Here is a 244698-nt window from a genome sequence, read left to right on the forward strand (position 1 = left end):
TTCCATCCCCCAAATGGTATGGCATCAGAGGAAGTACAGGGAAGACATGGATAAAAGGATGGAGGTTGTTGGCTTCCTAGATTTTTTCCTTTCGGTGCAAAGGCACATAACTGGGAACAAACAGAATGGAGCTGGGGGGAGGGGAGGGCAAGCAAGTGTGTTCTCCCAAAGGGAAGAGTTCACAGTGGGAGGCAGAAGTTCAGGTTCCTGAGAAATGTGGAGTAGCTGAATTAGTATCCTGTTTACAGCGCTTGTGGGAGCTCTGCCCTTTCTCGGTGTGTAATCCATCAGTAGATGACTCCCCACACCCTGGGGAGCTTTTAACCAATCTTCTAACAGGTCCTGACTGATGAGCTCTCACGGCCTTGGGCATCAGACAGATGTGTAAAAAGTAATGTTTTGGCATCAGGGTCCCAGGTATGGTTGCACATGTTAAAAACGAAACAAAACAAAATTCAACCAAGTGAATTTGAAGATCTAACTGGCATTATTAAGTGATTCATGAATCAGGCACCACCCTGTGGTGGTGACTTCTAAAAGTTGTACAGAATGGAAGGTTTATATAGGAAGGAAAGCGAGACAAGAGAGTTATCAGCAAAAGACTGGTTCCTACAAGATGACCTTTCCTTGATGGGGGCGGGGTGTCTTTTTATGAAGATTACATCATCTTCCTTTGCTTGTGGAGGGGGGGGCGGGGATGGAGAAGGCTGGTGTGATGGATGACCTCACTGATGCTTATCAGAAAATTCCTGACTGACCATTTAAGGCTACATTTGGAGGGGAGGTTGGAACTGCAGTTAGATTAGGTAGGAAGCCCCATTCTCCTGACTTGGCTGGCCCCAAGTGACATTTTGGGCCTGGGACATTTTTTGCTTTCTGCTTTGCATTGTAATCATCTGGTCATGTATGGTCTTCTATGGACTAAAAAGTCCCTGAGGGCAAAAACATGTATTAGAGTGTTTTATATTCCCAGAGTGCCTATGATCATTCTGCCCTAGTACTCTGTTAGGGGCCTCTTCTGACCTGCTCCCATGAGAGGAAGCAGCCTTCTCTTGGTCTGTTTCTGACCCTCCAGGTACACTCAATCCAAGTCATGTGGGAAACAAAGGCAGAAGAAAAATGATTAAATTTCCTTACTACCCACAGCCCACTGACAAGTCCCTGAAGCAGGCAGAGTGACATTCCTCTAGGAACTCAGCTGCCTCAATGTTAATACTTTGCCAAGGGCAAAAGGCAATCTTGGTCTGAACCCCAGGATCCTAAGCCTACTTTAACAAATAAAAATTCCTTTGGAAACGTCCTTTGTCTCTAAACCCCCCAAGGTACATACTGGCAATCATCCCCCAAGCATGTGGCCCACCGATACACATCTGAAGGGTCTCACAACTGCGGTTTTATGAGATGGTAACAAATGACTTTTTCCCAACAACAGCTAGCCCCCTCGAGGTCCTAGAAACCTTGCTTCCAAAATTCCTTGGAGACTTCACACCGTCCTTAACCTCCTCCCAGCCTGAAAGTTGGAATATAACCACTCACTCCTCACCACCTCTGTGCAGCTCTCTCTGCCCACAGGTCCTGTCCCCGATCCTTAATAAAACTACCTTTTTGCACCAAAGATGTCTTTCTTGGGGGGGGGTGGGGGGGAAGAATTCTTTCTTGGCTCTCAGCTTCAAACGTTAATATCTTTCCTACATTGAGAGGGAAAGGAGCTCTGTAGCTGATGTAGCAAGCAGGGTTCCTGAGCCAAGAAAGAATTCTTTAAACGTTTTTGGTGCAAAAAGGTGGTTTTATTAAAGCACAGGGACAGGAGGGTTGATTACATACTTTGGAGTTGGGGGGGATGGAAAGACCTGGGAAGTTTCCAGAAGGATTTTCATATGCTAAAGAAGACTTACAGGATCCTGGAGGCCTAGTATTGTCACCCTGAGGTTGTTTTTCCCTCCAGCAAGGCATTAAGACTGAGACAGTTGGGAGTTTCTGGAGGAATGTCATACTACGTCTGCCTCAAGTATTTGTCAACAGGCTGCAGGTTATAAGGAAATTTAATTTTATCTACATTTACTTTGCCTTTATTCTCCACATCCTGCCCCGGACACAGGGGCACGAGAGGGGTCCCAAAGAGACCAGGTTAGGCCACCTGCCCTTGACAAAATCCCAAGGCAGAGAGAGTAGTGGTGGTGAAACAAGAAAGGAGTTTATTTCAGTGAGGCAACACCGGGAGGACCACAGACTAGCGTCTTAAAGATGGTCTCTGAAGGGCTGAAAATCTGTCCAGGTTTATACAAGGAAAAGGCGGGGCCAAGGTTGGTGGGTATGTTCAGGAGTGCAGGAAAGGTCAGGTCGTCAGCCTCACGGGTGGGATCCCGGGGGCTCAGAGAGCAGCTCTTACTGCTTGAGGGGGTAATCTGGGGATGCCTTGACTCCAGGGTCTTTTGCCTGAGATGAGCTGAAAGGAAGATCTTTTTTATTATTATTATTTTTTATTAACATATAATGTATTATTAGCCCCAGGGGTACAGGTGTGTGAATCGTTAGGTGGAAGGAAGATCTTAATCAGTTAGAAAATTTGAGGTCAAAGTGATGGTGGATGAAATCCTCTTTCAGCTTGAGCTCTTGTCCCAAGGTCACGGTATTCAGCCTACAGACTGCTTCAGGGAGCAGCAACTTCCTGTGTGTGGTGGAAAAGGCATGGATCGGATCCCCCAGCCTTTATCAGGGTCCCCTCCCCCCCGGGACCATTTTTAAGTGGTTCCTCATTCCGAACCAAAATCTGTTCCCACCCCCAACCCGCAGGGGTTCACAACCCGTCCCTGTCCTGTTCTCGAGTCCCCCCACCCCAAAGCCTAACATCCCATTTCTGCAAATATGAAACTGTGAGACACCGCCCAAGCCTAGTGGGCTCCAACCCACCCAAGAGGTCTGTTCTGTCCTACCCCTGCCACTGGGATGGAGGTGATTTGGTTTTGGAATACAGGTGAGGTTTGATGGGGTGAGGTCCAGAACCAAAATCCAAGAAAGAATTCTTGAGACATCTTTGGTGCAAAATGGTGGTCTTATTACCGCTCGGGAACAGGACCCATGGGCAGAAAGAGCTGAGGCACTGGGGGGGCCTGCGGAGTGGCTGATTATATACTGGGGGGTTGGGGGGAAGTAAGGAAAAGGGAGGTTTCAAAAGAACTTTCATATGCTAAAGAGGACATGCAAGATAATGAGGTCTTGCCATTGTTGAAGTTGTTTTCCCCTCTAGCAAGGTATTAACATTAAGGTAGTTGGGAGAAAAACATCACAGGGGTTCCACCCAGGAGTGGGGGGCGGGGGAGGGGAGGAGGTTGCGGGGTGTCAGCTTGTGTTCTGGCTGCAGCCAGCCTGCTGTTCCCTCATCGGAGGAGGCTCAGGGCTGCCTCTCCCCCTACACACACACACACACACACACACACACACACACACACACACACACACGGTGTGCCCTGCCCCAGGTCCCCACCTCTTTCTCCTTCCGCCCTTCTGCGGCCACGCAGAACCTGGCTTCCAGCCTCAGACACACGCGCAAAGAGCAAGTAGAACAGTCAGGACATCAGAGAGGAAAGCCTGTGCGCTCCTGCTTCCTTCTCTGCAAATTTCCCAAGCGATGGGTCCACTCCGGCTGCTGCTGGCTGGGAAATCGGGGCACAACCATCTCTGCTGCAGGGTTTCCCTGAGAGCTGCCTTTCAAGGAAAAAGCCTCCCCACCTTCCTGAGAGGCCCTCACCGTCCCAGCAGGCTTTACCCTCTGCAGAGCATAGTCACCTCTCAGGATCTGCTCTGTCCAGGCGGGAATAAGATAAGAGTTTTCCCAGAACAGGCGAGAAGGACATGGGGCCCTATCATCTTGCAGGAGAAGAGCCACGGACAAATCGCTTCCTGGAAGCCAGCTGCACGCCTGTCCCTCCCCTGTCCCACAGCCCCTTGAGATCTGCTACCTCGGTCCTGGTCCTGATGAAGTCCCAGAACCTAAGTCAGGTTCGGTGGGGTGAGGTTCGGAGCTGATGACTAAAGAAAGAATTCTTAAGACATCTTTGGTGCAAAATGGTGGTTTATTAAAGCACGGGGACAGGACCCGTGGGCAGGAAGAGCTGTGGCCGCCCCGGGTTGTGAGGAGTGGTTGGTTATATACACAGGAGTTGGGTAGGTGAGGACAAAGGGGTGTTCAGAAGGGCTATTGGGGCAAAGAATACTATCAGGATATTGAAGACTTGGTTACTATCAAGTAAAGACAATTGGAAGTCTGGTGGAATGTTACATTCCTGCTATCAAGCCTCCTTGTTAATGAGATTTAGGTTTAGAAGAAATTTAACTTTATTTACTTTTCCTTCTACTTCCACCTCCTTCGGTTTTTTATGGAGGGGAGGGTGACATTAGGCTTGAGGAACTGAGTTCTGTGTCTTTGGAAATTGGGCTATTGATAAGGTTAACTTCTTTGTTGTAATCTCAAGGACATTTGCAAACCAAGGGAGACTCCTGCCTTGCAGGATTGTGATCTCAGCAAGTTAACTATTTATCATTTTATGGCAGTCAAGGGTGCCTGAGCAATGCTACACATATGGAGGGGAGCGGATGAAGGGGGGGTTGCAAGGCGCCAGCTCTTGCTTTGTCCTCAGCCAGCCTCCTGCTCCCTCATCAGTCCCGCAAGGAAACGAGTCACTCAGCTGTTTCACCACCCAGATTTGGGGGAATGAAAAGGGCGTCTCCCCCTGAATGAGAGCGGAGGTATCAGGGACTGAGCAGAGAACAGGGAGGACCAGACCTGGATCGGTGCAGGCCCTGGACAGGTCCCCAGGGGCAGAACGCCCGTGAGGTGCACTCAGTGGGCGGCGAAGGAGAGACACGGCTTACTTGTCCCAGGGGTAGCCAAAGTGTTGAGAGGGAAGCGTAAGGGCCCCCTGGGAAGGCTGCAGAGGCAGAGTTGGAGCAGGCAGAGAAGGCTCTGGGTTCTCTCCCCTTTGGACCGCCTCCAGAGAAGCAGCTCTGCCAGTTGCATAATCCTTCTATTTGCCCCGAGCAATCCTGCCCTAGAGGGGACTGAAGAAGGCACCTAGCAAAGACTGGACAGGAAAGGGAGTCCTCAGCAAACAAGAGCTGCGCTGGGTCCCGCGGCCTTCTGCAGCTGCCCAGGAGGATGGAGGCTCACAACGGGACGGCCCCGCTCAACTTCACCCTCCCGCCCCACTTCGGCAAGCGCCCCACCGACACGGCCCTGAGTGTCATCCTGGTGTTCCTGCTGCTCATTATCATGCTCTCGCTGGGCTGCACCATGGAATTCAGCAAGATCAAGGCCCACTTCTGGAAGCCCAAGGGACTGGCCATCGCCCTGATGGCCCAGTACGGTATCATGCCTCTCACTGCCTTTATTCTGGGCAAGGTCTTCCGGCTCAACAACATCGAGGCCCTGGCCATCCTCGTCTGCGGCTGCTCCCCTGGCGGGACCCTGTCCAACATCTTCAGTCTGGCCATGAAGGGGGACATGAACCTCAGGTAGGACTGGAGGTGAGGAGGGAGCTGCTTGGGGAATGGAAGCTGCATGGGAGATGTTTCAGTCAAGGTCAAAGTCAGGATAGGCAGTGAGTGGGGGCCAGGTGGAGGCTAGGGTAGGGGTGCGTGGGACTGCTGTCAGGGCTTACACTGGGCTGCAGACAGGAGTTGGGATACATCCTGGTTTAAGCATCAAGTCAAAGGGGACCAGCTGGTCCAGAGTCCTCCTGAAGACCCCCTTACTTCCAGAGGTGTCTCAGATGGGCCACAGAAACTGACTTATAGGAGTACTATTTAAACCTGAGAGGCCTCTGGGGAGCTCTGCCCCCTAACCATGGTGGGCAAGTTGTCTGCCTTGAGGCCAGAGATCTGAAAGGGAGTGTACATGGGTTCCAGACTTCTCCAGGGAGATCAAGTTGGCTTAGAACCAAAGAGCCCTTCCGATCCCTGTAGAACAGACAAATCTTTTCAAAGATCCTTCCAGCTATCCAGGCCTATGGGATGGCCTCTCCTAACCCCGCTGGGCCTATCAGGCACAGGAACATATCCATGCAAAGACACAACTAGGCAGATCCCAGAGTTTCCCAGGCCGTGCTGGGCTGCATGAGCCATACTGGGAGGGGGCAGATTCGCCATATCCCCTCACCCAAAGCATCGCAGCAGAAATCAGGGCTCACTTATGCAGGGACCAGCTGAACGGGACTCTGATCTAGAATGCCTGCCAGAGTGAGACCTCACTCAGACCTGCTCCAGCCCTAGCAGCAGCCCGCGCTGGCTGAGGGAAAATCACCAGCAAAAGCCCCGGCCTCTCTGTGAGCCTCCATGTCCAGCCTAACCCCCCTGAGGTTCAGTGCCCAGTGGAGACCCTCTTCCATGCCAGGTAGGGCAGTGGGCTCAGACGGTCCAGCTGCTCATGCTGGCCAGCACCCGGCTGAACATTACTAAGCACACCAGCCAAGAAATCTGGTGCAGCAGAAGGCCACCGAACTTTAAATGAAAAACAAATAGTGAGCGGGTCTTTACTGGGACCTACCTTCTGAGCTCTGGACTCTCTACCCACGTGACTTAGCACTCACTGAGGCAGTTGATGGGAAGACAGGCACAAAGTAGGGGTTTGGCTTGCACAGTCTCCCATGGGAACATGTTCAATGTTCAACTCCCTGTGAGGAAATTCTTCCATCTGATCCAAATCCTTCCTGCCGCAAAGCAAGCCCTCCGTCTTCAGTCTGCCCTGTGGACAAGGTGCATTGCAGCCTCTGTGTCCCGAGAAACCCGAACTATAGCTTCATTCCAGTGTTAAAGGGGTGTCGTAAGTGTGAGTGACCAGATGTCCCAGCCTCAGTGGCCAATGGATGCTGTGAAGTTTCTGTGAGGTTCGAGCCTTCAGCCCAGCCTCCAGAGACACAGGAGCATGAGCCCTTGTGCTCTCCTGCTTGACCTCTTGGTCTGGGCTCCTGAGGACCCTCAACTCTCCCAAAGAAAATGCTGGGATGCCCAACTTCTGCCATAACGCCCATTCCCACAGACAGACCTCCCTGCGTATTGAACCATGCCTCAGACCCCCACAGCCGAACATGGATTCCACATCACCTAGCTTCATGGGCTGCCAGACTTTAAATCACAGTCGAAGTTCATCTGGGACAACAACTTCCATGCATCACAGAGAAATGATTCTGATAATACAGCACAGCCAGGCACTGCGGCAAGCACTTTGCAGGAAACCTGCATACAGCATCCTGGGAGGAGGTGCTGGGCCGAATCCCATTTTAAAGATAAGGAAACTGAGGCACAGAGAGGCTAATACATGTGTCCGAGGCTCCAAATGCTGTCCTTTCACTCAGATACCTTCAGGGCCAGGCATGAATAGAAAGAAACACAGTGACTGGCAGTGACCTGCAAGCCACGAGGTGCGGGTGTCCGGAACAGGGCACATCCCAGGTGTCCACACCATGGGTGTTCCATGGGAGCATGAAGCCGCCGCCGAATGTTTCCTGCTTTTCCAAAAAGTCAAATCTCCCTTTTTTACCTGAAAGCTCCAAAGTTTTCCATATTGACAACTCATTAACATCTTTTTAAAACCCTGTGCAAGCCCAATGGAGCCTGTTTGGAGCCAGCCACTACAGCTGGGAGGCTACCAGGCGGGACCTCTCTTTAAGCCCAGCACGGGACGATTCCCCACACAGAGCTATGGTTAATCTTAAGGCCCTGATTCTGCTTTAGAGATGAGGAACTGAAGTCCAGACACTTGCCAGAGGTTTCCCAGAATGTGCGGGAAAGTCGCGCCTGGAGCCAGTCCCAGCCTCTCCCACTCATACCGCTCCTCACGGCTGGAGTGAGTCTGGGGTCACCGCCATCACGGGCCAGAGGCCACGTTCTAGGCTGTGAGCCCCTCGGACTGCCTTTGCTGCCCCACACCTTCAACCAGCCCGCAGGCCTTCCCCTCCCCACCCCAGAGGTAGGAAGCCTAACCAGGCTGAGACAGAAGGTGTTCCAGGAATTTCACACTCCCCCAGAAGCTGTTGGGTCCCCCCACGCTCCCTCAGCTTCAGCCTCCAGTGCCTTTACTGACAAGGGCTCCAAACCTGTCCCCCCATCCAGGGTGTACAGATGTCCAAGACCAGGGCATGTGCAGTGTTCTGAGAGTCAAGAAAGAGAAATAAAAAATGACGACTCCTTTCCCTCTGGCCCTCTGCTCCCCGTCCTCTCCCGAGGCAGCCAAGTCCACACTGCTCCGCTGAAACAAGCCCCCATCTCAGAGCTAGAGGCTGGACAAGTCCTCCCCCATCCTTCAGGATAAAGAGAGGATCATGACAGTCAGAGACACTGGTGAGATAGGAGGTACCCGGAGGTCTTGGGGCATGGTTTCCATCCACCAGAGTTCGCAAGGCACACCACGTTCCAGAGCAAATTCCAGAACTTCTGATGGTACCAAGCCAGAGTAAGCATGACTCCTCTGCCCAAGGGCATCAAAACAAGCACACAAGTTGTGTGTGGCTTTTCTCCCAAAATGAGATCCATAGCTAGCGCCAGAACCCCCTGTGTCCCTCCCCTGTCTGGGGCCGCTCTACCCACCCCAAGGGAGCACAGACCCTTTTATACTCTTGTCACCCTCGGCCCGCAAGAACGACAATCAGCCTGGTACTGTGTTAATGCTTCATCCGTTTATTTCGTCAACTTCCTTAGCTTACATGCGGCAGGGTGACCAATAAGGGGCCAAGCAATGGGGAGAGCCAATGAGAGTCCTGTTACTATGCTGATTAAATTTGAAACAGCCAATGACTATGTCCTCCTTTAGGTGGGCTTCACCAGAACGTTCGTTGTTTACTTGCAGGTGCCCCAAAGTACTATCCTGGCAGTGAGCCAAGCGCCATCTGTAATGGCAGGGACTTTCCCAGCCAGAGGCGGTTCCCGACATCTCCCCCTTTTTTTGTTTTATGGCAGAGATCGTGCCTGTCTTAGGTCGTCAGTAGCAGAAAACATCCTTACCCGTCATCAGACACAAGATATCGATGATCTCTGTCCCGTCTTAGGTTGGTATGTTTCTCCACTGATCTTACCCATCTTTGACTACCGATCTAGCATGCTTAGCCATATCTGGGGAGATGTCCCAGCCTCTATTGACATAAGGGTTTGTACTATAGCTTGGCTCTGCTCTCGCTGCTGTGTTCTACATTGGCGAACTTTTCTGAATAGAAGCAGAATGCCAATAAGGAGGAGGACAAGAAGACCAATTGTGCCAGCCCATTGTTTGGTGAACTGGAACATTGCTGAATGTTTGAAATAGCTCAGGGAGGGAAGCTGGTTGCACACGTGTACTATTTACTCGAGTTATCTCAGCCAGAAGGATTTGAGTGAAATTTTGAAAATCGTCAGACCAAGCACCCTGCAAATACTGGGAGAGCTGTTGGGAGGAATTCCTGGCCTTATTAAATTGAGAGAATTTTACAGGGGTAACACAAAGGGCGGGGTAGGGAACAAGGCAACCAACACTCATAATATCTGCCAGGATGTCTACTTGTTCTTGCAGTAGGTCCACTCGTTGATGGAGAATTAATAAACCAGCCTTAAGGTGGGCATTCAACTGCGACTGCGTTTGTAAGGCAGCTGCGGTACCCTCAGCTAAAGTATTTAAGGCCTCTGCTGTTGGTACCGCAGTGGCCAATGCCACGGCGACAGCTATAGCTGCTGCAGCGGAGGCTGCAACAGCGGCTATTATGGCAGCAGTGATTCCGAAGTCTCTTTTTTGTCGTGAGAGAAGAACTATGGATACATCATCTGTAATAGAAACAGGGACTGGAATGTTAGTGGGAATACGCATGACAACAGCAGAGCGAAAGTTGGTACCGTTCCAGCATTGGGATAAGGAGCAATTGTCATTTGAGCAATTGAGACGATCATCATCGAGATTGCTGCCATTAAAGAGGAGGAAAAGAAAAGGAGGAGCTATGCAAACAGGCGTTGGGGAGAAGGTCATATTTTGATTGCAATTGTTCACTTACTGCGGGTTACTGGCTGCGGCGTTGCACCGAGCAACATCTTGAGAGTGTTCTTGCCATGCTGTCTTCCATACCAAGTATTGTCCCCCAGAAAGTGCGGCCCTTGCTAGATTCCCCCAGTCTTCTGGAATTAAGTTCATTCCTGCTATAGACTCCACTAAGGAGATAGTAAAAGCCGCTTGAGGGCCATACTGCCAAACTGCTTCCTTTAATTCCTTGACTAACTTAAAGTCAAGCGGCTGGTGGTATCGTTGGTGATTTTGGTCCTCTAAAACTGGGAAAGTTGAGGTAAGACCAGCTTCTTTCCATTTAGTTGTCCAACTCTCAGTAGTAGGTGCATGATAACCACATATATCCCTATTCGTACAAGTGTTATACGGTAGTGGGGCACTAGGGGTTGCTGTGGGCAAAGACTGTAAGGGCTCAGATTTTTGCTCTAACTCCTCCCCTGACATTTCCTCTTCCTCTTTGCTAGAACTGTTTCTTTCTGAAGCAGGAGATGGCCATTCCTCTTTAACTTCCTCAAGGGCCTCAGCTCTCTCTTCAATAGCTGACTCACATCTCGGCTTATGTCCCCCAAGGCATCCTCTAACCAGAGTCCATATAGCTAATGTTCCGGGCCGCAATGGTTTGCTTTTATCTCTTTTCTTAAAATCCTCTCCTAAATGGTCCCATTGCAGAATATTTAACAAACCCTCGTCCAAAAACCAAGGTGCAACGGTTTCCACTGTAGTTAGAAATGCTCTGATGGTTTTTGATTTCAGAGGTGCACCGTTGGCTTTGAGAAGGTCCTTTAAAAAACACTCCAATCTAGATTTTGATAATTCAGAACCCATCAGGCCGCTTAGGTTAATTTCACAAGCGATAAGAAAATCTCGGCTCTATGGCCACCCTGCTTCTTGTTGCGGTCTTGTAAAATCCCGGCTCTATGGCCGCCCCGCTTCTTGTTGCGGTCTTGTACAAGATTCCCACCACTTTGATCGTGGTCCCTTCCCCGCTTACCTGCGGTTTTTCTCCTTGCAAGGTTTACTACTCTTTAACGATTCCCGGGTTTCGGCACCATTTGTCGCCCCCGGCCTGCAAGACCGACAATCAGCCTGGTATGGTGTTAATGCTTCATCCATTTATTTCGTCAACTTCCTTAGCTTATATGCCACAGGGTGACCAATAAGGGGCCAAGCAATGGGGAGAGCCAATGAGAGTCCTGTTACTATGCTGATTAAATTTGAAACAGCCAATGACTATGTCCTCCTTTAGGTGGGCTTCACCAGAACGTTCATTGTTTACTTGCAGGTGCCCCAAAGTATTATCCTGGCAGTGAGCCAAGCCTATTTTGCTGGCAGTGAGCCAAGCGCCATCTTGTAAAGGCGGGGACTTTCCCAGCTGGAGGTGGTCCCAGACACACTCTTACTACTCCTTGCATGGATCCCTAAGCAGGACACATCATTGAACTTGCATGTCCTCAAATGTTATAACAACAGTAGCCTGCTGGCCAGACCACTTGACAACTCACCTCTCTAAGATACGGGCATATGTGCAGAACAGCTTCTCCAGGGCCCTTGACCCACAGTGTAGTTTGCTGGAATGCATCTGTTCTACTGACAGACATTTATTTACGTGGATTTTACATTCTGCTGCTGTGAACAGTCTTGTACCTGTGTCCCATGCTCCCGGGGCGAAAGTACTTAACATCAAAGCAGGACTGCCAGGTCGTGGGGTTCGCACGCCTACAAATGAGTCTCCAGAGTAGTTCTTGCCTCGCCCTTCACACTTTCCCCAGCGGCGTAATGAAGATCCTTTTTTCTCCTTGCCGTCATCTGTCAGACTTTGTCATTGGCGCCATCTGGTGAACGTGGAATGGGTCGCAGCGGTTTTAAATGTGATTTCAAGGGAGGTTTAGCACCTTTTCATATGTTTATTGGCCATTTGGCCAATGACCGGATCACCATCGGTCCTCTGCTAGAAATATGTCCTTTGCTGCTTTTTCTCTTGGACTGTCCTCTTGCACGTTTTTTCTCACTGAACTGGAGGTATTTGTTGTTTTTGTGTGTTGCAACGGTCAACTCGGTTTGGGACTGGTCTTCATAGGTTAATGTCTTTTAATAGAGAGTGCTCATTTTAATGGACTCAAATTCACCAATCTTTTTCCTTGGCAGTTTGTGTCTGGGGAGGGTTCCTTTAAGAAATCATTGACTATGCTCAAGATCATGAAGATATTTCCCTACACTTTCTTTGAAAAGTTTTTGGGTTTGTTTTTTTTTTTTTAAGATTTCATTTATTTATTTCACAGAGATCACAAGTAGGCAGAGAGTCAGGCAGAGAGAGGGAGAAGCAGGCTCCCTACCGAGCAGAGAGCCCAATGCAGGGCTCGATCCCAGGACCCTGGGATCATGACCTGAGCCCAAGGCAGAGAGAGGCTTAACCCACTGAGCCACCCAGGTGCCCCTGAAAAGTTTTTAAGTTATGCTTTTCACATGGAGATTTTCAATTGCTCATTTTTATGTATAGTGCGATCTCATTTTATCTTTTCCAAATGAATAGAGAGAATTCCCAGTACCACTGAATGAATTTTTCTCCAGTAATTGATAATGCCATCTCTCACATAGATAAAATTCACCAGTATGTGTGGGTTTGTTTCTAGGAATCTCTCTTCTCTTGGTCTGTGTGGCCACCTTATACCACGTTTTCTTAATTACCATGACTTTGTAAGTCTTGATATCTGAAAGGCTAAGTCTCCATACCTGGTGCCTGGGTGGCCCAGTCAGTGAAGCGTCCAACTCTTGGTTTCAGCTCAGGTCATGATCTCAGGGTCCTGGGGTGGAGATCTGCCTCAGGCTCCACACTGAGCGTGGAGCCTGCTTGTCCCTCTCCCTCTGCTTCTCCCCAGGCTCTCTCTGCCTCTCAAATAAATAAAAAAATTGTTTAAAAAAAAAGAAAGAAAGGGAAAAGAAAATTACGTTCGCTATTCTTTGCTCTATTTCTTCATTTGGCTTGGGGGATTAGGTCTCAATGTACAAAAAATATTTCTGGAATTTTTCTTTTGGATTATTTATTTATTTGACAGACAGAGATCACAGGTAGGCAGAGAGGCAGTAAGAGAGAGAGGAGGAAGCAGGCTCCCTGCTGAGCAGAGAGCTCAATGTGGGTCTTGATCCCAAGACCATGAGATCATGACCTGAGCCGTAGACAGAGGCTTTAACCCACTGAGCCACCCAGGCGCCCAATCTGCCAGATGACCTCAGTTCTGGTCCCTCCCTTTATCATGAGAACCAAAGCCTTCAGATTACCAAGACTAACACTCTACTCCCTACTCACTCCACACCATGCCGCTTCAGCATAAGCTCACCCACAAACTCCTTTGCATTCTGTTGCTGGTATCTGGAAAACTCCCTAACTTTTCTACAAGCTCAAATATGTATTTAGTGTTTTAGATATTCCTGGAAGAAGGATTTTCCCATTATTTAGTTCACAATATTCTTTGAGGGTCTCTCCTCACCTCTGGCAGCTACTTATTCCTAGTGATACCTCTACCTGTTGCTGTCCTTGATGGCTACACTCTGGACCCTTTGACTTAGGCCATGCTTGATGTGCAATGAAGCTGTATTTCATTTCTATGGAAACAACCAGTGTATATAGATAATAGGGCTGTGGGGAGGAGAAACACACACTTAGTGGGGCTTTTCTGGGATCTTGCCAACCCCTCTTGCCCAACCCTCCTACAAGAATGGAAGCTAGAGCCATATATGGTCACATGAATATCCACAAATCCAACAATATTTTCTAGCTTCTTTATTCTTTCAACCAGCCTTTCCAGAAGGCCTCTCCCTATACAGGACTAACAGGTAATGGAGTCCAAATGGAAACGGTAATAGTACAATTAGGATACAGATTAGAGCAGAGATATATTATTCAGGCTCTGGGACTCACACTCTACTTATCAAAAATAATGTAAAGATAAACCAGAAAGTAAAGAACTTGAGAGTATCAACCTGTAACTTGTATCTCCTAAGCGTACTGGAAAAAAAGAAATTAAATGTATGTAAAATGCTTAGCACAATGCCTGGCTCATAGCAGGTAATCAACAGAACAGTCTATGTTAATGGGCTCACTCTGTACTCTCTCTGCTTCTCCCTCCCAGCATCGTGATGACCACCTGCTCCACCTTCTTTGCTCTGGGAATGATGCCCCTCCTCCTGTTTGTCTACTCCAGGGGGATCTATGATGGGGATCTGAAGGACAAGGTACCCTACAAAGGCATCGTGATATCACTAATCTTGGTTCTCATTCCTTGCACCATTGGAATCTATCTCAATGCCAAACGGCCGCAATATGTACGCTATGTCACCAAGGTAAGAACCTGGGGACCTGCACAGGGAGCAAGAATGCCACGATCATCTCAGTGTATAACTTGAGGAGAGTCATGGCTTTCTCTGTGTCTGTTTCCTTCCTTATTGGAAGAAGTAAAAGGATCGACTACTGGTACACCTACCTCGTGGGGTTGTAACGTATGTGAGAATACTTTTGAAAAGTAAGGAGAAAAAAGTAGAACACATGCACAATCATATGATGATTATTTCTCGTAATTTTTATTTTCATTATTTCCATAATAAAAAACTTCTCATATACCTACTAGATGCTAAGTTTTATGCTATACTCAGAAGCTTCGTTGTCGTCAATGAGTCTGATATTAGCAGACAGTGAAGGAACCCATGAGAAATAAGACCAAATTCAGTGCACAACTAGGTATTGGCTGAATGCAAGATCGGGATGGGTAGACCATGAAGGGTAGGATTTGGGTCAGCCTGGGTCGGGGGGGTAGCCTGAGTAGAGGAACTCAGGGGGAATGACGGCAAACTTGGCTGACTTTACAAGAAGCCAGAGGAGAAGAGAACAGGGGAAGAGGTACTGTGCACACTCCCAGCATTTCAGGTGTGGGACGGGAAGGAGAGATGACTAGTCCCAGGGGGCTTGGAGGAGCATTGTGGTCACACACAGGCCATCATGCCACTGCCCTGTCCTCAGAAGAAACATAGACTCTTGGGAGTGCTGCGATGGACCCCTACCAACTTTGTAACCCTGGAGCTCAGTCCCTGTAAGTCTCCCCCCTCCAGCTCACTGCTCACCCTCCAAGGCCTGGACTCCGTGCTTGTCCTCAGGAAGGACTCTGCCTCTGATCAGCCTGCGAGGCCTGCTGCTTAGAAGCTCAAGCCTTGGCAGCAGCTTTGGGCCTGAGACCAAGGAGTTGCAAGTTGTCAGGACTTTTCAGTTTTCGCACTACCATCGCCCAGGGTAGGTTTGCCCTTGTCCTGGCCCAGTCCTAACTCAGTGGCTTCAGCTGTCCTTCCCACTCTGTTGACAGACCTGGAAAAGTCGTTTCTCCTCCGTCCATGTTCAGTTTCCCCGCCTCAGCTCTGGGTGGCTCCACCCATTCTCTCCACTCTTGCTTCTCAGAGATCTGCTTTTAGTGATTATGGCCTCCGGCACCTCTGCTCTCATTTCTCAAGTCTCCATGCTGGTTGGTTCTTCACAATCAGTACTGATACAGGTTCGCTTCTCTCCTCTCTTTAAAACACAAAAACAGGGGCGCCTGGGTGGCTCAGTGGGTTAAAGCCTCTGCCTTCGGCTCAGGTCGTGATCCCAGGGTCCTGGGATCGAGCTCCACATCAGGCTCTCTGCTTGACAGGGAGCCTGCTTCCCTCTCTCTCTCTGCCTGCCTCTCTGCCTACCTGTGATCTCTGTCTGTCAAATAAATAAATAAAATTAAAAACACACACACACACACAAAAACAAAAGCCATCCCTCCTGGGCTGCAACAGCTGCCTTTCCTCCCCTACCCATGCTTTAAGAAACACCCCTCCCTGCACCTGTGTCGCCCCCACACCTTCCACTCCCACCACACCCACGAGGGCAGCTCTCACAAGTGACAGACTTTCAACAATTAGTCTCAGCTAATTAGTCTCAGCTCCTTGAATCTCTCACTTCTCTCCTCCTTGGTCTCCCATCCACTCAGCATGATGATCTACTTTTTTGCCAAATCCAACAGACATTTCTTGGTTCGTCCTTAACTTTTTTAGCAACCTTTGGTATGACTGACGATGCTTCTCTCTCAGAAGCCTTCCCCCTCAGCTGTGGTGACCGGACACTCCTGCTTTCCTCTCACCTCTTGGGCACTTCTTTTTGGACTTCCTAGTGAGTTTCCCTGGTAAAAGTTACTTCTCTGCCTTCAGCCCAGGCTTTCTGCTTTTCTTGCCAGATTTCCCTAAGCCCAGGATCTCCCCACCGTGAGATCTGGTCCATCTCCATGACCATCCACAAGCTGATGACTTCCAGAACACCACCTCCAGCCCTCAACTATCTCCTGACTCCAGAATTCGTTTATTAACTGCCACATATTTCTACCTGAATATATGTCAGGCATTTAAAGCTCATTAAGCTCAAACTATCTCCCCCCCAAGCCTGCTCTTCCCCCATGTGATTATCTCAAGCCATGGCGTTCCATGTGCCTAGCTGCCGGAGCCACAAAATCATCAAATCGTTCTCAGGGTCCCCTCTCCATCGCCTCTCCCACCCAGCTGTTGTCTATTCTGCCTTGTGTTGCTTCGATCCATCCACTCCGCCCCATCTCTGAGAACACTATCATCTACTTGGGCCACTGTCCTCTCTCACAGGACAACTGAAACAGCCTTCTAACCTGGCTTCCTGATCGGTCTTAACCTGAGGGTGGAGATGGACAGTACGAACACTTCCCGTGTCTCTCCACTGCTTAGAACACCTCATCGGTTCTGTACGTTCTCGAGGATAAACTTTGAACTCCCTAATGGGGCTTTCTAGGCCTTTCTCAACTTGCTATCCCCAACCTCCCCAGTCCCAGCTCTTTTCTCTTCGCATATGTCCTCCCCTCCACCTGGGACACTTCCCACATTTGCAGGGGCAAAAACCCCAGACATGTTTGCATCTATCATTTAATGTTACTCCAGATAGTTTGTAGAAGTATAGGAATGCAAAAAAAATAATAATAATAAATAAATTAAAAATGGGAAGTGACCCTGATATCATTTAATGCAACTCTGTTCTTCCCCATTTTGTAAGTGACAAAGCCAATGACTCTAGTGCCAGTCACAACTAATATTAGAATGTAGGTCTTTTTAACTCAGAATAACTTTAATTAAAAATATTCACCTGAAGATGCAGAAACGATCTCAGATCTTAGAGCTGGCAAGGCTTTCAAGATAAAGTTCAGTCTCCTGCCTTATTCCAATGGAATAACCGGAAGCCCCGGAACCTACTTGGCAGAGCCAGTCTCTGTCTCCTGTTGCTGGTTGTTGCATACCCACCACTCAATTCAATAGCAGAAATGGAGTCCAGTGAGATCTCCCTCTTGTGTAAGAGAATGAGTGGTAAGCTGAAATTTGAGCAAATACTCGCCCCTGCCCTTTTCCAAATGTAACCCTTCTAGAGACTTTCAAATCACAATTACCCAACTTCTGATAACTAGCTCTGGCAGAAGGTATCCGTTCAAATTCTGCATTATCTTGTGGGAGGTCACATCTAGACAGGCCAAGATACAAGTTCAAGGATGCTCTATTTGGAATGGCAATTCAAGTATAATACCCTAAATTACCCATGCAAGTCTATGTGGTCAGTTTGATGAACCCCAGCATGACCTGGTCTGCTTGTACCACAAGCCACCCACCACCCTTAAATAAGGGTCCTGCTGTTACAGTGCCTCAGCCACTCCCCCAAGCTTTCCCCAACCTGCTGCTACAGGAGACCGGCCCCACCTCCCTGTGATAGTGTTTGCCAACTTGCGGCTTACGTTGCTGTCTTTCAAGGCCTGTCTCTGCTCCTGCTTCCGTCTCTGTAGTTCTGCAAACCCTCTAAATGAGAGGATCATCTTAGTTTGGTCATTCAGCAACCTCTGTATGCCACCTTTGTGGGAAGAATAAGCCAAATCATCTCCTGCGTCCCTGGCACGCTGATGGATTGGCTATGAAAGGAGGCTGCTCACAGCTTCTGTCAGCTCGAACAGAGCAGTAAAGTCAGGCGGTACAGAAAATATAGAGAAGCACCTACCTCTGGCCTGTCTCAGCAGGAGGTTGTGGACAAGTGGTAGGACCAAGAGGACAGGAAGCTCTGGGGCGTTCAATTCCCCTCCTTAACCCATGAATAAGAAGAGGGGCTACAATTCAGTGAGTCAGTTCTTACATGCCTAGTGCTGTGCTGTCCACTGACTCAGAAAGGTGGAATGGCTGAGCAATGTTTACACTCCTGGAGACTGGCAGTCAGCCTTCACACCAGGGTCGCACCAACATCTATGCTCCAAACCACTCTACAACCCCAGGAGAACCAGAGTGAGAGAATGAGAGCAGATGCCCACAGAGAAGAGGGTATCTGGGTTCATGGACAATTTCAGTAGCCCAGTAACCCCTATATTACCCATTACACTCTTTTGATGGGGACAAAATCTATTTGGTCATTGAATAGAGGAAAAAATCCAAAAGAGAAGTCAATCCAAATGCAAACTAACAGCTTATCAGTGAAGTGTTCCAATATAACTTGAAATGTGGTTATCAATGAAGTCTGTGAAAGTCCTTCCTATCTTGGGGTAGGACCACTAGTCATTACAGGTTGACATTTAAATTTTCACATCAAAGGGGACTTGGGTGCCTCAGTGGGTTAAGCATCTGACTTCGGCTCTGGTCATGATCTCAGGATCCTGAGACCCAGCCCTGCATCAGGCTCCCTGCTCAGCAGAGAGTCTGCTTCTCTCTCTCCCTCTGCCCCTCCCCCTTGCCCATGCACTCACTCTCTCTTTCAAATAAAAAATAAAAATCTTTAAATGGCCATATCCGTTACAATATGGATTCAAACACAGAAATGCAAAACAGTGCAGCTGAAATTTGAGCAATATAAATAAATGTTAAAATGTTACCAAGACAACTTTGTGAATGTAACTAATGCCACTGGATTATACACTTAAAAATGGTTAAAATGGCAACTTTTGTGTTACATACATTTTACCACAATTTCTATTTTTTTTAAAAGATTTTATTTACTTGAGAGAACAGAGAGTATGTGAGAGCACAAACAGAGGCAGAGGCAAAGGGAGAGGGAGAAGCAGACCTCTTGCTGAGAAGCACCCCCCACCACCACCAACCCTGCCATGATCATGACTTGAGTCGAAGGCAGATGCTTAATTGACTGAACCACCTGGGCACCCCTTACCACAATTTTCTAAATATTACTAGGAAATATGTCCCATGAGTGAACTGGAAACTGGAAGCAATACACCTAAATATTAGAAAATAACATGGTTAAGTTCAACAAAAGTTTGTTATATATTCCTTTACCCAGAGGATTAAAGGGATACAGAGCCTTAAATTTATGCATATATTTTATCAGTTTGGTGTGTCATTCTCCAAAACAAACAGACATGTGAGTGCAGTTTGAAAGCTTTCATTCTTATGTTACATGCTAAAAAGTTCTACTGTAATTTCATCATAAATTCACCTATTGAAAAGTTAAAATGGTAAGTACGATGAGGGTGCCTGGGGAGCTCAGCTGATTAAGCATCTGCCTCCAGCTTGGGTTGAGCCCTGTGTCAGACTCCCTGCTCAGTGGGAAGTTTGCTCCTTCCTCTCCCTCTGCTCCCCAACCTCACCCCACTCCAGCTTGTGCTCTGGTCTCTCTCAAATAAATGAATAAAATCTTTCAAAAAATAAAAAATAAAATAATATGTAAGATGTAACTTATAAAATCAACAAATTTTAAAATAAAGCAAATTCTAAAATAAATGAAAACATACCACTGTTCCCAACAAATATTGCTTTTGTAGGCACTCCCCTGGGGCAGGGTAGACCTGCAGAGTTTCTGATGTTGCCTTATTACCCAGAACATTCCTGAAACTTCTTTTGGTAACTTCCTTCATATCCAATCTGCAGGTCACTCAGGAAAGTAGGCTTGCCCCTTTATGGTTATAAATCAATTTGGAGTCTAAAATCACATTACCTGGCTCAATCACCACCCTTTACCAGCTTCACTTCAGATGACTCTTAGCAACTTCCAGAAATCAGATTCATCCGAAAACAGAGGCAGTCCCTACATGTAATGGAGGTATTTGAGACAAGAAGGACAGGTTCCAAGAACTTCCAAGTTCCTAAATAACGCGGAGCGAGCGATGGTAATATGGTAGATATGTGTATACAGGCTCCAGAGATAATGACTTTGTAAGAAAATAAACACTTGTGGGAGGACTGAATAGTCTCATGCCTTCAGAGTCACAGCAGTCACTGAAATACCTGCAGTCCAGAGAGGTCAGTTAGAAGCCGTGCTGGCTTAGTAATGTGAAAATAAAGGAAATCTCACTCAGAATGCAGTTGAGAAGCCCTGAAGGGACTACCTCTCTCCTGAGAATCGGTATGCCTTTTGTGTAGCTTGTGGCTTTGGAATGGTATGGAACCAGTAAGGCTTCCTCACTTCTAGTGGGGACAGAACTAAAAATGGCCTTTCAGTCCAGAAATTATTAGAGGCCATACTCTTGCCAGCCACTTGGCCATTATCAAGGTCCCTGGGAATCCTAAACCTGATTCCCTGGGACTTAAAGGAGACCACCTCACGGATATTTCTGCAAAGAATGCTGCTTTCAAAGGAACCAATAACTAAACCTCTGTCATGTTCAAAAGGATGTTCCCCCAAATAATAATCCAGAAGAACTGACCAGAGATGCTTAACAATTGGCCCCACAAAAGGAAAAATATTAGAATAACGATTAACTGCTAGTCAATTTAAAACAAAACAAAACTCTGGCTTGGGCCAAATAATAAGCCTGGGTGGCTCAGTGGGTTAAGCATCTGCCTTCGATCAGGTCATGATCCCAGGGTCCTAGGATTGAGTCCCATGTTGGGTTCCCCGTTCAGTGGGAAGCCTGCTTCTCCCTTTACCTACTTCTCCCTCTGCCTGGTGCTCCCCTGCTTGTATTCGATCTCTCTGACAAAGATATACATAAGATCTTTTTTAAAAATGGCATGGTCAATTAAAATTTTAAAAAATAATAATAATAATCTAGTCCTGCTCGAGACACAAGGTTCCCATTACTGACGACTGGAAAACCTTCATGAACCAATACCGGTGGAGAGATATTAACAAGGTCCCAGGGAGTACCTATTTTGCTTGCCCCACCTGCCCAAAACATAATTCAAGAAAACGTGTCCACACTGCTCCCTACACCTCAAACTACCTACTAGACTATTTGAAGTTTGATAAATGGATTTTATAGAGCTTCCTCCACCTCATGTATATAAATGTGTTTTGGTAATGGTTTGTATGCTTCTTCACTGGATTGAAGCTTTCCTTTGTAGATAGGCTACTGCTACTTCTACGGCTAAAATCCCACTAAAGGTCATCAATGCCCCTGGAACTTCATAGTGACCAGGAAATTCACTCCACCAGTCAAGGGCTTTGACAAGTCTGTGGAGTTCAGCTACTTTTACGGCACTTTCACTGTGCTCACCACCCTCAATCTTCAGGGCTAGCTGAACACATTAACAGTATCATTAAGACCCAACTGGCAAAATTTGTAGAGACCTTTCAAATACCATGGCCAAAGGCATTGCCATAATCCTTCAAAATCTATCATCTATTGCTCAACTTGCTTTAGTAATCTTTCCATAGTGTGCTCCCAGGAGATGAAGACTTTAACCATCACACCTTGTAGTCCAGAGATTTTACCTACTGGAAGAGACAGCTCAGAATTCCCCTCAATCCTGTTGAAAATGCCCCTAACAGGTACTGTTAACTCTTGTGCCACCAAACAGACTTTTGGATCATCTAATGAAAGCATCAAACCCTGACTGGACCTGCACACCAATTCATGACATAAAAATAATGATTTCTAGGAATCGAAGCAAATGACACTTGAAGCAGAGTTTTCCCAAGATATTAAGCCTGTATTCCTTTTTTTCAATATTGCTTCTTAACCTTATTTCCTCCCTTTCTTGGCTCAATCTATTGTAAAAGGGGAGAAACTTTCTAACTGTTCAACCTGTCACCAGAAATTGCAATCTGTTCATGAGGTCAGAGATTCCTTACCTGTAACCAATTTCTCTTTTATCCCAAATTATAACTGCAAGACTTGTCAGGTTAGGCTCTTAGGGCCAGATGTTCTCAGACCTTGTTTCAACCTTTCTCCAACCATAACCATCAATCCTTTGACTTTTTTTTCAAGATTTTGTCAGAGTGAGCGAGCATACAAGCAAGGGGGGCAGCGGGCCGAGGGAGAAACAGGCTCCCCACTGAGCAGGGCGCCCGATGTGGGACTTGATCCCAGAACTCTGGGATCATGACCTGAGTTGAAGGCAGGCACCCAACTGACTGCACCACCCAGGCATCCCAATTCTTTGACCTCTTTAGCTGGATGCCTTAAGGTTTGGAATCCTAGTTTAGGACTATTACACATACAAATTATTCTGCTAGATATTCACAAACTTATTTACTATCAAATCTCTACAGAAATGACACTCCAATAGAGAGATGTTAGCTCAAAGACTTCCAAGATGATCTCCAACGCTTACAATCTTGGCAAGATATAGACCTCAGAAAGAAAATGCCTGAAGAGTTCTCCCGCATACCCTTCCTTGTTACTCTAATGTAGCCTGAACAGTTCCAACCTATGCACTTTCCAACATGGGACATGACCACCAGGGAAAGTCCTTCCTGGCACTGAGGAAGAAAACCACTTTAGTGGATGGAGCCACTAAATATAAAAAACCTGACTCTGGATCACCAATGCTTTTGAAGAAAGACCTTGATCAAAAGGGAGAAATGTGGGGTGCCTGGGTGGCTCAGTGGGTTAAGCCGCTGCCTTCGGCTCAGGTCATGATCTCAGAGTCCTGGGATCGAGTCCCGCATCGGGCTCTCTGCTCAGCAGGAGCCTCCTTCCTCCTCTCTCTCTCTCTGCCTGCCTCTCTGCCTACTCGTGATCTCTCTCTGTCAAATAAATAAATAAAAATCTTAAAAAAAAAAAAAAAAGGGAGAAATGTGAAAATAAAGAAAACCTCATTTAAAATGGAGTTCAGGGGGCACCTGGGTGGCTCAGTGGGTTAAGCCTCTGCCTTCAGCTTGGGTCATGATCTTAAGATCCTGGGATTGAGCCCTGCATCGGGCTCTCTGCTCAGCGGGGAGCCTGCTTCCCACCTTACCTGCCTGCTGCTCTGCCTACTTGTACTGTCAAATAAAATCTTTAAAAAAAAAAGGGGGGGGGGGAGCCTAGAAGCCCTGGAGAGCTCTCCTGCACTACCAATAGCCAAAAGAAGTTTGCCTTACATAATACAGCAGGAGGAAGAATTTCTCCTTGCCCAGCAACAGCCCTGCCAGTGAGGACTTAGTATAACAGCCCCTCCCAGCTTGTCCTCTCTAAAGACATAGTTGCCTATTCTGAGCACTTGCCTGTGGTTCATCACAGCTTACTTGTCCCAAGCTGTACTTCCTCTATTTCCAGAAAAACTCATTTTGCTGGCAATTATCTAGCTATCTTGTTAACAGTCAATAGTAACAAAAATTTTAGATTTGTCATTCAAGATGCTTCCTAGCTGGGCGCCTGAGTGGCTCAGTGGGTTAAGCCTCTGCCTTTGGCTCAGGTCATGATCTCAGAGTCCTGGGATCGAGCCCCACATTGGGCTCTCTGCTCCTCGGGGAGCCTGCTTCCCGCCCCCCCCCCCCCTGCCTGCCTCTGCCTACTTATGCTCTCTGTCAAATAAAATCTTAAAAAAAAAAATGCTTCCTAGCTACCTGTAAGAATTCCAAAAAGATGGGAGATAAAGTTTTTTGTACTCCCTTCAAGTACCAATTTTTCATTAACATGTTTTCCACCTTTAATACCCACCCATGCTTCCTCAGACTCTTTGTTCCTCCCTATCCCCTACCACCCTTCTAATTCCCTTTTCTTCCTGTCCTCATTTACAGGGAGGGATGATCATCATGCTCTTGTTAAGTGTGGCCATCATAGCTCTCTCTGTCATCAACGTGGGCAAGAGTATCATGTTTGTCATGACACCACACTTGCTGGCCACCTCCTCCCTGATGCCTTTCGTCGGCTTCCTGCTGGGCTACGTCCTCTCTATCCTCTTGCGCCTCAATGGACGGTAGGTATTATTTTAGATCTCAATGTCCCACAGGCTTCATTCTCGTCTTCGTCTCTCAGGAAAAGGCTAAGATCCAAAACCCCGGGGAGGCATTTTCCTGGCAGTATGTACAAATGCATCAACTGAACAAGAAACTTTGGACTGTGAGAAACACTGAAGTTACTAAATGGTTCGGGAACAAAAGCATCTAATAACCCAAAGAGCAACAGCTCATGACAAAGTGCTCCCTCCTGAGCTGAAATCTGGTAGCTAAACAACTCTGGAGTGCCTCCAAGTCATCATGGCTAAGTGTTGACGATCATCTTCCTTTTCCACGCTTCCTCCTTGGCTGCCAAGGCTTTAGTCTTGACAAGGACACCACTGGGTAACAGCTCTGCTAAGTGGCAGGAAGAGTCAAAGCAGCTGTGGACCTCTGCTGTAGTTTAATCCAATTCACAGACTCAGGGGCTCTTTTCAGGGACAGTCAGCCTGACAGTCTGTATGACAGGCATTATGTTTCAGAAACTTGGCCTCTTTTCAGCTATAGACAACTATTTCTGCCAGAGTCTAATCATTAGTAGCACCCTAGTGCCCTCCCTCTGCCCCCCACCCAAACTAAATTGCTTTAAAAGTACAGCTTTAAAAGTTATTAATTTTAAGAATCACACTAATAAAGAACAAATTATATGATGTAGCATGTGGCTACTTAGTAGAGTTAAAACTGTCAAAGACCCCTAGATGTCAATTTTCAGCGATAAATGCCCAATCAAGGGTCATCCTGACTGACTGGCTGGGCCTTCAGCTCTTATCAAGCAACGAGAAACCATAATAAATGTGGTGAGACGGCTTTCAGAATTTCTAATCACTTCTTTAAAACGCTACCACAACTCAACGAAATTAAATGTGTATTTACTAAATGTAAACATCCCACTCTTTAGTCCGTAAAACAAGAGCAAGAGTATGTTCTATGTACCAGATAGAAAATGGGGCTGAATCAATTTTTTTTTTTTAAGATTTGGGAGTCTGCAAGCATGGGGGTAGGGACAGAGGGAGATATCTCAAGCAGACTCCCCACTGAACAAAGGCCGCCACGTGGGGCTCGATCTAACGACCCTGAGATCATGACCTGAGCCATAACCAAGAGTCAAGACACTCAAGCAATGGAACCACCCAGGCACCCCATCAAGTTTTTTGTCATTATGGGTTTGGAATTAAAGATGTTCAAATCAGAAACTAGGTAACAGGACAAGGTCCCCCAGGCATTTCAATCTTCTACTTTATGTTCACCTTGCAACTATCCCATATGTAAACCACAGAACAAGCCAATGAATGATGCTGGTTCCCACTTCTCCCTCTTCAGCCAGACAGCTCTCCCAAATTCTAATTTGGTAACCCTGCAGTGAACCTACTAGTCACCACACTTCAACCTTCAAAGTAGTAGTCTTATTAATAAATGTCTTAAGTAATTTGGGAAGGAGGAAGATGGACAAGTGAATTTGCACCCTCACGTCCCGTCTGAGGTAATAGTTGTTTTTTTTTTTTCAACCTATACAGGTGCAGCCGCACTGTCAGTATGGAAACTGGATGTCAAAATGTTCAACTTTGCTCCACCATTCTCAATGTGACATTTCGCCCTGAAGACATTGGACCACTTTTCTTCTTCCCTCTCCTCTACATGATTTTCCAGCTTGGAGAAGGGGTTCTTCTTATCCTCATCTTTCGGTGCTATGAGAAAATGAAGTCTTCCAAGGGTGAGTATTTAATCGTTCTCCTGCTCTCCCATATTGGATCTGATCCTTGCCAGCAGAGAGATCTCTGGCAGGGACCTTTTGGCTGGGCCTTCAGCTCTTATCAAGCAACGAGAAACCAGGCAGCACCAAAAGCAGGAAAGGACTTCAAAGAGCCAGCGCTATTTCCAGACACTGCACTCCAGTGGTCTTCTAGCTGGAAGAATCTATGGATAAACTTTGCCCTCATGGGAGCAAGGCAATTTTGACTTTAACTAGGGAGACCACAGAGACTCAGAATGAATAGGGCAAATTTTTCTAAGATATTAGAGAGCTGTGAGGTGGTAGTTGTGTGATGGACTCCTATTCACAATCTGGAAAACTCAAGTTTTCTTCAGGCTAGGTTCTCCTGTCCTAGAACCAGGTTAAACCCCAGCACCACTGGCACTCCTTTATGAAAGACAATATATTAAAGCAATACAGACTAATAAGCCAAGAGACAAAAAGACTCCAACTCTGGTTACAGAGTAAACAAAAGTAGTATAAGCTTATTAAACAGTATCACAATCATCTGGTCTGACAGCTTAGTCTGATCATTATTGAATCACTTTTTAAACAATAGCATGGCACTTCTAAGACGTTCCTTCTTTATTCTAAACTATCAACCTCAAGGAAACCACTAAGGCCCTCTCCTCTAGGTGGACCTTAACTGCAAATGTCATTCTTCCAAATCAGGAAACCTTACTTGGTAAGGTATTTTAGGATCTTGTAATTCTATACATCAATATAATCAAATTCTTCAACTGGAACTTTTTTCTCATGAACCTGAAAGGTACCTTCAAGATGTTTCTAGACCCTGGGAATGGACTCAGACCCTAGGAGACAATCTCCTTCTTGGAATTATTGCATAATAGTAAATGTGGATTTACAATTAAGATGTATGTAATCTTATCAAAAAGAAACCAGTTAAGTAGCTGACCATATTTCAGAACTTCAAGTGTTAGTTTAAAACTACAGTGGAGGGGCACCTGGGTGACTCAGTGGTTTAAGGCCTCTGCCTTCGGCTCAGGTCATGATCCCAGGGTCCTGGGATCAAGCCCCAAATCGGGCTCTCTGCTCCATGGGGAGCCTGCTTCCTCCTCTCTCTGCCTACTTGTAATTTCTGTCAAATAGATAAACAAAATCTTAAAAAAAAAAAAAAAACAATGGAGGGGCACCTGGCTGACTCAGTGGGTTAAAGCCTCGGTCTTCAGCTCAGGTCATGATCCCACGGTCCAGGGTCCAAGCGATCAAGTCCCCAATCAGGCTCTCTGCTCAGCGGGGAGCCTGCTCCTCAACCCCCCCACCTTGCCTCTCTACCTACATGTGATCTCTGTCAATCAATCTTTAAAAAAACAAAGACAAAACCAAAACCTACAGTGGAAGCGGTCCTGGGTGGCTCAGTTGGTCAAATATCCATCTCCTGACTTTAGCTCATGTCATAATCTTAGGGTCAGATCGAGCCCAGGTCAGGTTCTGAGCTCAGTAGTGTGTGCTTGAGATTCTCACTCCCCGTGTTCAGGAGCACATGCTCTAAAATAAACCTACACCTAAAGGGACACCTGGGTGGCTCAGTCAATTAAGCATCTCCCTTCAGTTCAGGTCATGATCCCAGAGTCCTGGGATCGAGTCCTCCAATGGGCTCCTTGCTCAGTGGGGGAAACTGCTTTTCCCTCTGCCTGCCACTCTCCCTGCTTGTGTGCTCCTTCTCTCCCCCAACAAATCAAATCTTTAGAATAAATCTTAAACAAAACCAAACCACAGTGGAGTTGTAGAGAAGAATCCGGTCTGATGCTTACCTGAAGGCAACTGCCCATGAAGTCTTTAGTCTTCACTACCTTACAAAAGTAGTGTGAGGTGGAAGTTTCTAAACCAACCAACCAACCAGGTTCCTAAGTTTGCAGGGCTACAATGCAGCTCAGAAGACCTTAAGAGCTTACACACTGTAAGGGCTGCCGCACCTGTGCTCAAGGTCAAGATTTGTTTTTGTTTCTGAGCCCTGTACCCTTCTACAAAAATGGGGACAAGACAGGTGAACTCTGACTCCTATGATCACAACTCACCAACTCTCTACAGGCACAAAGAGGGATGACCAAATAACATTGAAGGGGCATGGAAACTCCACTCAGAAGACCCCCTAAAGTTACTCTTTCCTCCCTGCCCCTCATTTCTCCCCAAATGCAAGTTGACCCTTCTGAACACGTTTCCTGTACTGAGAAGTGTATTATTTTTTTTTTAAGTTTTTATTTATTTATTTATTTGACAGAGAGAAATCACAAGTAGATGGAGAGGCAGGCAGAGAGAGAGAGAGGGAAGCAGGCTCCCTGCTGAGCAGAGAGCCCGATGCGGGACTCGATCCCAGGACCCTGAGATCATGACCTGAGCCGAAGGCAGTGGCTTAACCCACTGGGCTACCCAGGCGCCCCGAGAAGTGTATTATTATATATTGTAAATTTTATTAAATATTTATAAAAATATATTATATATTACAAAGTAATATACATATAATAAAATATAATTAATATAATATACATATATTAGTAAGTATATTAGACTTACTTCATAGTATTACCATAAGGCATGTTGAAGGGAAAACAAATCCTTCCCCCAGAATTTAAGTCATAGCAGGATAGGTGGTAAAGTGATTTGGGGGGGGGGGGGGGGAGACCTGGCAAAACCCCACAGTATACAATACCTAGGATGTTCTTTGACCGAACAAGCTTTGTATTAACTATAGTTGCTCTCCTTCTCCACTCCCTTTTCAACTTTCCAGATAAAACAAAAATGACCTACACAGCTGCTGCAACTGAAGAAGCCATTCCAGCAACTCTAGGAAATGGCACCCACAAAGGGGAGGAGTGCTCCCCTTGCACAGCCCAGCCTTCCCTGAGTGGCCTGGATTCTGGTCAGAAAGCAATTCAGTGTGATCAACTAGAGAGCAAAAGATGAAAGGAACACCAGAGACGGAGTCTTTCGAGACTGCTAGCAGGACTACCAGAACTGACAAGTCTTGCCTGGAGGGTCCACCTGAAGAGCCTCACATATCCCCAGCTCAGAGATGGATACTCGTTTAAGAAATAAAGACTTGTTCGAAGACAGCCCTATGAAAGCAGAAACCAAAAGTGCCTTTTGTCCCTGCATTTCCAGAAGTGTTCCACAGGCACATAAGACACACTCAACTTCTGAACTAGGCAACAAATAGGGGCCTTTTACCCTAACATCAAATATCCAAATCCTATTCCGACCTTTTTGACAGAAAATGGGGGAAAAAATGCTCAGAGCACTGCCGCATTTCAAACGCCCAAAGTCCTTTCTAACCTTCAAATTTCCCTTCTGTTATTTCTGGGATTAAAGCTCCTGAGAACACCAACATGACACTAAATGTACAAAGGCAGACATGAAATGCAAGAGCAATTATAAACAAGATGAACTAAAAAATCAGCCATAATGAAATGAATGGACATTTCTAGAGAACACAATCAGAGAAGTCAGGAAAATAAGAAAACACAAACATCCACAGAATTATCCACTAATCGGATAGATTAGTCATCAATTCATTAGCTGACAATGGTTTCTGTATTATCCCCCTCAAAACTCAAGTACTGCAAAAGCTACTGGAAAATGAGTGGTTTCTCTAAAATAGGATTCCAAAATTGCAAATTTTATCCAATGAAACAAATGTTTTACATACTACTCATATGCAGACAAGCATTAGGCAGATTAATAAACAATACCTGCAAATAAGACTGTGCCCAATTGCTTGTGATTTTCATACCTTTTAGTATGTTTAAGTTCAACTGAAACCCTAAAAGAATTTTAGGGCATCAGTTGCCCAATGGCCAGGACCACCAGTACTCCTGATACCAGAGCAAGTTTAAGAATCACCAACTGGGGGGGAGGAGGGAGCACCTGGGTGGTTCAGTCAGTTAAGCGTCCATCGAACTTCTGATCTCAAATCAGGTCTTGATCTGGGTTCAGTCCACAACCAATGGAGCCTACTTAAAAAAATTATCAATTTGGGTCACTAATACTGTTAAAGACCTGTGAAAAGATCTACCTGCCTACTGTATTGACATATTATACCCTTATTTACATACCTACTCAAATCGCTTAAACATTCAGCAAGTATCACCTGCCAGGAAACTTAAGCAGAACCAAGAGCATTAGTATTCTCAGGAAGGTAGAGCTAGACTTGAGCTCTAGTAATCTCAAATTATCCTTCAAAAGAGAACTAGATAGAACACAAAAGAAAACAAGTTCTGTTACTTCACACAAAAGCCGGTTCTAAAACTTTGCTTAGGATTATATTCAGACTCCGATTTCTCAGGTCCTCGATGGGGCAATTAAGGTTAGTTCAAACCAACTCCCAGTCATCTCTGCCATTTGCTCAAAGGGCCTCATTTTATTGCTTCACTGTATGACGACGATTTGTAATGACAAATTGGCAAGCCACTGACAATTTACCTATCTAGGGGTAAAGAAACGTGGAAAACTAAAATAGAATAAAGTCAACTGGTAAAACATCAAGTGTGTACATATAAAACCACCACCAACATATAAAAACTTAAGAAACTGCCTTTCCATTTGGTAGCAACTGTTGCTCACTTCCAGCCTTCCAAACTAAACACACACACCTAGGTTCCACTCCTTTACATCAGCCTCCACCCAAGGAAATTAACAAGTGTTAAAACTCAAACTCCCCCCCTAGAACTGGCCCTTCACAGAAGGGAGCAGCTTCCCCATTTTTGTTGCATGAGCTTCTACTGTCTCGGATGTAACAAAAAAACATATATACCAACAACTTCTCAAACCTACCCCAAATGGGAGTCCTACCACCTAATCCCCATACTTTTGTAAAGCGAAAAGCAATCCTTCTGGTACTCCTTTCCTCAAAAAACCCATGCAAGGCTGGGGCAGATGAAAGAAAATGAGCTTTTCAGGTTCTGGGGAACTAGACTTCCTCAATTCCAATACCAGTCCACCATTTACTTGGCTCTACTCTGGCCCTGAGTTTCCTCCCGTAAAATGATTATGTTCCTAGTAGCTGTGAAGATTCAGTGAGCATAAGGGGAAGATATTTGTAACATTAAGTACTGCATGCCATTCACCACTACCAAACATTTATCCAACTGAGCACTCCTATAGAGAACTAAGAAAATCTAAGTAGTTTCTGAGATTACTAGGAGACAATAAAGATCATCATCTCCGTATGGAACGCTCAGAACGAAGATGGATGTAGAACCTTAAGCAGTTTTCCCTTTAATACACAGTCACATCCACAGCTCATCAATGCAAGTAAAACATGTGAAACCCCTTAAAGCATTCTTGTGCGTGGACTTAAATAAGCTTTACATAATAATCTAACCTTCAAAATTTATTCCCTTTGAAATAAGCATAAAACATTTTTAAAATCTGTTCTCCAATTTTTCTTCTCTTGGTTACGGAAGCCTAAATAACCTGATACCAATATAATAAAGTGATAAAGGGAAAGAGCTTTGGTACAGTCACACACAGGAAACTTAACTGTCATCATCATTTTAACAGTTTGCAGACATCTCTGCCCTTGTTTTGACTAGACCAGAAATGGCAAGGGTTTTTAAGACTCAAATTTTCAAAGAAACCTTTAAATATCCACCAACCAAATTCCAGGATTCTCCACAAGGTATTTTAAATGTGCTGGACATAGATGGATAGGGAAAAATAATAGCATACATCCTTCAGACAAACAGACAAAAACAGTTTTTATAATGTTTTATTATCAACAACAGCTGCTTTACCGTTGTCTTTGTCAGGCAGCTGTTAAAGGGTCGGTGGGAGGACACCCTTGACCCTAACAAGGAAAACTCAAGCCTTTATGTACAAGCAAATTCAGAGCTCTTTTAAATGTCCAAAGCTATTAATTAGTTTAATTGAGGCATTAAACTAATTCTGAATTAACATATTTGAATAACCAAGAACTAAAATGTTCAAATCTTTTCTAGTACAAAAAAATTAAATTTGCTTTAGTTATAAAAGAGCTCTCTCAATATACACAAACTATACACTTCAGACATTCACAAAAATGTGAGCGGAAGGCTTATCAAAAGACATTTAATACAATTAGTTTTCAACAACCCCTGGTGGTCCACATCTACAAAGATTTCCAGCCCAACCCACCCCCCCTCCAAATCCCACCCCCCCCACAGAAAAGCACATACTTACCAGAATTTTTAGCAAGTATGGTTTGGGAATTTGTTTTGTTTTTTTAAAAAAGGCCCCCAGGGCAAGTTATTTACAGTTTAATTGCCACTGTCAACTGATCTGGACCTTGACCGGGATCGGGACCTGGACCTCTGGCGATCCACAGATGCTGGAGACTTAGATCTACTTGAAGAACCACGTTTCTGGCTCTTCTCAGGCACAGGAGACCTACTAACAGAACGGGACTTGCTCCGGCTCCGGCTCCGGCTCCTGGACCGGCTGTAAGACTTGCGACTCCGGGACCGAGACCGGCTACGAGACCTAGAGGAACTCCTGGTCCTGGAACGAGACCTGCTCCGTGACCTACTAGGGAGGAAAATAATCAAGCAAACAAAAATACAATGTAAGTGGCAGGAGCTACAAACCCACCAACTAAAACTTTTGTTTTTAATATGTTAGATACCTGTGCCTTTTGCTGCCTTCGATTAATTTGATTTTTCTCCCATTTATTTCCTTTCCAGAAAGTTTTTCAATAGCATTCTTTAAATCACCGTAAGAGGCGAACTCAACCACCCTACAATGGAAAAAAGCCATTTGTACAATTATATACATCTGGTAGTCTGGTCTCAAACTACATATAGCAATCCAGAGTATCAAGATTACCTTTTCTAGATACTTTCTGCTACTGCTATTATTAAGAATCTTAAATCTTAAAAACAGCATTAGAAGGTTCCTCCACCTCCAAACCATGGACATTTTAAGCTAGGCAGTTCTTTGTTGTGGAGGCCTTTGCCTATGCTTGGTAGCCAATGTTTAGCAGCATCCCAGCCTCTACCTACAAGATGCCCGTAGCACCCTAAACCCATTACAACCACCAAAAATGTGGTCCAATGCCCCCTACAGAGCAAATTCATCCTCAAATGAGAACCAGCATACCCCAATTCTCAGATTTCTGAAAACATTGTTTTCAAAAGGCTGTTATGACCTTCAAAACACACTCACCCTTCATTTAATTTAGGTCGATGTGCATCCGCAAAGGTTACTTCCCCAGCTTGTCTCATGAAATCTTTGAGATCCTTAACACAAGACAATTGTGTCACGCGAAGAAAAGGAAACTTGACACACAAACAACCACATGGTATAAAAAACAAGACTACTGGAAGAGAAGATGTTAGATAAAGTACAAACATGGTATTTACCACACTTGTATTCTATCAGAATTCAAAAATTATCTATGCCAGGGCACGAAATAAGCAAAAAGCATATTGCTTTTAAGCAAAATGCTACAGGAAAATTCAGATTTTAACATTAAAGTAGTATTAGTCTATACTGAGTTCAATACAAAAGGAAGAAAACAAAACAAAACAAAACAAAAAGAAACAGTACATATTTTTAAAGACTAAAGTAAAGATTTTATATTAAAAAAAAAAAAAAAGAAACAGAACATTTACAAGACACCAGTTATTTTGTGCCCCATATGTCATTAAAAAAGTTTACTTTACCTTTATTATTATTTCCCTAGGCTAGTCAAGCAGCAAACCATTAATCGGTCGGAGAAACCTTCATGACATATGCCCGACTGGCTCTTCGCCACCCACTTGAAGGACACTACCCAATCGGTGGAAGCCTTTAATCGCACAGCCCTCCCTATTAGCAGACTATTGGCGGATGCAGGCACCTTCTACTCTTGTGCAGTTACCAAGGACCACTTTACTGCGATCAGGATTCCAACGACCACCTAATTTCGAATCTTTCAACTCTTTTCGACCAGGACCTCTTATTCGGAAGCGTTACAGGAAGACAGCTCTCAATTAGGGATCAGATCACGTTATCAACGCTCTGGGATCGCTGCAACCTGGCACTTCAAGTAAGTGCCCCGATTACGTCTAGACCGGCAAACACAGATCTAGAGGTGGCCAACTGATCACTGTAGGAGCTGACTGGCAAAGTCAACCAGGCCCAACCAAGAGTGACCAAGACAACGATTAGGATAACCCACAGGCACTCCTCGTCATAAGGCCAACGACACAGATAGGCTGGCAAATAAAGGGTTTAATATTTGGTTAAAATTGATTTTAAAAAACAAGAGAAAATATCCTCAAAACATTAAACATTTGATCAAATTAATTAAAGTTTCAAATATCCCCCAATTACTTTTAATCAAAATTTTAAAATTACAATTAATTCCATTAATTTAATTTAAGATAAAATTACTTTTAATAAAAACATAATAAAACATTAATTACCCATTAACTTTTAAAAAGCCACATTAAAATAGCTCAAAACTGTGTTTCAACAAACCTGCCAGCTGACTCTTGAAGATAAATTCTCAACTATAAGCCGATTTTCTGTTCTTACAGGTGGAGCATTTCTGAGGAAGAAAATGAGTACTCACAATGGAAGAAATGCAGCAGTGTGTACCTACTGTGTTCGACTGTGGGCAGATTCAAGCAATAAGATAGAACAAGTCATTCAAATGACTTCCATTGAGTTTCTGAATTATTTTACAGGACTTAATACACACACTAATCAAGAACAGCAGACTACCACAGGAATAATAGAAGTGATTATACAGTAAGCAAAAAACCACTTATCGCTAATTGTTCTTAAACATTAAAATCTCCTCCTGCAGTAATGATTGTTCAAAGCAGCCATTCACGATCCATCACATACCGTCTATCATTTCGAGGTCTGCGACTACTAAAACGGTCAGAATAGCGTCCTCGACCTCGCCCACCTCGAGACCGAGCTCTAGCATGTTCAATAGTAACCCTACAGGAAAGGAAAGAAGGCTCTGTTATCCACACAAGCTACCTGACAGCTAATCTGAAATATCCCAACTGACCTAGTCTGTTCTACCTTACAGTGCTAACGGTCACAAAACTCAGGTTCTCACCTCTCACTGCACAGTTCTTTTCCATCGAGTTCATATACGGCATCATCCGCATCCCTGGGATCCTCAAATTCCTAAAACGTGAACGTGAAAGACAGCTCTTAACATGACTTTAAAATGTATTCTCCAACAGTAAAAGCACCAAAACCGTGTCAAGAATGAGTATCTTAATGACAGTCCCATACACATAAGCTCAACAGAAATGCAATCAGGAGTGGTTTCCCTCCAACTAACAGCAAGGTTTTTAATACCCTACGCTCAGTAAAAATAAAAAACACTGCTTATCAAAATCTTTACCGACTTAACAGCAGTTCTAAAGAACCAGTTGTGAATACTTACCACAAAACCAAAGCCTCTTTTCAGATCAATATCTCTTATTCGTCCATACCCCTTGAAGAATCTTTCCACGTCTTTCTCCCTGGCCGCTGGATTTAACCTCCCGATAAATACTCGACAACCACTCATGGTGTCCGGCTAGTATTTCCTGTTACAAAATAATTCAATTGAGACAATACCAGTGAATGTCCGAAGAATGCCTGGTCAAGGGGTCAAAAACATAAACGGCATAAAATAAAATGTTTACCCGGTGATGTTATAAACAAGATTGCCAAGAGTGCCTCTTATTAGGCCAGGTCCCTTGCAGACAAAATTAAAACTCGGCTCCCAACACGATCCTTCCCTGGGCCCAGACCGCAGCAACCGCAACGCCCACTGCCGCCTCTGGAACTGCGCAGCCGCACTCTCTCCCCGGCTCTTCTGGCCCCCTCCCATCTGCCGCAGTTAGGAAAGGCCGAGAAGTGCGGGCGGAGCCGACCCCGCCCTCCGCAAGGCCAGCCCAATGGCGACGGGCCGCGCGCACGCCGCCGCCTCCCAGGAACGTCACAGCGGGTGGAAGCCGGAATCTCGCGACGCCACCGCCGCGCCTGCGCAGACGGCGGCAGGCGGACGCTGGCAGCCATAAAATGGCGGCGACCGAGCCAGCGGTGGGGTGAGCCGCGCGTGCCAAACGCCCTTCTCCCTCCCCCCTCCCCGGACTCCACAGTTCCGGAGTCACTGTGCCCGTCCCAGAAAGCCCTAACCACGCCCCGAGCAAAGGCATCAGCCCAATACTCGGGGAGGGTCCGGGTAGTGAAGAGGTAAGGAGGCAGGGAGGGGCACACGACCCCCGTGTAAAAACGACCATAACCACAACCGCCCTTCCACCGTCAGTTCCCCTCAAACAATACCCAAAGGGAGACGTGCCCCAGCGCCCACCTCGAATAAACTGCGCTCATTGGACGCCGTCCTCCGCAAAGAGAGCAGCCCTGGCCACTCACGATCTGAACGGCCATGAAGAAGCTTCGATCCGAGAAGCCTTTCCCTCAAAGTGAGCCACTCACCTACCGGACAGGGTCTTTGGCAGCTGAGACCAGAGAGGTCCGTAGTCTGCGACGGAGCCGTCTACCTCCCCGCAGACCAGGACTAGTCTCGTCTACGCCTTTTCACAACTGACGCACTTAGCTGCTCCTGCGTCCCACAAAATGGAGGGCGCGCCCTGGCGTCACTTCCGGTACCGCCCCTGGGACCTCCCCGTTGGCTCTAAGGGCGGAAATTTCCGCGGAGCCGGAAGTTTACGCGGGGCTGGAGCCTCTTAACGGCGACCGCCCCAGAAACCTGTACCCGGGATGGGCGGGGCCGAGGGGCGGGAACTGGCGTGGGTGAGGCCGTCAGGTGCCCCACGCTCAAAGGGCCGCGGTGGAAGGTGTTTGCGTCAACTGGGCGGTGGAGTGCTGTTCCCCGTTGTCTGCCTGGTGAAGATACGCTAGAGCCAATGACATTTCTTTTTTATCTGAAGTCTTTTAAAGATACCCCCAGAAATACGGGGTGAAAGAAACTCAGACTTTGCAAAAATATTTGGCCATCTATGACCCCTTGCTTCTTGCTGTTTGTGGTTGAACTTCGGCAGATGCTCCTTAATGCACAAGTGAATATTTTAGCCATACTGTCATACCATGGACATGTGGTTTACACTAAGAAGACTGAGGAACTGCAGTATTTTTTTTAAACGGAAGGTTCTCGCACAATGAAATCTTGAAATTGGGACTGCAGCTAGCAGGCCGTCTTGAAGCCAAAATGCAGATTTCTGCACTAGAGCTGAGCTGGTTGGAAGAGGTTTCAAGCTACTTTTAAAGTCCCAAATGGTATTTGGTTAACCTTCCCTATTTAAGTTTCTGTAATGTAACACATAAAAGTATACTATTCTTCAGAAACAAAAGACTATGTTTTCAAAATGTGGGTGAAACAGCCTTCCACATCTTTAGCTACACATTTCCCCAGCAAGGTTGTCAGGCTTAGCAATCCAGGCATAAAGAGAATGTGAAAAGGTTACTTTTCTTTAACGCTTTTAGGTGGAACCCAAGGCACCCCATTTTTCAGAGGTGCCAGACATCTAGGGTTGCTATTTGCAACTAAAGTTACACAGAGCAAGAGTAGTTCAAGAAGCCGCTGAGATACAGACCCTCGCTCTGACCTCCTAGCTCTTAGAAACTCTAGATGTGAATTTTGATAGTTTTTATGGGTTGAGTTCATCCATTTATACATTTGTTTATTTTTTTTAATTTTAAAAGACTTTATTTATTTGAGAGAAAACAAGAGAGAGCATGGGGGGAGGGGCAGAGGGAGAAGCCAACACCACCAACACCATCACCCCACCCCCTCGGAGGAGGGAGCCCCTCATGGGGCTCTATCCTAGGACTCTGGGATCAGGACCTGAGCCTAACGCAGAGACAGAATAAACTGAGTCACCCAAGTGCCCCTCAACATTTGTTTATTTTAAGAAGAGCCTCAGTAAGTATGTAGTAAAATTGTGAACTTAGGCCATCTATAGTGTGGGAAATTAAGGATGGATTTAAAAGAAATTAAGAGTTTGTTATAAGAAAATACCTTTAGCTACTAGCCCAATAAATACTGGCCTCTCGTAATGTACAAATTGTCCCAAACCAGTACTTATTTAGCTACATTTGTTCCCTTTCTGCATAATTTTAAAAAATTGGCCTTCCAATTATTTTCTACATTTTTCTATTGACTATGATAGAAGCAATAACTTGTGATTTTAGTCTCTAAATGTTATTTTTGCTGCAATAACAAAGTAATCTAAAGAAGGTTTTCTGGGAGTGAAAGACAAGACTGATCGTGTTGTATATCATGAAGAATGTTGCTGTCTTCAGCACAGTGTTGTGATTTTTTTCAGGACTAATTTTTTTTTTCTAAAGCCTATTAATCTTAAAAAGAAAATTGTTATTTCACCAGCAAAATGAGTTTATTCAGGAATAGTAGAGAACTATAATTCAAGACATATAAGCTGCAGAAAAACCATAGGCAAGTCCTACAAGGAAAGGAACATGTTAGGGAGAAGGAGGAAATTAGAGGGCTTGTTTTGAAGGAAAGTCCAAAGGTTGTTGGAGAAAAGCATGTTTTCTCATTTGTTCAGTACAAGAGTGGTCATTTTCTTTCTTTTTTTTTTTCTTTAAAGATTTAATTATTTATCTAAGAGAAAGAAATAGAGCGTGCTAGTGGGGAGGGACAAAGGCAGTGGGGGAAGAATCCCACACAGACTCCCTGCTGAAGCCAGCACCCATTAAGGGATTCAATCTCACAACCCATGAGATCTTGCTTGAGCCCAAACCAAGTCAGATGTACTGAGAGGCCCCAGGGATAGACATTCTCTCATGGGAAATGCAGTGTATACCTTTTCCATGTTGGAGACTGGGATGATTCTTTCTTCTTGAGGTTTCTTCTTTTGGGGTCTGTTAACTGACACTTATTCCTGTAACTGCAGATGTGTGGTTTAGCTCCCACTAGAGCCTCCAGACTCTAGTAAGTTTTCTCTTCATTAGTTTTTTACAAAGCCTTTTCCTTGATTTGTTTACTGTTAAAAGGTTCGATTTCCACAAAGGTAATTTTTCATTAGTGTGCCTAGTGACTTAATCTACAATTCCTGCATATGGGTATGTGTTGGGTTTTTTTTTCCCCCGAAATGCCTAGCACAGAAAAGGTTTGGTATCTGTAAACTTGGATTCACATTAGCATCTTTTTTTTCCCCCAAGTCATCCTCCTCCTATATTAATGTTTCAACAGAATGGCATAGCATCTTTTTCCCAAGACATCCAAGTGAGTTGCAAATTTTAGAAAAGGGAGAAAAAAGACACAGGGAAATCACAGATTAAAATAAACACAATAAAATAAAATTAAAATATTTGGGGTGCCTGGGTGGCTCGGTGGGTTAAAGCCTCTGCCTTCGGCTTGGGTCGTGATCCCAGGGTCCTGGGGTCGGGCCCCGAGTCAGGCTTTCTGCTCAGCGGGGAGCCTGCTTCTCCCTTTCTCTCTGCCTGCTTGTGATCTCTGTCTGTCAAATAAATTTTTTAAAACTCTTAAAAAAAATTAAATTAAATTAAAATATTAACACAGTTTATGGGCCATTTCTGTTGGGGTCTTTCAACACAACCATGAGATATTTCATTCATCACGTTCCTAATTTCATCCAACACCGGGGTCAGCAAATTATGGCCTGTGGACCTAATCCAGCCTGTCACTTGTTTTTGTGTGGCCTGAGGATGGTTTTACATTTTTAATGGTTGGAGTTGAGAGAAGGTGAGCAAAGGAAGATTTCGTGACAAATGAAAATGAGATGAAATTCAAAGGTCAGTATCCATAAAGCTTTTTTTGAACACAGCCACTCCTGTTCATTTACTTACTGTCTAGATCTGTTTGTCTTGCCACAAAAGCAGGGCTGCATAGTTCCAATAGAGGCCATAAGGACCACAATACCTAAAATATTGACTATCCGGCCCTTTACAGAAGACATCTGCCAACCTCTGAGCTAACTGATTCCTAAACTTTAAACAGTTTCGTGAATGCTCCAGCCAACTCCCTTTGTGAGATAAAACTGTAAAGGACAGAGAATTCGATCTTTATTTTTAAATAGAGTTGATAATTTTCCAATTATAAAAATATCTATATGCTCATTATCGCAAAAATGTGCAACAGGGGAGATAATTGAAAGAAGAGAACACTTGTGAAGCCAGCTCACCCAGGGAACCTCAGATTATGGTTCGCTGTTTTTCTTTCTTATGTTTTCTTTCCTGAGTGTTTAATACATATTTTATTTTCTAATTCAAAAATAATACATCATCATTTTCAAAAAACATAGAGATTTTTTTAATTTTTTAAATTTATTTTTATTTTTTTAAAAGATTGTATTTATTCATTTGACAGACAGAGATCACAAGTAGGCAGAGAGGCAGGCAGCGAGGAAGGGGGACCCAGGCTCCCAGAACTCTGGGATCATGACCTGAGCTGAAGGCAGAGGCTTTAACACACTGAGCCACTCAGGCACCCCCACAGAGATTTTTAAAAGATGTTAAAATGCTATCCTTATTCCCAACCCTGAAGGATACCTATTTGACCTTTTAAATAATTTCTCTGTAGTGTTCCTCTCAAAAGCACAGTTGCATTTCCAAAATATGAATCATCCTCATATATAGAATTTGGTTTCATGAGGGGTTTTTATTCAGAAAACATAATCACAGGCATTTTTCATGTTTCTTTAATATGTTTATGAACAAAAGTATATATTCAAATTTGTGTCTGTTTTTCCTCTTAACATGACACAAGCACATGACTGGGGAAAATTCTCATCCTAATCAATAACTCTGTTTTTCTGAAAATGTACTAAATAACACCAGATGCTTAAAAATTCCTATCCAAAACTTCCATCACAAAGAAAAAATCTGCTTCCTTGCTTCTAGCTAATAATTCCAAAGATTTTTTTGAAAGGGTATCCTTAATCTTTCTTGGAAATTTATGGCTTTTAAAAATGTTCCATTTTTTGACTGATTTATCCCTACAGCCCTATCTGACTTCTTTTTATTGCTACATCGTGGTTTTTTATCATTTTTTAATTTAGTGCATAGTAGTTAAAAGACCTGTGAACCCACAACTTTAATTTCAGTACCTAGAGCAATATTTCTCAACACCAGCCATACACTAAAATCATATGGGAAGTGTTTATAATGTTCTGTTGCCTGGGTCCCTACTGGCAGAAATTCTGATCCAGTTGTCTGGGCTGGAACCCTACCGAGTGTGTTAGTAAGGGCTGCAGGTGCTTCTGATACTCAACCAGGAGTCTGAGAGGAATGCTGAACGAGGTCGAGGAGCTCACTTTTTTGTTCTTCATAAAATCCATCTATCATCTAGCTCCATCTTCTTTACCTCTGTTCTTGATTATCCTCTAACTCAATGGTTCCTTTTTTTCTTTTTCAAGATTTTATTTATTTGGGAGAGACAGAGAGAGAAAACATGAGGTGGGGATGAGGAGGAGGAAGAGGCAGGCTCCCTGCTGAACAGGAACTCAATGCCAGGACTCTGGGATCATGACCTGAGCAGAAGGCAGACGCTTAACTGACTGAGCCACCGAGGCACTCCTAACTCAATGGTTCTTCTAAAAAGAATCATCTGGGCACTTTTCCAATAGTAGATCCACAGTGCCATTTTCCCAGAGAAAAGCCTGATTCAGGAATGTGATACTCAGGAATCTAAATATATAACTGGCACCTTCATCAAGTGGTTCTGAACTATAGTTTGCATCCACTAATCAGACCTGTGTTGTTGGTTTGTGGCTCCCTTTCTCATGATCTCAGCACCCAGTCCATATTCTCTCTCCTCTTCTCAAGCAACCTTGTCTCCTTCATTGTTAGCCGGTGTATTAGTTATCTGTTACTGGATAACAAAGTACCCCCAAAGTTAACAACTTCAAACAAAAGGATTTATGATCTCATAGTTTCTGTGATTCGGGAATCCAGGAATGGCTTGACTGGGTGGTTCAGCGTTGAGTCTCTCATGAAACTGCAGTCAGGCTTTTGACTGGGGCTGCGGTCTTATCTGAGGCCTGGGGGGGGGGGGCTACTTCCAAGTTCACTTCCACAACTCCTGACATGCCTCAGGCCCTTGCTGGCCATTGATGGAAAACTTTGGTTCTTTCCCATGGGGGTCTCTCCATAGGCTGCCTGAATGTCCTCATGACAGTGCGGCTGAGTATCCCGAGAGAGAGGGATCTGAGAAAGTGCACCAAAGAGGAAGCTGCAGTCTTTTTATAATCTGATCTTGGAAATGGCATACCATAGTGTTATTAGTTTGCTAAGGCTGCCATCACAAAATACCAATAACTGGGTGGATTACAACAATAGAAAATGTATTGTATCACAGTTCTGGAGGCTAGAAGTCCCAGCTCAACGTGTGAGCAGGGCTGTGCTTTGTCCAGAAGCTCTAGGGGAGGATTCGTCTTGCATCTTCCTAATATTTGGTGTTTGTCAGGCGTCCTTGGGGTTCCTGGCTTGCAGATGCACCACTCCAATCACATGGCTATCTCCTCCTGTGTGTCTTCATCATTGTCCCTCCTTGCGTGTTTGTCTGTTCACACTTGTGTCCGAATTTCCCCTTTGTGATAAGGACACCAATCACACTGGATTATGGTCTGCCCTAATGATTTCATTTTAACTTAATTATGTCTATAAAGGCCCTATTCCCAACTAAGATTGCATCCTGGGGCGCTGGGGGTTAGAACTTCAACACACCTTTCTGCAGAAGACACAATTCAACCCAGAACACAGAGCTTCTGCCATATGCTATTGGTCACAGAGCCCAACCCCGGTACAGTGTAGACAGTGTGGGAGGGAGCTGCACAGGCCATGAGAACCAGGGGGAGGGCATGACAGGGGTCATCAAAGACTAACTACCACAATACTTCCTATGTCACACAGAAAATAGACATTATTGGGGCACCTGAGAGGCTGAGTGGGTTAAGCCTCTGCTTTCGGCTCAGGTCATGATCCCAGGGTCCTGGGATCAAGCCCCGCATCAGGCTCTCAGCTCAGCAGGGAGCCTGCTTCCTCCTCACTCTCTGCCTGCTTCTCTGCCTACTTGTGATCTCTGTGAAATAAATAAAATCTTTTTAAAAAAGGAAATAGACATTATCTTCTTTTTTTTTTTTTAAGATTTTATCTATCTATTCAAAGAGAGAGAAGAGAGCACAAGTAGGCAGGGCAGCAAATAGAGGGAAAGGGAGAAGGAGAAGCAGGCTCCCCTGCTGAAAAGAGAGACAATGCAGGACTCTATCATAGGACCCTGGGATCATGACCTGAGTCAAAGGCAGATGGTCAACTGACTGAACTACTCATTTGTCCCTAGACATTATCTTCCATTATCTGGGAATAAAGAAAAAAGAATTGAAGTTATCAGGCTGCCACTGCTTCCATCTCTCCCCCTCCATCTTCAGATTACGTATATTTTCACGCATCTTCTTCCCATCCAGAGAAACAAGGGGTTTAATTTCTGCCCAAGCCTTTTGGTTCTTTGTGTACCAGATTCCAGACCTTGCTCTGTGCATCATTTTTCTCTCTCCTTTTTCTTTCTATCTTAAGTTCCATCCTCTCCACTATGTCTTTGATCCTTAACGGTTTCCCCCTTTAAAACATTTTTTTAAAGATTTTAGTTATTGGGGCGCCTGGGTGGCTTAGTGGGTTAAAGCCTCTGCCTTCGGCTCGGGTCATGATCCCGAGGTCCTGGGATCGAGCCCCACATGGGGCTCTCTGCTCAGCGAGGAGCCTGCTTCCCTCTCTTTCTCTCTGCCTGCCTCTCTGCCTACTTGTGATCTCTGTCTGTCAAATAAACAAAATCTTTAAAAAAAAAAAAGATTTTAGTTATTTATTTGAGAGAGAACATGAGCAGGGGGGAGGGGCAGAGGGAGGGGGAGAAGCAGACTGCCTGCTGAGCAGGCAGCCCAATACAGGACTTGATCCAAGGACCCTGGGATCAGGACATGAGCCAAAGGCAGATGCTTAACCAACTGAGCCACCCAGGTGCCCTAAAAACTTTTTTTTTTTTTAAAGAAACCCTCCTCTTAACCTCTGTTACTTGTCAAACTGCCCCATCTCACCTTTCCTAAGCCAACATATTTATTTTTTTTAAATCCAGTCAGCCAGCACATAGTTAAGAGCCTGCTTCTCTCTCTCCTTCTACCTGCCGCTCTGCTTACTTGTGCTTTCCACCTTTCTGTCAAATGACTAAATAAAATCTTTTTTTTAAAAAAAGGGATAAATTGATGTTGTGGTAACCAACTCCCAAGATGACCCCCAAGGATCCTCACATTCTGGTTTTCACACATTCTCTCCAATGCATACCAAGTTTGGTCTATGTGATCAGTAGAATATCAAAAGAATGTGTAGATCAATAGATCAGTAAATCAGTAGCATCAGTAGAATGTGATCGACAGAAGCGAAAACATTGGAAATTAGGCTTAAGAGACTACAGCTTCCATACTGAGTAATCTCTTTCTCTCTCTCTCTCTCTCTCTCTCTCTCTGTCACACACACACACACACACACACCCCACCACCACCACCACCACCACCACCACCTCAGAGAAAAGCCAGCCGCAGAGTGGTGACACTCCTGTAACCTAAGGAGAGGCTGACTGAAGCGTCCAGCCAACAGCCCGCAAGGAAGGGAGCCCAGACAACAACCACACAAGCAGGCTTGAAGCAGATTCTCCAGCCCCACTGACTCTTGAGATAACCACAGCCCTAGCCGACAGCAGGAGTGCAGCCCCCCTTAGTGATGCTAAGTCAGAACCACCCAGCTAAGCCACTCCCAGATTCCTAGCCCTCAGAAACTGTGGGACACGATACATACTTGTTTCCAACTATTGAGTTTTGGGGTGACCTGTCACACAGCAGCAGGTCACAAAGAGAGATGGCGAAGCAACAATTGTCAGTCATGGGATTGACGGGGGTAGTGGTAAAGGCAGGGGACGAATTAGAGAAATGCTGAGAAGGCAAGTTCCACCCCGTTGGTGAGGGATATGACAGGGTAGGTAAGGGGAAGTTAAGCATCAGATTTCACCTCCAGGCTGTAGTATGTGCATGACACGGAGTACAGGATTGAGGGGTAATGCCCATGAATTCCCTGGGCTTCTTGGAGTTGGAAGTCCACGGGACAGCCACATACTGGAATCGCTGGGAGGAGATGCCAGCAGGCAGTGGGTGCACAGGGTCTGAAGCAGAGGGGGCAGTTTAAGCCAGAGCAGGTTTGAGGTTTTTTTTTTAAGTTTTTATTTTATTTTTATTTTTTGGTAATCTCTATACCCAACATGGAGCTCGAACTCACAACCCAGAAATCAAGAGTTGTGTGCCCTTCTGACTAAGCCAGCTGGGCACCCCCAGAGCAGTTTTTAAGATCCAGTTGAAAGGGTTCCCCAGAGATGTGACAGCTGTACAGTGAAAATAGATGAAGTCACCCAGGTTTTTGTTGAGGCCAAGATGGGGAGAGAGCATTCTGAGGACAGATTAAGAATGTACTTGGCGCAGGGTGCCTGGGTGGCTCAGTCAGCTAAGTGATTTACTTCGGCTCAGGTCATGATATGATCTTTGGGTCCTGGGACCCAGCCTTGCCCTGGTTTCCGGGATTAGCAGGGAGTCTGCTTGTATCTCTCCCTCTGCATCTCCCCTCTGCTCTTGTGCATGCACATTCTCACACACGCTCCCCCCCCCACCTCTCAAATAAATAAAATCTTTAAGAAATGTATTTACCATAAAATTAATCAGTTCTGCAGATGTCATGTACAGCATGGAAGCCACAGTTAAAAATACAGTATTGGATATTTGATAGTTGCTAAGGGAGCAGATTTTAAAAGTTTTAATCACAAGATGAAAAAATCATAGCTAAGTGTGGTGAGCAGATGAACTGTGATCATTTAGCAATATATACAAATATCAAATCATTACATTATATACCTGAAACTAATATAATGTTGAGTGTCAGTTATATATCAATAAAAATAAATTTTTTAAAAACTGTATTTTGGGTGCCTGGGTGGCTTACTCATTAAGCCATCTGCCTTCAGCTCAGGTCATGATCCCAGGGTCTTGGAATGGAGCCCCACGTGGCGCTCCCTGCTCAGTGGGGAGCCTGCTTCTCCCTCTGCCTGCCGCTCCCCTTCTTGTGTGCTCTCTTTCTTGCTCTCTCTCTTTGGCAAATAAATAAATAAAATCTTAAATACATCCATACATCCATATATACTGTATTTGCCTTGGAAGGAGGCTTCCAGGGACCAATGGAAGAAGGGCTTTGAGTCCAGGGGACCCCAAGCATGAACACTATGGGGACGAGAGTTGTGGGGGGGTAGGCCGACCAGAGGCTTACAATCTGGGCAGGACCAAGGGTTCCAGGAATATGAGTAACTCACTTTACAATTCGGGCAGGACATATTGCTCTTTCCACTGGGCCAAGGTCAGTTTGCTCTTTCCACTGGGCCAAGGTCAATTTCAGTATGGAATGGAGAGGTGGGCAGAGTGGAGTCTTGGAAAACAGGCTGAGAGTGGAACAGAGCGCTGGCTCAGGGGCTGTCCTGGCCTCCCCCAGACCTCCTCAGCACACTGCCTCTTTGACCCAACCTCCTCCAGGAAGATGGGGCTAAAAAGGAACACAATAATATGATGCTAACAGCAGGGTTTGATGTCCTGTGTGGTGATTTATCTTTTGGGTTTCAAAGCATTTTACGAGTATTGCTTATCCCAGGAAGATTTGAAAGAGGCCAAATTTAGGGCAATGCCAATAATAATAATAACCGCTTACATGTGTCGAGTGCTTACTGTTCCTGACGCTGTGCTGCCCAGACCTTGCGTGCATTCAATCACTTAAATTTGAAAACAAACCAAGTTTTCACTAGAGGTGACTGAGACAGAGACGTAAAGGAAGCAACTTCCAGGGATCACCCAACAAGTGAGCATGGGTACCCGAGCCTGTCATCTCACAGGGCTCTAAGTGACACTGCTATGACGAAAAGTAAATACAGGGTAAGTCTACAAGGACAACTTGAGGACCAGAGAGAAGTTTCAGGGATACCTGGGTGGCTCAGTCGGTTCAGCGTCCAACTCTTGATTTTAGCTCAGGTCATGATCTCAGAGTTGTGAGTTCAAGCCCCGCTGGGCTTTATGCTGGGCACGGAGCCTGCTCCAAAAAAAGGGAGTTAGAAAGAGAGAGAGAGGAGTTTCAGAAAACAAGTGGTCATACAAGAGGGAAGACAAGACCAGGGGCATCAGCTCCGAGTGTGACTGGCCAGGAAGCACACCCTGTGAGAAGGCAGCTTCCACCTCCCAGTGCGCGGTCAAGGTTATCTTACTTGGAGTCGGAAGCTGCAGCAGCGGCTCCATCCAGCAGGCCTGCACAGAGCTTCCCAGTATGTAAACCCCTGGGGACACATCATTACTTTCTAAGGGATGTCTGCATTCAAGTCCAAGTTAAGGGACCCACCTGTAATTCTAGATGCTTGTCTTAGCCAGTCTGAGCTGCTGTAACAGAACACCTTAAACTGGGTGGCTTATAAGCAGTAACATTGATTTCTGACGGTTCTGGAGATGAAATTTAAGATCACATCTCCAGGAGATGCCTTATCAGATGAGAGCCCACCTTCTGGTTCATAGAGGAGCCAGCCGTCTCCATGTCCCCTCACATGGATGAAGGAGTGATAGCGCTGTCTGGATCTCCTTTATTAGGGCGCTAATCCCTTTACCTGATCATCTCCCCAAAGCCCCACTTCCAAACACAATCTCATTGTGGATTAGGATCTCTACATATGGGGGCGGGGGGAGATACATTCAGTCCCTAACAACCCTCCTTTCCAATCTTTTGCTTTTAACTAAATTGGAGGAGGTTATAACCAAGTCGCCAGCCAACACCTTATTAAATGTAATTTTGGGGCACCTGGGTGGCACAATTGGTTAAGTGTCTGACTCTTGGTTTGGGCTCAGGTCATGATCTCAGGTCCGTGAGATCGAGCCCAGAGTTGGGCTTTGCACTCGCTGAGGAGTCTGCTTGGGTTTCTCTCTCTCCCTCTCACTCTGGCTCCTCCCCTTCCCATGTGCATGTGCTCTTTCTCTCTTTTTCTCTCAAATAAATAAATCTAAAAAGAGTGTAGTTTTAATCAGCCATAAAATCATTTTGGACATATAACTCACAAGGAATTTTACAAATTGTGTGACATCACTTTAACAAAACTCCATTCCCATCTACTTGTTTATGTAAACATTTATGTTTACATAAATACGTTTGTGTAACCATATGTTTACATATGTTTATGTAAACATTTCTCAGCACTTACATATGTAAATGCCTCCTTCTTGCAATGAATATTATTTAATAATATTCATTAAATATAAATGAATAAATAATATTCATTCAAGGTTATATGGGGAAAAATAGCCTGATCCACCTCATTCAAAGATGTCTTTCCAGTAAAGTTACTTTCAAAATGGAATAACTATCCAAAATTGTAATATATTTATTGCGGGGTATAGAAGGTGAAAGAATTCACCTGAGGTAGGACAAATGAAATAGAATTTTATTGAGTACACTGCAAGGGAGCAGCAGGCAGGACAGCAAAGGAGAGACGGCCATGAGGGGGTGGGGAGGGGCTGTATTTACGGGATAGAGTGAGGGAACACAGGCACAGATGGAATTTCCCTTTTTTTGGTAATCTTGGGAACTGCACCTGGCTGGAAGTAGCCCACTGACCCTTTTGAGCCTATAGCTTAATGAACCTGTATGCCTCAGCTCCGCGGTCACTGTGGGCCCTTTAGCCTGGCTCAAGTTTCTATTCCCTCAAGCCTGTTGCCTAAAAGCAGCCTCTACCTTTATGTTGTATTGATGACAGGCAATTGAACATTTTGAAATTTCCATTTAAAGATTTTATTTATTTATTTGAGAGACTCAGAGAGAGAGAGAGAGAGAGAGAGACAGTGAGCGAGCATGAGCGGAGAGAGGGAGGAGCAGACTCCCAGTGTGGGGCTGGATCCCTGGAACCTGGGATCACGACTGAGCTGAAGGAAGACACTTCACTGACTGAGCCACCCAGGCGCCCTGAAATTTTCCATTTATATACACAATGTTGATGCATAGAAATAAGAAAGTGCTTAAAAATACTTTCAGGTATAAAAACATAATAGGGTTAAAGTCTGTGGGGGCGGAGGAATGGAAAGGGTCTTAAAAAGAAAAGGAATGATAAAAATTTCTGTCTTCGAAGAACTGGGAAGTACCTGGGTGGCACATCTGGTTAAGCATCTGACTCTTGATTTAGGCTCAGGTTGTGATCTCAAGGTCATGAGATCAAGCCCCACATCCAGCTCGGTGCTCAGCCTAGAGCCTGCTTAAGACTCTTTCTTCTGCCCTTCCCCCCTGCACCCCAATGAGCTTGCTCACGCGCACGTGCTCTCTCTCTCTCTGTGTCTCTCTCTCAAATAAATAAATATTTTAGAAGGAGGAGGAAGAAGAGGGGAGAGGAGAAACAGTTTCCTTGTTTTTAAATAACCAGGACAGACGCCTGGGTGGCTCAGTGGGTTAAGCCTCTGCCTTCGGCTCAGGTCATGATCCCAGGGTCCTGGGATCGAGCCCCACATCGGGCTCTCTGCTCAGCAGGGAACCTGCTTCCCTTCCTCTCTCTGCCTGCCTCTCCGCCTACTTGTGATCTACTTCTGTCAAATAAATAAATAAAGTCTTTAAAAAAAATAAAATAAATTAAAAAAAATAAAATAACCAGGATAGGGCACCTGGATGGCTCTGTTGGTTAAGCAACTACCTTCATGAAGCTCAGGTCATGATCCTGGAGTCCTGGGATCGAATTCTGCAACGGGCCCCCAGCTCTATAGGGAGTCTGCTTTTACCTCTGACCTTCTCCCCTCTCATGCTCTCCCTCTCTCTTTCATTCTCTCAAATGAGTAAATAAAATCTTAAAATAAAATGACCAGGATAGTATCAAATTGCAACGGTATGCAGATCTCAATGGATTTGTCATAGTTTTGTTCCAGAATGTTGCTAAAGAAAATGCATTAGAAATCACGTCCTTTATAACTATGTCAATCAATGATGAAAAGTTTTAGCTGTCACCTTAAAAATGTGGTGAAAAGTCCATCATTTTTCCAAGTTCTTTTTTTTTTAAAGATTTTATTTATTAATTTGACAGAGAGAAATCACAAGTAGACGGAGAGGCAGCCAGAGAGAGAGAGAGATAGGGAAGCAGGCTCCCTGCTGAGCAGAGAGCCTGATGCGGGACTCAATCCCAAGACCCTGAGATCATGACCTGAGCCGAAGGCAGCGGCTTAACCCACTGAGCCACCCAGGCGCCCCCCAAGTTCTTTTAAAGGCAAGATGAACAGTGAGGTCAGAAGACCACAGGTCTGAGCCACAGAACTCCACACATGAACACAAGGAGGTAGATTCAAAAGGGCAAGTGTAGGGGTAATGACCTCACCTCAGGGAGAAACTGGAGACCTGGCCACACTATGAATTCTGTTCCCTGCTTCTCCATCGGGTGACATTCTGGGAAGCAGAGGGCTGCTCCCAAAGGCCATTTCCCCTCCCTTCTTGTGGGGCTCCAAGCCTATATAAACACTATTAGAGGGTGTCTGGGTGGCTCAGACGGTTAAGCAACTACCTTCAGCTCAGGTCATGATCCCGGAGTCCTAGGATTGAGTCCCGCATCGGGCTCCCTGGCTTCTCCCTCTGACCTTCTCGCCTCTCATGCTCTCTCTCACTGTCTCTCTTTCTCAAATAAATAAAATCTTAAAACAAAAACCAAAACACCATTGGAGTCAGCAGCTCTGAAACTCAGTATCAGACTCATCGAAGGGCCTGGATGACAGTGTGATTTCTGGGTCCTCCTCAGACCCGTGGAATCATGGTCTCTGAGAAAGAAACTGTCCCCAGCCCAAGCTGGTGTGAATGGTGCTGTCTGGTATGAAGAGTTGTTCCTTCCTAGAAAAACTGCGTTGCGGAGAAAACACTTGAGCAATTTTGGACAGATTTTAACTGGCCTTAGAATCTTTTCTGGGAACTTTACCCAGCCTGTAACAGGCACGGGAGAAGCCAGAGGGCTTTAATCAATGTTAAACCAAGGTCGTTCTGACAGTCTTTAGCTTGACACTCTTCCTCCCTCTTTTTGTCCACAGTCTGACAATGACTATCTAAACCCACACGTCCGATAGAAATATAACGCTAGTGGCCGCGTCTTTTAAAAAATAAAATAGGGACGCCTGGGTGGCTCAGTTGGTTGAGCAGCTGCCTTCAGCTCGGGTCATGATCCCAGCGTCCTGGGATCGAGTCCCACATCGGGCTCCTTGCTCAGCAGGGAGCCTGCTTCTGCCTCTGCCTGCCATTCTGTCTGCCTGTGCTCGCTCTCTGTCCCTCTCTCTCTCTGATAAATAAATAAAATCTTTTAAATAAATAAATAAATAAAAAGTAAAATAAAAGAGGTGAAATTAATTTTCATTACTTTTTTTAACTCAAGAAATCCAAACTATTATCATTTCAATGTGCAATCAATATACAAATTCTTAATGTACTATTTTACAATTTTTACCATGCTAAGTCTTCACAGTCTGGTGGATATTTTACCGGTACAGACCACCTCTGCCAGACCTGTGCCATGGCCTGTGCTCAACCGCCACGTGTGGCTTGTGACTCCCAGGCTGAGCAGCAGAGATTTAAACACTCTCATGACTTCCTCTTAAAATGTCCCTGCCAAGAAGGAAATCTTTGAATTCAGTTGTGTTTTTGTTTTTGTTTTTGTTTTTGTTTTTGTTTTTGTTTAAGACTTCACCCTTGCAGCAAGTTTGAAAAGAAACTTGAACATGTTTGTAATTAATATGTCTGAGGAGTTTATTTAACCAAAGGGAGGTGTCGGGAAATCTGAATTTTAACAGCTGCTGGTGACTCTTGGGTACACTTTGGTTTTTGGATCACTCTTCTAACTACTCCAGGCCAGTCCTTCCCCAGTCACCTTTGTGGGAACCTGTCTGTTGGCCAAATTCTCTCATACTCCAGAAGGAATGGCTTGGAGAACTGCTGAATGTACTTCTCTTGAGGTATGGACCTCAAGAGAGGGACAGCAGACTCCTGGCTCTAGACCCTGCTACGTGTCCCAGACATAGTGGCCTTAAGCATGTGCTTTGTACCTGGAAAGGCTCAGTAATGGTGACTGCTGTTTTCAGGTCACCTGGCTTCAGAACCAAGTCCTGCCATCTAGAAACCATGTGATTTGGACACATTTCTTTTTTCTTTCTTTTTTTTTTTTTTTTGAAGATTTATTTATTTGTCAGAGAGAGAGAGAGAGCACACAAGCAGGGGGAGCAGCAGGCAGAGCAGGCAGAGGGAGAAGCAGGCTCCCCACCGAGCAAGGAGCCTGATGCGGGACTTGATCCCAGGACTCAGGGATCATGACCCGAGCCAAAGGCAGTGGCCCAATCAACTGAGCCACCCAGGCGCCCCTTCTTTTTTCTTTCTTTAAGATTTTATTTATTTATTTGACAAAGAGAGATCACAAGTAGGCAGAGAGGCAGGCAGAGAGAGAGGAAGGGAAGCAGGCTCCCCGCTGAGTAGAGAGCCCGATGCGGAACTTGATCCCAGGACCCTGGATCATGACCCAAGCCGAACGCAGAGGCTTTAACTCACTGAGCCACCCAGGTGCCCCATCTGCCAGACTTCTTTAATGAGCAATCCAGAGTGGGCTAAGATTTCCATGAAAAACCGTCGTCCACCTTTAAATTGGCAGCGGCCCATGCGGCAGAAGGAAAGGAATGTTTTAACAAGAAACCTGAAAGAACAAACTAGTGCTAACACTAATACCATCACTAACCCTAAAACTAGTAAGAGCAGTTGCCATTTATTGGGCCCTTACTAGGCACCACGCGCTTAACTCTTGTTACAACTAAGAACCATAAAGAGTGATTGCAAGGGGCACCTGGGTGGTTCAGTCAGTTAAGTGTCTGCCTTTGGCTCAGGTCATGATCCTGGGGTCTTGGGATTGAGCCCCATGTCAGGCTCTCTGCTCAGCGGGGAATCTGCTTCTCCCTCTGCCCCTACCCCCGCTCATGCTCTCTCTCACTCTCTCAAATAAATAAATAAAGTCTTTTTAAAAATTGATTGTAATATTACTGAACACCAATGGCATAGGACCGAGAAATCTTATTCTTCAGAATCATAAACTATGAAAAACTTCCCTGCTTGAAATCTTTTCCCTTAAAGATACTGAAGGTTCTGAGCGATGCATCACCCTATGACACATGGCAACCTTGGTTTCCAGCCTTGGTGCGGAGCTTCTGATAGAGGGTTTGGGGATGTGACATTCCACAGTTATTTGATTTCATAGTGAGAGGACAAGCGTCCTGAATTCACTCCCTAGCCTGGATGTCATCAGACTTTGAGTTTCTTTTTTCTTTTTTTCCAATTTTTGTTGTTGTTTATTTGACAGAAAGAGAGCAAGAGAGGGAACATAAGCAGGGGCAGTGGGAGAGGGAGAAGCAGGCTTCCTGCCGAGCAGGGAGCCCGATGTGGGGTTCGATCCCAGAACCTTGAGATCATGACTGAGCTGAAGGCAGACACTTAACAACTGAGCCACCCAGGAGCCACCCAGGAGCCCCAGACTTAAAGTTACTAACAGAGCCTAAGCCAGTTTCTAAAGAGGTGTGGCCAAGGCCATACAACCCCTCTTCCTTTGAATCGTTACTACTTTCTTACCAGTAACAGCATCGTTCCTCCTGCCTCAGACAAAGATTCCCGAAAAACCCAACCACCACACTGTTCTTACTTCCTGATGATAAGCAGCTGCTCCTGCTTACGCCCTGTTTTTTTCCCCGAATCATCCCGCAAAAGCCCCAACCTGTAGGAAAACCCCTTCCTACTGTTTATTTATTTTATTTATTTTATTTGCCCATGGCTTGCCATAGTCTGTGTGCTCCCTTAACCTCTACCCTTGTCACATATAGACTTAAGCATTAAGTCCAGTGGACTTAAGCATTATTATCCCCATATTTAAAGATGAAATCCTGAGGTGAAGAAATGTGTCCATGGGGTGCCTGGGTGGCTCAGTGGGTTAAAGCCTCTGCCTGTGGCTCAGGTCATGATCCCAGGGTCCTGGGATCGAGTCCCGCATTGGGCTCCCTGCTCTGCATGGAGCCTGCTTCCTCCTCTCTCTCTGCCTGCCTCTCTGCCTACATGTGATCTCTGTCAAATAAATAAATAAAATCTTTAAAAAGAAAAAAACCAAAAAAACAAAAACATTCCTTTCCTTCTGCTGCACGGGCCGCTACCAGTTGAAAGGTGGACAATGGTTTTTCATGGAAATCTCAGCCCACCCTGGATTGCTCATTAAAGAAGTCCGGCAGAGGCTCCTGGAGCAGACCCCTGGGTTCTAACACTGTCCTCAGCCAGAGGCTCTCTTTTCCTCAGGGAGCACGGCCTTCCTCTCCTTAGAATTCTGCTTTGCCGTCTGGTGTCACTTCTGGACTTTGTTTGGTTTTTCATGAACAGATCTCCTCGGCTCCTTGGGGAAGGGATCCTATGTTATCAGGAGGCCGCCGCATATGTCGGCCCAGCTGTGCTAGAGAATGTCACTTGTGTGTCCGCACGCATGGGCACATGGAACATCCGAGGTGCCCCAGGTTCCACGGGCTCTTTTGATTCCTGGGCACCACCCAGCGCTGTACCCCCACCTCCACTCTCCTTTACACCCAAGGAAACGCCGTAGTGTGCAGTGGCTTTGTCCGACTGGTTCTTCCAGCTCTGTGACCTTCCTCCTCTGAGTGTGGTCATCAGACTTGACAGCTATGTGTCTCTCCAAACCGGACAGGAGCCTGCCTCCCCCTGTCCCTCTAAATGGGACAAGATCTTTCTGAAAATAAGCTACCAGGACAGGCCACACAGACCACCAAGGGCACAGCAAGAGTCAGCAGGACAAATTTATCTTGTGGTAATCTGCAGTTCTCAAAGTCTGAAGATGCATTTCACTGTGATCGGGAACGTGTTGCACTGGCTACTAATTCTTTAGAAAATATCTTTTTCCAGGGCACCTGAGTGGCTCAGTTGGTTAAGCAACTGCCTTCAGCTCAGGTCATGATCCTGGAGTCCTGGGATTGAGTCCCGCATCGGGCTCCCAGCTCTGAGGGGAGTCTGCTTCCCCCTCCTCTCTCATGCTCTGTCACTGTCTCAAATAAATAAGTAAAATCTTTGGGAAAAAAAAAAAAAAAAAAACAAAAAGAAAATGTCTTTTTCTGTAAACCAGGAATATCTTTTTTCCCATCAGTAAATATAGTTTCAACTGCTCATTGTAAAAAACAGTACATTTTCATACAAATCATACAAAATTGATAGAATACTGATCACTGCTGCAGCGCAGGGATAGGTACCTGGAGGTCTGTCGAACGACTCTCTCATTGTGAGCCTATTTGAAATCACCCGTGGTAGTGGGTAAAAACAGTCTCTCACGTGCTCTCACCCTCTGACCTGAGTTGAGACCGCACCCCAGGGCTAGGGAGATGAACAAATCCTCGAGTTCATTTGAGGTCAGTGGCCTGCTTGGAAAAGAAGACTAATAGGGAGATTTAGGGCAGGTGGTCCTCACTCTAGAAAAGCTACTACAAGGTGATAGGCCTGGGAGGTGGGGGTAAAGAGTGCTGTGGAGGGGAAGCAAAGGGTGCCCACTGTTCTGGGCACCAGCCTAGTCCCTTTCCTGCCTCTTGTTCAGGCTTTGAGTGCCCTAGCCCTTCATTAGCACCTGAGCCTTGTGGGAGAAACTCCCTCTTCCACTTCTAGAAGCACGATCCGAGTGCCTCCACGATGCTCCTTGCTCCACAGTAGGAGCGTTTTCCGCTTACCCCTGCCTTAGGCAGCCTTTGCTCCCCGCCCCCGCCTCCTGAGCATGGGATTGCCCCGTAAGACCTGAGTGAGAGGCGCTTGGGCTCTTGGCGAGCCGCTAGTGAATGAAGTCACGTGCCACCTCTTCTGCGTGCGGGCCTTCGGCTGTGCTGCTTTATCCTAGGACAGGCCAGCGCAGGTGAGAACCAGCAAACAGCCAAATGGCAGCGGCAATGAGAGCAAGGATTAATCATTTACAGGGAAAACTGAAATTTCTGGCTTTACAGGCCTTTTGGTGTGTGTTTTATTTTTGTTTCTCTCCATTCTATTTTGCTTGTGCAATATTTAAAACATAATCATAAAAACCAGGATAATAAATGTCTAATATTGGGTCTAAGACCAAAGTTATTCCTGTTAGTAATTCTTAATTGGGGCTTTCCCCTAAAAACTTGTATTTGGGGACTTGCTTAAAAGCACCTGGAGGGGGGTGCCTGGGTGGCTCAGTGGGTTAAGCCTCTGCTTTCGGCTCAGGTCATGATCCCAGGGTCCTGGGATCGAGCCCCACATCGGGCTCTCTGCTCCGCAGGGAGCCTGCTTCCTCCTCTCTCTCTCTCTCTCTCTCTGCCTGCCTCTCTGCCTACTTGTGATCTCTGAGTGTCAAATAAATAAATAAAATCTTTTAAAAAAAATAAATAAAATCTTGGTTGGCTCAGGCAGTTAAGCATCTGCCTTCAGCTCAGGGCATGATCTCGGGGTCCTGGGACAGAGCCCGCATCAAGCTCTGAATCTGCTTGTCCTTCTACCCTCCCCCCATTCATTCTCTCCCTCTCTCAAATAAATAAATAAAATCTTTAAAAAATAAATAAATAAATACACCTAAAGAATGGCTGACCTTGCCTAATCCTCTCATTTTACTAAAGAAACTCAGGGCCAGAGAAGGTGAGTGAGTGACCCAAAGTCACACAGCTAGCTAGTAAGGGCTAGAAGGAAGAGCTGCAGTTCCTGACCCCCGGCCACCTGCCTTGCCTAAGGGTTGGGACCACTAGACCCAACCAAGTCCATCTTCTTGACTTACTAGAAAGGAAACTCCCAGGTTCCCCCGGCCCCCTCCCTGAAGACGGTATTTGTCCAAGTATGGGACCACCTGTTCCAGAACCGGTCCAGATGCCTGTGAAAGATGCAGTTCCGGTCTCAGCCCTTCACCAACCTTAGACGAATCATCTGACTTCTCTAGACCCCAGCTGCCCATCTAGGAAGGAAACAGAGCATCACTTCACAGAAATGCATGGAAGAGCTCCCATACAATTTCCGACATAATGGTGGCTACTGTTCCCTCTTAATTCCCAAGGACGACAAGACAGTCATTGTGTTGAACCCCGGGGGACAGAGATGACCCTGCCAGTCCTCCTCCTTAGGGAGCTCACAGTCTAACCGCTGACACAATGAGTCCTTCCTCTTCAAACCAAGGCTCCCACTCTTAATGATTCAATGAGGACTGTGTTGTTTGCTTTTTCCAGAACAAGAAGCTATTTGTACCACAGAAAGGAACCCCATGCTGGTTGAGGGCATTCTCTCACCCTGAAGGTAATAACCCTCCTCAGTTTCCTCATCTGTAAGATGGGCTTTCTCCATCCTCAGGGTGAGGAAGACAAGCATATCTAGGTCATGTGCAGAGGCCTGGGGAGCTCTCTGAGAAAGCCGTACTGACAGGGACAAGAAGTCCTGGGAGCAGACCCCCACGTGGGCCTCCCCTCAGGAGAAGCCCCTCAGGAGAAGCCCACGGGACCTGGCTGAGAAAGAGGGCACCGTGACCAATGAAACCAATGAGGTGGGAAACCCCAAGGCGCCGCCCAGCCCACCTGGCCAACACCTGCAGAGCTCTTGCCTGCCCAGACCTGTCTCTGTCCAGAAGGGAGAAGCTACCCTGAGCCGTCCCTCCGACAAAGCCTTCAACTTTCTTTTTCTTTTCCAGCTTCAACTTCCAAGCTGAATGGACACAGAGAGTTAGTTCTCCTGTTGTTTCTAGGCCGCAGGTGACAGAAAAAGTAGCACCTTTGCTGGGACAGCTGCAGGGAGGGCAAGAGAGGGAAGCCAGGAGGTGCCGCCCCCAACAGCCACCCCTGGCCCCAGCAACAAAGTCGTCCCTGTTTCCACCCCCCTACAAGCGGTTTCGGCTACGGGGACGCTGTTCAGAGAAAAGTCTGGCTCACACTTTCAAACGGGAGATGAGCCCCTCTGCTTTGTCAGGCTTTCTTAATTTACTGCATCAAAATTTAAATACATGTGAAGCGATTACTTCAGCTAATTCATGCAAATCATTAACTTGACCCTCAAACAGTCCTGTTCTTATTAGTCTCAATTGTGAGAGGAGAAACCCAGGTGGCCGAGGGTAGCCGACCCAGGACATCTGACCATCAGAGCAGCTCGGTTTTTCACAACATCCTCCTTTCCACAACAAAATTATTTCCATTAAGAATCATGGAATGAGGGGCGCCTGGGTGGCTCAGTGGTTAAGCCGCTGCCTTTGGCTCAGGTCATGATCTCAGGGTCCTGGGATCGAGCCCCGCATCGGGCTCTCTGCTCCACAGGAAGCCTGCTTCCCTCTCTCTCTCTCTCTCTCTCTCTCTCTCTGCCTGCCTTTCTGCCTACTTGTGATCTCTGTCTGTCAAATAAATAAATAAAATCTTTAAAAAAAAAAAAAAGAATCATGGAATGAAACAAATCATAAAAAGGGCCAAAAAAGAAACACAGGGAAGTGTTTCTTGTATTCAACTTTGTATATCAACCATAAGAGACTCTTAATCATAGGAAACAAACTAAGGGTTGCTGGAGGGGAAGGGGGGTCGGGGGATGAGGTAACGGCGGGGATGGACATTGGGGAGGCCACGTGAGGTCATGAGAACCGGGTGTCATATAAGACTGATGAATCAAAGACCTGTGCCCTTGAAACAAATTATACATTATATGTTAATTAACTGAATTTAAATCTTTAAAAAAAAACTTATATCAAGGGGCACCTGGGTGGCTCCGTGGGTTAAGGCCTCTGCCTTCGGCTCGGGTCATGATCCCAGGGTCCTGGGATCGAGTGCCGCATCGGGCTCTCTGTTCGGCAGGGAGCCTGCTTCTTCCTCTCTCTCTCTGCCTGCCTCTCTGCCTACTTGCGATCTCTGTCTGTCAAATAAATAAATAATAAATCCTTTTAAAAGAAAAACTTATATCAAAACATATATTTTTTGGCTTCCCTTTTTTATTCCTTATCAAATTATTATAACAACAGCATATGACTTGTAATAGAGAAAAACCATACACAACTCCAGTCTCCTAAGAAAAATCACGTGTTTATTTCTCCATTATTCACTTACAGCCTACAACCATATGTGCACATATCTCTCCATGGCTCTAATGACAGAAAATCTTCTATTTTTATGCTTTCTTTTTGTTGCCTGCCATATTATAAGCATTTCCAACATGGTAATAAAATCTTTATAATTATGGTTCAAAGTGGCTGCAGGGGACAAACGAGAAGTCCACCAGATGAACATCAGTGCAAGCGGGGGGCGGGGGGGGGCGACAAGATAAACAACAACTCGGTATTTTTTTGTTTCAATAACTAAGGCAATGCAAGACATTTCTCAGGGGCAGAAATACAAAGTCATCTCTGTTAAAACACAAATACTATGGGTGCCTGGGTGGTTCAGTGGTTAAAGACTCTGCCTTCTGCTCAGGTCATGACCCTAGGGTCCTGGGATGGAGCCCTGCATCGGGCTCTCTGCTCAGTGGGGAGCCTGCTTCCTCCTCTCTCTGCCTGCCTCTCTGCCTACTTGTGATCTCTCTCTCTGTGTCAAATAAATAAATAAAACCTTGGAAAAAAACCACAAATACTCCATTACAGAAAGAAGTAATAGATTAAGTACTTTTTAATTACATCAACGTTGGGGTAGGGGTTTGGGTTTTTTTTTTTACAAGAAGGGAAAAAACACATGAAGAAATGTTTCCAAATGAATGAATGAATGAGCAAACTCATGAGCCAATGAGCCAAATCATTTGTTTTATTCTCTGAATCAATTGTCGCTGCTAAAAAGAAAATAATAATAATAATCACACATTCTGTTATTGTTAAGTTCCTATCCTGCAGACACACACACACACACACACACACGCATGCACGCGCACACACTGTTGGATTTAGGCCTCTCGCTTTCACTGAAAAATCCCCCATTCCCCATTCCTTATAATTCTTTTTTTTTTTTAATTTTTTCAATTTATTTATTTTCAGAAAACAGTATTCATTATTTTTTCACCACACCCAGTGCTCCATGCAATCCGTGCTCTCTATAATACCCACCACCTGGTACCCCAACCTCCTACACCCACGCCACTTCAAGCCCCTCAGACTGTTTTTCAGAGTCCATAGTCTCTCGTGATTCACCTCCCCTTCCAATTTCCCCCGACTCCCTTCTCCTCTCTAACACCCCTTGTCCTCCATGATACTTGTTATGCTCCACAAATAAGTGAAACCATATGATAATTGACTCTCTCTGCTTGACTTATTTCACTCAGGATAATCCTTATAATTCTTGGGGGGAATCTTTTTCTCGCCCAGGTTGGATGAGGATGAGTGAGCTCTGAAATCTGTGTTTGGTTCGCCGCCTAGTGGACGTAGTCTCTCCACAGCTGACCTAGATCCCAAACGTTAGGAAGCTCTTCAAACGTTCTTCAAACAGGTTGTTCCTCATTACCAAATCCATTATCAGTTCCTGACCACCGATTAATAAACCCAAACCTATTTCCAACCTTAGCCAGCGTTTTTATTGCAATTTGAAAGAGGGCAATATACCCGAGCAACAAACTATCCCAATGGAACAAGTGAGAACAGAGTTTGACATTAAAATTAAATAAATGCACTGAAAAATCAATGTGTCATGTGTCTGTGATAGCACAGGGGAGCATCTTGACACTGGTTAAGCAACAAATGACAAAAATTCAGAGAGAAATTAGTAGGTAAACAATTGTAGTTTGAAGTATTGCCACATTCCTCTGTAGTCAAGCAGCATAATTAATAAGACTGGGCTATTAGCAATCTATAACCTCCCATACCTGGAAAAAATAAATACACATTCCTTTTGAGGGATGCAACATTTAAAACAATATAGTAAGCTGTAAAGCTACAAATCCCAAAGGATCCATACCATTTGAACTGTAGTCTTTGACGACAGAGCAATAAAATTAGACATTTATAACGAGTTTTTTAAAATCTCAAGACAAGCAAAGTTCTATGAAATATTTGGGGCAATGGAAATAATAACTTCAATTTTTGAAAGCAAAGCGTGGTGACCTCTAAAAGAATGGAAATATCATCTCATGGCTTCCCAACTAGACAAGAAAAAAAAAGAGATTATAGAAAATTGGTAATATTTTCAATCCAGACAAAAATAGGACAAAGTAAAAGGGACGAATATTAAAAAGATAATACAAAATGAGATCGTGGAAATAAATCCAAATGTATTAATAATTATAAGAAAGATAAACATAATAAACTCAGATATTAAAAGAATGTATCAGATCAAAGTCCTAAAAATCCAATAAAACACTGCTTATGAGAGAGACCTATAACAAAACCTCAAAAAGAAATTGAAAATAAAGGGATGAAAGACTGGCTTAACCACATAACATAGGCAAATAAACCATATGGTATTTAAAAAATTAATATAATGAAGAGGAACAGTACATAATAAAGGAATACGCCGTTAAGAGAAGAGGGCAAAAATCTTGGTGGATAGAATAACATAGCCGAGTCACTTTTTAAAATATGCACACAGGGGCACCTGGGTGGCTCAGTGGGTTAAGCCGCTGCCTTCGGCTCAGGTCATGATCTCAGGGTCCTGGGATCGAGTCCCGCATTGGGCTCTCTGCTCAGCAGGGAGCCAGCTTCCTCCTCTCTCTCTGCCTTCCTCTCTGCCTACTTGTGATCTCTCTCTGTCGAATAAATAAATAAGATCTTTAAAAAAAAATAAATAAAATAAAATAAAATATGCACACAGATTCTTGAACCCCTTCTCCTTCAAAAGATGGAGATTAACTCCCAGGCCTTGAATATGGGCTGAGCTTATCCAAACTAATCATAAAAGACATCACAGATTCTGCCTCGTGCCCTCTTGAATCACTTGCTCCGGGGAAAGCCAGCTGCCATGGCCATGTGGCCACTCCAGCAGCCCGAGAGAGGTTGGCAGGGAGAGAGCCTGCATCAAGCTCCCAACCGTGTGAGTGAACTTGGAACTAGTCCTCCAGCCCCAGGTATACCCTCAGAAGACAGTGTCCCCACAGACAGACTCCAAACCAGAAGCACCGAGTGTCGGGAGCCGGTACAGGAGGCCTACTCTAAGAGCCGTAAGGGACTGAATATGATTGGCTGTTCATTTAGGTCCACTCACGCGGGAGGTGCATGAGCACTGCAGTGATTGGCTAGGTGGGCTAAGCTGCCGGTGTATATGTGCTTGAATGTACTTGTAGAGGGGCGGGCCCGCGGGGAGCCGGGCCGCGCCGCGCGGGCGGAGGGGGCCGCAGCCCTGACCATGGCGGAGGCGGGGGCGCCGCCGCCTCGGCGGGCCGCAGCCCTGACCATGGGAGGCGGCGGTGGCGGCGGGCGCTGAGCGGCGGCGTGCGGCCCTGGAGGCGGCGGCGGCGCCCGAGCGGGGCGGCGGGAGCTGTGTGCTGTGCTGCGCCAGAGGGGGAAGAAGATAAAAAGAAGCCATTAAAGAAGTTTGCCTCCACGCGTGTCTCCGTGTCGTTCTTGCCGGCCGAGAGCGACAACCGAGCTAAGCCATTTCTGAATCTCAGACTCAGAAGCTGTGAAAACTATGCAAGTGTAGTGTTGTTTTAAGCCATTAAGTTTAGTATTACCCCCACTTTATGATAGCATAAAGTGGGGGTAATACTATATTTCAATTTTTACCTAGTAACAGATAATTGATAAAATGGCTTCAAGTTGTAGAAAGTGAGAAGGGCCGTAATGACCAAAAGAAATAGACAAATGCCTAGGCCTCGTGGGAGATTTTATTAGCCTCTATTCTATCATAAATGGGCAGCTCATGCAGAAAAAAAAATGGGAAAATAGAAGATAGTAATACTCTTAGCTCATAGTTACTAAGAACCTACGTGCCAGGCACCGTTCAAAGTACTGTGTGCTTGGATATAAACACTTACACATATAAAAAATAGAAAGCAAACATTCCTTCAAATGTGAAAGGAGCATCACAAATATTGACCAGTTAGAAGATCACAAAGAAAATCTCAGTGTGGTTCAAATAATCTGTCATACTAATCACTGTCTCTACTAGCGATGCAACTAAGTTAAAAAGCAACAGTTTTTTTTAAAGGTTTTATTTATTTATTTGACACAAAGAGAGAGAGATCACAAGTAGAGAGAGAGAGGAGGAAGCAGGCTCCCCGCTGAGCAGAAAGCCCGATGCGGGGCTCTATGCGGGGCTCAATCCCAGGACCCTGAGATCATGACCTGAGTCAAAAGCAGAGGCTTAACCCACTGTGCCACCCAGGCACCCGAAAAAAAGCAATAATTTTTTTAAAAAGTATTTTTAATCCACATTTGAGAACTTAGCAATTTATTCCCAAATAGCTCATGGTTAAAGGTGAAATGACACTTATTTAGAAGTGAGCAATGGAAGTACAGTTGACTCTTGAAAAACACAGGTTTGAATTTCATGAGTCCACTTACACAAAGGTTTTTTTAATATATATAAATACAGTACAATACTATAAATGTATTTTTCTCTTGTGATTTTCTTTTTTTTTTAAGATTTTATTTATTTATTTACTTATTTGTCAGAGAGAGAGAGAGCACAAGCAGGCAGAGCAGCAGGCAGAGGCAGAGGCAGAGAGAAAAGCAGACTCCCCACTGAGCAAGGAGCCAGATGTGGGACTTGATCCCAGGATCCTGGGATCATGACCTGAGCCAAAGGCAGTGGCATAACCAAATGACCCAACCAGGTGCCCCTATAAGGATAGTTTAATAATAATAAATTAATTTAGATAATTTAGATAATTTAATAATAAATTCTATCAATATTCAGTACATTACATTAACAATTGTTAATTGTTAATAAATAATTAACAATTAAAGAAAAACGTGTTGCCATCTTAATAGATGCAGAAGAGGCATTTGATACAATTAAACATTCATTCATTTCTTTTTAAAGATTTTATTTATTTGACAGAGAGAAATCACAAGCAGGCAGAGGGGGAGGGAGAAGTAGGCCCCCTGCTGAGCAGAGACCCCCCCCCCCAGACGTGGGGCCCCTGGGGCCCCTGGGGCCCCTGGGGCTCCTGGGGCTCCTGGGGCTCCATCCCAGGACCCCGGGACCATGACCTGAGCCGAAGGCAGAAGCCCAACCCACTGAGCCACACAGGCACCCGCAAAACATTCATTTATTTTTAACAACACTCAGCAAACTGGAGATTAAAAGACACTTCCTTTACTATGGTGATGCCCAGATCCAGACTATGAGGGACCAACCTAAACTAACACAGATCAGGTTTCCTGGTACTGGCCACCAGTGAAGCTTGCACACCTCAGTGAAGTGCAACCAGGGGCTTGTGGGAAGTATTTTGGGGAAGTTTCAAGGCAACATGGTTTTATTCTGGACTAAGTGCTACCATAAAGTGGGGGTAATACTATATTTCAATTTTTACCTAGGAGACCCTCTGGACCTTTGTCATGGCTCTCTGCCTGCTACACAGTCTCTACCCCTGGTAATTATGACACCTAGAGCAGACTTTAAAACCTCCAAGGTGGGGGGCTGCTGGCTGGCTCAGTTGGTGGAGCATATGACTCTTTTTTTTTTTTTTAAGATTTTATTTATTTGACAGACAAAGATCCCAGTAGGCAGAGAGGCAGGCAGAGAGAGAGAGGTAGAAGCAGGCTCCCTGCTGAGCAGAGAGCCCGATGCAGGGCTCGATTCCAGGACCCTGGGATCATGACCCAAGCCGGAGGCAGTGGCTTTAACCCACTGAGCCACCCAGGCGCTCCGGAGCATATGACTCTTGATCTCAGGGTTCTGAGTTCAAGCCCCACATTGGGTATAGAAATTAAATAAACAAATAAAAATAAACTTAACAAAAGTATTGCCTGGGTGGCTCAGTCAGTTAAGCATCCAACTCTTGGTTTGGCTCAGGTCATGATCTCAGAGTCATGAGATCGAGCCCCGTGTGGGGCTCTGGGCTCCATGGGGAGTTTGCCTAAGATTCTCTTTCCTTCTCTCCCTGCGTCTCTCTGCAACCCCCCACACCACCTCTCTCTCCTTTTCTCTCTCTCTAAATTAAAATCTTTTTAAAAAAAAAATAGACTTAAAAAAATAAAATAAGATAAAAAACATGAATGCCTGCTTCTAGCGTACAAAATGCTCACAGAACATAAAATTACATAAAGTTATTAAACCATTTACTGGGTCTAGTTATTTCTGAATGTTTGCACCCATTTGCTTGAGGATATATGCATGTATAGTTGTGCGTGTGGTGTTTTTTTATAATGTGGTCACATGAGTAAATTACTTTGAAAAAATGTAGCATGTAGGTACCCCTATGTAAGTTTGTAGTCCCTCATTTATAACAGCTGGATAGTATTTCGTTTCATTTTATAGTTAAAGGAGGATGGCTGGGTTTGTTTTTTGGTAATTTATGTTCTCATGTTCTATTTAAAAATGTTGTAATACATGAAGATACAAAGAAACAGGAAACTTCCAAGTACCTCTCCACCTACAGGATAATAGTTAAAGCCCTGAGGACAGTCCTCAAAACCCTTCCCCATAGAGCCACTGTCTTCCAAGCTATGCCCTCAGGCAGCACCCCTCCAACCACACACCCTCATTTCCAGCCACACCAGACTCCTCCGCGCTCCCCAACATCACAGCCTCTGACACCCCTCTAGGCCATGGCCCACACCTTCAGCTCTGCCTACAAGTCCCCCACCCTTGTTTATCTTTTTCCTTCCTGGCAAACTCCTATGGCTTCAAGACCCAACTCCAATGTCATGCGCTCAGCAAAGCTCTAGGCTCTTGCTCTGCACGCCTGTGCCCCTGTGTCATTGCCTCCTCATCATTCCGGCCACCTTTCCTGCCTCTCTCTTACCCTTCCTCGTCCTCCTTTCCAACATCTTTTTCCTCTGGGTGCTGAGGAGTCACGGGTGAACCGGGAGGGGGCAGATCAGTGAGGAGACTTAGAGAGCCCCCTGTGAAAACCTCAAGGGAGGAGGAGCAGGTCTGCTGGTCAGCTTGGACAGACCAGCCCCCAGCACCGGGGGCGGCGGGGAGTGGGGGGGACTTTGCTGATGCTCAGGGAACGGCTGTTGGATGACAGGAGTCACTTCTACATTGACGTGTGTCCCCCAAGAGATCCCCTCTAGTCCGAACCCCCAGTCCCCATAGGTGTGACCTTATTTGGAAATACGGTCTTTGCAGATGTGATCAGGTTAGGATGAGGTTATGCTGGGTTGGGTAGGCTTTAATCCGAATACTGGTGTCCTCATAATGGAGGGACATTTGGACACAGGCACACAGGGGAGACTGAAGGCAGCCGCAGGCATTGGAGTGATCTGTGAACCAACCGTCAGACAGGAAAGACTGCTGGCAGCCCCAGCAGCAGGGCGAGCCAAGGAAAGATGTCCCCCTCGGGAGCCTTCTGAGGATGAATGACCCCTTGATTTTGAACTTCTATCCTCCAAAACTGTGAGAATAAATTTCTGTTGCTTTAAGCTACCCTGTTTGGGCAGCCCTAGGAGCAGACTTTAAAACCTCCATACAGAGCCCAAGACTCATTGCTCAGAAACTCCGGAGTCGCCTGCCCCCTCCGCTGTCCCGGGAGGCCGCAGCTGTCCCAGGCTCTTCCAGTCCATCTCCCCCGACCCGACGCCCGCCTCAGCCTCCCGGCTCCGACCCGCACAGCACCGCCGCCCCATCCACACTAGATGGCGCCAGCGGACTGAGCCGTGGCCGCTCCCGGCGCACCGAGGGCTGCGGAAGGGACTCTGCAAATCCGAGCCCATCAGACGCCCAACTCCTTTAAGTTCTTTCCAGAGAAAGCGGCTTTTGTTCAGGCACAGAGGAAATCGGATCCTCTCCCCTGCAAACTGTCCTGCCAACCCCAACTCGCCCTTCCCCACGCCCGGCCTCCGAGTTTGAGCGGCCTGTTGAGGGTGAGGCTGGTGGGGCCCCGGGCTGGGAGCCAAGCGCAGGCCCTGCCCGGGATGGGCAGGGCTTTCCTGCCCCAAGTACAGGCCTCGCGATGGTGATTTGGGGCAGGCCGGCCGGGGTGCTCTGGGTGTGAGGACTGCTATCTCAGCACACGGGGAGGCTGCGGGAGGGAAGACAGGGTGTCTTTCTCCTCCCGGCTTGACATCTGCAGTGGCTAACGTCCTTCCGGCCCATCAGCTCCTTCTGCGGTCTCCTCCTCTCAGAGAAGCCCGCGTCTGAGAGCCTGTTTTGACACTTTGCTCTCTCTTTGCCCCTGAGTGTTATGCGTTGCCAAGTACTGAAGAGTTTGCCTCCAACGGATGTCTGGGATGTCTCCATTAATCTCCATTTCTCCCGCCCCGCTCCAGTCCAGGCCACCACACAGGGACCACACAGCTGGTCCAGGGACCAGCTCACCTGGACAAGCCACTTGCTGCTGAGTGTGGTCTGTGAACCAGCAGCATGGGCACCGACCAGGAACATGGAAACGTGGAGTCTCAGGTCCCCACTCCCGGTCTGTGGGATCCTGATCTACATTTTTGTAAGCTGCGATGACCCGAGGATTCTTTTTTTTTAAGATTTTATTTATTTATTTGACAGAGAATGATCACGAGTAGGCAGAGAGGCAGGCAGAGAGAGAGAGAGAGAGAAGCAGGCTCCCTGCTGAGCAGAGAGCCCGATGCGGGACTTGATCCCAGGACCCTGAGATCATGACCTGAGCCGAAGGCAATGGCTTAAACCACTGAGCCACCCAGGCGCCCACCACCCTGAACGCGCCCGATCTCGTCTGGTCTCGGAAGCTAAGCAGGGTCGGGCGGGCCTGGTTAGTACTTGGATGGGAGACCCGAGGATTCTTGAGGCTCATCTCTCTGCACCTGCCCTCACCCTCCTCCATCCATCTACAGCAGAGTAAGAAGAACCTTTTAGAGATAACGCCAGATTACTTCAGTTCCTTGAGAAACTCCTTCCATGGCTTCAGTGCTCTTAGGCAATGGACAAGGTCTTGATCATGGCCTAGCTGACTTGCCTAGCCCTGCAGCATGGTCTCACGCCACTCTCCCGGCTCCGAGCCTTGCCTACTACTTCAGAGCTCCTGGTGCCTTGGGCCTTTTACGCGGCACCCTCCTTGCCTAGCTCACCCCTGTGCATTTTTGCATCTTATGGCTTCCTAAAAGGGAGCTCTTCTTGATCCCGCTGACCAGAGCAGTTCTCACAGCCAGGGACCGTATGGATCTGTGCCCCTCTGTATTCCTAGGGCCCGGCACAGACCCTGGCCCACAGTAGGTGCTCAACACACACTGTTAATTACGGATGTGTCAGAGTAGGCCCATGAGTGAGTGAGTGTTTGTGTTTCCAGAAATACTGTGACTCTCCATCCCAGGATTATAAGAACCAAGCCAGCATCCAGGCCCAGTAAAGCCTGAGGCTGTGTCCCCAAGAGACCAGAACCTCTTTCTGTACACTGTCCCGCTGACCCCAATTTGTGTTTGCAGCCTCAGTGTTCCAGTTGCTACTGGGAGAAGTAGGGGGGGCTGGGTCACTGCTTACCGGGTTCTGCCTTCAAAGGCAGGCTTTCCTTTCTCCTTCAGCTCCTTCTACAACTTCCTGTGGGGAGCAGCTACTTCTATTTTCACCCAAGAAGCCACCCCCTGGCTGTGTTTCCTACCCCCAAACGAGGGTAAGGAAACTTCCCTGGGTCCTGGCCCCTCACTCCCATATTCCTTGACCTTCTGCACTGGCCCCTGACATGCTATTTTCAATCAGAGCTTTCCTTCATTTCTCTGGCTCCCCTCTTCCTCCCCTCACCATAGAGATGTATAGTCTTCTTGACCCTTTTGTCCGTTTCTCTTCATACAGTCAAACACAGAGCTCAGAGCTTTCCACCCGAATGAGCTCCCCAAACACGTGAGCAATCTTCCCAGACGGACTCAAGCCCCCTGTGCTCTAACCACCCAAGGCCTGCCCCTCCTTCTCACTCACCAGGATGCCCGCAGTGGTCTCTAGCTTGGCTCTCACTCCAACTCGCGGTCCATTGAGTTCTTTTCTAATGTACTATGTTCAGAGCACAACATTTGGTCTTCAGATCCTTCCAAAGCCCTCACTTGCCTATGGAATCACATTCACATCCCTAGTATGACATTCGAAGTCCTGCTCCTGGATGGTTCAGTGGGTGAAGCGTCTGCCTTGGGCTCAGGTCCTGGGGTCAAGCCCTCTTCAGGCTCCATGCTCAGTGGGGAGCCTGCTTCTCCCTCTGCCTGCCTCTCCTCCTGCTTGTGCTCTCTCTCTCTCCAGCAAATAAATAAATTAAAAATCTTAAAAGAAAAAGTCCTGCTCCAGCTGGGCGCTGGCGTACCTCCCTCACTGCTTACCTCCCTGGCTCCCTCCATGCTGGACTCATGTCCCTTGCCTGGAGAAGTCACCGTTGCTGGGGAGAGTCTTGGTCAAACCCCTATTTTAGACTGGATGTGCTAGTTTGCTAGGGCTGCAGTAGCAAGGTACCAAAGACCAGGGGGCTTAAACAACAGATTTGTTTTTTTTTTGTTTTTGTTTTTTTCACAGATCTGGAGGCCAGAAGTCCAGATCAAGAAGCCAGCAGGGACTGTTCCAACAGAGGGCGGTGTCTCGGGCCTGTCTCCTGGGCTTGTGGACAGCCATCTTCTCCCTGTGTCTTCACATCACCTTCCCTCTGAACGTGTTTGTGTCCCAATTCCCTATTCTTATAAGGACACCAGGCGTTTTGGAAGAGGAACCTCCCCAATGACCTTATTTGAACTCACTTTCTTCTTTAAAAACACTTCCTCCGAATAGGATTTCCACATATGCATTTTAGGGGAAGACAGTTCAATGCAGAACACCAAAGATCCCAAGAAATCATTTTTGTTTTATCAGGGAAAGAAGATGGAAAGAACAGGTAATGCATACTGCTTGTTGTCCTTAAACTTGGCACTGCGGGGAGCTGGGTGTTCCTTTCCAGAAGGCAGATTACTGATTTGGAACAAGAGAAAAGATGAGATAAATTTGCAAATTTTTTTGTGAATATTCCTTCCGATACCAGGTAACATACATTTAGCATTTTTAGAAATAATGTATTAAGCAAGTAATGTATTCACTTGCTACAAAGTTCAAAATTACAAAAGCTGTAAAAGATAACCCTTCTTCCAGGGACTCTCTCTTCACAAGGGGCACCTCTGCTGTGTGGATCAGGACCGTCCCTCTGTATGTAGAAAAACATGCACTTGGACACATTTATTTGTATCACTTTCTTGTACACAAAGATAGCATTCATACACTTCTGCACTTGGCCTTTTCCATACAACAATGTATTGTGTAGATTGGTCCAGAGCTATATTGTTCTCTTCTCCGTATCTGTTTTGTGCTTGGACATATCATACGTGTTTAACTCCATATTGGTGATTATTTAGGGTGTTTTTTAAAAAAATTCTGGCTTTATTAGACACTTGCAGTGACTAGCTTTACACGTAAGATATTTGATATATGAACAAGAAAATCTGTAGAAAAAATTCCTGAAATGAGAATTTCTAGGTCAGAGGTGTTTTGCAATATATTTAAAAGTAAATAATTTTGTTTAGAAAAAATCACCAGCTTCGTTTCTTGAACCATTTGGGAGTATGTTGTCCAATCCCCTCCAAAGACTTTACCATGTATTTCCTACAAACAATGACGTTCTCCTACATAACCACAATATAAGCAACAAATCAGGAAATTAACATGGTTGTGTTACTTTCACACCCCATTTCAGTTTTGCCAATAGTTCCGATAATACCGTTTGTCCAGGTTAGTGATGCCTTGAATTTCTTTTTATTCATGTCTCTTCTGTGTCCTTCCTTCTGGAACAATTCCTCTGTCTTTCCTTGACTTTCATGCCCCTGACATTTTAAAGATTATAGGCCAGTTCTTTCATATCACTCAGTTTGGGTTGTCTCGTTTTTTTCACATTTTGATTTTCGTTGCATTTCAATGGGAACATCACGAAAAGGTTGCTGGTTTCTCTCCTTGCATCCCATCAGGCAATGCGTGATTTTGATTTGTTCGCATTTGATTAAAGTAATGTCTACCAGGCTTCTGTTTATCGGTATGGTCTCGTGGCCTCCTGTTTTATTCGACGGATTATAATCCATTACCATCCCTATTTACCTTGGTGCTCATGTTGCTCCTCATTTAGTCAGTAGAAGAAACTTCAAGTGGGAGTCTTTTGGGTCTATACTCATCATTCTTTGAACACTTTCTTGCTTTCAGGCCCGTCACGTGATCTTCCTGCCTTAGCTCCGAATTGAGACATTTGTCCAAGGACCCCTGGTTCCTTTTAGTGGAAAATAGTATAAAGCTAAGATCCGAATTCTAGGTGTGCTCCCAAGCCCTCCAGGGAGAACTAGGGAATATCTGTGTGTATGTGTACATGTGAGCATGCAGTACACCTCTATTAATTTCTGCATCTGTTTAAGTAGACCGAAAACCAGGAGTGCACACACATACCTACGATTCCAAACTGCTCCTGAAGGGTTTGTTTTGTGGCTCTTTCTGAGGTTGTAACTCTGCCCCCACCAAATGGCTTTAGAACAGACTTCAGCAAGAGAAGGGCCAGGAACTGCACTGTAACTCCATGGTCATTGCCAAATTGCCTTGCAAAGAGAATGTACACTTCATACTCTCTATACTCAAAGAGAATATACACTTTAAACTTTTTCTTCTGCTAGTACAGTATCATAGGTGGGAAATGTCATCTCTGACTTTTTTTTTTAATTTTATTTTTTAATGTTTTACTTTTCTTTTCTTTTTTTTTAAGATTTTATTTATTTATTTGACAGACAGAGATCACAAGTAGGCAGAGAGGCAGGCAGAGAGAGAGAGAGAGAGAGGGAAGCAGGCTCCCTGCGGAGCAGAGAGCCCGATGCCGGGCTCAATCCCAGGACCCTGAGATCATGACCCGAGCCGAAGGCAGCGGCCCAACCCACTGAGCCACCCAGGCGCCCCCATCTCTGACGTTTTAACATGTATTACTTTCATTATAAGATAGCTTGATCATCTTTTTTAAAGATTTTATTTATTTATTTGACAGAGATCCCAAGAAGGCAGAGAGGCAGGCAGAGAGAGAGGAGGAAGCAGGCTCCCTGCTGAGCAGTGAGCCCGATATGGGGCTCGATCCCAGGATCCTGAGATCATGACCTGAGCCAAAGTTAGAGGTTTTAACCCATTGAGCCACCCAGGTGCCCCAGCTTGGTCATTTTCTAATGTTTCTAATGACAGATAGAGGCACTTGACAAGAAAGGAGTGTTGTATTTGGATGCTACTGCTGTTCTTCAACCTCTGTCTTAAAGGAAACAATTCAAAAGGGTAAAAAAAAAAAAACAAACAAACAAACAAATAAAACACCACCAAAGCCAAAAACACTTCTTAATTTTGGAATCGCTACCTGGCTGTTGCTGGTTGAAACTTGTTTGCAAGCAGCCAGTCTCCCTTCGGTTGTCCACCCCAAAGAGCAAGCCAACTGGCCCATGTGCTGGAGACTTGGATCAATCCTGCGATTTCTGAAGACGCCCCCTGCTGGCAGGGGCCAGGCGCTGGTGGATTTCGACCAGAAAGTCCCCTCCATTCAGTGTTCATTTAGACTCTGGGACAGCAAGTCTCCAGTCTCAAGTCTCAAGTCTCCAGTCTCCACAGACCACTTGTCTGTGGGTGTGCTGAAATTGCTTTCTTGTGATTAAAATAAAGTTTAGTAGAAGAAGAAGAAAAGCATTTTTTATTTTGGTAGCTCTTAAAACCACTATGTATTAGGTTGAAATTGCCTACAACTGACCCCCAAGAAATGAACTCTTCCTCTTCACTACCCAGGCACTGAGCTGGTACTGTGTTAGACATTCTTTAAATTCTGCCTTAAGTTTTAGGTTGCTGCTTAATCTCTTTCTCTCTATTCGTCTGCAAACTATTTGATGTCAAAGACCAAGTCTTATTCCCTTTTGTGCCATTGAAATCCAATACCAGGCTTTGTATAAAGTGGATCTAGATCTTTAAAAAAAGAAAGAAAGAAAGAAAGAAAAGAAAAGAAAAGAAAAGAAAAGAAAAGAAAAGAAAAGAAAAGAAAAGAAAAGAAACTTGGTTGAATGAATGAACAAATAAGTGCTTGGAGCAGGAGTGGGGATGGCCTTCCATCCCATAGTCAGGCTACAGCCCGGGAAGTCCCTCTAAGTCTCTGGAACCCAGAGGCTCAAGGGCTTAGAGACCACCCCAGAAGTCAGAGCGGGCTGCATGCTTGGTGTTTGTGTCGAGTCATAGACCTTCCTTCACACACCCCAAATCACCCCAGATGGTCAGCCCTGGCCGGCACAGGCTTCACCTGCAAACAGGCTGCCCTTGCTGGGGGCTGCTTACTTGCTCCTCCAGGGAGGCTGTGTGTGAGGAAGCCCATCCTTGCCAAAGCCTCCACAGTGCCCTGCCAAGTTGAGAGTCATCTACTACCTTAGGTCACGAACAGTTCAAGCTGCTCCAGATGGGGCTGTTCCGGACAATCCTAGGTTATGAAATTTTCTTTTCTGAGGGCACTGGGGCAATCATGGAAAATCTGAAATGCCCAACAGTTGTTCACCCCGTGAGTGGCTTGGGATGGGAAGGTCCCCAAGCCCTGAGATGTTCCTCTACCACCCAGGAGCCGACATGAGTGAACTATCAATGTATCAGTGTATCCATCTATCATGCGTTATTGGATCTAGAGGGGAAATCACAGTTATGACTTTTCATCTCAAACATGGACATCCTAAACATCCAACTTGCCCAATTTTCAATATGTCTTTTGTTATAAATAGTAGACAAACCATACTTCCTCAGAATTCAACTTCAGGAATAATGACACAAGTGTGAATCAAAACAATACCATTTTCTTTCAACTGGCCTATTTTTTTTTTTTTTTAAATAATTCTCCATGCTGGTGGGGCTGTGGGAATGAGGGTACAATTTGGATTAACTTTCTTGGTGGGAGATTTGAGATACAGCAAAAGCCACTAAAATATGTGTTTCTTTTGATCTAGCATTCCACTTCCAGTCATTTATCCCAAGGAAATAATTTAAAATACTGTCAAACCCTTGTTTTTTTACATAAGAATGTAAAAAAAAATTTTTTTTGGCAATCTACAAGCCCAAATTACCAATAGAAAACCATGCAACTATTAAAAATGATGTAGATTGATGTTCTGTGAGATTGTAATGGATTATAAACTTTAAAAAACCCAAATGCTATTTACAAATGATGTTTTTAAAGAGGAGGCTATATTTAGGCATAGGAAAAAGACCAACATTACCAGTAGGAGGTGGTATTATGAAAGATTTTAGTTTTCTAAATTTCCTGAAATGAGGAAATGTTACTCATTTCGTGTTACTTTGGTGTATTTAACAATATTTTTAAGTGGTCTGAGAAAGACTTCCCAGAGAGATGACTACTTCTGTTGCCTAGGCGTGTGGCCTCTACTTTCCAAACTAGGAGGTGGGGGTCCAGCCACAGGGCGAGGAAATTCCTTTTCTCTCCTCCCCTCCACCCTTCCCCACCTGAGGGGAGCACTTCAAAGCCAGCCCTGCCCCCTCCCCCGCAATTGTTCCTTCTTCCTCCCCGATCAGTCATCAAGAGAAAGGTAACAAGCCCATGGTTGACCCCAAGTTGACAAGGCTGCCTTCCCCAGCATTCCTTACCTGATAGGACACGCTTCTGCCTGTTCTCCAACGAAAAAGACGACTTACCTCTCGCGGAAATAAGCAGTCTTTCCTTTTTATATACATTTTTCCTTGTGGGGGAGCAACTCCTGCTGCTTTGTGAATTTTCTTATCATGGTCTGAAATGCCTCCTGCCCTACACGTGCTGGGCACTTCCCATTCTTCGAGATTCGAAATTCGAGTCCTTTGTTCCCCTAATGAATGGTGTGATTTCCCTGCCAGGACACTGGTTTTTCCTGTGCCTGCAGCTCCCTGGTTGGAACAGAGACTGAAAGGCAGGGGGAGGGTGGTGAGGGCCTGGGGAGGCAGGCAGCATCTGCAGGGCTGCGAGATGGCACATGGAAGGGAGGATCACTTGCGCAGAATTACCTGAGTTCAAGTTCAATCCCAGCCCCATCTCGGGCAGGTTAATGCATCTCTTTATGCCTCAGTTTCATTATAGGTGGTGTTGGGAGTGCTGAGTGATACACACACAGAGTGCCAGAGCTCTGTCTGGTACGGGGTGAACACCTGGACAGATCCGTCGGTATCACCGCGACTTTGAGAAGCTGGTGAAATGCTCTTCCCTTCACCTCCGTGCAGCAAAGGGCAGTGATGCTTGTGTGGACCCAACCTGAGGACTGGGGCTACTAAGTGGGGAGACTTGGCACGGATGCTCCTAAAACGTTTTCCCACCTGACACTAAGTATTACAAAAACACATCCTGCCCATCAATTACCAACCCAGAGCCAATTCAAGAGTGATTTTTTATCCCCAAGTTCTCCATCTTCCCTCTTTTCACTCCCTTACCACCTGTGGTAGCTGCCCTGATCCAGTCGGCTTCTTCGCCTCCATGTGCTCTGCCCTCTGGTCCTAGGATCTCCCATCATTTTCCCTCCCCAGACCATGGCTTCCATCTCCCTGTCTCAGAGAAGGGTTGCTGGCTGCTCGCACTGCCTTCCTCCCGAGACCGACAGCTTCTTACATGGTCTCCAGGTACAGTATGTTTTATCCCCCGACATTCCTCTTAGGAGATGGACAGCATGTCCCCCAGAAAAGGGGAGCTCACTTATTGTTTGTTAACACTGTCAGAGCACTTGCAGCCACACAGAAGACCGCCAAACCTCCCCACTCCTCACTCGGGAGGGCCTGGGCCGCCCCGCCTCTGCCCCCTCCTCCCCTCAGCCCTGGGCCCCACTCTTTTTCTTCTATCCCCAACCCCGCACCTGCTTTCTGCTGCCTCGGCACCCACAAGCACCCACAAGCATGTGTCGTGTCCCGCCCCTTAGCCTGGCTGTGTGGCCCTTTCCATCTAAAGGATGTCCCCTGACCGTGCCTGGGCATAGCTTCCCTCATCGCGGAGGCATGCTGTTGCAACTGCCCGCCTTCCCGCCACAGGTTCCGCGGAGTCCCAGTGCAGCACAGTGGCTGGCACTGAGGATGTCTGAAGAGACATGGAATCTGTTTCCAGCAAGGCCTGTGCTCTCCCGTCTCTGAACAGCACACTCCCTGTCCCGTCTCTTCTTGCTAGGGACCCCTGCCTAGAGCTGGGGCTTCGTCCCATCATGAGCTCTCACCACATACTCTCTTTTCCATATCAGGTTTCTGCAAGGACTGTCTGGAAGGATCACATCTCTCACAACTGCCTTCATAAGAACCTTTGTTTAATTATTATTTAGAAATGCAGTTATATACATAGAACAATTAAAATTAAATTAAACTTTGTACAAATATTAAAATACTATCTTCACACCCACTGCAATGTACAGGATACCAAAAAATATATATATATAATAAAATAAAGCAAACCCAAACTGATTGAGTGACATCCTGCACAGTCAATGATGCACGTGTCGTTTGAAACCATTATATAGGAGTACCATTCTGCAAAGGATTCCATAGTGGTGTGATAAGAAGCCAGGGCAGGGTGTGGTGGGCTGCCATGCAACCCGTGTCCCTCTCTCCTCCTGCCTGGCAATCTGAGTGCTTGGCTCCTACATGCCCTCCAGCTAGCTCTGCTGCCTGACAGAAGCCTCAACCTGGAGGTTTTCATTCAAAAATTTGATTAGGTTTTCAACTGGAGACTGAGAGGAGCTGCTTCTCAGCAAAGCTGAGCCTGCTGCCTTTCCCTGTCCAGGGAACCAGCTACTCTACCACTCGGTCCATGCTTCCGCCAAGCAAAATCTCTTCCAGCCCCTCCGTGGGCACCGGTAATGACTGGCCTTCTGCTGAGAGCCAGGGGCCCCAGCAGCACCCCCGAGAGAAGCCCCCAGAATCACTGTCCTCAGCAAGCACATCTGGAATTAAGCTATAAAGCTTGTGTACCACTTCCCTTCTGGGTCCTTTATTCTCTGTGAGGAGGAAAGAAAGGCAAGGATGTAGAAGTGTTTGCAGCATATCCCATTCTTCATGTGCCAATGTTCCCTGCGAGTGGAAGAGACACTGCTGTGTGGCAAGCAGGTGCTTTGAGAGCTCAGGCAGAACTAGGAAGGGAGAGGCTGAGTGCCTGTGGATCCTATGCCAGCACTAAAGAAGCAGGAAAAGTCTACCCTTGTCTTGCCATCAGGCTTCTCCACAGAACTTGAAAGCTGGGGGGAAAGAGGGGAGGGGGAGGAGGAGGAGGAAAGGATGAATGGGGAAGACAACAAGAGCTTAAGTTCTATTTGCAAATGGAGTGTTAGTAGAATGCACATTGAAATGCCTTGCAAAGCCAAAAGAACTTGCAAAGTGGCTAGGACTCAGCCCATTTCACAGTTCACGCCAGTGAAACAGGAACACAGCACACAAAATTCAGAAATGGCAAAACAGAGAGCCTATCTGCTAAACTAAGGCATTGAAAGGGACGGAAATCTTAAGTGATTTTTACCACATACTGGCCCTTGAAAGTCGCTGGCCTGTGACAGCAAGTCACCAGGATATAAAACCTGCAGTGAGTCAGCTCATGTGTGCAAAAAGACACTTTTAGTCCTTTGGTGTGGGCCATTCTCCTGGACAAGCCCTCTGCTGGACTCCCCTAGATGTGAGCTCTGGAAAGCCGGCCCTGGGCAGTTTCTCCCACCCACTCTAGGCTTAGCCTGCCACCTGCCACCACCCTTGTTTTTCCTCCAGGTTCCACCTTGAGGCAGCTGTGGAATCCCTAATCCACAAAGCCTGGAAGCCTAGAAACATCAGCACCTGGCTGATGGCTGAGAAACTGCTTCAGAGAAGTGCAAGATGAATGGGAGGCCTGGGCAAAGCCAATGACGTGGGGGGGGGGGGGTGGATGGAGAGTGCTTACACTAACTTCCCATTTATCCAGACTTTCTTTCCTACCAGGCAGGCAAATCTGGGCTTGTGATCCCCAGGATGGTGTGAATGGCAGCCAAGGTGGAAGAAGGCTTTCCTCCCCCCGCCCCCCCCAAGGGTTAAGCCCATGTGGCTGAATAAACCCAAAACAAACAGCACAATCTCTTAGGCGAGAAAACCCAGAGTAATGATATAAAAAAGGGTAAGAGCTTCCATTTTAAAAAATATTCTAGACCACTATTCTGGCTGTGAGCCCAACAGTGAGACTTTGGATCCCTCCACCATTTGTCCCTGCTTTCTTTTCTGGAGGAAGACAAGGGCACCCCTGTGGGTAAAGGAGAGCCCATGTGTGATGAGGCCACTAGGGTCCGTCGAGACCCCACCCTCCGGATGGGCCCCATGCCAGCCCCTGCTGGCAGGCACGTCTCCGGAAACAGCCTCTTTGGAGGCCAAGGACAGGCCCCCCGTCTTCTGCGGGTCCCTCAGAGGCCTGCGTCCCACCACCCCTGCCAACCTGCTCCAGATGAACCACGCCGGCCAGGGCTTTACACACAGCATGTGAAGGCTCCTGGGTGGGGAAGGGGAGAGACGTGGGGGTGCCCGCAGGCCCAGCAGGCACTGCCCTTACCCTGAGCGAAGGAAGACTACAGTGGTGCCAGGAGGCTGGGAACGAGCGGGTAGTAAAGTGCGTGTGAGAGGGATGCAGGAGGCTGAGAGGAGGCCATTCCCCTCATTTTTGTAGCGGCTCATGCCTGGAGCTACCCTGTTCTGTCAGGTACTGAAAATACAGGGGTTCTTTATTGTTTTCACTACCCCAACAGAGCGGCTCGGGGACAAGCAGAGGTGCAGAAGGGGTCAGTGACAAGTGTCTTAGCCCCAGTGCTTCAAAAACAGAACAGAACTAAGCACTCCTCCGTGCCACATCTGCAGATGGCAGCAGCCTGGCTGAGCTCTGCCACCCCGGCCTTGGTCAGCAGCCACAGGCGGCCGAGCGGGAGCCCCCGGCAGAAGCACCGGGGAGCACGGAGCCCACCCCCTTCGACGGCAGAGCCCTGGGGCCAGGCTGCCTGGCAAGCTTTCACCCACCGCAGAGCAGCAAGGCGGGGTGTCTAGAAGGCGGGGTGTCTAGCACAGTCAGCCCCTCTCCAGGTGCGCGGGGAGAGCAGGGAGTCGTCCGTTAGCTGCGACACGTGGAAGGGCGGGAGGGGAAACACAACGAGGAAAAGCAGCGGCGCAGCAAGCAGCGGCACGCTTCCTGGGCACAGTTACTAAGGCACGTGACTGTGGTGACGAGGACCCTCAGGACTGGGGCGGAGCTGCCTGCAGCTGCCTGGAGACTCGGTCTGTGCCTCTCAGGCTTCCTTCGTCACCACGAACCCAGAATGGGGCAACTGCCCCCAATGCCAGTGGCCTCGCGGGCATTCCGCAGCACCTCAGCAACTCTCCCGTCCCAGCGATGATTCACGCAGGCCCCTGTGGGCAGCAAGGAGGCGGAGGTTGCCAAGGATCCAACCCAGGAGGCAGCAGGCCACTTCCCCTTACACTCCAGTGAAACAGAGAAAACCAAGGCCAGGAAGGCCGATGCTGGAAGTAGGAAGTGAGGACTTGCGTATTAGGAAGACAGTCATTCTCAGCCACCTTCCTTCCCTCCCTCAGCATCTTCTCCATGCTTCTTGGAAACTCAGCAGGGCCAGGATCCAGCACCTCCGAGCTGGATGGCTGGGCGCTAGGGGAGCTTTGGCATGATTTTCCACATCCTGCATCCTCAGCCAAAGACATGTGCCACCAGTTATCAACCAAGGGCAGGCCAGGGACCCACATTCTCGCCCTAATCAGAGCCACCTTTGGATTTGCTCCTGCTAAGGGCAGTGGCACCAGGCCAGCCCCAGCCCCAGGCCCGGTACCCTGTGCGGCAGAGGGCAGCAGTGCAGCCACTGAGGCCTGCAGGAGAGCAACCAGCCTGCGTGACAGGAGGACTGGAGGGGTCGGGGGTGGGGGAAGGCACAAGTAAACACAGCGGCTCTCAGGCCCGCGCGGGCTGGTGGGGTCTGCCGCCAAAGAGCTGGCCGCAGGGGATCCAGAGGGCTCAGGGAGAGGAAGAGTTCTGTCCAGCACATTCAAATATGTCCCCGACACAGATGGGAAGGCCGGGCTAGGCAAAATGCCAGCTCCTCCAGCTGTCCAGCAGGCAGATGGCGAGAATCTTCCTTGAGTTTCCAGCAAGGTGGGCGTGGAGGCCCTCAGAGATACAGAGATACACAGATACACAGGTGGCGGCTCAGGTATCCGGGTAGGGTGGCTGGAGTACAGGGTGCTCAAACCCACAGGGAGAGGGACGAAGGGCAGAGAGGACCGTCGCAGAGAGGAGAGGCCCATGGCAGCGCTCATGCTTCTTTCAACAGTGGGATATCTGCAGGAAGAAAGATTGGAAAGCACAGGAGTTACCGCCCTGGGGCTCTCAGCAGCACCCCTGACCCCACTTCAGGGTCTCCATGCAGGCCTGGTCTGAAGACATGAAAAGCTTCACTCAGGGGCGTCTGAGTGGCTCTGACAGTTAAACGTCTCCCAACTCTTGATTTCTGCTCAGGTCATGATCTCAGAGTCAGGAGACTGAGCCCCACGTGGGGACTCTGCACTCAATGGCAAGTCTGCTGCTTTCCCTCTCCCTCTCTCTTCCTCTGCCTCTTCCCCCACTCACGTTTTCTCTCTCTCCCTAAAACAAATTTTAAAATTTAAGGAAAAAAAGCCCCATGCATACCCTTCCAACAACTCTAAACCCCTCGCCCTTTCTCCAGGCCTTCCTTGTTCATCTTTCCCTCTATACCTGCTTAACAAAATCTGAATATTCAGTCTAGTACTCAAATCCCCTCTGGTCTCACCACCTTGGACCTCCTCTCTGCCTTGACTCTGCTGGTCTAGTTGCTTCTCTTTTTATCCTTAATCTCACCCTAAGAGGCTGCAGACCCCTGCTCAGGTCCCACCTCCTCCTTCAGGCCACCCACCAGCTGTGTGATACTGAGTAACTCACTCCCCTCTCTGGGTCTTGGTCTCCTTTTATGTTCACTGGGTTCCACCAATGCCTCGAGGTCCTGATTTCCTATGGTGCCATCAGGTCCTGACAGCTCAGTCCACCAGCAACAAGCTGGATAAACTGTGCACCACTCACTACGACATGGGCACTAAAACTCTTGGTTCCATTATTTCGCAAATATAGGCCAGATCTCTCCAAAAGATTGACCATCCATGCAGGCAGACAGCAGGTTTCACAAGACTTTCTATCCTCTCAGAAACCTAACTAGCACCGGTGTAGATGGGTTCTCAAAAATGCTTGTTAAATAAATGGAACAAAGAAAGGCAGCAAGGAGAAGAAGGGGGAAGAATAGGCCCTGTCCAGGCTCCTGAGGAAAGGTGAGGGCCGAGAAGTGCACTGGGGACAGGCGTCCATAAGTGCAGACACATGATACGTGTATAGCTGGCTCTCCACGGGGTTACTGGCTTCCACCTTTAGAGTCAGGTCTAGCGACCCCTTCTTCAGTTCTCTATCCCACCAAGAGAAAGGGCATGCTGCTGATTTCAGGGAACTCCTAAACATGATCTGCATTCAAGAATTTCCAACTTCTTTGCTTTAGGATACTCTAAGCCTCAGACATTAACTGGGCCCAGGATTCCCAGGACACAGTTTCCTCGCTGGCTTTCAGAGGAGCCTGGTTAGTGCAGAAGCCACCCTGTCCAAAGGGAAACGGCTAGGTTTAGGCCTCATCCTGAACCACACTGGGGTTTCATGTAAAGATATTGTTTAAAGTGACTGAGTCAATCCTGATATTCAACCCTTCAGGTTCCAAAAAAAGGTCAGGAAGTGGCAATTTCCCTCTACAGATGGCCTGCCACAGAGAAGCGCAAGTCACCTGCGAGGCAGCATGGCACTGTGGGTTATAAACACAGGCTTCAGAGCCAGATCCATCTGGCTTCAAATGCCAGCTCAGTCACGAATCGACGGGAAAGTGATGCATGTTTTGGCCTCAGTTTCCTCATCGGTAAAGTAGGAATGGTAGTAACACCTACTTGTCACGATCACTGTGAGGTTTATGTGAGGTTTAACTGAAATAGGGCAGGAGAACGATCACACAGGAGAGGCATACTCCTGTTTCAAATGAAACTGCTGAAAGCCCTGAAGAGAGACCAGCTCCAATTTTCACTGTAATATGACCCCATACCTCCTTGTCACTCCTAGCCTTTCGGGAACATAGAAATTATAACAGAAGAACAGACCCCACTCCCGCCTCCAACCAGCTGTCCTCCCTTTGATTTAGCACAGCCTTGTAGCCACAAATAATTTTGGAAACTCCAAACTATCAAGATTCACAAACAGTCAAAAGTCTCCTATACAGAGCCCAAAGCCCCAGCAGGAGCTGAGGGTGAGACCTTATTTTATAGCCTAGCCCCCCAGGTATTAGCTTCCTTTGCCCCTAGTACCCCATTATTAGAGAGGCTCACAATCCTTCCTCACTCCCCACAAGGCCCCCAAGCAGCTCCTAATTCATGCTCAGTACAGACCACCTACCATCTGTGTAGTCCTCCGATGTGAGGGATAAAAGGCTTTGTATGTCACTGTTCTCTGAATCTGGGGCTTCTTTGTATGCCGCTCGGCTGTTCCCTGAGCCGGCCACCCAGGAAGAGGTGGTCGCCTGATGCACCATCACAGTCTCAGAGCCTTGAGAGCCCCAGGCTTCACACAGTCCAGACTGGCCCGGGGCCTCCTCCTCTCCACCGGCAGAGGAACAGGCCCCCTGGTCCTGCAACTGCGGCTCCCTTGGCCCGTTCCTCCCACTGGGCCCAGACCCTTCTGACAGCACGATCTGCACCCTGGGGTCAGCAGGTGGCACACAGTGACCGGAACTGCCATACACAGCTTCCTCATAGGACGGGAGCGCAACCTGGACTCCATCCACCATGATGGACACCTGGTCGCCAGATACTCCCTGGTCGCGCCTGCAGCCAAAGGAAAAGAGAGACGAAGAATTAAAACACACAACTAGATACCACGGCACCAACAGCACCAACCATTTCTGAGCACGTACAGTGTGCCAGGCACAGCACTAAGTGCTTTATCCCACTGAACCCTCACCTGAGCCCTGTCGGGGACAAATTCACTTAAGAGTGCAGAGGAGGCTCAGAGAAGTCAAGTAACCTGCCTAGTCACACAGCAGGTAAGGGAGGAAGCTGGGATGTGAATCCAGTTCCGTCTTCTTCCAGAGACTCTGTTCTTACCCGCTGGGCACAGGTACCCAGCCCTTTTGACCTGTGCAGAAACTAGGAATCTAGAGACCTGAAAATAATGCCATCATTCAGCACAGTTGTAGACGTAAGAGCACAATGCCCGCATCTATCTGCGGATATACTGTCTGAAGACTTGGAAGTAGATACACTCTATGGCATGGGAATTAAAGCTCCATAAAGCAGTTTTTTAAAAAAAGGAGGGAGAAGAAGCACTGTGAGACACTGGAGTTGAAATCTAAGGAATTTTGTTCTTTTGACTCAGTTACTTTGTCCTTTTTAAAAAAAACTTAATTGTATGTAAATTGTAACACAAACAACACACAAAAATAGAAAAAATATACAGCTTCTTGCTTTATCCCAGAGGTAACTGGAGTATAACCCCTACTAAGGTCAAGACAGAGAATGCTGCCAGCACCCCCAGACACCCTTGTTCCCACTGTCCCTCTGATCTCCTACCTCCTCACACCGAAATTAATCACTACCCTAACTTTCACGAAAATCATTCCTTTGCTTTCTATCTTAATAGTTTTACTGCCTAAACTTGAACCCTTCAAAACTGCAACTAAGTTCTGCATATTTTCGATCTTGATGTGAGTGGGACATACGATGAATGTGTGTGTACATGTCTACAGGTACACGTGTACATGTGTCTGGCTCCTTTTATTCAGCTTGATGTGTATGAGATTTATTCACGCAAGCACCTTTCTTGGGATCACTTTTTAATACATATACACTTTCCACCCCATCACCCCGCCCCCGATATTTTGAAAGTATGTTATTTTTTTCTCATAAAACATTATTTGGCACAGTCCTCCCAAGAACATCTTCTCCTATGTAACTGCACCATCATTACAGTCCTGAAATTGAACAATGGTCTAAGACTATAATACACTTTTCTAACTACCCCAAAAGAGATGTTTCAGCTGCTGTCTTATCTGTTTTTTTTGAGGATCCAATTATGGATCATGCATTGCAGTTGGTCTTATTTCATCTCCTTTCTTCTAGAATAGTCCACTCTAGAGTTTTTTCATGACACTGACACTATTTGTAGGGTCCAGGCTGGTTTCTCCTAGAATATTCACAATCTGGACTGAACTGTTTCCTTGGGATGAAGATCCCAAGTCAGTGTTTGCCTGGAACACTGAGTCATCTGTGATGCATGTCCTTCTCAGTACATTATGTCAGAGACACAGAAGGTTAACGGCTGAACTGTTGTTATTAGCTCTGGATTTCCTCATCTGTACCTGCAAACAAAATCTGTGGCGCCCAATTCAAATGGTGCAGACTCTATGAGGAGGACAGAAGTGGTACTCAGAAATGTGTGGGGTTTCTGGAAGGGAAACTAATGGCAAGCGGGCAGAGAAAGCAGTGTGCATTCTGCTATGTGCTTAACTCCTGTTACTTAAAATGCTTTTTGTTTGTTTGCTTAAAACCTAGTATGTGCACACAGCACAAAATTTAAACAGAGTCCCTATTAAAAACCAAATCATTCTTCTACTCAAGTCAGGAAAAATCAGCCCATTACTTTTAACACACTTACCAGATAACTACAAGAGGAAAATATTCCCTAATTTGAATGACTTGACAAGCAGATCACCTTGACTTTATGTGGAAATACCTGATTCCTTCAAGTAAACAGTACCCTCCAGATCCTCTTTATTTTACTAATTGTTTAACGACCTTAAAAAAAAAAAAAAATAGCTGCAGGGTGCCTGGGGGCTCAATAGGTTAAGGCTAAACTGCGGCCTTCCCGGCCTTCCAGCTACTGTTCCTAGGGTCCTGGGATTGAGCCCTAAATCAGGCTCCCAGCTCTGGGGACAGCCTGCTTCTTCCCCTGCCCCTCCCCCTACCTGTTCTCTCAATCTCTCTCTCTCTCAAACAAACAAATAAAATCTTGGGAAAAAAAAAAAAAAAGCTGCAACCTGCTCTCCCAAACAAAACATAAAAAGGAGACAGAAAAATCACACCTAGAACATCAGGACTTAGCCTGGGCCTGGTCTGTAAATTCCAGACCAGGAAGCAAAAATTTTAAACAGTTTTGTTTGCTCCTCTGGGCCTGTGGATGGCGAAAGTGACTGATGAATGGCTGTGAGGGCACACAAACCATTCTCAGGGGAAAGAGGGGCTGCCGGGCCAAGCCAGGCAACCCCAGAGGCCAGGACAGGCCTGAAGAGGAGTCCCTCCTAAGGGATACACGCAGGGTCAGCCCCTGACCATCTGCCACCCACCCGCCATCTCATCTACCTCGTCTAGGACGACTTGTGGCTAATGCACTCACGGAAAAAGAAAAGTAACAAAGGCAGGCAAAAAAAACCCTATTTCTAGTGCGGTATAGTGCAGTGGTTGCCAATCCTAGCTGCATGTTAGGACCACTGGGGAAGTTTACAAAAAAGAAAAACACTAATGCCAGGCTCCCACTCCAAACCAAATTAATCAGAATGTCTGGGGGTAGGGGCCCAGGTGTTGGTATTTGTGTTTAACTCCCAGCAGATGCCTCTACGTGCAGCCAGGATTAGGAACTAGAGGGACAGGGCAGTGGCTGGCAAACATGAGTCTACATCAGAATCACCTGCAGCACTTAAGAAACTCAGTCACTAGGTCTCAGCCCCAGTTTCTCATTCAGTTGGTCTGGGTGGGGTCTGAAAATCTCCGTGCCTAATAAGTCCCCATGTGATGCCAATCCAACTGGAACCACACTTTGAGAACCACCAATGTAGGGCAAATGACGTGGCTCAGGGATTGGACATATTTATGTTTAATTCTCCAGGCAGTCATCATCTAGAGGGATGACCTTGACTTAACCTCTCTGAGCCTTAGCTTCCTGATCTACAATGTTCCTGTGAAGATAAATCTAATGCAGGCAAAGTGATAAGCACAGAGCCAGCCACATCCAGGAGTCAAACACACAGGAGGGCGTCCCCTTTCCCAGGGCACATACGGCAGAAGAGGCTGCTGGTCTCATAAGCACCCCTGTGCAGTCAGAGGCCAGACCCCATGATGTGCGCCCTCCCCCCGCCCCGCTCCACCCCACAAGGGCTCACCTGCTGTGATGGAACGACTTCAGCTTCGGCTGCAGTAGCACAAACAGCACCACGAGGAGGAGAATAAGCGCCACGGAGCTGGCAGTGGAAGCCACTATGGACAGTGTGGGGACCCCCAGGGACGTGTGGGCATCTTTGTCTACAGAAATAAACCATCGCCAGGATTAGGTTATACCCAGACCCGGAACACAGAATTCCCACAGCTGACCTCATCCAAGGTCCCCTGCCTGGTACCACAGCTCGGGCCACTTTAGAAGTTGATATGCAGAACAGTGTTTACATACAAGGAAAGGGGCCACTTCCCCATCCTGTTTCTAAATCTAAAATTCATTTCAGACCTGTGCGGGCCATCTCATGCCTACCTTCCCCAACCCCCCAGGACCTGGCCTTTACGAACCCCTTCTGAGGCTGCCCTCAGGGCCATCAGGCTGGTAGACATCTACCACTTCCATGTCCCTGGCCTTCCAGTCTGAGGTCCTAACCATGTTTCCCGCACGTGGCAGGAAAACTGGTAAGAACGGGGCTGTATAACCTCCTGTTCTAAGATCCTGTGACTTCAGCTGTAAATCTCAGGCTGGTCCCCAGCCTTCTCTGGGTGTGTCATGGTCTTGGGGCCCAAGTGTGAAGCACAAAGATGGCTGTCTGACACACGCTTTCCTGCAGGCAGCTGGAGTTTCCTGTCATGCACGACAGGCGGAGGCAGGAGGGGGAGAGGTCTTCTGTCCAGCTGGACTATAGCTCTATAACAGAACAGTCCATTTCCATTCAAAGTAAAATAATGTAAAAGAGACACTCCAGAAGGTGTTAGAAGAACACGGTCAAAGGTCACCAGCACTTGGCTGGGCAAACAGGAGATGCTGAGCATCAAAGGGACTTTACATAGCAGAACAGAGGCCTCAGTAAAGCTACAGAGCCCCTCGGTGGCTCAGCTGAAATGCAGCAGGACACACACCAGCAACCCCAGATGTCCTGCACAAAGACATGAAATCCCAAAGGAAGGGAGGCCGCAGGGCATCAAAGGAGCTACACTGCCCCGTGGCACAGGTGCTCTGGAGGAAGTGGGCACCACTGCCTTTCAGTTTACAGGAAGCAGAACCCCAGCAGCCCCCCTTCCCATCTGCCAGACTGACCTTCGTTGAGACGGCAGCTGATCTCCATGGCTGGCTTCCACTCTCCATTCTTACAGGTCAGGTACTTGTAGTCGCCTTTCAACATGTAGCCTTCGGCACACAGGTACTCAATGACGCTGCCCGCGTTCAGGGGGTCTCTGCAAGGCCGGGGGTGGCAGATGTAGCCACCATTCTCTGGCTCTGGGGGCAGCGAACACACTGCAAAGACAGAGAGAGTGCACGGTGCTACAGTGCTGGGGTCTTCCAGTGGGAATCCCGTCCGCGACGGTGAGCCAGACAGTTCCACAGGAGGAACTAAGAGCCATTCCCTTGGAAAGGCTGTTGGCCAAACTCTGGAAATTCAGGTTGCCAAGGACACAGGGAAGCACGCTGGCCACAGGGAAAAAGTCTGGCTGCTTGCAACATTGCCCCTTTCCCTTGGCACGTGCCTGGAGAGGACTGTATCCCATGAGGGAGTGACAGACTCTGACAAAGTTGTGAACTCACAGAGATCTAGCACATAATATGGTTTTGATAAAACCTACTGTGACACACAAAGAATCAGAGTGAAAGGTGGTAAAATATGGTCAGCCTGGGAAGGAGACACAGTACCCCTGTTTCCAGCATCAATACGAGCGAGGAGTCCATTGTGTGAAAAAATGTGCCTTCATGGCCTGAGAGGGGATATCTGATGGATTCCTAGGCCCTCTCTCAAGCCCCCACCTTCTGACTGCAGTAGTCACTGACAGCACTTGTCTCTGCCCCACAGTAAAAGCCACATGTTTTGTTCAGGTAGGACTACTTAGCTTTAGAAATACCTTCCCCTCCCATCCTATTTATGCTGACAGCTCCAGGAGAAGGGGATCATCACGCCCCTTTGTCGATGAGCACACTGGCCCACAGAAGCTGAATGACTTGTAGCCAAGCGTAAGGCAGTGTATAAGGGCAGACCTACCCAGTCGACTCTGTCAGAGTAGCTCGAGAAGAAGGGGACTCTCATGCCATGGCCTGCCCTTCCAATCCTGGACAGATGCTGCAGAATGGATTACGGGGTGTCCCTAGGAAGTGCTGTTTGGAAGGCTGGGCTGCGGGAGAAGATGTGCAGGCAGGATAGCCAGGTACCATGAACTTCAACTTTCCAAAAGCCATACTAATACAAGAAAGATAAAGGCAGGGTGCCTGGGGGGCTCAGTGGGTTAAGCCTCTGCCTTCAGGTCATGATCTCAGAGTCCTGGGATCAAGCTCCGCATTGGGCTCTCTGCTCAGCAGGGAACTTGCTTCCCCCTCTCTGCCTGCCTCTCTGCCTACCTGTGATCTCTCTCTCTGTCAATAAATAAATAAAAATATTTTTTAAATGCTTAAAAAAAAAAAGATAAAGGTTTTCAAAGGACATCTGATTTTGCTGACAGATACCCTGCCCCTATCCTGACTATCACAAGAACATCTGTATGAAAATAAGAACTGCTGGTTGTTCTGTTTTTGGTTTTTTGTTTTTTTTTTTATCCCCCCACTTCCTCTAACAGATCTGGAGTCTGACTGTGCCCCATCCTGTTCACTGGCCTGCCCACCACTCCCTCGCACACACATGCCCTCACAGTCTCTCACCAAATACCACTTCCCTTCAACCTGCAAACTGCTAGTAAGCACACTGACTGCCAGCCGGGCGTGGGGGTAGGGTGGGGGGTGGTCCTGTCAAAGAAGAGCTGATAGCTCCCTGACTACAAGTGCCTTATTGCTGAGGTGGGGAGAAAAGACTCATTTGCCAAGATTCACTGGGTGGCCCTGGGATCCACAGGAGAGGTGTGGGCAGCTTCTCTGTTTTCTGAAACTAACAGATGAGACTAAATAAGCCAGGGACACGCCTTCTTCCCACGCCACCCACCTCACCCGAAGTCTTGAACAGGAGGAGGACAGACCCACCACACCCCTTCTGATGCCTCCTCCAACTCTAGCCAACTGGTTCAAAAGAAGGTGGCCAACTGGATTTCCAAAGAAACCTCTACAAATGGCTTTACTCTTTACACTCTCCTTCTTTTGTTCAGGGCAACAAGCCTGCCACAGATCCCCGGGCTCTCCTAGCACTGTGTCTAATTGGGGCATTTCCGAGGCATAATTAAAGCTGAGCACTGCAGGGCGGCTCCATGAAGCAGGCAGGACCCACTCACAGGTCCAGTGTGCTGGGAAAGGTGGTCTCAGAGGAAGAATGGCTCATTCTGAAGCCGCTCCAGCTTTGCTGGTATTCCTGCCCATAAAGCCCACATCTGCACGAATCTTTGCGAGATTCATTTGATCAGTGAAAAAGACCACCAAGCATTCATTTGATCAGTGAAAAAGAATGAGGTCTACAAAGAAGTGACTTGCAATTTCATTTCATTTCAATTCAACTAGTATTTATTGATTATTACGTAGGGGTCATTGTGCTATACTCTGAAAAAGGTTAAAAAAGATAAGCACTTCAGGTACCTGGAGCCAAATAAGGATATGACAAATAAGTATACACATATATTTTATTTTATTTATTTATTTTTTTAAAAGATTTTATTTATTTATTTGACAGAGATCACAAGTAGGCAGAGAGGCAGCCAGAGAGAGAAAGGAGGAAGTAGGCTTCCTGCTGAGCAGAGAGCCAGATGCGGGGCTCCATCCCAGGACCCTGAGATCATGACCTGAGCCGAAGGCAGCGGCTTAACCCACTGAGCCACCCAGGCGCCCGAGTATTCACATATATTTTATTTTATTATTTTATTTTTTTTTAAGATTTTATTTATTTATTTGACAGAGAGAAATCACAAGTAGATGGAGAGGCAGGCAGAGAGAGAGAGAGGGAAGCAGGCTCCCTGCTGAGCAGAGTGCCCAATGCGGGACTCGATCCCAGCACCCTGAGAGCATGACCTGAGCCGAAGGCAGCGGCTTAACCCACTGAGCCACCCAGGCGCCCTCACATATATTTTAAAAATTGTTTTCTTTATGGCTTCTGGGTTTTGTGTCTAAAGGACATTTTCCCTTCTCTGAGGTTATACGCGTACCCCTCAGAGTTTTTTTAGAGTGGGTCTTTGTTATGTAAATAATAATTTTATGAGGAAAAAAAATCGTAGGAAATACATACACATGATATGTAAACCCTCTCCTGCCTCTGAGTCACTCAGTTCCTCTCTTTGAAGGCACTGCTCCCACTTCTTTCATATTCTTCCAAAGATACTCCACACACAGACATTCTAATACACCTCAAAAAACATGATTAGTGCCACAAGACAGGGAGCACAATACAGGAGAGAACACATCTTGTGCAGGATAGAGTAGGCGAGGTTCAGGAAGGGGGCAGCATTTCAAGTGGGGCTTTATCTCATCAGAAGAAGGTTTAAGCAAATGCAGAGAGATAGGAAAGTATACGTAAAACCTAGATAATAGCAAGTAGCCCTGGTTAGCTAGGTTGCATAATACAACAAAATTCAGAAAAAAGTGACAACCAATGGAACCATCTTGCAGAGGGCCTTGACTGCAACAGGTGTTTGTACTATGTTCAAAGGACAAAGGGAGATTTTGAGGGGTCTTGAGAGGGCAGAATTATAAGAGAAGCTGAATCTGATCAAAGACGGACAGAGCTCGAGGGAGCCTTAGAGTAAGCCAACAGTAGAGCAACGCTAGCACAGTAAGGTTAAGTGCACGCACTTGTTTTATGTTTCCTATGACGGTCAGACAAAGGGGACAAGCTAAATACATAGGGTTCAGCATTGCAAAGAGGCTGTCCTGGGTCCAAAGAAGTAAGGAGGCTGTGGAAGTAAAAACGAAAAGGGGTGGGTAGGTGGAGGCAAGGTCATTTTAAGACACCAGGAACACAAGAAAAAAATATTGCCCTGCTGCCCAGTCAAACATCAGAGCAGGAGAGTCATGGCAAAGAGCAGATGTTCCAGAGGACCCTCTCAGTGATGCCTGGGTTAACAAGAAAGGGAAGAGCATCGGGAAGAGCAAATAATCATCCAGAGTCTTCTGGAAGCCACCCTTCTGGGCAAGAGGCTGACTTACTCTATGCATCAGGCTCTCTCTCTAACAACCCTTGGTCCACAGAGGGAGTTTCAAGCTCTGTTCTCAACCGCAAGAAGAAAATGAACTCATCTGATTTGGCAAAGCTGCATAATTTTTAAAAGAGCGAGAAAGCCAGAAGATAGAAATTTTACAGAAAAAAATCAATTAATTCTCCTTAGCTTCCTTCTCTGCTTTCCATTATCTCCTACAGCCACTTAGGCCTCCAGTGAGCACAGGAAGCAGCGAGGTAATTCTTCAGGGGCTGCAGAGTGCCTGGCGCACAGCAGTCTTTCAGGGAAAGGCCATCCAACCGGCTGGGGAGGGGACAGATGCAGTAGACGCACAGGAAGCTGGCTGATCTTCCACTCCAAGTCACTGTAGCCTCAAACACTTGGTAGAAAACAAGAACCCTCCATCAGCCCTTCTAAATGGGTTTTGTTTTTGTTGTTGTGGGGACCAGCCTCTTAGGAGGAGGAGGAAGAGGCAATAAACAAAGCAAACTCTGTAAGATTCTGTAACAAGAAAATCAAAGGGAGCTCCAGGAAGGGGCCCAGGATCAAACTGTTCAGTTTAACAAACTGAACAAGCACTTGAGCCCCTGCAAAGGGCGGTGTAGGGAGGAAGGAGTACTCCCGCCAGCCTGAGGAGGGGAAAGAGACGTGCATTTTAAGACTCAACAAAAGAGGTTTCTGGCTGATGTCAGTTCTCAAGAAAACACCCTACTCCCAAACACTGGGACTGAGGGCTTAAGAAACTGTCAGTGTTCACTTCCAGGTTTAGACTAAATCAGAGGAGTAACATTGAGAATACAATTGAGCACAGAGAAGCAGCTGCTTAATCAAGGTATCCAAAGAAAGGATGGCCAGAGAAAAGCTTTCCTGGGAATTCAGGGGCCAAGAAAAAGGCTCCCCCAAATCCAGCACACAAACCCAGCAGCTGCAATCATCAGGGACACCACTGGAAGCAGTACTGTAAATGTCCCTATTTGGTTGTGATTCCATCAAAGGACTGGAGCTCGCCTCTCCCCAAGTCATCCAAGGAGGGCCACCCATGTCACAGGACCATGTGACAGACTTCTGAGACCCACAAAAGGTTTATAATTTAGAGAAGACAGACTCACATATATCCAACTCTAATGTAAATCAAAGAAGGAAGTGTTAAAAGGTTAGCTTTTCTACTAGCCTGACACCTCTTACTCATCTGAGCACTGGTGAGACCCCAGGGCAAAGAGAAACAGGATCAAAAAAATAAGGAGGGGAGGAAGGACCAGATGGACACCACGAACAGAAATATAATGGAGCCACGTAGGTAATTAAAAATTTTCTGCTAGCCACATTGAAAAACTAAAAGGAAACACATGAAATGAATTTTAATAATCTATTTTATTTAACCTACTATATAAAAAATACATTAGTGATTACATCTCAACATGTGAGCGATACACAAATATATTGAGATATTTAATTTTTTTTCATTATTAAGTCCACACTTACAGCCCATCTCAAGTCAGTCTAGCCACACTTCAAGCTCTCAGTAGCCATATGGGGATCGGAGCCTGTACAGCACAGATCGTGGAGGAGAGTCTGTGAGAGTCAGAGGAGGTGTCTGGGGATGGGCAAGCTGTGGGGAGGGTCCGGAGCCACACCCCAGTGTAGGGGATAAGAGGTGATGCAGCAGATATGAAGGGAGCCCTGGGCACCGAGGAGCCAGAGAAAAATCAAGGCAAAAACAGACAAAAAGGTGTTCAGATGTGCAGTCTGGTGTTTTGGTTTTTTTGTTTGTTTGTTTTTTGTGTGGTTTTTTTTTTTTTGGACATAAAACAAGGAAGGTAATAATTACTGCAAACAGATAGCCTATTACATGTGCCAGGCACTCTTGTGAGCTGTCTCTTAACATGAAGCAGGTGCTATATTATTTCCTAAGAACAATGGGGCTCAGCTGAGTTGAGAAATCTGCCACAGATCACACATTTGTAAATGACAACAGTGGGCTCAACAGGCACTCTCGTTCCTGCGTGCTGTACTGCGGCTCGTCCCGACACACTAAGCCCAAGCTTCTGGAACATCCTGCTAACATTGTATGTGACAGGACAAGTCATCCTATAGTGTGAAAAGGCTAGCTCACACAGAGGTGCCATGAAAACCTCCCAAGAAAGCTGGGAGTGGACATTCAGGACGAATGTAGAGGCAGGGGTGGGGGGGTAGTGATCACATCTGACTATAGTTAAAAGCTTTCTTCTGAGGCTGCCCTTAAACATCTCAGTACTAACATTTATTGACCAACTACTAAATGCCAAGCACCAGTCCAAACACTTTACATATGTAACTCATTTAATTTCACAAAGACCTTGTAAGAAACATAATTACTATACAGATTATTATTACTTGCTCAAGGGCACCAAGCAGAAAGGGGCAGAGTCAGGATTTGAACCCAGGAAGGCTGACTTCCCTTTGCACGGCACCAGGCAGAAAGAGAGGGTCTCCGAGCCCAGCTTCTCCTCCCATACCCACGTCTTGGAAAGGGAGCTCAGTGACAAAGACAATTTGGGTACTGCCTGTGGATATTGGGCTCTATGACACAACAGGACTGAACCAGATGTCCTCTGAGGTCTCTTCTGACATTTGCAAACTTGTCTGAAGTTGGCTGAGTGGCTGGCCTCACCCCTACCCAAGATTCCTTAGTCAAAGTCCTATAGCCGGGGTGGTTTTCAGGCAAGCACGAGGTGTGAGGTGCTTCTCCCAAAGAAACCTCTGCACCCCTCTGGGCAGATTCCTGCCTTGAGTGTGTAGTGGGAACAGGAAAACAGCAAGAGGAGTTCTCTTACTCAAGTGATACCCAAGGGCTGCTTCTGTCCCTGGCATCCCCCAGCTTTCTGCCTTCCTGACCACCCCCAGCAAACAGTCAAAAGTCTCAAACGATGGCAGCGAGAGGGAAGAGACAATTTCTCATGCCATTTGCAACCTTCCTCTCCTGGAAGACAAACCTCAGCACTCAGACAGGAAGCCATTGTCCAGCTGGGATCCCTTTTCTCATGAGAACTTCCCACGCGCTGGGGGAGGGCCAGACTGACATATCTCAGGCCTTTCTCAGGGTGTGGCCCCAGGGCTGGGGCACCAGAGAGAAGCGGGGACCCACCCATGGTTTAGGCTGCCTCTAATGCTCCTCCCAGGCCCCCACCCCCATTTTCCCCGACAGAGGCCTAGGGAACTGGGACTGGTTTCAGAGTCTGTCAGTCTTGTCAGTCTGTCAGTCTGTCAATCTGGGTCCCTCCCCACCTCTCTCTCTCTCCCTCCACCTCACAGCAAAGGGGAGATGCAAGTCATGGGTTCAGAGCCAGAGAGGAGGACCATCTTCACGGTACCCTGCTGCAGAGAGGAAACTCCTAGAACCTGGAAGCAGCCAGCAAAGCCCCCAGCTGTTTTGAAAGAAGGGCTCCCCTCCTGGGAACCCTGACCTGAAAGCACATGGATCATCTGGACTCCCACCCATCGTTGGAGATTGAGTCCCAAGTCACCAGCTCCAGAAAACCATTCCAAAGAGCACTGTCAGGGAGAACAGAGCGGCACAGGGTAGCGCTCACCAGCACAGGTCTAGAATGAGAGCACTGGAGTCACACTGCTAACCATTACCCCTGTATGGGCTGGGCGCCATCTTCTCATTCCTGTGCCCTTGCTAAGTAAGTAAAGTAGGGATCCTAAAGCACAATGTCTACCTACAGGGCAGCTGTGCGTGTGAGTCACAAGTACACAGGTAAAGCGCCTGGTACCTGGTACCAGGTCTGTCATATACTAAGTGCTCAACAAACAGCAGCTTTATTATTCCTCCTTTGTGTTCCCATAACACCTGCATTCTTCTCTATCAACTGTCACTGTGTGGTTGGCTCTGCAACAATCACTTCTCACAGGTCAGTCCCCCGCCCCCACACCTACCCACCCAACCCCCGGGGCAAGTATTTGTTCTGCTCATTTCTTATCCCCAGATCTTGGCACAAAATCTGGAGGACAGAAGATATTTGGTAGAAAACTGCTTTGATTGTGTGGGCAAAATTCTGCCCACATTTCAAGGCACTATCATGTTCCTGATTTGACATGAGGCAAGGACAAGTAACAGCCAAGAGAATCCCCCTGCAAGGTACAGCTCATGTTCTTTAAATCTGGTATGAAAACATCCTCCTGACCTGACAGGATCAGGGCCAGGTCAGGGCAGAGCATGGTCTTGGATGTCAGCCAGAAGAGTTTCGGTTTGACTCAGGGGCCCAATCTGCAACTCTGTCAATGGCCTGAACTGTTTTGAGTATTATTACTTCTTGATAGTCATTCCCACCCGCAAGCAGTGTTTAAGAGGAAGGATAAAAACGAGACCTAAACGATACTCACATGATGTCTGGCACATATCAGGAACTGATAAACTTTACATTCATTTTCACGTAGCAAAGCAGACCTTTACTTCTGGTTTTTGGAATGGAGTAGGGCAAAGGCTTTGGCAAAAATAAGAAAACAGGTTGTTGGAGGACTGTCTGGCTATCTGGAGACAGGACAGGCCAAGAATACAGCAGGATGAGCCTTTGGTCAGGGGGTGTGTTGCTTTGCTTTCCCCTTGCTCCAGCTCACTGACACCAGCCCCTTCCCCCACTTGCCTTCTCAGCAGAGCAGTCTGGGCTGCTCTCTTGACTGACAAATGGCCTCCATATGGCCCGTTACCCTTTTACCTCCTCCCATTCTTGCAGCTCAGGGACTCAGGGGAACAGGCTGCCAGCTATGACTGTGCCCCCACCACTCCCCCTCCTACTGTCATGAGTGCTAAAGGAAGGGTGGCCAGGAGGACCACTGGCCTTCATCCTATTCCCTCCAGGCCTGGAGCGTCACCCAGTGCAGTGACCTACAGAGCAAAGCCCACACGACAGTGGGATGACAGCAGAGCTGGCAAGCCAAGCCATTCCATGTGCACAAACAAATGCTACTACGCATCCTTTGACAGTGGTAATGATGAAAGGGTTAAGGGAAAGAAGATGATGCTTATTTTTCTTTTTTTTCACCAACTGCTACTTTCTGGTCTCACCTCCTTCACCCTACCATCTAACTAAGTTGTACATGTGTTTGCTCTCCCCGCTCAGAATCCCCCATCTCCAAGAGGATGCAGGCTAGTCCTCTGAGAAAGGTCCCCTTCTGCTGCCTAGCGCACTGTTCAGCTCCAGAAGGGTCACTGATAAGCAGGTGATAATGAGCACTCTGGCTTGGAGTCTGAAGCAAGGCTGAACTCAGGCGCGAAGATCAGGGTTGGGGTTTCATTTCCCACTCTACTCGTAACTCCTAATGCCAAGGCCAGTGCCACGCATACACAGTAGGCCCTCAAGAAACATAAATTTAAATTTAAGACCGATTCAGTGATTTCTCTTGTCCAGCAGGATGGAAGCAGAAGAGAGGAGGAGAATGAACACGTATCACCAGCTGCCGCCCTGGGCGCTTCCAAGCTGCCAACCCATTTAATTCTCCCTCCTACCAGGAAGGCAGTAGAATACTCAGTTTGCTCAGACAAACAAAAGCTTTGAAGAATTTAGTAATGTCTGAGGTTACCTGGCTACTAAGCATTACAAGTCTGGATTCAAACTCTAGTTTGCCCTTCTCCCTCTTACACAGAAGCTCCTTGATTACAGATGTGAGCAGAAAAAATTTACCCCAAGACCTACAAAGGTATAACACGGGGTGGGGTAGGACTGACAAAAGTTGCAGTGTCCTGTCTGGAGAAGAATGTGAACAGGCGAGTTTACCTGTGCCCAGAGGACTCAGCTCAAATCTCAAGTGGGCCCACATTTTTCAGGAGCAATGGTGGGGGGGGGGGTTCCTTCACTAACCCCTGAGAGTGACAAACAAGCTATTTAGGGACTGCTGTTACCAAAGCTGCAAGAGGAGAACGTATGGGGGCATTTTCAGCTAAGAAAGTCTTCCTAAGCAGTCTTCCTAGAAGGATGTATGAAAGGAAGGTTGTCACTAAACGCAGAATGGGGAGGTGAATTAGAATTAGACAGTGGGCTGATTTCTGGGCCAGCTCCTGGAACACAAAGGGTCGCTGGGGCATCTCTGCCAAAGCCCCAAATAATCAGCCTCTGCCATGTGCCACCACACAGTGACTCGGGCAGTGTTCTGCTTCTCCAAGGTGCTCAACAGAACACTGTTACTCACTGAGGCCCTACCCAACTTCAAAGAATAAAAGGAAAAAATCGGTATAAACTCTGACTACAGATGGTGACAGAGAGCAGGTGTGGACTAAATCAACCAACAAAACACCATAGTTCCCTGAAAACCAATCACCAGTAACTGAGGGGCAAAGATTTGAATGGTCCTTCTGAAGAAAGATGTGACTGGGTCTCCTCATGACATATAAACTGTAACGAACAGACAGTCTGAGCTGTAAACATGAATTAAGAGAAATTCCACTGAAGCAGACTCAGAAGGGTGGATAAAATGGACAGCCACACCACTCAATATCTACTACCCAAAGAACTATCAGTCACAGATCCCTAGCAGAGTATCTCAGTGGAAAGAATCCTCATTTATAGGCCCCAGAGGGAAATATGCATACTGCATCTCCTACAAGAAACTGATTATCCCTACAACTCAATCAATGAGAAATCGTCATCACCATGAACTGCTGCTTTTCTCCAACGGACTTTGGTTCAAATCAACCCCTCCCAACTTCCTCCTCCATAAAATAAAGTTCCTCTATTTTTGTCTGTTGGACTTTGCATGTCCCAAATTGCAATTCTCTGCTATTCCTAAGTAAACCCATTTCTGCTGGTAAAACAAAGGACTTTTATTTTTAAGGTTAACACAAAGGCACGCCATGAAGTAAGCCTTGTACATTCTGTGGGGGCTCAAGTCGGGTCTGACTTTACCATAAGTCAGGGACAGGAAATATAAAAGGAAAAGGTTTTTTTATTTGTTGCTGTTGTTGTTGCTGTTGTTTAGGGTGAGTGGGGGTAATGAAGCCCTTACAACCTTTGAACCAATAGGTATAAGGCACACGGTGACAATGGACATATAGGCAGTTGGGAATCCACAGTTATGAAGTCCACTGATCTGGGTATTCTTCCTCCTCTATCTCGTGGGGGATGGGATTCTCTTCTTGAAACACTTGATCTTAAACCACTCTGTCTCACACGGCCACTACAGAAAACGCAGCTTATCAAGACTTCTTGATTTCCTTTGTACCTCCTAGAAAGTGAACTTACCACCCTGTGCCACCATCAGCTGATCAAGGATAATGAGGAGTCACACTCTCCCAAGGGTTTTTGTTGTTCTTCTCTACCTTTTAACATTTGGGTCTTTCTAAAATTCTGGACCAGAGGGGGCCACTGAGGTCAATGGAGAGGTGGCCTGCCACAGGGTACTCTGTTCCTTCTCCAAAGCACGGGAGGCAATCCTTCCCAATTGCTTTTCTCTGAGGCCTATTTATGCCTCTTTTAAGAAACTTTAAAAACAGCAGGGATCCATTAAAATCCACTGTGAGGTCCAAGGCAGGGCACATGGCTCTCAAGGCACTTTTCCAGAAGACTAAGACTTGCCTCCCCTTTGATTTAGCCTGTGTATTTACCATCCTGGCTCCAGCACAGTGTGGAAACTCCTAAATAACTAAGCAGAGCATCCTCAGAACAGATTAGTAAAGGATGGGCCCAGACCAGGTCAGAGTCACAGTAGGATGTCAACTGTGCTCTTACTAATCATGCTGAGGCCTGCGCTCCTGTCACCATTCTCCCACCGTCCCATCTCTCCTGGTCTTTGGACCCCTGACTCTGCCAAGTCATTTCTGACTAACCAGTCCAAGATCCCTGGTCAGAACATATTGCCCGTTGCAGCCTCGCCCATTCTATGTGTCAGTAGGTAATTATGCTCAGATGTCACACAGGTAAACAGAAAATACCCTTTAACTTTTTGTCTTCCAAAAAGCGGGTTTAATAACTTTCCCCCAGAAGAGAGTGAAAAACATTTACAAGTGTTGATTCTTAATATCCCTGGGTTTCACTTTCCTAATAGGAATTACACTTCAGTAATTTAACAAGTATCTATTAAACACCCACCTACCAAGGCGCCAGGTTGGTGCTAGAAATTCAAGAGTAAATAATACACCGTTCTGTCCCTAAAGACTTTAGACTCTTTGAGGACATCGATAAGGATCCCCAACGAGGTAATAGTAATATTTACTCTGCTTATCTCCTAGAGTTCATATAAGGATTACATTTATCCATTAATTCTTTCCACAAGTCTTTACACTAAGTCCCAAAGCACTGTTGCAGGCAAGGGGAGAAGAGGGGCAGATGAAAAAGACATAGACTCCCCTCCCTGAAAGCTTACTGTGTAGTACGTAACCATAATGGACACACATTAGAAATCAACAGGAAGTTCTGAAGAAGGACTAATCTAATGAGGAAGAGATCAGAAAGGATGCAACAAATGGTATTAGAACTCTGACTTTTGGGGCAAGCAGGATTATGACCATGGGATAAAGGAGAGCAGGAAGAACATCTAAGGGGGAGATGAGAGCACCATCACAGGCAGAGAAGTAAGAAGAGGTCTGTATGGAAAGCAGCAGAAGCTCCCATGTTTAACCGGAGACAGCTGACATTTAGAAAATCAGGCTGGCACCACAATGGGAAGATCCTGAATACGAAGCTGAGAATTAAAAAATACTGGGTTCCTTTTCCATAAAATGAGATTTTAAGTACCTTTCCAGTTCTAAAATGCAAAGTGATGTTGCTAATAATAAAATGAAAGCCTGCTCTCTAGAACTAATCCAGCAGAAAAAGCCAGCCATATAAACGTCCCTTCCTCCTCTCGAAACTATTTTTCAACGGAGCAGGGTATGCTGCTGTGGTGGAGTCGGAACAGGGAAGGACAGAGAGGAAAACCATGTGAGTTTTCTGGTGCAGATTCATCATGCTGCCTAAGTTTGCCTAGGTGTGTGTGTGCGCGTGCATGCGTGTGTGTGTGTGTGTGTGAGTGTGTGGTGGGGGTAGAATGCTAGGAAAGAAATGGAGGGATTGGAGAAGAGAAAAGGAACACAAAGGTGTCCTGTGGTCAGTTTCTTTCCCAGGGTTCACTCACATGGCAGCAGATGGCCTATCCACAGAGGAGTGGATCTCAGAAAGCAGCTGCTCCCAGGTCCTGATTCTAACAGCTGGGGTTACAGGACCTCTTTGCACAGGCTGCATGCTAGAAATCAATGGGCTCCATTGTGCCTTCATGCATGCGCTCTCATGTCCAGGCTAATGCCCTATGCCTGCCTGGAAAAGAGGACTGGGAAAAATAACACTACACGCTTTGGGAGCCGGCACTTGCAAATTAATGGAAAGACACAGTATTATAAAGTTCAATTTTATTTAAATTACCTTGACTTTGCTAGGAAACTATTGAGATGCTAACTATTTGAGAGATAAAGGACTTGCCCATAAAAGGGTCAATGGGTCAATGAGGGGGGCAGGATTATAAGTGGAGGAAAGTCACAACTGCCTCTCATCTCTCCTTCTTCCTGGCTGACATGCACGAAGGAATCTGGCTCTCCTATACCAACCAAAAAGCAGTCAGGGTGTTTCATGTATGAGAAAAGGGGATAAAAATCCATAAAACCATGTGTGTGTACACAGAGGAGCGTAAGTGTACGATTACATAATTAGGCACATTAAAGTATTTATACTGCTGAGATGAAAAGCCCCTACTCAAAGGCATTCCACCAAAGTTGAAAGGGGAAAAAGAAAATAGAAAATAAAGCATCTAATTGCAATCTTCCACAAAGCCAGACATCCCCAGCTGGTGCCACAGCTGAATTCTCTTAATTAACATGTTGTAATGGCAAGTATGAAAGACACTGTATGCTTACCAACTCCATGCTGTGGCCAGCCGGCCGTGGGAGAAGCCTGCAACACTGCGGTAATTAAAGAGTTCTTCTCTTTCTACTATAGTGCACTGAGGTGGGGTGTCGCTTATACTGCTTCAAGCACACACGTGCAACTCCACACGGAAAGACAGAGGCGGAGACTGGAGAATATGAAAAAGCTCACAGCCTAGGAGCTAGCTGGTTTATTCTGGAGGTGGTTTTCTTCTTACCTCCACCCTGCCCCCTAAACTTGGGGCTTTTCCAGTGAGAGGAGGCTGGCAATGTTTGAGCAGCCAGGTCTTAAAACAGAAGTCTACCTGACAGCTTAAAATCATAATGTATCTAAATGGAAAAGAGATGGTAGACATTAGCATATAAATGAATACAATGAGGGGTAAAGGCATTAATACATCAGAGAGTAGGTCAACACAGAATGAATTCTAAAGGATGGGCTCTCAGTTCTGGAAGGGCCTTGCACACTTACAGAGAAGCTTTTATTTTTGCATAACTCTTTGTTATTCCAGAAGCTGGTTATAGGTAGTCCCCCCATTTCCCTAAAAGGGCCCCCCAAAGTCAAATAATAGGTTTACATGTATTATAAGGAAGTCATGTTCTATGAGCCATACAAGATTGTAAAATGCCTAATTATACTCTGCCTTTTAGATACGATCTTGGTCAATACAGTTTGGCGTTTTATATATTATTCTTTAATTCTGTTTATTCGTCTTCACAATTACGCAGGGATGTTGACTCAGTCAGCGAGCGTTCACCTGACATGAACAATTCCCCACTTCTGGCATGCCCACTGAATTTTCAAAAGCTTTTCCTTAATTATATCAATGTTAGAAGAGCTACCCTTCTTCTAACTACAATTAGCAATGTCTTTTTTCCATTTTCAACTCACCCTTGCAAAATAAAGGTCCAAAACACTCAAGGCCCTGCTCCAGCATACATGGCTGCACAGCTGGGGCTGGCTCAGGGCACAGCACTCAGGACACACACTCAGGGTACGTGCTCAGGGCACGGCACTCAGGGCACATAGCCACAACCCGCGGCTGCTCAAGAGTTTCTTCCTCAACTGCTGCACAAAAGTCCAAATTCATCACACAAAGGCAACTGGTATCAGCTTCCAATAGACCAAAGAACAGGCAGTGCCAAAGACAAATGTTTAAAAGCTGGTGGCTCAGTGTTGCTTTAGAATCATCTCACAAGGTGTCAAATTTGCATTCTTTGCCTCCTCGTTCCCCTGGCCCCAGAGGCCCACAATCATATCAGTGAACTCAGAGAAAGTAAATTCTTAGGTAGGCCCAGATACAAAAGAGAAGTGTGCCTAGGATTCAGGCTCTCTGGGCCCAGCAACACACACACCTGCATTCTATAAGAAGCCAGGGCTGCATATCCAAGGCAGAGGTCTGCGCTGCACCAGGATTAGTCACGCTCATCAGCACCTGCCCCAAGCCTGTTCCTCAGGATGACAGCTCATCCCGGGCTTCCCCAGCCTCCATGCGTTGTTGAGAGAAAATGCTTGTCACATATGCAATCAGGGAGCCTTACAATCTTGGCAGATGTCTCTGGCCAGACCCTGCAGTGGAACAAGTTAGTAGAACAATGGTTCCTTCCCCAACAGGGAGCAACTTGGCCTGTGAGTAATGGAATCAGTGTGCCTCACAATCTCCATGCCAGTGAGTATTGTCCTTTCAGGCTAGCCCACGTGTATCTGCAGCCCTTCTGCAAAATCAAATGAAACCATGCACCCCAAAACTGCAGAGCAACTGATTCTGAACTCCAGGCCTGCTGCTTTCACCTCTTCCCCATCTCCCTCAATCTTTCCATCTAGCCTCACCTCTCAGAAGGACAGAGAAAAACAAACATAAAGACTACCAGACCCTCCCCAAATGTGGGGCAGGGCCCCTGAACATCAAGCCCTGTTTTAGGGAGCACCCTCTCCCACAACCATAAGGAGACCCTCTCCCAGTAACTATAATAAAGTGGTTACTCAGAATGGGTTTAGCAGTTTATCTACCAGCAATCCAGAGCAGAGCACTTGGGAAAAACAGGAAGAAAGCACTGGTCTTACAAGACCGTAATACGAAGTGGCAGCTGAAGACACAAGGCTCCAGCCAAGTGTTCCTCCAGGACCTCTCCTTGGGCCAGGGACGCAGACCCCTAGACAGAGAGAACCAAGGCTGGCAGTGGAACCTCTGCCTGGCCTACACCCTGGTCTGGCAACAGGCTGGGGTGATCCTCAAAGAGGAACTGCTTGCCGCCCAGGGCTGCATCCACAATGCCTACCCTGGCCATGCTGTGGGTCTGTGCCAGGGAGCTTGGGCTGTGTTGGCTGGGAGTGGCAGGCCCGGCCCAGGCCCAGCAGCTGCTATTGAAACTGTCATTCATTTCCTGACTTAAGAGAACTGAGCAGTACCTCCCTTGGCAACCACTCACTTTCCCCTCCCACTGGAAATTAATAGATCTTGTGATAAGCATAACCTGCTTATGCTTGTTTGTCCTCAACTGCTACAATCTCTCAACAAAAATTTATTTTCCCTAGTTTCATTTTTCACTAAGAGCAACTACTAGATAGGTACTCTAACTAGATAGATGCTCTATTAGGAAGAGCATGTTTTCACTGGTCCTTATAATTCAAAGTTACCCAAATTCCTTATTTAACATTGTTAAGGGGGTACAGGTCCAGGGGAAGGTAACAATACGCAACACTGGCAAAGGATGTGGAAACAGCACTTTTACTGCTCGTTAGGCATGATGTGACTCGCGCCAACTGGACCTGAGCAGTAATCCCTGGTAACTCACATTCTACAATGATGCCAGAGGCTTGGAACCTGCAGCACATTATGCCTGGTCCCACAGGGCCTATCAGGGGACATCCCTTCTACACCGAACAGGGCCTGGTTGGAAAAAGCTTTACTCAGGGTGGCACTCAACAGCTAGTCCTACTTACTCAGACAGCAACGACCTCATGGCTAGAGTTGTTGTGCCCTCCTAGGGGAGATGCAAAGGGCTATTGGCACAGGCCCCTGGGACCATGCTCATAAGAGACTTCCACCAGGCCATTCCTTCCCCGCCAGAACCTAACTGCATGACTTCATCCCAGAACTATGGATAGAGTTGGGAACCCCTCCCACTGCGCACCTAGAAGAATACTCCAATTTGCCCTAGTAAACTAATCTTCCAAAAAAAAACAAAACAAAACCCACGTTTGTCCAGTGGTCTCTTCTTAGAATCTTCGAAAGCCTGCCAATTTCTTTCTATAAGTAGAAATGTTTCTGCTGGATATGCAAGGCTCTCCACAAACTTCTCGTCCCATTTCTCCAATACCAAGCCCCACGAGGTTACCTGCGCTGGCCTTACTCACCCATGACCATGGCCTCAGATCAGCCCTCTGGTTCTTCTCAACTTCCTGTCTCCTCACTATCCTCCACTTTTCCCTCCATCAATTCAAACCCAACATCCTGTGCAGGGCTGATGTCAGTGCTCCCTCCTAAAGGAACTTCCTTCCTCTGGGCTAAAACATCCACGGCCACACAACCTAGCACACAGTTACAAACCGTCTGTTGCTACTCGTGAGTTGATACTGTCTCTCCAGGGTACTGTGAATATCCCAAAAGGACCCAGAACCTGCCTTTACCTGCCTGGGCACGTTTAAGGCACTGGACAAACATCTGATGGATGCTGTATCTGGAAGGGCTGAGACCTCTTACAACACGGACTGATTCATTGCTTTAGAAGACCCTAGCTCTTGCTTCCCTGAGAGTCTCTCCTGCCCATACCCCACTGCTGGACGCAGTCCTGGCAAACTCCGAGACTTCTGCCTGCAAACAGCCAGTATTCTGGCTTGCATCAAAGCTTCGAACAAAGGATTTCACAACATCCCCACCCCCTCCAGGCTCCAAAGCTCTTCAAGGGCACCCTGTTTAAACAAGAGGTGCGGTGTATTTTTGGGAAATGATGAAGCAACTTCCCATAAGAGAAAAGAAAAAAAATCCCCCAAGTGTAAAAAGGCTTCTTGGAAAACCAACAGAACAGCATTCCTGCCAGGACAGAGAGAAAGGATTTGACATCTAGACTCTTCATGCTTGGCAAAGGAGCCGGCTGTGCAGCGAACAGGAAACGGGAGCTGCAGGGAGAAAAAGGAGGCAGATCCTAATGGGCAGACGTGGGACTCAGCACTGTGTTCAGAGCCAGAGGCCCAACCTAATGCTTCACTTGATACTGCCCGAAGTGCCACTGGGAGCTCCCCTACCTCCTCTTTCCCTCACGTGCCTTCAACACCAAATGTGACCCTTAAAGGCTGGGTGCGAGTGCAATCGTATTTTACATCCACCAGAGACACCTGCTATTGAAAACAGCTGCACAGAGACACCTTCAGTGGTTGGCAAATCTTCTGGCAATAACCACTTTTGTCGGAAGTGGTGGGGTGGTGATTTTGTATTTCATACATTGATTTGATTACATTAAGGATTGTTTTCTTATGTATTCCAGAGTGCCTGGGTTTCAGGCAAGGAGGCGTGGACAAACTGGGGTAGAAGGAGAGAACCCCTATCATTTGCTTGATCTGCAAGCCTTATCTAGGTACTCCTAATATTTCACTTTTGTAGCTACTAGTACTCAAACATGACAGCAACATTAGCACTGCTCCTTAAGTAGCAAGCAAGAAAAGCATTAACCACAAAGGAAACCTCTTAGGCCCAGGTCCATATGAAGACCTAATGTCTCCACAGCTAGCAACACAGCATTTGTAAGCCTTGAGACCTCACTCCTGTGGCGTAAGCCCCTTCTCCTGAACTTGAGAATTCATATCCACCTAGCCTGTCTGCATAAATTAGAAGGCAGTGTGCAACAGAGCAAATCTTAGCTTTGCCCTTATCAGCAACATAACCCAAGGAATAATAACTCCTCCCCTTGTGCTGTCTTACTTTCCCCACTTACCTAGAGAACACTCTCCAGAACTACAATAAACTACAAACTGCCAAAGAAAGTCAACTCCTTTCAGATGCAGTAACAAGGTGAAGAAGGTGCCTGCCACCTGCTAGCCTCTGCCTTGAGCTCCCCCGCAGGGCCTTCCCTGTCTTAACTGCCACCCCCACCCCTCTTCTAGCAAGGCCACTTAGGCCCGCAGTCTTTCAAAGCAGAAGGAGCCCCTTTTCTTGGTACCTTGTGGACTCCCCTCATAAAGCTCTTTCAGGAAATAAAAAGTTGATCTTCCTAATTTGCATCTCTAACAGATTTCCAGGGGTCATAAAATTATATTTTTTAGGCTTTGAAGGGGAGGTGGGAGGCTGGGTGTGTCTAAATGGGAAAAGCAGCACCACCCAGTAACCATCTCCGAGGACAGCCCTTCTGCCAGCAGCATAACACATACACGCGATTCATGTAGCACTTTTTAAATATACCAGTCAATTTACTACTCTTCAAAATAAGCAACGGCTGAATGAGTGGTGGGGAGAGTGAAGACGAGGTGTTTCCAACCTCTTCATTCAGTGCATCCTCTTCATGCAGGCAGGATGTGAAGATTTACTAGGATGTCTACATGGGCTCCTTAACCACAAAAGAAATCCCCTTCTCTTGCAGCTACTGAACAACTGGGTTGCAAAATGACAGGGGCCAATCCTGTATCAGAATTTATGGGGAAGGAACTTGTGGGGAAGAGATGGAGACTGAGCTGCTGTGCCTTAACAAAGCCACAAGTGAAACAAAGACTTAACCGAAATTAACCTCGAGTGTTCGTTTTAATTGGAAAGACTGAGTCAGTGGGGAGACAAAGATGAAAATGAAAGCATCCTCTCCGATTCATACTTGTTGAGTTTTGTGTGGTCTGAGAGTCAAACGGGCTCTCCTCTAATACAAGAAAGGAGAGCAGCACTTGAGATGGAGGGAATAGAGCAAGGCACCACAGGACTTTTATTATGGGAATGACAAAGTACAGTCTAGAGCACAAGATAGGGAAGTGGCTAGAAAGGAAGCTGAAAGCACAGATGAGGATTACGTTGCTAAGGCATATGCACCTTAATGTACGTCCTCGAGTGAGCCCTGAGTTTGACTTCTTTTGTTTTAAGGAGAGAAGGCTGGTTCTAAGTCTGAAATTCTCAGAGTTACTCTGGTAGCAGGGTAGAAGGCAGACCTGAGAGGAGGGAAGTGGGGGAGACAGTACGAGTGTGGAGAGAGATGATGAGGCCTTGGATGTCAGCAGTGTTTTCTCTTGTAAGGGGCCATCATTCATACCCCAGACTACAGTTAACACACCAGCTGCCTGCCCACCTGCCCAGTGCAGACACAACCAGGACGAAGAGCTCTGGTGCTTCCATGCTAAACAAACTCAAGTGTCCAGTGGAAAGTGGGGGTTTTGAAAAGGAGGTATGCTTCCAGAATCCCAGTCACTGGGAAGTTCTGGTCCCCTGGGCAGCAAGCTACAATGAACTAATGAATGTAAGGATCCAAAATGAGGGTGTACACCATCTCGACAAGAAACTACTATATTTTGCAAAATGCTAGGAAACTCTCTTGAATGAAAGGGATATGAAGAAGGTGCCTAAATCCCTGCTGATCCTTCTCCCCCCATCCCCTAGGAGGATCTTTGTGGAAAATGTTCTATTCAACCTATGTAAAAGTTTCTTAGGAGGGTGTGAAATTTAAAAACTATTCCTCATGGCTGAAGAGCCTGGGAAACAGCAGATGCCACTCACAAAAATATATTCCAAAACTTCTAGAAGAAAATATAAGAGCCCATCTTTATGAAAATTGGAAAGAATTTCTTAAATAATTTTTAAAAACCCACTACATTCCAGAAGGGAAAAATATTAATAAAGTTGACATTGAAAGCAGCAATGGTTCTCAAACTCTTTGTTATAGGCCCCTTTATACTATTAAAAATTGAAGATCCCCCAAAGATTTATCTATGTGCTACATCTATCAATGTATATCACAGACAAAAATGAAACTAAAAAAATCTGTATTGTGTATTCATAAATTTAAAAAATAAAAACAAAAGGGGCGCGTGGGAGGCTCAATGGTTAAAGCCTCTGCCTTCTGCTCGGCTCAGGTCATGATCCCTGGGATCTAGCCCTGCATCCTGCATGGGGGGGGGGGGGTCTCCGCTCAGCAGGGAGCCTGCTTCCCTCTCTCTCTGCCTGCCTCTCTGCCTACTTGTGATCTCTGTCAAATAAATAAATAAAATCTTTAAAAAAACAACAACAAAAAATGTCACAGCAATCATGTTAACTCATGTCATGTAGCCTCCAGAAACTCTACCCCACACCTGTGAAAGAATGAATGAGTACAGAAAAGGCAAATAGCATCTTAGAATTGATATGAAAACAGTTTCAAACCTTGTCAACCTGCTGAAAGGATCTTAAGGACCCTCAAGAACCTCAGCCATAGAGAAAGGGAGGGGCCTAGCTGGCTCAGTTGGTAGAGCATGTGACTCTGGATCCCAGGTTGTTTTGAGCCCCACGATAATAAAATCTTTTAAAACATCTACAAAATAAGAGAAGTTAAGAAATACAAAATTAAAGCCACATGTGGATTCATGCCCATCAACTGGCAAAAATTCGTATCTAACAATATCAGGTATTGCAGAGCAAGTGGAGATCTAAGGATGTTCCTATACATCAGTAGTGGTGGAAATGGATACAACTACTTTGGAAACCCATGTGGCAACATGTAGAAAGCTGGAGCTGTATACCTCTGTTAATCCAGCAGCCCTGCTGCTAGATATCTATGCTAGAGAAAATCTTATATACATGCTTATGACACATGTACAAGATGCTCCTTGTTGGGGTGCCTGGGTGGCTCAGTCATTTAAGAGTGTGCCTTTAGCTCAGGTTGTGATCCCAGGGTCCTGGGATCGAGCCCGGCATCGGGCTCCCTGCTCAGCAGGAAGCCTGCTTCTCCATCTCCCACTCCCCCTGCTTGGTTTCCCTCTCTTGCTGTGCCTGTCAAATAAATAATATCTTAAAAAAAAAAAAAAAATGCTCCTTGCAGTACTGTTCCTAACAGTGAAAAACTGAAGTCACCTATATATCTATCAATGAGAGGATGGTTACAAATACTTTGGTATATTAACACAATGCAATGGAATACTGCAGGTAAAATGAACATATCAATATGGTTAAATCTTAGAAACAATGCTGAATGAAGGCAGGGAGGGCTATGGGAAATTAAAAACATTTAAAAACATATAAGACAATATTCCATATTGCTTAAGAATCTAAGTATAAACATGCAAAACCTGTATATGTAATATATAAAACACATGTAAATACACATGTAAGTATGCAAAAACACAAACATGGTTGGAAGGATACACGTGAATTTAGGACAATTCTCAAGCAAATATGGCAAAATAATACATCTGGGCAGCAAGGCCCCAGGTATGATATTGGTCTCCATAGTTTTTTAATGTTTTTAACATTTGAAATTTTTCACTGAAACACTGAAAATGAGATAATAGATTTCAAGTGGCTACCTCCTGGAACCTACTGCACACTTAAGTGTCAATATTTTACAATCCCAAACTAAGGCATATATATCATTTCTTAACAGGGGTATTTGGTAACTTGGTAACTTATCTAATCCTCCTAACCATCAGAAGTCCCATTTGGTCCCAAAATACAAACAGAAATCCCAAGATTCACCAAGCCTGGTAAATCCTATGGAAGACCTGGGATTACCTTTTCCTGGGCTCTCAGTGTATAGGACCCCGAATCCCAGACCTGTTTGCGCCCAATGACTGACCTCTGACCACCACCCCCGACCCCAGCACACTCATCTGAAAGCTAAGCTACCAAATAGCATCTGTAAAAATGCTTTTCTCGACAGTCAGAGGAACATGCAGTAATTCTGGGCATGGACTTCATTTTTAGGCTGCTCAGCCTCAACCGCCCCACCACCTGCCTTCAAGACAAGGGAGCAGCCAGATTGCCCGGGCTGCTTCCAGAGTTAATTTTCATCATTTAACCTTCACTCCACCCATTCTTCCATACTTTAGCCTAAAGGCTTAGTCCATAGGAGAGGGATCTCTATGATGTCCAAACCCAGGTCCCCTTCGTGCAACATGGAAGGCATGAGCATGCCTTTAGGGTACAGTGTTTTTCAAAGTGTGCCCCCCCCACAACCTGTGACAGAACGACGGGCAACTGGTTAAACAGCTTCTGCCTCTGGCAGGGAAATAATGAAATAACTGCACCCTTGGTTTCTTCCCTGAGGAGAACTGAAAGGCTGTTAAGACTGCTTGTCTTGTCGAAAAACTCCCAGAGAATGAAGACTGTAGGGCTGCATCCCAGACCAACCACACGATTCTTTGTGGGAGCGGGGAGCCCAAATCAATTTTTAAAAGCACACTAACGCTGGAAAAGCATCACCCCAGCAGATGTTGGTTTCCTAAGTCTGATAAAGGGACCAAAACTGTACCATGTTCACTGTATCCCAGAGTCTCAGGCAGCTAAATACCAACCAAACTCCCTTTCCCAGAAATCCCTTCCCACCAGCCCCAGTGGAAATCCCCGCTCTTCTAAGAACTTTCCTGGACGATGTCAGCATGAATTCTCTTCCTTTTAATAGCATTCAGTACCTGAACCACTTAAGGGGGATGAAAATGTATTCTTACCTTTCCCCCAGTTAGATGTGAGGGCCTCAGTTCCCGGAAGAGGGCCCAGTGTATATATAAGAGCTTTTTAACACTTAAATGGCTGACTTAAAGCTAAAGACAATGGCATAGGGAAGTCAATACTAAAACACACACATATGCACATACACACAAAATCGGTATAAGAAGTATCTGCTTTTTGGGATCTGCTTTTTGGGACCTGGGCTCAGATCCCCGCTTTATCCTTGATTGGCTGTGAGCAGTTCATTATTGTGAGGACACCAACATGACATGATACATGAGAAAGTGTTTTGCATATTGTCACCTGCCAACAGTATAAGCTCTTGCAGCTACTGCTACCGTTATTTCTCTGATTTCAAGAGCTGATTTGTATTATTTATTCCTCTTTCCAACCCACGAAGGAAAAGCACAGAAACAAGGATTGAAACCATAAGAATACAGAGAAATAAAGCCTCAGAGGCCACAGTTCCCAAGGACTGTGGGCAGCCACCGGCCAGCCAGACCTCACCTACTTGGGCCTTTGCACCCCAACTGGGCAGGGAGGAGGTGCCAGGGAAACCCTCGGCAACCAGAACGGTGTCTGGCACAGCACAGGAGAGTTTGCATTACTGCCTGGGATGAGAGGCTATGGGGAATCCTTCCCATCTGTACAGAAAGAACTAAGTAAAATTTTATAGGAGCAGGTGAACTAGACTGAGGCCTCCAAGTGTGTGTGAACTTCAGTGTAGCCACAGTCTCTGTCAAAGCCTGTCATTAAAATCATCTTCAAACCACTCTTCCAGCAAATGAAAAGCAGAGTTCAGTATCCAGCTGCCTCTGATTAAAGTAGGGTAGTGGGGGAAAATGAGAAACAGAGTCAAGATTTCCAATTACCACTAACAGGAGGGTTTTCAGAAGGGAGGAAATTAATGGAATCATCAAAAGGCTGATGATTTGACTTAAAATGAATTAAATCAATCTCAATCTTTCCCTGTTTCAATAAAAACCTTGGGCTGTTCAGTTCTTGAGCTTCCTGAAAGCCGCCCAGGCAGGATCAGAGGGGCTAAGTGACAATTAGCCAAGGCTGGGAAATCTTCTGTTTGCCCCTACAGCCAGGCTGGAGAGACAGGGCCAGACAATAGTTCTGAGGCAAACAAGCTAATTTTTCCAAGCCAGGAGTCTCTTAGCCTACCAATACAAACATCAGGAAATAAAGGTGGAAAACGGGGTCAAACTCAATCTGAAGAACAGCAAATCCCTCTAGGATGGGGAAAACATTCTGTAACTTATAGGTACCTTAGAAAAAAAAGGTAAAGACCAGGGAGTTCAGGAGGTGCCCCCTCACACAGACGGCTTGAGTAGGGCCTTTCGTGATGTCCTCAGACACTCCCAAACCCCACCACACTCAATACACCAACAGGGCAGGCTAGCTTCACCAGCGCACAGGTGAGATGAAACATGTCTGGAGAGAGGGAAGGCGGGAGGGCAAAGGAGGACAGTTATGCCAAGCTGGAAAAAGGAAGGGAGAAACTGAAGGAAAGGAAAAGAGGTACAGGGATAGAAGCCTCTATGCCATTCACCCAGCAAATATTTACCAGGCCTACCAGGAGCACCAGGCCTGGCAGTGGAGGAAGTGGAATAACAATCCTGAGCACCCTGGAAGCGAGAAGGGAACAAAAAGCCTGTGAAACCTTGCAGTCAAGTGTGACGATGTGTAGTAATGGGCCTGGGGCCCGACGACCATGCTAAGTCATTCCTCTCTGGACATAGGTTGTATGGAAGCAGCATAATGGCACAGGCCAGAGACTCTCTAGAAAGAAAAGTTACTCCAATTCCCAAACTGTTCTCTAGTTTCATTTTGGGCAAGGCAGTCTCTGGACAGGACTCTGATCAGTACTGCTTATCAACAGAAGTTTTCCCGTACGTAGAACATTAGAAGCAGGTAACAAGTATGCAGAAGTTCCTGAGCATGGTGGGGGAAGCTATCAAAAGAGGCATTAGCGAATCCCAGGTGTCAGAACTCAAAGGGCCCTGGAAAGCTTGTCCACCTCTCCCCCCACCGCTGAGCAAATAAGGGGCCTTCAGTTACTGCTCTTTAGAAGCAGTGCTGGTGCCGGTGCCCGGGATCCCCGGCTCGGGGCTCTGCTCTTCATACTCTTTACACCCCAGACCTTGAGCTGTGGAAAGACTTCCTAAAATGCAGACTTCCAGGACTGACTACTGCCTAAGAGGGCAGAGTAAGAAGTGGGTGAGGAGAGGATGTCCAGGATGACCTAGCCAGAGGCTCGCAAGGTCCACCCTACACCCCCTCCTGCGCTCTCTCTGCGGGACGGTGGGCAAGGACCAGAACCAGGCCACAGAAGGTCAGAGACAGACCTGTGAGCTTCTTCCCTTACTCACTTAACTTTTTCCTAGTTTCCAAATTACATGGGCCTGCCTGCAACATCCTATTTCTGAACCACTTCTCCCCATAGTGGGTTCAAGACCTCTCTATCCCTCTGTCCCCACCTTACCAAAAATTGCTCTGAAAAGATCAGATGGGCTTATTCACCTCAAGTGTAAACTGGTGGTTTCCAAAATGTGATCCCCAGATCACCAGCAGCAGCATGCAAGAATTTAGCAGAAATGCAAATTCTTAGGCCTGCTGACTCAGAAACTCTGGAGGCAAGCCCAGCAATATGGGCCCTCCAGGGGATTGTAACGCATGCTCAAATTTGAGACCCAATGGAGCGTATAACCTGTAAGGTTCAACCTGTTGCTTCTCTCCCAATATGTGACTCTTAAATGACACACCTGAATGATCTCTAGAATCTCAAGCCTAGGAGTCCATGTAGCTGCCACTGGAAGGAGAAACTTCCCAACTCAGCATATTCTTCTCTTGCTTCCAGGGTCCAAAACCTTATGCAAGAAAATACATCAACTGTCCTTCAAGCCTTAACCAGAGGCAGGAAAGCATGGGCATGGGGAGAAAGGTGACCCTGCAATGCGAACTGTAAAGCAGGACCTCTCTTCACCAACTCCCGACTAGTGAAGCCTTTCAGAAGGGAAAAAGGTGGCTCAGTGGGCCTAGACCTCTCCCTGACTGTGGCACTGACTTGAGGTTGATCTGCCCAGACACCATCCCACCAAATGCAAACTGCAGGTACTTGTTCTGCAGTAAAACTGGCCTGGGCCAGACACTCAGGGAGGTTTTTGAACCCCCTCCATGGGGTTTCACCCTGAGACCGACAACAAGCACCTACTATGGGTCCCTTGACACTTCCTGGGACACAACGGAGCAGCACGTGAGGCTCCAGGGGTGTGTGTCAGGAAGGTGGGACTGGGGTGCCGGACTGGCACTGCAGACACTGCCAACCACAGCCTTAAGAGAACAGCATTAACAACCCCACCAGCTCCCGCTCTCTGTCCTTGTCCCAAACCTACACTGATTAGCCTTCCTCTTCTCTAGCTTATCCCGGGGCCTAATCTCAAGAGGGACTCTGTGGCTTCTTAGAGAAAAATGGATGTTGGACTTCCACGTCTCTTAAAGCCCTGACTAGGACAACCTTGTCTAACCTGACGGTGAAGAAAAACAATAATTTTTTAAATGATGTCTCCCTTTCTCCATCCACCTTCTTTATTCCCAGAAATGAAGCATCATCACATTCAGAGATCCAAGCTTTAGATTTCTACTCCACAGATTTGGGCTTCAAACTCAAGATTTGGGGCTCTGTTGGCAAATTTAGTTTGATCTTGTATAAAAAGGGGCCACTAAATGCCAGCCTCCCACCCAGGGATAAATGAAGGATTAACCAGTTACTGTTAACCAAGTGCTTTGAGCAGTTTGGAAAAGAGACGCCAACTAAAAAAAAGGAATATTATAATAATCCTTTCCATTAGAATAGACTTTTGTTGTTCACCCAGCACTTCTACATATATGACCTCATCTAATCCTATTATCCACAGTCTTAATTATTCCTGCAAGGCCAGGTCTGCCATTACTGCTAACAGAATTTCTGAATACCAGAGAGAGGGACCTCAAAACCTCTGCCCTGCCTAACCACAAGATAGAGAGAACAAGAGCGTGGACAATGAGTTCCTCTGCCGAGAGCCACTCTCAAGAAATCCTAGACATATCTGGACTGGCAGTCACAAAAGCTCTCTACGCCCCAAACACATCAAATCACAGACAGTCCTCACCCCAGCGTCTCCGATTACCCCAGCGCCAATCCAAGCTGAAGACTCCTGGAATATATCTGCACACCCCAGATGCCGGCTGCTCCTCCACTCCTCTCCCTTCCAAACCAATTAGGAGCCTCCTCCACCCTTCAGCCTCCCGTGGGATTCCGGACTTGAGCTAGACCCCCATGGGACCCTGTGCTATGAGTCAGACTGGCTGAAAGAAGGAGTCGTTGTCAGAAACTCTTCCCACGGGCTGACTGGGCTGAGGCATAGCATGAGGGGCCTTTCCTGAGTGACCCTGTCCCCTCCAGCAGGCTGGAAGGGATCTCACTTAGCTGGTCACTTTGAGTTCCCACAGGCAAATAGGGGCACAACTACCAATTCTTCTCAGCCCCAACCTTTCCTACAACTTGTACCAAAACCAACACCCTCCTCCAGCCTGCTTTATTTCCAGTTTAGACTCATCCAACCCTGAATCCATTAGCTGGTGTTTGCTTTCTCTTAAACCCTTTGATCCTTGAGACATTCCAGCCCAGACCTTGTTTCTCTTCCTCCTACTCCCTCTCCTCTCCTCCTCGACTGGAACAACTCAGCGGGAAAGGCACTGGCTGCTCCAGCAGCTTCTCACCTCCCAGAAGCTTCCCCAACACTGCGCTGTTGGTGATCTTCAGCCCCATCTCTGAACTCTCAAACTAAGGCTTGACTTTATTTTTGTTCTAAAATCTCAGCTTCCGATCCTGCTCCACCAAGACAGAGACCACCCCTTCATCCAGGATGGCGAGAAGCACACCAGTTTAGGGGACAGCGTGCATAGGACTTCCAAGGTTTCAACAGAAGTAGCACAGCAAGTTCGAAAGGAAGGGTCAAGGAAGCAGAGCAGACACTACATTCCACTCTCTCCCTGTCCTCCTTACACTTGCCCCCACCATGCTGCCTGTCCCTGCCACTGGTGAGGTGCCACAGAACAACAATAATGAGAGAACACCACGACCCTACATGGCCAGTGTGTTATCATCCTGATATCGCACACAGGAAAACTGAAGGACATCAATTCTGAGAAACTTGCTCAAAGTGATACTACGTGTTAGTGGCAGAATTAGGATTCAAACCAGCCTGTCTGGCCCCGAAGACTGTATTCTCTCTCTCTCTCTCTCTTTTTTTTTTTTTTAATTAACATATAATGTATTATTTGCTCCAGGGGTACAGGTCTGTGAATCCTCAGTCTTCCACATTTCACAGCACTCACCATAGCACATACCCTCCCCAGTGTCCATCACCCAGCCACCCTCTCCATACCCCCCCCACCCCCCAGCCACCCTCAGTTTGTTTTGTGAGATTAAGAGTCTCTTAGGGTTTGTCTCCCTCCCGATCCCATCCTGTTTCATTTTTTCCTTCCCTCCCCCCCAAGACCCCCACTCTGCCTCTCAATTCCTCATATCAGAGAGATCCTATAAAGACTGCATTCTTAACCCTACTATGAAATCTCGTCTCCCCTACTCGCTGGCTCCTACTTGCCTCTCAGCTCTGGGTATAGACTTCTCTCCCTCAGAAAAAGCTACTGGGGCCCTCCCTATCTGAGTCAGGAACCCCTCTTACATGCAGTCCTCTAGTCCAGGGCCTGCCCTGACCCCAGCATGAGTCACGCAGAAACGCAGCAGGTGCAATCTTGGCGTGCAGCAGGGGTGTCAGCAAGTGACCAAGTACATCAGAGGATCAGAGGAGCTGTCTGCTCTGCGCTTCTTCTGGGGTACAGCACTGGCCCTGGCTGCAGCTGCCCTCCTCTCACGGACATACCACAAGGACCCAACTACAGCAGAGACCTTCCACCACAATTCAGTCCAGTGCCTGGCCCCAGAAAGCCCTCCATGGCATTATATACTTCCCGCTGTCCTCCCTGCCCACCTTATGTCAACACTCACTTGCTAAATGAGGTAATGCTGCTGAGGAAAATACCAAACCCAGTAGGTACCACAGCAACCCTGGCCACCCCGAGTCATTAGGTCTTGGAGCAAGTCTATAGGGTGTGTGTATCATAGTCTGCAGAACAAGGAGTTCAGGTTTCCCAAAGCTGCAATTCTGAGAAGTCTTTTTTTTTAATGTTTTATTTATTTATTTAAGAGAGAGAGAGAGTGAGTGTGCGTGCACGCCAGAGAGAAAGCATGAGCAGTGGTGGGGCCAGGGAGGTTGGGGGAGGTAGAGGCAGAAGCAGACTCCCCACTGAGCAGGGAGCCCAATGCAGGACTCAATCCCAGGACCCTGGGATCATGACCTGAGCCAAAGGCAGATACTTTACCGACTGACCACCCATGCACTCCCTTCAATTCCCAGAAGTCTTAACAAGCTGTCTGATTCCTTTCCATCAAAAATAGTCAAGGTTCCCAGAACTGGAAACTTGTTCTTTGGGAAACCTCTGACAACCTCAATTAAAAGGACTAGGAGCTCCTACTAATTCCATGCAAGAAATACACACAAAGCCTACTCTCCTCCCTCCAGACCTTATTAATTCTAGTAGTAAGGGTATGAGCGGGGTCTCATAAAGGATGTGACTTGGAATTGAATTTTGAAGGATGAAGAGTCAGGTTTAGGAGGAAGGGGAAGAGGCACAATTCCAGCCACAGGAATCTAGCCACTGGAAGAATAGTGAAAACAGGCTTTGAAGGTGTTAATGTTCAGAAAAAGGAGTCCCCTTGGCCTTGACTTGAGAGATGAATAGAGGGAATTATGGGTGGGAAAAAAGGGGAGCCAAACCCATTCTTTCAACCTGGGAATTATTTCTTTGTATGCCAGGCCATGTTTTACATATACAACCTCATTTAATTCTCACAAGCATCTTATGAAGTAGGCATTATTATCATCCCCATTCTAGCGAAACAAAGAAAGTATGGTAACACAGATAGCTACGAGTAGGGGCCACATTCAAACTGAGGCAAGTGGACTTCAAGGTCCATGCTTTTAATCAGAATACACTGCCTCTCCAAAAACAAGAAGTCCATAAAAAAGAAAGAATCTTGCCATCCACAGCAATATGGATGGATCTAGAGGATATAATGCTTAGTCAAGGGGCGCCTGGGTGGCTCAGTGGGTTAAGCCGCTGCCTTCGGCTCAGGTCATGATCTCAGGGTCCTGGGATCGAGTCCCGCATTGGGCTCTCTGCTCAGTGGGGAGCGGGGAGCCTGCTTCCTCCTCTCTCTCTGCCTGCCTCTCTGTCTACTGTGATCTCTCTCTGTCAAATAAATAAAATCTTTAAAAAAAAAAATAATAATGCTTAGTGAAGCACGTGACATAAGTGAAATAAGGCAGGGGTCAGAGAAAGCCAAATTCAATGTGATTTCACTCATCAGTGGAAATTAAGAAACAAAACTAATGAACAAAGAAAAAAAAGAGACAAAAAACGCAGACTCTTAGCCACAGAGAATGCACTGATGGTTACGGGGTGGGGTGGAGGGATGGGTGAATTAGGTGAAAGGGATTAAGAGTACACTTAACCGTAATGATCACTGACTAATATACAGAATTGTTGAATCGCTATACTGTACACCTGAAACTAATATAACCTCATATGTTTATTACACTGGAATTAAAAACAACACGCAAGGGGCATGCCTGAAGAATAATGACAGCCGGATGTCACACTGAGCTGTACTAGTGACCTCAATGGCCCCATGAGAGCTGTGGGTGGTATTTACTATTTTAAGGTGTTTATGAGTTGAATCCTATCCCACCTAACAAGAGACAGCTCTGTGAAAAAATGCTAGGGTATAGCAATGTTTTTTTTAATAGTTATAATCTAGGGGAACCTAGGGGCACCTGGCTGACTTGGTTGGCAGAGCATACGACTTTTTTTTTTTTTTTTAAGGTTTTATTTATTTGACACAGAGAGAGAGAAAGAGAGAGAGAGAGAGAGTCAAAGAGCACAGTGGCAATAGCGAGGGAAAAGGAGAAGCAGACTTCCCACTGAGCAAGGAACCTGATGCAGAATTCGATCCCAGGACCCCGGGATCATGACCTGAGCTGAAGGCAGACACTTAACTGACTGAGCCACCCAGGCACCTGGAAGAACATACAACTCTTGACCTCTGGGCCCCACGTTGGGCATAGAGATTATTTAAATAAACAAATAAATTAACTTTTTAAAGAAATAGTATAATCAGGGTGCCTGGGTGGCTCAGTGGGTTAAAACCTCTGCCATGGTCCCAGGGTCCTGGGATCGAGCCCCACATCGGGCTCTCTGCTCACTAGGGAGCCTGCTTCCTCCTCTCTCTGTGCCTGCCTCTCTGACTACTTGTGATCTCTGTCAAATAAATAAATAAAATCTTTTAAAAAAGAAACAGTTATAATCTCACCCTATCTTCCAGTACATTCAGATTTCATGCATTAGGCTGGCTTCAGGTGAGGCAGGTAAATAAGGCTAGGAGAGATCAGCAGCCAGCAACCCTTTTTCATGCAGCAGCATAGAAAGGTTATCTCTAAATACGGCTGTCCCTCTGGGCCTCAAAGCTAACACAAGTCAGACCAAGGTCACTCCTGACCTGGCCACACTCCAGGCAGCCAGCCACCCAGAATGGAAGTGGAGGCTCAGACCCTCCACAGGCTCACCATCCTGAGTGAGGTAGAGGAAAGGAATCTCCCAGAGGGTAAGAGGTGAGGAAAAGAATCAACCTGCAAACCTACTAGAATAATTAAGAACTTTGAAAGCAGGCCCTAGGTTTTTCAGTTTTGTTTTTAAAGCATCCTGTGGCCCTTTTTGCAGAAGGAGTTGGGCATCTAAGGATATCACCCTCGCTCACAAATTAGGCCTGGGTAGTTAGGGCACCTTTGCTTAGAAGGTGGAATCTGTTTTGACTCAGGGCTTTAACCAAAGTGAGACCCACTCAGATGTTCAGTTCACTGGACTCCTGGTTTCTGTTCCTCAAAACTTACAGTGCAAGGCTGATGCCATGCGTCTGAAGTGTTCTCAACATGGCACAACAATCAGCCTGAGGAAGGTAATTTCTCAATATCTTTTCCTGATGCCACCCTTCAGCAAGCCCCATAATGACCCATCCAGCCGCCTCCCACAATCCTCAAGTCTTTTTATAGTCACAGGTAATTACACCATGGAGAGATTACATCACTTCATCGGCAGTGTTTACAACTGACAGGAAGATGCTGTGCTGATGTTTTGGGAACTACATCCTCATTTAGCAAACAATTTGCTGTGGTTCCTATTGTTCTTTTCCAAGAATAGAACCTCCTTGGCAAACTTTGTGCCTAAACTGGGAACCAAACAACTAAGGGCCATTGTAGATGAGAACAGAAATCACCACAGAGGCAAACATGGTAACCCAGTGATGACTCCTTCATCCTTTATCCACGGGAGAAAACACAGACGGCGTCTTTCTTTCTGTCAAAAGAATCCTCTGAAGATTGCCCTGAGTGCTCCAAAAGGGTGACACAAGAAATGGGTCTCAGAGAAGCCTACCACTCAGCACAGGCAGTGTGGTTCTCAGCAGACCCTGGGCAGCAGAGTTAAGACAGACTGGACACAAATCCCAGTCAGCTTCTCCACTGACTGCTGCCTGTCTCTGAGTGGGTTATGTAACCTCTCTCAGCCTCAGTTTCTCATCTATAAAATGGTTACATGACCACCCAGCACACAACCTTTCCGAAAGCTTCAAATGGGATGATACACAGAGAGCCTGACACATAAATGATGCTCTGTATGCATCAGCTTCCAGCTTGTCCTCTCCCCCCAGCTCAGTGCACATTACCTCTGACCCCAGATCCCTTCAGAGATGGCGATGGTGAGCCAGAACCACCTGTCAACCCCTCTCCGCTACAGCAAAGTCAAGGGCCAAAGCCACATCCTATCCCTGAGAGCCTTGTTCTCAGCATTTTCCATCTTCAGTGAACACTAACTGCCAGGCTTTCTCACCCTACTGCATAGAAACATAGATGGCTGTTTTCCCTGCTATTTTAAAATTGGTTTAGGTGCTTGTGTGATATTTAACATGGCCTAGAGTGTCATGGAAACACTTTAAGGGGGGGAAAATCAGAAACAGGAGCACCTGGGTAGCTCGGTCAGTTAAGTCTGCCTTTGGCTCGGGTCATAATCCCAGAGAGCTGGGATCAAGCCCCACATTGGGCTCCCTGCTTCTCCCCAACATTGGGAATTCTGCTTCTCTCTCTCCCTCTGCTCCTCCCCTCCTCGCTCTTCTCTCTCTCAAAATAAGATCTTAAAAAAATTAAAAGTCAGAAACAAGTAAAATACAGTTTTTTTCCAGTAAATCCCCTCAGGAAAGGGAGAGAATGAAAATCAAAAGCTTTTCACATGAGTCAGCAAGCAGGCGGGTTGAGACCATCACACTAGACCTTTCCGGAAGGCAAAGGGGTTTCAAAAAGACCAGTCCTTCCTCAACTGGTCAAGTCAGACACCTAGTCCCACTTCCTTACCCTGAACACAAAAAATGACTTTGCATCTTTAGTTTTGTTTTTTTAAAGACAGCAAAAAATGTCATCTGCATAAAAATCTCCTGCCCAGCATGACTCAACAGCGGGTCACATACCAACTCTGTTGTTATCATTATTTGGGAATTACAGCACACATTTTATAGGCCAAGTATCCTCCAATCATTTTTATTAGGCTACACAACACCAACCTCACATCCTTAAGGATTTTGTTTATGTTTTGAAGGAGACACAAAGAGGTCAAATAATTTGCCTAAGGTCATAAAACATGCTTCTTTTCTTTCTTTTTTTTTAGATAAAGTTTCTTGAGATCATAGGTAAAGGCACCTAGGGGGCTCAGTCAGTTACGCATCTGCCTTCAGCTCAGGTCGTGATCCCACCCAGAGTCTGGGATTGAGTCCCACACTGGGCTCCCTGCTCAGCAAAGACTCTGTTTCTCCCTCTCCCTCTGACCCTCCCCCTGCTGCTCGTGCTCTTTCTCAAATAAATATATAAAACATATTTTTTTAAATCACAGGTAAAGGGAAGGAGTTGTGAGATCTGAGAAAGGCTGCTACACAGTCAGGACCCTAATTCTTCTCTAGCCCAAGAAGAGAGGGAAGCTGGGTACTCTGCATATATATACATACACACACATATACATATGTATATATATATACACACACATATGTATATATATAAAATATATATAATATATATATAAAATATATATATACATATACATACGTGTGTGTGTGTGTATTTTTTTTTTTTAATTCTGGTCTGCCTACACAGTGTGAACCAGGTGTGAAGATAAAATATGCCTCCTTGGGGCACCTGGGTGGCTCAGTGGGTTAAGCCTCTGTCTTCAGCTCAGGTCATGATCTCAGGGTCCTGGGATTGAGTCCCACATTGGGCTGTCTGCTTGGTGGGGAGCCTGCTCACCCCCCCGTCAAATAAATAAAAATCTAAAAAAAAAAAAAGCTTCCTTTTGTCACTCCCCAAAAGGAGACTTCTAATAATCTTCTCTATCTGTTTAAGGAAACCAAGATGGAAAACTGAACCTCGATCATGGCATAACTCTGCACCAGAATTCTCTAGTGCCCGTCCTACATGATTCTTTTCTACACCTGAGCAATTATGACCAAGAATAAAGGTGACTGTGGTATTTTATAACCAGAGACCACACTGATGAACTGCCCCCCTACAGGATGCCCACTTCCCTATGTCCAGTGGGACTCTCACAGAAGCACATTCAAAGTCTACTAGAGCCCACTGGGTAACAAAGACTGTGTAATTTACGAGCACCTCCTTTTAAAACGCTTCCAGAGTGGGTGTTCAGGTGCAGCTACAGGAGCTGGTAAGATACATACCAAGAGGAAAAGGGGACCTTTCCTGAACTGAACTGCCTTTCCTTGACCTCAGAGTATCTGAAAGTCTAGGTTTCTTGTCAAGCCTATCTGGCAAGCTGCTTATGGCAGGCACAGCCATACAGGTGTGCTCGGGTTTCAGGCCAAGGAGTGGGTGCCTTCCTCCCTAAGAAGCCACTGCAGAAAGGGAAACGCACTGGCAGCGCCATGATACACTGGATCTAAGTAATGGGGCCACCCCTTCCCCTGCCTGCATCCTGCTCTGTGCCAGTACACATTTTACGGGGAGCAGAAAAGACCTGGGGGTGGGGTGGCAGGGGAGGGAGGATTCTGTGCAGATGGGGGAGGGAAAAAACTACAGAGCCAACTTTTCCATCCTGCTCTGAGCCCACACTACAGACATACGTTTTTCCACATTGGAGAATAATAATCCCTTTATCCAGCCAGTCTGAAACCATCAGTCCCTGATAATTGAATTCAGACCTTGGATGGAAAGTTGGGAAGGTGTGCGTAGTTGGAAAATGGGGTGGGAAATGGGAGGAGGCAAGGGTGGAGCCCATAAAAAAGAGGGTGGCAGTAGGTGGAATGGCTTAATGAAGCTAAAGAGGCTAAAGACTTCAGAAACCAAAGGCAGACATTCTACCCTACTATTGCCAGGTCACACAAAGGGACAGCTCCCCTAATGCAGCCTGGGAAGAAGACGGTCTTGGTAGCATACCAGGCACTAAGCCAAGTTCTGATCCTGAGTAAGATGGTAGGACCCTAGCCGTAGGACCCTAGGCGAGTACATGACCTCTAAAATCCTAGCTCCGACAGTCATTCCACTTATGCACATACTTATTGAGCACCATTTGTTCTGGGCTAGGGGCAGGGCGGCAAATCTCTTCAATAAAGGGCTAAATGTTTTAAAGTCTAAATACTTTAGGTTTTGGGGGTGACACAGTTTATGTCACAACTACCCAACACTGCCACTATAATACAAACAGACACAGACAAAATATATTATGAATGAATATTGCTATGTTCCAATAAAACTTTATTTATGGACACTGAAATGTGAACTTACAATTTTTATATATACACGAAATAATATTTTGGTTTTTTCCCGATCATTTAAAAATATAAAACCATTCTTGGCTCACAGGCCATACAAAAGCAGCATAGAGGACTTGGTCCAGGGACCATAGCTTGCCAACTTCTACTCTAGACATACAGTGGTGAACAAGACAGGGTCTTCATATCCTGTGGCTCTGTGACTACCACTTCTAGAGAGGGTCTCTGGCTCGGGCTGCAAGCCCTGAGAACATAAGCCCTGCTTCACCTGGCTGTATGTTGGTGGATCCTGGCCACTTTTTCCTCTGGAACTTCATATAGCCACAATGCCCAGACTGTGGGGTCCCAATCATTAGCGGCTTCCTTGACTGTGCTAAGAGCTCCTCACAACCAGAGAGATCTTAGGCTTTATGGCAAAGGTTTAAATTAAGTGTCAGAGCAGGGTGAAGAGGAGGCAATGGACGAGAAGATCAGTACGTGGGTGGTGGAGAAGGCTACAGTGCAACAAGAGACGCGTCACTATTTCTCCCAGCAGCTCAAAAGAAAAATCGTAGATGAGACTGCACCATTATCTGTATGTGTTGGGTAAGTGGGTGGTGGGAGATGACAGAGAATGAGAGAGAGCACTGAGCTATGGGGACTCTATACACTGCACTATACCACACTGCCCCTATCCTTCTGAAGTCCCCTTCCAGAATCTAACTAAGATCCCTCTCTACGGAACGCTGTCCAAAGAAAACTACCATCTGTATATATCTAATGAAGTCTGGTAGGGGCCACATTACTATCATAATTAGTTGAGGGGTGCATGCAGCTCAGTCGGTTGGGCGTCCAACTCTTGATTTCAGCTTGGATCGTGATCTCAGAGTCGTGGGATCAGGTCCCACATTGGGCTCCCCACTCAGCACAGTATGTTTGTCACTGTCCTTCTGTTCCTCCCCAACTTGTGTGCATGCATGCTCTCTCTAGTAAATAAATACACAGAAACTTTTTAAAAAATCATCATCAGGGGCACCTGGGTGTCTCAATGGGTTAGGCCTCTGCCTTCCGCTCCGGTCATGAGCCTTGGTTCCTGGGATCAAGACCCAAATTGTGCTCTCTGCTCAGCGGGGAACCTGTTTCCCTTACTCTCTCTCTGCCTGCCTCTATGCCTACTTGTGATCTGTCTGTCAAATAAATTAATAAAATCTTTTTTAAAAAAAAATCATCATCAGTTGAGACCCCTACTGGTGCTTGCAAATACAGAGGCTCTATGGAGGTTCTCTAGCATCACCCAGAGGCCTATGGTACAAACCCAAATACGCCCTTTCCTAGAAGAACGTCGCGTGTAGAGGACCACATGAATAGAATCTGGAAAGGTCTTCAGAGCACTGTGGAAGACAATAAGGATCATACAAACTCAAAAAGGCTCACGGCTGCATTTTCAGCTGCTGCTAGGACCCCTACACCTCACCAGATTCAATCAGAAAGTCCTCAGAATCACGAAAATACAGAAGGAGGGAACTGAATATGGCCTTAAAGGTACCTAGGTCAACTCCTTCGTTTCATAAATGGAGAAACTGAGCCAAGGAATGGCGAAATGGCATGTCTGAGATCACGAAGTTTAGAGTGTCAGTGACCAGGTCCTGGTTTCACTAAATTACAAGACCTCAACTCTACTTATTCTGAGAGAAAACATAAAGAGACAAGAAACAAACAATAATGAACTAACAATCATGAAGCACCAATTGTGTTAGACTAGTCCCCAGGTAGGGACTAGTATCACCCCATTCTGTCGCTGAGGAAACTGAGGCTTAGAGAAGTGAGATCTGCTCAGATCCCAGAGCCAGCAACAGCAGCACTGGACTCAGAACACTGGCAGTCTGATTCCCAAACCTGCTGCCTATCATGCTCTGAAGGCTACAGCTCCATCCTCCCTGGTGACTCCAGCTGTAGGGAGAGAGCCCATAACAACATTCCCTGGACGTTCCTACACACCCCTCCCTTCAGCTGGCTCAGAGGCCCCTTACTGCCACTCCACTTGACTGGCCCCCTGCTTTACCACAGCACAAAGACTCCCTGCAACTGGCCTCTAGGTGGAGAGTCCCCTATCCCAGCTTCGAGAGAAAGAAAGGTATGAGCCTTTTCCCTCCCCCACAGAAAGGCAGGCCCGAACCCACCTGAGGCAAGGCTCTCTCCAAGGAGGGTACTAAGGATCACCAGCGGAAGGAACACTCCATGTCCCACGGAGGCCACGGCCAACGCTGCGGTGCTCTTTGGTGCTATCCTGCCATGGCACATCTTTTATCCGTCCAAGTTATTTAAAAAAAAATGTAAAAGCCAGAAGTAAGAATTCTAAAGTCAGCCACGGGTAGATTTACCTATAAAACAAAACAAAACAAAACAAAGACATAAGTGAAAGCTCCAGCCTTAAGTTTGTTGTACGTAGACACTTTGATAAGGAAGCTATATAGTCACAAAGTTCAAGAATTCTAGTAAATGAATTCCTGCTGCCAAGAAAGGACAGCTGCCTAAGTGGCTTTTCAACTTTTATCTGGGAGAAATGCAGCAGAGTGCCACGAGCGTCCACAGCCAGGAGTCAGATCCTTGCAACAGGACAAGGACACAAGCACAGGCTCATCTGAAGATCTGTCGGGCACAGCAGAGCTTTCAGAAACTCCCCGGCTCTGCCCCACTACCTCCCAGCCTCCAGCAGAGAGGAGGGGAGAGGCGGCTGTTGACACAGTGCTACACCCCTGAGTCAGGCTTTGCCTTTGCCACCTGGACTCATAGCAAGTTCAACCAACCAAAAGGAAAAAAAAAAAGAGAGAGAACACGTGTCTTAAAGGGAGAAATACACCGCCTAGAGAAGGAATGCAGCAGTGGAAGCCAAGAGCCCTGGCCAGGCTTGTTCAACTGCCAGAGGCTGGATGAGCCCCTGAGGATCTGACACTGACTCCATAGCCATGACTCTCAAAAATGGACCAATTAATCCAGGCTCACCCAACACACCTGTGACCCCAGAGGCCACACTTGTTGATTGCACCTGACAACAACTAGAGGGAGGACCATCTCTAGAGGGAGGACAGTCTGTAATTGTTTATGTTTGGTTGGGTTTTTTTAAAAGATTTTATTTACTTATTTGACAAACAGAGATCACAAGTAGGCAGAGAGGCAGGCAGAGAGAGAGGGGGAAGCAGGCTCCCTGCGGAGCAGAGAACCCAATTCGGGGCTCCATCCCAGGTCTCTGGGATCATGACCCGAGCTGAAGGCAGAGGCTTTAACCCACTGAGCCACCCAGGCGCCCCGACGGTCTGTAATTGTTAACTGCCCCTCTCCATCCCATTCAGACTATGACTTAAGACAACTAGGAACCAGTCTTTTAAAAAAAAAAAAAAAATCAGGGGTCAAGAATTTCAGGGATTACTTTTCTACCTGCCTTCAGAGAAGCTGAAGAGTTGATACAGGCCTATTATATTTTAGTTAACTCATCTGATTTCATTTATCCTTGTTTATAACAGGTATTCCAAATAAGATTACACTTCCTTTTTAAATTCCATACACATATCTCCTTCTCCATTAATAAGGTTTCATGTAAATAGATAAGGGAGCCGGCCATCTACAACCCTAATAAAGGATACCCCTGAGATTCTGCCAGGGATATTAACCAGCCCTGCCTTCTATCTATGTCTGAAGCCTTGACTGAGGCCTACATCCCCTGCTAAAAAGAGTTATTCCAAACAGCAGCATGAGTTGTCTCAGTATGAAGGAAAAGCAGCTATGAAAGTCTTCAATGAGCATGAGCCAGGGGTTCAAAAACAGAGCTAACTTTACTCACTACCACCAAATAGCTGTGAATGTAGCAGTCTTCTCTCCACAGCTTTTACACAGGCTCCAACTTGAGCCTTTAAGCTGTAAAAAACGGATGGTTCCTGAAGAAGTCTGGGGGTAGAGTCAGTAAGTGACCCAAATCAGTACACAAAACTGTGTACATGTAAATATGTGGCTAAGAACAATGGAGGTAGAATGCCAAAATTCAAATCTGTTTACCATGTGACCAAATCATTCTCTTAGCCTCAGCTTCCTCATCTGTAAAATGGGAATACTAACCATAGGTCTTCATAGGTTTGATGTAAAGATTATCAGACAAAACACTTGGCAAGTCCCTGGCACTTTGCAAGTCCTCAGTGAACACTGCCTGCTATTGCTGTTGTAATTATTAATAAGGACTGAGCTTGATAAGACCTTAGAGGTCACAAGGTTTCACCTCTTCATTCGACAGATGCCACAATCAAGATCAGAAGAGGTTGAAGAATATGGCCAGTTAGCAAATTTTGGTTCAAATTTTGGAACCAAATTCAAAATTTGGTTCATTCAAACCAATTTTGGTTCATTGACAGCAGGCAGCTCTACCAAGTAGTCATCATTCCCTCAAGGCAACAGCCCACAGATCACTGAGAATAATAATACCTGGTTGTGCCCCATCACAGCATGTGCACAAATACTTCTGTAGTGAATGGATGGCACCGGATCAGAGTGGTGTTTAGATGTTCTGTGCACAAGTGAAGGCAATCAAGAAAGATTACCCGGAAGAAATGATGCTGACTGCTAGTGTTAGTGAAAAAGGAGAAAAAAAGTACCAAATACAAGTGGAACAGAACAATGAGAGCACAGTACTCTTGGCAGAGGCAGAGTTAAGGGCTAGGCTAAGAAATTTAAACTTTACCATGAAAACTATGTAGCACTTACAGGATTATAAACAGAGAAGTTATAAGACCAAATTCATTTAGGAAGATACTCTGGCAAGGATTTTGGAGTCGGGTGTAGGGGGCATCAAGTGGTAAAGGATCTTAAATTTAGTATTTTATAATTAATGTGGAGCTCTTTTGAGGGCAATTTGACATCTGTCCCCAAAATGCATATATTCTCTAACCTATCAATTCTACTTTTAGAACCTGTCCTCAAAAATCACATGAGCAATGATGTAGATGTAAGATAATCACTGCATCCTTTGTACCGGCAAAAGATTGAAGTGAAACGAGTTTAACAAGTTGTCATACACACATGTAATGGAATACTATGCACTGGTTTGAAAAGAACTAGGCAGGTCAGTCTGTACTCATATATGGAATCACTTCCAAAATTAGCACGTGAAAAAAACCACTTGTGAGTATGCATGTATTTTTAAAGGGGATACACATATACACACATGCATGCCTGGAAAATCTCTCTCTGGAATGATGCATAAAAAATTGGTAGCTAACGACTGCCTTCGGGGAGGAGAAATGAGTGATTAACAGGAAAAGAACTCATTTTTCACTGTACATATTCCCCTTTAATCTCCTTGAGCCATGTACCGTGTACATGTATTACATATTCAAATGGGTAAAAATGTAAAATAAAATTAAAGTAGCAAGGTCTTCTTGCACACCGCCTGTCTCCTCCCTCAACAAACTTGACATTCAAATAAAACTGACTACCCCTCCTGCCAGGAATACAGTCACTTCCAGGGCTCAGCACAAGGGGGCATCTCCTGGGGGAGTTCTGACACTTCCTACCATGCCTACCTCCAGTAGAACTAACCCCCTTACATCCCAAGTATCCTGAGCACCCTGCTATGACTATACCTCTAATAGGTTAATATATCTACATGTTTATCTGTTTCGCCTCATCAGACTCAACAGGGTACTTAGGAAAAGAGAGGGCAACAGGGCCTGGCACCTGACAGGCAGGAAACAAATGCTTGCCAAACTCACGAATGCTGTGGGGAGGAGCCCATTTAGTACTGGGAAGAAAATGCATACAGATGAACTCCTGTTCTGTTTTAAAGAAACAACGGACTCCTCCCTTATTGTTTAAGCAGCTACCTGGGCCAAAGGACCAATTCCACCATGAAGCCTAAGACCAGATTAAGGGAAGAACAGATGGGGGTAATGACGATGGGAGCTCTACAAAGAAAAAAAGATGAACAGAGGGTAGTCAGTGGAGTGTTTACATGCAAGGCCAGGCCAAGAGTTAGTGCTTCAGAAGTAACACAGAGAAAAGGGAAGACCTACAACCCCAGGTATTGCTCAGAATGGGAGAACCCAGTTATTGTAGAGAAAGGGTTACCTATGTACATCTCTTCATTTTAAGAAGGGATCTGCTCTGAACACAGAATTTAAAAAATAAAACCTATCCTTGAATTGTGACTTTAGATTAAGTGAAAAGAAAAACACTTCAGAACAAATTAACTATTCATTACCCCTAGAGAAACACACAGACAAAAACTTGGAGGAGGAGGAGGGGAAGGAGAAGAATCTATCTCACTTGAGTATTCCTTTGGTACCTTTCTTCCCCAGACAGAAAGTAGATGCTGGTTGGCAGGGGCTGGGGGAAGAAAGAACAGTTAGTGTTTAGTAAGTACAGAGTTTCAAATTTGCCAGAAGAGCTCTGGAGATGGACGGATGGAGGTGACAGCTGTACAATAGTGTGAATGCACACTTAAAACTGGTAAAATACACATAAAATGAAATCGATCGTCTTAGATCGATTTCATTTTATGTGTATTTTACCACAAAAAATTTTGGGGAAAAATTATGATTAAAGAGGAGCCTGGCCTCATGTTCAAAGTTGGCACTCATCCATCCTCACAAGGCATGGAACATTTAAACTTAGAGGTACAATGGGGAAAGGGTCCTCTCTGCCACCAAACAGCTGGCTGATCACAAAGGCTCCCTGGCTTCCATTTCCATATCTAAAAAAGGCTTGAAGGTCTCTCTCAGCCAGAGAATTCACCACAACATCCGAGCTTCTCTGCATATAATACAACTCTGCCCGCCTTCCCCTCTAAAATATGGGGTCAGGAGGAGTCATGGAAAATCTAGATTCATCCTGATATTTTTCCTTGGGACTGGTGCTGCTGCCCCAATAGCATGTGGTAAAGACAGTCTCCATGAGCTAGAATGTCTGGCCCTCAAGGTCAGCATCTGGTCTCTCACACCTCTGTGAACTCGGAACATTAAAAGCTGGGTGACTGTGCTCTGCTAAACGTCATGAACAGTCATTTCCTTTCAGAACAATCCTCTATGAGGCCCCATGGCTCTGATTTTGGGGAAGCCACTTACCTCACCTCTGCCTCTATACCCTTGTCTATAAAATGGGGTTGTTGCTTGCTTTAACTATCTCCCTACTCTGTAGTGAGGCTCAAAAAGGACAAAATACAAAGGAAAGCTCTATAAACTGGCAAAACTCGGGTCCTTCTATATACAGTTTGGCCTAGGAGCCAAGACAAAAGAGACCTATCTATGGGCATTCTTTATCTGCCCATAAAAAATGATGATGCAAACATGACACGCTTCTGGAGTAAAGGACAACCTGTAACACAAGCCCAAAGTCCAAATGGTTTGCTTGCTTATTGTTGCCACAGATGCTTCCAGGTTAACCAAAGAGCCTGAAAAGATTAAAGGTATCCTGGGAGTCACCTTCAAAAATGGCTCATAGCTTAGGGTAGCAGCAGCAGCAGGTGGGGCCAGCTATGAAACACCTAGGGCACCCTGCCCCTGAGACAGCTCAGGGCCCAGATCTCCTCAGCCCACGTGCCTGGCTGCCTCGGTCCTGCTGGAGAAACAGGGTCATGTAGCATTCTACTGAGCTCTCCTCTGCGGAGGCAAGAGTCCCAAGAGTCCTGACTCTGTCAAACTCGGCTCCCAGGTACAAAGTAAGTTTCTCTCCAGTTCTGTGAGATCAGCCTCAGTCTACATGTAATTTTCAGGACAGATTATTTCATAAACAATGACCTATCTCTCTGTTAGTTAAGAGAAGGAACTGGATGGGTAAAACCAACGTAAGTCCTTTTCTTGCTTCAGACCTAGTCCAGAAAGGGGATGGTGGTAGTGGAGAGTCTAGAACAAGAAAGTCTGTTCCTTTGATTAGTCATCTTCACCAACCCCAATGCTGCCATGTGATAGGAGAAGACAAAGAACAGTTTGTGAAATGTGACCAGAATTTAACCAGTTAATTACCTTTCAGAATGTAAAGATAAGAAGTCTTAACTCTGTGAGGATGTGATAAGTCTCCCAGAGGGTATGATAAGAGAAGTGGCTAACATGCCAGGAAGGCCTCCCTTACTGCTCCCTTTCTTCCCTTCCATGTCTCCTCCACTTCTCTCCTACTCACTCTGAAACAGCTTGGCCAAAGCAGCAAAAGATATCTAAACGTTAATCAGATCTTAATGCCTCCTACTCTTCCCTCCAAAATGAAAAAATGAAGTTACTTCTAGACATCTTCGGTTTCCTTTTTTCTCCCCTTGTGACTCCTTCCTCTGTATCTTCCCCTTTCTTTTGTACCACTAACATGCAAGGGCTTCAACAGGCACAAAGTGTTCTACTGGACTTGGAGATCCTCAACAGCCAGAATGACGCCTTATCCATTTTCTTTTTATCTCCAGGTCCAAAGCCCAAAAGAAAAAGTCAAATTCTTGTTAAAATTCAGCTCCTAGAAATCCCAAAATAACCTTCAGCTTTCCTCATAAGCCACCTAAGTCAGAGTAGGGCAGGTGTTAAGAGTATTTATTTTTTTTTTAATTGCTTTGATATTCTTTGTATCTTTGTCTGGTTTCCCCAGAACTGCTCCCCACATCCTCCCGTTGTCACACTTTACCCCTACCATAGTCCTCAAGCTTCAGACAGCAGGGACAGCAGCAGAGACACTAACCCAGCCCCACACCTAAGCTTCTAAGTCTCCAATATCTCTTCTAGAACCTAACAGCAGGATGACTGCAGCATGGACCTAAATGCACAAGACAGCTCTAAGTCCCAGCTCCACCAATCAACAGTGGACTGGCTTCAGGCAAGTCAATTATTCTTCCTGGTCCTCAAGGGGTGGGCCTGGATGATCCCCAAATGCCCTTTCAGTTCTAAGGAATCTGGAATGTCTTCTAGGGAATAGGAGGGGCCCAGAAATATTTCCTCTGAAAACACAAGTCAACAAAAGTTCTAACTGGAAGGAAGAAATGTTAAACCCATCCTCTTTGTTCTGCATGAGCAGTCCTCTACCCCTTCTACTCCCAAGACCCATCTCAGCATCCATCTCCCTCTGCACTGCAGCAAACTCAGGAAACTCCACTTTCCCATTTAGAGCTTAATCAATCCATCAGCACCATTTGTATAGGCCATCCGTACACAGTGTTCCTAAAGTGCTTTCCAAAAATAATAAACATCTAACAAAAAACCCTGGCCTCTGTGCATGCGCATGCGCACACCACACAGATCACTGCAGAGCTGTAGGCCCAGAAGGAAAGAGAAAACACACAAGAGAGGACAGAAGAGAACAAAACAACACAGACTCAAGACAGGACAGAAAAAAAGGAGAATGAAGGCAGAGTGGCTGTGAGCAGGAACTTGGCTCAGGCCATAAATTTCCGACCCTGAAGGCAGGAAACCACTTCTTCCCTAAGTCCCAGCTTCACCAATGACTGATGGGCTGAGACAAATCACACCGCCTTCCTGGGCCTCTGTTTCCTCATCAGTAAAATGAAACAGTTCAACTAATTGTTCCTAAGGGAGGCTGGGATCGTGAAAAGATTCTAGCAGACTGGGCCAGAATCTCTGCTCTGCTTGGATAGTATGAGCTGGGTAGTCTAGGGTAAATTATTTTCAGTTCCCATCTATAAACTGGACACACAATACCCACTCTTCATTGGGCTGTCGTGAGGTGGAAATGAGATAAACATGAAGGACGCAGGATGGTGTATGGGGCAATGGGTACTCAAATCAATGTTGACTAAGGCCCTTTCCTGCTCTAAAAGGCTGTAATTGAGCACCCACTGGATTCCTGAAGGGCACTGTTTCAGCTGGGCTAGAAACATATGCCCTGAGCCGAGGCTCAAAACACAGTTTAAATGAAAAAACAGCCAATAGGTCAAATAAGTAAACATCCAAGGTTCTCCCTATGACGTTCTAAAAATGTATTTTTTAAAGGAACTTCACATTCCCTCCCCCCAAATTATAATTATGTTGACTATACTAAGGCAATATTTGTATTCAGAGAGACCTAGGAGGTTTTCTAGTCTGAACATGTTGTAGGAAAGGATGAGGCACACAGCTTACATGTTTGATACATATATGTGTGTACACACACACACATACACACACACACTTATTACCTCATTAAATAGGTGTCATTACCCCCTTTTACAGATAAATGAAATCCAAGGGACCAAAGTCTATTCTTCTCCTGCTCTCCTACTGCAAAGGGCTTCCTGATCTTTTTTTCCAAATACAAGGTCAAGTTTAGCCACTTCTCTTCTGAGAAAACTCATCAATTCAGCCCATAAGCACGGAAGGCCCTTCTGAACCCAAAGCATTACTCCCTGGACCATGAATGGGGCAACCAATCATGTCCCTCCCTAGGGCCTGCTCACGGTTACTTAACTGCTGTATGCTGCATTTACTGCAGGTAGTAAATTCTGGCAGAGACCACCAACTCTGCCTCTTTCTACACCCCAAAGTGCTCAACATTTACTTGTTCACTGAAGGGGGAAAAGAGATAAACCCAAAAGACATAATTTGTGTAGGAAATGCAAGAAAGCGAAGTTGCAGCAGACATAAAACAGGAGAGGAAAAGGGCATAAATCCTGAAGTTTTGGCCAGGTAGCAATACGTGCTTGGCAGAGGGGCTGTAATTGGTTCCTAGACCCGAGAGATATATCTACGTGTCATCACATCCCTCTGCTTGGTTCCCATCAGAGCTGAGCTGAGCAGGCTTCAATACCCACTGGGCAAATAAAGTCTGGGAAGCTGATTTGCTAAATCTGACTTTTTAGGGCTCTGTGTTTGCAGTGACTACGCTGCAGTTCAGCAAATATTTACTGACTGTCTTCAGTGCAAGGCTTGGGTGATCACGGAGATGAAGTTCAGCACAGACATGAATTCCTTATTCTCAAGGAATTCACAACCTATGTGAGAGGAATTATATGTTTATCCATATAACACTGTGAAAGTGTTAGGAGGGTACAACAAAAGAGTTGTTTTTGTTTTTAAGTGCTCTGAGAATGTAGAGGAGATGGGAACAAAGACTTCTGAGTGGGATTAGAGGGAAGTGAAAGAGAAATGTTGAACTGGACCTTCAAAATCATGCACAGACCTAGTGGGCTCTCAGGATAGATTTGCATGCATAGTGCTAATTACAAAGAAAGAAAAAGAAATGGAGAAAAGCAATTCACCAAAAGGATGGCAGAGAGAAAGAAAAAAAAAGTGGTAATTTTGTCTGCGAGGCACCACTGAATGCTGTGTCTGGTAACAAGAAATAAATATCTATCTATATACCTTCAATCAAGATGTTTAGGTGCTAGGTTTTGGTTTCCAAAGTACTCAGAGCTATGCAGGAAACACCTCCTCCAGGTCAAAAATAGCAAACCCAAGAGAACTGGCTGATGCACTTATGTTTACTTTTTACCATCTCTGTGGATGGCTTCCCAAAAGCCCCCAAATGGGATGGTATAAACAGGTCTGTGTCACTTCCTGGTTCTCAGGCCTTCTGCTACATTCCCAGTCAGTCTGGGAAGGTTGCCTATTTAAAAATAAACTTTAAAAAACTCACCCAAAACCCCAACTCTAAACCACCCTTTCCTCTACTTCATTCAATTTCACTAAAATTAAAAGGGACTGAGCAAGAAATGAGACACAAATGACCACAAAGAATGAATTCTCAGCTCAAAACAAAAATATATGCTGAGTTCAGGGTCAGGAGATCTGGATTCTACTCATATTCTGCCTCTAACTGGAAAACTTGACCTTGAGCAAGCAAGACAATTCATCTTTCTGCACAATAGCTGTTTCAGCAAACCTAACTCCAATGCGGTTATCCAATCGTTCTGGACCTCAATTTCTTTATCTTTAAAATAGCACTAATAAAAGATACCTCATGGGTAAGTATTATACCAGGAAACACATATAAAGCATTTAACATAACACCTGGCACTTAATGAGTCATTGAACATGGTATGTATTCGAACTAGTACCACCTATCCCTAGTATTATCATTATTTTCTGAATATGTAAGGGTTGAGCTAGAAGACTACTACCTGAAGAGCTTCTCTGGCTCCAAAATCCTATGATTTTAAGTCACCATCTCCTTTTTTTTAAGGGGCTAAATAGAAAGGAAGGAAAATAAACTTGGCAAAACATGACAGTTACAAACACCTCCTCTCAGCATTTACAAATATGAGGATACAACTATGAAATCCATCAGTGAATAAAAGGCACACTACCCTCCCCAATGGAAACGTCTTCCCTATTCCTGCATTAAACCCACAGCATGTGGCAAGTTCACCCTTGACACACTGCCTCTATTCCCATGAACACCAAGGACAAGGCCCTCTGGGCCAGTACAATCTGACTTCACCCACCTCTCTATATAACTGTCAGCAGCTCCTTAGACCAGCCCTGAAAGATAGCACAGTGGTCAATCCAATCCATTCATTTCTTTTTTAAGATTTTATTTATTTAGGGGTGCCTGGGTGGCTCAGTGGGTTAGGGCCTCTGCCTTCGGCTCAGGTCATGATCCCAGGGCCCTGGGATTGAGCCCCACATCGGGCTCTCTGCTCAGCATGGAGCCCGCTTTCCCTTCCTCTCTCTCTGCCTGCCTCTGCCTGCTTGTGATCTCTGTCTGTCAAATAAAATAAATAAAATCTTAAAAAAAAAAAAGATTTTATTTATTTATTTGACAGAGAGTGAGCACAAGCAGGGGGAGCAGCAGGCAGAGGGAGGAGCAGGCTCCCCACTGAGCAAGGAGCCCAACTCGGAATTTGATCCCAGGACCCTGGCAGTTGGAAGGCAGACACCCAACCAACTGAGCTACCCAGAAGCCCCCAATCCATTCATTTCTAATAATGACCAATCCCTCCACAAAGTGTTCCTGTTTTAAATAAAAAAGTGCCTTCTCCTTAATATAATATGAATGTTGCCAAAAGTCAAATGCCCTTCCCTAAAGTTACAGTGAAACCATAGCTATTCTACTTTATCAAAGCCACAGTGCTAGCTAAACTATAATTAAATTCAGATGAAATTAATAAACTTTTCCTCTTATTTATTCATTTGATGTCCATGATGTGCCAAATGCTGCAGAAGATGCCAAAAACTAATAGGATGGAATGAGTCAAAACAATAGTGGGTGGTGCCGAGGTTTTTGGCCTAAGTGATAGCGTAAATGGTGAAAGCTACCAAAGGAGAAAGAACCCAGGTGGACCAGCAGATTTTATTGAAGAATGTAATCAACTGAGTTCAGGTTATTCTTGGGACATATACTTGAAGGATATTCAGGTAGAAAGGTCTAACAGGCAAATCAGAAATAAGTATGGTGCTCGCTTTGGCAGCACATATATTAAAATTAGAACAATCCAGAGAAGATTAGCATGGCCCGAAATAAGAAATGAGTATGAAGTTCTGCAGAGCACTTTGAGCTTGGAGTTTGCAGCCTATAAGCAATGGCTGAAACAGTGTACTATAGATGGACTCACCTAAGAGAGTTAGAGTGGGAAGAGAAGAAAGTCAAGGATAGAATCCTGGGAAAAGCAATAACTTTTTAAAGGAGCATGTCAAGGAAGGCGAACCTGGGACGCCTGGGTGGCTCAGTTGGTTAAGCAGCTGCCTTCGGCTCAGGTCATGATCCCAGCGTCCTGGGATCAAGTCCCACATCAGGCTCCTTGCTCGGCGGGGAGCCTGCTTCTCCCTCTGCCTCTGCCTGCCATTCTGTCTGCCTGTGCTCGCTCTCTCCCCCTCTCTCTCTTTGATAAATAAATAAAATCTTTAAAAAAAAAAAAAAAAAAAGGAAGGCGAGCCTATGAAAGACACTCCAAAAAGTACAAGGAAACCAGGCCTTGTGCATCAAAGATGTTGAGGGACGGACAGAGACAGTGAAGGTGAATGTAGGGGGAGTTGACAGTGAAAGTCCAGTACAATGAAGACTGCTCTGGTCATAAGAACATTAATGACCTATCAAGGGCAGTTTCATCTGAGTGGTGAGGGTAGATCATACTGATCTTTTAACACGAATTCAAAGTGAGAAAGTGGCTATCATAAAGGCCAAAACTATTGGGGGCAAGGGATTGGAAAAGAAGGGAGAAGAAAGACTAGAGGGTGGCTAGAAAGCATTTGTATCTTATAAGCTGCACCTGCTCAGTTAACCCAAGGATTTTAGTTAAGATTCCTAAACTGCCCAGAGAGCTTGGAGAGTTGCTCTGAACTGACACTCCCACATGCTGTGGTTGGCCAAAGCTAGGGAGAAGATGGGGATGAGTATCAAAGAGCTGCCTGCTTCCTTAGTCTTCAACAGCAACAAAAAAGCCTCTCCATCCCATCACCCCTACCCCAAAACTGTTACATATGTAAGATTCATGAGTGAGAAGAAATGATCAGCCTAGTAGCAGGGCCAGAAGTGACCTTTCCTGTGTCTCTCAGGCCTTAAGATTCTCTGGTTCAGGCTCAGAATTCTAGAAGTATGTTCTTTACCTCCATCTCCTGAAGCTTAACAGCAATAGGTGAAATCAGGTATGCACTTAAGCCAAACAAGACACCATCTTCTGGCGCCAAGTGCTCTCCTCCATCTTGCGTAAATTCTAAGAAGCCTGTGGATCTATAACCAAACCATGACTCTTCCTGTCCTCTTCTTTGCATATTACCCAAACTTCCTGTAAGCCATCAAGGTTGGACTGTGAGGCCCCAAGCAAAAAATAAGAAATAGGAACTTGCCTATTGTTCCTTCCCCTTTGATTAGTCCCACACCCTTGCCTCCACCTATACCTTCTACCAAGGCCTACAAGCTCCAGTTCTAGCTCCAATCACACTTCTGGTTCTCCAGCTGTGGGTCTCTAAATCAGGACCTGAGAAGAAAGGAATGTAATTCACAACAGATATTCCCTTAAATCTCTGAACACACACTCTAAAAGTAACCTCAAATTAGTCAAAGTTCAGGGAGAGATAACAAATGAAGAACTTCATAAAGTCCAGAATACATCCTGGAAGATGTTAAGAGGGAGTATGATAAACACAGCAGATGAGAAAGAAACACCATAAATTAATGAGGAAATCTGGTATTTCCCTCCAGACAAGGCATCTGGACTCATTCCTCAAAAATATCTTTCTTAAAGAACTTACTGGCTTCATTCAACACTTACATTGGCACCTACATATTCTAGATTCCATGAAAGGTACAAAGGTGGAGAAAAGCATATGCCCTACAAGAGATTACAGTCTACTGAGGGAGATAAGACATATATAGAAATAACCAAAATATGAGGTAGAAAGTGAAAACACATGGGTGATATATAGCCAAAATGCTGAAGACAAAACATATTAAGCTGGATCCCAGAAGAGGGAAATAAAACTGTAACTTTCTGGATCATTCATTGTGGGTTTTAGAGTTACACAAAAAGGACTTCAAATCCTGATTCTGCCTCTGGGTTCCTACAGATGCCAGGTATACTGCTCTAACTGCTGTGAGCCTCTGTTTTGTCACATACACCATGGAGGTAACAATACCTGTTTCGCAGAATTCCAAAGAGTCCATGATTCACACGTTTCTGAAGAGTGTACTACAGTATCCAGAAAAGTCTGATTAGGTAAAGTGGAAGGGCACTGCACATGGAGAGTTAATGCTCTTGCCTTCCCCACAGAAGGCTATCTGGGCCTAACTCATGCTCAGACAGCTGGGCCCCTGCTCTTTGTTCATCCACTGTGCCTATCAGTTCAGTCAGCTGCCCAGGTTAAATGGGAACATGGTCAGGAGGTGCAAGGAGGAGACTCAAAGTGTGTGCCTATGTGCATGTTCATGTTAGGATAACACCTGGAAGCACACACCCAGCCTTCTGGAGGAAGTGTAGCATTACAATACAGGTAAAATTACAGAATGTACCATATATAGCATGATACTGAACGATGCTATTTTTTTGGGACACAGGAGTCCAGTAACTGTGTGGCAAATTGATATGACCTGAATCTGGCTGAATTCTCAAAATCTGTCTCAATGGATCCATTTTTTGACAAGTGAACACAGGAGGAAAAAGACATCCAAGGTTAAAAACTGGTCTGAGGTTGACAATCTGAGGGACTTCTGCCTCCAGTCATGGTGGAGTAACAGGGACTAGATTTATTCTCTCTCCTTAAAGAACTAGAAAGCCAGATATAATATATTAAATAATAGTTTTCAGACATTCAACAACAGGCAGCAGAAGGCAGTGATCCTTGACTAAAAGGAAAGAAATGCACTGAACCCTACTAGTGCCCTACCACCAGGACACAGAGTAGAGAGGAGAAATCTGAAAGAGTTAAACAATCTCACTGCGTCTGAAAAAAAGAGTTGGGAATTTGAGGACACCAATGTGGCTAGATTTACAGAGCAAAAAAAAACTGAAAAGAAGGCACAAAGAGAAAAAAAAACCCAGCGATCTGTAGAGAGATCCCCTTGAGCCTTTAGCTGAGTACTCATCTGTGCATATGTGTGAGGAAATTAGCAATGCTGGGGCAAGAATGAAAGGAAAGAAGTAGATGGCATAACCCCCAGAGTTCACACAGAGCCAGAAATATTTATGTTCTCACTGGCCAAAGTGGAAAAATCTCCTAATACACAGGGCATCAGATGCAATCTTCAGAAGGCTTTGGCCTTAGTAGTGGGACCATCCCCACCCTAGACTACAGGCTGTTCTGGCCCTACCCTAACAAAGCAAGAAAACAAGCCCTGAAAACAAAGAATCAAACAAATTCCAAGTAACTGAACTGCTTCTGACAACAAAGCCCAAAAGTATGGAAAGGAATACAAAAAGTTCTAGCACCCAGAAAAATAAAACTCACTATATCTAGGTTCGAATAAAAAAAATAACAGGAATGCAAATAGGAAGAAAAATATGACCATAACTAGAAGAATAATGAAACAATAGAAACAGGAATAAAACTGACCCAGTGACAGAATTAGTGGACAAGGATGTTAAAATCTCTATTATAAATATACTCCATGTGTTCAAGAGAGAAGAGGAAGGCATGAGCATGATGAGGAAAGAAATGAAGAGATAGTAAAGACCCAAACTGAATTTCTAAAAGGAAAAATACAAGTATCTTAAGGGAAAATATATAGGATAGGATTAACAGATTAGACACTGTAGAAGAAAAAATTCATGAACTCGAAAACACAGCAAAAACTATCCAAAAGGATATACACAGAACATCAGTCAGCAGGGGGACAATATCAAGCGCCTTACATATATGTATATATGTTATATATACACATAATGTGTTTGTATGTGTATGTGTGTGTGTACTGGGGGTGGAGTAGGTAGACACAAAAAAATTTTTCAAGAAATAATGGCAGAAAATCTTCCGAATTTGATGAAAACTATAAACCCACAGATTCAAGAGCTCATCAAACCCCAAGAAGGACAAAAAGAGAGCACAAGGCACACCGTAGTCAAAATGCTGAAAACGAGTGATAGAGAACATGTTAAAAGCACCCACAATAGGTGGGGGGAAGGAGAGACATACTGTATTCAAAAGACCAAAGGGTTACAGTGGGCTTATTATTAGAAACAATGCAACCCAGGAGGCAATGGAGCATCATGTTGGAAGTCTTGGGGAAAGGCGACAGTCTGGCACTGGTTAAGGAAAAATTGACAAGAACTATGAAGCTCCCATCACTACTGCTTTTTGTGCTCTTAAGTAACATTTGTCATGGAGGCCTGTGTTGAGCATAAGATGGAGAGGGTATCCTGTGAAGAATAAAAAGAGGTAAAGGACCCTTTCTTAGGTTCACACAGAGGGGCACTTAACCATGTTTTTTGTATCTATATATTCAGAACATTTCAGTCTGTAGTTCTTTTGTAGTCTTATGTCAATATTGCTGAACACAATGGTAAAGAGATAAGAAAGGCTATCTAAGGATTCACCCATAGCAAAAAAAAAAAAAAAAAATCAAGTTAGAAGTAAAAAGTAAATCTCATTAAGGAATGAGTTAGCCTTACCAGCATCAGGCCTGAGTAGGTTCCCCTACCTTCAAGCATACATATCTGCTGGTTAATGTACCTGATTCAGATGAAATGTTTTTTCAGAATGAAAGAGTACAGCTTGCACAGAAGTAGGTAAGTAGGTAAGAATATCTAAAGATATTAATGAGAATTACTCAATTCTTAGCCATGCAATCCAGCCCAGGTAGCAAAACCTCCTCATTAAGTACCCTGGGCTGGCACCACATTCTTCAGAGTCCATCCTGCAGCTCTGCATCCTGGAAGGACCATTAAGATGGCAATTTGTCTGTCCCATGCACTGGCTGCTTAGGTCTCCCCACTCAACTGTAAACAAAACTGTAAGTGCCCAGGAAGGCTGGGGCCCCCTCATCGGCCATATGCTTTCTTTGTAACCCTGAGACTGAAGTACACTAAAAACAACAACAAAAAAAACCAAATCACACATAAAAAACCCCAGCACAGGTACCCAAGAGCAACTTTCTTCCCCAAAATACTTTTTGCCTGAACTACAGGTTCTAAACCAGAGGCAATTTTATCCTCTCCCCTGGTATCTGACAATGGCTAGAGTGATTTTAATTGTTATAATATCAGGGGAGGGGATGCTACTGAAATCTAGTAGGAAGAGGCTGGGAGGCCACCAAACACCCTATGATGTTTCGCAAAGAATTCGTAACAAAGAATTATTTGGCCCCAAATGTCAATAGTGCTGCAGTTGAGAACCCTGGCATAAGTGAATGGCTGCTGAGCTACAGCAGATCCACCGGAGTGTCCCATATTGTGTACAATTCCCTCACACTACTACTAGAAGGCCTGTTGTCCTAACACCTGACCCCAAAACAACACTGATCCTCCCATAGTCCCTAACTAGGGCTAGAGTCCCTTAGAGTCCCTTTGAGAGAAGAACTTGGGCTTTCCGGCATCTGGCTTTTAACTCCAGCTCTGCCACTAATTTTGAACATGTTACAAAACTTTTCTGGGCCCGTTTTCTCCTCAGTAAACTAGAGGGATTAGAAAAGATAATTTAAGAATTCCTCCAGTTCTAAAAGTTCTATTTTAAACACTAGTTTTGGCCTTATTATTTACAGTAAGTCAAAGAGAAAGGGGAAAGATCCAGTCTTACTGTATGCACACCCACATCTGAAGGACAGAGGTTCTTATATTATGGAAACCAAACTGGGCCAAGGGGAGCTCCAGAAAAGCCAGGAACTCAGGCAGGAGGAAGGGACGTGAGAAAGGGCTTTGTAAACACTGGCTGAAAGGCCAGGCCAGGCCCTCAGGTTTAAAATATGAAAGTCCTTTACTAGTCTCCCTCCTGCCCTCCCCAGGTCAATCTTTAATCAGTTTTAAGAGGAGGAGGAGGAGGAGGAAGAAGGAGGCTTACTGTTCTTACTATTCAAACTATGGATCACTGAACAGCAGCCCCAGCAATCAGCTGGGAGCTTATTACAAACTTGCATGGAATCCCTGATCTCCTGAATCATAATCTGCATCATAATAAAATTCCACCGGTGATTCCTATGTTTGTTAAAGTTTGAGAAGTCCTGCCCTTCTGTTCTCTGCACTGTCCCGACTTCACTTGGTAAAGATGACTTTACGACTCTGTCTGCATTCCCCCCTAATCCCACCTCCTGGCATAGTTTGTGCACATGTACACACACACACACACACACACACACACACACAGGAGCACATACGAATGTGCATGCACACACCCCAGTTCAAAACCTCCAAACCCAGAGTCATCAAGAGTGATGGGAAAGGTTACTTACTTTCTCTTTGGCTCTTTCCTGTGTCCTCACAAGGCCAGAAAAAAGGCAAGACTTAAAACACAAGCAAAATTAGAGCTTTTGTAAGTGACTCAGCCCACCCCCCGCTGTTCAAAGATTCCCTGGGAGGAGGAATAGAAAATGGAGTGGTGAACCCAAAGGTACAAACTCTGATGGGAAGAGTCTCATCATTAACATCCAGACAGAGACCAACAGGGGTCCAAAGTTTCATTTCTGAAGTTTGGTTTTTGCTTTTTTTGCTTTTTTCTTTTTGCTGCTGCTGTCTTACATCACATCAAGATTCTTGGGGGCTCAGGCTAAAGGGCAAGACACACACACAAAGTAAACAAAACCGCAGCAAGGGTTCTCCTAGCAGAGTGGTGGGGGAGCAGCAGTGGAACAAAAGCAAGATGGAAATGAAGAGTAGCATTACAGAGCACTGGAACAGAAGAGAAAATGTGGGGAGAAAGGGGTCTGGACTCTGCTGAGTAGTCTGTGCAGTGAAGGAGATTAGGTTGCTGCTCACCCCTCACCCTACCCACTGTCACCAGCAGCAGATGGCCCAGCCCCAGACACCTGGCAGGAAAAGTAATCTGCGGGTGCCAGCCTGCCCCTCCCTCACGGCTGCAGATGGGGAAGAGCAGGGCAAAGTCCAGATTCTTCCCAGGTCTAAGCAACACCTAGAAAGAGCACCCCCAGGGCGGGGTGGCAACGTCACTCCACACTTTAGCACACTGAGTTGAACCTTGAAAACAATTCTCAGCATTATCCAAAGTTCTCCTGCATCCACATATAGCTCATCAGAAAGAGGGCTTGGTAAGGCGGGGAAAACCCAGAACAACTCCGAGAGCACTGGGTGTGGTGGCCCAGGAGAGGTCATTCGCGGACATATACCACATTCCAGACACAGCACCGGCCAACTGGGGGTACAGTGGTGACAGCAGACAGTCTCTGTCCTCAGGAAGCACAAGTTAACAGACATTAACACAGTGGAATAAGTGCTGAGCACTGAGTGATACAGCAGCACAGAGCAGGGGCACCCCATCAGCACAAGGGCAAGGAGTGATCTAAATGGACACTGACTGTAAGAAGAGGCATTCCAGGGAGAGGAGCAGCCTGTGCAAAAAGCCTGGAGGCAAAAGAGAACTGGAAAGAGCAAGTTTTTCTGCCTTTTTAGCCTCTGGTCACCCTGACCACAAGCAGACTCAGGGATCTGTGTGGGGATCGTTAACACATTACTGTCTAAAGGAACTTTGGGTCTTGGGTCATCTTGTAAAGTCCAATCTACCCATTTTAGAGGGGAACAAAGGTCCAGAAAGGGGCCATGACTTGCCCAAGGACATGGCTTGCTGGTGGCTGAACCAGAACTGTTTTCCCACCTCTTCACTAAACAGAGTTCCCTCAAATATCCCCCAATCAGAATCTAACCACTGAGCTCCCTCAGACCTAGTGCCAGCCCCAGCCCTGTTCTCCACTGTGCTCTGTCCATTCGGAGAACCCAAGAATGGGCTCATGTCCAGGCCTCTGCCTGACAAGGAAGTTCAGCATAGCATTAACCTCCAGGAACTCCAAGGGGGTAGAAGCAACTCATGAAAAAGCAAGAGTGGCCACCCGCCACTGCCAGAAAGAGACAGAAGGCACACACACACCAATAATCAAGGTAGGCTATAGCTTTTTTGTGGGTTTTGTTTTTGTTTTTTGTGTTTTGTGTTTTTTTGAAGGAAGGTTTAGGAAAAATGCCTCCCCCCTTGGAAATAAGGAAGAGTTGTTTGGAAAACTGGAGGGGACTATCAGTCAACACAGAAACAGGAGATGAGTCTGAGTGACTGCCAAACCAGGCAAGCTTAATTAAGACTGTCCTACCTTTAATGTCCCTCCTCTGGCTGATGACACTAAAGGAGCCGTGAGAAGCAGTCATTTCAGAAAAGCTAAAGGACTCTGTTGGCTTAGCCTTGGGGAATGCACCAGCAGACAGGGGGCCAAGCCACTGGAACTTCAGGGCACATCTGACCTTAGTGTCATCTCAGTATCTGCCTTCAATAGCACAGTGCTCTATGAAGGTCATCCAGCCTCCAACCTGCCATCCACCCACTCTGCATCAGTGTGTGCCGCATGGAAGTACTCATTAGCTTTTCTAGTGTAACCATCCACAGAATCCGAATGGAAGGCACAGTAACTTATTTGCAAAACAGAATTCCTCTTCTTCTCATAACAAAACAAAGGTGCATGCCAACAACCAGCTAGCTGGTAGAAACTGTGGAACAGGGCTAAGGGGCACTTAGTTAAGCCCATTTACTAAACTTCATCTAGATGCCCGGAAAACCTCTACTCCAAGGCCTTAAAGCATCAGTATGATGAAAACATCCTCAACATCAGAACTCTTTCCTGTCCTAAATGCCCTTGGATACTGCCTCTGACCTCACATCCAAGTACAGTCCCGGGCTTGAGTGCCAGTGCCAGCCCAGGACCCTACACAAGGATACTCAGGGCAAAGAAGTGGCTTGCCAGAAAAACTGACTTACTCAGGGGCTGAAAAGCAATGTTTTGGTCTAATATAACAAAGGGACCATAATGGGGACCTTGCATCCTAAATCCCTTAGTACCTGCCACAAGGAGCCTCTGAGAGGAGGGGTTTCTATGCATGTGTGTGTGCATGCCCATGCGCTTGGTGTACTGGGGGATAACACTGTAGCCAGACTTCCTTTTCTTTCATCCAAACAGCAACCCTTAAGAACTTGCCTTCCTGAAAGACAAATGCAGTTCATTTCCAAACATCACTGAGAGAACTTCTTGTTTTCTCTCTCTGCTTTTTAAAACAGATGAATGTTCCCCTAGGGAAAAAGCAGCTGTAAATACAGGAGAGGATAGAAAAAGAATCCTGCTATGAGTTCCAGAGGAACCATTTATACCATTGTAAAAAGCGTTCTCAAAAACAAAAACAAAAAACAAAAAAAAACACCCAATCCAAATAGAAAACAAACAACTTTGTTCAAAGTATTTCTCTAAAGTATAACCTTTGGACGGATGATTTCTCTGTACTCCAAAGCTGTTTCTTCCTCCACTCAACGCCATAACCTTCACATATAAAATGGGTTAGTGATTTTCTTCCTAGGATCTTGGAAAGAACTAGCTCACAATTCAGTGTATCCACTCTTAAGAGCCTATCATCATCACCATCATCATCGTCACTGTCATCATCAAAGGGCTAAACTTCGTTTCCAAACTGCTAGAGAAATTTAAGCAAATGTAAGCCATTGTTTTTAGGCATACCGAGACCACAGTATTTACTAGCTGAGAACAGGATAAGAAGGAATAAATCTGAAACAGGCATCCTGGCTTCTGCACTTATTACTTTCCAAAAAGAATAGCATTTTTCAAAGGCTCAGAATTCTGGGAAATCACCCACTGGCTTTTTATATCCCTCCACCCAACAGTAATGAGGCTGTCACCTCGAAACCCATTTGCCAAAAATAAAAGCTCTAAAGAGGTGTTTCAGAGAAAGTTTGTGAGAAGAAAATTCAAACTCGCTTTATTTTCATACAAGCTACAATTAAATGGCTTTGCCTTTGCAACCACACTTCCTACCTCGAATTCCAGTAAGTTTAGATGTGTCCCATAGACTTAAACTGGATTGCAGGGCATTCAACTGGCTAAAACTGGTCCCAGCCCACAGCCATATTAGTAACTAACTGTTTCAGAGTCCTAGGTGGGTCTGAGAAATAAAAGGGGGATTGAGGAGAGAGAAAGCACGATGCTTAAAATTCTGACAAAGGCAGAAAAGGAAAACACTGCTTTTAATTTCATGTAAGATTCTATTGTCAGAAGGACAACTGCAACATAAGCTATAAGCCCCATCAGTGACAAAGCAAAGCAAAGCAAATGCTTACTTATACTTACAGGATACATTCATACTCCTCCAAATTTCCCAGAGAAATCAATACAAGTGTCATTAACACAAATATATCAAATCCTGAGTCCAACAGGTCTGTTCACTGTTGCCCCTCACCGTCTGTCTTCTTAAGCCATAAGCTTTCCTATAGTCAGGTCCCTTTCATCCTCCTTTTGGGAAGATACAACACACAGGCAATCTGGCCTCACAACTCCCCAAGAACCCTAGTAACCTTCTAGTAGGTTCACATTTTCCATGTGAACCAGGATTTCAAGTGAATCTCAGAATGAGACAAACTCTTGGGGGACAAGCCTGACCCTTCCAGGTCTTGGTTTCCAGAGCCCTAGACCTACTGGATGGTCTTTGAGCCTCCAATCCCTATTCTGCTCCAGAACCTGTAGAATTCTCAAAGCACTGTCAGATCACCTTTCACCTCTAATGGTGTCTAAAGGTAGACACCTCTAGTGTCTACCCCATGCAGCATCATTTCCTGTCAGTCCTTCATCTACAGCTTGCAAAAAGCACAGGAGGCACAGGCCCCACCCCACCTGAAACCTTCAGGATAGCTGGGGAGGCTGCAAACACAGACAGCAAACAATCAGGGCACACAGGAAGGCAGGAGTATCTATTTCAGTATTCCATGTGGGTGCAATAAGATGCTAAATCCCAAGGTATGAATAACTAGAAAATAAGGAAGAACAAGCAGTAGCTACTTGTAAGAACAAAATAATGAAAACAAACAAAAACCAGGAAGGGTCTGAACCAAGATAGTCAAAGAGGACCTCAAGAGGAAGGAAGGAAGGGAGAGGCGCCTGGGTGGCTCAGTCCATTAAGCATCCAACTTCTGACTTCAGCTCAGGTCAAGAGCTCAGGATCATGAGATGGAGCCCTGAGCCCCACGTGGGGCTCTACACTCAGCAGGGAGTTTGTTTTTCTCCTTCTGCCTCTCCTGCACAGGTGTACTCTCTCTAAAAATAAATAAATCTTAAACAAAAAAGAGAGAGAAAGAGAAAGAGAGAGAGAGGAACAAAGAGAAAAAGAAAGAAAAAAGGAAAGGAGATGTGACCTGAAAAGTTGGAGAGCTGAATACAAGTATGGAGAAAGAAGGAATTTCTCAGCCTGAAAGGCTGAAGTAAGCAATATATAAATTGGGGGGTGGAGGAGGAGGTGGGGAAAGGAGAGGGAAAGAGGCCAAGAATCAGGGAAAAACAGGAAGAAAAAAACCCTGTTTAAGATCCTCCAGGGCATGGGACAATTCTTAGAGCATTCCTAGATCTATCCCTCGCAGACTCATTATTCCACAGTGTTACGTATACTCAGCTGAATACTTCTAGTAAAGCCAGTTTGTACAGCCATGAAAAACAGGCAGAGAGATTCTGCTTTGATGAGTGGGTAGTGGGAGCCAATGAAAGTAACTGCTTGAGCAGGAAACATGACCTAAGCCAAATGAACAAGTATTTAATAAAAGCCTACTATGTGAGGGGCACCAGAACACTGACTCCTTGCCCTGAAAGGGCACTGTCACCATGGAAAGAGATGGTTAATACCACCTCCCACACACACAGGGCTTCATTCTCTCACCTAATCTCACGACAAAAGAACAATGTTCATGGGAGATGAACCTGGCCCAAGAGACTAAAGCAGCCTAAAAGGTCAGACAGGATGAGGGGGTCTGGTCAGGATGGTGGTGACAAAGACCTACAGAAAAAAGAATGGCAGGGGCTGGTTACTGACTAGAAAGGAAGGGATCGGAGAGGGGAATCATGATGATAAGAAGTCAGAGCCAGGAAGGAAGACTTAGGTTTCAATTCCCAGATGGTGACATTATTTCAAGCCATGCTTTCACCCTCCTCCTGACCACCAAATGCTAAGGTCAATCAGCTCAGCTATTCTCCTATTTCTGGGAATGGGGATTACACATTCTATCCTTCCCATCTGCCCACAGTCTTTTAAACTAGTTGTGATTTCCTGTAATTCCCATTTACAAGGAGGTGAAGGGGATCAATAAGGAAAGGAGTTAAGTCCTTTATCCATCACAATGGTGATAAATATATCTCAACAGTCAGGCACTAAAATTTTACTGGCAGCTCTTCTTCTGGGAAGAGGAGAAAAGGAGGAGGAAGTCTAGTGTTTAAGAAGCTCTAAAAGAAAAAAAAAGCCCTGGGGCAGTGTTCTCTTTACCCAACTGAGTTCTCCTCCTAGGGGAACTCAAGTGTAAAACACATCTTTCTACCTGCATTTAGTGAGAAAGAGAAGCATTTGCCCTGAGGGCCAATATTAGTTCCTACAAAGGAAAGAGGCCCAAGAACCCTCAGCACCTAGCTATGTGAAAAATGAGCATAAGATCAGGAGAGCAGAATCAACATAAACCAGGCCACAAACGCCTGAACACACGGCACTCTGGAAACAAGGACCTGGACTTCCACATAACTGCTCTGAAGGGGAGAGGACACTTGGGGATGAGGGTGCGGCCAAGTGTTTGCCCCAAAGTGGGGGTGCCTACTGTAAGGATGAGCCAGGGGAGGGCCACCTTGGCTCCCAGAAATGTGGCCCTTCTCCCCAAGACTCTGCTGGCCATTCTGCCATCCCTAGATATCCTAGATAGAAGCAGCACAGTTAAACAGGTAAACAACGGTGAGAGGAGGAAGGGAAATCACAGGTGATTTTCTCCCTCCATGACTGCTAGACCAGCACTTCATGAACTTTCTTCAAGAAACAAGTACAGGGACGCCTGGGTGGCTCAGTTGGTTAAGCGGCTGCCTTCGGCTCAAGTCATGATGCCAGTGTCCCAGGATTGAGTCCCACATCGGGCTCCATGCTCAGCGGGGAGCCTGCTTCTCCCTCTGCCTCTGCCTGCCACTCTGTCTGCCTGTGCGCTCGCGTGCGCTCTCTCTCTCTCTGACAAATAAATAAAAATAAAAAATAAATTAAAAAAAATAAACAAGTACAGCTTGGGGCGCCTGGGTGGTTCAGTGGGTTAAGCCTCTGCCTTCAGCTCAGGTCATGATCGCAGGGTCCTGGGATGGAGCCCCGCATCGGGCTCTCTGCTCAGCAGGGAGCCTGCTTCCTCCCCTCTCTCTCTCTGCCTACTTCTGATCTCTGTCAAATAAATAAATAAAATCTTAAAAAAAAAAAAAAGAAACAAGTACAACTTGAGATTTCTCAATTTTTTAAAAAACAAGTAAGTTAACAGAGGAAATCTGAGATGTGTACTTTACAAAGGAAAAGTGCAATCTAGTCCTCTTTACTATTAAACAAGAATAAAGGGGTAAAGTGCAAACTGAATGAAGAACACTTGTTGGTTAAAGCAACTTGGTGGATTCTCTGACATTTTCTAAACAAGCACTTCCCTCCCACCCGTACCAGATTCTGACAGCTTGAGCACAGTCATGCTTCACACAGGGACCTCAAACAACTAAAATAAAACTACGGTGTGACCTGAGAAGATCTGTTATGGCAAAGTGTTTTCCCAGTGTTCTGTTTAGGCTTCTTATGGATGGCAAAAGGCCTTTTTATAAGCCTGTGGCCTGGCTGTGTCAATGGGGACAGGGATGTTTTGTCAATCTGAAATAACAGTTTCTATAGCTACGTCGAGGGGTGGGGGTTGGTCAGACTCCCAGTGACATGGACACTCAGAACTGTAATAATAGCATCACTATTATTAACTGGTACTTGACTGCTTAAGCATTGTGCATGGATCTAAGCATTTTCTATCTAATATTTGATTTAATCCTCACAACAACCTTAAAAGGTAGGTATTATGACTATCTCCATTTTTAGACAAGACATAGAGAAGATAAATAACTTGCCCAAGGTCATTACGGTTAACAATTCATGACACCAAGATTACAAACTAAGCAGTCTCATCCCAAAGCACAGGGGTTCACATTTATTCCATATTAGATTAATGTAATTCATTTTAAATGTTAAAATGATCCTGGATGTATTATGGAATAGGAGGCAAAATTCCCACTCATTATAAAAGAAAACAGGAAGCCTTGAAGACTGTTCAACGCTGCAGCTGGCAGCTCTATAGCCTCTCAAGGTGGTCTTAGATTTGGCCTTGAAGCTCTACTTCAGAACCTGAGCAGAAGGACGAGTTTTACACATGAATACCAGGACCCCACCCACAAAGGAGCCGACTCCCAACATGCAAGGTGGGTCAGGTGATTCTAATTAAGCACACTTTGAGAAACATGGCATCGGGGCATTCTAGAAACTTCTGAAGCTGCTGCAAATTTGGGAACTAGGTCATTAGTTGTTGAAGGCTAATTCCCCTGAACTGCTAATGAGACAGGTACCCACCGCACGTTAAAAAAGCCGTTTAAAGAGTGGAGTGGACTGCAACAGGAATTCTGAGACATTAACTCCCAGAGCTCCCTTTATAGACTTGCATCTAATGGAGAGATTGTCCTCTCCACAATGTGCATATATTTTTGTTCCCAATCTTCCACAGCTGAGATAGATAAACTGGCCTGAAGATGCCTCAAAAATGAGCTTGATTTCTCTGGAAAATAATGGCCAAAGATGGATACAGTGCGTCTTAGTGATCAAATTCAGGTATCTTCAATAGAAACTTCAATAGAAAAAGTCTGAGAGGGGAAGAATTTCTTTTATTTTTTTTTAATGTTTGTTCTTTAAAAGTCCCTACACAAAGCATGTTGCCTAGGTCTTTGCACTCATTTGTAAACTGAATAAAGATATACAGGCGTTAGGGTTGGCCTCTCTGTGTTTTAATCTGTCAGTTAAGTGCCCATCCAAATATGTGAGCTACCAATTTTGTCCTTTCTCCTTAGCTTATATTATCTTTTTCAATTGCATTACTATACAAGATCCACGGCTCCAAGTTCAGAACGGTTCAGTAATTTAATTAAGTTGTATAGAAATGCCAATGATTTTTTGGGCACCAGGCTGACCTCACCCTGTTCCATTCTAGTCTCTGAGGGTTAAGCCCTGGCTATGGCCTCCCCCTGGGGTGGGAAGCCCTGTCTTCCTGGATTTCTTCAGGGTCTGACCAGAAGCTGGTTCTGCTACTTACAAGCCATGCCATCCTAGAAAGTTTTTTTTTTTTTATCCAATTTGGCCTTAATTCTCACAACTATAAAATGGGTATAAGCAACCTACTTCAAAGTAGCTGTGAAGATCAAATAAGCTAATACAAACGAAGCACTTAGAAAAGTGCCCATGTAAAAAGCACTCCATACACCTTACCTTTTATTATGAGTCTACCTTGTAATATTAAGAAAGTTTTACATGAATCTAGGTATATATGTATATACACACATATACATGTTTGTGTATGTACATCTATATATATATATATACATATATATATAAATCTCAATTGATTATTGCTACAATTACTCCTCACAATAATGATTTAAGTCAGACAAGACTGCAAGTGTATGAGCATTTCCTACTATAAGGAAGAACTAGCTTGATCCCAAATGGGAGTTCATTACTCATTATCCCCCTAGATTTGCAGCTGGAGACCTGTCTCAGTCATCTTTGTACTCTACCCCCATACATACTAGCACGAATCAAAAAATCAATGGTGAACTGGACTGAATGTAGGGTTTGGCCATGCTATCAACAGAGCCATCTTAGCCTTATGATAAGGGCTAGGGAACAAATCAGAATCACTATTCTAGGGAATTCCTGGCTACCCTAAACACAGAGACAAGAGGGCTACCTTTCCCAGTCCTGATTCCAACTCAACTTTGAGAAGAAAAGCAGCAACTATAGAATAAGGAGCAGCCAGAGGTCACTTAGAGGTAAATGGCAGAAGTGTCCCTGCACAACCTGTGAGTCAGCAGGGAACCAGGATAATAGTACTGGGCATTACCCAGCCCCTCCTGCTGGGCCAAAGGGAGATCTATAAATGTGGCATCTCAAAGCAGATAATGCTGTCTTCCCTAAATGAAATGGGAATTGCCTTTCAGGGGAGTATAGGACAGTCTATAAATACCATGGATTAAAAGGTTTCCTGTGGGGCCAACTGCCACCTGCCTAAATGCAGAGACTACCCTAAACAAACCCCCCAGTTTCCCGGAGGGAAAAGCTGCCATCATCCAACAGTATAGACCCCCCACCAAGTGATACCTTAACCGTTTTTTTCTTTCCACTTCAGTTTATTTTTGCTCCCCGACCCCTCCTTCCCAGACCTTCCCTGAGGACCACCCACTCCCGTGTACCCCACCACTGCAGCCCCCACCTGGCCCTGACCTCCTCTCTGGGGATTTGTTCTCTGTCTCCCTCATCACCTCATCCTCCACCCTAACTTCCTAACCCACATATATTACATCTGCCCTGAAAAACACAGGCTTTGTTATCACTCCAACCTTGGGTCTACCCCCAACAGAGTAATTTACAGCCCTTAACTTCCGAGAGCTTTTCTGATCTGGGACGTAAAGACAAGCCCACCAGACTAGAGCACCTAGCACAGCACCTAGCAAAGAACCTGGCGCACAGCATGCACTCAGTACTTCCTGCCTTGTCCGACTCCACATTTTTCTTCTTTCCTTTCTGGGTCTCGTACTCTGTCACTGTTCCCAGATATCATATGTGCTACATCCAAATGTCTTAACCCAAAGGAGGGACTCAAATGATGAACATTTTAGTCACCAAGGTTATCCATGTAACAGGTACATTCTGGGACAAGATCCCATCAGCAACCTTCAAATTACACTAGAGAGAAGACTGGTTACCTTATACCTCCCCACCATAAATGGCCCATTTGGTGAAGAAAGTAACCAGAGGGGAAAGACACAGAGCTGAGGGTCACTTACAGCCAGAAGCAAAGTATAAATAAAGACTTCTGTTGAACACAGAGCTACCCTACGACCCAGCAATTGCATTACTGGGTATCTATCCCAAAGGTACAAATGTAGTGATCCGAAGGGGCACCATAGCCAAACTATGGAAAGAGCCCAGATGTCCGTCGACAGATGAATGGATAAAGAAGATGTGGTGTATGTATGTGTGTGCATGTATTATACACACATACATACACAATGGAATAGTACTCAGTCATCAGAAAAAATGGTAACTTGCCATTTGCAATGACATGGATGGAACTAGAGGGTATTACGCTAAGCAAAGTAAGTCAATCAGAGAAAGATAATTATCAAGTGATTTCACTCATATGTGAAATTTAACAAACAAAACAGAGGACCATAGGGGAAGAGAGGAAAAAATAAAACAAGATGAAATCAGAGAGGGAGACAATAAGAGACTTTTAATTTTTTCAAAAGATTTTATTTATTTATTTGACAGACAGAGATCACAAATAGGCAGAGAGGCAGGCAGAGAAAGAGGGGGAAGCAGGCTCCCCATCAAACAGAGAGCCCGATGCAGGGCTGGGATCCAGGACCTGGGATCATGACCTGAGCCGAAGGTGGAGGCTTTAACCTACTGAGCCACCCAGGTGCCCCAAGAGACTTTTTTTAAAATGTTTCTAAACTTTCTAAAAAAGATTTTATTTACTTATTTGTCAGAGAGAGACAGAGCATGCTAGCAAAAGTAGGGAGAGAAGCAGGCTCCCTGCAGAGCAAGGAGCCTGATGTGGGACTCAATCCCAGGATCCTGGGGTCATGACCTGAGCCAAAGGCAGACACTTAACTGACTGAGGCACCCAGGCATCCCCCATAAGAGACTCTTAATCACAGGAAAGAAACTGAAAGTTGCTGGAGGGGTTGGGGCAGGGAGGATGGGGTAAAAGGGTGATGGACATAAAAGAGGGCCAGTGATATAATGAGCACTGGGTGTTATATGCAACTGATGAATCACTGATCTCTACCTCTGCAACTAATAATGCATTATATGTTAATTAATTGAATCTAAATTTTAAAAAAAAATTTTAAGGCCTCTGGAAGGTAAGGACAGCACTCTCATATTCAACTAAAACTCCAAAAGAAAGCTTCCCATAATTCCACATTTACATGTAAAAATGTTTAATTAATTCTGTCAGCAAGAACAGCTGCCAGTTTCACTAGAAACACCATCTGGTTCATTTCTGATAAGGCCCAGGCACGACTTCACATAGGCCAGAGACTGCCTACAATATGGTTCCCAAAAGGTGGAATCCTAGATGACAGCTCCAAGGCAGTGTGCCATTCCTCTCTCCCCAGTGCTCGGAAGCTGCTCCTGCAAGTTCACGATTAGGCCTGAAATAAACCCAGAGCTTCGTTCTTTTATAAATATCTCCTTCAAATCTTCCAGGCATCACCCTGGCTAACTCAACGTATGGACTTAAGATAAGTTATCAAATTACTCTGTGCCTCACTTCCTGTAACTCTGAAGTGGGCATACAGTCACCTCACTTCCAGATACCAGCCAGAATTAATTTAAGCAGGTCTGTTTTCAAAAACCAGAAAAATACTACAGAAACATAACAAACAGCCTGAACAACTTGTATTTTAGAGGAGTTTCCATAAAGTGGGTACAAGGGTGGCTTCTCCACTGTAGAATCTCATTTTGCGATTAGCTAAGATTAAGAGGGTCCTTTCCACGAGGTCTTTAAGCTCCTCCAAGATCTTCCTTTTGTCAAGCCAACAGGAACCACTTTGATGTGCTTCAGTAGAGGTCTTTAGGCAGCCACAAATAAGGAAAAGAAAGCCGGCTGGGAATCAGAGCAGACTCGTCTAGAGGTGCACAGACTTGACTGGTATTAAGTACTAAAAAATGATTGCCTCAATAGCAGGTCCCTTCAGATCCTGATGTGGAATTGTACAATGTAAATGCAATACTACAGCAAGTATATATTCCCAAAAAAAGGAATACAAGGTTTGCCAGCCGGCACTAAATGCAAATTTGGAAAAGGGTGTATTTGAAACACATGAAAAACAAAAAACAAAAAAAAAAAACTATGGAGTGCAAGAATCTGTATAAATACTTATACTCCTTCCAGGCCACTAGGCAAATTTAGATGGGTATAACTTTTGACATTGCATTGCCAGTATTTTTCACCAGATGGTAAGTACCTCATGACTCCTATGAAGAAGGCGGCAAGACAAATGTTGTAAAGTCTGATGAAGAGAACCAAAAAGGCAACTGTGAGACCTGTATGTACAAACCCAAGGGGAGAAACTGGTGGCATCAGCTCTGACCCCTTAAGTTTGATGAGGAGGATCTCCCACTTTCTGGAAACAACTCTGGGTAGAAACCACTCAGGGTTTCCCCTGCCCCCCCCCCCCCCCCCCCCCCGCTAAATGTGAATATACAGAGGGGCGTCTGGATGGCTCAGTGGGTTAAGCCTCTGCCTTCGGCTCTGGTCATGATCTCGGGGTCCTGAGATCGAGCCCCATGTCAGGCTCTCTGCTTGGTAGGGAGCCTGCTTCCCCCTCTCTCTCTGCCTGTTTCTCTGCCTGCTTGTGATCTCTCTCTGTGAAATAGAATCTTTGAAAAAAAAGGGGGAAAAATGTGAATATACAGAGCAGAAGCCCACAGCACAAAGCTCAAAACCTATTTCCCACCAAGTCTAACTTCAGCACAATCATTCAGTCCCACAAACAGGCAGAAGAGAGTTATTTATAGAGCAGGTAGAAGTCACAGGCAGTACCAAAGTGGTATGGAACGAGGCCTTCCCCTGGAGAGGCTGAGCCCATCCTTGAGCAGTTCTTCCAGGATGAAGGAAGGAGAGGTGAGCAGACTCCAAGCTGTGAGGCTGCTGGTGTGAACTGCAGGAGGGCAGTTAACAGAGAAGGCCATTTCTGCTGCTGATTCAACACAGCCTCAACACAAGGCACTAGACCACTCTGTGCCTCACTCCCTGTAACTGTGAAGTGGGCATAACTCCACCTTGCTTCCAGCATAGCTGTGAGGATAACAGCTGGTAACAGTTACTATTTACTGAGCACTAACCACATGCCAGATACCAGGCTAACCGCTTGCTATGTCTCCTCCAAACCCCATGTATGTAGTAGATACTACCATAAACCCCCATTTTCAGCTCAAGAAACTGGGGCTTAATGAAGAGACTTACCCAAACCACTCAAAGCAGACTGAAAATTTAACACTACAAAAGCAAGGGCTGACCATGAATTAATATTAATATCACTTCTTCCGGGGCGCCTGGGTGGCTCGGTGGGTTAGAGCCTCTGCTTTCAGCTCGGGTTATGATCCCAGGGTCCTGGGATCTAGCCCCGCATCGGGCTCTCTGCTCAGCGGGGAGCCTGCTTCCTCCTCTCTCTCTGTCTGCCTCTCTGCCTACTTGTGATCTCTGTCTGTCAAATAAATAAATCTTTTAAAAAAATATATCATTAAAAAATATATATATATCATTTCTTCCCCAAATAAACTACCAATTGCATATATTTTAATTGTCAGGTACTGTACCTGGTTTTAAATATTCCATTTTATTTGATCTTCATAATAATCCCACTAGGGGGTACTTTTAAGTTATACATGCCAACAGTCAAAAATTCAAATGACATAAAAAAAAAGTTTAAGAAGTTATAGTTTTCCTGTTACCCTTCATCACCCCCAAATCCCCCGTAGCAAGTAATCATTGATATTTTGGTAGCCACCTTTCTGGAGACAGGCAGTGTTAAAAAGTATCATCTCCATTTTACAAATGACAAAAATGAGGACCAGAGAGGTTAAAACTGCTCACGGCATAGAGCTGAAAAATGGCTGAGCTGACAGTGGAAGCAGAGTTAATCCGAGTCCAAGGCCTGCTATCTTCTACTTGCCTCCCACTCAGTACCCGCTTCGTAAAACAATCATCCATTTTCATTCACCACAGGAAAGGGGGAAACTGTGCCTGGCCCACAGCCAATCTTACTCCTACACTTTCCCAACTACATGGAAAAAGCAGGGCCGTCTAAGCACACCCTGCCCCAGTAACATCAGCACTGCTTCATGTTTCTCCAAATCTAAGCTGTCGTGAGTGAGACAGGACCTTCACTTCCAACTTCCTCTGAAAACAAGAGCAGGACAATGGGGAAGAGGAGGTCAAGCCTCGCCTACAGGAGACTCGAGGTTCCCTTGTCTGCAAAAAAAGGAAGGATGTTCCTAAAGGAGTCCTCATGAGGTCTCAGTCAAAGACAGTCCCCTTTTAGAAACAGGGTTTACAGAGTTGCTCTGAATCCCCACCACCAAGTCCTTAAGACCCAGAGAACTTGGAAGTTCTTCTCTGGCTTATCCCCAACTGGACCTTCTAATAATCCCCAAACTGCATGGATTTCTAGATACGAAGGTTTTGACCCTACAGCCACTCCCCTCCTCCAAAAATAAAAATAAAAGCCCCTCGGACAGAATACTTTTCCTCAGTTAGGAGATGAAAGCTGCCTTTCAGATTTTGTACACTTCCACATTCCTGTCCCAACTGTATACAAAAACGTACTGACCGTTAGAGTACCTACGCTGAGATGGGGTGGGGAAACAGGAAGGGTTGTTGTATTGTTTTTCATGAGAAAGTTAAGATTTATCAAGTCTGCAATTCCAGGAGGTTTCCTATTTCCAGCATGCAGTACCAGTGTTTGATTCAGGCAGCCCTGGGCTGACTCAGTGTTACTATCTACAAGCACAGTGGCTGCTAAATGTCTACTGGTTACCAAAGGCCATGGCTTTCCCACTAAAATCTTCCTCACAGTATGACATGACATCTTACATGAAAGCACTCTGTAAAATGGAGAAATCTGTACTGCTTTAATATAGATGCCCAGCCTGCATAGTAAACACATCAGAGACTTAAACCAGCCCTTCCATCCTCAAGGGCTTTAAAATCCATGAGTGGAAAAGACAAACCAAAATAAATACTGGAGAACATTTGTTAGGCTGTGCAAGGCAAAGAATCCCTGTGGGGCGATGATTAAACAGGAAAGAGCATTCAATAAATACTTGTTCAATTAATAAATGAATTCAGATGCACTGCTTGAAAAATACATACCTTGTTGCTACTCACAGAAAATTTTACTAACACCAGAGGCTCTGAAATCTGTTCATTCTGCTGTTGCTCACATATATCCAAGAAAAGCAGTGAGCATTTGTAGAAAGCTGCCCTTCTTTCAAAGATGAGATTTTTCAAAAGCATGCATAGACCTTCAAAGGAGATGACCCACACAATTACACTTTATAATTCCAGAAGCAAAAGAACCACTCCCAAAAGAGCTCAGTTCTGGAGAACAAACAGAAACAAGCCATCCTACTACTACTTTCTTGATTGCAAACAGATTCACAGTAGATATTAAAAATATATTAAGTAAATAAGGTCAAACTGTAGATACACACTTGTAGGTTGGATTTAGGGTATGACTGATGCCTCCTGAAGTTTTTAAAACATGGACAGAGTTCCAGAAGCAAAAACCTGGACCTGAAAATTAGCAAGGGGAACTGTGGTCTTGAATCCAAATTTTTAAGGGGCCCTGTAGTTTGGTTTTCACTGGCCTTGCTAAAACATGTGGAAGAATCTCTAGTACCCTCTCTTTGCTTCACCTCCTCCTGCCTCCATGGTTTCTTTTTTTTTTTAATTTAAAGATTTTATTTATCTATTGGACCAAGAGATCACAAGTAGGCAGAGAGGCAGGCAGAGGGAGAGGAGGAAGCAGGCTCCCCTGCTGAGCAGAGAGCCCAATGCGGGGCTCCATCCCAGGACCCCGGGATCATGACCAGAGCCGAAGGCAGAGGCTTAACCCACTGAGCCACCCAGGCGCCCCGCCTCCATGGTTTCTGAGCAGTCTTCTTTTCCTGCTACCAGACAGAGTGAAGCTGGTGAATGTTAACCACTTTTTTTTCCACCCTGTTTATATTTGTTTTTCACTCAGCCCAGGCCTTTCCTCCAAATGCCTCTTTTTAGAATTTCATCACTAATACCACTCTTTGATTCCTTGTCATCCACGGCTCATGGCCTCAAGGTCGCCTTGCCCTCTCACCCTTTTGACTTTGATCCTCTATCCTTGGTCAATCAACCAACCAAATAATCCTGGGGCTGAGTACAAAGAAGTGGACAAGACTGTCACTGACTGACCTGAGGCGACTCCCAACCTCAGCCTGGAGCCTGGTCCGACAGAGATGGCTACCCACTGAAGTAAAATATATGGGGCTGTATGCAAATTGGGAGCCTTATGCGTGCCAGTACTGTTTTGGTTCTTTGCTGCCCCAGCAGGTTAAAAAGCCACAGACAGTTCAAGAAAAGAGATATCACAAATCAACATTTACATCTAAAATTAAAGCCTGGGGAAGATGGGAGAAAAAAATTCCCTAAAGAATTCACATTACTGGGCGCCTGGGTGGCTCAGTGGGTTAGGCTGCTGCCTTCGGCTCAGGTCATGATCTCAGGGTCCTGGGATCGAGTCCCGCATCGGGCTCTCTGCTCAGCAGGGGGCCTGCTTCCCTCTCTCTCTCACTGCCTGCCTCTCTGTCTACTTGTGATTTCTCTCTGTCAAATAAATAAATAAAATCTTAAAAAAAAAAAAAAGAATTCACATTACTGTTCCTATTTCCCTTCTCCCAGTTTCTCACTGTGGAACCCACACCTAATTTCCTCTCTCAATTAAAAGCAAAGAAAAGAGAAAAGAAATTTCAGGGTCAGAAAACATTTCTATGATAAAAACTGATTGGTTAAATAAAGCCAGTAAACAGGAATTCTCACACCAGACCAAACTCCTAGATCTAGCCTACTCTGTTGAGAAAGGCAATTTGCTTTCTTGCCTGGAAGGCCAGAATTCTCCAAGATTATTTTTCCAGCCCACCTCCCTTCCAGGGTGATAGCTGGACTAGAGCACAGACGTCACTGAAAATGTCAGAGCAACTCCTTCAGAGTATCTAACTGAAAGTCTACTTTATACAACAGATTCCTCTAATACTACTCTCAAGTTAGATAACCCATGGGTATTTCCTTGGACTGTTAAGGCCATGAAGGCAAGAATTGTGTCCATTTTGTTCTTTGTTTACAACTGTATACCTAACACTGACCACAGGCATTCACTAAATACTTGCTAAAGAAATGGTAAGATTTACTTCCTTTTGGTTTCTACACCAACCATTTAAACTCCCACCAGCCTTATGTCACAGTCCAACAGAAGCATCAGCTCACAAATTATTATGACTTGAAGGTGCAGGGAAAGGGGGGGAAAAGACGGCCCAGTGAACTCTCATGAAACTCAGAGCCTGTTTTTCTTGCCATCCCACTGTGTAACATGCAAAATCCCCACAGGACTGAAACAAGGAGGTGGATGGCCTTCCCACAGCAGTTTCCGCCTGGCAGGTGGATAAGAATCAAGGACTGATAAAGGTGTGGACCAGCTAACATACCACTTGCTAATTCTCTAAAAATGTCTTGAGTGGGCCAACTGAAAAGCACTATCCACTGAGCACAAAACTGCTCACTGGCTCTCCAGGGTGGAGAAAGCTAGCACATATGACCTCAGCCCAAGAAGCCTGGTTCCTTCTGGACTGATTAGAGACAGTTACAGATGTGTGTTCACACTGCAGCCATGAAGGGTTGTAGACTGCTAATGGGGTAGGGGGGAGGGAGCATCAGCCCTCCCTAACAGCATGTTTCCAATTATCAGTTAGTCCTACTACATCTAGGATGCTACCAGTACCTGTCACTGTCCCATCTGGGCAAGAGGGGCCCAATGAGGAAAAGGACTCAGAGAACACATCCCACTGGCCTGGAGCTGGTGGTGTTTTATGAATTGCAAGGAAGCACAATACAGAGATACAAAAGTTAAGCAGGTCCAGCCTAAGCACAACAGTGCCCATTTTAACAGCAGTTCTTCCTCAGAAGAACTGAACTTAAAGACTAATTCCTCCCTGTAATTTCACTATTAGATTCAAAACTACAATCACCAAGGGGCGCCTGGGTAGCTCAGTGGGTTAAGCCTCTGCCTTCAGCTCAGGTCATGATCTCAGGGTCCTGGGATCAAATCGGGCTCTCTGCCCAGCAGGGAGCCTACTCCCCCCCACACCCTCTGTCTACTTGTGATCTCTGTCCGTCAAATAAGTAAATAAATACATCTTTAAAACACACACACACACACACAAAAACTACAATCACAGAAAGGACATGAATTTGTTTCTAACAACATAAACCATACACTGTTCTGGGCTCCAATGCCCTTTCCCTGAGACAAGACCAGAGGAAAGAAAAGTTGATCATACACTGGCAAAAAGAGTGCTAGGCTAGGTATCAGGAACCCTGGCTTCTCTACTAGCCCTGTCACCCCTTAGGGAAGTCAGCTCTGAGCATCCATTTCCCATTCTTCCTAAAGAATACTTTACTTTCCATAAAGTAAGGAGGTAGAAGGAAATTACCCCAAAGTTACAACCTTCCAACTCTAGCATCTAATGAGCCTGGAGTCTCTCTCATCACATACTTGGTTTGCTGTGCAGAAGTCTGAATAATACCTGTATATTATGCCCAAGAATTTGAATCTTCAGATAAGAATTTTATCTTACCTCCCTTTGCCTTTTGAGCCCCTCTAGCACTTAGGAAGAGAATTTGCATGAACAGGTAGAGAACACCCCAATACTCTAAAACTTTGTCAGGGAAGTTATGGCAGCATTCATACACATTTATACAAACATAAACACACACACACACACAGAGAGGCAGGAACTTTCTGGAAGGACTGATCCTTGGGCTTGGCTCCAGCTACAAGACAAAGTAATACAGGTACAGGAGAAGATAATTCAAGTTCCCAATTTTTGTCTGCCTTATTGGACAAAAGTCCATGTGCCTTGTACCCCACATTTCTCTGGAACCACCTTGATCCTCTAATAAAAGAATGAGGTGGCCTGCACACACACACTTTCAAGAGCTTTTGGTAAGTGACCTAGGAGTAAGAAAAACAAGATCAGCTATTGCTCACAAATGCAGGTAGTTCCAATTAGGACAAGGGCAAGAGGAGGCTCTGTACTTCAGTAATATGGCTGGTATGGTGTGAAACCAGCCAGGAGCATATCCTGTAGAGGAAATGACACTCCCAGCAATACCATCTGTTCCTCTCTGTGTCTGGCATGATCTATATTTTTAACCTCAGGTGCACCTGAAGTCCACCAGTAAGAGCCCTATAAAAGCTGCTCTGAAGAGCAGTTTTTCACAGACCTACATTTAAACCACACTCAGTGCCGCCCCTCCCCCCATACCTTGATGGTTGGCTCTCCATCGCAGCCTAGCAAAACTTCTAAGCAGGTGCACAGAACCCTGGCATGGAATGTTTCATAAGAAAAGGAAAAGCTTCTGAGAACTATAAATTACATTTGATAAGGAAGGCTCTGTGGGGTTCATGGTAAAGTTCACTCCATAAAACACAATGACGTGATTTAGAAGGGAGGCTTCATACTGAAAATCTTTTTTTTTTTTTTTTTTTTAAAGCAGCAGTACATGGGCACTGAATGTAGGCACTATTGCATCTGTAAACTCCCACTACTCTTTAAAGTTCGGCACTAAAGATTTGGAAACCATGCTATTGTATTCTTACACACATAATTCTTCCTTTCATTTGTTCTTTTTCTTGGTAGTATCTTCTCTTAATTCAGGGCAATATCCTCAACAAAACACAATGAAAAGTTTTTGCCTTAACACTGTTCTTTCCCAAACAAACTGCATAACCAAAATGTTAGCTCCAGAGTAGAAATATGGATGCAGTTTTTAAAATACCTCCCTAAGAAATAAAAACATATCTCTACACAAAACTTTACACATGGGTGTTAACAGCAACATTACTTATAACAACAAAAAACGAAATAATCCAAACATCCATTAGCTGATGAATAAACAAAATGTGATATATCTATACAAGAGATTATTTAGCAACAAAGTGGATTAAAGTACTGACACGTGCTATAATATGGATAAACTTCAACAACATTATGCTAAGTAAAAGAAGACAACTTCTAAAGACCACATGTTGTATGAGTCTGTTTATATGAAATGTTCACATAGGTAAACTACAGAGACAGAGTAGATTAGTGGTGGCTGTAGGCTGCAAGGATTGTGAGGAACAGGGAATGACTACTAATGGAGTTTCTTTTTGAGGTGATGAAAATGTAGCAAAATTAGAATATAGTGATAGCTGTCAGCTACAGCTGATTTAGTGATGGAATATTACAAAGCCATTAGAAATAATTATAAAGGCTATATGTCATTATGGAAAAATATTGATGGTATAATGCTAAATGAAAAAAATATGTAAAAATTAATATACAGGGATTTCCAACTGAAAGAAAGCACAGAACAGACGAAAATGATGTTTGTGGTAGGATGGTAGAACATGGTGAGTTTTTCTCCCCCTCTATTCTCCAAGCTTTCTGTAATCTTGTCCCCACTGTGTAAAGGGAAAAAAAAAAAAAAAAAAAGTAACTCCAGTCTTCCCTCTGAGAGACCAGGCTACCACTTAAAATGCAAAATGATCAAAATCACCTTGTTCTCTTTTTCAAGTTCCCTTTTTAAAACTTCCACCCACTTAGTTTACTCAGATCAATTGAGAAGAGCCCAAAGAAGTAAGAATGGGATAAACAGTCCTATCCCATTCCCAGAAGCCAATTTCATTTTACTGGCTTTGTCAGAAGCTGAAGCCTAGTCTAGCCAAAAGTCTAAGTGGAGAGAGTCTACACACTGGCCAACTCTATGCTCTGATCTTAAACTTCTGTGGGTGAAGGCAAGTCACTGCTGGCAGGAGGCTGGATTTGGAAAGATGAGACTTTCCCCCATCCTTAAGAAAGGATGGTAAGAAAGAGGAGTCTGAGAAAGAGTCCCTATTTATACCTCTTCTCTGAGGTTTTATGTCCAATCTCCAACTACAGGAGAAAAGAATCCTGAGTCATTGAATTTTTCACCACAAAAGATCCTCTTCTGAGTAATAAAGAATTGTCAGTCACCACCTCTGCTGTCTGCAAATCCCTGAGAATCTATTACTGTCATCAGGAACCCAGGCTAACTTTCCCCAAATCAAGCAACTGGGACCTCAGGAAAAAAAAAAAAAAAAAAAAAAAAAAAAAAAAAAAAAAAATCTAACACATACACATATGTGTGGGAGGGAGAGTACTTTTAAGGGCACACTGCTATCAGGTAATTTCAAGGATCTACTAACACTGGCAACAGTAACAGAGAACTACATCTGTTTCTGCTTGAGAAAACGCTTTAATAATATCCTGTTTCTAGAATACTACATAAATTCTTGGCATGCAGCCTTCAGGTGTCTCAAGGGTGCTATTTTCCTTTTCTGAGATATAAGGGCCCAGGAAGGAGCCTGTGAAATCTGCCCAAGTTAGGGCATTTTCTGCTGTTGCTATACCAATACCTTCAGAGATTCAAGTGTCCCCAAGCCCTGACAGAAGCACAGGTGGACTTTCACAGCCAAAGTGACCCAGCTCAGCACCACTGGAGGTCTACCAGCAGAGTGGAGGCTTCCACCCTTAGAAGATTCAGAGGATGAGAGAGCAAACAGAGGAACCCTGCTGGTTTCTAGGCCAAAGGACTAAAAGGGAAAGAAAAAGGACACCATTACAGACACACATGAGGACAAAAAAAAGGAAACATCCACAGATGCCTGATAGGTTTTACTGCTAAAACCTAAGCCCTGTAAGAGGTACCTCTTTCCCCAGTGCCTCTACTTTTTCAAATAAAGGTTTTACACAGACACTCAAGAACTTACAAGCATGCAAGGGAACAATGGCTGTCGCCTTGAATTCCAGCGAGAGTGGGAGTGAACAGATCTTGATGCTCAAGGACAGTCACCCCAACGCTGGCCTGGAATCGTTTCATTGGTCTCAGATTCACAGCTGCTGCAGCTTCAAATACTCATCACAAAACCCCCCGCCCCAAACTTCAAGCTGCATCCTTCATTCCCACCGGTATGAAAATAGCCCTCCCACACTACAGGCATCGTTTCTCACTGCTCTAGTTTCCAAGACTTCTGCAATGTGGCAACATAACTTAAGAATATTAATTTTTTAGAAACCATTCCACTAAATGAAATCTCACTATGGTGGGATAAGGGGTGGCCCCTAGATTGAAGCCATCTTGAGGAGAAACCTGGATAGAGTCTCTATTATCATACATGCATTTGTCCCAGTGTTTACCCTTAACCCAACTGTCCTAATACTCCACACTCAGGTCTGCATCTGAGCAACATCTGCTTTCAAATATTAAAAAAAAAATAAGGCACTGGGCTTCTTCCTCTCCTTGTTCTTTCCCCTACCACTTAAGGGAAGATCTCTAAGTAAGACCTCCTTACTGTCCAGGAAGATAGAAGAGGGAAAATGAATCCTGCTTGTCAGCTTCAGCTAGGAGATCACATGTCAATTCAGGAGCTCAGTAAAATGCTTCATGCATGGCAGTTACACAAACACTACCAGTGGACCTGCTGACATTCAGGCCTTCAAGTGGGCACTGCAGGCCTCTAAGTGGGCACTATAGTCCTGCTGCCTCTCAGTGAACTGTTGCTTGTACATGAGGAAGTAGAGGGGAAAAACAGCACTTAACGCTCTCTGGTCTTCCTTCTCTACCCACAAGCAGCTCTGCTCAAGACTTCTCCACAGTTCACTTCTTTCAATACAGAAATGAGGAAGCTTGTGTGACTAATTTTTTTAAAGATTCTGTAATCCTCTAAGCCCACAGTCAGACACCAGGGGAGTTGACCTTGAACAACACAGGTTTGAACTGCGTGGGTCCACTTCCACACAGATTTTTTTACAGTACAGTATTATAAATGTATTTCCTCTGTCTTGTGATTTTCTTAAGAACATTTTCTTTTCTCTGGCTTACTTTATTGTAAGAATATAGTATATAATACATGTAGCATACAAAATAAGTGCTAATCAGCAGTTTATGTTATCACTAAGGATTCCTGTCAACAGTAGGCTATTAGCAAAGTTTTGGGGAAGTCACAAGTTATATGTGGATTTTTTACTGCATAAGGGTCAGTGCCCCTAACCCTGTGTTCTTTAAGAGCCAACTGGAGTTACCTGGTTGTCAAAACAGCTGAGGATATGGGAAGAGTGCATAAGGAATGATGTAAAATATAAAGCAAGTTTTTCTCTGGGCTACAGAAAAGCATGGAATCATGGAGGGAATGAAATAATGCTTAGTAGCAATAAACCTGAAATAAGTTCTTACTTTTAAAAAGCCAGGTGAATGATTACCTTTGGAGGGTGCATAAATGTATATGGAGTGGGAGGATAGCTGAAGAAATTGCGGCCCCAGCAACAGCAAAGGAGGAAATCCCCTGCCAGGAAACGCACCATTACATAAGAGCACAAGTTCAGTCACCACAGGATGGAGACCTGCCAGGAAACCAAACAATGCTGAGGTCTCTTCTCTACCAGCCCACATCTGCAACACCTCACTCTACATTTCTTCTCCTTTCTGTTGCCTAAATTCTAGGCTTTGAGAAGGCAGTCCAGTCCTCGGAAAATAAGTTGAACTGTGCCAACTGACACTGGGTTTGATATCAGGGTTTAAACGTTTGCGGGGTGGGGTAGGAGACCGCCCTACTCTGAGAACACAGTACTACAGTATCCAAGTCACTATGCAGACAGGAAGTCCTAAGTATCAGTCCCTCATACCAGTAGTGTCTTCTAATTTAATTAACTTGACAGCAGGTCCTTAAGCAGCAAATCGTCACCACTTAAAACTAACAACATAAACCAAAATACACTGACTTAAAAGACTGAACTCCATGACGGCATGGCTGTGTTCGGTCTTTTTTTTTTTTTTTAATTAATTTGTGTTCTGTCTTATTCATTGCAGTATCCCCAGTACCTAGCACAGTGCCTGACATACATTCTGCATCACTTAAATACTTGGGAATACTGAATGAAAGAATGAATAAACAACTGAATATTGTGAACATGCCCAAAGTGTGTACCTTGGAGAATTAGGGATGCTCAAGATCTGAAAAAGAGCTTGAAGAAGTAGTGCTTTGAAAAACTTCTAGAAAGACTCCAGCTTCAATTTTATTAAATGGTAAGCAAATTAGAAGCTAATAGTATAATCTAGCAGTTGAAGTGTGGTCTCCACCATGAGCTATTTTTGTGACCCTAGGCAAGTTATTTGGTTTCGGTTTCAACTGGGGGGAAAAAAAAAAGGAAATCATAACAATACCCACCACAAAAGTCTATTATTAAATGAGATCAAGAAAGTAAACTTCTTGGCATAAAGCTTGGTACACATTCCCCAAGAACTGTTCCTATTATTGCTATTATTGTTGCTTTATTAAATACCTCCTTTACTAAGGGGGAGGTAGACCTACTCCTGGCCCCTCCACCCAACCAATTGTGAAAATTTTCATTTCTGGTTAAATACACATCTAGCTAAAAATGCAAAGCCCAGAAAATTCAGAACTCAACGCCAAGAACATGTCTGTACTAGCCTCTACTAGATGGTGACAATTACTTGGGTGTGGAATTCCCAAAACAGAAAAGGTGTGTGTGTGTGTGTGTGTATCATTCATACACACATTTTACACCAGAGGAATGAAAAGAGCAAAAATGAATTAACCACTGCAAAGGATGGAAAGACACACTTCTACCTCTGCCCATCTAGAAAGGCCCACAGTTAATTGAACTGGGTAGTTCTACTGCACCTCTGTACAAAGCACACACAAGCCCAGTAAGCAAGAGCAACAAAGCAGCGAGCTCCCGACCACTAAGAGTACATTCTGTGGGAACAGCAGTACTAGGCCTGCGGGCCAGGATATGAACTCCCCCCCTTAGGAGTCCAAGACTTGATTTTGACGTCGTTTTCGTCTCGGGTCTTAACAGTCCCACCCCCACCGCCGGCTAATCTCGTTACAGGTAACTTTCCACTTCTGCAGCCCCACAGCCAAACCAGGAGAGAGGGTCACACCTACACTATTATTTGGAGTCCCTAAAAACCAGAAGCAAAAAAGAAAGTCTACATATATAAACAGGAAGTGATTTCGGTGAGTCTCAGCCCGGATAATAAGTAAAGTTTTTGCGATTAAAGAGCAGATGAGGCGCAGGGGCTCCAGAAAGCTCCGACTGGTCCCACACACGGACTCCAAGATCTCCTCAGGAAATCCACAGTCGCCAAGCCACCCTGCCCCGCGCAGCACCCGCAGCTTTGATCGGCCGGAGGGGGAAAGTAACAGTAAGAAGAAAGGGGCCTCCGCCTTCATGTTCCCCCGCGACCCGCACAGTCTGGTTTCCGCTCTGACTCCCGGCCAGGGAGCGCGACCCCATACGCCGGGCGAGGCCAGGCGGCGCGCCTCGGTCTCGGCCACCAGCTCGCGGCCGCAGACCGGCCGTCCGGTCCTCTTCCCGGCCTGCGCACAGCCCACGCCGCTGCCCGCTCAGCCTCCCCGGCCGCCCTCCCGGCCCCGCGCGCTGCGGGCCGGGTGACAGCGGGGCCGGCGCACTCAGCAGCCGACGCTGGGCGGCCGGCCGGGGCTCCCCGGCGTCGGTCCCTGGAGGTGCGCGCCGACCCCGCGCCCCTGACAGCCTGTCGGCCGCGCCAGTGACACAATGCCCGGCCTCGCCGCCCCCCAGCCGCGGTGACAACTCACCCGGGGAACCGCGCGGCGACCTCCGCGAGGGGGGGCGCTCGAAGCTTCCGCGGCGCTGGGATCCGCTCTGCCGCCTGCGCGCGCCCGCAACCCTCTCGGGTCTAGGCGAGGCCCTGAGTGCCCTTGTCTGGCTGGCGCTGGCCAGTGCTGCGGGAGGAGACGGCGGGAGGCGGGGGCGAGGCTGTCGCCGGCTTAGAGAATGGAACGCGGCGGCGGCTGCGGCGGCGGTAGCGGCGACGGCGGCGGCGGTGGCGGCGGCAGCAACAGCGGCTCCCGCGTCACTGGCCCAGCTGTACCGCGCGGGCGGGGGAGAACCGCGGAGGGGGGAGGGGAAGGGGCGGGCAAGGGGCGGGGTCAGGCGCGCACGCAACAAGCGCCGGCGTCGCGCCGCCGGGACCGCCCCTCTGGGAGGCCCTGCCGGTCGACGGCGGCCAGCACGCACGCGCCGCCGGAGAGGCCGCAGGCCCCGCGGGAGGCGAGCCCGGAGCCCCGAGGGTGGGGCGGGGGGTGGGGGGGGGGCTGTTTAAAGGGACAGTCACGCCTACTACGCTTGAGTGGCCCGGGCTGTGGCACCAGCTCAACCTGCGCCGCGTTTGCCGTGCGCTCTCTAGTTCTTTTACTATTATTATTTTGTGGATTTTTTGGATGTTTTTTGGGTTATGGGATTACTATTATTTGCAAATAATTGGTTTGTTCTCATGTTTACAGGGCGCTTTCACCCATGTTGCCGTATTAGCTCTTGAATCGCTTGCCAGACCTAGGACTTATGCAGGTCATCATCTCCCTTTTAAGGAGTACTCAAACTGTGTAGTGTAGTTTACCGAGCTTGAAATTGCCCCACGGGGGTGGGTGCGTGTAAAAAAGCACATTCGGGATCCCGCCTCCAGCCATTCTGATTTAGGAGAACTAGGATTGGACTCAGGGATCTATTTTAAGAAGCATTTCTCGCTGTCTCCCTCTCTGTCAAATAAATAAAATCTTAAAAAAAAAGAAGAAGAAGAAGAAGAAAAGAAAAAGAAAGAAAGAAAGGAAAAAGAAAAGAAGAAGCATTCCCCAAAGTGATTTTTCAGCACACCGAAAGCACTGGACTGATCTCAAGGTTGAGAAAACTATAGTAAAGAGCAAAAGAGCAAGGATCGGCAGAGTGGGGGCTAGGACCACACCATACTCCTAACTTTATCTCCCATCCTGAGCCTTGCCTCTTTGGGCTGTTTTTCCAGGATATACTATGCGAATGGTTTGTGCACCATATCGCTACACCGTCTGTTGGTGATCTCACTGCAGCCCTCGGAGGTAGTCCTCCATTTGTGTGTTTACAGGGCTTGTGGCCCATTGATGGCGATGATGGCGACTTTATCTTTGTGGCCCAGGAACCTTGCACAGTGCCTATTTAAAAGTGCTCCTATTTGAGAATCAATGCCCGAGTTTGCCCTTGGACCCACAGACTTCGTCTTCCTGCAGCTTAGGCCAGGCAGGCCCCTCCTCCCAGATGCCCTTCAGACAGGATACTCCCCTCTCAGGGCCTCTCACCTAACCTAGTTCTAGTAGGTTCCTTGGAAAAGTGCTGTGAATTAACAGGGTATGTCCTTAAGGTAGCTAAAACCAGAGCCCATGCTCAGGCATTCATCCCCAAGAGAACCTTCCCCTCATAGACCCCACAGAAACTGTGGCTTTAGCTACCTTTTCCATATGTATGTCCTTGCTCTGCCTTCTTTCTTCCTTGGCTTCCTGTTGGGCATGCCTCCCATCCTGCTCATTTCCCCTCTCTGTTGGGGCTGCACAGCCCAGATCACCAGGGGGTTGGAAAGCAACCCACAGGATCTCCCAGTGTCCACTGAATGAAATCCAACTCCCAAGCCAGAGCTGTGTCCAGTGCTCTCCAAAATCTGTCCCAAGTCCCCTCCATCCTTCCACACACCCCACATACCACCTGTGTCCTAACCTCTCGCATGCCACCTACTTTTACATCTCAGAGCTTGTGCCCACACTGTTCCCTATGCCTGGAATGTCCTCTCCAACAACAACCCTTTGCAACCTCTCCAGAGCTCTCCTTCCTTTCTGTGGCATTTTGGACAAGTCTCAGTTTAGCTTCTATTTCCTTCTGTGTTATATTGCAGGGTCAGGGGTGAGTCACTTTTCTCCTTTTATAAATACTGGCTCCCCAGCCTCTCCTCTCTTCCCATTTCCCTACCTGCCTGAATTCCACTGGCCTCCTATAGAACTGAGCAAAAGGCTCTTTACATTCTGCTATGGGTCTTGCTCATTTTTTCTGCAACATTGGGGTGATATTTCCTGGCCGAGGTTAAATATTTTTATGCCATTGAAAAGATAATTCTTAAAATGAGGGTTAAGAATCATTTAGATGTAGAAATTCTAATTTGGGAAGAGTCTTTTTTTTAATTAAAAACTCTCAATTTTTAAAAATTTGACAGCTTTAGGGGCGCCAGTGTGGCTCAGTTGGTTGAGCAACTGCCTTCAGCTCAGGTCATGATCCTGGACTTCCAGGATCGAGTCCCACATCGGGCTCCCAGCTCTTTGGGGAGTCTGCTTCTCCCTCTGACCTCCTCCTTTCTCATGCTCTCTCTCACTCATTCTCCCTCAAATAAATAAATAAAATCTTAAAAAAAAAAATTTGACAGCTTTATTGAGGTCCAGTTCACATACCATATAATCACAATTTAAATGTCTAATTATATATTTAAAGTTTTAGTATATTTGCAGAGTTGTGCAAGCATTACCACAATCAACATCTTCATGATCCCAAAAAGAAACTCTAAACGCATGCAGGCACATCCTACCCCCCCTCCACTCCCCCCAAACACAACCAATAAGCTACTATCCAGAGATTTGCCCATTCCAAACATTTCGTATAAATGTCTCATATAGTATGTGGACTTCAGAATTAATTTTTTGTATCTTATGGCTACCATAATGACTTTTAAGGCCAGAGTTAATTTTTTATTTTCATTTATTTATCAAGACCCTACCTTTCCTAAAAGGACTTAAACTGGCTCTTGGAGTTGGTAGTATTCCTGGGGCCTCCCAGATTTCCAGTATAAATCTTAACATTCTAAGCCTGGATATTGGAAGATGGCTTAGGGTTGGACCCAGGTTGGTGGTGAAGAGTCAATCATGCCAGTTTGTATGGGGCTGTGGGGTCCCTGGGACTTGGGACTTCTGGTGCTAAAACTAGGAGAGTCCTAGCAAACTGGAATGAGTTGGTCACTCGTATGAGTCACAGGGCATGGTTTTCTTTCTCCCTCTTTCAGGAATGCAACGAGGAGCTTCCCTTTCATCACTGAAAGGGCAAGAAGTAAAGGACAGAAAAGGTTGGGAATTAATACTTGGTATCTGTGTTGCTGTCGTTGTTATGTTTAACAACAGGAATGACAGCTACCATTTATTAGGACCTACTGTGTGCTAAGTACTCGGTAAGCACAACTTTATACATGTAGCCACTAATTTTGACAACAATCCTTCAAATTAAGTATATCATCACCATTTTACACATGAGGAAACAGTCTCATGGAGATTTTTGTAACATTAAAAACTACATGGGTCTTCTGGGTGGCATAGTCGGTTGAGCACCCTCTTGGTTTCTGCTCAGGTTGTGATCTCAGTGTTGTGAGATCAAGCCCTGTGTCGGGCTCTGCACTCAGTTCGGAGTCTGCTTGAGATTCTCTCTCCCTCTGCCCCACGCCCTCCCCGCTGCTTCTCTGAAATACATAAATAAATCTTAAAAAAAAAAAAAAAAAAACCTCCAAAGCATGTATGTTGCAAAACAAGAATTCGTTCTTGTCTGTCCAAAAGTTGAACTTATCCAAATACGTCATATGTATATAGGGCCCTTCTTACCCCCAATAAAAATAGCAAATAATGCCAGAAATTGTCCTCACATATTTCTTGATCTTTTTGAAAGTGCTTTCTTGCGTACCAGCTTATGTTATCTGCACAACATTCCCATAAAACGAGACATTAATTAACCCCCTATTTTGAAGGACAAGGAAGTTGAGACACCAAGCGGTTACCAGCTTGTCTGACCTCACGCGGGAGTTAGCTTGGGGTTTCTTGTTTTGATTCAAGATTCCTTGAGTAGTCTCCAAAGCCCCGTGACGGTGAATAAGTAAACGCACCTGACCTCAGAGGATCTGGACTCTTCCAGCTATCTTCACGCAGGGAGTCAGAGTCCACGATGGGTGGGCCAGGCAGGGCTGAACCAGCAGATCTGAGGGGCAGTTCCCACCCTGGGGAGGAAGATCCTAAGGTCAGGCGGTTGGTTGTCTGAATACATAGGCCTGTGCCATCATCCTTCCTCAGATATTCGGGAGCCTATGACCCCAGACATGTCATTCTCAGTGACCAGGCTCGGTGACCCCGGCCCTGGTGGCCATTAGTCATGGAGCTTTGCAGAGGTCAGAGGTCAGAGGTCAGAGCAGGGCTGCTCAAGCAAGGAGTCCCTGTCCTGGGAAAAAGGACACCTGAGGCAGTGCGCATCTAATACTGCCCAGTCAGTAAGTCTAAGAGAGTGACCAAAACCCCTCCTGTTTTTCTGAAGCACTGACAAGTCTTTGACATTTTTATCTGGTAAAAATCAGGTGAACTGGATGAAAGCGTTGGCTGGGTTATACACTCAAGCAAAAGCCAAGATGGCAAAGAGAGTGTCTACCTGCTCTGTCTTCAGATGATAACTGTCCAGCTCCCCCCTCAACAGGTTCTAGTCTAGTCACCCTGTTTCCCTTTGCCCCGGGGCTGGGCAGTGACTCTGGGAGTCAACCAGCTGGGAAGAAAGGAGGCAGTGGGGGCAGCCCCAGGGCCTGAGGCTCTGGCAGACACAAACCACATACACATGGCTCCTGGTCATTTGACACTGCCTTCCCTTCAGGACTTTCTTCCTCCAGACTGCCTGGGCATTCCACTCTCAGGTGACTTCAAGGTGAGTTGGCTCAGCCAGCTGCAGGGGGATGAAGGACTAGGAGGCACCCCCTCCTTCAGACTTTCTGGAGAGACAGAGGCTGAGCTGTAAAGTTCTGGCCAACTTACATCAGACCGTCTGCCAGGCACTGTGTTAATGGCTTTCCATCTGTGATTTTATGCAATCCTTGCAGGAACCTGTAAAGTAGGTATGAATTCTATGATCTCCATTTTACGGATTAGGAAACAGGTACAGAGAGGGAAAGATAAGGCCGAGACCATAGTTACTAAGGAGGAAAGGCCTACCTAACCTCTTTGGGAATACAACCGCAATTTGCAGTAGGAAAGACAATGTGATTTTTATTTTTTTAATTTTTTAATTTTTTAAAAAAGATTTTATTTATTTTTTTATTTGACAGAGACACAGCAAGAGAGGAAACACAAGCAGGAATGAGAGAGGAAAAAGCAGGCTTCCAGAAGAGCAGGGATCCCGATGCGGGGCTTGAGCCCAGGCCCCTGGGATCATGCTCTGAGTCGAAGGCAGATGCTTAACAACAGCCACCCAGACGCCCCCAAATGTGATTTTTAAAGAGGTACCACAGCCCATTCCCTGCAGTGCTGGAACCTCCCTGGACTCTCTTTCAAGAACCAACTGCGAACTTGCCAAGATTTTTGTGAGCCAACTATTAAACACAGACTTTATTAAAAATAAAATTATATATGTAAAATTAAATAAATGATATCTTAAGTAATAAATACTCAAAACTTACCACTTCCCAATTACTTTACTACATTGTATCCTTATCTAATAAGGTTTCCAAGTTTATTTACATCAATTATATACTTAGGGTGGGAATGCCATGTACTGTGCTACTTAGGATCTCTTCCCAAATCCATGTTCAATAACACCTCCTTGACAGCTTGAAATCACACAGGGTAGAATTTTTTACATCACAGAAATTAGCCAAGCTACTAATCAGACCACCCCCAGCCCAGAACAAGTTGTTAAACATTTAACCAGCCCCTGTGTCTGCAGAAGCCACTGTGTGGAAATGCAGAATCCAGCATAGGTGGCCCAGGGCTAGACACACTCACCAGCAAAGCCAGTAGGGTGAGTGAGGATAGGGAACATGTGGGTACCTTGAGGAGACAGCCAGACCCCAGTGTGTCAGTTCCATCTGCCTCCACCGAGGTGCACTGTGAAGATTTCTTTTTTCTTTTTTAGATTTCCCCAGGTAGAGCTGGATCTCCATTTACCAAGGGAGAAGAAGGGGCAGGAACCTAAGAAGCCTGCCTGGAAGGAGGAGAGGCAGATCAGAGTCTCTTGTGAATGCTGACCTCTACTGGTGGGAATGAGAATGCAGGCTTCTGCTTTGTTACCTTATGACAAGGTTCTCTCCCTCCCACCAAGCACAGCCCTGATGCTTGCCAGCACCAGGCACTGGCACAGTCCTTGTGGAACAGACAAATGGACCATGGAAAGAGGCACCTGCGTCAGACCAGAGGATTTCAATTACTCGCTCAGAATTTAGGCCTCTTTGGATAGCAAATATTTTATAGCACCCCTTACTGTCAGTTACAGATAACAGTTACAGATAATACATATAACTGTAAAAACTAAATGCATGCATATGTTCACCAAAAGACATCAGCACGAATGTTCACAGCACCATTATTCACAATAGCAAGAAGCTGGAAGCAACCCCAAAGTCCACCTACAGTAGGACAGATAAATACATCGTGGTAGAGGTGTACAGCGGACCACTATGGAGGCATGAGAAAGAACAAGCTTCCAATTCAGGCACAACACTGACGAATCTCACAAATGTGATTGTGATCGAAAGAAGCAAGACACAAAGAAAGTCTACACCATATGATTCCACTTATATAAAGTTCCAAGAGAGGCAAAATTAATGGACAGGGTGTTAGAAGTCAGAATGGTGTTACCTTTAGGGGAAACCATGCAGGCAGGCAGCAGGAAGGGACTCCCAGGATACTGAGAATGTTCTGGTTCTTGATCTGAGTACGGGTTACACAGGTGTGTTCATTTTGCAAAAGTTCATAGAGTACATAATTATGATTAGCTCACTTTTTTTGCAGTACGTAGTTATTCAATAAAAGGTTTACGGAGCAGGGCACCTGGGTGGTTCAGTCAGTTAAGCAGCTGACTCTTGATTTCAGCTCACATTGTGATCGCATGATCCTGGGATCCTGTACTGGGCTCCACACCCAGAACAGAGTCTGCTTGGGATTCTCTCTTCCTCTTCTTCTGCCCCTCCCCTTGCTCGTGCTTTCTCTCTCTCTCTAAAAATAAATAAATAAATAAATATTTCTTTTAAAAGTATACCCAGCAAAATCAGCTCATTAGTTTAACGCTTGCACCTAGAATCCTCATGGCTTTGGTAACTCTACATGCAGATGGATATAGGTATGCAGTTTTAGAAACTCAAGTACCTTGTGTAGTATATCTGCCTGGTGCATGACTCTTGTGAAATGATGAGCTCTTGGTAAAATGCTGAAAAATAAAACATACCCTTTTAGCAATTTGCATGATAGTTGTAATTTGGATCATTAGGAACAGGTTGTTTTTCCTGCATAGACATCCAGTAGGGCATACAAGAGTGTGCAGAGCACAGGGTGGTTCCTGCCCTGCAGAGCTGTCCTGTCCATTGCAGACTGACCAGTGGCCCCTGCCCCTGCCTGTGCTATGGGGATGATGGCAGTATCCATCTTGTAAGACTGTCATGGAGTTCACTTCAATAAAGTTCTTAGAACAGAGTCTTGCATACAGTGAGCACAAAATCAGTGCTTGATGTTGTTATCACCCTGACTGCCTACCTGCTAAATGCCGGTGGGTCTGTCAATCATTGTAACAACCAAAAATACTCCCACAGGTGTCCAGACAACCCCTAGGGAGTGACCCTGCCATTGCGAGCCGTGGTTTGAGACCCAGCTGGACCAAAGCTTATGCAATACCATTCCTTTACTCACTCACCCGTTCATGTGTTCATTCCTTCACTGAGTCTGTGCTGAGGACGGCTTTCTTCCAGGCTCGACCTCCAGTTGCCACCAGGCTGAGTGGGGAGACAAAGATGTCCACAAAAGACAACAGCACACTGTGACAAATGTTTGCACAGCCCAGCAGCAACAGATTGTCTATCTTTGGCTCTAGCCTGCTGCCGAGGCGTTTGGTCTCCCTTGTGGTTTGTTTGTTTTAATTTTTTTATTTAGTTGCCAGTATTTGAAAAATCAGAAGATTTCACATAAAATACCCAGCCTTTCGGCTTCTCTTTAAAAAACGCAAAGCTCTAGAAACACTGGGCCTGCATTCGTGTGTGGCCGGGGGCCCTGTATTTGCCACAACCCTGACTTGACGTGCATTTCCTTTCTTCCCTTGAAGACCCTGGAGCTTGGGGCCACTGTCACAGATCCATCTGCTGGTAGCTATGGGGACCCTGAGGAAAACTAAAAGCTTCCAAGAGGGCCAGAGGAGTGAGGCTTGACGGCTCAGTGGGAAGCAGCTCAAGCAGGGACAGGGTACAGGGAGGACCCAGCATGTTCAAAGGCCGTGCTCTGAAAACAGTGCCGTGTCTGAGCTCGAGTCCCAGGTCCATGGAGACACATGGCAGCCGAGGGAGGCCTGGGAGCAGCTGGGAGCCAGGCCAGAGCTTTGAACTTCCCAGGCCTGAGACCAGACCGCTTTCTCTGCATACTTGCTTGACAGAGGTACAAGTTCAATCTAAGAATGAGTGCCAAGGGTGAGGTGCTGTCAGACACTGCCTGCAGTGTCTTTGTACCTGGACTTGCCTATCACCCGCCTGGAGGTTGGAAGAGCTTGGGAGATGTGCAAGAAATACGGAAGAAAGTGGTGGTCCCTGGGGCTGACCTAATATCTGATTGAAGGGGGCCTGAAATACACCATTCACAGCCTAACTCAGTGCTTTTCAGAATGTGATGTGCCCACAGATCACGTGGGGGTCTTGTTAAAATGCAGATTCCAATTTAGCAGGTCTGGGATGGAGCCTGAGGCTCTGCATTTCAAACAAACCACCAGGAATGCTATTCTGCTAGTCTGAAACTACACTTGGGGCTTCTAGTTTATGTTTTTTTTTTTTTCACTGCGGCACTGTCGATATTTCGGTAATTCCTTGTCATGGGGGACTGTCCTGTACATTGCAGGACATTGAACAGGATCCCTAATCTCTACCCACCAGAGGACAGTAGTAACCCCCTAATCGTGACAACAAAAAATGCCTCCGGATATTGTCACATGTTTCCTGGGGGACGGAGGGGGCATCAGAACTGCTCTCTGTTGAGATCCACTGCTGTAGGGTGTCCGTGAATTCTTAAAATCTAAGAGTTTATATGTTTATGGGTTTTACTGAAAAATAGAGAAACTTCAAGGCACTGAGGCAGAGCAGATCACGTAATTTGTGGGGCTCGGTGCAAAATAAAATATGGGTGCTCTTGAGCAAAGCTTCTGCCTTTAGAAATACTTCATCACTTTTAAACATAATAGAGATGATAGGGATATATTAGGAATAACAAACTCACAGATCATAAAAAATTATTTGGGGTATCATTATGCCATAAATAATAATATTTTATGAATGTTAGATCTAGAATAATCCTAAGGATTTTCCAACCTGTTTCCCTGTAAATTCATTGATTAGGTCATCCAAATGTATAATTTTAGCTACTTTATTTTCAATCATCGTAATTGAGAGTGATGTTAGTTGCTCCTGGCAAATGCAAGATCGCAAATAATTTTCGATGATTTTTAATCTTGAGAAGGAATCTTCTGCTGACGTAACTGTTCCTGAAGCTGTTAAGAATATTTGACAGGTTGTGACAACATTTCTGATGAATTATTTCAAAATATAAAGTTCAGGGGTGCCTGGGTGGCTCAGTGGGTTGAGCCTCTGCCTTCGGCTCAGGTCATGATCTCAGGGTCCTGGGATCAAGTCCTACATTGGGCTCTCTGCTCCGCAGGGAGCCTGCTTCCCCCTTCTCTCTGCCTGACTCTCTGCCTACTTGTGCTCTCTCTCTGTCAAATAAATAAATAAAATCTTAAAAAGAAAATATATATATATATACATGTATATATATATATATAAAGTTCAGAGCACTTAGAGCTGACGATTCTTGTGGAACAACTTTTCTAAGCAGATTTAATTCTTCATACAAATCAGTTTCATGCAAGTCTGAATTTGATCTTAAATGTAAGTTTACACAATGGCCTTTGAATGTTTCCACTAATATTTGCTGTAACTTGTGGAGGTCATACCAGAAACCGAAAGTGACTTCAGCTATTGCGCATAATTTAAAACACCTACTTATGCGTTCTTTCACTGTATCTTCAATTACAAGAACAGATTAATTTTGAACTTGTCTTGCTTGTTAATAACTGATTTAGCTGAAGCTTCCTGGGAATACAGTGTTCTTTTGCAGTGAATGCGACGACCTTTAAATCTCATTTCTCTTTCTCGGTCTATGAATATTTGCTCTGCCATTTTGCAGCAGTTTCCAGAATTGCAGATTCTAAACTTCTTTATGAATTCTAATAACTTCCTGACAGGCTCCTTCGCAGTGTCTATGCATATGTTTTAATTGAGTAATAATCTACTGACAAATTGACTGCCCGGGTCCCAGCAGCACCTGTCCGGGGGCTCTGATCCAAGAGTTCATATTGGTATAGACACTGCAAGAATAGGCTCCAGGAATGCGGATGGGCCACCCGCCTGGGGTCCTTGCCCCTTGTAGAGCTCCTCCACCCTCCTACAGTGGCTGCTGCTGCTGTCACTGCCCCGGTCCGCCCTGGGCCTGGCCTGGCCACCTCGGGGCCCAGTGGTGCTGTAGACTGTCCAGGACTGCGTGCGTGTGCCAGGCCACGAGGCCCGTTGCTCTGCGTGTCCTGCTGTGTGCGTCACCCAGGTTCCTTATTTATGCAGGTTCCGTGGACCCACTGGATTTCACTTACAGAACACCCGCTTAACCTATCACAGATAAAATTATTAAGAATTTCAAGACTGAGACAGAAGCAAAGCCTTGACACCCAGGCAGGGTCTTCTGAGCACAGGGCCTCGCTCAGTGACGCAGGCAGCATACCCAGGAAGCCTGCCACGCACAGGGTAGCAGTGCAAGAGATGAGGCTTAGTGAAAGCAAGTCCCAGGAGAAACCAGGGGCTTCTCCAAGGCAGCAGGAGCATGGATGGAAAGCGGAGCTGGGCTTGAAGATTCTTTTTTTTTTTTTTTTAAAGATTTTATTTATTTATTTGACAGAGAGAGATCACAAGCAGGCAGAGAGGCAGGCAGAGAGAGAGGAGGAAGCAGGCTCCCTGCTGAGCAGAGAGCCCGATGCGGGGCTCGATCCCAGGACTCTGAGATCATAACCTGAGCCGAAGGCAGCGGCTCAACCCACTGAGCCACCCAGGCGCCACCAGGGCTTGAAGATTCTGAGGGCAATTGCGGTGTGGCCCTGATTTTAGAATCAACATAGGCCTCTTCCGCATGGCTCCACTCGGGCTCTGTGGGGCAGGCGGCTCTGCACTCCAGAGCATGTCTCAGGGGCCCGCTGGCGCCCACAGTTTGTTAGGGAGCGCCTACCGCTAACTTTAAGCACGCCCCCCCATCACTGCTAACTGCATTGCCTGCACGTTCTCTCTTCACTGTTCTCACTCCAACCATTTCCCTTCCTCTCTCTTCTCCGTCCTATCCCCTTTGCAGAGCTGTCTGGCCCAGATCTCCCTCGGTGGTAAGAAATACATCCAGAGAAAGATTAATTTCAGAGCAGCTAGAAGGATGAAAGCTTCTCCCCAAGGCGAAGAACAAATTGAAAAAATATGACAAATGGAAACTGGCCTCAAAACGCAGATACATTTTGAAGGTTTTGGTGAAATCCAAGCCTCCAGCGGCTCGAAGGGAATGTCGCCGCAGCTTCTGAAGTCACCGCCCAAGAACATCTCATCTGGGGCTGAGATGAACAGTGACAACAGAGAATTTGCTCGGCTGATGGAACATCCTGGCCCCAGATACCCAATGTCAGGGATGTCCCTGGGGCTGCAGCTTCTAATAGATGACATGTGTGCCCAAGGTCCCGGTAAAGGAGCGCATTCTCATTCATGACAACCCTGTGAAACAGGAATCAGTAGTCAGCTTAGTGATGGGAAACAGGGGCGCAGGAGTCCAGTAACTAGCTCAGAGCCTCCCAGCTGGTTAAGTGTCAGAGCCAGGACTCAAACCCCAGTCTGCATGACTCCACATCCAGTGTTCTTTTTCTCAGCACTGTGGGAGAATGTGTCTCTGCCCCAACCCTGCCCTTTGGCAAATCTGCACAATCAGCAAAGGGTAGATTTCACTATGTCTTTTCAAACCCCCGGCTTTGCTCTCTGCCCTGACTCAGCTATCCAGGGCCTCACGCTGGCAATGCTGGTGTTTCAGGCATGGGGGCACACCCTTGCTGAGAGGCCCATCCTCTAGCTGGCATACCTCTCTGGTCCCTCGCATCACCTATTCCAAAAGGGGGCTAAGACCAGCTCTGTTTCAGCATCTGGGCTTCGTGTGCAAAAACGGGGTTTGTGGATTTGGTGCCGATATTACTCCTACTCTGTTTCAAAGCCTGACTCCTTGGCAAATTTCAGGCCTTCAGTTTTTCCCATTTTTAAAATGGGGAGGCTGAGTGTAGAGCTGGGGGAGGGAGGACTATCCATTGAGTATCACGTAGGCGAGGTGTCAAGGAAATGTTCACAGGAACACTTGTTCCATGCCCTTTCTTTCCGTCTGAAATGACTCACTGTGATTTCAGTCTCCTGAGCACTGAGCGGGCTCCCCGGGGACCCCTGACAGCTGACCCTCGCTCGGGTCTTTGTTGGACAGTTCTGTGAGCTATCCAAATCCCAGGCCGAGCCTGCTGCCTGCCCAGCAATCTGAATGCTGGCCAGCCACGGGCAACATCTGCTCCAGAGGCTTAATCCAGCATTTGGAAGCGTTCCCTTCCCAAATCTCTGGCCTGGCACCGCTCCCAGCCCCAGTCAGCAAACAGCTGCTGCATTTATGTGGCTGTTCCTGCAAGGGCTTTGTATGGTCTAGGGAGCAGCTTTGATGTCCCTGGAGCGGGGAAGGGCTGAGGACAGAGGGAGGAGACACAACATTGAGAAGACAGGAAGGCCTGCACGGGCTTGCTCCGGCTCCAGAACTTCCACGCGGCCCCCAAAGCCTCAAGGAGCCCACAGATGTGACTTATGCATTTCAAACTCAACTTTGTTTTGTTTTGTTTTGGTTTGGTTTGGTTTTTTGTTTGTTTGTTTTTGTTTTAGATTTTATTTATTTATTTGGAAGAGAGAGAGACAACGAGAGAGCATGGGCAGGTGGTGGAGGGAGCAGCAGAGGCAGAGGGAGAGGCAGACGCCCCACCAAACAGGGAGCCCAACTCAGGCCTCCATCTCAGGACCCTGAGATCATGACCTGAGCCGAATGCAGATGCTTAACCGACTGAGCCACCCAGGTGCCCCTGAGATCCAACTTTGATACCAGGCCTCAGGCAGAAATACTTGTCAGTTCTAGCAGTGGACTGTGGAGTTTGGAGTTAAGAGGGGTGTCTGGGAATGTACCTTTTCACCTAGTTACAGGGCATTTAAATATTCTGTGATCTCGTTCACAAAGACGCTCTCTCTGTGGCACTGCCATCTGAGTTCCCCAGCACCTCAGATGATTCTAACGTGGTGCTCTATAACATGCCTTGGAAGAGGACAAGGCTTTTGTGACAAGTAATGACACAGAAGCTCAAAAATATCTTGTGTTTTGATGGTGGTTGTAGCAATTTTGCAGAGAAAGCCACATAATTAATTATTCCAGGAGTTCCAGAGAATTCCAGGGCCCAACAAACAACCTAACTCAGGGATCTAAGATCCCCATGGCCTCTTCAACCCCTGAGATGTGTTACAGGTCCTCCAGGCCACTCCTTCCCCTCCCCCCCCCCCCCCGACTCCCAGCCCCCTGCCCTTTCCCAGTGGGGCCCTCTGGAGTCTTTCTAGCAGCACTGAGTGTTCACTTTGTGAAACCATCCTCAGATCGCTCGGGTTTCTCTCCCTGTGCACCCCCAATACACTGTTCTCTAGCCTGCCTCAGCCTCTGCCCTCTGACTCTAACCCCCTTACACATGTCCACTCCACGCCAGAGCCCCTTAGAGCCAAGGTTCTTAGCAACTCCACACCTCATACTATCCCAACCCTCCTAGGACAGACTCTCTTAGGACATGTTGGGTTCAGGAACAGGATTTGGTGAAAGCCCATCACCACTGACTGATCATTTTCCACACACACCCTTGGCGGGGGTGGGAGTGGCAAAGCCCCTCCTGGTCTCTTATACCCACAGCCTAGAGGCCTTATCCCTTTCTCCCTGAAACTGACATCACTGGTTGCAGAACGGAGCACCAATGAGACTCCTGAGTGCTTCTTTCTGATGACAGGGACACAGGTTCTATAGGGAGCTGAGAGATTGCCAGCTCACTCCTTCCTGTTGTGGGTATCCTTAACATCATCGGAACATCTTCATGAGCACCACATCAATTTTAGGGAGCACTTATGGACTCTTATGACATTTATAGGTCCTCAGGCATTTTCCTGGGCCATTGTTTCAGTTAGTATTACCTTTAACAGAGATCTAACTACTGTGGCTTAAACATACTCACTATAGCTGCCATAGCTCCAGCCATCACATCCACATTCCGGTAGTAAGAAGAAGAGGCAGGAGAAAAGGGGGTGTTTTCTTAGAAGCCCCACTCAACTACTTACATCTTATTGGCCACTCCTATTTGCAAGGAAGACTAGGAGTGTAATATTTTACCTGGGCACACTTCTAGTCCAAGGAAAGTTAGAGTTCTCTATTAAATAAGATGGTAAGAATGGATATTGGATAAGCAATTAGCAATCTCTGCCTACTGCTTTTTTAATACTTTATCTTTCTTATAACTCTTGGGCTGGATATATTTTGGAAGTCTGAATCCCTTGGATTTTATAAAGGTGGTATGGGGCCTTTAGTGCAAATTCTGTAACATCCCTACCGATGTTTGGTTATAGCATGAGGCAGCCCACATTCATTTTTCTGTAGCGAAATGTTTAAAACTATATATAACTTCACCTTAGTCCAGGTCAGGAGTATATAACTTATGGTTTCTTTACAATGAAACTTATCCATAATGAATTTACAATGTATTTATACAACATTGCTTTAAATAGAGCTTCCCTGGACAGACCCCTAAGCAGGCACTCTTGTGTTCTTTCAGCATGGCTCTGGGCATCATCATAAGGAGCTGAGTTCCCACAGGTCTCTCTTCCCCCCATGCACTAGCTTTGGAATTAGACCCATATTCTAGTTTTGGCTTCACCACTTAAAGCTGTATGACCTTGACTGAGTTACTTAACTTCTCCAAAGAAGAAGAGCCATGGTTTCTTCCTAAATAAAATGCAGATACAGGGTTACCAGTTTCTTATTCAGAACTAAAATCCCAGAAGTTCTGGGCACCTGGGTGGCTCAGTGGGTTAAGCCTCTACCTTTAGCTCAGGTCATGATCTCAGGGTCCTGGGATTGAGCTCCACATCGGGCTCTCTGCTCAACAGGGAGCCTGCTTCCCCCCCTCTCTCTGCCTGCCTCTTCGCCTATTTGTGATCTGTGTGTGTGTGTGTATGTGTCAAATAAATAAATAGAATATTTCTTTCTTTCTTTTTTTTTTTTTAAGATTTATTTATTTATTTGACAGAGAGAGATTACAAGTAGGCAGAGAGGCAGGCAGAGAGAGAGAGGAGGAAGCAGGCTCCCTGCTGAGCAGAGAGCCCGATGCGGGACTCAATCCCAGGACCCTGAGATCATGACCTGAGCCAAAGGCAGCGGCTTAACCCCCTGAGCCACCCAGGCGCCCCACTAATTTCTTTCTTATACAGTCCCAAGCTCCTACTCTTTACCATTATTTATATAAAATAACACATCTTTGTATTACATGCACAATGTACAAAATTCAAAACATACCAAAGTGGGAAGTAAAACTAGTCTCTCGCCAGTTCTTCCCAGAGACAATGGCAGTGACTTTTTCATGTATCTTTCCAGAGATAGCTCCTCATTTAGAAATTACCAAGTGTTTCCAGTGGAAAATGGCATTAAAAGTGGTTTCTTTAAAAAAAAAAAAAGTGATTATTTTTCCTTCTGTGTCCTATTTATATATTCTTGTGGTTTTATGCTGATTATTTAACCCTCTGTTTTGTCTTTGGTAAAACATACAATATTTTTATAGGTATACATTGTCAAGATATATAGATCTATCTATGGAGATGCAATATTATCTGTGTAGCGCGTATGGATGACATGCTCATCCCAGAGTCCAGCCCAAGCAGGCAACTAATCCCCTCCGCTCCTGGTCATGGGTCAGGCTGAAACACAGTGGGGCCCAGGCTCTAAATGTCGGGCACGTGCTGGCCACTGATGGATATTCTCCCCTGGAGATACCCTCTTGTGTAATGAGGAAGTAACTAAGTGGCATGTCAGGATAGGCAGGCCTCAAGACCTTTCCAGAGTTCTTGTCCCCCCTCCTACTGTCCTTTTCCCCCTTCTTCTCCAGGCAAAGCAGTCTGGCGTCCACATCTCCGCTTTGGGTCTAGAAGCCAGGAGGTTTCCAGGCAGACCCAGTTCTCGCCTTTGTAGCATTAAGGCAGCAAAAAAATCATGTCCCCGTTCTCCTGTAATCAAAAGGGACAGGACTGGCTCCGTAATTTGCCAGGCCCAGTGTAGAATGAAAATAGGGTGCCCCTTGCTTAAAAACTATTAAGAATTCTCAGACAGGGGCACCTGGGTGGCTCAGTGGGTTAAAGCCTTTGCCTTCAGCTCAGGTCATGATCCCAGGGTCCTGGGATCAAGCCCTGCATCAGGCTCTCTGCTCAGTAGGAGCCTGCTTCCTCCTCTCTCTCTGCCTGCCTCTCTGCCTACTTGTGATCTCTGTCTGTCAAATAAAATTAAAAAAAAAAAAAAAAAAAAAAAAGAATTCTCAGACAAGGGGCGCCTGGCTGGCTGAGTTGGTGGAGCATATGATTCTTGATCAGGTTGTTAGTTCGAGCCCCACGTTGGATGTAGAGATGACTTAAAAATAAAGTCTTTAAAAAATAGAATTCCAAGATGAAAGCAGAAGAACATTAAACTAAGGGCAGGGTTATACTGAATGTGGGGCCCCATGAAGCTGCACAGGTCTCATCCCATGCAGCTGGCCCTGGAAAGGGCCAAGATACACTCTGTCCCCACAGGAAGGCCCTCTGTGGGGCACCTTTCTCCCTACCTCTTCCATGCGGCTTTCAGAGTGTTGCCTCCTCTCCATTCCACACCTGAGGGCATTTGTAAGAAGAATCAGGCCTTGGAATGGACTCGGGGCTCAGACGGAGTCTGTGTCCCCCCCCCCCCACCCCAGCCAGCCCACCAGCCCGCCGGGCACAGGCATGCACAGAGTGAGCCCTTCCAGGCATCTCTGGGCTGTGTTGGAGGTCTACAACCGAGGTGTGCTCAGCACCGTGTACGAAGGTGTTTGAAACGGAGTGTCTTTAGGTAGAACGTGCCTGCCGGTTCTCATGCAGCCATAGTTCCTCTATTCTGAATTGCCAGAACATGCTAGAAGATACAATCACCTGGCTGATGTCTGAACATTTTAAAAACTGAGAGCTCATGGGGTGTCACAGTTGGTTAACCACCGACTCCCCACTCAGCTGGGAGTCTGCTTGAGATTCTCTCCCTCACCCTCTGCCCCCTCCCCACCCCAAGTAAATAAATCTTAAAAAACAAACAAACAATAAAAAAAAAAAAACAACTGAGAGCCTCAGGTCATGATCTCAGGGTTGTGAGATCTAGTCCCGTGTCAGACTCCACACTGGGCATAGAGCCTGCTGGGGAATTTTTCTCTCATTCTGCCCCTCACCGTGCCCTACCCCCATACTGCTCCACTCATGTTCTCTCTCTCTCTCTCTCTCTCTCAAAAGTAAAATAAAAAGAAATAAAAATGGAGAGCCCTATACCTCACAAGTCAGCCCAGTTCATTTTTAGTCAGATCTCCTCAGGGGACCATCGGGAGAGGATTCTTCAGTGACTGGTTCTCCTCCCTAGAGACAACCACTACTAATTAGTCTTTGAAGATCTTTGCAGAGATAACATGGTTTGAGCTGATCTGGATTTTTTTTCAAAGTATGCTTTCCTAGGTCTTGAACCCAGGACCCCAGCTTCAAGAGTTACAAGCTCTACTGACTGAGCCAGCCAGGCACCCCTGAGCTGATCTGGATTTTTAATTCTGGTTCCACTAATCAGACGGGGCTATAGGGTTTATCTGGTGCTAACCAGAGCACAGTTTTAAAAGATACACTGATATGCATCAAATAACTTTTAAATGCCTGTATCTATTTCTAGTTAAATTATTGCCTATCCTTAATAAGAAACACTTCGCAGGCATGCAAACAAATGAAGCAACTCTTTAGGTAACAACAGAAAATGTCTCTAAGACATACTAGATAAAAGGGCAAGATGCATTAGTAGTAGTATACCAATATATTTTTATTTAAAGATTTTTTATTTATTCATTTGACAGAGATCACAAGTAGGCAGAGAAGCAGACAGAGAGAGGAGGAAGCAGGCTCCCTGCTGAGCAGAGAGCCTGATGTGGGGCTTGATCCCAGGACCCTGGGATCACAACCTGAGCCAAAGGCAGAGAGGCTTTAACCCACTGAGCCACCCAGGTGCCCCAGTATACCAACTTTTTAAAAATGCACACCAGATAGAGACAGAGATAGAGATAGAGATGATAGAGATAGAGATATATCTGCTGTTTCTACTGATCAGCTCCAGAAGCATAAACAAGAAACCAATTTTGGTGCCCCTGAGGAGGAAAGTGGACGACAGGAATCACAGCAGTCCTTCTCACTGTAATCTCTTTTGTACTATTTGAATTTTTTTAGCAGTTGGATTTTTTTCCTACCTAAAAATAAATCTTTCTTAAAAAGCAAAAAACAAAGTCCATGTTCTTTAACCCACTAATCCCCTTCTGCGACTCCATCCAAATACACCAACTGGAAGTGTAGACTCAGTGACTAGTTCCAGGCAGTCACCATCTGAAACGTCAGAAATAAATCACGTCCAACATGAGGGGACTATTCGCTATCGTGAACATATAGGATGGACTCTGATTCAGACAATAGAATTTTCCATAAAACATCTTCGTGTCACTGTAATGGTTATGATGTAAACATTCGACAAAAGAAGGGTAGTATTCCCTTAGCAAGCGTTATGCAGCAGGTGTCTACAGGCACAGTTTTTAAGGTTTACAAACACTAGCTCATTTACACCTCGGACAACCTTATGTGGCAGGGTTATATAATCCTTGTTTTACAGATGAGGTGGGATAGAATAGGGGGTGGGAACGGTCAGACAGCTGATATGGGATATTGTCAGGATTGAAGCCCGGGCTAAGAACTCCAGAGCCCAGCCTCGGAGCAGTCTGATTGTTCTGCCGCTTCCTTCAACATTTATGTACACACATACCACTGACAAAACCGTGGACAGGTGCACTTTGATTCAACTACTTTTTGTTTTAAAGATTTTATTTATTTGACAGAGAGAGATCTCAAGTAGGCAGAGAAGCAGGCAGAGAGAGAAGAAGGGAAGCAGGCCCCCTGCTGAGCAGAGAGCCCAATGCGGGACTCGATCCCAGGATCCTGAGATCAGGACCTGAGCCAAAGGCAGCGGCTTAACCCACTGAGCCACCCAGGTGCCCTGATTCAACTACGTTTTTTAAAGCCTAGAAAAATATTAGAAGGAATTACATCAGATATGACCTGTGATTGCCTCTGGATAGTGGGAATAAAGTGATTTCTTTTCCTTTTCCTTTATACTTTTTCTCTGCTTTGGGAATTGTCTGCATATATTCATTTTATCAGCAGGAAGAAAAAAAAAGAAAGAAAAAGAAATCAGACACCTTGTAACTCCTTCCAGCCAATCCTAGATTTTTCTGGAGGCAGCTCTCCATCTGGAATAAATGGTCTTCTGGTCCTGCTCACCACCCTGGTGTGGCTGCCCTCCACAGAGACCATCTAACTATTGTCTGTCGGTGTCTTAAGCTGCAGTCAGTGCCCAGAGTATGCTCAGATCTCCGGGTGGGCCATAACCTGCTCAAAGGAGAGGATCCATCCCCTTCCCCACCCTAGGCCCTACTTTGATGAGAGTAATTCTAGATTACATTAACCCTCCCGGCTCACTGACCCTCCAGCCCCTGTCCGCCCGGCCGGTATACACGGGTCTACCATGTCTGTGTTTAGGTAGTTGTTCTGAGCCCAAGGACTGGATCTTACTGTATCCCAGTCAAGTTCCTGAAAATCAGTCTAGAATGACAACTCCCTTAGAACCCATTAATGTCCAGTACTCTGTTTCCTCTCCTGCCTAAGGACCTTCCCTCAGATCCTCCCTATGGCAGCGCCCTCTGACACAGATGTCCCTTTTTCAAGGACAACTTCCCTGACCATTCCGTCCAAATGGTTCTGTTAGCCCACTTCATTTTGGATAGAAGTTCTGAGAAATTCTTTTTACTTTTTATTTTTTGGAAGTAGGCTCCATGCCCAGTGCGGAGCCTCGTGGGGGGCTTGAACTCATCACCCTGAGATCAAGACCTGAACTGAGATCCAGGGTCGGACACTTAATCACCTGAGCCACTTAGGTGTCCCTGAAATTATCTCTTTAATTTGTTTACTTTTTTATTCCCACTCTCCTTGCCAGGATTTACTTCCATAAGGGTAGGATTTTGTCTGTCTTACCTCAAACACTGCCTGGCACATGGAAGGAGCTCAGTAAATTTCTGGCGAATGGGTGAATGAATGAATGGAGTTTCTCAGTGCTGGTGAAGGGCTTTAGATGGTTTTCCAAGCCTGTCTCACCAATGTCAGCTGTGTATCCTTGGGCATTTTAATTCCTCTCAATCTGTTTCTTCCTGTGTCACCTGTCAACTGGCTAATCCCCACATTTTAGGGTCACTGTGAGCATCCACTAAAAATTTTAAAGTATGTGGCGCGGGGAAAAGTGTCTGTCACATAAATCCTAGCAACAATTATATTTATGGTCCCCTGCTTAGATGAGCATCATGCTTGATCATGCTGTCTACATCCAAGTTGCACATAAAGTCCTTGAACGGCACCACATTTGGGACAGCAGGGTCACTAGAGATGAACCATATGGCTATCGTCTGATGGGGAACCTGCTTCTCCATCCCTGTCCACAGGGGGAATCCAGGATCTCGCCTTCCATTGCCAGTGTTGCCCTGATCTCCAGCTTAGTCAAGAAGAGGAAATGAAAGCAGTCTAGCTCCATTCTTGGTGCTCTTTTGTTTCCTTTGGAGGTTCACAGACCATTTTGTGGGCTGACCTCACTCTGTGCTGACGTCAAGCTCACCCTTTGCCCCGAGATGGGCCGGGTCCTGTTGCCTGGTAACAGAACACCTACCTGCCCTCATCAAATCCCCTGGCCTGCCCTGGGCCCTGGCCTCCAGCAGGGCCAAATCAGAAAGGACGGGCTCTGGGTCTTGCCACGTTGCTCTGATGGGCAGAAGCTAAGGGATGAGGTGACAGAGAGAGAGCAGAGAGATTGCTCTGTGAGGCAGAGGTTGTGCTCAGAAAAGAGTCTGCAGCCAATTGTGATTCCCCCAAAACACTGGCCAGAAAGTACCTGTGATTCTCACTATTCGGAATTTGTTCTTGAAAGACCATTCCTCTGTAACCATCCTTGAGAAGAAGACAAGTGCTCCTTGAAGGAAACATTTCTCAGCTGCTATCTAAGGGTGATTTCCTTGGTGAGAAGGAAACTCCAGACTAGGAGGCTTGGGGGAGATGCAGAGTAAGCAGAGCTGTGAGACAGGGAGCTCTGGGTGGGACACACACATGGGGTACTGCATGAGTGGACCTGGAGAGATGACCCAGCCTGGGAGATCGGTTAGGTTCTGTTCTCCCCACATGCTTGGACTGGCTAACTCCCATTTGTTCTTAATATCTCGGCTGCAATGTCACTTCCCCAAGAAAACCCTCCTATTCCCCAGACTAAGTGAGATCCCCCTGTCATTTGCTTTCCTAGCCCACACTTTCCATTCGTCACCCTTATCCCTCGTTGCAATGTGCACCTGTGTCTTCCTCCACCCCATCCATAGACACCTCAGGTTCTGTGAGGGCATGGTCAAGTCTGTCTGTTCACTATAGCCTGAGCACCTAGCCCCGGGCCTGCACACAGAAGGCACTCAAGAACATTGGGCATCAGAAGAATGGAGGAAGAAGAAAGGACAAACAGAACTGGGAGGGCACTGTGCAGGGCGCCTGCTGCCCTCCTCATGTTGCTTTGGCCAGTCTGGCCTCCCCTGTCAGATACAGAGGCCTTGGCCATGCGGGAAGGCTGACATTCCACTTCCCATGCCAGGCAGGGGAAGCCGGTGTTTCCCGAAGACTCCCATTGTCCTTGTTCCTGCTGCATAATGAATAACAGCCATTCTTTCCCAAGGATGAAGTCATTTCCCTTGAGTCAACATAAAACCCACAGGAAAAGGAAAGTAGCATTGTGGCATACCCACTGTGTACCAAGCTATTGGGTATCTTATCTGATTCTCACAACAGCCCTGCAAAGCAAGCATCATTGCTTTTTTTCTTCCTTTCCTCCTATCTTTCTTTCTTTCTCCTTCCTTCTTTTCTTTCTTTCTTTCTTCTACAAATAACGCAACTGAGGCTCAGAGACATTAATCTGTCATGTTCATAAAAAAAGACAGAGTTGACATTTGGTCACATGGTGTAGGAGGGAGTCACAGCAGGGCCATATTGAGTCCTGTGTGCTGCTAGCAATGCCCACAGCCCCCTCCCTGCTCACCTCCAAGACCAAAGGCAAGGTGGGAAGAGCCTCCCAAATAGAAAAAAGGGGAAGTAGACTAGAGAAACGGGACCAAGGATGCTTCCACTTATTCCTCAAATCTTTATTGAATATTTATGTCAAGCACAGAAGCTGGGGCCAGATGCCATAAAATACAGATCCTCTCATAGAGGTCACTGTCTAGTGAGGGAACCATATAAGAAAAGCCGAAATTACAGATCAGCAAGACTGATGTTATTAGATCACTTATTCCATTTTTTAATATTTGAAGTTCTCTCTAATAAAGTGTTAAAAATATATATACATATAATTGTAGCTCCATCCAAAAGCAATGCCCAGGGGGTGGTGAAAGCACAGTGGTGAGGTGTCCAACCCAAAATGAAGGTCTAATCAGGGAAGGCTTCACAGAGGAGGGGACATGTGAGGGCACGTGTGAGCTGACCTGTGAGGCAAGAGGGAGTTCTCGAGGCAGAGTAGCATCAAAAAGTACAGCAAAAAGTACTTGCGGAGAGGCGGAAGCGTGAAACACCACGGCCTGCTTAGAGAAGTGTGTCTATGAGTCAATTCCTACAGGCCAAATGAGGAAGGCACATCTTCAAGCTGCCTTTTGAAACTGTCCTTTGGGGCGCCTGGGTGGCTCAGTGGTTAAAGCCTCTGCCTCCGGCTCAGGTCATGGTCTCAGGGTCATGAGATTGAGTCCCCCATCGGGTTCTCTGTTCAGCAGGGAGCCTGCCTCCTCCTCCTGTCTCTCTCTGCCTGCCTCTCTGCCTACTTGTGATCTGTGTGTCAAAAAAAAAAAAAAAAAAAAAAAAAAAAAAAAAAAAGGGACGCCTTGGTGGCTCAGTGGGTTAAGCCACTGTCTTCGGCTCAGGTCGTGATCCCAGAGTCCTGGAATCGAGCCCCGCGTCGGGCTCTCTGCTCAGCAGGGAGCCTGCTTCCTCCTCTCTCTCTGCCTGCTTGTCATCTCTCTCTGTCAAATAAATAAATAAAATCTTTAAAAAAAAAAATCTTAAAAAAAAAAAGAAAAAAAAAAAAACAAAGAAAGAAAGAAAGAAACTGTCCTTCAAGGGCACTCAGTACTCCGCTGGGCTTTAGGAATTCCGTTTGGTGTTTTCCTGCCTGGTTTCTCACTCCAGAGGCTTAGCGCCAGAGCCGCGAGTTAAGCAGAGGAGCGGCGCCACCTGGAGGCCAGAAGGTGAAGTGATCATTGAGGTCCCTTCTCAAACTCGCCTGGGTAAACAAAACAATCTTGTCTTCTACCCTGCTCTCTCAGGGCATGGGGGAAATCCTCTCACCTCCAGGAACAAGAGGCAAAATAACCGGACGGCAATGTTTCCAAAGGGAGCAGAGGAACGGAAATCTAAGTTAGAGACATAATCTACAGATGCAAAGGAAATCAACCAAAAGAAAGCTTGGATTTGCTCATCATCTCATCCAAATTTAGGAACAATAATGCCCTGCTACTTACTTGAGTGCTTATTCCGCACCAGGTACACAGGTACACTGTGCTATGTGATGAACGTATTTCATCTTAACTAAGTCTCAGCAGCAGCCTTTTAAAATTTTATTTTATTTTACATAGCCCCACACCCAGCGTAGGGCTTGAACTCACAACCCTGAGATCAAGAGTACGAGTACATGCTCCACCAATTGAGCTAGCCAGGTTAGAGCAAACAAATGGTAGTTCAGAGAGGTTGAGTTGCTCTCCTGGACCACACAGCAAGGACATGGACAAGCTGGGATTTGGACCCAGATTTGCAGACTCAGAAACTCATGATCTCATCTATTACGTTAGACACCTGATGGCTATGACCATTAAACAGGTCCAAAGTGGGGCGCCTGGGTGACTCAGTCATTAGGTGTCTGCTTTCGGCTCAGGTCATGATCCCAGCGTCCTGGGCTTGAGCCCCTCGTGGGGTTCCCTGCTCGGTGGGGGAGCCTGCTTCCCTCTCTCCCACTCCCCCGCTTGTGTTCCCTCTCTCGCTGTGTCTCTCTCTGTCAAATAAATTTTTTTTAAAAGTCTTTATTTTTTTTTTTAAGATTTTATTTATTTATTTGAGAGAGAGACAGTGAGAGAGAGCATGAGAGGCGAGAAGGTCAGAGGGAGAAGCAGACTCCCCATGGAGCTGGGAGCCCGATGCGGGACTCGATCCCGGGACTCCAGGACCGTGACCTGAGCTGAAAGCAGTTGCCCAACCAACTGAGCCACCCAGGCGCCCTTAAAAAGTCTTTAAAATAAATAAATAAACAGGCCCAAAGGGAAGCACAAGAAACAAGCATTGGCGAGGATGTGGAGAAAAAGAGCTCTCTTACACTGGCAGTGAAAATGCAAGTGGGTGCAGCCACTGTGGAAAACAGCATGAAGGTTCCTCACAAACTTAAAAATAGAACTACCTTACGATCCCACATTACTGGATATTTACCCAAGGAATACAAAACACCAATTCAAAGAGATATGAGCACCCCTATGTGTATAGCAGCATCATTCACAATAACCAAGATATGGAAGCAGCCCAGCTGTGTGTCATAGATGAATAGATCAAGAAGAGGTGATACATATACACAATGGAATATTACTCGGCCATAAAAAAGAATGAACTCTTTCCATTTGCAATGCCATGGATGGTGCTAGAGAGTATTATGCTAAGTAAAATAAGTTAACCACAGAAAGACAAATGCCACATGATTTCACTCACTTGTGGAATTTAAGAAACAAAACAAATGAGCAAAGGAAATAAAGGGAAAGAGAAGAGAGATAAACCGAGAAACAGATTCTTAACTATAGAAAACTAACTGACGGTCACTAGAGGAGAGGTAGGTGGGCGATGGGGGAAATGGAGATGGGGATTAAACTGCACTTATCATGATGAAAAAGAAGTTGAAATAAATTTAAAAAACAGGTCTAAAGTGGAACTCGTCATTTTTGCCAGAACTTACTCGGCAAATACTACGACCTTCCCCGCATATGTGTTGTCCAGGCCAGAAACCTAGGAATTTTGACCCATGTCTAATCATATATCAATTTTGTTGATCCTTTCTCATAAATATCTTTAACATTTTTCTAGAATTATAAAGTTTTTTTATTTTTTTTTTACTTATTAGAGAGAGAGCAAAAGCATGCGGTAGGGCAGAGGGAAAAGCAGGCTCCCTGCTGAGCAGGGAGCGCAATGCAGGGCTCAATCCCAGGACCCTGGGTTCATGACCTGAGCCAAAGGCAGACGTTTAACTGACTGAGCCACCCAGGCCCCATTTTTAATATTTTTCTATCCTCCCTGTCACTGTGGCTGCCTTAGTTCAGGCCATGGCAGTCCAGTACCTGATCTGATGCTCTCCCAGCAGCCCTTCTCCTTCCCAGCCCTGGTATAACTGATCCATAATCATCTCCCTATCACAGATCCCATGCCAATGGGGCCCTGTCCGTGTGATCCTGGTGCCTGGCAAACAATAGACGCTCAATCAATATTTGAGTGACTGAAGATAGCCGGGAACCCTTGTTTCCACTTCATCAATATTATGGGCTGAGCCGTGTCCCCTCATATCTCAGACATTGCAGTCCTAACCCCCAACACCTCTGAATGTGACTATGGGGCCTTGGAAGGGGTTAAAGTGGGGTCGTCAGGGTGGGCTGATGTCTTCAAAGAGGAGGAGACTGCGTCACAGAAAGACGTCCCAGAGAGGGACGCCTGGGTGGCTCAGTTGGTTAGGCAGCTGCCTTCGGCTCTGGTCATGATCCCAGCGTCCTGGGATAGAGTCCCACATCGGGCTCCTTGCTCAGCAGGGAGTCTGCTTCTCCCTCTGCCTCTGCCTGCCATTCTGTCTGCCTGTGCTCGATCTCTCCCCCCACCTCTGATAAATGGATAAAACCTTAAAAAAAAAAAAAAAAAAAGATGTCCCAGAGAGAGCGATGCCAGAAGGAGCCAAGCCAGATGACAACCTGATCCCGCAATTCCAGCCTCCAGACCATAAGACAACAAATTTCTGCTGGGTAAGCCACTGGTCTGTGAGATGCTGTTACAGGAGCCCTAGCAAACTGATTCAATCCAGAAAGGGAGTCAGACTCGGAGAGGCTGAAGAATTCACCTAATGCTGTACAAGAATCAGTAATGCACCTGTTACTACACATTATTGACGTTCTGCAGTAATACACCTGTTACTAATGTATTAACAATGTTCTGCCTCGTGATTGCTCTTCTATGCCGTTTACCAGCTCTCGTAACTGGTTGAACCCTACTATTCATGGAACTTCTGGGATGTTTGGGTACTGTTATTTCAACTGGTGCATGGGGCAAGGGTCCTGTCTCACCCTTCTCGGTATCCCCAGGCTTCCTAGCCCCACTGGGGTCTTTGTAACAAGAAGTTTTCAATGCCTTTGTTAATGTTGCTCTTGTGTGATTGATGGACCCATGTGGATGGTAAAACGGAGCCCAATAGCAAGACAAACGTGCAAAAAGGGGCCACCATCTCCAGTAGTGGAATATGACTTTTCTCTGAATATCTGAATATAAATATCAGGATGACTGGTTTAAGACCCTATGAGAGTAATGGCGCACAACATCTGAAGTTAGGACTGTCCATTTAAAAAAATTTTTTTTTAATTTATTTGACAGACAGAGATCATAGGTAGGCAGAGAAGCAGGCAGAGAGAGAGAGAGAGGAGGAAGAGGCTCCCCGCTGAGCAGAGAGCCCGATGCGGGGCTTGATCCCAGGATCCTGAGACCATGACCTGAGCTGAAAGCAGAGGCTTTAACCCACTGAGCCACCCAGGCGCCCGAGGACTGTCCATTTAAAACAAGGAGTGTGTGTGAGTGAGGCAGAGAGTGAGAGGAGAGACCTGGGGGAACACAAGCTGTGACTTCTGCCTTTGGGGCAGCGCCCCAGTGCAGAGTAACTAACCACTCTGAAATGGAAGAGGTCTAAAGAGCTGATCAGCAGTGGCTTCATCCCAGAAACAGACAACCCAGGGGACAGGCAGAGAGACTGGAATCAAGGCCAGCTCGTGAACAACGGCCGGCTCTTTTGAGCAGATCCATTTTGTTCAGAGACAAAATGACCTTGGGCAGCGCCCTTAGTGCATGGTCACACTCAGGAACAAGGGCACTTCTCTGGTGCTATGGGGAGCGGTGGATGGAATGAGGTGTGGCTCTTCCAGAAGGGAGAGAAAACCCCATCAGATAAACTGTGAGATTCCCTCTAGATTCCCATTCTGATGCACCTCCACGGTCTAGGGCAGGCTGGTCTCCACTATCCCACAGGACAGTTCTCAGACATGACCATCACCTGTTCACCATAATGAACACCGGTGATTCATCAAAGTGGCTTAACGACTCAAAATATTCTGAGAAGGCCACTTTCCTTGCATATATGGCAAACAAAATAACACCGGTTGGACACCCTCCCCTCTTGTGGATGCATTCAGCAGAAGGGTCTGCTGTGAACCAGGCCTTAAGCAGGTGAGAGCAGAAACAGATAGGGACCTCTCCTCCCACAACTTACAAGTCCCTACCACCTACACACCAAGCTGTAACCAAGCTGGTAGTCTTCGGACAATTCTTTTTCTATAGGTGATTTTTTTCCTGTGTTTTCCCCCTGTATTTTCTCATTTCCTACTGTGATAGACATTTATTACTCTAACAAAGTACAAAATAAGTACTTCATTTTTTAACAGATACTACGTTTTACCTGCTCGTCTATGTCCTAAATTTCCCTTTCAGGCTTTAGTCTCAAGAATTGGGAATGGTTACAGTTTACACTGTGTATTACTCTGGGTCTAATCCGGAGAAAGAAACGATACAGTAATTTAAATAGAGGAACCTGGTATAAGGAGGCATTAAGCTTTAAAAGGAGAGTAAAAACAGAGATATAGAGAGATATAGGGTTCCCTAATGCAGTCTTAGAGTACTCAGGAAGGACAATTTGGAAGGTCTGCCTGGCAATTGGGATTCAGAGCTCATTGGGAAGGATGTGATTGCTGCCCACGGATGGCAGAGAGGTTTGGGGGGAGGGGGGGCTGCTCCACAGATGCCACGCAAAGCAGGAAATGATCTTTAAAGGTGGACTGAGGCTGGAGAGAGGGAATCAGGGCCCCACTAGGGGCACAAGGCTGAACACATGTGGTGTCTGCCTCAGAAGCGCTCCCCAGGCCTGGGCTCCAGCTGCAAGCCACAGACTGTTGTGGGTATGCAGGTGGAGCAGGGTGTCGCAGGATGGTCGCCCGCCCCATTCATCAGGCAGCTGGTACCAGTAAAAGCACAAATTAACCCAAAGCAACCGGGAAGAGCGGCCCCTTCTTCCTGCAACGTCCCTCCAGCTCCCCCTACTGGCAAACCTCAGCATCCTCCTTACTGTCCGGTAGAAAATGCGTCAAGTCCCCTCTCCCAGAACAAGTCCTCAAGAGTGAATGTGGAGGTGCAAGGCAATAAATTGATCACTGGGCACAAGCTATTTTCAGCCATTAGAACAGGGACTGGCAAGCTTGTTCTGCAAAGAGCCCAAGAGTAAATATTTTAGCTTTCTGAGCCATACCGTTTCTGTGAAAACTCAATTCCGATATTGTTGCACAACCGGTAGTATAGACAACATAGAAACAGCTAAGCATAGCTGTGTTCCATAGACCTTTATGTACAAAAACAGCCAGTGAGTAGATCTGGCCCACAGATCATAGTTTACCAACTCTTGACTTAGAGTTTTATACAGTTTTTTTTTTTTAAAGATTTTATTTATTTATTTGTCAGAGAGAGAGTGAGTGAGAGCGAGCACAGGCAGACAGAGTGGCAGGCAGAGGCAGAGGGAGAAGCAGGCTCCCTGCTGAGCAAGGAGCCTGATGTGGGACTCGATCCCAGGACGCTGGGATCATGACCTGAGCCGAAGGCAGCTGCTTAACCAACTGAGCCACCCAGGCGTCCCATGACTTAGAGTTTTAGATTGAATAATCCCTGTTCCGTGAATAGAATTATATTGAGAAGAAAAGGGATAACCCAAGTGCACAGAGCTGCGGTTGGTAGTGGGCACTGAGAAAACCGAATTTAAATGGAGATATAATGTCTACATTGTTGGAGGTTTTTTTTTTTTTTTTTTTTGTCCAAATTAAGTGAGAGCTATGGATTGAATGTTTGGGTGTCCCCCAACTCGAATGTTGAAATCCTAACCTCTGAAGTGATGATTTTTGGAGATGGGGCCTTTTGGGAGGTAATTAGGACACGAGGATAGAGCACTCGTGATGGGATTTGTGTCTTTATAAGAAAAGACAGGACAGAATTTGTGCCCTCTTGTTCTCTCTCTGCTATGAGGAGCCAACCCAAGGGGCTGGCTATGGGCAAGGCTGGAAGAGGAGTCCTCCACCAAACCCCAGATTGGCCAGCACCCTGATCTCGGACCTCCCCACCTCCAGAACTATGAGAAACGTTTGTTGTTTAAGCCGCCTAGTGCGAGGTCATTTGTTATAGCTCCCCAGACTGCCGGTGAGCTAGGATATTAAAGGATCCAACAGGGTACTTAACAAATCATCATCTCTAAAGGCCTGTGCAAGGCAAAATAACGGTCCCCATTGTGGCCTCCTCTTTTGAGAGGCTTAGAGGACCTAAGAAACTTGTCTCAAATCATACAGCTTGGGGTGCCTGGGTGGCTCAGTTGGTTAAGCGACTGCCTTCAGCTCAGGTCATAATCCTGGAGTCCCGGGATTGAGTCCTGTATTGGGCTCCCTGCTTGGTGGGGAGTCTGCTTCTCCCTCTGACCTCTTCCCTCTCATGCTCTCTTTCTCTCTCATTCTCTCTCTCTCTCTCAAATAAATAAAATATTTTTTTAAGACTTATTTATTTATTTGACACAGAGAGAGATCACAAGTAGGTGGAGAGGCAGGCAGAGAGAGAGGGGGAAGCAGGCTCCCTGCTGAGCAGACTCCCTGCTGGGGCTTGATTCCAGGATCCTGGAATCATGACCTGAGCCAAAGGCAGAGGCTTTAACCCACTGAGCTACCCAGGTGCCCAATAAATAAAATCTTAAAAAACAAATCATACAGCTTTGTTGAGCTGGCATTTGAACAAGCAGTCTGCATGACTCTTAAGCCGACCTTCCTCACCACCGAGTCCACTGGCTCACCTACAAGGGGCGGGCGTGCATTCCCAAACTGGGCTCCTATCTTTACTGGGTACCGTAATAAACTTAGATTTAACACCTTTGACCTTGGGCAGGCTAGGACTCCCAACCTGAAGGAAATCAGTATTTAACCTCTTTGAAACCCATCTCCAATTAAAAAAAAGAAAGAAAGAAAGAAACCCATCTCCTGAAATGTGCAATGCACTTCAAGATGAGAGGTGAGCGTTATCTGGGTGTTTAGTGGTGAAACCTGCCCCCTCCCTGCCCCCACCAACACCGTTGGGCAAGTCAGTTCTGCTGAAGTGGCTAGCTAAAGATCGGTGTCCTGTTTCAGGGTCCCCTTCCCATGCCCTCTCCTTCTGTGACCTTCCCAGTTGATGAATCATTCCTTAATCAAACATGGGACATTTGTGGGGCTTCCCCTTAAAACTTATAGACACTATACGTATTTCTTTCTCGATTTTGACCATGCTTATAAGATGAGGTTTATCAAAATGAATGATAACTATTTTATCACTGCTTATTCCCCTAGACATTCGTCTAGGTACTGTGCCTATATCTTTCCAGTTTTCACAACAATCCTGGAAGGTAGCAATTATTGTCCCTACTCAGTGACAAAGGTGGCATTTACATAGCAGACATTATTGATCTTTGAGGTAGGCAATGGAATGGGACTCTGTGCAAAGAGAAAGCCAAGGTTTGGAGAGGTTGGCTTGCCCTCTCACCTGCACCTAAATTCACATCTCTATATAGTTTACTTGTGGAAACACGAAGCATGGTGGCCCCTTCAGGATCAGATAGGGCCTCGTCCAAATTCTAGCCCCACCTCTTCCTCGCCACCTGACTGACTGCACCCTTTTCCTATTGAGGGTAGTTCTCCATAGCATTTCTGGATGTCTTGTAAAGGCTTTTATTCTGGACCATTTTTCCAAGGAAGTGTGTACAGCAAACATCTCTGGGAGATAGAGTTTCCCTCCGGGTCAGAGAAGACTTGCTTTCTGTCCAGGAGGATGAAGATATTGTCCTCCCTCTGGTGTAAAGGTTGAACATGTTTGCTAGTAGCCCCCACTAAAAGATTAAGATTTAGGGGCGCCTGGGTGGCTCAGTGGGTTAAAGCCTCTGCCTTCAGTTCAGGTCATGATCCCAGCGTCCTGGGATCGAGCCCCGCATTGGGTTCTCTGCTCCGCAAACAGCCCGTTTCCTTCTCTCTCTCTCTGCCTGCCTCTCTGCCTACTTGTGATCTCTGTCTGTCAAATAAATAAATAAAATCTTAAAAAAGAAAAAAAAAGATTAAGATTTACTAATGCTCATTTTCCCACCTTCCCCTAACCTCCTGCATTTCAGCATCAACCCCCAAACCCATACTGAAGCTGTTTTTGTTGATGTCACCATGGCTTTCATGCTTGTCCTTATTGGTCTCCTTCCTGGACTCCTTCTCCTTGAGCAGCCTCATCAATACCCTTCTTGCCTCCCTTGCCGCTCCTCCGGCCCTTCCTGGGTGACCTCACTCCCTCTGCTGGTTTTAGGAACATTGTATATAGGGATGATGGCCTAAACTCTAGCCCCATCTGCTGGCCAGCTCCGCCTCACACTCAAGTGGTCCAAAAAGGAACCCCTCCTTCCCAGGCCCTCCCCATCACCTAATCCTCCCTCCTGGGTCCATGCTCTCACTGGGGTCACCCAACTACCTCATTGCTCCAGGAAGTCAGCTCTAACCCTTCACTGCTTCTCACACCCCCAGGGCCAAGCTATCTTTGAATATTCTTTTTCTATTTCAGGAATCTGTACATGCCCCAGGTCACCCAGACCCGCACCTCCTGCTACTCTTCCCCCTTAAGTCCCAATCTTTCCTGCCTTGGGTGACTATAGTGTCCAGCTAACAGGGCTTCCTGCATCCTGTTGACCGCCCCCCCTCACTCCATTGTTGCTAGGGTTATGTTCCAGAAATATAAATCCAATCATGTTGTTTCCCTGCTTTCAATCCTTCACTTGCCTCTCACTGCCTATCTGACAGCAGCTAGGTTATTAACAACATAGTTCATCATGCCCCACCCACCTGCCAAGCTCCTCCTTCCAGTCCTCCTCCCATCTGTCTCCTATAGCCACTGCCACTCCAAATGGGAAAAAAAGGTGGGGAGGAGGTGTCTCAAAATAACACTCATCAAACAGCCCTAATTGGTTCCAATGTGTGTTACCTGGTACCCGAAAGTCCTCCAAGTTTACATTAAACACTATTCACACATTTTCTGACTGTCTCAAACCTACCTGAACGCTCTTAGTTTTTCTTGAAAAAATAAAATCATAGTTTGGATGACGAACCTATTTCTATGCAATTATTCACTACCAAGTTTCTATGTCTCTCAGGGTCCTCTTGAGAAACAAGCCAAGCTATTCCTTCATTCTACCCAGTTGAGGTGCTTATGGAATAGGGGTTTTCAGCAGATATATCCACCGTGTGTGTGTGTGTGTGTGTGTGTGTGTGTGCGTGTATCCATCTCCAAATATATCTATATATATCTATATATATAGATATATCTCCATCCCCACCAAATACATATATATCCATCTCCCCTCAAATATACATACATACATATATATATATATATACACATATATATCCATCTCCACCAAATATATATAGATCCACCTCCCCCAAATATATATATATGGATATAGATAGATCTCCATCCGCACCAAACAACATAATATATCCATCTCCGCCAAATATACAAGTATTTCTCTTCTTCGCCCTCTAAGCAAACAAACCAACACCCTTGAACGTCCACCAGGAGGCGCCGGGGGCGTCGCCAGACCTGCGGTACCTTCACCGTTGGAGAGAACGCGAGGGATGCAGCAGCGATGGAACCCGGCTTCCTTTTTCAAGAACCAGTGTGAGGGAAAGGAGCAGAGCCGCGTTATTTTAGGGAGACCTTGTCGCACTCCCCCTCCCGCGGGTAGGGAGCATCTGGGATGTGTGCGGGCCCCATGGAGAGACCCTGGCGGTGGCTGCGGTGGCAGCTTGGGCTCCTACCGCGGCTGCAGCCGGCAGTAATCCGACCCCGCGGGCGCGGGGATTGAAGACGCGCAAGGGAGAGCGGCGAGCGGCGAGCTGCGAACAAAAGCCCTCCGCGCGGGGCCCAAGCCCGGGACGTGCGGTGAGTGAACCTGCCCTGAGAGCCAGGAGCTGCGGGCACTGGCGTGGCCGGGCTAGCTGAGTCCCCAGAGCCCACTTCGCAGCGATACGGTAGGGGGATTCGGAGAGCATCCAGGGGCAGGTGTCGGAGCTTAGATGGGGGTGAATGGTGCCTTTAGCACGTTCAGACTTGGAGGAGATCGGGTGCATGTGAGAGGACCCAGGCGCCTTCTCCATCCCCAGCAAACACCGAGGGTGGGGGTAGGAGGACCGGCATAGCTCCCAGCAAGCTCTGTCCAAAAGAACAAGAATCGAACACCTCTCCCGGGCAGGCCTTCTGTAATTGAGGCATTTGTTTCAGCCCTTCCATCAGCCCCGGGCCCCGGGCCTTGGTCTCCTTTGGCAGGGGGCAATCATGTAATATACATCATGTAAATTTAATCATACAAATCAGAGGGCCTCTGAGCCTAATCCCAAATAAACTTCTTCCCTAGGTAAATGGGGTCCTCGCAGCCATGCACTTTGAGGATGAACAGGCCTCTTCTCTCTCTTTTTTTTTTTTTTTTTGGTTCCTGCAAAGCTGCATCCCCGGTCCCCGCCTAAGCTGCAAACAAATACACTAATCCTCCCGGGAATCCTCCACCGCCTCCCTGGCCGGCTACTGCCTGCACCGCGATCTTTTCATCTTAACTTGCAGCAGGAAGGAGATGCATCCAGCGGGCCAGACGCCCTGGGGAGCAGGGCCCCAGGTCCTTGCCCCGCACACTCGGGCTGAGGAATGTTGAGGCTTTTCCGGTTGCACAGTCTCATCCCTCCTACCACTCTCCCCGACCCCCCTCCACCCTCGCCTGGGTTTTCAGGGCATTGGTATTATGATTTACGTCCCATCGGGCCTCTGAGCCTAATCCCAAAGCTGATTAAGTTGGGGGTGGGGGTATGTGAATGGGGCGGGGGGGGGCGGGGGGACTGCTCTCATGTATTCCTCGATGTCCCTACCTTGTCTTGCGCAGGGACTCCACAAAAGGACAGGACTCAGCCATGGTGGACCCGGTGCCAGAAGAGGAAAAGGAGGGAGCCGAGCCTGAAGGTTCGGATGGGGATGCAGCCGCCGCACCTGGCCCCCCCGAGGCACAGGGGGCCCAGCAGCCGGCCGCCTCCTCGGCCTCAGCCTCGGCCTCGGGCTCGGGCTCGGCCTCGGCGGCGGCGCCCCGCAAGGCTGAAGTCCCGAGCGCAGCGGAAGAAGGCGGGCGGCGGGAGCAGTCTCCGCTGCTCCACCTGGATCTCTTCAACTTCGACTGTCCGGAGGCCGAGGGGAGCCGCTACGTGCTGACCAGTCCCCGCTCGCTGGAGGCCTGCGCCCGCTGCGCAGTCAAGCCCGTGGAGCTGCTGCCACGGGCCCTGGCAGACCTGGTGCGCGAGGCCCCGGGCCGCTCCATGCGAGTGGCCACCGGCCTGTATGAGGCCTACGAGGCGGAGCGGCGCGCCAAGCTGCAGCAGTGCCGGGCCGAGCGAGAACGCATTGTGCGCGAGGAGAAGCGGCGCCTCTTCACGCCCTTGGGGACTGCGGCCACCGCCGCCTCGGTCCCCGGAGCAGCTGGCAGCAGCAGCAGCTGCAGCAGCGCCAGCCTCCCGGGCTCGCCTGCGCCGCGCGCCACCCGCAAGGCCTCTTCCAGCCCATCTCCGGCCCGGACGCAACCACCGCCCGCGGCTTCGCGGGCAGGTAGGAAGAGCCACTCGCTAGACTCGCTGTCCCGTCGGCGCGAGGGCGCCCTCAGTTCTGAGTCTGGCGCGTCGTCGTCCTCCTACAGCGGGGAGAGCCTGCGGGAGCTGCGCTGGCCTCCGCGGGCCTCGGCCAGGAACAGCTGTCCGGCGGGCTCCGCATCCTCCGCCCCTAACCCCCTGGGCCGTCCTTCCGCCCTGGCCTTGGTGCCGCTCACAGGCCGCAGCTTCAGCCTAGGTGACCTGAGCCACTCTCCGCAGACGGCTCAGCACGTGGAGCGCATCGTGCGCCAAGTGCGCGCCGAGCGGGGCCTGCGCGGGGTGCCGGACCGCGACCGAAAGATCGCGGCTCTGATGCTGGCGCGCCACCAGGAGGAGCGCCTGTTGCTGGAGCAGCGCGCCGCGGCGCACGGCCAGTGGGAGCAGCAGCGCGTGCGGGCGGAGCAGCGGCGGGAGCGCGAGGAGCGGGAGAAGCAGCGCGCGCTGGAGCAGGGCCGCCGGGCCTGGGCGGCGCAGGTGGAGGAGCGGCGCGGCCGTCGCGGGCGCGAGGAATGGGAGGAGGCGCGGCGGCGGCAGCGGGAGTGCGAGCGCAGCGAGGAGCGGCGGCGGGAGCTGGCCGAACGCCAGGGCCTACTGCGGCGGGAGCGGGTTGAGCGCGCGGCCCGGGAGGATCGGCTGCGCAAGCTGCAGCAGGAGCAGAACCTGAAGCAGCGGGAGGAGGGCCTACAGGAAGGGCGCGAGCGGGCCGAGTTGGTCCGCAGGGAGCGCGCCCAGCGTGCGGCCCGCACCAAGCAGCGGCAGGAGGGCCAGCTGCTGCGGGAGAAGCGGGAGCTGAGCCGGGCGGAGCGCGCGCGCCACGAGGCGCTGCTGCAAGGCCGGGCCCGGCAGGAGCGCGCGGAACGAGAGGGCTTGCGGAGTTCCCTAGAGGCCAGCTTGGGCCGCGCACAGGAGAACTACGAGCAGCTGGTGGAGCAGCGCGCGCGCGAGCTGCGGGAGCGGGCCCGGCGGGAGGAGCTGCAGGGCCGGCGGGCCAAGGAAGTGGCGGAGCGCAAAGGGCGCGAGCACCAGGCGCACCTGGAGGCGCTGGCCCGGGCCGGGGAGCGGCGGCTGCAGCACGCTACGCAGGCAGCCGAGGAAGCTGTGCAGCAGAAGGCAAGGCGCGTGGGCCAGAGCCGGTTGGAGAAGGAACGAGCCCAGCGCGCCAATAAGGAGAAGGTGGAGAGGGACGAAGACTCCCGCCGGCGGGAGCTGCTGCAGGCCATCGGGCGCAAGCTCGAGCGGAGCGAGCAGCTTTCTCGGGAGCGGCGGAGCGCACTGGAGACCGCCCGCTCCACGGCCCGGGCCTCCTTCCACGTGCGGGAGAAGGTACGCGAGGAGACCAACACGCGCTCCTTCGACCGCATGGTGCGGGAAGCCCAGCTGCACGCCAGCCTGGACCGCAAATGACCACCGTCCTGGGTTGGCCAGGCTGCCAGGCTCAGCCCTGCGGGGCCTCCCTTGGCATTTATGACCAGACTAGGGGAGTCTTCGGTTGCAGCTCAACGCCCTGGCCTCGCCAGGGTCTTGACCAGTGAGGCAACGAGAGGACAGAAAGACCTGACAGCCCACCGCCTTTTAAAAAAACAGACTTTATTTGAAAATGACATAGCACAATCTTTAACCACATCCATCCTGGGTGGCTCCCGCAGCGGCCCTTGCCATGCTTCCCAGTGTGTCTTTGGGCTTGGAATAGAAAAAGAACTGGGAGAGGGGGGCTGAGGGGGGACGAGGCGAGGGAGAGCCTCTGTAGGAGAGGGTGTAGCGGTGGCCGCCCCCTTCTGCAGCAGTCAGCCCAGGCACCTTCCGCATATTGTTGCCTGGGGTGACATTGGTATCTGCAGCTGAGGTGGCCTGACCTTGGCTCCCCTCCATCTTTTTTATTTTTTTTTTTTTTTTAAAGATTTTATTTACTTTATTTGACAGACAGAGATTACAAGTAGGCAGAGAGGCAGGCAGAGAGAGAGAGAGAGAGGAGGAAGCAGGCTCCCTGCTGAGCAGAGAGCCTGATGCGGGACTCGATCCCAGGACCCTGAGATCATGACCTGAGCCAAAGGCAGCGGCTTAACCCACTGAGCCACCCAGGCGCCCCCCTCCATCTTTTTTAAATAATGGCAAGTTGCACAAAGCTCAGAGGCCTCGCAGAAAAGCACAGCTCTTCCAAGGTGTTAGACCACACCAAGGGACGCCAAAAACGATTGGTTTTTGTATGCTTGACTTTTAATCTGCCATTTGAGCAAACTCTGGTCTCGGTTATGGTAGTTTTTTGGTTGATTCCCCTAGGCCTTCTAGTTAGACAATCATCTGCAAATAATGATCCATTTGTGCCCCCCCCCCAACCCTTATTCTCCCCAGCGACACAAGAAATCGGTTGGTTGTGTGATGCTGTTTGGCTGTAGTGGAAGCCCCCAGCCCCTGGGGATGATGAGTTCCCTAGGCAGCATCGTTCCCCCCGATTCTGTTTTCTTGCAGGGTAGCTTCAGGGGAGGTCGTGTCTGATTCCCACCTCCCGGTGTGGAGCCCACTCCTCAAAAGACAGCAGCCATGCCTTATGAAGCAGAGCTACCTACCTTATGTGCCTGCCCAGGCGGATCCTCCCTCAGTTTCCAGCCCTGGGTGCAGTCCTGAGGGTGGGCCCAGCGAGCATGGAGCTAGATTCTCTCGGTGAAGGAGCCATCCAGCTGCCTTCAGGGTAACCTGTGGTGGCTAGCCTTGCCGCTTTGCTGTGGAGAGTTGTGGCCGCTATGGTTGGTAGTATAGCTTGCCCTCCTCCCTCACACGAGGAAAAAGAGAATGTTCCCCCTTAAGGTCCTGGTTCCCCCTCACCTTTGCTGAAAGTGTCGAATCATTCTTTCCGTGCCTCACCTTCCCCACTGGCCAGACGGGGCTGTCAGTACTCTTCTCCTGGTACCTCAAGGTCTTCTGGATCCAAAGCACTGCCTCAGTATTATTTGCTGGTCTCCCTTGTGCCTTTCTTGACCTGGAGTAGAGAGGCAGGAGGGCTGCCATTGGCCTAGTTCGTTTCTGGGAACATGAATTCCTGGGCATTGGAAGGGGCAGTGCATCACAGCAGATAATCATTTAGCTTCTGGGGGAAAATATTTGCAAGACCAGGCCACCTCCTGGTCCAAAAAGTCCCACTCAGTTGTCTTCAGGCAACTTTAATGTCTAGAGTGCTTCCTTCCCATGAAGCTGAAATTAGCCTCTGGCCATATCCACCCACTGACTCTGCCTTCATCACAGAAAACATTACATTTTACATTAAATCAGGATCAGGAAATAAAAGTTACCAAAAAATAAAAATAAGAGAAGAATCAGGGTAGAGAACTACTATATTAGACATGTTTCGTGTATATTCTGCTGGACAGAATTGTCCCTGAAATGTCTGATATTACACACACACACACATACATACACACTTCACCCATACCCCCTTCCCCGGTTGCATGCCTGCAGGTGCAAAAGTATTGTGTAGAAAGGAGCAATATTTCGGTGTTACATAGAAGCTGTGCCAAGGTTTATTTCTTGAATGGCTGAATTTTCTCCTCTGATTTTCTTCTTGTTGGTAACCAGATTATCAGTGAGCTAGCTGGAATAATTGGTGTTGTCCGTGAGTCAGGGGCATTTAACTAAAAGGTTAATTTGATACTGATTCTTACCTTGTGGCTTCTGATTTCCTAGAGAGCTTTTGAAACCTGAATAGAAAATTCCACCTCAAACTACTTTCTTCCAAAGTACGTGCATTCATCTGAGAAGGACACAGTCTGATTTTCTGGATAACGCACTGAAAGGTACACAGGTGATCTTACCTTGCCCTCTGTTCAGTTTGTTTGCTGACTTACTGAGTGACTCTGGATAGATCACCTCTCTGTGCCTTGGTTTCCCCACCTGTGGAATGGGTATCGTGACTTCGGCCCTCCTCAGCACTGTGAAGATGAATCAGAATCAAGTGGTTTCTCAGCCCTATGACTTTATAACTGCAGGTGCAATGGCCAGACCAGAAGGGATCATGTGACTGGACTATGCCCAGAGAGTACAATGTACTGTCGTGATCTAGTGCAGAAAAGAATGGTCTCAAAAAGCACGTTGCTGCTACCTGGAATTTAAATAAAGTTAAAAAAAAGAAAGCAAATTGCAGATCTTAGTGTCCCATGTGATGCAAAGGCCCAGGTCTGAATCTGAACGTCACCAAATTAGAGGTTTGCACTTAAGAGAAGAGCACTGTGTAAAGGAAAAAAAACTTGGATTCCAAAAACAAAAACAAAAAAACAAAAGAGAGAGAGAGATCCACACAGCTGAGTAAAACAAAAACAAAAACAGAAACCAGACATAGTCATCGTAAAGAATGATTCTTCTAAATTTCAGACTATCCTCTAGAATATAGACCCATCTCTATATCCTAGGAAAAATGGTCCTGTTGCCCTTTGAGGAGGAGCAATTTCCAAGAATCCTTTGTCGGGCCCTTCATTTATATTCTCTTTGACATGATACCAGAGAGAAGTGGTTCTTATTCTGAACCATAGCAAGGGACAGTTGGAGGGTTGGGGGGCAGTGGGGATGGTGGGTGGAGAAAGGTGTACTTCTCCTAATGTAAACATTTTAACAAGTGCCCAGAGCTGACCTCAGAGCACCATGCTGGAAGTTTTCTCACCATCCAGGAAATGGCAGCCCCGAAGCGGTCTCAGACCTTTCTATTTGCCTTCTTGGAGAGTCCCCTGGCTCCAAAAAGAGAAAACGTGAAATGGATTAGGAAGGAGTGGGAAGGGTTGGAAGAAGCCTTTGTTTGGTTCATTACCAAGGAAACAAGCAGGACAAAACTGTTTCAGGTGGAAACCTCAGTGAAGCTAGTCCAGCGCCCTGCTCAAGCAATGACCAGTGCCTACACCACCTCCGGACAGGAAGACGGATGTTTCCCTCCAGAAGAACACGGGCTGAATCTTCAAGGGATTTGCCAAACGTGAAGAGGGGATGGAGGAGTGAAGTCATATCATAACGCAGTTTGTGTTCAAGCTCCTCGGTAAAGGTCACCAGTTCTCATTCTTCGCCTTTAAAAAGTCCCTTGAAACAGGGGTGCCTGACTTTGCATCAGGGGCTGTATATTGTTTAGTGTCGAATCCCCTCTCGCTCACAGTTTAGCATCTCACATACGGTATACACATAAATACTAGATGGAGAGAGGGAGACATAGATGGTAGAGGGCTGGTGGACAACTGACTGGTGATCCGGGAAGATCTGTGAAGGATAGACTGGGTGGGCAAGCCTCCATTCATTTGACAAATTTACTTTGAACCTCTGCTGTGTGCCAGCCACTGCTTTGGATGCTGGGAAGACAAAATCCCATCCCTGACCCTGGGGACCATTGATGCTTCACGGTCATGAGCAGACATCTATCTGTATGTCCTCATTGGGCCTAACTACCTCCCCACCCTGGCATCCATCCACGGGCAGATCTGATGGTCCTTTAGGCAGTAACTTCAAGCTTTTTCAGTTTTCTGAGGACACACCATCTGCCAACCATGACACCATCTCTCAATCCCTGTTGTTCTCATTCCCTTGATTAACAAGGAGCCTTGATTAATCAGGTCGAATTCATAAGGTCATGTACTTAATCAGTTTTAAATTACAGTCAAGAGAGAGTGAGAAGAATTACCTTCAAGGATGTTATTTGTCATGACGTTAACAGAGGCAGCATAAACAACGATCGTCAAAAAAAGAAAGGTAATGATCGGCAGAGAATGAGTCTCAGGCCGTGCAGAGTCCCAGATCACCAAAACAGGGTACCAGCTTCATCATTCGACTGTTGGTGCTGAGACCAGAAACTCAACATTTTGGAAGCTTTTTCAGCTTCAAAGTTCCAACAAAAAGAGATTGCGGATCAATACTAAACTGAAACTGATGAGAACGGTTAGTGAAGTAAATATTCTTCTTAAGACTTCCAGGTGATCAAGGTTGCCCGCAGGTTGCTCTGTAGACTTGCCTTTTTTCCACCATACGTCTGCCATCTCCAGCCCGCACATCCCCCGGAAACATTTGGTAGATGAACACAGGGAAACTTGGCATTTCTTGACAGGGTCTGGAAAGCAGCTTTCAGGAACCCAGCAGATAACTCTCTGTTCTAGAAATGTGGTTTGGGCCCCATATGAGATCCACATTTGGCTTCGGTTGTCTGATGTATTAGATACCTGCTGTATTCTGACCAATCACGTGCTTTCATTACCGGACCATAGAGAAGAGCACCTGGTCTGCTCACCTGTGTCTGCTGTTCCACGGAGCTCTGGTGCTCCCTCTGGGCGCACCTGTTCCCAGCCCCAGCCATCCCCTCACATGTCCCTTCAGACTGGGCCCTGGTGCTGCTTAGGCTTCCCATAAGTCAGGGCTGGGACAGAAGGTGGGGTTAGTAGCCGATGTTAGGACATAGAGGGGAGGGTGGTTTCCTTTTGAGAAACAGTGATGATCATTGTTTGCCCTGTTGTTCCTTCCTGATTCATCAAATACTGTTGTGTCCCATGTGAGTACAGACTTAGTCCAAAGTGATTTTTAAATTAGCTGCCATTTTGAAGTGTTCATGCCTCTCTTCCTCTCCACTAGTACAATTTTGGTGGCATGTTCTTGTGTCAGACACGTGCACAATTAATAGGACTGTCAGACAGTAGATCCATACCCACTCCGTGTTTGTGTCTGTATGCGCACATGCACACACACACACACACATACCTACCAGTTACAGCATCCCTGTTCCTTCAGAGGGAGGGAAGTGGTGGGCGTATTCTTCCAGGGAATGCTAAGCTCTGGAGAAACTGAGCTGCCCCTGGGTAGGGTCCATTGATCCCACCTACCTCCAGCTTCAGCCTGTAAGTAGAGGGTCCATGTTTCCAGAGCCCAGCAATGAGCCACACTTGCCACACTGACCAAGCGTCTTCCTACTGCCACCATACTTCTCCTTTCCCCTACTCAGTGTGGCAGACTGGCTGGGAAATGGAATTCGGATGCCAAAATGTTGACATTCAGAACATGTCAGCATGATGGGATGACTAAAATCTACAAAGTTCTGAACATCCAGTCTATGTGGCTGCCATAGCTTCAAGGCAAAGAGTTTGGCAAAGAAGCAAGTCTCTTGACTTATTCAGACTCTTACCTACTGTTCCATGGGCCCCTCTTGTCATCTGTCAAAGGAGGACAACAGATCCTACACTGTAGGCAGCTGTTAAATGTGTTAATGCTTGGAAAGCAGCTCAATCTCTGGGAAATAACACTCAATTCATGGATATTGTTATTCTGAACTTGGGTAGAAAGGGAAGGAATGAGGTAGGCCAAACACCAGCCAGGTGGTCCCACTGGACACCAGGCTCTGATGGTAGCCCTTTGCGTTTGTCTGTATCCCTTGCTGTGTGGCAGTCCCCCAACCAATCTGAAGGAAGGGGCTCTGGAGTAACAGCTCCCCTAGTGATGTGCTGTAGGCTAGGTTTGGGGGAGGGAGGGATTACCTTGTTTACCAAATGTCTGGCAATAAAATTGACATCTGGTGATAATTCTCAAAATTTTATTTTAAGACTTCCTAAATGATGGTTAAGATGACCGAATGTTTTTAAATGGGTACGCCTTTCTTGGGGAAAAGGACGTTTCAGTCATGGTACCAAATTCCACAGTAGTATCTTTAGCAGAACCACGTAGAAGAGGAGGTGGGAGGTGTGCGGGCTCTGCAAGCTGTGACGCCTGGCGGCAGTTCTGGGATGGGCTGCTGTCTCTGCTATGGCCACGTGGGCATGAGAAAGGGGGTCTGGGACAAGCTCAGCCTGGGAAAGTGCTGATGGCTCATTGTAGGAACAGATGTGGGAGCAGAAGGCGAGAGGTGGGTGTATATTCTCATTGCTTCATCTTCAACAGATGACTTTTCCTAAGAAGGTGCAGAAAAATGCTATCCTTCCCTGCCCCACTGGCCCTGCACACAGCTGCCTGGGGGCTGGCGGCGCAGCTGGACTTGGAGAAGTCGAGTCCCCATTCCGGACATAGAGCAGTCCACAGCCGGCAGGCCCGTGCCAGCTTTCATGTGAACGTCAGAAAGCGAGGTGCCCTCCTGCTTTGTCACCATTCTTCTGTCCTTGGGCACCCTAGAGGGAGTCCCCAGTGGACCTTACAGGCCTCCTGAGCCCTCAGCAAAATAGTAGGGTAGGCTGAGCGTGACTGCCGGGAGTATCTTCTTGTTTGATGAGAGCCTGCAGGGTGAGCCAAGTGTGTACATAGCCGGAGTGAATGATCTGTGAATGCTGGGATTGTGGATCGTGATAACTAATCCATACTGAGCACGTACTGCGTGGCTGTTTTAAGCCCTAATCCTCAGCAGGCCTCTATGAGGTAGGTAAGTGTTATTATTCTTCCCATCTGACAGATGAGAAAACTGAGGCACAAAGTTTAAGTGACTCGCCCAAGGTCACAAAGGCTAGTGTTGGGCATAACCAAGCCTGGACCTCAGTTCCTCTGGCTGTGCAGTAAATGCTGTAACTCATCTTGTCCTATCACTTCTCGGGCATCAGTGGGAAAGATATTTTTTAAAAGGGGGCCCTCCCGGAGCCTTCCAAAGCCATCCTTGAATTCACCACCCACTGTGCCATGCACAGGCATGCTGACCCTGAGGGTGCGACTGAGGCTCGCTGCCTGGAGCAAAGATGAGAGATTCTCATGCTGACCGTGAAGCTCGGTGCATGTTCCAGAGCAGTTCTCCACGGGTGGGCGTAGGCCAGCAGGATCAGTATCAGCTATTGTGGGGGTGGGACCTTGCCATCTGTGTTTTACCAAGCCCTCCGGGGGAACCCTGTGTGCACCTAAGTTTGAGAACCACTGCTCTACACCCATGCTTTCCAATTCGGGAGTCACTAACCACATCGGCCTGTTTCCATGTAAGTTAGTCACATTGAAATGAAACTAAAAAATTTAGCTCCTCGGTCACACTACTCATCTTTCAAGTGTTCAGTAACCACACGTGACCGCTGGCCACCCTATTGGACAGCGGAAGTGTAGATTGTGTCCATCAACATGGGAAGTTCTATCAGGCTGCTTTTTTGGCAAGATTCCCAGTTAATTTGTGCTGCTCTTTAAAAATTTTTATTTTATTTTATTTTATTTGACAGAGGGAGAAGATCACAAGTAGGCAGAGAGGCAGGCAGAGAGAGTGGGGGAAGCAGGCTCCCCATTGAGCAGAGAGCCTGATGTGGGGCTCAATTCCAGGACCCTGAGATCATGACCTGAGCCAAAGGCAGAGGCTTAACCCACTGAGCCACCCAGGCAACCTGATGCGCTGCTCTTTAAAGTGTGACAGCCACTGCTCTTGAAGACAAGCCCAAGTCCAGTTCATCTTGCAGGTGTGATTAACTCCCATTGGTAAATTCTCTCACCTCCTCACCTACTTGTTTCTAGGCGACTCTTTCCTTCCTGACAAATTTGTGTCGTTTGGGGCTAGGCTTCCACTTCCTAGGCCACCGGATCATATTTTAGGACTCAAAGGGAAATTAGACATCATCCATCCCTCTCTCTATCTGAATGATGTGAATAAATCCCCTGTCCTGGTCAGACCTTCTGCTGGGGATTCCCGCTCTAACCCATTCCACTCATTCTGGTCTTATTAGGACAATTGCAGGTGTCAAGGACTTGGCTTCCCAATTATCCCTAAGCCCGTGGTTTTCTAGAAGACTTTGCCCTGCCAAAAAGGAGAAAAAAAAAAGCTACTTATTAGAGCAGTTTAATAAAACTCTCTCCTGGGCACCTGGGTGGCTCAGTGGGTTAAAGCTGCTGCCTTTGGCTCAGGTTATGATCTCAGGGTCCTGGGATCGAGCCCTGCATCAGGCTCTCTGCTTAGCAGGGAGCCTGCTTCCCTCTTTCTCTCTGCCTGCCTCTCTGTCTACTTGTGATCTCTGTCTGTCAAATAAATAAATAAAATCTTAAAAAAAAAAAAACTCTCTCCTTTGCTCCCTTCATCTCTGGGCTGCAAGCTCCATGTTTTATTTTCTGGGTGTTGCCTGTACCAACCATTCCCAGTTACAATCGGCTACTCCTGCACGTAGGTGCAAGTGCTTGCGTTCACTGTCTTGTGAAGCTAGGAGTCTGGTGGTTTACCTGCTTCCTTCCTGCAAAGGGGCATCCAGTAAGGGGGGCTTCACCTCACCTGATACACCTATTATCATTTATCAGACCAGCCCTTCCTGTTGAGATTCACAACGAAAGGATATTAGGAGTGGGGTTCCTGGGTGGCTCAGTGGGTTAAAGCCTCTGCCTTCAGCTCAGGTCATGGTCTCAGGGTTCTGGGATCAAGCCCTGGATCGGGCTCTCTGCTCAGCAGGAAGCCTGCCTCCTCCCCCTTTCTCTGCCTGCCTCTCTGCCTACTTGTGCTCTCTGTCTGTCAAATAAATAAATAAAAACTTTTTTAAAAATAAGGATATTAAGAGTCAAGCCATTAATTATTTGGTACAGGCCCAGCCAAAATTTATGGCCTTACTTTCCATAGTCTGCCTCCGTTGCCATCGGCTGGTCAAGAATTCTGCATGGACTCCCGTTTCCTGCAGCCACTAAAAGAAATGTTAACAAATAACAAGGAGGGAGGGACGTGAACTGTTTCGGAGGAACAGGGTTATTAAAATAAGTAAACGCATCACTATGACATGCCATGAGGGCCTAGAAATAATAGGAATAAAAAGAAGGGAGGAGAGGCTAGAGCACACTAGAGGGAAGCCATAGGCAGAAAAATACAGGTGGGATATATATCTTGTGAGTCTGAGCATGGCTAAATAAGTCAGTGTTTCAACAGATGCTTCAAAGCCTCTCACTGGAACCATCTTAAGGCAGCAGAGGGAAGACCCAGGGAGGAGAAAGGAGAGGGCGGGTGCCTTAGACAGTGATGCTTTGCTATTTGGGTCCCGACTCAAAATGCAGTCACAGTTCATAGATGTCAGATCTGTATGGATAAAGGTAGGCAAGCTCACTCCAAGGGGTTTTCCAAAAGTTGCTGAAACTTCTAGCAAAAAGAATGTACGAGTAATGGAAACATGTACAGTTTCTTCTGCCAGTGACTAAAGCAGTTAACAAATCCTTGGAATCCATTAGAATGTACATTTGAGATGACTCTTCTCTGTATGGGCATCAGAATGGATCTAGTCTCTTTCTTTCTTTTCTTTTCTTTCTTTTTTTTTTTTTTAAGATTTTATTCATTTACTTGACAGAGAGAGACACAGTGAGAGAGAGAACACAAGCAGGAGAGTGGAAGAGGAGAAGCAGCTTCCTGCTGAGCAGGGAGCCCAAAGCGGGGCTCCATCCCAGGACACTGGGATCAAGACCTGAGCTGAAGGCAGACGCTTAACAACTGAATCACCCAGAGGCCCCAGAATGGATCCAGTTTCTACCTCGAGTAGCAGAAGAAAAAGTATGCAAAGCTCAAGGGAGGGGCTCCTGGGTGGCTCAGCGGGCTAAAGCCTCTGCCTTAGGCTCAGGTCATGATCTCAGGGTCCTGGAATCCAGCCCCACATCGGGCTCTCTGCTCAGCGGGGAACCTGCTTCCCTTCCCCTCTCTCTGCCTGCCTCTCTGCCTACTTGTGATCTCGGTCTGTCAAATAAATAAATAAAATCTTTATTTAAAGAAAAAAAAAAGCTCAAGCTTTTTGGTAGAAAGTGCATCACTGGGAAGGTGAAGATTTGAGATGTACACAAAGTGCTGGAGTTTAGAATGATTTAGAAAGTAATAGATTGTATTCGTTAGGCAAGAGAAAATCTACTATGGATTTTCTTTACTGTTCTTATTGTCCAATCCTGATGAAAGGTGCCAGATTGCCCTGAAGCTTTTCAATTTGGCTGAACAATATGAAATTGCCGATACTTGACTGTTTTCTGACCTACAAAGCAGCAAACAGCAAGGTGACTGGTGCCCTAAAAGGGTTGTCAGCAGCCCCTCAGGAACTGGGCATGGAGGTAGGAAGGCTATGACCAGATGGCTGGGGTGTCCAGGTCTCATGCAAAAATAGATGTCCCTGAATTCAGAAGTTGTCCTGGGGAGGTCAGGGCAGCCTGCTGGTGTGCACAGGCAAAGGCCAGCTTCTCTACCTGCAGGAAGCAAAAATTTACATCCGTATGTCTAAACGGGAGCTCTCTTGGCCTCCCCCACCACAGCAGTGGGCTGCACCGCAGGGCATTTTCTTAGAATCTGCAAACTTTTCTGCAGAGTCTGTAGCCTTCTGTCTGATGCACGCTCCCAGGAGCCCTGTAGAAGCAAGCTGATCGGCATGCGACTTCCTGTCCAGAATACCAAACAGCCAGCAGCAGTGCAGGCAGGCTCCTGTCCCTCTGCCCCAGCCGGCTACTCTGGCACCGGCTCCGCCCTCCAAGAGCCCTCTCCCTTCCTCCATGGTGGCTCTTCTACAAACCCACTTGTTTCCAGGTGGCAGATATACGCCCCACAATCCAACAATACGTTTCTAAAACCTTCTCCATGACAACACAGGGCCACAAGCAGGCTGCTAGCTCAGAGCTAGCCAGAGAAAGGCCCTAGGGACAGATGGCAGAGGACGGCTCAGGGCGGCGGGGATGCCAAAAGTCGGCCTGAGCAGCACTGCATTCTGGGAGTTAATGCCCAGACTCTAGGAAAGGGGTCTGCGGAAGCAGTGAGAAAATGTCTCCAGATGCCCAGCAATGATCACTCATAAACCTTGACTTTGGCACTGAAGCCAAATAGTTCAGGGCAGCTTGGATGTCCTTTCTTCCTGTTACAGCTGAATAAGAGGAGAGAAATCCTGAGAATCCAGCAAATAATGGGCTGCTGGTGCTTTGTGACTGGATAAATTCTTTATAAAGCTCCAGTGTTGTCCAGATGGTGTGTCTCACAGATGCTGCCTCCCCAACTGGCCCATATCACCCTTAGCCACTGCTGCTAGCAGGGTGGCCAAAGCCTAAGTACCAGGATCTCTGCTTCCGTTCCCTAATATTTAATGACAGCACTCACCTGAGCACAGCAGGGATGGCTCCTGGAGACCCAGCACCCTCAGAGACGCTTTCTAGGAGACAGCTGACTGTTGGCAGTGTGCGAGGGATCGAGAAAAATCATAAACAAGTGAGAAAACCAAACAGGCAATGTAGAGGCGTATCTGCGAGCTGGAAACAGGGGTGGAGACAGGCGCCAAACCAGATGGCATCAACTCTCCTTCTCAACTCTGCCCTTCAATTTGGGCTTCACTGTGGCTAACCCAGAGGCAGGACCTCCAGACCTCTAGGCACCCTTTGGCGGGGAGCCAGGTGTGTATACTCTACCCCACCCCAGCCTCACCCCACCTGATTAAGCAGAGCCTTTCCAATGGTATGACAATTCAACAGCTGGGTTTCAAAACAGGGGGTAGCAAGGGCTCCCAACACTAACTGGAGATCAGAAGGACAGACTCATGTCAGAGGCATTGAAATTGGGCTGTTTGCCACCAGTCAGGGCATCAGGCAAACCCAAACTCAGGGCACCCAGAGCTCTCTATCCCCGTTCTCTTGGGATTTTCAAATAGGATCAGAGGTGCCTCCCTCTCAACTGCCCTCTACTCTTCTGATGGGGTCAGCGCTGAGTCTCTGCTCTGCCGTCAACACCCTCTCTTGCTGTGGGGCAGAGGAGTGGACATTTCCTTCGTGTGGCTTCCTCTGGTCACTTACTTTCCACACAAGGAGCTTGTTGACGAGGGAGTGCCAAAAGCATGTCAGCTTTGGCTCCCGACTAGTTAGTTCATGGCTGCAGCTACTTGATGTCGAAAATGCATTACTTTTATCTCCTCAATTACAGGGCCTGCTATGCAACTTGCAGTGCCCAGTGCAAAGGGAAAATGTAAGTATGACTAACAATTTCAAGACAGCTACACCAGAGCCTTGAACCACAGACAAGCCTTTCAAAGTGCAGGGTCCCGCGTGACCCCACAAGTTACTCAAGCTGGATCTGCCAAACTGTTACCCTTCACAGAAGAGGCTGTAGACCAAATGCCAGGAAATAAAATTTCTGAAGACACCTTATTTTGTTGTCTTTTTAAATTTAGTTCCCGTCCGGGTCCTTCCCTACAACAAAGTGCAAAGATTGGGAATATTATTCTAGGACCATCAGATATGGATGGCAGGACACAGCCTTTCCTACAGTGAGAGGACCTGGTGTCTGCCCATATCATTGAGGACCAGCCCTCTTGCAAAACTGTGTAGTGGTTAAAACTGGAGAGGCAGACACAAGCTTTTGGGTCACCTGAGGCAAATTATACCAATTCTCTGAGCCTCAGTTTCTTTATCTGTAAAGAGGGACAATATTGGTAAATATCTCACAGGTTGTCCTGAAAATGAGATAAAGCATTCAGAGAAGGAGCTCCTGCGGACTCAGTCGTTAAGTGTCTGCCTTAGGCTCGGGTCATGATCTCAGGGTCCTGGGATTGAACCCCACGTCGAGCTCTCCATTCACCGGTGAGTCTGCTTTTCCCTCTCCCTCTCCCTCTGTGATCTCTCTTGCTTTTTCTCTCTCTCAAATAAATGAATACAATCTTTTTTTTTTTCTTTTTTAAAGCATGCAGAGAATAAAAGCATAGTGCCTGGCAGGTAGCATGAGCTCAGTAAATAGCTTTTATTATTAATCTCATTATTTTAAAAAAAATCAGTGGCTTCTAAAAGTTGAATTCTGTTGAAACAGAGGTAATCATTAGCTGAACAATTTCTCTTAACTTCGCTCGGAGAGGAAGTGCTGGGAGGGTTGCCGACAGGCTGGCAGGAGGTGTCCGTGTTCCATTCAAACTGAATAAAGGCAGTTTTTTTCTTAATTCACAGAAAACATTAAGTCGAAACATAAAACTGTCTTAATTTTAGATGGTGTCCAGTGATGTTTTTCTTAAGACCTGGGCGCATGCTTCTGGATATCTATGCTAGAATGTAGTATAAAAGTGTGACCATTGGGCACCTGGGTGGCTCAGTGGGTTAGGCCGCTGCCTTCGGCTCAGGTCATGATCTCAGGGTCCTGGGATCGAGTCCCGCATCGGGCTCTCTGCTCAGCGGGGAGCCTGCTTCCCTCTCTCTCTCTGCCTGCCTCTCCGTCTACTTGTGATTTCTCTCTGTCAAATAAATAAATAAAATCTTTAAAAAAAAAAAAAGTGTGACCATTGAAAGCCAATACATATCGAGTATTTTAAAGCTTTAGATCACACAGACCCATGCCTTCCACATCTTATGACCCCTGAACACGTTGAAGTAAGGTGAACATGAGCTTCGGAATGGTGACCTTGCATTAGCTAATGTGACTCCATGAGGGGTGTGCTCAAGGGATTAATGATGCCAGACGACTCCCCTGTTTGATGGCTACTTGAGGGTGGCCTCCCCTCCCATCACCCTTCACCCCATGCTCCACTAGGGAGCAAATGGGAGCATTGCACATCAGAATTTGTGCCTGACGGAGCTCAGCATTTTATAACTTTCCAGAAAAGCCTGGGATGCTGGTTGAAACGCTGGGGAGGAAACCACTAAAATCTCCTTGTCCCGGTGGAGATCATGCCTGAGGCAAATGCGGGGTCCAATGGCCCATCTTCTCAAAAGTGCCAGTCTCATTCTTTTTTGGCTCAAGGATACATTCCTCTGCTCTGGGGCAAACTCAATTCCTAAAGACCTGCTTATACCCGGTTGAAGATCACTAGACCCACTGAGCCCTTGGAAAACTGACGCTATTTCTGAGCCTTCTAGGCAGTGGGATCACAATTGTGTATGTTGGAGATTTGTTTGGGAATGTGAGGATGCTGTGCATGTGGTCCCCAAAACTGAGGTTGTTGGGGGTGGTGAGGCAGGCAGACTGGGCTCTTCGGAACCCTCAGGCCACAGTGAAAACTGGTGTCTGTACAAAGAACTCCCAAAGAATGGTCTGACAAGGAAAGAAGGAAGGGGAAGGGAGGGGAGGAGAGAGGAGGAAGGAAGGAAGGAGAGAAAGAGAGAGAGAGAAGAGAGAAGGAAAAGAAAAGAGAAGGAGAAAGAGAGGCAGAGGGAAGGAAGGAAAGGAAGGAAGCAGCAACATCTAAGTGCTACCAAGGTCAATGCTCTTGGGAAGTGTCTTCAAGGATAGGCTGACTGGAGGCCAGAGCCCCAGCTCTCAGAGCAACTGCCAAAGCCTTGGTCTGTCAGATGGTGCATGGTTCTATCTATGTAGTGACCAGAGAAATCTATCAGGGCTGCCCCATCCCAGATGTGTGAACAGACCTCCATCGTTGTGTGAACTGAAAACAAATTATAAAAAAATTTGCATACCTTTTCCAACTAAATGTGATGCATAGATTTCCACAACGCCCACCACTTTTACCCAGGTTTTCAAGGCAAAGATAATCAAGGAAGGGTAACTCCTGCTATAAGTCAGGGACCTACTGAAAACACTGCCAGGCCTCACATTTGGGTGAAGCACATCTGATAACAGGGTTCATGGATTGGGATCTAGCACTGGGCTGCACTTTGGCCATGCTCAACAATCCCTCTTGGGAAGAAACCCTTCCTGGGGTCTGGCCTGGCTGACTGGACATGGAGGAAAGTCCTGTGTGTGTTTGTAGGAAGACAGAAGAATGGGAACCGTCCTTCAGTTTGGGCTTGAAGGGCTTCAGATCTCTGTAGGTGAGAACTAAGGCAGAATGCAGGTGCATGGCTCTACCCATCGAGCTAGTCAACCTTTACTATGCGCCTACTGTATTCCAGATCCCGAGTGAAAGGAGCAGGTAAGATTGTGGTACCTGCCTCAAAGTACTGCCAGGCTGGGCCAGGTATAGCATGTGTGTTACAAACAAACCGACAAGCCTTTATAGGATTCTCTGGTGTGTGCTCCAGTGAGGGCATGGGGGAAAGCTCCCAGGAAGTGCTGGTCCAGCGAGGCTCAAAGATGGCTTCCTAGGAAAAATGGCTTCCTACACCCCACAGGTAAAGTGAGGCCTTGGGATGAGCACAAAGCTGAGAAGAGGCTTATTTTTCTGTTGCGTTCCAGTGCCTGGGCAGGGAGGTGGACCAGGCTGGGTAGATGGCCCCATGCCACCCGTTGTCCAGCTTCCTCTGTCTTACCTTGCCATTTTCTAGGGTGCTTTCCTCATTTGCGTGATCAATGTTAACTCACCAGCACCATCTCCGTGTTCCAGGAAAAAAGAAAACCTAGAAGGCAAACAGTCTCCTCCTGTAGATGCTGTGTGAGCCAGTTTTCTTCCTTCTCATTGGCCAGCGCTTAGTCACATGGCCACTCCCGACTGCAGGGCAGGCTGGAGAATATAGTCTCTAATTAGCCACCTGTCAAGCTAAAACTACGAGAAAAGGAAAGAGAATGGACACTAGTGGACAACTAGAAGTTTCCATCACAGCGGGGAGGGAATGGTCTATGCATAAACCACAGTCAAGGGCAAGAGGCAAGAGATGATAGGAAGGACTTAGGACTTACTCGGGGAGGGCTGTGCTGTGTCGCGAGTGGTCATTAATCCTTTTACCCGGAACCTCACAACCTCAACCTTGAATAAAAGTCACTCTGAAATTTGCCGTAGATTTGGTCTATGAATAATTAATTCATCATGGCTCTCAACTCGGGAAGTACTTGGTTTCTGTTGCTTTTTAACCTACAGGAGACAGACAGTGGGGAGCACGCCTTGGGGATGCATCTGCTTAAATTTGAGTGAGTAGATGAGAGGCAGGAGGGAAGGAAGGGAGGATAGAAGGAAGGTGGATGGGGAGGGGAAGAGAGAGGAGGCAGAAGGAAAGTTAGTGATAGAACAAATTGCCTCCTTCAAGCAATCTCAGAACAAGGACTTTAGTTAACGCCAGGCAGCAGGCTCTGGGGAAGGAGTCATAATCACTCCCGCAGTGACATGCCCCCGGTCTCCCAGGGCAGCTGCAGGAATGTGATGACTTAGTGTGGAGCTCATCCACCGGGGACTGGCGATCCCAAGCAGGAACCCGGAACCAGTGTGCACAGCTTCCCCGGGGGATGCCCAAGGCTGCACGACCATCCCCCCTTACGGCTTGACATTGTCTCAAGATTAGAAGGGGCAGAAGGAAAGAGATGGGGACTTGGGTCCAGAGGCGGAGCTCCAGCCCCAATTCTACCTTCTGTGGCAGTGGGACATTGAGGGGATGGCTGCTCTGTGGTGTGACAGCATAACGGGATCTGGCCAGAGACCTCATACCCTCCAGCCCTACCCTGTCCCGAGACAAGCGAAATGCAAGCACTTTATTACTGAAGTATCTCTGCCCCGGTAGGCAAGGCTGTTCCACATAAGGGACCCCTTAATGTAGGCTCAGGGCTCACTTAGGGGGCCATTTTTCATTTCTCCTGAATCCCAGAACAGCTTAACACTCCCTTAGTAAAGAAAGGGGCATACCACAAAAAGCATGCTGGGGACAAGTGAGCAAAAATTTCTGTCCAGGGCGCCTGGGTGGCTCAGTGGGTTAAGCCGCTGCCTTTGGCTCAGGTCATGATCTCGGGGTCCTGGGATCGAGTCTCACATCGGGCTCTCTGCTCAGCAGGGAGCCTGCTTCCCTCTCTCTCTCTCTCTGCCTGCCTCTCTGTCTTCTTGTGATCTCTGTCTGTCAAATAAACAAATAAAATCTTAAAAAAAAAATTTCTGTCCAACATTCAGGCAAAGCAGGTTCATTCCACACCTTCACGCTTACTCAGGGAGGGAAGTCCCTGGGCACCCCTCCCCATCAAGGAGGCCTAGAACATGACCTCCTTCCCTACATACCCAATCAGGCTTGGTGTCATCCTGTTCCTTAGGATGGGAGAAGAGGGTGGGGCTTCAGGTTTCTCTTGAGGCCAGCATTCTCTGACCATTGTTTCTTCACCTTTTTAAAAAAAGATTTTATTGATTTGAGAGAGAGAGACAGCATGTGCACAAGTGGAGGGAGAGAGAATCCAAAGCAGATTCTGTCCTGAGTGCACAGCCCAATGTGGGGCTCCACCCCACAACCACGAGACCATGACCTGAGCTGAAGCCAAGAGCTGGACGCCCAACTGATTGAGCCATCCAGGTGCCCTGTTTCTTCATCTTTAAAATGAGAACTGTAAAAGCACCAGCTGTTTCCTCAAGGGCTGACTGGAAGGAAAGCTGAGCCAGTGGAGATAAGAACCTATGGCAAAGGGGCACCTGGGTGGCTTAGTGGTTAAGCCTCTGCCTTGGGCTCAGGTCATAATCTCAGGGTCCTGGGATCAAGTCCTGTATTGGGCTGTCTGCTCAGCAGGGAGCCTGCTTCCTCCTCTCTCTCTGCCTGACTCTCTGCCTACTTGTGATCTCTGTCTGTCAAATAAATAAATAAAGCCTTTAAGAAAAAAAAAATCTTTTTAATTAAAAAAAAAAAAAGAGCCTATGGTAAGGAGCCTCACAATCTGGGTGACCTTTGTTGATGTGGCCAGTCTCTACTCCAGCAAGTCCTTGCTGGACTGGAGATGGATAGTGAGCATACCCAGGGGAACAGCAGGTTCCCTGGGAGGGGCTCAGGGTGTATGAAATCAGTCCTTGCCTGCGGGCTGCCTGAATGCTAGTAGGGAACCCTCTTGTCACCCCTCGAAGAACAATAGTCTGTGGTAGACGATCCAGCACAGGGGCAGGCAGGTGGTATGGGGTTCACACAACTGTGTTAGGAGAGAACTACAGCTGGGCGCCTGCACGGCTCAGCTGGTTAAGCTTCTGCCTTCAGCTCAGGTCATGATCCCAGGGTCCTGGGATCAAGTCCTGTGTCCAGTTCCCTGCTCAGCGGGGAACGTGCTTCTCCCTCTCCCTCTGCCTGCCCCTCCCCCTGCTTGTGGGCTCTCTATCAAATAAATAAATAAAATCTTAAAAAAAAAAAAAAAGAGGGGGCACCTGGGTGGCTCAGTCGTTAAGCGGCAACTTCAGCTCAGGTCAGGATTCCAGGCTCCTGGGGGCCCCTCAACAGGCTCCCTGCTCAGCAGGAAGCTGCTTTCCCTCTCCCACTCCCCCTGCTTGTGTTCCTGTTCTCACTATCTTTCTCTCTGTCAAATAAATAAATAAAATCTTTAATTTAAAAAGAGAGAGGGAGAGAGAGAAAAGAGTCCTCCAGCCCCTGGCGTCCTCCGTCCTCCTCCATCTCAGGGAGGGAAACTCAAATTTGAGCCCACCTATACCACTGCCCACTGATCTACTCAGACTGAAATGCCCCAAAAGCTGGGCTTTGTCTCTCTTTGGCTCTTAGCAAGAGACAGACTCATTTGTAGGCAAATATTCTCAACATTCCAGCCTCAGTGTTTTCCTTAAGATCCTCCCCACAAGGCTGTTGCCATGACAACCGCTGCTGACCCGCCTTCAGGAAGCCGCTGGAGCCCGGGGAGGACGTGATCCGGCTGCTGCCGAGGCTGCTTCCCCTGGGGGCATTGCACTCCCCCCCCCCCCCCGCCCCCGACGCCACAGTCCTGACAGACAGGTTGCACCATACACACGCACACACGTACACACACACTCACACTGGTGCAGGCACGTGCACACACACCGCCACCTCTATCCTCTGCATATATCCTTCCCACCCAGCTCTGGGCCAGTGGATTGCCTGGGAAAGTACAGCTCAGCCAAGCAGCGGGAACAGGACCTGAGCTGCGGGTCCTAACCCTTCCCCAGGAGGAGTATGGCCAGCCTCAAGGAAGGCGCCCTCTCCTTCCTTTGGCCAAACTGCTGCTGCCTTAGGTCTTCTCCCAGATGTTTGCAGTGAGACAGGGCAAGGTCAACACACAAAGAGAAGCCTGGAGAAGCAGAGAGAGAACCAACACCCTGGTGGCAGGGTCTTCAGTTCCAAGCCCCAAGGCCTGTCCTTTGATTCAGAGACATTTCCAGCCTCCTGAGCCAGCATGTTCTCTCAGTGATGAAGTCCCAGAACCTAAGTCAGGTTCGGTGTGGTGAGGAGGTTCGGAGCCGACGACTAAAGAAAGAATTCTTAAGACGTCATTGGTGCAAAATGGTGGTTTATTAAAGCACGGGGACAGAACCCGTGGGCAGGAAGAGCTGCTGCCCCGGGTTGTGAAGGTGGGCATGTTATATACCCCACGGTTGGGGGGAGGTGGTGAAGGAATGGGGGATTTCGACAGAGTTCTCACATGCTAGGGAGGGTCTACAAGGTGCCGGGGGGGAGTCTTTGACATTATGGCTTGATTAATGTCGTCCCTAGGTCAAGCACTAACATCAAGATAATGGGGGATTCTTGGTGGGGCATTATGATCTGGCTATCATTTACATTCCTTTCTACCCCAGTCTCCTCCAGTTTATGGTGGGAGGGGGACATTAGGGCTTCAGGAACCAAGAGTTATTTGCCTTTGGAAATTTGTGCTATTGATAAGGTAACCTCCCTGTTTAGGTCTCTAGGACATCTTGTAGGGCAAGGGAGATTCCTGTTCTGCAGGATTGCGATCCCTGCAAGTTAACTATTTATCGCTTTATGGCAGTCAGGGGTGCCTGAGAAATGCTACACACATGGAGGGGAGCGGGTGAAGAGGGGGTGCAAGGCGCCAGCTTTTGCTTTGTCCTCAGCCAGCCTCCTGCTCCCTCATCATTCCCCCCTGAACAACTTTGACCCTTAAATCTTTAAGGTGGTTGAAGGTGGAAGGTCTCATCTTCTGTAACTTCTTCGTGCTGAATAGGGGCGTAGAGCTGTCCCTACCTGCTCGGGTCAATATTGGTCAGGGTAGGAACGTATAAGGGAGTTACAAAAGGTGGAGGCAGCTGAATCCAGCGCTGACAGTGAAGAGGCGTCCTCGCGCCCGACAAGGATCGTCTGCTGTGGTGTAGTCATTGTAGCAATGGAGTCTCGGCACCAAGTAGAGAAACATGGAACAAAGCAACATATTAAGATTAATAAGGCGATAAGAATAAGAAGCCCGAAAAGGAGATTTGGCCATAGTCCTCCTTCAAATTAGGAACTTAACCATTTACTGAGAGAGAGAGAGGGATCTTGTAGGGCCTTAATCTGGGTATTCATATCTTTTATTATTCCTGTGACATTTTTGTGATAGTCTGGAATGTACACACAACATTCTGTCTTGATAATGCATGTGTGCCACCTTGGGCTGCTGTCAGAACTTCTAAGGCCATCCTATTTTGTAGGACTGCCTTGCGTATTTGTGAGACTTTGGTATTAAGGAGGGAGATGCCATTTAGTGGATCATTGAGTGCCTTTGTAGTATATTTATTAAGGGCTTCTAAATGCCACATGACATCCTTTAGTCCCGCAGATGGAACAAAAATGGATGCTAGGTGATCATACCATTTAAAAACAGATTGTGTCCATCTTTGTTTCAAGTTGGGGAGATTAGCTGGAGTTGTGATGGTTTTAGTAATGCGCCCATGAATCCAGGCAAATCCTAAAGTACAGCGACCTATCCACCCTGGAGGAAGCCAGGGCCACAGGTTGGTTCCACATATCCAGTGGGTTCCATTTGGAGCTGGCCATCTAATTCCAGGTCGCCTTACCCAATCAGTAGCAAAACATTCAGTAGCCTGGAGTACTATTATTTGGGAACACATTTCTAATGATAGCCATCCTCGATACTGTGTGTTATTTGTCCAAGTATCCTATGTATGATTCTTTTGTTCCCAGCATAAAACTGCCTTTTGACTGAGCCGTCCAATCGTGGGCGTGAGCCACAGATGCACATCCCAGATCTGATATATGCCATCTTCAGTATAGCGATAAGGAGGGTTTTGTAACTTAGGCCCATATTTGATTGGGGAGTTATGGCTTGATAGCAATCCCCTTTCCTTCCAAATAGCTCCATGAGCATGTAGTACCAGGAAAGCATATTTGGAGTCAGTGTTAATGTTTATTCTTAGACTTTGGCAATTGCAAAGTGCTAGTGAGCACTATGGCACACCTAGCTTTTCTTATTTTTTTCTATGAAAACTACTGTCATCAGAAAACCAACTGTCATTCATATTTTTAACAGGGGCATCTTAAATCTGGCCAAATAGAGTAAGCAAGATCAATAACCTTTTTTGCTCTATAGAGAAAGAAGTACAGTGGTCAGGTTCAGGCATACAGGTAACTAGGTTTAAAGTTTGACAAGTTTTAAGTATTATTTCTGGCACATCTGTTAGTGTAGCCCAGTATTTAGTAAGTTGGCCTCCATCATCCAGTGGTGGTCTTTGGCTTCTAAGACAAATCTGGACCTGATGTGACATCATTACAGTCAAGGACTGTCCCATAGTGAGCTTTGAGGCTCCTTTTATGAGGGCTGTTCTATGTTTAGCTAAAGCATCTATTTGCAATTGCACCTCAACAGAGGTGGCCTCTAGGATAAATATGACTAAGGGATGAAACCAATAAGACCTTTGAGTGGTCCAGCCTTAATAATATCCTGATTACAGAGGATCACTGGCAAGTGAGAAAACTTGTCAAGAGATAAGGGGAGTTCCCCATGCATCATTCAATCCACTCATAAAGAAAGTGGGGTCATCCATTGTCTCCACAAGTCCATAGTTAATCCTATGGAGTGTGATAGGTTGGCTTTTAGGCAATTTCATTATTACAGTTGTTTAATCATGTGCTGTGGGGTCTGCTAATATCCCCACAAAATAAAAAAGCAAGAAGATCATCTAAATGAGCTATTGTGTAACTTCTCTGAAGTTTACCTCTAATTGTTTAGCTTAGGTAAACAAACATTTAAAGACAATCAAATCTAGAATTTAACATCCATAAAGGTGTGTTACTAAAACAATTTTTCTCTCTAAAATAACCCTCATTTCCAGAGATAGCCAAATCAGGACTAATTCACTTGTGAAACAAGTCCAGTTTTAACAAACTTGGCCTAATTATTTACATAAGCTCAGTAAGAACAGTGACTGTGATCAATAGATCTTTTAGAATCTGCTTTGCTGGAACTTTGTATAAGGAATCTCTAGGTTGAACTTTTAGTAGCCTCTCCGGGCCAGAAGCCAAGCCCTGTACTTGCCATGAGGCATGCCTGCAATACCTTTGGGCGAATTCCTCTTCCCGAGACTGCACCTACCAAGGAGTGACATTCTTTACTCACCTGGTGGGGCTGCTGGGAACTCTGTAAGCAAGGTATCAGGCCAACAGTCCCAAGGGGCTTTATGGCTCCAGGTTTCATAAAGTCAACCTTAGTTCCTTTAAAGCTGTCTGGTCATATCTGAGTCTTTTCAAATATGACATCCCAGTCAAAGCCTTGGTAAAATAACCCGTGTTTCCAATTCTTTCCTGTTACAAGGAGAACAGATTCTTATTGAACTTATGCAAATGACTGATTGCCGTGGAAGAAAGAATACTTACTAAGACCTTTTGGTTTCAGAGGGTTCAGATAGAGAGAAAATTTGAATGCTTTGAGCACTTTTACATCTCTATAAGTTACAGATAACTAGGAGGGAGTATCCCTAGTCTGTAAGAGCAAACAGTAGAGAGAACCAGCAATGTTTAAAGTAAGACAAAACATTAAGAGACACAACACTATAATCTTTTAGTTCATTTAGTCCCATGTTACTAATTCTGGTGAATGCGGCTTTAGTCAGTTCTGGAAATTCTTACCCATTTCAGTTTTAGGATTTTCAAGCATATCAAATATCTGTATTTGTCCTGAAAGTCCTTTATAGGAATCTCCTTGAAGATAAAACTCATTTTACCAGAGAATTAAAACAATTATAAATGACAAAAACTCAGAATGGATATGGTTAGAGCTAAAGAGACACGGGAGTTTACAATTTAGCTGCAAGGAAATCAGGTTATTTCTGTGATACATAACATTTCCATAATTACAGTATCAAGCGATGATCTCTCAAAACGTTAAAACTTTAGGAAGTACGTAGAATCTCTAGAATAGTTATAGCATTTTCCCAAATGTAACCCAAGGTTTATCATTGGTTCAGTAGTACTTCATGAGCAACTTCACATACCAAGGAAAAGCCTGAGTTAAAGAGATTTACAATTTAAATCTTGTCAACATTTGCTAAAATCTTAGAAAGTTTTAAAGCACATGCCTAAATATAATTAGGGATGTTAAACACCTGATAAACAAAACATAGAAACTCGTTTTTCTGGGCAGGCAAAGAGAAAACCATTTACATTTTCTTAACAGCAGATCAATTGATCTAAGAAAACATTGTCCTTTTGAACAGAGACAATTTCAGTCTTGTACCAATGTACCCTTAAAACCCATTCATTTCAATCTTAATCCATTCTTGACCATAGCTAAAATTCCTTTTCTGAAGATTTCCCTTCACAAACCTTCTACAACTTTCCTTTGCATTCAGGTTTTGTCCCAAGCCATTTCCTTCCAAACAACCATCTCATTTAGGACAAAATTACCTTCCTTTACCTTCAACAAAATGTATTCCCATTCCTTAAATCTTTCTTACATATCTCCTACTTTCCTACATACAGTTTCCCTTTATTTCCATCAGTCTTAGTTACACTAAGCAGAACTTTGTATTCTTAGAAACACCTTTAGTTATTAACCAATTGTGAACTGTTACAACAGAATTCTTCGGTGGCAATTTATGAATCAGTTAAGTGGCAAACAAGTTTACCAACAGATTTAAATACTCTTAGTTTCTTTGCAGTAAGAAGTTAAAGCACAAACCTACATCCAGAAATTAACGACTTAGCATTTTATCCTGTTTGGTTAAGATACAGATGTCCACAATTTAATTCCATTTGTCATCCAAGCAAAACTTTAAAACTTTCAGGTTACCAAAGACTTTGAAAGCTACTTCAGCAATTACCCATTAGAAATTTGAGACAGACAATTAACCATCAGTTTAGTCATTTCTTTGCTAACAAATTTTAACAAGTAACACAAGCTTATTTGACCTTCAGTAAACTTTGATAGAATAAAAGCTTCACATTTACTGCTGTAAACTTAAAAGACAGGTCTTAATTAAACCAACAAACTTAACTTAGTTCCAATACTGATTTACGTTCCACCTGGGCCCACTCCACTTTGAATGTTTACCTGAGACATGCGTGGGAAGATCTGGAGTGGGGAGGTGTTAGGTCCAGGGGGTGTTGTTCTTGCTCCTTGACAGTGAAAAGAGAAGGAGCTGTGGTGCATGATCTAGAGGCCAGTCATGCAGGCTGCACACACGTTGGTACAGAAACACGTAAGGGGGAAACAGAAGAAACAAAGCGCTGCCAGGAGGCAGAGAAAAGATTCCCGGTTTTAGAGCTCATAAGCCCCAACAGAGGAGCAGACGCCATGCTTTCCCACCAGCAAGGGGGAAGGGGTTCGGCAGTCCAAGTCAGGCCAGAGAACACAGGGAAACTTCCCCGAAACAAAGAGAGTTTCGGCAGCTGCTTGGGAATATTCCTTATGGTCTCTGTCTCGAGTTAGACCAACCCCAGTTGGCTCCAGTTATAGCCATTAACACGGGATGTGAGTGAGGGAGAAGCCCCCACATCTATTAAGAGAAACAGAGGAATAAAGCCAGAGTCCCCTTTGCTAGGGATGGCCCAGCAACCTGGGTTTACTAGAAGAAGGCTTATTTACGTAATTTCCATCCAATATGTCAGGAGAAAGTTTACTAGCTGACTCATTTGGGCAAACACATTCCGCAAAAGCCCCTTAGTCTGGGGTCCTGGTGCAGAGCAATAAAGGCCTAGGTATGAGCAGTGAAGGTATCCTAGGTCCATTTGCCCTGTTTCCTGCAGAGATCTAACTGATAGATCCCACTGAGGCCATGCAGTGTTACAGGAGCTCAGTCCTTTCCTAAGTTTTGCAATCCAAATTATTTCCAGTGGGTTAAAAGGCACCCCAAGGTAGAGTCCTTGGGAACTGAAGAAGCCTACTGAGGCCATGCTTCCAGAAAAGTAATGAAGGTCCATTACCAAATCCCCCCTGACTCCTGGGTAGCGTCCCACGCAGGATATGTCAGAGGTTTCTGTGTCAAAAGCGACCGGAGGCGTCCCTCAACAAAAATCGCTATTGATCACCGTTTTGCCTTCCCTGGGAAGGCATTCCTGCCGTTAAAGGCCCTGGAGGGGTGCCGGCGTCCCTCCACTTCCCCATCGCATCCTAGGCTGCCAATGGGTGCCTGGTGAATGGACTAGGAAACTGTGCCATGCCAAGCCATTGTCTATCCTGAAGACTGCATACCGTTTTGCCATATTAACCCATGGAAGTACTAGAAAAGTTTGGCAAGGGGAAATTACCCAATTTCATAGCTTTAGGCGGTTTGCAGAAGACACTGACGAGAAACAGTAAAGATTGAAATCCATCATGGTCTATGCGACATTCCAGCACATGTGGTCCTTACAGCCAACTTCCCTAGGAAACGGTCCCCGGTTGCGTTTTAATTCAATCGGGTACTGGTTTCGGCCGGCTCCCAGTGGAGGTCTCGCGGCCAGAAGTGGCTAGACCGGGCATGTGGAGGGGATCACATTAGATCAATCAGGAGGAAACCTCACACGGGAGTCTTAAGATTGGCAGCCGTCCTGGTGACTTAGGTGGCTGTCCCGTGCCCAAGAGAGACAACTTTCTATAAGAACAGGAATAGAGTGAGGCCATCAAGTTTCTGGGTCTTATTGCCATTCCGGCCAGGGTACTAGCTTACAGCCAAAAGGCAGGCGCTCTCCTCCCCGTGGAGTAGCCACGGGCTAGAGGATTACAGCCTGAGCAATTGACATGCAAGTGTTCCAATAAGACCATACTCCTTGAAAAAGCCCTGGAATGAGAGTACAGGAAAAGGAGAGAAAGTACTCACCAATTTGCACCGAAGCTCAGAGTCCAAATGTAAAGACTCACAAATCTCCTGGCTGGCTCGCCAAAAATGATGAAGTCCCAGAACCTAAGTCAGGTTCGGTGTGGTGAGGAGGTTCGGAGCCGACGACTAAAGAAAGAATTCTTAAGACGTCATTGGTGCAAAATGGTGGTTTATTAAAGCACGGGGACAGAACCCGTGGGCAGGAAGAGCTGCTGCCCCGGGTTGTGAAGGTGGGCATGTTATATACCCCACGGTTGGGGGGAGGTGGTGAAGGAATGGGGGATTTCGACAGAGTTCTCACATGCTAGGGAGGGTCTACAAGGTGCCGGGGGGGAGTCTTTGACATTATGGCTTGATTAATGTCGTCCCTAGGTCAAGCACTAACATCAAGATAATGGGGGATTCTTGGTGGGGCATTATGATCTGGCTATCATTTACATTCCTTTCTACCCCAGTCTCCTCCAGTTTATGGTGGGAGGGGGACATTAGGGCTTCAGGAACCAAGAGTTATTTGCCTTTGGAAATTTGTGCTATTGATAAGGTAACCTCCCTGTTTAGGTCTCTAGGACATCTTGTAGGGCAAGGGAGATTCCTGTTCTGCAGGATTGCGATCCCTGCAAGTTAACTATTTATCGCTTTATGGCAGTCAGGGGTGCCTGAGAAATGCTACACACATGGAGGGGAGCGGGTGAAGAGGGGGTGCAAGGCGCCAGCTTTTGCTTTGTCCTCAGCCAGCCTCCTGCTCCCTCATCATCAGGGCAAACAGAAGTGTCCTGACGGGCCCTCCCTCTTTCCAAGCGATCTCTCCTCATTTGCCTCCCATCCTCCTCTCTGCCCCATCTGAAAAAATGCCTTCCCTTCTCTGTCTTGATTTGCATTGCTCTCAAGAGGAAAGAAAGCGTCTTGTTCCCAACCTCTTTTCTGCTAGGAAATGACAGCGGAACAAGAGGAGATAGCGCAGCTCCAGAGGCCCAGGAACTCTGGAATATATACCAGAACTCAGAGGATGACAGAAAGGTTCACGCTGAGGAGAGGTGGAGAGTCAGAAAGGAGCCCGTGCGCAGAGCTGGCCAGGGAGGGGAGACAAAGTTGTGTGCTGGGCCAACCCGGGCATACGGATGGGCGCCTCCTGGCACTCACAGCCAGCCCCAGCTGCCAACAAAAATGTACTCAGTTCCCACTCAGGGGAGAGGCAGCCATGGCCCCGGCTTCCCCGCTAATGTTAGACCTCAGTTCCTCAGCCCTGGCGTAGAGGCTTTACCTTGAATACCAAACACAAGCAGCTCCGTGTATGTGTGTGTGTGTGTGTGTGTGTGTGTGTGTGTGTGTGTAAGGAAAGGGAGAGGCTTTCAACCAAGTGGCTTAGAAATGTCCCATCAGAGAGAGTGAGCCAGACCACCGTCGCTCACCCAAGGAGCATTCCCGCCGTGCACACCCCTGCTCTCTTCGCCAACGCGAAGTACTGTTTGTACGGAGCATTTACACAGGACAGAGCTCTCCCTTACGGCAGCTCTCTGGATCCTCTCAATACCCCTGTGAGGTGGTAAGGGCAGACGCTGCTGCTACGGTTACATTTGTGGGCTGCACATTCACAACGGAGAGATCCAATGCCCAGAAATGTTAAGGAACGTGTTCAAATCACACAGCACGGAATAGATGAGACCTGAGCTCTGCCCCAGGACGTCCAATGGCCTCGGCACCATTGCTCTGTTCTGTATCTTTTTTTTTTTTTTTTTTAAGATTTTATTTATTTATTTGACAGACAGAGATCGCAAGTAGGCAGAGAGGCAGGCAGAGAGAGAGGGGGAAGCAGGCTCCCTGCCAAGCAGAGAGCCCGATGTGGGGCTCAATGTGGGACTCAATGTGGGGCTCGATGTGGGGCTCGATCCCAGGACTCTGGGATCATGACCTGAGCCGAAGGCAGAGGCCTATACCGCTGAGCCACCCAGGCGCCCCGCTCTGTTCTGTATCTTGTAGGCTGGAGCTCCGCAGGCCGAGTCACTAGCACACATTCCAGTGAGCAAACCATCCAGCCCCGCCAGCACCGCACCGCCCGCCCCCCCAGCCCCCAGCAGGCAGAGAGGCGGAATTGGCAGTGCTAAGTGATAGGGCTTTACAGGCATTCCCAAAAAAATCTCTTCTGCCCAAAAATATCTCAAATAGAGATTCATGGTTTAGGAGAAGCACTACACACTCCCTTAACCTCATTAGCTCCCATGGGTAATCAGAGCTATCAAAAACCGGTTACCAATGGGGCTAATATTCTGAGTCGGGAACACCTTCCTAAGCAATGATGTGCCTGATACTCCCAGAGACACAACGGCAGGATGGGCATGTTGGTGTTTCTACTTCCTTGAGGAGGCTCTCGGCTGCTTCGACTCTCCTGCATCTCCACAGTGCTGCTTACAGGGCCCAGCGAGACCATTGGTTGCCCATTAGCCTCCGTCCTTAGTCACCTTCTACCCCAGGTGCTCAGCCTCTCCTGCAGGGGACGAGGCCAAGTGACCAAGTTTCTACCGATTAAGTGAGGACAGAGGTGCTGGGGCTCCTCCCAGGCACAACAGAAAAGGGAAATTCTTGCGGATTGCTGGAGACTATAATCTCAAGGGCAACCTTGGAAGCCACAAGTTGATAGGGGAAAAGTGGCTGTCAGGGGCACCTGGGTGGCTCCATCCGTTAAGCATCTGTCAAGATCCAGCCCCATGTCTGGATCCCTGCTCAGTGGGGAGCCTGCTTCCCTTTCTCTCTGCCACTGCCTGTGCTTGGGCTCTCTCACTCTCTTTCTCTCTCTCAAATAAATAAATAAATAAAATCCTTAAAAAAAAAAAAAAAAAGAAACGTGGTTGTCCTATAGGTCCCTGACTGACATCGAAAGGACTCTCCAAAGCCAAGCTGAATAAACAACCAGGGTTCCGACTCTTTTTTTTTTTTTTTTAAGATTTTATTTATTTATTAGACAGAGAGAGAGACCACAAGTAGGCAGAGAGGCAGGCAGAGGGGGAAAGCAGGCTCCCTGCTGAGCAGAGAGCTGGATGCCAGCTCTATCCCAAAATCGTGACCGAAGCTGAAGGCAAAGGCTCAACCCACTGAGCCACCCAGGCACCCCAGGGGTTCTGAGTCTTGTTCACAGTCGTCTCCTCGTGCCAGGACAGAGGTTGGGCCAGAGTACATATTCTCCAATTTAAGACATCATTGACTATAAGGCATACCATTATTTTATGTCCCACTAAGAAATTAAAAGTGCTGCCAATTAAACTATGACATGATGCTTTCACTCTGGATTTTTAGTTTACACTTACTGAAAAAGTCATTCTGGATTTGATGAGTCAAGGATCTTCATCGTAAATCATTATGCTTGTGCATAATAAAATCGGGAAATAGAAGTGAAATAATGGGCAAAGGTATTTCTAGGGCTTCTCATTCCAAATCTGATTCCTCTCTTTCTGACTGAGACAAGGACCGTCTCTTCCTTTGAGGTATCAAGAGTCTTGATGATGCAGCCTTTCTCAAAAGAATCCATAAAAGAACGAAGTGTCATGGGTGTTAGGCTCTACAGCCAGCTTTACGATTCTGGACCCCCAAATGTGTCTGATTCAGACCTCCCCGACAACTACGTGACCCTTATTTATGAAGAGTGTGCTCTGTGAGTATTTGCGGATTTTTTTCACCAAACTGTTGACACATAGTCTACAACTTGTGATGCTAGGATGTCTGATGTCTGCAAAGGCAGTGGCAACCTCACGGAGATGGCCATGTGACCAGCAGCAATCTGAAATATATCCCAATTTCAGGGGCGTCTGGTGGTGCAGTTGGTTAAGCAGTTGACTCTTGTTTTCAACTCAGGTCATGATCTCGGTGTCCTGGGATGGAGCCCCGTGTGGGGCTCTGTGCTCAGCATGAAGCCTGCTTGAGATTCTCTCTCTCTCTCTCTCTCTCTCCCTCCACCCCTCTCCCAGCTCAAGCTCTCTTTCTCTCTCTCTCTCTCTCAAATAAATAAATAAATCTTTAAAAACTAAGAAGACTTTAAAAATTTTAATTGTACCCCGATTTCAGAGATTTTGAGTTGTGGAGAGGGTGTGTCTAGAATTTTTAAAAATATGCTTGTGGGTTCTCAACAAACATTTGTTGACTGGATGAGTAGGTGACTTCTAGTTCCCAGTCCGTGACTGGAAATGTTGTGATTTCCTTAGGAAAAGAACTCTCAGTCATTGGGGATCCCACAACAACTCTGAAAACGCTAAGGTGACTATTAATGAGGCAGCTCTTGTTCGAACATAACAGAAAAACCAGTCAAAAAGGCCTAAACAATAAGAAAAGATAAAAGTCAGATTGCATAACAAGAAGTTCTGAGAGAGGGTAGACCCAGGACTGGTGAACTCAGTGATGACTCAGTAAGGACCAGTCTCCTTGCTATCTCATGCCCACCCCTAAGGCAATTCCCAGCAGAGAAGTGTGATCACCAGTATTATAGAAGGCTCTTGAGAGCATCTAATTCCACAGCCTCATTGTACAAAGGGGGGCGGGGGATCAAATGGCTTGGCCTTCTCTTGGAATTAATCTCTGATTCTGCAGGACCACCCAGACCCTCTAGATCTCCAGCCCAGCGGCTTCCCATTGGCTGCCTCCTCCCAGAGAGGATGCTTCAGCTCCAGAGGACACTGGCCGGGGAAGCGTAGGGGAGGGCAAAGGAGGGTGAAGGGCAAGAGACTGCCAGCCCGGGAGGGGTTGGAGGCAGCAAGCAAAGGCTTGGTTACTTTACAAAGTTCTTAGGCTGAGAAGTTCCAACCCTCAGGGCCTGCTCTGTTGGACTAACATCTTCAGAACGGAAGAATTCTCAGGAAACTCGCAGTCACCAAACAGTTGAGTCAAGCCCTTAAGGACGCATAATAGGAAAAATTTGTGGGCAGATTCTGGCGCCTAGAACATAGAGGAAATCGGTATATTTATATTCACTGAAGGAAGGAAGAAAGAAATGGAGGGAAGGAGTGGCAGAGGTGGGGAAGAAGGGGGAAAGAAAAGAAACCCAGTAAAAATAACTTACATGGAGGGGCGCCTGGGCAGTGGGTTAACACCTCTGCTTTCGGCTCAGGTCATGATCCCAGGGTCCTGGGATCCAGCCCCACATCGGGCTTTCTGCTCAGCAAGGAGCCTGCTTCCTCCTCTCTCTCTGTCTGCCTCTCTGCCTACTTGTGATCTCTGTCTGTCAAATAAATAAATAAATCTTTAAAAAAAATAAGTTACATGGAATTATTTACATATGATATTTTACATATGCTAGAAAGAACACTGGCCATGAACTCAGAGACCTGAAACTCCACTTAGAAGCTACGTGATCTTGGACCAAACTCCCTCAATCTCTGGCTTTCAAGGAGAGGAATGTTGTGAGGACAAAAAAGACAAATGAATGTGAGACTACGTGATGTAGAACAGATTTAATGAACGATGGCTGAAGCGGAGACTTTTGTGTCATATCTTTTTTTTTTTTTAAAGATTTATTTATTTATTTGATAGACAGAAATCACAAGGAGGCAGAGAGGCAGGCAGAGAGAGAGGAGGAAGCAGGCTCCCTGCTGAGCAGAGAGCCCGATGCGGGGCTAGATCCCAGGACCCTGGGACCATGACCCGAGCCGAAGGCAGAGGCTTTAACCCACTGAGCCACCCAGGCGTCCCTTTTGTGTCATATCTTAAAAGGGAGAACAACCGAGAGATTCATCACCAATAACGCAGAAACCAAGCAGTGTCCCCGAGCCCTCCCCCTTCTCCGGGAGCCTTAGCTCACTTGGCCCCCAGATTTTGCCAGCCCAGCGCAGAGCAGGCCGCCATCTGGTGGGAAGAAGGAGGAAGTGAGCTCCACAGCGTTGCTTCAGACCAGGCCATGATGAGGAGCCACCTGGAAGCAAAGGGAAGCACAGGGACCCAACTTTCCTCAGCTGTGACTCTCTTATCCTTTAAGACAGGCAGATGCCTCATCATGGACCAACAATTTATAGAAAAATAAGATTTCAATCAGTGTTTCTTTTCAAAAGTGGTAGGATATTTTTGAGCCTTAAAAAGAGAAGGCATTCTGGGACACCTGGGTGGCTCAGTGGGTTAAGCTTTTGCCTTTGGCTTCCCCCTCTTTCTCTGCCTGCCTCTCTGCCTACTTGTGATTTCTGTCTGTCAAATAAATAAATAAAATCTTTAAAAAAATCTTTTTTTTAATGATAACTTTTTAAAAAAGATTTTATTTATTTGACAGACAGAGATCACAAGTAGACAGAGAGGCAGGCAGAGAGGGAGGAGGAAGCAGGCTCCCTGCCGAGCAGGGAGCCCGATGCAGGGCTTGATCCCAGGACCTTGGGATCATGATCTGAGCCAGAAGGCAGAGGCTTCAACCCACTGAGCCACCCAGGTGCCCCTACATGGTAACTTTTATGTTATGCATATTTTACCACAATGAAAAAAATAATAGCAAGTGATAGAGATAATAAGCACATGGTGGGTGCTTGACTTCAGGCTATGGCATCCCAATAAATATCTGTTGATGCCTGACAGGTGGTCTCAGACATCAGGATGAACATGAGAATAGACATCTTTCCTTTCCTAGGATGGCCTTCCAAATGACTGATTAATCACCACTGCCTTTTCTTTGGGGGTAATAAATTAGTTATCTTTCCTCTTCTCATCTCAACACTAAAATTTTCTGACAATGCCATAGCATCAAGTTCATCCTGAGCCAGAACATCTTTCCTCCCTGAGAATCATATTTCTGTGATCAGCCCTGGTAGAAGCAGCCGTGTTTCTGTTCACCACAGAGCTGCAGGTTTCCAGTTCTCCCAATTCATAGAACTTGATAACTGCAAAGGTTCCAAGCAGCCTCGAAAGATTTGAGAGATTTATATGAAAATGGTTCCTTGGCGGGGGTGGGCTGGGTGGCTCAGTGGGTTAAGCCCCTGCCTTTGGCTCAGGTCATGATCCCAGCATCCTGGCATCGAGCCCCATATCGGGCCCCCTGCTCGGCGGGAAGCCTGCTTCTCCCTCTCCCGCTCCCCCTGCTTGTATTCCCTTCTCTCGCTGTGTCTCTCTCTGTCAAATAAATAAAATGGTTCCTTGGTACCTGTAGTGCAAGTAATAGATAATCCAGAGATTAGACTTTATTGATACCTGGGAACTACACTCAAATGTGAAGGCCTTTTATAAAAGCAAAACTACAGTCTTAGTCATTTTAGCATATTAAGTTATCTTTAATACTTTTTCTAAAAAACAGGTGATATTTGTATCCATGATAACATTTACACAGTATCTATTGCCTCCATCTAATCTCACCAAGAAAATTTGTTTTTATTGTGTTAGTAATTCAAGATAACTTTGCCCCCAAAACTTGCTGATTTAACACTCCAGAAGTTTTTACTAAGGGCTGTTTTTATAAAAACTACTATTGCTTCTAATTTAGAATTTTTTAAAGAAAGACAGTATGCTTTCACTAATTGCTCCTCCTGTGCCAAAACAGTCTTTAAAGAAGTAAGAAGGCATCTTCATAATTATGAAGTTGCTAAGGTTGTATTCAAGATTTTCTATGAAGTCAGGGACTGTAAGGAGATATACAGCATTGGATGTGTTGTAAACCGTTACTCAGTGCAACAAGTAGCCTGAGTCCATCCACGATGGCTGTACCCAATTTTGATATCAAGTTATGGGTAAATGTGCACTGGAAAAGAAACCAAAAAACCACAATGTATCTTATACTTTTGTGAACTGTGTTTTGTGGATAACTTCAGTTTTCCCAAAAGGCTGATATATTTCAAAAACTTGACTACATCAATGTTAATTCTGAGTTGGTGGAGGTAGTCTAGCCAACCAGCATTATGTTTTGGTACTCAGCGCTATACTTTTCAATAAAGTTAATTGAAATGCAAAAAAAAAAAAAGCCTTTTTTTGTTTTTAAAGATTTTATCTTTATTTTATTTTATTTTATTTGACAGAGATAGCCCACAAGTAGGGGGAGCAGCAGGCAGAGGGAGAGGGAGAAGCAGGCTCCCCACTGAGAAGGGAGCCCAGCAGGGCTCAATCCCAGGACTCCGGGATCATGACCTAAGCTGAAGGCAGATGCTTGACTGACTGAAACACTCAGATGCCCCTATAAGAAGGCATCTTACTTAGTGACTTATTAAAACCTACAGAGCTGAGAATGGACCTTTCACCATCAGAGAAACCCCCTCCCCACCCCCACAGCAGCAAGTGCAAGGGGCCCAACTTCCCTCCCTTCTCTCCTTGTGGCCAGGTTAGTGCTCTGCTAGAGGAAAGGTTCTCCTGTGATCAGTGACACTCCAAGGCCCCTCAACCCCAGTGTTTGACCGGGGAACAGGACAGGTTGAATCTATTCATGGCATGACCCTCAGCCTAGAGGCAGGGATCAGATTTATTAGGGGAAGCAAGACAGAGTGCAGAGAATGAGCCCCAAGATGCCCTGGCAGCTGACTCTGGCTCTGCAATCTTCTGGAACCCCTGAGATGGAGCCTCTTGCCTTTGAGCAGCTCTGTCTCAACCCTACTTCTTTGCCCAATCACCAAGTCTTACCCAGAAGCAAAACCAGAACACTCCTTACCCTTACTCACCAGGGGTGTGAGAGGTAAAAGAAGTCAGTAGCTTTCCTCCCAAGAATCAATGCCATAAGGGTTTCTGACTTTCAGGAGCCCTTGTAGCAGCCTTGGAGTCTAAGCAGGCCCATCCCAGCTCCTTGCAGAAGCACAAGACTCCCCAAGGGCTTCCAGCCTTTATCTAAGGGCTTCAGAGCAGTCCTTTTGTTTCAATGACTACTTTCCATGGCACAGGCTGGTTCCCTGAGACTGGAGTAAGTCTCTGTTCCACCAACATCATTCACTCATGGTGGGCTCCAAATTTTACTTAGATGGTACCTGATCACCCACAGGCTGCCCAGGTCATGCAGAGCTGGATGGGATAGGATTAGGGGGTGATGTCTCTCCAGAGACAAACACAGGCAGTGGATCCTTCCCAGGAGCTGGGAGCTGGGAGCTGGGCAGTGGGTCAGGACCTGAGTGTTTTAAGATTTCTTACCTCACCCATTAACATACTCTCAGGGAACAGTATTACAACCAGGATGACCACAGAAGTATCGCCTAAGCTGGGAACCATTAATAATTATGCTAGGAGGGGTGCCTGGGTGGCTCACTGGATTAAAGCCTCTGCCTTCAGCTCAGGTCATGATTCCAGGGTCCTGGGATGGAGCTCAGCAGGGAGCCTGCTCCCCCCCACCGCCATCTGCCTCTCTGCCCACTTGTGATCTCTGTCTGTCAAATAAATAAATAAAATCTTTAAAAAGAAATAATTATGCTGGGAAACAATACAAACCGGGAGAGTCCTGGGCATGATGATCAATTATCTATCCCCAGGGAGGAAACAAACCAAAAAGAAGAATCCAGTCATTATCATTTCTTGCTCTCTCATATAGGATTACAAAACAAAAGCACAAACCTCTCCTGATCAGAGAAGGCATGCTGTCAATTTCCAGTGGGACACTGAAACCAGCAAGCCATAAAAACAGGTGTTCTTTGCCTCCCTTGGGGTATTCCCACTCATGTAGTCTGCTCCCTTTGGTCAGTGCTCAAATCGGAATAAAATATAGCTCATGGTCCTAGTTACATGGGGATGGCCAGAACCTCAGGGTGGGAACACAGATTTTTCAGTTCATTATTAAGAAGCCACTCCCAGGAGGGGCAGCAGTGGGAAGGATTTCCTCAAACGTGATGCCTTATTAAGACTACATGTGGTGTGTGGAACTAGAAAAGACCCCAAATAGCCAGAGGAATGTTGAAAAAGAAAAGCAAAGCCGGCAGCATCACAATTCTGGACTTCAAGCTCTATTACAAACCTGTAGTCATCAAGACAGCATGATACTGGCACAAAAACAGACACATTGATCCATGGAACAGAGTAGAGAGCCCAGAAGTAGACCCTCAACTCTGTGGTCAACTAATCTTCGAGAAAGCAGGAAAAAATTGTCCAGTGGAAAAAAGACAGTCTCTTCAACAAATGGTGTTGTGAAAATTGGACAGCCACATGTGGAAGAATGAAACTAGACCATTTCCTTACACCACACACAAAACTAGCCTCAAAATGGATGAAAGACCTTAACGTGAGACAGGAATCCATCAAAATCCTTGAGGAGAACACAGACAGCAACCTCTTTGACCTCATCTGCAGCAACTTCTTCCTAGACACATCGCCGAAGGCAAGGGAAGCAAGGGCAAAAATGAACTCTTGGGACTTCATCAAGATAAAAAGCTTTGGCACAGCAAAGGAAACAGTCAACAAAACCAGAAGACAACTGACAAAATGGGAGAAGATATTTACAAATGACATATCAGATAAAGGGCTAGTATCCAAAATCTATAAAGAACTTATCAAACTCAACACCCAAAGAATAAATAATCCAATCAAGAAATGGGCAGAGGGCGCCTGAGTGGCTCAGTGGTTAAGCCGCTGCCTTCGGCTCAGGTCATGATCTCAGGGTCCTGGGATCGAGTCCCGCATCGGGCTCTCTGCTCAGCGGGGAGCCTGCTTCCTCCTCTCTCTCTCTCTGCCTGCCTCTCTGCCTACTTGTGATTTCTCTCTGTCAAATAAATAAATAAAATCTTTAAAAAAAAAAAAAGAAATGGGCAGAAGACATGAATAGACATTTCTGCAAAGAAGACAACCGAATGGCCAACTGACACATGAAAAAGTGTTTGGCATCACTTGGCATCAGGAAAATACAAATCAAAACCACAGTGAGATACCACCTCACACCAGTCAGAATGGCTAAAATTAACAAGTCAGGAAACGACAGATGTCGGCGAGAATGCAGAGAAAGGGGAAGCCTCCTACACTGTTGGTGGGAACGCCAGCTGGTGTAGCCAATCGGGAAAATAGCATGGAGGTTCCTCAAAAAGTTGAAAACAAAGCTACCCTACAACCCAGGAATTGCACTGCTGGATACTTACCCCAAAGATACAAATGTAGTGATCTAAAAGGGGATGTGCACCCCAATGTTTATAATGTTTATAGCAGCAAGAGCCTAACTATGGAAAGAGCCTAGATGAGATGTCCATCGGCAGATGAATGGATTAAAGCTGTGGTACACACACATAAGCGCGTGCGCGGACACACACACACACACACACACACACACACACACACACAGGAATATTATGCAGCCATCAAAAATGAAATCTTCCCATTTGCAACAACATGAATGGAACTAGAGGGTATTATGTTAAGCGAAAGTAGTCACTCAAAGACAGACAATTATCATACAATCTCATTGATATG

At 46.4% G+C, this 244698-nt stretch overlaps 4 protein-coding genes and 4 long non-coding RNA genes across 14 annotated transcripts; 4 read left to right on the forward strand and 4 right to left on the reverse strand.

Moving 5' to 3' along the window:
• Positions 1–4889: 4889 nt before the first annotated feature.
• SLC10A1 (solute carrier family 10 member 1) lies at positions 4890–28996 on the forward strand. 2 transcript variants are annotated; one of them, XM_082734005.1, is made up of 5 exons: positions 4890–5511; positions 14143–14353; positions 23964–24142; positions 25676–25872; positions 28661–28996. In XM_082734005.1, the coding sequence occupies exons 1-5, from the start codon at positions 5156–5158 to the stop codon at positions 28834–28836; spliced, it is 1119 nt and encodes a 372-aa protein (XP_082590131.1). In that variant the 5' UTR covers positions 4890–5155; the 3' UTR covers positions 28837–28996. The 2 variants fall into 2 exon arrangements, with proteins under 2 accessions (XP_082590131.1, XP_082590132.1); XM_082734006.1 differs by lacking the exon at positions 4890–5511 and adding an exon at positions 8868–9042.
• A 2627-nt stretch (positions 28997–31623) lies between these two features.
• SRSF5 (serine and arginine rich splicing factor 5) lies at positions 31624–36494 on the reverse strand. Of its 5 annotated transcripts, none has more exons than XM_082734017.1 (8): positions 36215–36494; positions 35300–35444; positions 34964–35034; positions 34741–34839; positions 34369–34438; positions 33070–33143; positions 32531–32641; positions 31624–32430 (listed from the first exon to the last, which is right to left on the reverse strand). In XM_082734017.1, the coding sequence occupies exons 2-8, from the start codon at positions 35423–35425 to the stop codon at positions 32166–32168; spliced, it is 816 nt and encodes a 271-aa protein (XP_082590143.1). In that variant the 5' UTR covers positions 35426–35444; positions 36215–36494; the 3' UTR covers positions 31624–32165. The 5 variants fall into 5 exon arrangements, with proteins under 5 accessions (XP_082590143.1, XP_082590139.1, XP_082590141.1 ...); XM_082734013.1 differs by having other exon boundaries at positions 31624–32433; XM_082734015.1 differs by having other exon boundaries at positions 31624–32433; positions 36344–36484.
• Positions 36495–36594: 100 nt separating this feature from the next.
• On the forward strand, positions 36595–76778 carry LOC309866353. The gene is made up of 3 exons (XR_014312594.1): positions 36595–37147; positions 39496–39639; positions 69474–76778. It is a non-coding gene; the product is annotated as an uncharacterized lncRNA (long non-coding RNA).
• Positions 76257–170394, reverse strand: SUSD6 (sushi domain containing 6). The gene is made up of 6 exons (XM_082734008.1): positions 169918–170394; positions 125979–126179; positions 87343–87540; positions 86213–86351; positions 82456–82883; positions 76257–80304 (listed from the first exon to the last, which is right to left on the reverse strand). The coding sequence occupies exons 2-6, from the start codon at positions 126097–126099 to the stop codon at positions 80279–80281; spliced, it is 912 nt and encodes a 303-aa protein (XP_082590134.1). The 5' UTR covers positions 126100–126179; positions 169918–170394; the 3' UTR covers positions 76257–80278.
• Positions 89675–107784, reverse strand: LOC309866347. Its single transcript, XR_014312583.1, has 2 exons — positions 99332–107784; positions 89675–99207 (listed from the first exon to the last, which is right to left on the reverse strand). It is a non-coding gene; the product is annotated as an uncharacterized lncRNA (long non-coding RNA).
• Positions 170395–174723: 4329 nt separating the features above from the next.
• LOC309866351 lies at positions 174724–175596 on the forward strand. Its single transcript, XR_014312591.1, has 2 exons — positions 174724–174850; positions 175248–175596. It is a non-coding gene; the product is annotated as an uncharacterized lncRNA (long non-coding RNA).
• LOC309866352 lies at positions 174849–203708 on the reverse strand. 2 transcript variants are annotated; one of them, XR_014312592.1, is made up of 5 exons: positions 203646–203708; positions 177824–177902; positions 176956–177132; positions 176776–176847; positions 174849–175026 (listed from the first exon to the last, which is right to left on the reverse strand). It is a non-coding gene; the product is annotated as an uncharacterized lncRNA (long non-coding RNA). The 2 variants fall into 2 exon arrangements; XR_014312593.1 differs by having other exon boundaries at positions 203637–203698.
• Positions 203658–207592, forward strand: CCDC177 (coiled-coil domain containing 177). Its single transcript, XM_082733990.1, has 2 exons — positions 203658–203978; positions 204967–207592. Exon 2 carries the CDS (start codon positions 204995–204997, stop codon positions 207119–207121), a length of 2127 nt encoding a protein of 708 aa, XP_082590116.1. The 5' UTR covers positions 203658–203978; positions 204967–204994; the 3' UTR covers positions 207122–207592.
• The last annotated feature ends 37106 nt before the right edge of the window (positions 207593–244698 follow it).

Source organism: Mustela nivalis (genome assembly GCF_964662115.1).
Source record: "Mustela nivalis genome assembly, chromosome: 6".
In the NCBI taxonomy this organism is placed as follows: domain Eukaryota; kingdom Metazoa; phylum Chordata; class Mammalia; order Carnivora; family Mustelidae; genus Mustela; species Mustela nivalis.

Bases quoted from the DNA above. Each gene is read 5' to 3' on its own strand.
- SRSF5 (XM_082734013.1), bottom strand. From the start codon at position 35,425: ATGAGTGGTTGTCGAGTATTTATCGGGAGGTTAAATCCAGCGGCCAGG. The intron at 34,439-34,740 runs GTATGTGATGGA...TTTCTTCCTCAG, and splicing joins AGACCTCGAAATGATAGACG to AAATGCTCCACCTGTAAGAA. The intron at 32,642-33,069 runs GTGAGTGTGTTT...TTTCCATTGTAG, and splicing joins CGACCTAAATTAAATGAAGG to GGTGGTTGAGTTCGCCTCTT.
- SUSD6 (XM_082734008.1), bottom strand. From the start codon at position 126,099: ATGTGCCATGGCAGGATAGCACCAAAGAGCACCGCAGCGTTGGCCGTG. The intron at 86,352-87,342 runs GTCAGTCTGGCA...TTATTTCTGTAG, and splicing joins CAGCTGCCGTCTCAACGAAG to ACAAAGATGCCCACACGTCC. The intron at 80,305-82,455 runs GTAGGTGGTCTG...TTCTTCCTGCAG, and splicing joins ATCGGAGGACTACACAGATG to ATATCCCACTGTTGAAAGAA.
- SLC10A1 (XM_082734005.1), top strand. From the start codon at position 5,156: ATGGAGGCTCACAACGGGACGGCCCCGCTCAACTTCACCCTCCCGCCC. The intron at 5,512-14,142 runs GTAGGACTGGAG...TCTCCCTCCCAG, and splicing joins AAGGGGGACATGAACCTCAG to CATCGTGATGACCACCTGCT. The intron at 24,143-25,675 runs GTAGGTATTATT...CAACCTATACAG, and splicing joins CTCTTGCGCCTCAATGGACG to GTGCAGCCGCACTGTCAGTA.
- CCDC177 (XM_082733990.1), top strand. From the start codon at position 204,995: ATGGTGGACCCGGTGCCAGAAGAGGAAAAGGAGGGAGCCGAGCCTGAA.